The 248421-nt window shown below is 38.7% G+C and overlaps 2 protein-coding genes across 5 annotated transcripts; both read left to right on the top strand.

Annotated features, from left to right (window-relative positions):
- Positions 1–12463: 12463 nt before the first annotated feature.
- LOC101169232 (sodium/hydrogen exchanger 1) lies at positions 12464–43756 on the top strand. Of its 4 annotated transcripts, XM_023964016.1 has the most exons (15): positions 12466–13567; positions 17481–17572; positions 26801–27010; positions 27091–27264; positions 27369–27619; positions 30468–30685; positions 31144–31346; positions 34140–34229; positions 36307–36377; positions 36639–36815; positions 37007–37136; positions 37562–37660; positions 38075–38156; positions 39250–39306; positions 39645–43756. In XM_023964016.1, the coding sequence occupies exons 3-15, from the start codon at positions 26966–26968 to the stop codon at positions 39932–39934; spliced, it is 1887 nt and encodes a 628-aa protein (XP_023819784.1). In that variant the 5' UTR covers positions 12466–13567; positions 17481–17572; positions 26801–26965; the 3' UTR covers positions 39935–43756. The 4 variants fall into 4 exon arrangements, with proteins under 4 accessions (XP_020565979.1, XP_020565977.1, XP_023819784.1 ...); XM_020710320.2 differs by lacking the exon at positions 17481–17572 and having other exon boundaries at positions 12464–13111; positions 13256–13567; positions 26801–27264; XM_020710318.2 differs by lacking the exon at positions 17481–17572 and having other exon boundaries at positions 12464–13144; positions 13256–13567; positions 26801–27264.
- A 9194-nt stretch (positions 43757–52950) lies between these two features.
- man1c1 (mannosidase alpha class 1C member 1) lies at positions 52951–240728 on the top strand. Its single transcript, XM_004078309.4, has 12 exons — positions 52951–54497; positions 136295–136391; positions 166429–166544; positions 183506–183586; positions 222198–222292; positions 225660–225783; positions 225954–226047; positions 226970–227085; positions 228353–228572; positions 231739–231911; positions 235553–235668; positions 239342–240728. The coding sequence occupies exons 1-12, from the start codon at positions 53964–53966 to the stop codon at positions 239481–239483; spliced, it is 1908 nt and encodes a 635-aa protein (XP_004078357.1). The 5' UTR covers positions 52951–53963; the 3' UTR covers positions 239484–240728.
- The last annotated feature ends 7693 nt before the right edge of the window (positions 240729–248421 follow it).

The following is a 248421-nucleotide window of genomic DNA, read 5'->3' as shown; positions in this document are numbered from 1 at the left end:
TCTTGTCTTCCAAAATCAGTGCAGCTGTTGCTTGTTCCTTACTTGCTTTTGTTGTGACGGTCCACAGGCAGGAGACAATGGTTTATTCAGGAAAGTGCATCTTCTTTGGTCACCAAAAAAAAAGCTCCTGTTCCTGCTGCAGGAACTGAAGCCATGTGGTTACAATTGATGACTTTTACACAGATTGGAAGTTAACTGTAATTTTAAAAGCATCTATTCATTGCTGCTTATATGGCAGAGGTTAATCTTGTTCTATTTAAGATAATTTAACTGGCTGCACTTCTGTCAAAAGCTTGTTTGCTCTGCTTTTGGGCAACGTTTTCTTCAGTTAGTTCTTTTTTTTTCTCCAGAGTGGCTCTTGAGCAGCGGATGACATCTTCATTTGGAATCCTTCAGTGGGCAGCACCCATGACAGAGTCCTGTTTGTCTATTGTGTTGCTTCGATGGTAGCCAACACGTCTGGTTTCCAGTGGGCATTGTTCAAAGCTATGACTCAACTTAAAAAAAACAGCATGTTTTAAAAACGTTATCTACAGCCATCAATGTCACACTATTGCAGTAATGCATGTAAAAAATACAATTTATTCCAAAAATAATTCACATGTGGTCTCAAAAATGTATTGCTTTTCTTTTCCATTTTAAGCAGCGTAAAGTACAGCTGTTAGAACTCTCTCTCTGCTGCTCTTTACACACTGGGCTTTGTGGTGCAGTGTTGACCTTGTGGTCAGCCGCCACTTAGACAAACTGAGAAAAAAAAAGATCTAATTTCCTCTCCTCTCTCAGGGGCACCATCTAACATTTCATCACATTTATACAGGAAAAAAAATCAGCAAACAGTAGCTGACATTTCTCAAATGGGGAGCTGGACTGGCCCGGAGCTCCACGGAGAAACGACTTCTCTACCCCTCCAAATATCTAAATTCCAGCTCAAGTCTGATGCCGCAGCTTGCCCAGCTGCTGCAAAGCTGTCTTTTCTCATCATCGTCCAGGCTGAGTCATGCTCCCCACACACGCTGCCTCTTCACATTCTCTGCTCTTCTCCAGGGAAGCAGGGGTGAACGCACTTTCTGGATCATGAACAAATACTCATGGATGCACTCATGGGCTTCAAGATTAGCATAAGTGAGTGCACTCTCTGCTCCCATGCACTTGTGAACGCGTCCATCACATTATTGGAACCCAGTTTTGAGCATTTAGCTAAAGCAGCATCCTGATTTAATGTAAAGCAGTACGTATTTTACCAGTTAAATCATGAACATTTTAGGGCATCCCTTTCATATCTCTCAGCTTTTCAACTCTCTCTTGTGGTATTGTTCCATCAGAACATCAAATACTTTACTGAGTTGTTTAATATCAGTGTTTGAGCCAATTAAACACCTTCATTTGTCAAAAAATAGTTTTTCTTTCATTTAAGTGGCTCATTAGTTACTCTAATCATTTACAATATTTATAGCTTCCCTTATTTTAAAGCACCTCCTCTTGAAAATAGGAACAAATGAACATTATTGTTCAGCAGAAATACCCCATAAGGCTGTGCAGGAAGCTCGGCCTGCTGGATGGAGATATAGAGGGAAGAAGGAAGGAAGTGGTCTGTGCTACCTCGCTCTTCCTGCCTCTGTTCATGTCTCGTATATGTTCACGGGCAGGGTACGCTGTTTCACATTCCCTGTCCCTCATAAAACAAGTCAACATGTTGCACAACTGAGTCTATAAATCACTTTGAAAATATTCAAATAGATCCCAGAGCTTGCTCTTCTGGAAGAATGACTCCCCATAAAATTAGAAGTGCTTTTTTTTGTGCTCCATCAATGGGAGTGGAGTCTAGTGTTGTGATTTTTCTGTATGTAGGTGGGTTGGGGTGTGTGCCTTTTATAAGCTCAACATTGTGCTGTTTCTGTGTGGTTCCACTGAGGTGTAACAGCAATGAACACCAGGAGTCACCTCCTGGCACAGAGGCTAAAACCTGACAACTGCTGGGCGTATTTGAAACGACTAGTGTGTGAAGTTAACAAAACAAAAGTAAATAACAGCTTAATTATGTTGAGGTTTTGGAAAATATGTAGTGTGGTGATTTTTGTTCCAAGTGTTGGTCAGAGAAATTCTGATCACTGTAGAAATTATAGGCTTATTTTCCGTCTCACAAGAGCCATACAAAACCAATGAAGTTCTCAGAACAAACTGAATGAGGACGTTAGATTGTTGTTCAACTGTGCCATTGTAATTACTGTAATAGAATATACTCACTGGCCTCCTTGTCTAGTTTTAGTTACATGCACCTGTGCAGGGGTTGACCCATATGGATGCTGCAGACCTTTGGGTTGTCCGGGCCCATGGAGGGTTGTGGAAAGGAAGGGCTGCATCTCAAGAAAAGCGCAGGTGTGTCTTGCAGGCAGGTGACTCTTGTGTCCACCCAATGAAAATGGACCATTTGTTGTCCATGCGGTAAGTGTATTGTGAAATATTTGCAAAGATAATGGACGTTACACGCACTATGACGTACGGGGGATGCTGTTGCACTGTCAATAGTAAAGTCCACGTACTGCCCCTTACTGACCGTACGGAATGCAGGTCAATTGTACCTGCAAGCACAGTTGTGACTAAGGTTTCAGTTACACCTGCACTGAATATTCAGGCGTGTCTGATCAAAAACATTTGGGCATGTAGACAAGTTCAAGATGAGCTCCTGCAGCTCAAACCAAGCAGCAGAATAAGGAATGAGAGTTCATTTGATGGTATCAGACAAGCTGGATTCAGAAAGCTGGATTTTTCAGCAGAGAGAGAGAGAAAACATCCGGAGAATTCTTTGATGATACCAGAGGTCAGAGGAGAATGGCCAGATTGGCAAGAGATGACAGAGAAGCAGCAGTTTCTGAAATGCTGATGTCTTGGAACCAAAATGGAGAAGCCAATAACAAAGATCTTATCCAGCAACATATAAACCATCTATCAGTTAAGATAAAAAGAACAGAGGAAACAAAAACACACAAATTTACCAAAATCAAACAATTTAAATTGGGATAAATGTTAAACTTTGTAGTTTTTCTCATTTTTTGCAACATTTGAATGATATAAAAACAACTTTGAAATCGCTCAAGATGATTTTTTCTCAGTTTCAGCTTTATTTGGCAGTCCTGAGCAATTCTACATAAAACCAAACACACTGCAAAAAAACTGCTTTCAAACCAAATAATACATTTTTCAGTGTAGACTGTGAACTAACTACATGTCAAATTTGGGTAAAGACAGCCATGAAAATAGCATCATATTTTTGAAATGTTCAGGATTTGTGCACTTTTTATTTCTAACAAGAGAAAAATTATTTTTTGAAGTGATATTTTTACAAGAATTTATCGTATCTGACTAAAAATATCTGTTTTCAATTTGTCTGTTCTCTAACTTGTGAGCACTCGGCACTGTGTAAAAAAAATGTTACTGCGAAAGAGATCCGAGTCCGCATGACTGGGGATTTGATTTAATAATAGATGAAAGTAGAATTTTCACAGTTTAAATTATACATGCACACCGCAGTGGTGAATTACTGAGCCACCATGTCAAGGTACAAGCTGAAACAACTCCTTCTGGCCGACTGCACTCTGCCGAGAGCAGGATTTGTGCTCACGCTCACTGACTGTGTGAGCTGAGGGTGAGTCAGGACATTTTTGGTGAGGTAATGGTTATTTTTGATGTGTCGGTTCACCGTTGACCTTATGTTTATTCATCTGAACACCATATAGAACCAAACTTATTTTTATTTTTCACATATTTTGTCTTTTTTGTTATATAGTAATTCTCAAATCCCATCTGGACTTGTCTAGATGGGATTAGAGAACCCTTTATCGGGTGTCCTTCAGCATCAGCTGGTTAAAAAACCATCGAATGTTCTGTTTCATTCTAAAATGATTAAAGTTCATTAAAAATGCAGTTATGGAGCAAAACAAAAGAATTTTATGTCAAAATTTATCAGAAATCTTGCGAGTTGTCCATCTAAATGTCAGTCAAGGTTGAGTTGACTGCATTCAAAAATGTTTAGGCACTCATATCTTAATAGGCATTTATGGACACAAGATGAAACTTTTCTAGATGATTTGGGCTTGATCTCACTTGGAGAGTGAAGGAAACCCAACATCCATATCAGTACTTAGGATGACCTACTGATTTTAGCTTGCTTCTTTAATTAAAAGCCTTCGCTAACTGGGGTAAAAGCGTAAATGAAAATAAATTTAAAAAACTTACTATTTCTTTTCTGGCATCCCTGTGCTGTTTTTCAGGTGAGCAGATCATGGTCTTTCATTCTTATGTAAATGGCGCCACCTATAGGCAGAAGCTTTCATGTAAAAATGATTCCCCTCCCACACTGTGAGAAAGTGCTGCTTTAGAAACAGTGCAATTACTTTATCATAAGTCATTACCTTACCTTTCAATAACAAAATATTGGTCAAAGTTATGATTATAATTTAGAATGAAGCACAGTGGAAAACAATGGTTTATAAAAGATGAAAATTTAGTTAAAAAATACTGCAGGACAGGAGCTGTGGGCGATAACGCTTGAAAAATTAAACCAAAACACAAATACATTTACATCAGGCACACCCATTTGTTTGGTTCATAACTTCTTTAGTAATTGGCCTAATGTCCCAATTCCTCATAAATTGTTTCCTTTATTGAATTTCCTGGCAAATTTCCACATCTGCATGGTCTGGTCTTTAGGTAATCAATGGAAGATGCAGCAGAGCAACAAAGGAAAAATGGGAGCAACATCCTATATGTCATCTGACAAAAGGAAAAAAAACAGCAGAATATCCAAAATGTGATGACATTTTAAGAATAGTCAAGCACCAAACCAACAATTTCACCAAAAGTAGATGAAAAATTGTCAACAAAACAAAAATATAATAAAAAACAGAGACATCAAATGAGCCTCTCATTTATTTGTCTCCCTCAAATGACCTCTGATTATTATTAATGTCCAAAACACATGATATTACTCTTTGTTACTGCTTGTAGTCATATGACAGCACAAAACAAAAAAGAAAAACAGGGTTACTTGTTGTTTGATGTGTCTCCCATTGGTACATTATGTCATTTATGGTAAGAGAACAAAATAATTGGTTTTAAAAGCACCTGTCAGCAGGACTGAGCTCCTGAAATCATCTGGGTTGTGCGGATTCTGAGTAGCCACCAAATCATATTAGAGACATTACGGGCTGCATCACCGTCTGACCCCCACAGTGTCATGACCACAAAAATAGCAATATGTCTGGTTTGTTAGAAGATGATGGAAATGGTTCCCAAAGGAAGCTCCTGCTCTGTGAGAGATGTTGTATTAAGCCTGATGTGATCTGGCATGAGTTAGTGCAATGATATTTGAGATAGCTGCAGGAAATGCAGCAAACAGTGGACATTAGCCAGATGCCTCATGTCAACTTCAGAGGTGACTGTTGGTCCAGAGAACCCTCAAACAACAGCCTCTGTCCAGAGAGTGCAATTAAAGTTGTCAAAATATTTTTGCCTGGGTTCCTGCTGTCAGACATGCTGTCACAGCGAGTCATCCTTTGCACAGATTATACTGGGTGGCGTCATGTCATTGTTGGTTTTTCTCCAGTCTCACCCCTAAACCCTTCTGGCTCTCCATAACAAATCCAGGAGGTGACAGCAGTGGATCCTGCAGCCTCAAATGAAAAGTCATTCAGTGGCGAGCCAGGACTCAGTAAGTGATGTGGACAGTTTCTCAGCAGAGGCCTGAAAAAAACTTTTGGCTGCCAAGCTGTTTTATACACTGTGTATGAGACTGATTCGTTTTCTTTGTTATTTTGCTTATCTTTGTTTTATAATTAAAATAAATTTTTTTTTTTTTTTTTTTTTTGGAAATGGTTTATTTCAAGCAATTAAGTAGAAATAATACACAACAGCAATATAAACATCAGTTATACATTCATACAGTAACTAATCATACTTAGGATAATTAGACATTAATAAAAATTACTTGAAAGGGAGTGGAAGGAAGCGAACTTATATAATGATCAAAATTGCGGGGAAAACCTGCTCAGTTGAGGAGCAATCTCAGAGAAAAGCAAAAGATTGCTGCCAGCATTTATGCGCCTTGTTCTGCTACACATAGAGAAACCTGTGGGAGTAAACAAAGCACAAAGCCGGATAAATACAGAAAACTAAAGTTCAAAACACAACTAAAGATATAAATATAACAAACAGCTTTGAGTCAGTCTGAGCTGGCAAAGTTTTTCGAGTTTCAAAACTTACAAATTGAAACAAGAAGAAAAATGGTTCTCTGGTTCAGAATATGTGTCATTGAGCTCAGAGAACATAGAAAAAAGAAAAAAGTGTTTTGGACACCAGTCACTAAGGATTTTTCTGGTGTTAACTTTTAAAAAAGTTATCTTTTTCAACCAAGAATTCTTAAGTTATAGCTTTTTTATAATGTAGAATTCATAGTTAATGTTTTCTTTCAAAGTTTTTCTCAGTAGCCTCAAATTTAATGCCTTAACACAGATGATACAATATGCATTGAACCACTTCTGCTCCCAAATTACCTTAAGTTAGAATCTACTAGATAGCAAAAAGATAGGTGATTTTTTTTTAGCTGGAATGAAATTCAAGTGTCAAGCTCTGTTTTAACAGCTTTGAGAAACTTAAAGAAGAGTTTTGATCATGTATTTGGTTTGATCTTCCAGGAAAATGTGCTTTAAATCCAAAAAACCACTGGATCCTGTCAGCTATTGTTTCTCCAAAGGATTTGATACCTTTTAGAATTGTTTTTGGTGATAACTGCATATTAGAAGACGAGTGACCTGTTTGCCACAACCATGTAAAGCGAACAGGACAACCTTTAAGTGTTCCATCATGCAATTAGCAACATTGGAAATCATCCATTTTTGTTGTTGTTGTTGTAATACCTAACTTTGAACAGTTTTTCAAGCAATTTTGATTGCTTCTCTATCTTTGCATCTGACTTTTAGATATTATTCCTGACTATGTTATTTGGAAAATCACAAACTTCTAGGGTGATGCGCCCTGCCACATTTTCAGCTGCTGCAGCAGTGACTTACCTCACAGCATTCTTCCCTCCTCATTTCAATGAAATCCGTTTTTGACAGGCATCAGTGTCCCAGCATGCAATCGGTGCCAATGACATGCACCATAAAAATGATTAAAAACTAAAAAAAAGCACAAACTATGGTGGATTCTGCAGTTACGTCATTACCAAGAAAGTAACTTTTATCAATTTAGCACCTTGCACTTCTAAAAATCACAGTGTTTTACAGTGTATTATCCCAAATTAATTGTTGTTTTGTACAAAAGAGGTGTTAAAATTAAACTATCATTTTTTTCTGCTGTCATCTGTGCCAAACTTTTGTAAAAAAAAATGTAATGAACAAAACAGCAAGTTAACAGTTCAGCAGATAACTCGTGAAGTGAGTCCAAAAATAGAATGAACCCTCACTGCAAGACTATCTGCTTGTACCACATGAACAGAGGGTTGTAAAACATCAAACACAAAGAAGTCATAAAGACAGGACGAGGGCATTGGGACACAAATAACTGACAGTGCAGACTCTCCGTCTGCCACATGCTGGTTACAGAAGTAATAAAAGGTCTGTTGTACTGAACACTGTTATCAACCTTATTACTGGTTCACCCAGAATCATTTTCACAGATCAGACGTTTTCTCATCCATTTTTGAAAACAGATTTGCCTAACGTCTTCATATCTAATGGTCCAAAACAGTAATTAAGTAACACAAATACAAAATGAAACAGCGGCTTTGGGTCTTTTCTGGCCTCAGTAACCTCATGAGGGACAATTATAGTTAAATTACATCTGTAAACATTTCAGAACTGCGATGTGTTCACACTGCAAAAACAGCCTCCCTGGAGATAAGTAAAACATTCTTAAAATTAAAAGATATATATTTAAATAGAGAAATGGGGTAACAAAATGGTCTTACTGAAAATTCCTATTTTCAGAAAACAATTCTAGTTGTCACTAAGAGATAATATGTTAAACTAAAATTATTGTTTTTCTATTGAAAAAGTATCTTAACAAGATTATTTTACTTGCAAAACAGAAAATAAGAAAACTTTTTCAAAACAACAGCTGCGTTTACATGGTCAAAAGGGATCAGAATGAACGCTTGATCAGAATAAAAATGCGTCATGTAAACATGCAGTTCGGAAATACTCTGCCCCGATCAAAGTCATTCGGATGAAAATTTCTTTCCAATCAAGATAGGTGGGTTATTCCGATTGTTGATCCGATCTTGGTGCATAGAAACAGTTTATTCCGATCGCTGGTTTAGGTCATGTGTTGGAGCGCAAACAGGTCCGGCCTGCTGCTCCACGCAAGCAAACCATGTCTCTGAGCAGAGCAGCCGGACTCGTGGCTTCGTGTTTGTGAGCACGGGAGGGTGCTTTGTTATGGTGTGAGCTTGGAGGAGGCTTCAGACCGCAGTCTGTCCGGCTGCTCTGCGCGAGTGAGCTGCAAGACTCAGGAGAACCTTGTCTCTGAGCAGAGGAGCGGCTTTAAGACGGTGTGTGAGCTAACGGAGGCGGCTTTTCAAAGCAGAAATGCCACAAACAATCATGTAAACAATCATGTGAATTTATGTTTCCAATCAGGTACAGACAAAATAAAGGCTGATGATATTGCAACATATTTACATTCGGCCAAGTTGCACATTGCGGCATTGCCCGCACGGATTTTTTAACTACATCCACGCTAAATTTTGTTGTTGGCACGTATTAGTCTAACCCTAACCCTTCTTCCGGCTCCATTTCGCCAAGAAGAAAGTACTTGCCGCACAGATTAAAAAAGTTATGAGAGAAAAAGCACCTAATAATAACCACAACAATAATAAAAGCACATAGAAGATCTTCTCGCTCTATGCTGTAGCTTTGTTTGTTTCCACAGAACTCGCTTTTTCTTCTTCTACATTCCAGTATTTTATATAGTTCTGCTCATGTCAAAAGGATTTATTCCGACCAAAAGTGTGGCGTATGTAAACGTTTGTTTTAATCGGATAAAGTTTTTCTGGGCCCATGCACACAGTTCAATTGTAATCTGATTTTTGATCCAATCAAAGATATTTTGCGCATGTAACCGCAGCTAATGGTCGTTTTACTTTCTTAAGATTCAGTCTTTGCAGTGCAGTGAGTGAAGGATTAAGTGTCAAAATAATTTAAATCTATTTTTTACGTTATCAGCCATTAAAAAGGGTCCCCATTTCACCGACAAACTCTTCAAAAGATATATATTTTTTTTTACCTTAAATATGCGTTGTTTCTAATGAGCCATGCATACACATAATCGTTAAAGTGGTCTGCAGCAATAGCTCCAAAGGTCCTTCTCAGCACTTATATTCCGTTTGACCTGTCATGGCAGAAGAATTTAATTTTTTGTGTTTTGGTTGTTCATCTGTTTTGTCTTGACTCCTGAAAAAAAAAAAAATTGAGGATAGGTGGAACTAAATAATTAAGCAAAAACACAGATGTAACATCAATCCTTGGAGGGTGATCAGGTACAAAGATTCAAATGAAGTTTTGTGAAAATAGTGCCAGTAAAAACTGTTTTTACATTTCCTCAGAAAGCCTAAGGATGTGTTTCTAAACATTTCAGTTGAATATACTGGTTCTTTGGATGGAAGACTTGAGGGGGACATTGCACAAAGCTGGATCTACAGGTTGACCCAAACACAGCCTTCCCTTTATTCATTATTCTGGTAACTGGGAGAGTTTCAGGTTACCAAAACTATGTAACCATGGATATTTTACTAGCAATAACAAATATTATGAAGTACCTTTTAAGAAGATTTCTATTTTTTTTTTGTCTGGCAGACAGACTGTCTTTCTCTAAATTATAGCATTCTGAGAGTTTTAATTAATGGTTGACACTTTGATATTGGACTCTAAATCATTGTGTAACCTACATTAACCAAAGTGAATGCCATTTTTTATTATGAGTGATTACATCATGATAAGTATTTGTATAAAAATGTGAACTGGTGTCCTCAGCTGGATGAATACATGGCCATCCCATTAGTGATCATATCCAGAGAATCAACACCAGCTCAGGCCTGAGTCATCATTGAAATGAATTTAAAGTATCTTTCATTAGAAAGGTTTTTCATAGTGAGACACATCTTTTGATAATAAATAAATAAAACTGTCATCTTACCCCCATTAACAGCATTAGTGTAACATAGAAACAACAGGTGCTCCCATAACTAGTAAAGGCGATAAAGTCCCTCTCCAACTATGTTTTTATCTATTGTAAAAATGTTCCCAGTGGTCTTTTGGATATAATTATGCAGTTTTTAGCCAACATCAAAAAACCTGTCGTTTTTTAAGACAAAGCTTCTGCAGAATAGCAGTTCATCAGTAATTCGCATCTGTGTTTTTGGCAGGGCATTTGGCGCAGAAGTACACCCCCTCTGATATCCCATCATCCCTTTGTTTACACTCTCTTTCTCCCACTAGCTTACAGTCCTCACAACCCCGACCTAACATTAACAGTGCAACAAAAATGGGGAGCTATCCATCTGTGCAGTTTTGAGCCACCAGATGAGAAAACTTAAGACTTTAACTGCTAGTGGATGTATCAGAATGGAGCGTTGCAGGGAGACTTTGACCCACCCATTTCAGTTGTTGCATCACAAATAAGCTCTTTTTCAAAGGACATATTTTTGTCTGCTCCTGATTTACATCAATATGAATAAAGAAAAACACATAAAAGTTTTTACTGTGCTGTTTATGAGGGCCACCATGGTGCAGTGGTAGAAGGGTCGACCTCTGATCATTGCAGGTTTGATTCCTGCCTTGCCCGACCATATGTCGAAGAGTCCTTGGGCGAGACACTGAACCCCACCTTGCCTCTTATGGAAGGTGGGCACCAGTGTTAAGCAGCGGTGCCGCCATCCGTTTGTGAATGTGTGTGGATGGATGAATGGGACTGTGACTGAAAAGCATTTTGGGTCTTCAAAGAAGGTGGAAAAGCACTATAACAGTAAGCCCCATGTACCATGAGATGTTTTATTCTGCTGAGCGTCTCCTTAAAAATACATCTTATTTTCCAACCAACTGGAATATCTATTGGTTGTTTTATTATGAACTTTATAGATCGTCATGTTACCACTAATGCTAATTTCTAACCATGTCAGTAGAAATGCTTTATTAATCAGTTTACCATTTGTATGTTCAGGTGATGGATCAAAATCCCTAGCTTTGTAGCTGGTAGCCTACTAAAGGTGATTTATAAAAAGAAATAAAAAACACGATAGCAGCCTCTTAAGTACAGGACTCGCACCTTGGAAATCAGGGTTCGATTCCCAGAGGGTGGGATGAGCTCATCCAGTGTGGGTCCATGGAATAGACCCCTCGTACTACTTCCTAGCCACAAGACGGCCCCAAGTCTGGGTCTCCCTGCAGCGGTCCCTAGGCCAGATAAAATATAGGGTTGGGTCAGGACAGCGTAAAAATCTCTGCCAAACCACCTGTGTGAATCAGTGAAAGCTGATTCACTGTGGTGACCCCTGAAGGGATATGCTGAAAGATGAACAACAAGCCTCTTTCTAAGGTCAACAAAACTTCAGTTATGGTTGTAGACTTTATGTATGTTTGTGAAATTTTGGGAAGATTGCTTAAAACGTTTTTCTCCCCCCATGTAGTGTGAATATATGAAAGTTTCCACTAAATGACTGCATAGCCATAATTTCAAAACGTTATTTGGATATCAGCAACATGTGTCATGGTTTTATTTGTGTTTTTTGACACATTTTTAGAGCCATATGAGAGATTTTGGTCCCATTCATTATCATTTTTGTCTCCCGTTGTAATGTCATTATTTTTGAGGGGGTTTTCTACTGAGCTCTACGGAGCCCCTAAAGGGCCATTAAAGAAAAAAAATTGAAGTAAAAAATGAAAATTGAAGTAAATAAATGTGCACCCCATACAAATGGGTGCAGACCTGTTACTAGGTTATTTGTGCACAGGGAAATATTCCCAAGTTACCTGGAAAGTCATTTGGTTTGTTTCAAAAAAAGGGTCCGAATTTTCTTCAATGGCCCTTTGGGGGCTCCATAGTTTTCACTGTCAAAAAGTCCCTGTTAAAATTTTTTTTTTACCAGGTACTTCGTTTTGTGCAAATTTTGTGGCGGAGGTGACATTTTTACTCAGTAAAAAAAAAGAATCGCGAGAACAATATGGCCCTTGCAGTACAGGGCCGTAATAATTATAATATATTACATATAATCATATTGATCTGAAAAAACAAACCCATGAGCAAACATAACCCAGAGAGGAATTGATATATGTTTTTATGTAAAACATTGACCATGAATGTTGGAGTGCAGAGGAACTGCTCCTCTGTTACCTCCTCACACCTCCCTCCTCTAGGTGTCACTATAGTCGAAGATCCCCCCTCCCCTTTCCCTCCCATCTACCTCCCTTTCTGAAAGCTCCGCGAAAGGGTGAGCGTTTTGAAGGTTGTACAGTCAGAAGCTTTAACATCATTGCAGACAGCATAGGTCGCAACTTTGTTTTTGGCAAAAAAAAAATCAGCTGAGAAGTCTGCAGAGCCCGACCGCAGCACCTCCCAAGTTTAACCCGTCCTCCTTCCCCTGCTGAGCTCAGCTAATAAAGGTCTCCGGGCAGGCAGTGAGGAGATGCCCTCCTCTCCTATTTAAAAATGAAAAAGTTTGATTATATTTCGCCCACGGCACGGTGGAATGTGGCAGCCGTGTGGCTTCTCCTCAAGGTCAGTATCTGAGCACCGCCGCCTCTCGGAGGACTTTATTTTTTTCGGGAAGGAGGAAAAAGAACGAGGAAGGGAATTAGGGATGCTGTTGTTTGTCCTCGGAACCAACATCTTTCTGCGACTGGGACGTTGTCAGAAGAGCCTCTGACACACGGTGAAGGGACAAACTTGTGAACCAGCCGTGTTTTTCGGCGGTGTCCTCTCCGTCTGGAGAAAAGGAAACTGAACTCCTCTCAGCATCTCGGCGTTTCCTGCTTCCCTCCAACAACGGCCTGCGTCGTCGGTGTCACGGTTTACCTGGCCGCGAGGAAGACGCTGAAGTCAAGCTAGCTAACGCCAACCGTCAGTGAGTCAGAATGTTCTTTAGGTTCGGTTTCAGGTGAGCGCTGAATCGCTCCCTTGGCTAATTATCTCACTCAGCAAAGCTGTGTGTTGTTCGCCTCAACTTCATTGAAGTCCTGAGGTGAACTTTCATAAAGTACTTTAACAGGGCAAAGATCTACGATTATTTTCCACATTATGCCCTCGAGGATGGGTGCACGCGCTCCGGCGGGCTTCGCTAGAAGTTTCTGGGAGCTGGGACTCCTGCTGCTGCTGGTTTTTGTGCTGCTTCAGGGCTCCGTGTTCCCCTACGGAGCTGACGCTTCCAGCCAGCACGCAAAGGACGGCTGCTCCAGCACACACGAGGGGAAACCCAACAGGACCAAGAAGGTTTTCCCCGTCCTCAGCTTCGAGTACGACCACATCAAAACCCCCTTCGAAGTCTCGCTATGGGTACTCTTCGCGTCACTGATGAAACTGGGTGAGTGTGCATACATTTTTTCAGGAAATGCCCGCTTTCTTCAGGCGGTTTGTTCATCATTATGTGAGAGCTGGAGACACCTCTCTCCTGCATGCTTTCTTAAACTTTCCTAAAAAATCAGCTACAAGCAAACATTAAAAACATGAACTGAAATTTTAGCTGACAGAAACGGACGCTACGTGTCCACCGACTAAACAAGTTCAACCAGAAAGGCTGAATTCAGCTCAGAAGTCATTCAAACTATTCTGATGTTGGCAATGAACTATTATGATTTGCATCAAAGGATTGTTCTGCAACAGAACAAAGACTTTACTAAAATGTCTGAACTTCTAATAGCTTTTTAACTTTTTGCTAGAAGTCCTGTCTTCAATTATTACTACTAAGTAGGGGTGTAAGGATTTATCAGCTTAATCAATGAATCGACTTATACTTCTGCGATCCAACCAGATCGATTTGCCTGAGGCAAATTGTTGATCGAATCAACCTATACCATTATAAAATCATGTTAAAATGAAATAAATTGATTTGAATCTGTGTTGGAAAATACCAGGACCAAGTAGATCAAAGCAGACAACACACATGTGATGGCAGCAAAGAAATGATCAAGTCATCATCACAGTCTAATGTGTGGAAACAGAATTTTGCAAAGACATGTTACCCTACAGTGAAATATAATGTTCCCTTTTTGGTTAAATATGTCCAGAATTGATTTTAGGTCAGTGAATTGGATCATTCAAAATTAACAATTATTGACTGAATCATGTCAGCAATTACAAATTATTACTTGAATCGAATCATTGTTCAAATGAATTGTCACACCGTTACTACTTAGTTTGAACTCAGTTGTAGTCTTCATCCTCAGTCATTCCTTCCCTGTGTGGAGTGTTCCCCAGTAGAGCTTTCATATTTCAAAAAAACCAATCAGGCTGTCACTTGGTTTTACCAACAGGGGCCTGGATAATTAAGAGCCTGTAGCCAAGGATGCTGCCTCATTCTCTGGGCGGGCAGCCCAAAGTCTCAGAGGACACTGCAGAGACACACCGACCACCTGGCTCTGATGCTGTATTGACTTTTGGTTAAAACAGAAGCATAAGGAAAATGGTCTAATTTGAAGTTGTGATTATAATTGATTCTAAGTAGGAGAAAACTAGAAAAAAAGAACAACATTAGCTACTGCTGTGAATGTGATGTAGATTATTCAGTGTGGCTGGAGAACAGCTAATGCATGACAGTTTTTTAATAGTTTTGTGATAGCAGGGATTTGAACATCCATTTCTAATTTATCTCAGAAATCATGCTGTGCACTTCGAAATTTATATCTTAATCAGTAAATAGTATAATTTTTTTAATTGAACCCCCAAACTGCTGCTTTACTTTAAATAGTAAAAATAAATACTCCTGTTTATGTGTTCTGATTTATGAAGCACACATGATTTGCATTATTCATCTAGAAAAATGAACACAAAGCATTTAAATTACAGCTGTAAGAGAATGCAAAAGATTATTTATATGTATATCACTTTTAAAGGATCTTCCACAAGGCAATTTATTTTTACAGGAGTAGAACCTTTCCAGTTTATATGCAGTAGCAGTTGTCTTAAGGGTGTTCACACCGGGACGAATTTCGCCTGCGATTTTTGCCGACGTTTAACGCCTCGTGACTAAACAAAGGACACCAATGTGAGTGTGCACACCGACGCGAAAAAACGCCACGCGTCAAAGCGTCACTTTTTAAAAAACGCCTCGGGTTCGTTTTTTTGGTTTGACGCGTCACGTCGAAATCTATTCGACCACTGAGAATGGCGCTTTTGCACACGTGTCTGGAGCCTCTGAAGTTACAGTAAAACACAACTTGGGGGTGCTCAAACACAAAACTGCCTTTCTGAGCACATATACCAGCGAAGAAGATAGACGCCATGTAGCGTCTACACTGCCGTGAAGAAATAATGACGGACATTCTAAAATATCCCCAAACCAAGCACCAGTTGCAGCTACTGGTGCTTGAAATATTCATGTTTTCTTTGTATGATTCTGACAAGTGAGTAAATACTTTCTCTCTTCATCTGAGTGAAAAGCGACTTTAAGAAGCGTAAAGTTGTGTACCTTGTGTACAGGAGTATTTCTGTTTTACATTAAGCGCCATCTAATGTCAGGGAATGAAATTACATGTTCACTCGGCTCATCGTCAGCGAAAATCGCCTGGGTGTGAACACAAAAAACGTGGCGAAAAACGCTGGCGAATAACAGCTGGCGAATAACAGCTGGCGAATATTCGTCCCGGTGTGTACGGGCCTTTAGAGGGGCAGTTTCTAAATTACAATACAATTCCAAGTGGCTTTTAATCATTTTAGACTGTACCATGAAAATCAATTTGAGCTTATAAGTATATTATAATGTTTTATTCCTCAGGAAAAGAGACCTCTTTTGATCCGTTCAGGCATTTCTGAGTACCGGTATTCCTCTAAAACCCTTCTCTCTGTGCACCAGCCCCTTCCTAACCCACAAAAATGAGTGGGTTCTCTACTGTGACGTAGGCTAGTGAGGACAGCCCCTTCCAGGAAGAGTCTGCAATGCCAGCACCGCCCCAGGCTAACCCCTGACTTAGCCTGACTCTAGGTCAGGGGTGGGAAATTCCAGGGCCGGTGTGTCTGCATGATTTCTAGATGTTCTTGCCCTTCTCATGGCTGATTACCTGGTTCAGGTGTGTCCGGCCAATCAGAACATGCCAGAGCAGGGTATGTTGGAAAACATGCAGAAATGCGGCCCTCAGTGCTCACCTCTGCTCTAAGTTGACGTCATGAAATGACGGCTCCTGAACTTCCATCCATTTTTCTTAACCCGCTGTATCCCTTTTGGGGCAGTGGTGTTTCCTGAGCCCATCCCAGCTACTATTGGGCGAAGGGGGATACACTCTCAACAGTGTGTCGCAGGACCCATGTGGTCGGAGCAATTGCCATTACAATGCCGGCTCCTGAGACACGGGCTGGGGGCCAGACAAAGATCTGCTGCGGGACGGGGAGCCAGCCTCCTCGAGCATCCTGAACTTTATGACATTTTTCTTATTTTCATCGAGGCAATAATAAAAAAAAGGTAGAGGCAGAGAACACATTTCACCTACAACAAAATTCAGCCTTGGGGGGACTTCAAATACGTGTGGGGAATGCAGCAATGTGCCATCTTCTCTTCTGCACACCTGAGCTTGTGCATGCTGGGCGGGGAAGATCAGGGAGCTTGCGCATGTGCTCTTGGGCCGTTGTGATGTCACAACAGCTCATTGAGTCAAACAGTAAAAGGCACTGACCATCAGGGTGAGTTGTAACTGTAAGCTGATAACATTCACAACTGATGCATGAACAGACTTTGGGACTTACCTTATCAGAAAGAGTTATTTATTTGCAGATTTCCATTCTCCTTACTAAGTCAACAGTGCTTCATTATTTTTAGAATAACTATATGTTGTACCTAAATGTATTTATTATAACAGATGCCACACATAAACAAAAGTGAAGAACACTTAAATTGAGTATTTCCAATAGGATCATACATATTTCAAACTATTAAGCCGGTAGGATTGGAAATGGAATGGATTTTTTTGTTTTTTCACCTATATATTTTGTATCACAATTGTACAATGACAAAAGTGCTATTTCAATGTCAACTCTGCAGCTCTAATGAGCACAAATGATGACTTTAGTCAAAATGCACTATTTATATTGATGTCTAATGACAGAGTAACTTTATTATTATATATTTTTTAAATGTTTGTATGTTATTTATTTATATGTTTAAAACATTTATCATTTTAATAATTGAAGTTCAGGTCTCCAAGCCTGAAAATGATTTTATAGTAAACACTGAGTTTTTTTTTTTTTTTTTAATGAATGTCTATATCTTTATTTTTGTGCTATTTTAGGAATGCAGAGGTTGTTATCCTGACTTGTTTGCTGAATCGAGGCTTTCCTGACTGGCATGCCTAAACCCACAGAGATTGCTTTATCATTATAGGTGGGATAACATCTAGTGTCACTGATAATGTGTGATATTTTAAGCATCTCTTGATTTCCTCATAACTATTCTGTCTGTGAGCCTCAATTGTCCACAGATCTTCCTTATGGACTTCAAGTTTTGAGTAGATTGCTCTAATTTGCACAAAAGTGACATCTAATACATTGTAGTGTTTTTGCCTAGCCTTTTACTAGATGTATAACTGTTGATGAGTAAATTAAGACTTAATTTTTTTTCCACAATAATTACTTTCCAAAAATGTATCAATTTTTAGCATGTATAATTAATTTAAACAACTGATCTTTAAAGTCAATATCTTAGGCAAATTTGAGTGTGGAACAAGCTAGAATAAAAGAATGTAGTTGTTCACAGTATTCTTGCCTGATTTTCTTTTGCTGAGCTTGTCTTCTGTTGGTGGGAAACTTTCTTATGCCAGCAGGTAAGGCTTTCAGATGTAGAAGCAGATCCTTCAGGTACGGCTGCTGTTTGGAGAGCCTGACTCATGTTCCCTTGTTTGTTCCGATAATGCAGTTGTGCAATTCTTCCTTGTAGATGTGGGCTTAGGTTTCAGTGAAGCGCAGCTCATGCCTGAAATACCTACATTGAACTTTTCTGTAACTTATGCAGCTGCAAGATAAGGAATATATTTGATTTGATCAACTTAGAAAATGATCTCTCTTTCAAAAACTCCACTCCCACAAAAAAAATCTCACGTTTTTCCATGATATGTATCATCAACCTCTTAAGATCTGGCGTCGATCTGCATTGACTTCACATTTTGAGTTATCACCACAGTAGTTAATTCTTCTTAAAGACCCAAGGCTGTATTCTTTTTCTTATAATAGAGGACATGTATAAAAGAATTTAAGATTAAAACTGCATTTCTGAGTATTTCTTTATTCAAATCGTGATGGATCAGGAGCTGTTTGAAAACGCTCTTAGTAATACAGCAACTGAAATGGGCGGGTCTTCCTTACTCCGCTCCACTCTATGCATCCACTTGGAGACAAATAGATAATTTTCCTCGTCCGAGCTGGCCTCTGGCGCTAAACTGTACAGCTGGGTAGCAACTATATTGCTTGCCGGTTTTGTCGCACTGCTAAATATCACAGCTTGGGGTTGTGAGGAACTGTAAGCTAGCAGGAGAGAGTGTAAACAAAGATATATTGGGAAATCAGCAGGGGGGTACTTCCATGCCAACAGTCTCGCCCACAACCCAAAGACGAATTTCTAATCAACTTTTGCCGCTCTGCAGATGTCCTAAAAAAACAACACAGGCAACATTGCAAGAGTTCATCAGAAAATTGACCTTTGAGTTGTGAGTGGGACTGTTGGCATAAAGTAAGCCTGCTCTCATTTCATATCATTCATCTGTTTACACTCCATCCCTATAGTAGCCCCTCACACCTCTAACCTAACATTACTGGTAAAAAACTAAAATGGTGAGCAACATTGGAGCTTTCCAGGCGTACAGTTCATATTAAAAAAACCAATAACACGATTTTCAGTGGAGTGAGTCTTTAATTTCTCTTCAAGCTTTATATAAGGATCTAACCTCTCCGGAGGTTGTGGGCTGCAGAGGGCCACTGTTCTCTATTGTCTGGTGGTCCAGTTATTTAGCATTAGCTGACTGTTATGATTCTGGAAGCTGAACCCATGTATTGTATTTTCTTCAACTTTCCATAAAATAAAATCATCCATAAAGGTTATTTTTACGGAAAAAAACTCCCAGAAAAAACGATAGTTTGCTTATATAGTATCATTACAACTCGCACTGGCGTGGAAGTTGTGAAAAGTCTTATAACTGCAATGATTACATAGTTTTAAATGTTAAGAATTCAATCATAACTAGACATGTAAAATACTAGTTTAGATAGTTATTGTCAGTAATTCTCTAAACCTATTACTAAGATTGATTTCTCGGCAGCACTGAGTTTGTTTTTTCAAAGATTGGATTTTCTTCTAAAATCTGTTGTTCTTTGTTTTTCATTCATAAAACAGCGTACAATGTTATGGAGATTATAATCCGTGGTAGATAAAATCCACAAAGTAGGATTATGGATGTTTTATTCCTGCAAAACTCCTTATTGCACACTTGGTATACTTTTTTTCAGACAGACAAGAACAATTTCATACTTTTCTTCTCTTGTTTAAACTCTCAAAGTAAAAAAAAAAACGAGTCCAGTATTAAAGAATAAAAGCACATTCTGTATGGGAGAGACACCATGGAGGAGATTGACAAGGTCAGCAGCCAATTAGGACACACAACACAGTGTGCTGTTAAAAAAAAGCATGCAAAGTTGCACTGAAAAAATCTGTGAAACAGCAAGACCACAAAAGATGATCTACGATATAGCGACGGGAACACGGTATTCTTTAAATAGACATATTATTGTCATCCTTACATTAGCTAACAAAAGTCCCAGCTAAAAATAATTACTATTAGCAGAAGACAGCCATGTTGAAGTACAGGTCCATGCCAGAGGTCATGCTGAAATATACTAGCAGCAGGCAATAATAAATAATTGATGTCAATACTGGTCTTGCATGAACTGGAGCTGCATGACGCTTTTCATCTGTCAAACAATGACTCACAACAGCTGATCTTTTTTTAACAGCATTGTAGTCACGAAATGGACGCACACATGTTTCTCAAATCGTTTTTATAGTGCTGCGTCATGTCTTTTCAATCTTGACATGACATTTTACTTAACTATTAAAAAAATAATGTATCTATACATTAATTCAGCCCAAATGGCCTATTTTGTAGTCACCTGGCAACAGAATAGAGTATCAGGCTTTGAAAGCAGTAATGCGCTGCCCGTGTGCCGGGCCCTGTCAACACTGAGAAAGCACCAAACTGAAAGAGCTGTCTTCCTTCAGTGATTTACAGTACACTGGTAGGAAAAAAAAGGCTCATCAGAGCGAACATGGAATGGACACAGCTGCTTCAGCCGATGACTTGCAGACATGTTGGGATCTGATCTTATTTAAGAATAACACATTTAGAATAACAGCCAAATCTGCATGCTGCTGTGCATAAAAACTGTTTTTCATTCAGAGCTCCCTTGTGTGCTAATCATATATCTCCTTCAGACAACCTTGTTGACTACCCTACAGTTGTGTGCAGAGGGGTTATGCTTTGTAGTTGATCACCTTCCTTTTCATTATTTAATCTTTTGTGATATGGCTTTTTACACTGATGATCAATGCAGATCATATATGAAGTCACACAGAAGTTAGTGCTAACTGTCATCACTTAGTCTGTTTGTGTTTGAGGCAATGGTCCTCTTCGTACCAAATCCAAGATCCTTGAGAACCCTTTATAGTTGGAAAGGTTAGCATTCATGATGATTGACCTGTTTAGTTGACCTGCTCATGTAGCTGTTAGTATCAGATCAAAAAAATCACATTATCTAGAAGGATTATCTGTCATTTTTTAGGGGCTTAATTAAAAGAATTGGCGACTTGGCTAAAAATATATGAGTTTACTTCAGTAAAAGAGTAGAACCTATGTCATCGTATTGATTAAAACGTTTAGGTCTTTAGACAAATGATCATGTGGACACAAAGCAAATTACCCAAAAGAATCCTCTGTCAAACATGTTAAAGGAGAATGGGGGATTTAGCTTTAATTGGAAATGGCAGGGTGTGGGTTTACCAAGAAATTCCTGTCAGCTCAATGACTCCAAGGTACCTGAGTATTATTGAGGGAAAGGTTTAGGCCATCTGCCCTGAAGCTGGTCTTAAACAGAGTTATGCAACACAACACTCACCACAAGACCGGCAAATGTTCAGAACGGCTGAAAGAGTAAAGAAAGGAAGAAAGATGTAGAAATTACTTTGCAGTCCATTTCTCAACCTGACTGAAACTCTGTGGTGGAACTTTAAGAGGGGCTCATAAAAAATGAGTCTGGATCACTAATGAAACAAAACACCATTAGTAGATTGGAACTTCTTAACGACTAACCTGCCATGCAGAAAAGGATTTCAAAAAAACATGATAGAGCAAGCTTTTACTGTGAATTTATTGCAACATAGCACATGTATCAGATATGTGCTTAACTTTACGTGCTGCTCTGTAACATACTGGTAATCTACTCTCAGGCGTGTGATTTGCATTCATGGTGTGTTCTAAAGTTTAGAAGCAAGTTTTAAAACAGTTCCAATACTGTTGTTGATAAATTGGTTGCAAGTTCATTGTGGTCTATTAATGGATTAGGATTCGAGGAAAGATGATGTAATGCTAAAGGTCAGGAAGACTGTATGTCCAATAACACTGCTGCTTGTTTTTAGATCACGAGGATTCAGTTATATTTCCTCTTTTTTTTGGCATTTAGAAAGCTTGAACATGAAAACCTTTGTCTGAGCTCAGATTACTCAGCAGACAATCAAAATAATCTGTTGCTGGTGTCAAACAGAAATGCACGTTTTCCCAGAAGGCACTCCCTTAAGTAACCTGTATTTGATCACATCTGGTTTTCAAATGAAGGGAATAACTTTTTTTTTTAATTAGCTTGAGAATCAGTGATCGAATGCCTCTTAAAAATTGCAAGTGACTTTGTCTTTTGGCCTTCAGTCATGGGTCTTGCTAACAATAGTAGCTGTTAGGCTGTCAGGCCTGTGCAGATAGGGTCTGTATTAGATGGTGTGCATGTTTTTAGTTTGAGTCCGGGCCAAAAACTTCGAAACAATTTCAGTTGTAGAACAGCTGGGCCTGGAGTCTTATCATTTTAAATGCTCACCAACAGTTTTAAAACACTTTGTACACAACACACAAGTAGCAGTATTTACATGAATAGATGAACAAAGTTCTTTGTAAAATATGTTTGTAAATTCCCATCACGTGGTCAAGACATGTATTTTTCAGATCTCTGAAAATATATCAATACTTAATGTAAACATATTTTCACATCAAACTGATGAGAAATGCAAAAAAAAAGCCACAATTTTAACATGTGATCTGATGACTGGGATAAAGAAACCATTCTGAAAATAAATGTTGCTACTGTAGACTCATTAACCATTTAAAGGATGCAGTCAAGACTTATTTTTGAAAAAAGTTTTTGAAAAAGTCAAATATTTGACCTTAACTAATCGACCAATGAGTGCACAGATTTTAGTCTTTGGATATGAACAAAAAAATACAACATTCTTTGCTTTTAAGTTTGCAAAATTCTTAGCATCCTGCCTCAAGTTAGCTCACTTTAAAATAAATTTTGGAGAATATGCTGACACTTGTTTGCCATTTTAACCGGTGAATTCACCAGTTTTATATATTGGAGATATAGTAGTTACAGATTAAAAATTATTCTGTCATTTTTTTTTTTTTTTTTTACAAATTCATTTAAAATCTAAATGTCTTCATGTCAAACAAAATAGTCGGTACTCTCTAAACTGTAGTCAACATAGTAAGCAAATCTTTATTTATATAGCCCCTTTCTCAGAGAGCGACTCACAAAGTGCTTCATAATGTTAAAACAATATAAAATCAGTAGCGAGATCCAAATAAACACACACAGGCATATAAGTAAACAAACATGCAGAAGTGAACATAATAAAAGTCAGCCAAAAGCTCTCCTAAATAAAAACGTCTCAACTTGAGCTTTAAAAACTTGACTGAGTCGATCCGACGGTGAGACAGGGGGAGGTTGTACCAAAGTCGGGGAGCGACTGCCTGAAAGGCAACGTCTCCCCTAGTTTTAAAACGAGTTTTTGGAACAGATAAAAGATATTTATCAGTGGACCTCAAGGAACGTGCAGGAGTGTAGGGAGTTAAAAGGTCAGAAATATAGTTTGTGGTTTGTCTGTGCAGGGCTCTAAAAACTAAAATCAAAATCTTAAAATCTATTCTAAATTTAACAGGAAGCCAATATAGAGATCATAGCAGAGGGGTGGCATGAGTGCGCTCATTGGTTCAAGTTAAAAGCCTTGCAGCAGAATTCTGGACCAATTGGAGACCTTTAAGAGAGTTTTTGTTAAAACAAGTAAAAGGGGGATTGCAGTAGTCTAAACGAGAGGAGATAAAAGCATGGATGATCAGCTCAAGGTCAGATCTGGTTAACATTGTCTTTAGTTTAGCCACATTCCTCAGGTGATAAAAACCGTTTTTGACCAAGAGCTTCGAGTGAGAATCAAGAGACATAGCTTTGTCAAACCAGACTCCAAGATTCCTGAGACTGGGCTGGACAGAAGAGCTCAGTGAACCAAGGTGTCTTTTGATGGAGGGAATTTTGTCATCAGAAGAAAAAAATATTGTCTCTGTCTTATTTGGGTTCAGGAGTAAATGGTTGTCATTTAACCAAACTCTAATGCTGGCCAAGCAGTCTAGTAGTTACGAAAGATTTGTGTAAATATTTTTACCAAAGTTGAATGTCATCAGCGTAAAGATAAGAAATATTCGAAAATTTGCTGATGAGTCTCCCAAGGGGAATCATGTAGAGAGTGAATAGAATGGGTCCCAATACAGAACCTTGGGGAATGCCACTAGACAAGATTTTTGCTTCTGAAGATAGTCAACACAGACCTTATAAGATCTACCACTGAAATAGGAGACAAAAACCAGCTTAGGACAGAACCAGATAAACCATAGTCGTTATGAAGACGTTTGATCATGATTTCATGGTTTACAGTACCAAATGCAGATTTAGGTCTAAAAGAATGAGAACATTGTATTGACCAGTATCTGCCGCCATGAGCACATCGTTGGAAACTTTTAAAGAGCTGTTTCAGTTGAGTGGTTCTTTTTAAAGCCGGATTGGAAAACGTCACAAATATTGTTGTTCTAAGAATGACCTTAGTTAACTGTGTTCACGTTTGTGCACTTATACAATTTTCATACCTTAAGGGGCTTATTCGTCTTTTTTTTTTATTTCAAAGCTTTCAGTGACTATTTGTATCTTTCCACTTAATGAGATGTTATGCTCTGAACATTCTCCAAACATAATAAATTCCCATCCAGTTTAGCACAAAGCTTTTCTCAGAAGTAAAGAAGGTTTCTGTTTCCTGGGTGGAGCAGTCATCCTTGCTCCACCTGCCCCACCGGGCTGCTTTAGCCTCTCTGCTTCTTAATTTTTTTGGGACCAACAATAAAAAAGTCTAATGTGGAAAAAAAGCTGTCAAATTTACAGCATTTTTACACAAAAAAAGAAATGTAGTTCCGTTGGATGATCTGGTTTGACTTGATTTTGTAAACTTATATTGTGGGGTAAAACAGGGCGTTAAGACTCTGCCCTCCTGCTTCATTTTAATCTTTGCAAATCAGCTGCAAGTAAAACACACCTGATCCAGGTAAACAGCTTAATGGGACAAAGAAACCAAGTGGGGTGGGAGACCTGAAAGGTCAAGTTGGGTAATTGCACAACAGCTGCTAATGTGGCAATAGATTGAAGCTGGTTTGAGTGGTTTCTCTGCCTTTATTTCATCATCTATACGTTTCTCAACGGTTCTTCAACTGTGCTGCTGTGTCTTCATTAAAGAGAGGTCATCTGGGTATCATCTTATGTTAAAAACATGAATTACAAGTTTTAATTTGTTTCTAAAGTTCATGAACTAAAAATTTTTTTTTCTGAAGTTAGAAGGTCAGAATCAAAATATTTTGATTTGTTTAAAGCACATTAGATTTTTTTCATTTACAATCACATTTCTTTAGCTTGTGTCTTAAAACAAGTCTTTGCATATGTCGTATGTTTATTTTGTGCAGTATGTGAGTCACCAAGAAGGCATTTTCATTCTCCTCCATCAGCTCAGAGTGAAGCCATTCAGATGACATTGCACTTCATGTTTTTTAGTTGTATAGATCCTACGTTTCTGCTTTGTGGTGCCAATTTTCGAAAGAATAATGAGATTGTGTCATGTAATGTTTTGTAAGATTCCATGGAGAAACTAAAGATGGCCATTTGTGAAAAAATTAACCACTCCTATCAGCACAGATTCCTCCACAAAGCAGTTTCTTCTGTTGACCTCATCTCTTTTACATGTCTTAACATTGCTCATTCATTATTTTGATTGGGGATTGTAACTTTATGAGTAACCACATTTGACTAATTCAAGTCATTTTAAATTCATGAAAAAAAAAAGAATTTGAGTAAAAACTAACAAGGGTTTTGCAGTGAGGTAGCCATTCACACACACGTATCAATGCTAAGTGATTAACTGTAAATGTCGGTCTGAAAATGTGTCTAATCCCAGCTGTTCAAGCATTTTAATACTAGAAAGTCACCTCAGAGGCGGTCTCTTTCTGTCATTATGCCTTTTGTTTTGTTTTGCCTGGATTGGAGCTTGTTGCCTTGTTAGTTGAGTGCTTATGTTTCATGCATCATTATCAGATTTGTCACAGTTTTAGCTAAACCTGACCTAGGCCTCACCTGCAGTTGTGTGCAGTAAACAGAAAATGCTACTTTATCTCTTATTTTTTCTTTCAAATTACAGGTCTTGATCAAGTTCACTGACTATAGGTAACTAGTAGAATAAATGACATGAAGTATTTGGCATTTAACAGCCTTTATTTATTTTTTATTATACAAATTAAATTTAAGTTCTAACAAAGTTTAAAAAAAATCTTTTTTATTGGCTTCATGGTTCTTTTAGCATTATTTCCTATATTTTTATTTATTTCTCCCATCAACTTCTGTCTTCAGTATTTAGCTGTGTCACCTTTATCAACAAGGCATGATCCTATATTTATAAGTGCAGCAGATACTTCACCTAACTTCTACATCAGAAACCAGAAGGTCTTTTCAGACGAACAGCTGGAATGAGTAAATAAGGAACAAGCTCTGGCGTGTCCGTCCTTCCTCCACTTGCATCAGGGCTGTCGTCTGTTGCATTTTCTTTTGAAACATGTTTAGTGCTGATCAACAGCTTTTACATTTGACATGCAGTGAGTGACAGATATTTTAAGCTGAACTTGTGAGCGCAGCCCCTTAAAATGCCATCAAAATGTAAATTATATGGTTACATTTGATGTTGACGGGATGAAAAACCACAGCTGTGTTTGTTTTTTTAAGTCTCTTTCACTTATGTAAAGTCGGAAACTCGTCAGTCTTTTTAGTTCCTCTTCAATTCAGCCTTTTCTGATCAGATTTTTAGTTCTAGTATTTGTAGTCTTGTACTACATTTTCTGTCAGGGACTTTACATTTGTGCTAATTCAGATACTTCCTTCTATGATAAACATAAAGTTATTCTAAGTATGTCATATATTCCTATTTCTGCCTGTTTTTGTCCAGGATTTCATTTGGTTCCTCGCCTGTCCAGTATTGTCCCAGAAAGCTGCCTGTTGATTGTGGTTGGCCTGCTGGTTGGAGGACTCAGCAAACTGATTGGAGAGTCAGAATTACCTAAACTGGACTCAGGAAATTTTTTTCTAGTCCTGCTGCCCCCCATCATCTTGGATGCTGGTTATTTCTTACCCATCCGTCCCTTCATGGAGAACCTTGGTACAATCCTCATGTTTGCTGTAGTGGGGACCCTGTGGAATGCCTTCTTCATTGGGAGCGTGCTGTTTGCTGTGTGTCAGATACCTGCAGCTGGCCTGACACACTTAGGGCTTCTGTCCTGCCTGCTGTTTGGCTCTATCATCTCTGCTGTGGATCCTGTAGCTGTACTCGCTGTGTTTGAAGAGATCCACATCAATGAGCTGCTACACATCCTTGTGTTTGGTGAATCTCTGCTCAACGATGCAGTGACTGTGGTGAGTGATCCAAAGTAAAAACACAATATAAGGTGACAAAAAGCAGCTTTGTTGCTATGTTTATTTTCCATTTAATCTATACCTGTCTGTTTTGTCTTCACTAGGTACTCTACCACCTATTTGAAGAGTTCTCTGCCTTTGGCACAGTGACAGTGTTGGATGGCTTTCTGGGAGTCATCTCCTTCCTTATTGTGGCGTTCGGTGGAGTTTTAGTGGGAGCCATCTATGGGATTCTGGCTGCCTTCACCTCTCGCTTCACCTCCCACATGCGCGTCATCGAGCCACTTTTTGTTTTTGTGTACAGCTACATCGCCTACCTGTCAGCAGAGCTGTTCCACCTGTCCGGCATCATGGCGTGAGTTTACTAGCAGTGACAATAAATCCGCACACACAAAAAACAAAGAATTCTTGACTTTATTGCCTCAAAAAACACAAAGGGAGGTGATTATTTAGTTATTTTTAGTTGTCAGCATAGCATTTGTAATTGTGAGTGGGTTAGCATGCTTTACTTGACAATTGGTGAATTTTTAGTGGAACATTTAGATGGTCTATTGTCAGAGCTTTAATATACACAGAGAGAAAACTAAATTGGAATGTTTGAAATTCTGCTGTTTTATTGCAGTCAAATAAGCCTGCTGCACATTTGAGGAATGCTGTTGGTTTTCTATCTCCTTGTGACTGCATGCATTAATGGGTGGTTGTAGCCTGCAGTTTGCAACCAACCACATACTGTTTGGACATGTAACTACTAGGGCTGCAGGTTATGAAGATAATTTGCTGTGTTGGTGATCAGTAGTGCAATGATGATATAACTTGCGGCACATGGACACATAGCAAATCAACCAAAAACATAATTTCCTGCAACAGTTTAATTTAAATAAGAGTAAACATTGTTTAAATTTTATTCCAAATGATCCTAGTTCACAAAGGAGGGGAGCATCTCACATAAAAGGGCTCCATCCGATTGGTCAACAATGTGAAGTCTCCATCTGATTGGTCAAGAGATTTATTTGATTCGTTACGTACTTCAAGCTGCCATAAGATTGTTTTAACTTATTTAAGGTGACCATTTATGCCTTCGCCCACAAGTGGCCGGGATAGGCTCCGGCAGCCCCGTGACCCCGAAAGGGATAAAACGGTTAAGAAAATGAAAGGTGACCATTTATTTCCCACCTTTACGATACACGTATTGCACTGCTTGATATCGCGATAACGATATATTTGCGATTTCTTGTACAGTAACTACCCCGTATTTGTAAACCTTAAGCTAAATAGGGGCTTCTAGAAATGCTAAACTTTATTCACAGCAGGCTGACAATCACAATAGGACGCAAGGGAGATAATGCAGTGGGAACTTAATATTACATGAAAGTTTTTGTTAGACAAGTGGGCCAAAAAAAATTACTTAAATGTTCATTAGCTTTTTTTTAAATACATTGAATTTTACTGTTTTTTTTTTCATGATATGCACTTTCTCAGTCCAGAGTTCTAAGTGGAACCAACTTCAGGTAAAATAAAATAGGTTTTGAGTATATTTATTTATTTTTTGATTAAAAATACAGGTTTTGATGCATAGAGGAGAGAATACTACAATATCAAAAGTTTTTCTGGTTCTATTTTTAAACTTTGGAAGTAAACTTTGGTAAATTAAAAATCATAAACCCTGTTGAACAAACTGCAACCAACTTTAATCAAGTCAGAATTTATTGTTGTCTGATCATTTTTTGAGGTTAACTTGAATCTTTTCCACCAGTACATGGCAGTAAGTTTCCTGTTTGAGGTTGTTGACAGTTTTAACAGGAGGTTTGTCTTCAGCAAGTCAGGGACAGCTACTATGGCCTTGAGGAATAACCCTTTTTGGTCTGATTTCCTGCTTTCCTGCCTCTCCCAGGAACATCAAAACTGTCTTTTAACTTTATTTTTTGTTGAACAAGGAATTTACCCCCTGTAGATTTCTTTTACACATTCTTTAAAATCTCAGACATATCTCTAAGAACAGGGGAAATTGGTTAAATTCCACAGAGCTGCAACAGTTTGAGGGATGTTTTAAACCCAGATTCTGTTTTTGTTTTTACCCTGTTCACATGAAAACTCGAGTCAACAGAGAAGTGGTCATCAGGCATCAGGCTGGTAGAAATCCCTTTTGACTAGTTGAAATGCAGACTGAGTAGTTCAGGAACTTCCTTAATGAATCAAATCAAATCAAACTTTATTTATTAAGCACTTTTCATATAAAAGTATAACACAAAGTGCTTTACATTAAAACAAAAAAAATAATATAAAAACAAGCATGAAAATTAAATAAACAAGCACAAAAATAAGAAAAATGTAAACCTACACACAACCCCCCCCCCCCACTTCTTTCACACTGATGTTTCCATCGCAAATTATATTTCATTGATTTAAAGCAAGTGTTAATATAAAAATAATAAAAAATGTATTGGAACAGTAAATAGCATCAAATAAACAAAGTATTCACAGCAATTTTCTGGCATTTGAGCCATTTTTAACAACAAACCCACGCTGCAAAAAACTGCAAGGACACAATTCATTAAATTGAACAAACTTAACTTGAAATAGCAGCAAATAAAGACCCAGAAACTTTGATCAGGAAAGTTTTCAAACAGCTGAAAATCTGAAGATTTTTCGACAGAAAAACGATCATATTTACTTTGTTTGGCTTTAAGCCGGCATGTTGCGGTGCTGAAAACGCGCTCGGATGAACAGTTTGCAGCGAACACACAAGTGCTTTGGGCAAGTCGTGACATTTGGGGAAGACTGCTTTACAGCATTGCTCCACCAGAGAGGAAGGAGCCCAAAGTAATCCCAAACTGTGGAAGTTGTGTTCTTTCTTGACACAAAGTCTCCTGGTGCACAACTTGCCATCTTTCTATCCTTCCAAGCTGTAACGTGTTGATTTCACACGATGACAACATTCTCCAGTAGATTATTTTAGATTAAAATATTTATTTAAAGTGAACATTAAACCAACCTAAGTTCCACTGAACATAGAATCAGCGTTAGAAATTAAATTCATTTTAATATTTTTTCATTTTAAATCATCTCTTTAATGAGTCATATTTTTCATGACTATGATACTTTGTCTATTTTCAGACTTCGATGTACAGTATTCCCATAATACAAGCCTACCTCCAAAATGTTCTCATCTTTGCTCTGAACTGAATGTCCCTTTCTCTGCTCAGGTTAATCGCGTGCGGAGCTGTGATGCGACCTTATGTGGAGGCTAACATATCTCACAAGTCCCACACCACCATCAAGTACTTCCTGAAAATGTGGAGCAGCGTCAGTGAGACGTTGATCTTTATCCTTCTTGGTGTCGCAACAGTCGGAGGGCCTCACAACTGGAACTGGATCTTTGTCACATCCACTGTTTTTCTGTGTCTGGTCGCACGTGTCATAGGTCAGCACAACAACTTTGCTTTTGATTGAATGTAGCATACAGATGTCGGGAAGTTTATTTGAAAAACTTGTGTCCAATCTCTTTTTCACTTGGGTAGAGGATTAAAGAAATCAGAATTGTAAAGCTGTTAACCTTTAAGTGGCTTTAATACTACAGATGCTAAAATTCTTACCTATTGTGCTAAATTCAAGGGATTTATTATTTATAGATTTATTACATTACATCAGGCTTAGGATAAGCCAACTGAAAGGTTTTTCTTCATCATTACTTGTTTATTAACAAATAAAAAAAAACGATTTTTTTCTGAATAGTTTTTTTTGTTTTGTAATGCACAAATAACATCAAACTGAAACAAAACAACAAAGAAATGTGTAGTTTATAAAACACTGGTTTATCTTGATAATGTATCAATCAAACTCTTTTATAAAGCTAACTGCATTGTGACTTTCTCTCATCAGGTGTGATTGGTCTCACCTTCATAATCAACAAGTTCCGCATCGTCAAACTGACCACCAAGGATCAGTTCATCGTGGCCTACGGTGGCCTTCGAGGTGCAATCGCCTTTTCCCTCGGCTTCCTGTTGGAAGTCGAAGATGAAGAGATGAGGCACATTTTCCTCACGGCCATCATCACCGTCATCTTCTTCACCGTCTTTGTTCAGGTACGGATGCAGGCAGTCGTAGTTTCAAAGTGGGAACACTTTTAACGAGAATCTTTTTTGAAGGAGAATTAATTCATTCTCTTAATCGTTTATTGTTTTATTTAGGCTTTTAATGTTTACTGTTTGTATACATATAAATATTTCAGTCTGATTTTAGGAAACATGTTGATTTGGTTGCATTTAGTGATGAATATTTGCATGTCATCCATTTAGTTTGAATGTTTCCATGTGTTGGTTTGAACGCTCATAGATCATCTTTAGTTTACCTCAGTTTAGTTCAGGGCTTGACCGTCTACACAAAACTCCTATTTGATTAGTTTCTAAACCTCATTTTAGTTAATATGTTTTGCCTGGTTCCTGCTCATTCATTAAAAAATGTCATCTAGCACATGGGACTGCAACCTCAGACTGCAGAGCCACATGCAGCTCATTGTGGCTCTTTGGCTGTGATGAAAAATGCTAATGATTTCAATAAATAATAGATGAATGCTTTTGGTTAGTTTGTTAAATAAATTATTGTTTCAATTTTTAACACATCAGATAACAGACAAATATAATTACAAAAAGATTCAGAATGATCTATTATTAGAATAAAATGAAAGCACATATTCTTCTCTTTTACTGCACAACAGTGTCTAGTAGCTGTTCAAAGGCAAAGTTCTTAGTTTAGAATTACATTTACATGTATGAATAAAAAAATAGGTTCTTTGCCAATATTTTCATTTTAAATAATTGAGAGTAAAAGAAGATAAAGAATAAAGTGGCACCAAAGTCAAATAATTCAACTAGATTTGCAGCAGCAGGATCTTAATTGAAAGGGTGTACTTTATTTTGAAAATTACTTGTGCTACTGTCAAAAGTAAAAAAAAAAAGTTTAAATTGATATATATATATATGACTGTTGTAATTCAAATATATATATTAATCTTCAAAAGGTACATTTTATAAATGAGTGGCTTAATGGCCACAAAAACATAAAGTGGGGTAAAGTGGGACTTTGCTGCTCTTTCTGGGTTTTTGTCAGTAGAAACTGGCCCTTTTGGCATTAAAGGTCACGAACCCCTGGAATGGCAGATTTTTTTCCTCTCAACTTAGTTTAAATAAGCTGATGATGTTTTGGCTCTTAGAAGCTTTCTCAATTCTAAATTAATTCAAAATCAAAGTACCATCCTGGATAAATGTGATTCTTCACATAGATGTTATTGTGTAGAGACTATTTTAGATTGGCTGTTCAGATTTTGGATTTAATTAAGCAGTCTTACAAAATGAATAAGATCAAAACCAGATTAACCATTTACATTAACCTTGATTTGTTTCCTCAGCAAAATCGCTGTGACTGAGTGTCTAAAACAAACATAAAGGAAGATTTCTTGAATTTTGACTGAGACCTGGAGCTACATTGATAAAAACTCGAGACATCTGCTGTTGCTCTCTGCAGAGACCTGATTTGATACAAACTTTAGTGATGCTTCTGGGCTCAGGTTTAACAGAAACCCTCCACCATCTGCTGTGAAAGTCAAACTCAGTGTGGAATTAGACATGTCAAGGAAATGATCGATTTAGAACTGTGTAAATGTTATTTGATGCAGATATTTGCCCACACTTTGAGTTATAAATGTCTATGTATGTATATCTAAACAATGCACAGGTACAGAAGTTATGGATCCTAACTTTTAGGAACTAAAACTGACTGAAATAATATCACAACCTTTAAAACAGCATTTCTTTAAGTATTTTAGATTTTAATGGAAATCTTTGAATCTCTTTGTGTTAAACAAGTGAAATGCATCTAAGACTACATAACATGCAATTTATGTAGTAAACAAAGATATTAAGTAACAGAAGTCTCCAGCTGCAGTTACCATGGCAGCAGCACTCAATCTCATTAGGACGAGGAACACTTCAACTTTAAGCTCAGACTGCGCAGACAAAGAAAGTCCTTCATCATGCTGCAGTAAAACTTTGGCCGGGCACACCAAGTCATCATCTGAATTGACCATAAATCAGACTGAAAGATAAATTTGTGATCTTGAAGCATTTTTCCCCCTGTTTTTTTATTTATTTATTTGGAAGAATTTTACCAGAATCCTCTCTTGTTTCCCATCCACATGTATATAAAGTGATGTTTAATCTTAAATTGAGGAAAAAAGAGATGTGATTTTATTAGGTTTGTATTTTTATTTTTTATTAATTTTTGCATACAAGCTTCGTTCCAGAAATCACATCATGTTAAAAATGTCAAACTAAGCAAACTAAGTGAAAGGATCTTCACTGCACTGACTTGGATGTTTGTCTGTGCAGACAGCCATGTTGGCAGTCTGCTGTGACTGTGAGGGTTATCACCTATTTGTGTGTGTGTGTCTGTGTGTGTGGGTATGTGTGTGTGTGTGTGTCTGTGTTGGAGATGCAGTTTTAGTGAGAAACAGTCCTTCATTTGCTGATTTTTCTTAATGAAATCTGACGGCCTCTTAGATTGTTGATCATGCTTTGGCAACATTTTTTATTGTCACACAAAAGAAAAGGCTTTATGTTGACAACAGACAGGCAAATAAACAAGTAAAATTTCCATAGATTATAACATCCTTGGGTTATAAACAGTTGGTTTACTACTACATTTTATTTATGGAAGTGGTGAGCTCTTATCAAGCTGTATAAGACAGAGTTTTCTGTTTGTTAAATATTATTCTGATGTGGAGAAAAGTCTGATAAGAGTTTCTGATGATGACCTATTTTCTATGCTCGGGCAGGGTTTACATTGTTCATTCATGTTTGTTTTCCTCATTTTCTCTGAAGGGTATGACTATTAAACCCCTTGTGGAGCTGCTGGCTGTGAAAAAGAAGCAAGAGGCAAAGCGCTCCATAAACGAAGAGATCCACATCCAGGTACTGCCTCATGTACTTCTGGGTTTTCCAGCTGGTTGTTTTTTTTTTTGTTTTGTAGCTGCTGCTTAACATGCCAGAAGATCTTCCACTTTTTCTTTGATCAAATACAGAAAAACAAAGCTGGGCATTAAGGCACCTCCTGAATAAACAGGAATTATGTAGTTTTTGTAGATGTTGAAAATGTGACATTTCTTCTCACCAACAGGCTCCTGGAGCCTCCTCCATTCATTATTGAATATTGATCATTGGTTCCACCCGCTGGCTGTGTGGTGGTACTTCATATTTTGACTGCAGAGCCCTGAGGTTGCAAAAAAAATCATCTTTATGCATAATTCATATTTTTGTTATTTAGCCTTAATTTAAAAGACAGCACATCCATCCATTGTGATGCTTCTAACAGATATGATAGCAGCTCATATAAGCTGCACACACAACTCTCCTAGGGTTTCAGTAATGAGTCACCATCACCCCTAATGGCTTCTTCTCTGCAAAACACCAGAGAAATCTAAAGCAGAGACTCCAGCCTGCAATTTGGCAAAATTTACAAGTCAAAGTCAGGCTTCTGACATGAAGTTGTTTTATTTATTTCTTTTGTAATAGAATCTGAGATTCCTTTTTTGCCCATCACATGCAGTTATTAGACTCCTGGCGTCCACTTTACTCATAAAGATCCTAAAAAATTTGATTTAATGTTAGTGTTGTCTTAGTATCATTTATTCTGATTTGTATCAATAATAATTTATTTTTGTAAACTTTCTGTGTTTCAAAATGATTTATTTTTCTAAAAATAGTTGAAGGCTTCTAATTTTAAAGTAAAAAAAAACATATTAAACATAATTTGAACATTTATAACACACAACAGCTTTTACACCCCAGGCTTGCATTAAGAACTTAGATTTATGAACCAAAACCTCCAGGGTTTATGTTTGTGTAATGAAAGACGTCATCATGATGTGAGCTGATTTTGAGTGTTTAAAGCCCTCATCAGAAACCTACGGCAGTTTTCTTTGGAGGTAGAGTCTTCATAAAAATCAATCAAATAGCTTATGTAGCTCTACATAATGACCTGTTACTATAGCAACAGTAGGGCTGTCATTCACCAACTATGTGAGGGCATGAGGTGGCAACATCCAAAATGTGCAACATATTCATGGTTGTCAGAGCGGGCACTCTGCTGCTTTCATCAAGTCAGTACGGTCAGTCTCTTTTCTTTTATGCAAGTCGTATAAAAATAGCCGTTGTTAACAATCATGCTGGCTCTCGTAGCTGAAAGTCTGTTTTTTAGTGTTTTCAACACTGTATGGTCTAATCTTTGGTCCAACATTTTATTCAAAAAAGAAAACGATAAACTATACTAAAATGTGCTGGATGTTCAGATTCTCTATACAAAAACTTTTATGGCAGGGCTGAAGGGGGATTGGAATTACACAACAATCGCTTGCACAAAAACAAAAAAACACAACCATGAACAGTTTCTACAGATCGGCCTCGGGACAATCGAAGTCCTGTGTAAATTCAAGCGGGATTAAAACGCAAAACTGTGCACACTTGTATTAACTGATGGCCTCTGTGTGCGATCAATGTTTGATGTAGTTGTAAGATGTGTTGGGGAAGTGGAAAACACTTTTTTGAATTCAAAATCCTTTTTGATGAGAGCAAAAGAATTCTATTTTTACTGTTAATTTTTTATAATCCACAATTTTCTTATATTTTATGACAAACTTCTCATTTACGGTTGATGTAAAGTTATATTAAAATATATTATAAAAAACAAATGAATCCTTAAATCTAATAAAATAATACTTGTCTAAAATAGTAGGCTTTTCCATATTGACACTTACAGTTATGGATCAAATGCTGCAGTAACATCTGCAATGACAAAGCCTCCAGTGGTTTGTAATGGTACTGCAACTGCAGTGGCACATGTGGTCAGCCACATTGATCTTAAACACATCACTTTACGGGAATTAAAATATTATCATTGTTATTTTGGTGGTGTTTAGTCCAAAGATTCAACCTAGGGGAATTATTTTGTTTTTACTGATTTTCTTACTTCTTTTCTACTTTGAATCTGCAGTTTCTTGATCACCTGCTGACAGGAATTGAAGATATCTGTGGACACTATGGACACCACCACTGGAAAGACAAGTATGGATTTCAAAGACACATATGAGCAGCATTTTCACTGATTTGTTTAAGATGATGGTAAACTAAGCAAGGCAAAAACAAGTGTTCCTAAATGTACTAAATATGACAGGATTTTCATTCCTTTGTGGCTCCAAAGATAACAGAAAAACCTTTAATACTGAATTATTAGCAGCAGTAGCGTACTTCACCCTTTTTTTTTTACTGTTTTTGTTGTGTTATGATTTACTCTGTGCTACATCTGTCGTTCTGTTTTCATTGCAGAATGAACCGCTTCAATAGGAAGTATGTGAAGAAATGGCTGATAGCAGGGGAGCGCTCGAAGGAGCCACAGCTCATTGCCTTCTACCACAAACTGGAGTTCAAACAGGCCATTCAGCTGGTGGAGAGTGGAGCGGGAGGCAAGCTTTCTTCTGCTCTGCCTTCCACAGTTTCCATTCAGTGAGTACTCATAAGCCCCATGTTCTATGTTTCAGTATTTGTTCTTGCTATTAAAGAGATGGTGCACATTATATCTGCCTTCAAATGCCTGATTTCTTAAAATACATGTTTTAAGAAAAAATGCCGACTTCTTTCAATGTGTATTTTTTTCAAGCATTTATAGTTTTTAATTTGGTTTTGTTTATTTTTAGGAACATTCAACCCAAGAAGCCTCCTCCAGCTCCTGAGCCTAGAGAGAGAGTTCTCCCACAGCTGCCCAAATCCCGGGAGGAGGAGATCAGGAAGATCCTCAGGAGCAACCTTCAGAGGACCCGGCAGAGGGTAACGTTACTTTCACACGAATTCATGCGCTTTCATTCTTTTAATAATATATAAGGGGGCTGAAGAGGGCAGCAAGAAGGTCCTGGTTCAAATCCAGGCTGGGTACTTTCCGTGTGGAGTTTGCCGGCTCTCTGGTTTTCCACTCACAGTCCAAAAACAGGCTTGTCCTTCAGGTGTGAATGAGTGTGTGCGGTTGCTGGTCTAATTAGTCTGGATGGACTGGCGACCTGTCCAGTGTGAACTTCGCCCTCACCTAGGACTAAGTGGCTATAGAAAATGGATGGAAAGAGGGGCTCAATAACACAAATGTCTACCTACAATACTTTGGTTTTCTACAAGTGGGGAGATAAACGGAAGTATAAAAACTCAGCATGGTTTTCCTTTACTAATCTAAGTACTTTATTTGTTTGTCGTTTATATTTCAGCTGCGCTCCTACAACAGACACACTCTGGTGGCGGATCCTTATGAGGAGGGTTTGAATGACCTCCTCAAGAAGCAGAAGATGTTTGAGCTGGAGAAGAAGGTGGGAAATGCCTCTTAAATCAAGATAGCCTTCGGTGACGGTTCCACCGACCGCAGAGAATCCGTGCATTTCATACTGAGCCACTAACCGTTAAAAAGAACCATCATTTGAGCTCTAATTAGTCTAAATTGAATTTCCCGACACAACTCTGAGCTGATTTATTCCCACGGCTGAGTGGGACAGTCTCACATTTCATCAGCCTGTAATTGCTAAATGAAATTCATTCGTGTTCAGACTAAATGGGATACACCTAATGCATTTGCAGAGTTCAGGGAATTTCTCGGAAAGTATCAACTAATTTCGATTAGAGTTCTAAAAGATACAGAGTCATTTTTAATTGTATTGGATTGCATTGTTGAATGTAAACGGTTTTCTTTTTCCAACATAAAAATCTGTCACTTTTCTCTCTGCCAGATAAAAGAGATGAATAACTACCTGTCAGTGCCTGTAGCTACTTCTGACTCTCCAACGCTGCGCAGAGCCAGGCTGGCCTCAGGTAATACTGACCAACAGTAGCCTTTGGAGTTCAGCTGCTATTTCACCATCTCACTAATGGGCTCTAAAAACATCAATTAACATGTTTTATTTGGTTGACAAACTCCTTCCATTATCTTCCACTTGTCTGGGCTTCAGGTTGTCGAGAAAGCAGTCTTGGTAAGGCAGCCCAGATTTACCTGTTCCAGTTTTTCTGCAGTAAAGTCCGCATCACTGCAGTCGTTCCATCCTCTCTGTGCTTGAAAGCAGATCATTCTGATGCCTCCAAAGAGGAAGGGGGCTCAGTTCTAACCCAGAGGGGCAATTCCACCTTCTTTCTACTGTCATCCTCAGATGTGGATGTTCTGATTTTTTATTTTTTTTTTATTTTTTATAACGGTTGCTTTACAGTCAGCTGCAAACCAATGAAGCAGAAAGGCCCTTGTTATTTTCAAACAGCAGAGATGGAATCTCAAGGCTCCCAAAGCCAAACCATCATTTACCAAATTATTCTCTTCATAAAAGAATAACTGAACTGATGACAAAAGGTTAACCCTGGCTAACAATGAGCCTCACTTTGGGTCACCAGAAGCATGAACAAGTCCCCAAATGTGTCAGCCTTCATGAGTCCTTCTGGATCCTCGGAATCACACGTGTCAAAGTCGAGGCCTGCTGTGGAATTATATACAACCTGCAAGATCATTTTATATTATTGTTATTAATGGCCCAGTGACATGTAGCACTGATAACATATGCACTACAGATCCCATAATGCAGCTCTTCAGTTCTCTGCTGAAATAGAATGGTGGCATCATTTTGTGTTTGACAGCCCTGCTTTGAAGAGCTGGTCCTGTGTTCCACAGCCAGACCAGAATCACGTTCTTCCTCACAGACCCTTTTGTTTTGTTTTAATTGAAGGAACCCTGACCCCAGTTTGCCGATCAGGAGGTTCTGTCCTCAATGTGCTCACAATACTTTTGCTTTACAAGCTGAGCCAGTCAAAGCTGAAAGCTCTGCTACTACTCACAACTGCTGCAGTCCATATTCCTGAGCTTTTAGAAACGTGTTTGCATGAGCCAACCAGCACGTAAACCAAAGTGTGGTTTTTATTTTAGGCAGACAAACAGATTTTAAACCTGATGAGCAACAGAATGGAAAGAAACAAACTTCAGGTATGTAGTGAGTGTACAGGCAAGTCAGAAGCCAACAGCAGTTCTAACACGCATGTTTGATTTTTAGTTACTAATGAAGAGACCACCTTGACACGCCGATGTGCATGTCAGCTGAATGGAATTTTCTTTTTTAACACTTTAAACCACACAGATGGGTTCTGGCATGTTCTGCACCCAAAACAGCCCACTAACTTTACAGTTTGATTTATTTCTGTGTTTGTGTTGAAGCTCGTTTCCATCTAGTAAAGCCAGTATTTGTGTGTAGCATGTTGGTCAGATGTATAGATTCATATCTTATAGTTACAGTTAATTGATTTAGTTTTTTTCTTTTTCTGTAGATCCACAAGCCTATAATGTGAAGCCAGACCCGGTTGACGTTCCAACCATCCAGGTGGAGCTGGCCTCCCCGCAGTCTCCAGACTCTGTCAACATCATGGATGAGTTCAGAAAGGACAAGGAGAAAGACGAGGACACGGGTCTCACCATGAAGCTTCCTTCAGGGCCTAGTGCTCCCCCGAGGAAGCAGAGTGAGGAGGAGGACGCAAAAGATCCGCAGAAGCTCACGAGGTGCCTGAGCGACCCCGGACCCAGCGCAGACGAAGGTGAGGATGACCCGTTCTTGCCCTAAAAAAGCAGGGCCAAAGAGCTCAGGCTGCACGGCTCCAAAAAGAATGCTAGTAGTTCAGCAAGAAACGAGCCAAAACTGCTGTAGGAGCTTGAAGCAAAAAGACGACATCAAAGAAGCATGAGTGGAAAAAGAGCCATGACTTTGTGGAAAGGCAGAGGTGCGACAGCCGCTGTTGGACCTGCTGTCTGAGAAAATGAGGGATGTAGTGGTTGAAAGCCGGAGAAGTTCAGGAAAGACCTATGCATTACCAAAGGTTTGGACTGTTCAAGTCCCAGATGTTATTTTCTGACTGCTTTTACGGTTATATTTAATGTTTGCTGGGACACGCAGCTGTCCTAACGAGAACCAACAAAACCAACTGCTGGTTTTTCACTTTTTGTCTGCCACTTTACAAATGCTGGATGTCTAGACATTTAGATGTAGCTCCTTCAAAATATTTGGCCTTATTTGATGTCAGATCTTAGTACTTGGTGCATTTTTCTCAGTCTTCTTTGAAACTGTTTTTTCATTTCATGTTTTTTTTTTAAATTAGAATTTACTTTCTCCTTTATGAGTGGGATGAAGATCAAAGAGCTGATTTTATTATTATTATTATTTTTAACAGAGGACAACAGATGTTTAATGCTAGGCTGGAAAACTCGTTTGGATGGCTTGAGAAATCCTGCAGTTTTGTAGGAAAGTTGGTCAGTTAATTCAAACCAGGGATGGCTTGTTGTGTTTACTGATTTCCATGTTTATCTGTTCAAACCCACACTTATGTTTATCTTGTCCATAGATTACCCTTTAAACTTCTCATTTTAAGGTAGATTTGCCCTTTATTAACTCAATATAGCTTTTTAACCAGTTATAATCAGTCTAAGCCACTCATGTTTGACTTCCAAGCCCTCATCCACTATCATGCACACAAAATTTCCACAAATGTCTTTTCTTTGGACAGCGGTTCACTGATACCCCGTCAACCTTCAGAGTCTAAGACTGTGGGCCTGTCATGGCAAAAAAAAAACAACCTTTCTATGCAGTACAGATGTGTCAGTCCTTTTTTTTTTTAAAGCACGACCTGTAAAAACCTTTTATTCAGACTTGGATATCCCTGTTTGTTGCTAATTTATTATTCAAGATGGGCATTAAGAGAACTTAAATTTCAGGAAGGACAAAGGTTTCATTTGAAGCTTTGTGGGCCTGAAGACCAGAGAAATGTTCACCGGAATAATGTATTATAGTGTAAATACACTGTCTGACCTTTTGGACTTCACTCCTCTCTGAGTAAAACACTGTAAACATTCTGACATTCATGTAAAGGAAATATAGGAAACAAACATGACCATGTTTTCTTACAGAACCGTAGGACTCAGATTATGAACATGAAAACAAAAGTGTGCATATAAGCAACTCTCATAATTTTTCTACATACAAGGATGTATAATGCATAATTTCCTCTATTATTAGAAATTCCTACAAAAGGAAGCTTTATTGTATGAGTTTTGTTTTAGCATAAAAACTGATTAAATAAAAATAAATAAACTCAGTGACTTAATTCAGAGGACTAGGAAGAATTCTGTAGTGGTCAAAAAAAAAAAAAGGAATGTTGATGGGATGGTGGTTAAATCTGCTTTAGAAAACACAGAAAACACCTGACTTTTCCTCATGAGAAAAAACTAAAAGAGATCAATGTATTTCTGGGTATAAAGCCAAAAAAAAAAGATTTTCTTGAGATCATATCAAAGAATTCTGTGTGAGATAATGTAATGTTGTCACCACAATCTTCCCTCGTAATTCTGCAGTGTGTTCAGTCTGCTCTCTGTTTCTGTTTTTTCTCCATCCATCTGGGCTCAGGTGCTGCTGGTAAAATTGAATTTCACGCCCACAGGTAATACCTCACCGAAACCTAATATCACTCCATTCAGAGGCCTTACTCTGACCCCGATAGACCTGAGTGAGTCATTGTTCCTGCTTTCTGGGTGTTGAAGACGACTCAGTCTTTCCTGATCCTCTTATTTCCAGATAGTTCGGGTTACAGCCGAGTTACCCAGCAGCCCTCATTTCATTCCATTTTTCTCTTTAAACATCCATGAAGGTCTCACTTTTTTTTTTTTTTTTTTTTGCTATGACATTTACCGTAACCATCCTCCTGGGTTTTAGGAAGTGAACTGGTAGATGTGGGATTTAAACCTTCTAACATTTAACTTCCTGTTTTTTGACCACAGAACTGTATGTCTGAAAAGTCCAACGAGAGAGGAGAGGAAACATAAAAGGTTTTCTTTAAAACTCGCCCAAAAACGTCTTGTTAATGGCAGCGTTGAATTTGGCGTGTAAGCTGCAGCTAAAGACGACACGTCTTCTGCACGTGTGCTTTAAAACTTTTTCCCCCTATTTTTCCAGATGTGCCATACGGCTTCTCTACTGCTGTCATTCCTATTTTTTAGGGATATTTTTAAACCTGTGTGACTGCAAAGTGTATCACGCTGAGAATGAGCCCACAAGAGGATTTTATTATTATTATAATGTATACTTAAAGGACATTTTACATTTAGCAGAAAATAAAATAGATAAAAAGTTCCATTGCTTTATTCCAAAGACTTTAATTTATTAAAAATAAAGAAAGACAACAATATTTTCATACTTTGAGTTTTCATTCCAAATGCATGTTTTGGGCAAACATTCTCAGAATTCTCTGTAGTAATGCTTGATCCACAAAACTATAAAGCCATATAGCTTATACGTAAATATATATTTAAAATGCTTATGTAAATTATTATGCACGTGGACAAATCAAATCTAAATAAAACAAAAATAGTTTTCTGTTTACTAGTCAAACAAATGATCAGTTAAGTCTCTTTACACTGGATTTATGTAGAATTTTTATTTATTTTTGTCAAGTTGTAAAAGAAAAGCGATGTCCCCAGCATTCACACCTTCATTTCCTCTATTCATCTGTGCTTTAAACCCACCGAGTGCTTTATCTGTACAGATTTATTTGAGGAGTTTGAGTGTTTCTTCTTGCTCTGATCAAACATTTGAATGTGTTGTTTAAAATATTTTTTTTTCTTTCTGCTAGTGGGAAAAACTCTGTATTGGATTAATTATTTTAGTTATTTCTGTCTGATTATTGAAGCTGTAGCTTTAATTTAAGAGCCACTAAATAACAAAGATATTTTATTTACATTAACTTAAGTTTTATTTTAATATTTGATTTGATTTTGCAAGTTTTTATTTTTGAGTTAAACTTTTGTTTTTCTTTGATTTTGGTTGTTTTTTTCCTGTGGATATTTGGGTGAGAAACTAATCAAAAGTCATCCAGTAAATGCATCACTAAAAGAATTCATATTGACATTTTTTCTCCACCATTTTCCACAAAAAGCACTTTAATGAAGCGGTACCTTTATCTCAAATAGCTGATGCTGGAGAAAGCAATAAAAGGCTTTGATTTGTGCAACATGTGGTGAAACGGGCGACGCATGAAAGGAACGGTGGTGGTGTGTCTTCTGGGTTTAGTAGAAACGTTGCTGAATGTGATGGAATGAATGGATCCGATTCTCCCTTTAAGTCCTTTTTTTTTCCTGTTTGAGAGTGTCGGTCAATTGTTTTGATATCATGAACTTCAACATTGCAATAATGACATATATTCTTTATTTTAATAGTAAATGAACTCACTGTATGTAAAAGGACAAAGAAAATGTATCAGACGATGAAAAAATGTACAAATATTTCCTTTCAAGTAAATCATTCTCAGTTCTCAGCATTCCACTGTAAAGACCAATAACAAAAAATCAATGTAAAGTATGAATGTAACTAGAAAATGATTAAAGTTTTACTTTATAACACTAATGTATCTGTGTTTTTTTTTATTTTTTAGCCAGAGATTGAGAAGTAACATGTATGTATACTTGTTATATACATACATCATGTGAAACTGTACTTTTACGGCAGATAAGTAAAATACTTATTTTGAAAAACAAACTTAAAGACCCACTCTGATCATCTATTGATGGACTTTCAAAGCATTCCAAGTGGTGTTTTAAAAATGATTTTGCTGAAATTAAAACATTCTGTTGTATTCTAGGAAATTGTTTCTGCAGAACAGCAGGAGTTCATTAAAAATGTACCTCTGAGTCGTGGGTGGGACCGTTGGCACAGAGCAACCCGCCCCCCTTCCCGTTGCTAAGCGCTCTCTCACACAGTTTAGAGCCAGATTCCAGCTCAGACGAGGAAAACAAAGACGTACGTGGATCTAGTCGTCTACTAGTGGATGCATCAGAATGGCCGCCCAGCGTCTTCTCATCACCAATCCGCTCTTTTCCAAGCAACATTTTTTCCATCTGCTCCTGTTTCACAGTGATTTGAATAAAGAAGTACTCAGAAATGTAATTTTAAGCTTGATTTTCTTTATATTTGTCCTACATTGTCATAAAAATGCCACCAAAATGTATTAAAAACACCGTTTTCACCAGAGTGGGTCTATAATTCAGCTTTGATTATTTGATCATTCTTTAAACTGTCAGTTTAACAATGATCAAAGTCAGTTAGGGTGAATAAATCTGGACCGAAAGCATCCATCTGCATGTGCTTCTCAATCTGCCTCTGCTCCACAGAGTCAGGCTGCCTTCAAAAATAATGTACAGAATCCCAGATTAGTTTGATACTGAGATTTTTTTTTTTTAAACTTCTGTTTTTTAAGCGTCACATTCAGGAGCCTTCATTCTGGATGCCTCAGCATGAGAGTGCTTCCAGAGATTTGATGTCTGGTAAAAAATGATCTCATTTCTTCTTACTTCCCAATGATGGAGGCTCCAGTGCTGCTGAAGCTTAAATCAATACTGCTGTCATGTAAGTCATCCTTCCCCAGAGATCTGTACCATGATGCAAGTCTGTGTCACAGCTGGAAAGCAAAAAGGAGAAGAGCACAGTTTGATCCTGTGTTTTCTACCACAAACCACCTACTATTGAAATTCTTCATATTACGGTATATATCTATTACTGTGGTATTTTATTAGTTGTCATATATTAATTTTGAGTTGTTTTCATTTTAGTTGACAAATGGTTCAAATCCATAAAGCAGCTCTAAGAGTTTCAAATGATCCTTAAGTTTAGATGACAGATGCAGATGTCAATCAAGAGTCCAGATTTTATGACTTTTATGGCATTTACTATTTGTTTGAATTGATCATTGAAGCACCTATCGACCTGGAAATAATAGAAAAACATGGAACATTCTGGGGGGGAATCTTTCCTACTGCTACATATTTATGATAGTGAGATTATTTTGTGGGAGAAACAAAAAAAACTACATCCCAAAGCAAGTTTTATTTTGACATTTTAAAATTAACAATTAGAAAGAAATACTAGCTATTTGTTTGCGTTAAAATAGTGGGAACAAGAATATATATTTCCTTTTTTTAAATTATTTAATTAGCATTAAATTGTTCTTCCTTAGGATATTTTAAAAACTGCAGGTGTCATTCTGCTTATTAAATATTAAATACAAACCTAAAATCTTTGTCTTTTATATTTTTATATTTTAAAGTATTAGAATAAAAAAATTGGATCAAATTTGGAAAATAATCTCTTTTCTTGAGGCATCATAGTAATCTCACGTTATACTTTCCATTCAAAAGAAACATGTCAGTCATGGAAAGTGTATTTAGAAAGCAGATTCCACACACAGAGGCTGTTCAAAGGGTTTTACACAGATTCCTAAACATTTGAAGTTTTACAGATAAAAGCATACTGCGGGTTTTGTTTAAGGAGCTCTTGTTTTTAGAAGGAAAGAAATCCAATTCTGTTTAACTGAAATGATTCCAGCCAAGAACAAATCTGTTTACGGCTGGGATAGCTCCTCCACACAACCCAAAAGAACTGTTTGAACTTGTGAAGGAAAATTTGGCACAAGGAGGAGCGAGTGCTGAAAACTATAATCAAAAACTAAAACAGCCGTCAGTCATCAGCGTTTTGAAAAGGCTCAAACAAAGCCGGGGTATTGTTAAAGGGCAATTACTCTCCTCAGCTTGGTGGCACAAGAGACAAACAGAGAGGGTTGGAGATATTCAGGGAGAAAGAAGTGGCCGCTCCGGCGGCTGTGGTTTGTTTATTCCCACTTTGGTTCCTTTAAAATACAACCGCAGGACGACTCGCAGGCTTCTCTGCACAAACACTTTTCACTGTTGTTATTTTTGGAATGGACATGCTCTGGTTGTTTACCAGCTTCAGATGCTGCTTTTGTTGGGATCTGTCGTTTTCCAGTGGAGCAGCTGAGTGATTGAGTTTCTCTCTGCATGGAAATATCATCTGAGAATCCAATTACTCAAATTGATGACATCTAATTTAGTTTTAGATTAATCCGTTTAAATTAGCAGCCGTTTCACCGAAGCCAATTATGATTATTAGGGATTTTAAAGGCAAGGAAGGATTAGGATGAGTTTATATTTGGAACAAACCAAAAAAACGAAAACAAATTGCTGATAAAAACTGATATTAAAAATATGCAAAGTTCTTGTTGTAAAGAATAATAACACAATTTATTTTAACATTTTATATTTGACATAAGACAAAGCCTTAAAGAAAATGTTGACAGATCCAAGATTTCAATCCTAAACCAGTTTTTGAGGATAATACTGGAAAACTAAGGTCCGGTTTGGGAAGGTTGCATCAGGAAGGGCATCCGGCGTAAAACATTGCCAAATTTACCATGCGACTTGTTCGCTGTGGCGACCCCTGATGGGAGAAGCCGAAAGTGGAAGAAGACTGGAAAACTAAGGTCAAATGCAAAGTAAATATTTTACTTTTTTCCATTTTTTTTTAAATATATTTATCATAGTTGACATTAATGTAAAGATTCAAAGTTTGAATCAAGACTAAAAGTCCAGTTAAAGTGACTTTGGCCTTATGCTTTTCTTTTTTAATAAATAAATCAAATAATAGTCATTTCCTGTTTTAAATATCTTCTAAACTTTGAAACTCTGATACTTGGACATGTTGCTGACCAGCTGTTTAGTCATCTTAATAAGAGTTTCACCGGTCTGATCCAGTCCATACATCTGATACTTCTTAGTTACAGATATTCTTCTCACTTTTACATTTCTGTTGTTGAAATGTGATAAAAAAAAACAAAAGTGACAAAAGTCACAGGTTTAAGAGAACCTCGTGGTCTAAGTTTCAGTCTCTTTTCTGTCACTTTAAGGTCAGGTAAGGTAAACGTTATTGTCCTCAAAGAGGAGATATGTTCTGGGCCACAGAGCTGCAAACTGTTACAACATCCTTCATCGTTCACACATCACGTACATGATAAAAGAGCATAAAGCGATTACGTAAAAAAATAAATAAAAACAGAGAATACAGATTTTCCCCCCAGGCCTGACCCTCGCAGGCGAGAACGCGAATAGTAAAAAGTAAAATGTTTAATTCGCTCCCTTAAAATCACATCGCTAGTAGTTATTTTTTTTGGTAAAATCCATTAACAATTCGCAAAACAAAACTCTCCATAAAAACACAACTATTAAAACTAGGGGCTGGAACCCATCATAATAAATACATAAGCTCCGTACAACAAGTGAGAAGAACAATTTAGTTATTTCTAGGACAACTGATCTACAAAGAATTCCCTCTGCAAATACAGCTAATCAGTTCTTGTTCAGCAGGGTAACTGCTGCTGGAATAAATGAAGATCTGAATCGAACTCTTTTGTATTTGACTGCTCTAAATCGTCTGCCTGAAGGTAAAAGCTCAAATTCCAGGACCAGAAAGTGACCAGAGTCCTTTATTATTTTCTTTGCTAGCCTAGATGTTTCCTCATATATGTGACTTGCAATGTTTGATGATCCTTGCAGCCACAGATCTTGAGGGCTACGTTGAGTAGCTTGTAAAGTTTATTTTTATCTTTGACACTAAGTGCCCCAAATGTGTATCTCACTAGGCTTTCCAGTACTGCTTGTAAAAACTTTAGTTGATTTGTCCACAGTAGAACTTTCGTTTCTGTTGATTCTTCTTCAATGTTGAGATGAACTTTAATGAAACATATCAGTGTTGACCATTGTGTTGTTCTCACCCACAATCACCTCTAAATACACACAGAAACATATTTTCATTTACATTTTCGCCTTTTGTCAGAGGTCTGCATGAAATCCACAAACCCACCAGCAGATGGCACTATCTGCCCGTGCAGTTCCCAAGACCTCACCTGGAAGAGGGCGGCTCTCTCTGAACCATCAACTTTTTAACTGCTATTTTCCCAGTTTACTCTAAAACATTCTTGTACATTTATTTTATGTGTTTAGAGAGGGATTCAGGCTTTCTGTGCCTGTCTGCGCCTCCATCAGCTTAATGGTGTGTTTGTTATTGCATTCTGCCTCATTTACATGGTCCATATACCTCATCTACTGTATGGCTAATTATTGCGGTGTTTAGACCATTAAACCTGTGAACCATCACAAAGACTAATCTCAAATAAACACCCTGAAATCCCATCTTTGCTCCGAAAATATCTGATTCGACAACAAGATGTGTTTTTATGATGAAAGTGAGGAAAAGGTACAGCAGGGCTGAGAAGGCTGTGCAGCTTGGTGTCTGTCTGTTGGAGGACCGGTGCATCATGATAAGTGAGGTCAAGCTGCTCTCTGAGGGGGGAAAAACACACTCACTTTTATTCTGGTGAGGTGTTCTTAATCCCTGTTCTGTTTCAGAGATTATGATAAATGTATCAAAAATAATCTAAACATGGATGCACATTCAAATTCTACATGTTGTTTGTAATAAAAATGTGATAATTAGAAAGATGCTTAAAAAATCACTAAAAATCTCCAGCAGAAATTATGACTAAAAGTAAAAAATGTAAATATTTTTTTTTCCCAATCTAAATACTCAAATACTTATTATTTTTATTTTGCACCTTTGTATTACCTAATTCTTTGAGAGGTACTGAGAAAACAAAAACCCACCTAACGTGACTGTCTGTAGATCAGTTTGCTTTAATTGGATGCGTTGGAGCCAACAATCTCAGAAAAAACTGAGCGAAGCAAAGAGAGCAGTTAAAGAAAACTGATTTGGAAAGTAGAGTTTTGGCTCATTTACCGAGGAAAATAAAGAGAACTGTGTCACACCATAAGTTTGGAAAGCGATTTGTTATTTTGTGTGAACACAGCAGCAAAATATCAGTATTATAACAACTTTAATTCCTGAAATGAAGAGATTATTAAAATGGATGTGAGATTCAAGTTTGGTTTTCCAAACCTGAAGTGGTTGAAGTGTTTTATCAACTTTATTATTGATTATTATTTGGAGTTCATCCCTTTTTTCACATCTTGGACTTCTGGTGTGGGGGTTTATCTTAAAGTACTTCTGAAGCTGAGATAGTTGTTTTTTAATCATATTTTCTGATTTATTTTTAGCCCTAAAAGGATACTTCTCAGAAAATTGTATTATACTTAGAACATTGAAATAAAATCATCCCCATAGAGGCACATCTTTAACATCTCCAAAGCTTTGTGAGTTTGCTCATTGAAGTTTTCAGGACTAATGTCTAGGTGCCACCTGGTGACACAGAGACCATTAAATTAACTCACCAGTGTTGTTATCATGAACTGGATGAGTCAGCCCCAACCTCCAAATCAATCCCTGATCCTAATGGCTTAGCTGTGAGCATCCTGCCCATGTCAGGTGATTCTTCGCAGCAAAATAGGACTCAGTGTTATTGTTAATGAAAGGGCTGAAACGTGGCCGTGTGACGTATTAGAACAAGCGGAAAGCAGACATGGACGTTCTCCTTGACATGGATTTATTTATTTATTTTTTTGAATAAAACATGACTTAGAAAAAAGATGAAGTTTTAAAAGCAAGAACAGAAAAGCTTTTGGCAAGTGTTAGAGAAAAAAAAAAAGCCTATCTGTTTTTCCATGTCCTGCTGTCAGAAAAACGTACTAGCCGTTACGTGCTGGTTTCTGTAATCCTCAAAGTCAGCGACTGGAAAAGAATTGAGGCTTTTCACTCAGTGCGAGAACACACTCTCTGTTTGTTTGTGAGAAAGCCTCTCTGCTGATAAAGTATGATTCGGTCTGATAACAAAGCCCAGCTGAGGGATGCATCCTTATTAACCACATGCAGCGGCAGATTTCCCCCACCGGCCTCACTTTCCAAATGATATGTGTGCATGAAGGATCGGGCTGGCACTGAGCTGAGCGGCGAGGAGGCGAGAGGCTGTTTGTGTCACCTACAAATGACATTTCAGTACACCATCTAGCACGTTTGGAGTCATATGGAAACAGGAAAACACAGCAGGTGCCCATTCCTTTATGAAAAGTTCAACACAAAGTCCATCCAGAGTGAAGCTTCATGCGAATAAGGAGACTCATGGAGAAGTTGATCTTTGAGAAACTCTGTCTTGATGTTCCTTTCTTCAAATAGCAGAAACTATTTTGATGAGGGCCTAAAATCCCATTATTGAGTGTATCAGAAGGTTTATTTATTGTCTGCTAAACTATATTTTTATGCATGCATAATAGTGAGCAGAATATCAGAAACACTTCATGGTAAACTGTAAAAACTGATCTAAAACACATTGTATGTTTCAGAATATTAAGTATACTAAGTCTGTATAATAAAAGTGAGACAGTATAATTGAAGTTTACTTTTCATCTACAGACTGTTTATTGTTAACTTCAAATGTTCCAATTTAATCTAAAGAATGTAGTTAGTATACTTTCTACACTACATGTACAGTCTATAGTATACTTGCTAGACTTACACTCATAGCATACTTAGTACAATATACTTCAAGTTTACTACTTTAGCTAAGGGTTATCAAGGAGAAAAACTATCTAAATGCTACTTATTACCAGAGAAAATGTTAAATCTTAAACCAAAAAAAGTTCTTTAAAGTTAGTCCTGAACTTAAATCACTTCTTCACCCAAAGTTTATAAGATCTTTTCAAATTATCATTTAATTTGATCAATTTGATAAAAAAATAAATAACTAAAACTCACAAAGATACGGTGGAACATTGTACTTTCCTGTTTGATAAGTCACATTTTCTCTATTAATTTATTCCTATGTACATGACCTTTGGTGTGACTATTCTGTGTAGAAAATGTCATTGCTTTGCTTTGGATGCTCTTGTTTGTGTATGTTCTCCAAATGTGTTTACAGTCAATAAGATAAGAACAAAACTTGTGGTTAAATTTCCAGTTTACAAAAGTCTCTAATCTATCTAATGCAGGAAATTACAAAATATATCAAGTTTTAGTGTAAGGGTTAGAGGCACTTGTGCAGTTTACCTAACATAAACCTGATGCTAAATTGGACTCTAATGCACATAGAAAGGCCCAACCTTCAAAATTCGGTCAGAACATTCATCTTTACATTGTTTCCATTTGCAAACATGACTTTTTGTAAGAAAAAGAAAAGAGAATTGCATCAAAATGTTCACATGTTAAGGGGGAAAAGGCTATTTTTGCGGCAATATGAAGATTTTTCCAGCAACCAGACTCTTCTCTCTGACTAGAGGCCCCTTCAGGAGTCTGGGCAAAACTTCAAGTGAATGTTGTCAAAACACCTTTCAGCGGTTTTCGGGTTTGGCCTCTTTATGGCTTCAGTCCTCCGAGATCCAGTTTGTACAGTAAATATGAGTCATGCCATTCACAAAAGAGCAGCTTTTATCTCTAGATTTTTTTCTACAACCCATACTCAGAATAAACACCAGTTCTGCCTATGCTAATATTGACTTCAGCTTTTAGGGCGTAATTTTAATCCCCGACTGTGTTCCGTTATGGATCAGTAAAAAAAAACCCAAAGAAACTGTCCTCAGAACACAACAAACATATTCTAAAACATGTATAAATTCTGATTTATCTATGTTGAATGCATTCAAATTATGTGAAAAGTCTTCCATTCTCATGCTGAGGTGTGCAGATGAGTGTTTCCTTCACATTTACTTAAACAAGATGGAAGTTCAGCTGTAAACACAGTGTTTTATCCTGATTAAATAAGATAAATGGGCAGGTTAACTGGCCATTACTGAAAAGCCTGCAAAGCACTATTTAAGTAATGCTCATGTAAAGCTGCTTACTTACTTAAATGCATTAAGGGTTGAATTTGTCTCTAATTGGGAATCAATTGAACGCCCACACCCCCAAAACCGCAGCATGCCCACAAACGTCCAGGTGGAATCTGTTCAAATGTCGCCATGTTAAATGTTGGTGTGTTGCTGTGTTTCATGTGAACCTTGTTTTCCCTCTTCTCCCATTTTAATCCTCTGTTGGTGTTGCTTCAGATCTTCCACAGAAGAGGAAAAAGTACACTAGGCAGCACTTAAAAGGTAAAAAGCCATCCATCCATCTTCTAAACCCGCTTAATCCCTCTCTGGGTCATGGGGTTGCTGGAGCCTATCCAGCAACTGTTGGGCAAAGGCGGGGTACCTCCTGGACTGGGCACAGTACAAAGTTTTGATTCATTTTTTAGTTTTGATCCATTTGTCGTGTTAACTGTATTTTATATGCTTTTATTATCCATCCGCCCATCCCTTTCTGGGTCATGGGGTTGCTGGAGCCTATCCCAGTTGTTAGGCAAAGGTGGGGTAAAGCTTGGCACCGGTCTTTTGCAGGGAACAGTAAAAAGCTTTGATCATTTGTTTCAGTTTTGATTTCATGTTAACAGTATTTTCGATGTTTTTATGATCAAAACTAAAACAACGCCATTAAATGTTTGAATTTTATGAGGCTTTTCCTTTTTAATTTACTCTTATTAATTATTCCAACTGGCTCCGGAGCTCAAAAGAGAATCCACAGGTGAAATCTGCCATACAGGTAAATTGTCCTTTAACGCGCTGACGTCAGACGCACGAGCAGGTGTGCTAATCATGAGGTCTCACGCAAACAATCAAAGGATGAATTTGACTCCTCAGGGGTTTTCTGTGGCTGTGCGCATAAGGTAAATCCATACAAAGACGTAAAGCCTGGTTCTGATTGGTTGAGCTGTGTGCGGGTGGTTATCTAGGTTAGTATTTCAGGCGTTTTGGCGCGTGGAGGGCTGCAGTTTCCCTCGGATGTGCAGATGGCATCTCAACCACTCAGACCTTGTCCTTTGAAGGCGAACTGCTTCTCTGCGCTTTGATAAGCTGCTGTGAATATCCATCAAGCAACCCGACCAGCTCACTGGATTGTCGGAAGCGGTCCCTTTCGCGCCCCCCCCTCCCCTCCTCCTCTTCATCTTCCTCACCCTGCCTGCATTGTATGTAGCGTTTCCAGCCCTCTCCTCTCGCTTTCCACGCAGGCGGACATCCGCGCCACAGAGACGGTGCGCACCGCGGCAGCGGCGGGAACCGTGCAGCGGCGGCGTGTCTTCCGTTCTGTTGGGTGGGAGCTGCCGGGATCGGATGTTGGTTCCGTTTCTTTCACGACTTCGCATCGGGGCTTAGGAGAAGTTGGCGTGGGACAAAAACGCCGCCGTCTTTCGTGTCTGCCAGCGATTTGTTTCGCCCGGCGTGTTGACGGTAGTCAGGAGGAGGCGGAGGGGGCGCACGGACTGAGGCAGTTGACAGAGACATGGACATGCACGCGCTTCCGTCCAGCAGCCGCACACGACCGCGGCGGAGACAACCGCACGGCTGTGTTTGAAGCAGGGATGCGGTGTGGCGCTCCGGGGAAGGGATGCTCTGCTGTCCGCTCCACCAGGCTGCGCGCTGTACGGCGACGCGTTCTTGAGGATCCGCATGGATGGAAACGCTCAACTTTATCACTGAAATAAATAAAAAAAACACAATTCCGTGATGATGTTTTTTTTACCTGCCTCTGCTTAGATTTAAAGCCCCAGGCTGCTGACTGATGATGAAGATGATGATGATCGCCAGAAGAGGGACTTCGTTTTTAAATGTAGGGAGGCCTAACCTTTGTTTATCCGCTCAATAGCGCGATAAAGACCGATCTGACTGGCTGTGTTTGTTTCCCCGCGACTGTCACGGGGGTGGGTTTGTTTTCCACACAAGGCAGCAGCTCAGTGGAGCAGAGCGAGTCCGAGCAGCGCGGAGGCAGCGTCTCCAGAAAACTTTCAATGGTTTTCCGAAAGTTGCCCGGTGTCTCGGCATCGGGCATGGGTCTGCGCCTGTCCCAGAAATTCGTTTTTCTCATTTTCCTCTCCGGCTTGGTCACTCTGTGCTTTGGAGCCCTCTTCTTTCTGCCCGACTCTGTCAGACTAAAGCGCCTCTTTCTGTCCAAGACAGAGATCCAGCCCGTCACGGCTGGCTCAAGGTCAGAGAACGATGTCACCGTAAAGAGACCCAAGGAGCAGGAGCAGCGGGGCTTGACTCCTGCCAAAGGAGACGCGGGCACCAAACCCAAAGTCATCCGCAAACCCCCCGCGCCCCATGAGGAGACCGACGGAGGCAGAGCGCAGGAGGAGCTGACCCTGTCCAGGTCCAAAGCGGAGTCTGGATCGGAGAGAGTGACCTCCACTGACCCCCACTCCGTCTCGGATACTTTTAATTTCAAGAAGTTTCACAGGTGTCTGCTGAAACCCCCGCTGGGGAGGGACAACGGCAAGCCGGCTGACCCCAAAACCAACGAGCGCAGGGAGAAAGTCAAAGAGGTGAGACTGTTTGGGACTTAGCAGTGTGGGAGGAAATGATCACTTAAAAACAATGCTTTTATTCTGAAACAAAAATCTTTAAAGCCACATTACTTATTATTTTGAAAAATCGTAATTGCTGAGTTGCTGTCAGAATGACTTTTCTGCTGGTTGGGTCATCCTTGAATTTCTTTAGAGGGGAGACTAATATCCTGGATGATTGGTTCTGACCTTGAACACCCAAAAAGTTTTTATTTTTTTTTGTGGGCCACATTTGTTGAATAGGATAAGGGGTAATTTCCACAGAGCGGTCGTTGCTGTATCACCTCAGTCTTCCTCACTCTGCTGCCTGCAGATAGGACTGCATTCTCAGGCTCTCTGGCTGCATCAGCTCTCCAAGCTGCAGCGTGCAAGCTTTTATTGAGCCCCGTGGCACCAATAAGAGCTCTGGAGTGGGAGAGTTTGTGGATCACACATCTGTACCCACTCAAGGCAAATCAGGCAGCGAGAAGTGGATGTGGGGGGTGGGTTGGAAGTGCGATAAGGCCAGTAGCTGGCAGGTCTGTTGCAGATGGGTTTCAGCCACGGCGTGTGACACGGATAAGTCCTGTTGTCAGTCTCACTTCCAGCCTGGTGTCATCCTGTCGCGCTGCTCCACACGCCTCGTACCCAAAGGTGATGCGCTGCACAGTGACTGAGGTGTCAAAGGACGTGGGGTCATTTGCCCCCTTGTGCCCTGAGCTGCACTGACTCATGGTTCGTCTGCTTGATGCTCTTTCCATGAATCTCAGCGGGACTTTGCTCGCTTAGTTTTTTCAGTTGAGCTATGCAAAATCTGGTTGAAATTTTTTTCCCACTCTACTTTCTTAGCCTATTTCTGATGCATCATAAGTAATGCAAATGCTCACCCAGTCCTTTCTGTGTGTCCTGCTTCTTTGCTGCTGTTTTCCCATCATCCTTTATGTTGGCGCTTCTGCTGAAACTATTTACCAATGTTTCCACCATTGACTTTCAGTGGGGCTGATATACTGTATTTTTTTAGACTATAGGTCGCTCCGTATAAGTCGCAGCAAAAAAAAAAAAAAAAGCATAATAAGAAAACAATCTTGTACTTAAGTCGCAATGGAGTATAAGTCACACTTTTGGGAGGAAAGCGCAAGGCTACTGAACAAATTCATGAAGCCTGGCGTGTGTGTTTAGTCTCATTGCTACATGGAAGCATTGACGGTATTAGTTACAATGCACGAAAGACACAGATGATGTTGAAAGATCCAATTTCTTTACTTTGAAGGGCTATACAAAACCATCAGTAAACACATCTGTATGTCTGGGTTCATGAGATCATTCTTTTTTTATTTTTTTATTTTTTTCTTCTAAGTGAGGTTTATCTTCTACTGCAGCAGCTGTGTTGGAATGATGACACTTTCAGCGGCACTTCTGTCTCTCTGTAACCCAGTTTAATGACTTGCTGTCCCGCATTAGTTCAAGGAAGAAAATAAGAACAATAAAGTTTCGATGCAAACAAGAAAAATATCAAAGTTCAGGGGAACGGTGAGATTCTCCTCCATGTTTGTTTCTGCGTTGATGTCTGTAAATACTGATGCACACATCTACAGTTCTCCCTAGCGGGCAATCCTTTGTTAGTGGGGAAAACGACGAATATATTTATTAATATATTATATTTATTTTTTAAAAGTGACATACAAGTCGCACCCCCATAGCTACGCAAAAAAAAAGCAACTTATACCCAGAAAAATATACGGTGTGGAGTATTTCTGTCCGTTTTTCCCTCCTTTGTACTGCAGCCGGTGTTTTCAGACGCTAAAGCAGCTCTGTAAAAACAGGCGGTTTTCTTTCACTGGAATGCAGACCGAAGGACCCCCCCCCCCCCCCAAAGCCAACAAATAGGGTCTGGTCCATTGAGGGCCTCAATGCCGAAGCTGTGAATGGGCATAGTTTTTCCTCAAATGCCAAAAACAGGAAAGTAGACTACCCACCGTCTCCCTCTGTGTGTGCATCCACTGCCAAGACAGGGTGAACCAGAGGACAATGACTGCCCGATCACAAATAACAAATGTTAAAAAGCAGCCCTTGAGATACCAGCAAATGGTGCCAGAGTTGCCTAGGCGCTGGATACCTTTTCCAGAAACTCCTCCTGCTTAAATCCTTCTCTGCCAAAGTCCACAGTGGGATAAAAATTAAAGTAATTTTCCTTTCAGCCTCCCATTTGTAATCCTGTGATGTTGCTGCCGTCTGTGTCGCCTGCTTGCCTCTGCTGCTGCCTCAATGGCTTTGGCATATGAGGTTGGATGGAGGGAACTGCACCACAATAATGCATGCTTGGAGCCAAGAAGTGTGTGTTTTCTCTTGAACTTTTTTCCCCCTTCTTTTGGTGATGTTTTTAAGGCTACAAGTTGGAGTGGTGTAGAAGGGGACAGCATCAATTGCAGAGCAAAGAGGACATCAGTGAACGATGGGAGCTGTGCTGCTTGGAGGGCTGACTCTCCAGATCTCTCTTCTTGGCTGCACATCGCATGCATCAAATGAGGAGTGTTCTTTAAAGAGCTGGAGCTGCAAACGCCCCAGATTGGCATCCTCCTTTGTCTGATAAATGTTTAACAGATATGCTGGTGCAATCAAACGCTTGTCGCCGCTCAGGGACATTGAAGGGCTCTGATGTGGCCTCGAACACCCGATGCATTTGAAGGGAGCAAAGGTAATGCAGGGAGGAGATGGAGCCGACAGCTGAGCACTGCATTTTCTTCATGCACAGCCTCCTCCAGTGGAGCTGTGAAAGGCTCATTTTGTTCTGTGTGTGCTCTGCTGGTCAAAAGCTTGAAGATGAATGCGACAGGTGACGGCTACAGTTTGGAATGTTGACAGTTTTCTGAGCCCACCAGGGGCCCGTACCAAGAAGTCAGGCAATTTCAGGCGCCAGCTCTGGATTTTTACAGTCGTGTAGCTGGCCCTCTGCTTATAGAGCTGTGTCACCATAGCAACCTAAGTTTAAAGCCTTATGTGCAATTAGGAAGCTTAAAAAAAAAAATCTCACCATCTGATCAATGAGTTATTTTAGTTGCTGCACACCTCCAGCACAGTCACTTTAATAAGGCGCTCGGTGGCAAATGATCAGACGGGTTTGTGCCGTCTTGATGTGGCAGTTCTGTTGAGCTCATCAGTTCACGAGTCCAAAGAGTCACCGCTAACCAGAAGCTAGAGGTGCTGTTTCATCTACAAACAGAAACCATTACAGCGAGCGCTTCTCTGAGAACATTCATGTGATTTGACTGTTGCAACGAGAAGGAACACGTCAGTCGTCCGACGGCCGTAAAAGTTCAGATGTTGTTCAAAGACCCATTCCCATCATCTTTTGAGCCATTTTAATTATGATTGTTGTTTTGCTGAGATTTGAACCATAAATGTTTTTAGGCTGTTTTCTCTCCATATATTTATTGCTTGCATCAATAGCTTTGTCAATTAAAAAAAAAAAAAAACATCAGAAAAACTTGTGCATCTTTTCATATTAATTTAAACTGATTTTAGCTGGAATTTTTTACATGATGGTTTTAGGCAGAAATGGCTGGGGAAAGAAAAATGGATGAGAGCTTTTATTTTACTATAACTGTAACCAAACCAAAACCCAGCTTCTAACCATCACTTCTAAACATAAAAAAAACAGTTGTGTCAAAGCCAATGGGGAAGAAGAATAAAACTCTTCCCAGACTGCATGAGCAAACATGCTGCCAACGTCTTTAAGTTACACAGAGCTTCACTGTGCAAACAAAGTGTTAAAAGTTAACAAGCAACCGGCAGCTGAGTTAGTCTGCAGAATTACAGCGAGCAAAGGACCAATGTTAACAGAAGTTACAACTTCAGGCTGATGAAAGGCTAATGGGGGCAAGCTGCTCACACTGCAGTCATGGGGTGACCCTGCAAAGCAGGTGAGTGATGTGCAGGCCGGTTCAAGCGTCTCTGACACTCGTCCAGTCAGTCGATGCAGAAGAAAGAAATGCGTGTCCCGCCAATTACAATCCATTCAAATGAGAATCCTGTTGGAATGTTTGAGGCAGGCATGGAGACTAAGACTGCAGTATTTAATTGTGTAATTGTGTTTGGATGTTAAGCGACTGAACTGTTGTCGTCCCGCACGCACAAAAGTAACGCACACCCTCAGAAAAGGGTGTTCTTGTAGTTTTGTCAGAAACCCCTCAATAGCTGTAATGACCAGCGAGCTTGTGACTTTCTGAGTAAAATGCAGCCATTAAACTGGCCCCTGCCGGCTGGCGGAGGGTGCCGTGACCTCCCTCCGACCTCGTCCTCCTGCTGCTGCCTCTGCTCTGAATCAGGTGAGCCAAACAACCTTCAGAAACTCTGGGAAATGGCCTCCTGTTGAGAGGGGAGAAAGAAAGGGAAGATGAGCAAAAATGTGAAGAAAAGGCGAACTCTTCCCTGGTGTTCCCCAAGAGCTGGAACGTTTGTGTTTTTCCCGTGCGCCGCCGTGGCTGTGCAAATGTCAGCTGCTTGTGTTTGGAGTGTGAGCCCATCGCTGTCTTTGGTGTGTTTATGTGAAGGAGTGAGCTGCCAGGCCAGCTAGAAATTGATTTACTGTGTAAGTCGATGGCAGCAGAGGCGGATATCATCGGCTGCTCAGTGCTGCTTGGCATTGATGCAGAGCTTCTCTGCCACACAACAAGCAGTGGACGTCTCATGTGCTCAATTTTCACCAACTTGTACAATCGTTTTAATGTTTGTAAAGTTTTGCGTCGTTTTTTTTCATTAGAACACTTGATATTTTTCCTTAGAAAATGGAAAGTGATAACTGCAATATGGATCTCTCTTAAATTTGAGTTCTATAAAGCCCTACTTTGATTTCAGGTTTCTTACGTCAGCATTCTTTTATATTTGGGTTTTTATGGTTTTGTTTGGACATTTTTGGTGTTTCTGTTTTTTTATCTGCCTTTTTTTAAAAATATTTTCATGGTTGTCATTTTAGCAAAGTATTTGTCTTCCTGGCCATTTATATTTCTAGAAGGTTAGCTTTAATTAGGAAGTAGTTCTTCTTACAAGTTTTTGGTGTGTGCTTTTATTACTTTTCGACTTTACACTCATTTAGAACCTATGTCTCCGCTGGCCCTGAGGAGTAGATCATATGACCACTAAATGCAAAAGCATCTTAAAGATCTTGGCAATTAAAAAAAGCACAAAAAATATTAGGAATCCAAACAAATTTCCTGAAACCATAAGTCATAATTCCAAGAAAAAATACAATTCCTTATTACTGACCTTTTCCAATATCCAGTTTGTTTCGTTTTTAACATTTGGAAGCACTGGAAATAATTTAGTTTTTTCTGCATTTAAGGTTCTGGGGAAACTACATTTTGTTTTTCAAAATGTAATGCAATTACTTCTTTTTTACTTTTCTAATTGTCAAGATCTTTGTTTTTGTTGCGAGTTTGTTTTAGATAAACTGACTTTTGCTTTACTCTACAGAGGTCATTTATCTTCTTCCGTTTTATCCCTTTTGGGGTCACGGAGCCTATCCCTACCACTTGCAGGTGAAGGCAGGGGACACCCTTGACAGATCGCCAGTCTGTCGCAGGGCCACAATCACAAATCCATTCATTCACACACTCACACCTATGGACAATTTAGAGTTTCCAATTGACCTATGGAGCATGTTTTTTGGACAGTGGGAGGGAGCCGGAGACCCCGGAGAGAACCCACGCATGCCCAGGGAGAACATGCAAACTCCACACAGAAAGGTGTTGATGTTCTGTTTCAGGACTTGAACCGGGGGCCTTCTTGCTGTGAGGCAAGAGTGCTAACCACTGCGCCAGCGTGCAGCCTCTACAGGGGTCATTATTACAAATTAAACAAAAGCCCAGCAGATGAGTTAGTTTTTCCTCCTCAAACCATTTTAATTGTTTTTAATTAAGCACGTTTTAGATTACACCATGTTCAAACACGGTCATGATGATGGATTTTAGGTGACTAACACTTTAAGATTGTGCTCTTGTACATCAATAGTCGATCTATTTCCGTCATGTATTAGAAGCTGCTTTGTTCTGAGGCTAATGATTGTGTTCCTCAAAGTGTTTTATGACAGCAGGAAGCTGGTATTCAAGGCTGCTGGTCAGGCGAGGGCATGCTTTTAAGCCGACTTTGAAATGATGCTGTCTGCCCTGATCTCATGCTTGATTACGTGCAATTATAATCTTATTTAGTCCCTGCTGTCATCTCGCCTAAAAGATTGCATGCTGATGGGATGTTTTATTGTTAAATCTTTGCAGCAATGTCTCTTGCTGTGTTCTGACTTTTTAATGATGTGACTTTGCACAGAAACGGTGAGAGCGGTGTTGGATGGAGGAGGCCTTTGGACTCTAGAGTCTAAAGCTATTGCGCCTGAAGTGCCAAATTTTCTTAGCTTTAAATGGAAAAGAAGCTAAATGTTACAAATCCAAAGGCTTTCTAATGTACTGTGACTGCAGTTTCCTGTTCTGACATAGGCATAGGGAGATTTATAAAGCTAACATCCGTGCAGACTGACCAGCTCTCAAAACCATCAGTGAAATATGGATCAATATCTGCACAGGATCAACATGGATTGTTTTGACTTGTTCAATAAACATTATTGTGACGCATTGTTCAGCTACTTTAAAACCTTTAAAAAAAAAAACTTTAAATACTGTGTTCTTCTACAGTCTTAGGCTTTGAAATGAAGAAACTCTTTTTCACAACTGTTTATTTTTTCCCCCCACACCATTTTCAGAAATCAGGTTATTCCATTTTTAATGAGCAGAACTCTCCAGGTTTTTTTTTTTTTTAATGTATATATTGAGGTCAATACTTTCACACAGTCATTTCAAACTTTCATCCTATTATCATTGCCTGCTCCTAAAGTACAGATTTAGATGTGTTTAAGGTATATGTAGTTGGTAAGGATTTTTATCCATGTTTTTAAGCCGTCCACCTTTAATGGAAGCCAATGGAAATGCCTGTTTGGTGTTTTCCTGTCTCTGTGGCCTTTTCAACACTTTGCAGACGTTTCTTATTCTATGTATTTAATAAAGGGGCAATGCATACACAAAACAGTGTGAAGTGCTCTTAAAAAAGAGAAACTTCTGTAAATACACAGGATTATATAACCTTAGCTAATTTTCATCCTCTGTCCCATGCTGACCATAGCCAACCACCAAGCGACCGCGGATGCAATAAAATGAATAAAAAATAAATTATGAAAATCAAATTACATGAAATAAGCTTGCATAACATTAACATAACAGAGTTTAAAAAGGTTTAAAAATCCTAACTTCCCCTCGGTATACATCCTAAACCTCTCCTAAATCAGAACAATACTATGACAACTCTGACCCCCCCCCCCCCCCGGTATTGTTTTATTAATTTTTCTTTCCTAAACAAAAGTCAAGTTATGGCATTTTTTTCCATTCAGTTTTGCCTTAAAGACCCACTAAGAAAAGTGTTTATTAACATGTTCTTGTGGCGTTTTTTTTAATGTAAAAAGAAAATGATTGGATTCCTGAGTAGTTATTCAAATTTATGTGAATCAGGAGCAGAATGGAAAAAAAAATTGCGGTTTGAAAAAGATGGCATTTGATACGTAGAAAATCCCCTGGGCGGGCCACAAACTCCCTGCTCCACTCCATTCCGATGCATCCACTTGTAGCTAAAAAAAATTCAATGATATCTGTTTTCCTAAGCTGGATAGCTCCAGTAATGCTCCCCATTTATGTTGCACCGCTAAGGTTAGTTTTGGCTTTTGAGTGGATGTAAGTTGGTGGGAGAGCGTGTAAATAAAGCTCTAAGCAACGGGGGAAGAAAAGGGTGGGGCGAGTTCATTTTTTTTTTTTAATATTTAGCTAAAAGCAGTATAATCCTAATGAAGACCACAGGGAACACTTTTAAAAAGGCTTAAAAGATGATTTGAGTGGGTCTTTATATACGAAAGTGTGTTTGTCTGCAGTTCAGGAGCCCATGTTTACTATAGCCTGCAGGTATTGCATCAGCTGCCAGTAAAAACAGAGGCCAATGTCCCAAATCCCTTTTTTTTTTTTTGACCCCTGCTCAAACAAAGCAGCAAGTGTGGTGATTTCTGTTTTACTCCCGTTTCATTCTCCTGGCTCCTAAACCCTTCATCCACTGTCACTCTCTTCATCCAGTAAACATCCTTTATTGTTGGGATGCTGCAGTGAGGCCAGTCTATCCTGAGATCTCCAGCAGAGCTGAATAAAGTGTCATTGTGTGCATGTGTCTTAATAACCGTCATCTGACAGCCTGTGATTACAGTGAATTTTTAGTGCAACTTCCTCCTCTTGTTGCTCCGGCATGCTCACTTTCACAAGCCTGTCAAATTTTTTCTTCTGATTTATAAATTGTGCGACAGCCACTTGAAAAAGTCCTTGAAGTAAAATCTTGCTTTCTTGAATATTTTTTTAGTGGTCATATGCGTGACTTTCTCCTTCCAGTGACATGAGATTCCCTGCAAAGACACATTTTAGACAAATTTAAAAAAAAAATGTTCAGACTTTCTGGAGACAAAGATGTCATCCAATAATATCTGAACAAATAAAACTGCTTGTCACTGATCTTTTTTTTTTGCGTGTGGAGAACTCTCATGTTTTTCTCTCTAACAGTCTGTCAGTAAACCCACAAAAATGCAAATCTGCTGTGGATCTATTTTTTTACCATCCCCCAGACATTTTTTTTTTCTTTTTTAGGACAGACATTAAAGTGTCTACAGATGGCCTTCTTTTTCCTGAACACTCTTCAACTCTTGTCTGCTGCATGGAATTTTCCAGACCACTGTTACCCCCTCCACCTTTTCTGTTTGGCTTTGCCGCTCATGTGGATTCAAAAAACAGAAAACAGAAAAAGGAAAGAGTGGCCTAGATCCAACCAGCAGACGTTTTCAGCCCCTTGCTGAGCTCTACATGCCTGCCTTTATGCTTGCCTAATTGGTCAGAAACAACATGCGTGGCTGTGCTTACAGGAGAATAAAACTTATATTAGAAAAGGCTGGGGGACCTGCCCTGACCCGACCCTGTTCAGCTCCTCCCCTCAACTTTTGTTAATACTTTTTCTTTTTCTTTTGTTCTTATTCATATCGGCTCGTCTCGGATGATATTTGTTTCTCTATTTTCCTCCCTGATGCTTGGCATTGTGTGGCCCCAATCATCTTTCCAGCCAACCATCTCCAGAGAGGCAGAGCTGCCGGCTTGTGTCGCAGCTGATTGGCCCGTCTTCATTTTTTATTGTTTTGTGACACGGTTTCGGCTCGCTTTCAAAATGGCTGAAAAGCGCTGATGAGCCTTTTGACCTACAATCTAGGCGGATCCCCATAGACAGCTTTTCATGTCGAGGCTTTTACCAAGGCAGATCAGGTTTTCATTAGGAGCTGCGGTTTTGTATGGAAAGCGTATCAGACGGTTTTTCGGTCGACTCGGTGGCGGCTGGTTTTCTTTGGGCTTAGAGGAAATGGCGTTTCCCCCTCGGGATTTTTCTCCTTGATTTGGCATCAGCAGGCAAATTGCCATTAATTAGCAGCATGCTTACATGACCATTTTAGCCGGAGCGGGGTGTATTTGTTCATTATTATCGCAATTAAGTCCCCAATCAAATGGCAGCAATGGTGCTTTGTGCTCATTAGGGAGCCATATAGATTTTTCTTTTTTCCATCAGGGTTGGATGATGGGCTAGATGGATAATTGCAGTTTTCATCCACATGTTTGCAGAAAAAAAGGGGAAAAAACAAAACAAAGAAACCTGATTTGAAAGATTTCAGTGAGCTAATAATCACATTTATTGAGTGAGAAATGGTTAAGATGTTTAATAAAAATATTTAGCGAAACTGACTTTTATTCATACAAAACAGAAAATTAAGCCTAAAGAAACATTGTAAGAATATTTTTTATTCATACAAAATGTAGAAATGTAAACAAAGTAATTTGGCAAGAAATATTTGTCCAACTATAAGTTTTTAAGATTAACACAAAGACATTAAAAATGTATGGAAAACAATTTACAGGAATAATACAAAACAACTGAAAAAACTTTATAACAGCTGGAAACTTTGGACCCTTAAAGTGTTTAGCATAATTGAAATTCTAAAACAGTCCAAAAATAGTTCAAAACTCTTGTAAAGAGGATATTCAAATGTTTGACTGCAGTCCTTTTGCAAATTATTTTACACTTTTATTTCACATTTCGGTTAAAGCGTCGACTAAAATTTCCACCAAACTGAGCTGAGTTGACCTTTGAGGAAGATGAGAAAGAACAATCCTTGTTGGTTTTTTATGTCAGCACCTCGGTTATTCCTCCGAGGAGGGCAGATGGGGATGTGCTGCGGTTCAAAAACAGGAAATGGGTGTAACCCCACTTTCAGAATAGACTGTCAACGGTTATCAGAGAACTGCAGATGTTTCTTTTAGTGTCATTGGACATTTCAGTATTCTTTCTTGAACTGCAGGAGTTTGTAAATTTAAAGTCTTTGTGGTTTATGTAAACTCAAACAACAGTTTCTACAGATTCAAAATGTGAGAAAACTGCTACAAACTTTCTATTTATTTATTTATTTATTTATTTTTTGCTTACCTTGGTTTTATTGCTTTTGCAAATGTAAAAACTTGCACCAGGTGAAAAAAGCTGAAGTAAAAATCAACACACATAAAATATTCAAACGTGCTGTAAACCTTTTTGGTACTTTGACAAGTTCTTAGTTTCTTAGTGATAAGGGGGGGTGTGTTATGAATGATTAAAAAAATATATCTGTGATCTCATTTTATCAGTTAGACTTAAAAAAAAACATTACCTTAAAAGGAGAAGTTGGATGACTGACCATGGTGATTGGTTCCATGGTTTTCTTTCTTGCCGCTTTATTTGCTTCACTGCCAATTCAGGTGAAAGACTGAACCTTTTGGCTATATGTGCTCCTGAATTAAAGCCGCTTTGTCTTTTTGTTATAGTTGGCTGAGTCTTTTTTTTCTTTTTTTATAAGCTAGGCATGCTCAGCAAGGCATGCTGTTTTAAGTGTTTGGGGTTTGTTGTCTTACATTCATGTTGTGGTTGTTGTTTCTCTCGCGTTGAGAATATTTGGCTTCTCTCCACTGGATAAATGTTTGCTGGAGACAAACCACATCATTGTCTTAGTTTTATGATGAATTACAGTCTAAACAGAAAAAAATATCCTTTTTTTGCTGCACTTCTGACATTTCTTCTGACCTGAAAACATTCAAAATCCTCAATGAATCAGCAACAGTTCACTGCTCTGAACCGGTCAATCCGAAAATCAACCAATACAGGTCACTAGCTAATCTGTGAGGTTTGGACTTTGAATTTTTCGAGTGATAACAAACATGGAAAGTAAATTTTTAACAGATTAAAATATTCAGATATGTTACATTCTCAGTAATTGTCACACTTGTAATGCCACTTACTCTACTGGCAAAAAGAAAGTACTCATTAAAAAAAAAGAAAGAAATGTACTACTGTTTATTGTAAACGTGTCAAAGTGTCAGCTAAAGAGCAGCTTGTGGCTTTGCAGTAGTTGAGCAACAGTTTGACTGCAGGGCTTCCTCCAGTTTTTTTCCTAAATGCAGATATAAACTGGTATAGATGAGAATTATAAAAGAGATGAGTTGATTGTTTACTGCTTTGTGATACAGAGAAACATCTGTGTTTCAGTCAGACTCTGTACATCCTGATCTAACATAAGGGAAGTACAACAGGTCAAACTTCAAACTCGCTGAGTTTTTTTTTTCTTGGCTATGCTGCAGCGTGACTTTTATGCTGTCATGTGCGTTGAGTGTTCATTAAGGACTAACAGATGTTTGACCGTTTTCTCTGAAAGTTATTGCCACAGTTGTCAGTACAATAAATGAATCCTTGTGCCAACATGAAATGTAAAGCATCTGTGTGAAGGCTTTTATTCTGGAATATCTGGTCTTTTTTTTTTAAGTTCTGAAATGAAAAACAGACTGTCTGTATGTGTTCTTGAGACATTTGTAGTTCAAGTGAAAAAGGGGCCTTCTATTAATTTTCCAGTGACCCGTATCTAAAGAGCCAAATCTCCCAACATCAGCAGTGTGGGATCGGAATAAAGCGGTGCGGTTGTGTCTGTTTGTGCTTTAAATATTTGTGTCTGTGATGCTCTAAACACAAATTGCTTGGGGAGCTTTAAGACCCACTGAGGCTTTACAAGAGGTGACTTCATGCTGACTGAGGGAATGAAACTCGACAGGACCATTCAACGTCAGTTACTGATTCTGCTTGTTGTGTTTATTTTTGGTTACATGAAAGCATAAAGTATGCCTTCGCTTTCTGTTGTTTTGACACAAAAACAATCCTGAGATGCATCTCGACTTTTGAGGCAAGTTAATGCTATTATGTGTAGTTGGAAATGGATGCCACCCTCTGAAGACGCACACAATGCCCTCTGAGCAGTTTTTTCCCCAAGCAAAAACATTTGCCTACAATAGAAAACTCATCTGCAGTATTTCTTTCAGCCGTGTGTCATCAATCCTTTTCCCAGCTGGGGTTCAAGGAGTGGAGAGAAAAAAAGGAAAATGTACATAAAGCTTGTGCTGCCCATTTCTTCAAATATATTTCTTGACGATCACCTCTTATTCTCTAAATCCTTCAAAGTTGCAAATTCTTTCTTGAAAGACCCACTCAGACCAGTTTTTGATCCCAGTAGTCTTTTAATTATGATTTTTGCCTTCCCCCCCCCCCCTTTCTTTTAGCCACCAACCTGTGTCGTTTTCTAGGACAGAATGGCTCGCTATATTTCTGAGCCAGATGTCAGCTCAGCCGGGGAAAACAAAGACATACATGGATCTATTTGTCTACAAGCGGATCCATTAGATTGGGAGCTTGTGGCCCGCCCAGCAAATTTTCTACATCACAAATACTCTTTTTAAAAAAAAAAAAAAAAATTGTATTTGCTCCTGATTTACAATGATTAGAATAAGTAAATACTCATAAATGCAATTTTAAGCTACATTTTCTTAAAGCATGTCCACCATCCTGCAGAAAAATGCCACAAGAACATGTTCTTAACACCGTTTTCATCAGAGTGGGTCTTTAAGGCTGTTTTTCTCAATGTTTTCAGAGCTCCAACAGGACTGCAACGCCATATACTCAGGAGTCACATAATTGAAAGGAGGCCAATTTGTTTTTAGGGTGGTAAATGCAGAACTGAACCTAAAATGTTAACAAGTCTATAGCAGCTTACGGAGCGGAAAAAAGGGGAACTGAAACACACATCAGGCACGAATGGAGCAAGCTGACAGTTGGGTTGGAACACTGACAAAAACCACTGTTCATTCCACAGAAGTGTTTCCCCTGAAAACACTTGCAGAGAGCAGAGTGATTTCATTTTCCTGTGCTGAGGAAGTCACAGCACACAAAAGGAAATTATGGATTTTTGGCATCATCGTTAAGAGTAGCAGAAAAGGTGTACAGATAACAGAGTATTATCATAATAATGTAATTATCAAGTCCATGTGGAGTTTAAACCCATATTTGTTTTTAGTCGTGTTCATTGTTTGCTTCACTCTTTAATAACATCCCAAATGGTAGACGGCTAAGTGATTCATTTTAAACTGATATCGATTATAAGACGACGCTATTGTAGAAAACAGAAGGCGAATGCTTTTAACTGTGGTGCACAGCTGCCCAGCTCTGGTCCATGGGATTTACCCACCCTGCTTTTCTTCTGCTTTAATTTTAACTGTTAACCAGAAAGTCTATAGTTCTATTCCTGGCCTCTGCTCTTTTACATATTAGGCAATGCAAAAAAAATCTGAAAGAAGAGGTTTTTCGGAGCAAAGGACGATCATCAGATCAAACAAGTGGTTGGTACATCAGAACGGTCAGACCGGGAGTATTTAACTTCACACTATACCCCAATACTAGAGCCATTCAGGACTTTATCAGTGAACTGTTGGATGAGAATAGAATAAAACTTTATTGATAAAACAACCGGAGCGTGAGATTGACAGGCGGATCGGAGCGGCGTCCGTAGTTATGCGGTCGCTGCGGTCGGAGGCCCCAGGGAAGACCCAGGACACGCTGGTGAGACTACGTCTCTCGGCTGGCCTGGGAACGCCTCGGGGTTCCCCAAGAGGAGCTGGAGGAAGTGGCTGGGGCGAGGGAAGTCTGGGCATCTCTGCTTAGACTGCTGCTCCCGCGACCCGGTCCCGGATAAGCGGAGGAAGATGGATGGATGGATGGATGATAAAGCAATGGGAACATTATGTTGTTACCATAGCTGTAATAAAAACAGTAGATCATAACAAAAAGTTTCAAGTGTCTGAGACGTTGTAGTCGAATAGCTGACAGGAAGGAAGATCTGCCGAAGGGCTCCATGCTGCAGGGAGGTGTTAAAATCTCTGCCTGAATGAGCTGCTCATGCAGAGGACGTTGATGAAGATTTTCCATCCTGGATTCCAGTTTCTGTACCATCGTCCTCTCACCCGCCACAATCACAAACTCTAGGTGACATCCCCGATTGAAGCTGGATCTCTGCACCAGTTTGTTGATCCTCTTCCTGTTCCTGTCGGTGCATCCAGCAGTTCACTCTGTGGCAGAGGGCAGATGCAACAACGGCATCATACAAAATTCTTTTATAGAACTGAAAACTCTTCAAAAAGACCCCAGTCACCCCTGTGATCTCCAGTAACTTCTCTGGTAGCATTTTGTTGCTTATCGACAACAGCTGATCGTGTAAACAATGCACCCACAAACCACCTTAGACCCAGAAAGTGGTGGAAAATGGGGTCCAACAAGGGGAAGCAAGCACGCCACTGCACTCATTAGATGTAAAAAAACAAACAAACCCCCCACCCCCACAAAAACAAATAAGCTAGTATGGAGCTAACTGCTTACCGGTTGGAAAGAAAATGAAGTTGTCTATTTGATTTAGTAAATCTGAGGAATTAAATGCTTGGGTCAGAACAGATTACAACAAACTGAACTTGGCAGACTTGATCACAAACTTGGAAGTAGATGCCAGATTTCTGTCATGTGACTGTAGCTTTAAACTTTTTCCTTCGTCCTTAGAAACTCCTGATTTCTACCTGATCTTTTATGCCTCATTCACACTGTGCTTGTGATGCGTGTCCAAGATTACATGTTGAGCATATAGTGTGCGCATATAGTGTTGACACTGGACTGTTGCTACCTGATATGAAAGACTTGGTGGCGAATGATTCCAGTGGGGCTATTATTAATTTCTCCTCCATGATCAATCTTCAAATGGTTGGCACTTAAACATAAATTACAAGGGACACCCTCCATACACCACTATCAAATCAGAGTCCCTGACTGGTCAAAGTTCAACTTGGTTTAACTTTCAACGTGTTCAGTAAATTCCAAAAACAGTCATAGAAAAGTCGCAGTGACTCGTGAACTTGGGCTTTGAATGTGGAAGCCCGAAACACATTTCTATAGACTTGTCATTGAAAGTGGTTGGTTGAACGCGGGTTCAAGAGGCCAGTGTGAACGTAGCTCTAGATGCTCAGCTTTATTCCTATATCAAATACCATTCCCCATATTCTAACTAACAGTGAGGATGCATGCAAGCAAAGTTGCACCAACCGTTTCATTGCAGCTTCATTTACTGAACTCTTTTGGTACCACATGTGGTTTGATACCTAGATGGAATCAGGCTGACAGTTGTAGCTTCACAGAGTAAACTGAGTTTGAATTTCATGTTTACCATGACTGTGCCTTTGCAGGAAGAGCAGAGCCAGTGAAAACATTTGGGTGTCTAATGTGCTCCCCACGTTTTACAGCTTTTGATAAAACCACATCCTACAGCTGATCTCTAACACTTGAGCGTTGCACACTGTGTTACGTCTGTTTGGGACCATTCCATTTTTGGAGGTTATCTTGGGGGACACACTGGGAGATTCATCTACCCCTCCCTGTGCAATGAACTCATTTGTGCAGTGGGCACATTAATCATTTATGGCAACGGTGAACTAATGGGAGTTTCGGCTTTCTAGTCGTATGCCTCTTCTTCAGTGTCTTCCTCCAGCTTTATTTCTTTTGCAGCCTCCTTGCACGTTTTTTTGGATCCCTTTGTCATCACCCTCTCTGCGTCTCTGTCACTTCTGTTCCCTCCTCATTTGTCTTTTCCAATCTGACTCCGTGACTTTCTTCTTTCATGTGCTGGCTTGTGTAGAAAGGGCTGTGTTTTTGTTTTACGTTGACAGTTTCATCCACGTCTGCCTGCCTGTCATCAACCTGCACAGTGAAACAGATGAATCCACTGGCAAGTGTTGCTTCTGTTAGAATATTCTGGCAATTCCTACTGATTACGCCAAGCAGATTGCATTTCCAGTTATGGCTGTGATTAAAAAGAGTAATTATATTGTCTTTGTAAAATATGTAATATAACTCAGTGGGTAAATAACAGGATGGAGCTGTGCATTGTTGTGAAGGGTCAGACTGCCTCCTAAACTGCGAGATGCAGCAGGCTGCAGCAAGAGGAAGCTAATTACATAAAACTGTTTAATTAGTTGCTTTCATGGATTTAGTCAGTCTCTGGAATTACAATGATTCTGACACAGTATGGTGTAGCTGGGTCCTGCCTATCTAATGGCAAGCGAAAGTTTCTCTAATCATAACGTGAATGTTCATGCAAATAAATGACTCCAAAATACAGAGCGTCACAATTGCTCTTATGGGTGGATATGGGCTGAAAAATGCACAAATCTGTAGGGGGCACGCATGTGACCTACACAAAATATCAAGGTCGTAGATCGCTCGGTGAGCGCGTAGAATGAAAATAATCATGCACGTTATTATCTATGGCCATCCTGCAGGTGATGGGTTGTAGTGAATACTTGTGTCGTAAACATCCCTTGCATTCAGTATTCCCATGGGGGTCAGTGAGAAGCAATTGTGTGCACTCTACTAATGACTAGAGTGTGGTGTCAGGGCACCATACAACAACATTGCTAAAACATCATTACTCAATCCAACGTGTTGAAACTCACAAAAACTTCACGAAACACTTACCACACGCATGACAATGGTACATTCCATTCCGTGATACCATTTGCGGTGGCCCATAGAGCCTCAAGGTAAACTGCAAGACACATCTCGAGATACAACTGCTCCTGTCAACGACCCTCCACCGCCTGGGCAACCCAAAAACCTGCAGCATTCGTATGGGCTCTACCCACGACACATATGGTAATCAAGGGTAATGTAGGAGCCAAGGTCAAGGAGAGTGTGTTTAGGCGTTTATTAACACAAAAGAAAAAGATGAAGTAGACTGAAGTGAGTCAGTGCCTCCTTCAAACTGTGATCACTAACCTGTCATTGCAACGTTGAATGTGTATCTGTGTTCTCGCCTAATTCAAATGGTGGCCCTAAAGTGCAAATCACATCAACAAATCACTTGACACAAAAATATTTTTACATTTTTGGTTTCTGGAATTTTGTTTTTCTTAAAGTTATTGTTGTGATCTTTAAAATGTTTTTGCAGCAAGTGAATTGTTTTTCATGTGATTTGCACTTCAGGGCCACCGTAGAATCACCACTGGTAGGATGGTTAGTGTTTAGAAACCACAGCAAGATGCGTGTAATATGATGAAGGCAATTTACAGGCCTAATGAGCAGGAGGCTGCTGGGATTATTAACATTTTCCCCGAGATATTTCTGGAGTCACAAACTCTGATGGAAAAAAAATGTGTATTGATTCAACATGCATGGGAAACCATCACAAAATAATCAAAAGTTGCGCCAGTCATTTACTGCATTGGACAACTATAATAGTATGCTTCTTGCTGTGAAACCTCTCACATACTATGAAAGAGAGAACCCAAGCGAAAGAAAAGTACCATCATCATCACTTTGTGCTGGTTGCTCATGGCAACGTCTTTCTCTCTGTACTCTGGGTCCAGCGACGCAGCCAAAGGGGTTTCTGTACAGTAGCATTCTCACAGCCCGTTTCATAAATGTAACCTCCTGCTGTCTACCTGTTTCAACACGCAGAAAGCTGCTGCATGGGGTGCCGGCTGCTGATTAATAGGCAAAATGACTCCCACACAGTTGGATGGTGAAATGCAGACAAAGCCACTCTGGATTAAGAACCGATCCAAGCAAATGCTCTCACTAAGGAGCTAACTTTACATGCAGACATTTTTCCCCCCCGACTATATTCCATTTCCTGTACACTCCAGGCATCAGTGTAACACGAGCCATGCATTGCAGTCTTCTTGAGCAGAAGCTCACTTAATCTAGTGTGACATGTTCTCCATGTAATTAGAGTGCATGGGGAAAAGGTCAAGTGTTCATGCAGCATTCCCATATCCTGCAGGGGGTACAAATGAATTCAGACACATTCCCAGAGACCTGCTTAATGCAAGGCTACAGATTATCTGCCAAGGTCAGATTCATGCTGAAAGTGAAAAAAAAGGGCTATTTATAATTTATTTTTATTGATTTGTTTAAAAAATAGTGGACGTAGAATGTAAATGTCAAAAGGGCTGGAATAACCTAGAAGTGCACTGACCAAAAGAGAGTGGCTGTCATCTGGATAGGGGGTGGGTGATTAATCGATGTGATCAATTATTTGAATTTGTTATTTTAGGTTTATTTTTGGAAAAATTGGGATTTTATTTTCCCAGTACTTTGATTTCCTGGGCCTCTGTTGTTCGGAGTAAGGCTTACCCGCCTCTTTCTCGCAAGGCGTGATCCACCAAAGGCGAGCTTGTTCTGCGAGGACGAGGACAAAAAAATAAAGCTTGTTCCATGAGGTACGCAAGCGCATGCGACGTATTTTTTTTAAATGATACCTTTGGTTTTTCTTAGTAAAATAATGCAATATTTTGACAGGCAAAAAATATGGTACATTTTTTTAAAATATTTTTTATTTATTTTAAATATTCTTCTTGCTTAAGCTCGTGGTAGCTCACAAAAGACCTGCTGCATTCTTAACAAACATTTTTACAGCTTCTATTTAGTTGCACATTGTGTTTGAGCTAATTTCCTAAGAGATGTAAAAAAAATAGTTTTTGTTCAATATATTCTATCACTTGTAATTTTTGTTAAAGAAAGTTAAAGTAGGCAGGAAAAAAACATTTAAACCGGAAATCGAATTTGGTCTGAAAAAAGCTGAGGTTTTATCTTTTGGCCAAATCGCCCAGCCTTACGTTTGGACAAACTTGTCCTTTTGCAGTTGCCTTGAGCGTGGCTGAGTTCATTCGTTTCCATGTTGGCCATCAATCTCTTCACTTTCTCTCCTGGTAACTCCGGTGCTTAGTCAGAGGGTTTGCCATCAACACTAAATTTCAGCACGACTGTTATTTACTAGCACCCTGAGCTGCATGCACTCCCCTCCCACATTTACATCAGGGCTTTGCTTTGGAAAGACTCTCGGTGCCACACCAAGGTGTCTTTGATCACACTTTTTATACTGGACGTATCAGTTCGAGTTCATCGCTGTGATTTGCAAAATTCTTGCTCTTAGCTGTGCTCCTGGAGATCACCCTTCTTTTCTGTGAATCCAAAATTTAGATCTACAAGAAAAGCAGCCTTATATGGGCTGTTATTTCGAAGAATGAAAGTTCTAAGAAAGCTTTACCTAAACCTTTTTTCTGCGTCAAATGTCAGTTTTTTTTTTCATAAAGTCCATTTTAAGACATTTTAGCACCTAATGGTGAAGTACTAGAAGTCCCACTCCGATCATCTTTTGATCTATTTTAAAAGCGTTCCCAGTGGCGTTTTATTCAATTAATAATTCAGATTTTTGCAGGTCACTAATGAAGCAGATTTTCTTTTCTTCAGTAAGGATTTTGAAAGAACAATTTTGATATTTTATGTTGGGACGCAATGTTTGAAATGTTTGAAAAAAACAATTTATGAAATCACATCACATTTCTGAATGCGAAGTGCCATTACTTGCTTGACAAAGAAACGATCAGTTCCAGGCAAGCAGCACAACTATTAAGAGCAGAGTAGAGCATCATTCTAGCTAATCTAATCCAGCACAGACTTTCAAACAACTCCAAAGAGACACATGAATCCTGTCAGAGGCTGCCTGAGCAGCTGGAAACAATAGTTTTCCCATGTCTGCTGCAGGAAACGGGAAGTGGACTCAGCAGAGATCAACAATATCGGTGTCAGCTGCCTGCCTGTGTGGCGTCTCACTGTCATCTTAACGTTCTGCTGTATCAGAGGTCGCCTAACACTCTTCCATACGAAAACAAGCGATGCAGGAATCGGGGAGAAGAATTTCCTGCTGCATTTTTACCCCCATTTCAACAGTCCAACCGAGTCACCCGAAGTGCCTTCTCACCTCCAAACACCTCTTGCAGGAAGTACTGCTGCACTTTATTAGGCAACTTAAAGACAACAGTTTGGATTAATGAATGATCCAAATGGATGTGTGTGCTAAAGCAGCTTGGAAAACCAGAAGTCTTGCTTTGTGTCTTGCTTTCTTTCTGCAATACTGTGCATTCTGGGGGCAACATATAACTGAGGAGATTAAGTTAAAGAATACATTATAAACTGTTAACACTGCGTTTGCATTTACTTTTTGAATTTTATTTGTAGATTGGGGTTGGGAGAAGAATCCTCAGTAATGTGGATTTTTTTCCCTCTTATCTAATATTTTCTGGTGTAATGTGTTAAACATGTGACATGACTAGAAAGGTGAGATGTTTTGACTGCTTCTCACCAATGTGAGAGACTTCAGAAGCTGTGCTTCTATATGTTTCAGGCAGGAAATATGCAACTTAAATGGAAATGGAGGGTTGACTCATTTGCAACAATTTACATACATTTGGTTTCCTGCTTGGTTCTTTACTGGTTTGAAATTTTGATTGGAAGGCAACATAAAAACCTATTTGTTTTTGTTTCTGCATACCTCAATGATATTGCATGTGAGGTCAATAAGCAGTAAAAATAAAATAAAGAAGCATTTGCACGATGTCATGAATCTCTGAAACATGGCCACTTTTAAATCAAAACATCCATTGGGGTTTCCTAAAATTTCCCAGAATCATCTTTTTTTTAAGAAGGCAGACTCTGCTTCATGAATTTTCTTACCACGAAATGAGCTGCTTAGGTATATGATAACCTGTTTTCCTGAAAGCTGCTAATGATCCATTGATCCTTTGGAAGGTCGTGTTGATCCCTGTCACCATCAGCAGCTACACATTTCAGGCAGTAAAAGTTGATCATGTCTGAAGATCAGAACAGCATCATGTTGACTGATCTGTAAGAAGGACATTCTTGCACATTTTCTTTCTTTTTCAAATCTGTGAATGTTGAACTAATTTGTGCGTCATAGAAAACAACGGACCTTTACAAAAGCAGCAGAATTTAAGGATTTATTCAAGCAGACAAGAAACAATCAGGACCTTCAAACTATGTATGTTCAAAGCTTAAAGCTAAGTCTAACATCTTGACAGTTTTAGGTTTAAGGAAAGTATAAATAAAAGGAAACTTCCTATTAACCACCATCACGTTGATGCACACACCCGCTGCATTGATGCTCTGTTCCTACGTGCTTAGAGACCCACTCCAATAAAAATGGAATTTCTGGTGTTTTAACCTGTTCTTGTAGCACGTAGGACATATCGAAAGGAGTTTAATATTAAAACAACCCTTCTGTTTATTTCTTTATTCTAATTGTGATGGATCAGGAGCAGATAAAAAGCTCAGGTTTGTGACTCAGCACCTGCATGCCTGAAGAAATTTGGATGCATCCACACAGACAAATGGATACATTCATTTTCCTCATCTGAGCTGCTATCTGGCTCAAAGCTGTATGGCTGAGTAGCGACGGTATTGCTCGCTGTTTTTTGGTTGTGTTTCAGCCATTAAGCCTATAAACCATATAAGAACTGGACCAAGTCAGGGTCCAACAAAATGAAGTTGGTTCAGTCACCATTTTTTCACGATGTTGTTGGCGCCATGTTGAGCCAGACAACGTCAGACTGCGGTGATTGGACCGAGTCAGTCAGAGTCAACAGTTCTATGGGAACCATAGACGTACATGGATCCAGTCGTGTACCTTTGGATGGGCCACAACTACAAGCGTTTTCAAACTGCCTTTTTTGTGTGTGATCCTGATTCACAAAGATTATTTTTAATAAAGAAATACTCAGAAGTGCAATGTTGAGCTGAATTTTCTTAATATATATCCTCCTTGAGAAAATGCTGTTAAAAGCTGTTAAAACCATCAAAAACACAATTTTCCTCGGAAAAGATCTTGGAGAACTTTGAGTTTATGTGGGTTAAGTGTTTTTTTTTTAATCTTTGCAGTGTGTTTGCATAACTGTATAAACCAGTACCGGTACTCCAAATCTTTTTGCCAAAGTCTTTCAAAAAGGAATCTTGACTCATAAGTGAGTCAAGATTCATAATCTTACTTTCCAGATTTAAAACCGTTTAAAAAATGTGCATACCAAAAAGAAGGGGATGTAAAGCCAAATTTATTTCTGACTGTAAAACACTGTTATTTTGCTCATTTATAAAATACAAATGTGGATGGAAGACTTTTCTTTTAAAAATTATTAGACGTATGCATTTGTAATATTTCGTGTTCTCAGCTGCACAAGCTTGGTTCTCATTTTGATTTCAATTAGGACATTTTGTAAGTGTTTGTGATTGCACAGGATCGTTTAACTATCAAACCACCATTGAGGCTGCACAAAAGACAGGTGTGGATGGTTTCCCACTCACTCAAAAATGCGAGGGCTTACTCCAGAACAGTTCACCTCTGACAAAACTCCAGTTTGGCTGCTGCAAAGAAAAGGCCATGCTTGAAAATCGCTGTGGGGATCAATAAGGCAATTTTCTGTCAGGTCAACGGCTGACACTTGGGTTATTTACTCTGAGAGCGGGAGGGTGGGGGGTAGGTTGTGGCAATATGTTGGTAGACATATTGCCTTGCTTACCAAATCTGTCTGGGAACACCTTAATCATATTAAACAGCTTCTGCAGTGCTGGCAGGAGATGAGTGGGTCAAAGCGTGGATGAAATTGAAAAAAAGAGGTCTGCCTCTCGAGGATATTTATGAAGTTCCATAGGTGGACATCTGTACCCCATCCTCTAATCCAGCCTCTGTTCCATCGCCACCCCCTTCAAGAAAAAAATAGAATCACCAGTGGTGCTCTTAAATGAACATTGGTGACTCCTAAGTGCATGGAAGCAATTATAAAACCTCCACAGTTGAGAAAAAAACAGCAGAGTGTGTTGTTAGTAAAGGCCATATTTTTTCACTTCTCTTTTTTGTTTTCTTTTATTCCCTTGGTTATTTTAATTTATTTTCACATCTACGTTGGTGTTTTGTTTTTTCTTCTGAACCATTGAGCTGAAAATCCACAACTGATGAAAGTTGGTAAAGACCCACTTCAATGAAAGTGGAGTTTTTGGAATTTTGACATGTTCTAGTAGCAATTTTGTCATCATGGAGGACATAACATTGCATTTTAAAGTATTTCTTTAGTCCAATCCTTGTGAATCAGGAGCAGATGGATTAAAAATGCAGTTTGAAAAAGGCATGCAGTTGTGACGTTGAAGCTACAATCGACACGTCTTAAGCTCACTGCTCCGTTCCATTCTGATGCATCCACTTGCAGACAACTGGATCCATTAACGTCTTTGTTTTCTTTGTTCTGTACAGCTGGATAACTTCAATATTGCTCGCCATTTTTGTGAGGGGCTGTAAGCTAGCAGGAGAGAGTGTAAACAAAGGGATGATGGGAAATAAGGGGAGACTTGCTCTGCTCCAATTTTTAATGAACTATTCTTGAAAGTTAAAGTTTTCTTTTTTTTTTTTTGGATAAAATGGCATCATCAAATTTTAAAGACCACTGAGAACAATGCAATAGAACAAAAGATGATCGGAGTGGGATTTAAATATCAAAAATAAAAAACTTTTGGAGTCTTATTTTAACATGAAACAAGAAAAACCCTCTCCCTAAAAAATAAAACAATACAACAATAATTAACATTGGCCATTAAGCCTTGGAAAACACTCTAAAATCCTTTGTCCTTTCACTTTGGCCTCAGATTTCATGTTCATGTCCATTATCTTTCCATGTTCGTGAGCATAGCATTCCCTTGGATTCTATTAAAGCTGTGAGCAGCTGTGGTTTCAGAGGGTCAATGAGGAGAATGTGAACAATGCAAACATGCTACACTGAAACGGAACATTCCGGGGGGTTGATGGTTTTTCTTCTCTATGGATTAGAGAATTCAGGGATTTGTGCGACTTAACAGATCAGTGTGGGGTCTGACGCTGCAGATGTTTTCAGCCAACGGTTTCTCCTAATGAATTGTTGAAGATTATCCACACACGTCCGTCTTCTTGTTGCTTTTACAGTAATGGATCCCAGAGGAGATTCAAAAGGTTCTTGGACACAGTCAACAGCTGTGGAAGATTACAGCTGATCTCCGTCAGACTTCAGACTGAAACGTGAAGATCAGATTTGACGCATACGGGTCTCATGTGCAAATGAGATTATTTAACGGCTGTTTTACGCTTTCAGTGAGTCTATTTATGCTGCATCACAGAATGCAAATTCTAAAATCAATCTCAAAAACTTGAGATGATGCAAAGAAGCACACAATTGTATTTATTATGCATGATAATTAATGTGGGAATGCTGAAATCCAAACAGTAGAGGAGTGGTTCAACCCAATTTTAGGAATCATTTCAAATGAGGATTTGTAAATCTGTGTTCCAGTTTAATCAAAGCTGCTTTTGCATGAATACTTTTTAACGTTTCGTAAAAGTACGGTGCAGCACTGATCACTGCATGCACCCCCTCCCCCCCAACTGGAGCAGGAAGGAGTCAAATAAGGCATCCCTTAGATTGCCTGCCACATGTGTATTGGCTATATCACCAAGCCATTTGACTTTCCGTGCCCAGAAGAAATGTTCTCTGCTGAAGCCCATCTTATTGGCTATTACAGCAGCCAGCAGTGGAGGTGAAGTGGTCCGGTTGCTTCCGGAGGCTCCGCTCAGGAAGATGTGCTTCACGAGGATGGGGTTTGGAGAAAGAGGAGTTCATGTGTTTGCAGATTCCTTAACTGATCACATGGAGACCATGCGTTTCTTTGTCTGTTTGCATCACTCGTTACTACAGTTGTGAAGGTCTAAAAAGAATTGAAGAATAAATATTTACTGTTTTCATTTATAATGTTAAGTTAAACTATTTATCATTTCATCTTCCAATAGAGAATGACAGTAATCAAGTATTTGTTGCAATAGTGATTAAAGTTTTTGCTATTAATATGCAAACTTTCTCCTGTGTATTTACTGCTTTAACTCTTCTAAACAAACAAAGCTGCCCACTGTATCTCAATGCACCCAACTTTATGACTCTGTCAGATGAAGTCACGGGGTATTTTAGTTTCTCTTATGCATTTTCTTCCCATAACTGTTGGATAGAAACGCTGCCTGCTGGTAACTTTGAGTCATGTACTAAGAAAGGCTGCAACTTTTAATTTGGGACTCCCTCTGCAGATTTTTATTTATTTATGCGAAAGTTAAAGCTTTTAATAAACAAGTTTATGGGATGCTCATGAAATGGGCATATATAAATGGCTGTGCTCTAGATGCAAAATAATACACGTCATGTGTGAGTCAACACACAACTTCAAGAGTTCAGCTTTCTTCCAATTTCTCAAGACGGTGTTGACGTCTTTGCTAGCACAGAAATAAATCTGCAGAGGCTGCTTTTGTTTTTGTCCAGTTCTGAATCCCCTGGTCACATCCTGGTACCCAACCTCTTGTTGATGAAATGAACAAAGGTGGACATTGTTTTACTGTCTGCTATGGGGAGGGAGCTAACATGTACCTTCAAAACAAAGAATGGGATAGAGGCCTCCACACAGCCTTGACACCTAAGCAAGTGACTGACAAGCCGGTTATTATTGTGAGGGTTTCTGGGAGGCTTTGCAATAAGAGAAGGGCTATTCATGAGAAGCCTTGAGCAAAGGAGCCTCCTTTGGAAGGAACAGTAGATCTCTTTGTCATAATTGCGCTCAGGGGCGCCTTGGGTTCTTCAGTTGCCACTTCTTCATTGTGATAGGCGTGGACTTATGGGGGTGGGCGAATGAAAGTGGTACGGGGAAGAGGGGGGGGGGGGGGGACATTCAGACGAGCCAGAGGAGGCATCCCCCTACAGAATCCCCTCAGAGTGATGTCACTGACGCCTTTGTTTCTTCCTGCAGAGCACCAATTAGCCTTCGCTGTCTGCAGCTGCCGAGCAGGTTTTTGGGCTGCAGATGAGTCGCTACCATGTTTTTCTCATTGACATGTGGTGCATGCCCGCGAGTCGGGAAACTGGATGCTGCGCTGATAAACAGCATGCTGTGTGCTGAACTTTCAGCTGGTACATCATATGTCCTAGAATAGTTTTGTCACTGCCTTGAAACATTATATATCCAGATTTGGGGTTTCTTAAGTTTACACTAGACTAGAAACACCTGCGGTGGGATTATTAATGGAAGAAGGTTTTTAACTTATTGCCTGCAATTTACTTTTTTGTTGTGGTTTTACTTTGTGAAATAGAACTACTTGTAATTTATAAATCTGCATTGAGAGAAATTGCGGAAATTATCAAATTCTAAATACCTAAGGATCTAAACATTTTGAATATTTTAATCCACCCATGGTGATGACAATAGCGTAACAGAAACGTATCACATATGGATTATGTGGTCTTAGTTTGTGGTAAAATGCACATTTATTTATAAGAAAAAATGGGTCTTGGTTCTGATTGATTAAAGTCCTCCTCTGCTTGTCTTTTCAGCCATGGGTCATAGTTTCTGCAGAGTGATAGTTGTTCCTTTCAAATTTGTTATGGGCAGTTCTGTTGGCACAGAGTAAGCCCGCCCCCATTGCCCATCACCCTTCTATTTACATGGTCTCCCTTTTAGGTTACAGCCCCTTACACCCCCAACCTAACATTACCGGTGAAGCTATATTGGAGCTATCCAGCCGTACAGTTTTGATCCAGATGCCGGCTCAGACGAGGAAAACAAAGGCGTACGTGGCTCGAGTCTGCAAGTGGATCCATCAGAATGAAGCAGAGTGGAGCATGCATATTTTTTATGTAACAAAAACATTCTTTGTCAAACTGTATTTTCTTTCTTCTGCTCCAAAATCACAATGATTTGAATGAAGAAATACTCAGACATGCAATTATATACTTTATTTTGATAATATATGTCCTCCATCATGAGCAAAATACCACAAGAACAGAGCTGGTCCCTGAAAGACCTGTGAAAATCTTCATGTACTGTGTAGTTAAATCAAAAAAAAAAAAAAACGATCGTGCTGCAAGTTTTTGAATTCCTAACCTAAAAGGTTTTATTGCTCATAAAGATTTCCCATCACACCAGACTTCAGCTAATGTTGTAATTGACGGTTTCTCTTTGCATGGCAGCTCTCTGCAGGATTATAAAGCTGTGAGCATGTGCAGCTAAACAGGGAGATTCTGCGCCTTTCTTTCAGCCTTGCAGTGCCCCCAGAACGCATTCCATCATGCTGCAGTTCAGAGCTATACAGTACTGAATGCGCCATTTATTTAGTGACACAAGTTATCCTCTCCACTCTTGGTGGCCTTGACAGATTCACTAAAAGTTAGGTTCAGTGCCTTTGTGGTGCTCATGTCCTTGTAAAACGTGAATCATTGACAGCTTTTAGAGTCCCCTTTGAGCATCACTGAGGGTTTGATGATCAGAGCTGCCATCAGTGACTTGTGAATAAAACCCTAAATAAATCTGGTATTTAAATTTCTCAGTATTCATCCAATGGTGCAGTCACACAAATACAACTGCCATCGCGCAATGGAGAGGTATGGGGAGAAACTTCATGCCACTGCCGGATTTTTTTTTCTTTTATCCACTGGTGTGAACGTTAATGTAGACGGCGGCCGTCAGTCAGAAAAGGAAGAGGCCATCATGAAATAGGATGAAAGATGGGCGGCCACAGGGCGGTTGCAGCCGGTTTGCCGGCTGTCAGCAGGTCTGATTGGACGATAGAGGTTTTTTACAGTTTTTTTTCATACACCCCCTGTAGCCCGGGGGTGTATAAAAAGTGTGCCATTCTGCACCACTGGTGAATCACAACTCAGATTATGAGCACACTCTTGTCACCTTACGAATGTTTAGACTACATGCCCCCCAAGAGACCCAGCAAGGGCAAAGCCTGTCTCAACAGTCCTCGTCGAGTGCCTTTACTGCTACTGTACGATTATTAATTTTTATTCACGATAACTTAATTATCGCGCTGCTGCCTTCCTGCCGCCTGCCTGCCACCATGCAACCTCAAAAAAAAAAAAAATAGTCACTAACATTTTTCATTATTTATTTAACCCCCCCCTATAAAAATTGTCAAAACATATTGTTTTTATCTTTTCTTCTTTGCCCTGCATTTAATTTTTACATCAAATCTGTCTGATATACATTTTTATACCCAGTCATGAGCACATGAGCTGAAATAGCCATCTGGCTCATGGGTACATGCAGTAGCAGGTAATGGCTAAAATTATGGGATAACTAAAGAAAAATGACAGATTTGGTGCATATTTCTAGATAAATGTATTCTGAGACTTCTATATTAAACAAAAGGTAGCTTAAGACCAGCAACTCTCGGACACGCCACTGTTAAATCATAGCTTGGGCCTTGTGGATAAAACTTGCATGGTCCTTGGCGTCTACAGAGGTAACTTCTACATAATTAATCAGCTGAGGGATTGAAGGAAATGCAGACTCCATACCAGACGGAGCTCAAGCAATTATCTTACGCAACCGGCATAAATAGAAACCATCTACATTCAGCTCGCACAGACTCTGATGAGAATAATTCACAGAAAAGCTTCCCTGACAATGCTTTGTCAAAGCTCTTTTTGTGTTCTGCTTTCTTCTGTTTACAAAACCCGACTTTACGTGAGCAACATCACAAGTTCTTCCCTAATGGTGTCTTCACTTCATTGATATAAAGCTAAATGCATTAGGTAGACTTGATCAGATAGAACTTTATCGTATTTTATCACGATCAGTAGAGAAGAGTCAAATAGGTCAAAGAAAACTCCAAGCCTTTATTGTAATTCTTTGTGTGGGAAATACATTTTGTTTTTTACATGAGCATGAAGAAGAATGAAGCCATGTGTTAACAGTTTCTCCTTAAACATTGTCCATGTGGATGTTCTCACCATATGGACCACTGTGTAGAAACAGAATGGAAGTTTGGAGGTTTTTGCTGCTGCAGAGGTTTGATACTCCTTCAGTTTTGAACTTTATTTAAAGTTATCCCAACAAAAAGGAGACGATGTCTGCAAATTTCTGGATTTTTATATAGTTGAAAAACATAAATGCTGAGACAAAGGGCTGTTTCTCACCAGTTTTTAACAGTTCAAACAATAAATGGTAAAAAATAAAAATGATAGAAACACATTTAAAAAAAAAAAAAAGCAACTAAGAAATGACCATTTCTACTAAATTAAATGTCCAACTATGCAAAAAATGGAATGAATTATACTCCAAAAACTACGATAGTCATCAGCCTCTGTTTGTCCAAATAGCTGTTTAGTATTGTGATGATCTGCAGCTGACACTTTTTTTCGGGTGGCAGGACGGAGAAAAATGAGGGGAAGGAGGGTCTTTAATTAATCCTAAGGATCCTGTTGAGTCTGTGTTTGTCCTGAACCCAACTTCTGCCAAACCAGGTTCTGAGATGTTGTTGTGGCTGGAAGCTTTGGTGTCTCTGTCGAATGTGATGAGGTGAGATGTGGCGAGTCCTAACCCCTCTGAGGGATTGAAGGGGCTTTCAAGCTTTATTGATGACTGCTGTGGAGTTGGTGGCGAAGGACGGGTCATCCGCGTGGTGTACAGCCAGGAACTTATCACTGATGACCCTGTCCACCGCACCGCCACTTATGTCCAATGATCTTAGATGCTCTTTCTCATTTGGTTTTGTCAATGTTGAGGTTGTGGCATCCCCACCACACCGCCTTTCTATAAACCTCTATATCTTTGTCTGTAATGAGAACCACTCTTGCCGTCCACACACTTCTCAATGTGGTTGTTGCTGGATCTAGCAGTAAAGTCATGAGTAAGCAGACTGAACAGCAGTGGCCTCAGAGCACATCCCTGGGGTGAACCTGTAATGGGCGGTGATGTGTCTGCCCACCTCAACTACCTGTTGCTGCTCTGTCGAGAAGTAGACTATTGAGTTTCAGGTTGCAGTGTCCACACCACAAGCTTTGGTTTTTCTGGTGAAAATAACTCTTGTTCTGCATCTCCAGGTGTGACTCCACAAAGTGAAGTCTTGAATACATTTGCTATGTATTGATTTTACTCTGGGATTCTGACTGTTGAGGTTTCAGGAAGAGCCTCCTGAGACATTTGGCCAAAGAATTACATGAGGAGCACATAATACAAAGAAATACAAAGTGAAATTTTCTTATTTTTCTGTTTTGCAAAAAAAGGTTCATCAATAGAAAAATAATCTTAGTTTCAGAAAACATGTTTTAATGACTGATTGTTTTTCTAAAATAAGAAATCTTGGTAAGAGCATTACCCATTACCTTACCCCATTGGCAGAATTTCTTTGTTTAAAGAAAACCTATTAATGGGTAAAGAATTTTTGACTTATTTCTTAGGGGCCTGTTTGTACAAAATGTGTAAAATCCTTCAGGCAGGCTGGGTTTGACTGTTTTGGTTCTGAAAATGGTGTTCTTTAGCCATTCTGGCCCCATAACCTTCCTCAGTGATGCATCAAATATGTCTGTGAGGATATCTGTTAGTTTCCCTGCATAATCCTCCTAAACGGGCCCAGTGGTGTTGCCTTGTCCTGCAGCTTTTCCTGTGTTGACCATGACAAGAGCCTCTCTAACGTCAGCTGTTTAACAGTGCTGCCACACAAAAAAATGTGCTCTGAACTGAAGCTTCCCTTTAGCGATATATATTTTCTATTCCTTCCTTTGGGTATCTTATAAAAATGATAAAGTAATACTTTTACATTTGTTTTCCTACCATATATGTTACCCAGCTGAAAGTCTGGCTTTCTTTTCTATCGCTGTCCAGCCACATGTCTTTACTATCCACATTAAACACGTGTTTAATGGAGCAAAAAACAAACAATAAATCCTGAACTGTTCAGACTCGACCTGCTTTTGTGGCAACTTTCTTCAAGTTTATGTAGTGGCTAATAAAATAAAAACCCACTTCAATAAAAATTGTGTTTTTGGTGCTTTTTTATCATGGGCTTGTGGCATTTTTCTGATAATGGAAGACAAAAAGAAAAAGAAAATTAAGCCTAAGATTGCATCCCTGAGTATTTCTTCATTCAAATCATTGTGAATTAGAAGCAGATGAAAAAATGCCTTATGAAAAGTTGGATCAAAAGATAGATTTTAAGTCCAAACATATAGACCTAAAAAAGACTATGCATCATGTTTGCATCTTGAGATAACAATAGGTATAGCAGAGAGGAACAACATTATACTCTTGAATACAAGATAAAAAGCCTGAGCTTTTGTGGAACCCATAAGGGTAACGGATGTGCAAACAGGTGTCTGCTTTTCCTTTGACAGTTTCTTGACGTTTCTGTCGATGCATACATCACCCACATATTCAACGGATTTGATTATATCTTTCTCCAGTTGTCATTCCAGCTTATGTTTTTAACTTTCTTCTTCACTTCATCTGCCATTTCTTTTAGTAGTGTTAGGTTGAGGGTGGGATGAGCTGATGTCCTGCTGAGTGACACACTGCAGGATCTTGTCTGGTCTCCTGGGCAGATGCCGTTTCCTCCGTCAGAGAGCCTCGCTGATTGACGTCTTATTACAGGAGCTTGCTACTTTTTGACAGACTTATAAGTGAAGGTGTGATGATATGATACAGGTCCTTGCTTTGTGGCAGCATTGATTTTTTTCTTTTTTCTTTTTCCCCTCTGTCTAAAGGATTACTTGACATTCTTCGTCAGCTTGAGAATGAAAATGAAGACATCTGAAGCTGAGAAAAGAAGTACATGTTTTCCATGATTAAAGACGATACTTTGCAGAAATTGAAATGATTTTCATCTCCTGGTGTTTTGAAAAAAATCTCCATAGATTAATTTGAGTTTTTATTAAGAATAAAAAAATTTCCTTGTACCCAAAACACAGTTTAGTCTTCTGTTTTTAATACAAATTTTCCCTGTCATTTAAATTTTTCTTGCAACAAAAAATTCCAAAGGAGTAACCATCCTTCCTTCATGTCTCTTTTAGTTTTCTTAATTTTTATTTTTAAGCTTGTTGCCTTGAGGCTTAAAATCTGTATCGGTTGTGTTTAATTGAATGTCTAATGAAATATTCAGAGGAAATCACTTTGAGAAATTCATAAAGTGAAGCAACTTTTGAAGTGGAGATTCATGTTCGCTGGTGCTGCTCTGAGGTCAGACTGCTATCTCCCTTAAGTCTGATGACAGTTGTTTTCTGTGTTAACTGCCTTTGCAGTTCAGTCACTTACAGCTGCGGAACTCCGATTCTTTTCACTTGCCAAGCATGTCTCGTATACTCCAGCACTAGACACTAATTAAGAAGTAAACCTTTCCTCAGGGGTGTACAGTATTTTTTTTTTCCTGTGTTTGTGTCTGCTTGTGAAAATACACAGTGGCATAACAAACCTTTGGAAGTCCTTATTTTCTTTTTTTTTACTGAACCAGATAAAACTATGCAAGTGACATTTATTGGGAGAGTATGTTTTAGTTTACATTTTTTTAGCCAGAGCTTTGGCATAAAACAGTGCAGTATTTATTCATCAGCTGATAACCTTATTAATAAAGCTGCCTAGATTTTCATTTTATTTTACAGCCAAAATAGAAATTTTAATTGGGGTGTAAAATCTGATATCGATACCTTTTTTGTTTTGTTTTATGCAAACAGACCATGGAGTCTGTGGTTTGGATTTTCTTCCTTAGGTGCATTTAGCTGTTGTTAGATCAATACTGTAGGAGATCATTCTGTTTTGCATGGCTCCCTGATATTGTGGATGCAGCTGAAGGTTTCTTTTTAAATGTCAAAATGACAAATTGTAGTGTTTTATCTCAGCTAGGTGTCAGCCTCTTCGTTTTTTTTTTTTTTGATTACCTTAAAAAGAAAAGTTGTCCAGTCAATGATACCATCACATCCCTGAAAATGTGCAAATGTGCTCAGTCGATACCAAAATGATGTAACTCTGTATGATGTAACTTTTAACTGAGGGGATGTTGAGCATTGAATCGGGTCAGTTTCATTGGGTTGAATTTGGTTCATGCTCACCAACTAGCTTACAGGCGTTTTGAAATGTAAACAGTTAAATGGCTTTTTGCTCAGTGCATTAGTGTCTGTGCAAATGAAACGTCTGATTTTTATGTTTGCAATTGTGATAACGACATCACAAGTGAACACACAGCATCCATCACCTTTGTGTTTCTGCCATAAGAATCAACCCTCAATGTTGCAAGTTGATCACATTTAAAGTCTTAAAAGTCTTTGTGATGCTCTAAGACTTGGTGTCAACACATGTGGACATAATGCACTAAAAATTGACATATGTTTTCTTTTAATTGTGAGTAATGTACAATTATTGTGCAATATAAAATTTGTTTTTAGAAAATATGTGAAAATAAATGATATGAATAATATGATCTAAATATTTTGACCACAAAGCTTACAAAAACTGATGTCACCATTTATTTCACCCTATTTTTTACCCTACACTAATATTACAAATGACCTTTAGCTGCTTTGTATGTCTTTCTTTGTTATTTGGGATCTAACTCTAAAAAAGGTTTAGGAAAGCGTGTTAAAATAGAAAATACAACAAATTCAAACTAGGTTTTTACAGAGTAAGCACCTGGACAGTTGTGGGCACTAAAGCCAATCTAATCTGCTGTTTACTGGCTATAAAAATGCGTCCTTATGTTATGCTAGACCTCAAGTATTTGGTTGCGCCAGTCACGTCGACATTGTCATGCATATTCTAGGCATGTTTTATCTTTCCATTACCCCAATTAAGTGTGGCCTGCGGCTTCAGGGGTATTGCATCATTGAGATGGCTCTATCAGTCTTTCCTGGCTGCAGATCCACACACAAAGCAAGACAAATGAGGGGGACCTCTACCTCATTGCCTAAACTCTAATCACTGCGACGCCTGATAAGATTACTGTCATGCTGCATGCTAAGTTATTGACAACCTTATTGGTCCAAGTCCAGCAGTCTGTGTGCGTTAAAATTTGCCCTAAATCAAATGTAATTGATGCTTTTTAACTTTTTTGTACTATGAAGCATTTGCAGAGACTGGTTTTCTATAGAAAATATCAACTCATTGTAAACGGAAAATCAGATTGAACTTAGACCTTTGGGCAAGTATACTCAAGTGCTTCACTTTGACTTTTCTTCTGCTGCACCAGTGTTGCATTCCAAAGGCAGAGTAAAAGAGACACCATCCTTCCCAACCTTTAGTCCAGGAGTAGCCCCAGGGCAGAATGAGATCCACACACCAGGAAGGAAGCTGCTGGGGTTGGGGTACTTTGGTTTGCTGGCTTCTCCTCTCTACACCCGCTGCCTTTCTGTTTGAGCACATTCAGCTGGTTGAACAAAGCTTAACAAGATTTGGCAGAAAAAGGACGCTGGCACTCTGAATGAAAGCATGTGTGAATCTGAAACTCACTCAGTTTCTCACAATTCAAAACGGCATAGATAATGATTTAGTGATTTACCATTTTGTGTTGTTTTTGTTTTTTTTTCCTCTAGAAATCTCTGACCCGTGGTGACACGCTGCTTTATTTTGCAACTGTGTGCAAAGCATGTATTTATAAGTGTGTGCGCCTACACTGTAAGCGCCTCTTTGTTCCAAACCTGTGCTTAAATCAAACAATGTTGGTTGGAGGCTTGTCCTGTCACAGTGATTAGTCAGACAGCGGTCTGCAGGCCACATTGTGTAATTTGGCCCAGATGTTGGTGGGATCTTGCAGCCAAATGCTTTGCTGGAAACTCTCCCTTCTAACTCTCCCTTCTTATCCTCATAACTATTGTTTACCTTCGACTGCAGCTCGCGGGGGTCCCAATAAAAACACATTTTATACTAAGCTGAATAGTTTTGGAGAGCCAGTCTAAATCTTGGAACCTTGTCTGGAGGTATGCAGAGTACAGGCTGCATACTGTTTGGCAATCACATTTCCATTGAGTCCCAGACTGTTCTAGGAGTTGCAAAACTCTGCCTGGACCTGTTGTGTTATTATTCTGTTCTGTCACTGAAGATATTGAGCAATCAAAAGAGGGCAAAAAGGTAGTGAGAGATGATGGCAGGTTTTATCTTGGACTTGAAGATGTGCAGAAACAGTTTATCTATGAGCTTAGGGACAGAAGTGCTTTACTTTGACATTTAGTTATCTTCTTCCTCTTTTAACCCATCACTGCTTTAAAGACTGCTTATCTGTTTTTTCTCCTTTCTTGTCACAATAAATGTTGCATGAAAGGAGCAAAAGCTGGCGGAGCATAAATGTCAACACTTTAAACACATAATGGTCCAGAAACTAGTTGCTACATCAGCTGGCTGCATTGTTAGCAAAAGGACACAGTTTAGGGGACTTTGTCTCTGTCACACTTCAACTTCAAAAGGACTGGTTCTAATATTTTAAAAACTCTTTGCTTTTTCATACAGTCATTGTTAGAGTTTCTGTTTTTAAATAGTTGGTATTTGGCAGTTCTGGCAGCATAAAAGAAAATGCTAAGCCTTGTTGGTGGATAACAAAAAAAAACTCTTGTGCAGAAGATGTTTGTAACAATTAACCAAATTACAAAAACATGCTCAGTGACCGTACATTATTACAGGGGATATGACTGTTTGCATGCATACATGCACTGTAAATTTTCCATGCAACAGATAAAATGTTGTGAACGTTTATTTAATTTCGAATAGCTATTATTTCTTATAGTTTCACAAAAAAGGAGCATGTTCTCCTCTATTAGAGGGAGAAATCACCTATCATGTATCGTTTTTTTTTTTAAAAGATGTCAGATCTTGTTGAAACATGCTTGGGGTTTTGTGGGCTTGGGTCATTTTGCTCATGGCTTCATTCTTTTAGCCCACTCTACACGATCTCATTAAAGCTGCACAAGTTTACACTTGCTTGAGCATGTCTCATTGTTTTGAACCTTTTGAACTGTTCAGGCCGATATAGTTGGGGAGGGAATTCAGATGCATGATGGTATTTCATTTGTGTATGTTTGGCTTTACGAATCTGACAATTTTATAAAGTTCATTGCTGCCTTATTTATTTATTTTTTTAAGTTCTCCACTGACATGACTTTTGACTGTATGTAAATTATGTTTGAACAATACGGTCAATTTTTTACACGGCCACCTTTTTATTCTTTCCCCGGATATGTGACTGTTTTGATTTGAACAGCTGTTGGTCAGAGGCAGGACAGTCTTCCAGCCAAAGGGTTGGTGGTTTTATTCCTGGATATCCCAGTCACATGTTGAAGTACTTGAGAAAGAAGCTGAACCCTTTGGTGTCTCTGGTGCTTTAGGCAAAGTGGCTTTTTCTGCCCCTCACTAGAAAAAAAAAAAAATCCCTTTAATCATTTTAGTTTCTCTAACTACTTTGATGGCAGTAATGTAGGATGCTTTGCATATATTGCTATAAAATAGTTTGTCCGGGTGGGATTTGCTCCTAGGTACTTCATGATATATAAACGTTGGCTAATTACATCAAGGTCAAGAGTAATATTTACCTAACATTCTCAAAGTTTTCGGAACCGTTTAGAGGCAAAACATTCATGATGCAGTCTAAAATGCAAAATCCACATTTTTTTTTTCCATCCAGCATGAGACAAATCTGTTCATGCATGGCAGGGGAGCATTTAGAAGCCATGTAACTATAAACGACACAACTGATCGAACATATTTTGCTAGAAAAATACCAAGAAACTCACTGAGGAGAATTCGCACAACACAAAACAATTATTTCTGACCAAGTTAACGGGAAACTTTACGGCAGTGGTCCCCGATCTTTGGGCCGCAGTCCATGCAACAGTTTGTTTCTGCTTGATATAGAATTTGATTCTGAAAGAAAGTCTTATTTTGTAAAACTCCTGAAAAACACCGCCGCTACTTTCTTAAAGTGGCTGCACTAACAGCTAAATTCCCCCCCCCCCCCCCCCCCCCCCCCGGCTATCAATGTTTGGTAGTTTATTTATTTCAAACATGTAAAACCAAGAGAAAAAATATAGGAAAGCTGCATTTAACAGACAAAAAACAGGAGTCTTTAATCCAAATACAGACTTATTGACAGTTGTTCTCACACACCATAATAATACTAAATATTCAGCAACTAGCTGTCTAATGTTACAAAGATGCTGCTTATAAAGTTGCTCAAAAACATGAGTCACATTTATTATACTGGGATCATATTTGGAAAATACTAGTTTTAGTGACTTTTTTTTTTTTTTTCTTCCAGTCTCGCCTTAAAAGTCGGACAAGACTGCTGGTGCCGTCCGCTTATTTTTAGTCTTCGCTTGACAATTATGGGTTGAGATAAATTCTATGTCCCATTTTATTGTGTCCTTGGTAAAGTGCAATGCACAAATATTTTCTAAACCAGCTGCAGATGTTTGAAGATGAACTTCATTCGCAATAGTTAAGGGAAACAGGAGGCAAAAAAACAGAAACTGGACACCCACCTCAACCTCATACAGACCGATCCGTGAAAACATTGTCTGAAATTAAACCAGTCCATAGTCTGATAAAGGTTGGAGACCACTGCTTTATATAGTAGCATCAAGTGTTCAAGGTCTATCAGTACAGTAATATGAAGTTGTTCTGAAAGATGGATGCAGCAACCGTGTTGTTTCAGACTTGGACTAAGAGGCTGATTTATAGAGCAGGAAAACAACAAAGGAGCCATAAAGGCCAGTCTGGAAGATGAAGTACCCACCAAGCGCTGCATAAACAAACTCAAAATGAAGATTCACTCCAGCAACCGCAGCACCTTTGTTTTAATCATCTTTTTATATCAGCCATATGTCAGTGATAACAGAAACGAGGTGATCATCAATTAACGGCAGCTCCCCACCTGTTATCTTCACCCAACTTCTCATGGCCTCAGGTCTGGATAGATTAACTAAATAACACACGGACCATTTCACTTCTATGGGAGGTGGCAACCCCTCCCATTTACTGCACTGGCACTTCAGTGAAGAGTCCAGCCCTGATGGATGAAAGATAAACAAATGCTTTCTCTTATTTGCAGGTCTCCGATTGGATAAAGTGGGAGAATAAATGGCCTGTGTCCTCCTGCCTGGTTCTAATGACTGCTTAAAGCTACAAAATTGTTTCCAGTGGGGACATTAGAGGCCACACAGAGCTACCTAACCTGAAGTAATCATCATTTCTGTCAGGTGCTTGGTCACCCCAACCTGACAAAAAGCTGTCTGTGTTCTTGATGCATCCTCGGAGCTGCCTGTCACTTTTCCAACATGTTTAAAAACAACCGAGAAGCAACTATGAGGAAGTTACAGCCAAAATAAGCTGCAGGAACATGCAAAAAAAAAAAAGTCAGAAGCTTGAGTGGTGGAATGTCAGTCCGGCATTTCTATAAAAAATGTTGCACACTGCTGCATAACCTAAATAGAATGATGCCAAAGAACCCAACAGTATTTTTGCAGTGAGGTTTCCCCAGAAAGAGTCTGTTTGCATGTTATAAGTGATGTACTGGCAGCCTGACTTGATGTACAACACGGTTTAAGTGCAAACGTTTAAAGCCCCCACCACTATAGAAACGTACAGCCCGAGGAATTCAAACTTTGAAACCAGAGAGTGACCCCTGACCCCACACCTCCTGACCTAAGCAGTAAAGCACACTTTTATCAAATCGATCTAAAGTCTGAAGGTCTGTTTGTCCTCTGACATATGCAAAAAAAAAAAAAAAAAAAATTTTTGCAAATGTGTTTTCTTTTTTAATGTGTCTTAGAAAGAATTGGATATTTGTATACACTGGGCAGTCTGTATAGATTTGTGTAGGCGTCCCTGTGAATTTGTCCAACCTTCTTCTCATCTCTTCATCAGTATTTCAGTCCAGCTGTTACACTGTGAGTCAGCTTTCCACCACTCTTCCCTTTCCTCCATTCCCCTGTGGGCATGCACCAGAATTTGGCTTTTCAGCAGAGAGAGAGAAAAAAAATACTGTCAAATTGTTTCCTTCCAAGGAGAACTTGGACAAAAATGTCAAATTCACAGGTACTGTCTTCAGGAGGAGTTTGACACTTAAAGAAATGCACTTCTTCAGTTATGAAGGTAAAAGGGGAACATCAATACAGCTCTTGGCCTGCGTAAACAAAGCTGAATCAAACAGAAAGGATGCAGGTGAGTCAGTCAACAGTGATGAGGCTGTTTGCATTCGATAAATACAGCTGCGCGCTGTAGATTCTAGTAAGCAATGCAAAGAGAGGAACTGCTCAGACCTTATTTGTTTTAAGGATTTTTTTCTTTTGAAAAAAATCTGAATGAGATAAAAAAGGAAAAACAGCGAAAAGGTGAAATAAAATGCATTTTTATGGTGAGGCTCATGCTGCAAGAATCAGACACAGCCTGTTGTAGTGTGTGTGTTTGTGACAGATAGTCACCCGTGCTCTGGTGTAGGTGAGACGCTGGTCAGATGACTTCTGATGATGAGTCAGACATGACTGTTTGAGTCCTGCTGACTCTGTGACCTCAGGGCAATTTCCTAACCCCTTGTCAAAGTCTTTGCTATGGGACAGCAGACACAGTTTCTGCACGTAGGATCTGTTTGTGCGTCCTTTTGTGTGTCAGGAGAATCATTTTTCTGAAATGGCCTCACCTTTTTATTTATAATCCTTTGTCTGATCACAGCAGCAGGTGGATGAAGATGTGAGGATTCAGACAGAATTCTAAAGGAAGCTCCACTCCCACTGCAAAAACCGCTTTCCACCACTACTTCTGTGTCTCTGTGGCCTGCATTAGTCCAGGAGGGGAAAAATAAAAACAAGAATCAAACTAGAGGATCTTTTTTTTGTAATTGCTCTGGCTGGCACTCTGTCTGCTCCCAGCCACTCAGGTCCGGCATAGCATGTAAACATGCCCCACAGCGGGCAAAGCAAGCTGCCATGCCGGGATCCGGTGGAGCGACTGCAGGCTGGCGACCTGTCCAGGCTGTATCCCTTCTTAGCTGGGACGGGATCCGGCAACTCTGCGGCCCCAGTGGGTTAAGAAAATTGATACAAACTGTGTAACTGTGCAGTTGTTGGTCACATGACTCATTTAATTTAAAAAAAGTGTTTCCTTTGCAGTTTTGCGAAATATGTCTATCGATATAACTCAAAAACCACTTCCTCCAAGCGCAAAAAAACGTTTTTTTTTGGAGATTTTTCATCTTTTTTCTAAGTTTGACGTTTTTCCATTGGGAGAATTTACTATCACTTATCCAATTTGCACAATTTCATACTCAATGGGAATGCAGCGTTCAAGAGTAAGAGGCGTGGAAAGAGGTGGGGACTCACAATAAGGTCACTAATATGATCTGGTCTTAATCTGGTGTAAAAAGGTTAACTGGACTTGGTTGGTCTTTTTAACATAGAACATCTGCCCCCATTTTTAAAAATGAGAACATTTTTTATGAGTGGCCGCTAACTTGATTAATGTGTAGGACAAGCGGTTTCGATCTCAACACCAGGTTTATCCCCTGGATGCCCACTTGTCCACGCGTCTTAGCGCCTCCAGTGGCTGCAGGTGAAACAACATGTACAAGTCTAGATGGTGAAAATAAGATTTTTTTTTTTTTTGCTTTTACAAAATAGTCGTTTGAACCAATACAGTTATTTCTCTAGAGTTAGAAAATGTGGCTGCTTTCAAAAACAATCCTGGCAGAGGCTGGATTACCGTAACCGTCTGCCACTCACTGTGACACATAGCTGCCATTTCCTCCTCAGGGTCTTTTCTCTGGAGAACCGGCCTGTCACCCGGAGACGATGTGGGTTAGAGGTGTGCCATTTCACTGGGATATGAACTAGAAAGGAGCAAAGAAATAGGACTCAAGGACACCTGGATATAATGTAAAAGACATAAAGAAGAAGTTTTCATATTTACAGCATTTGAAATGGGCTTTTTATTTTGGAGCGCCATCAAACTGCTTTGGTTAATGGATGTAAGTTTGCCTTCATAATCAGCTGAGATTAGTCAGGAGGGGTTTACCTCTTTAACCTTTGCATGCTCTCAGCTGGAGTGACAAACTGTGGAGCTGCAATAAGATGCCTCTCAAAAGCACTATTGTTTTTGTCATCACATTGTCTATTGACTCTAAGATTGAACCGATTTTGCACAACTCAACTGTTCTTCACCTAAAGCATGTAGACCTAACGCACACACTCTCACCACTATAAACAACCATGACTCTGGCAGCCTATTTAGCTGATGGATATGGCATTGACTTTATGGGCTCTGGCTCCATCTGCAAGAGACGGACATGGTTGGCTTCCTGCGTTTGCAGAGAGCCAGCCGAAGAGGATGGATTGACTTGTGTATCGATAATTCCCTCCTCCTGTCCGTAGGTAGATTTTTTGCTTCTTTTTTTTCTTTAAATGGACACAGGACAGAACGCTGAGGTTGGAGAGTAAACAACCTGGCGTGGAAGTCTGGCCTGTGTCAGCTGGATGGGTTTTATCTGTCAGTGGGGGGTGAGGAGCAGACTTGTGCAGTAAAAAGCTTGGAAAATTATCTGGAAAGAAGCCACTGGTTTCTTTGGCTGGGCTCTTCCATAAGTTTGTTTCCCACTGAGATGAAATTGATGAACAATAGTCTAATGTGGACAATTTCAGCCAAGTTACTGATAGACTGTCCTTTTTGAACTGATTGAGTTAGACATTTTGCTTTAATGGTAACAATTCAGAATTGGCTCCTTCATCTACATTTGGCTTCCTCAAAGGTCTACATGTAATGCACAGAAATGTAATTCTCTCAGTGGCATAGTGGTGGTGTCCATCTACAGACTTGAAGAATGTGAGTTTTAATCCATAGTTGGGTTACACCAAAGGAAAAATGGGGCAACATTTGGAGGGGTTATTCCCAGTCTCCAGCCAAGTAGTGAACACATTTCTCATGTTCAGGATTTTAAAATTTAACAATGGTAAAGAAAAACGCAGTACTACTTCAGCTTTGAAGCATTCTTTAAAAAAAATCCTTGTACCTGTGTAATTATTTTACACATTAAATTAAAATTTTAAGTAAATCAAAAAAAGAAAAATAATTTCCTGAAAGTTTATCATCTTGGGTTAAAGTGTGGATGCCATGCTTTGAACAACTTTGTCAAATAAAAAAGCCCTTTAAACGCTGATTCTATTGATACCAATAGTTCGCGTCGAAAAAAATCCGAAGCATATGAATAATAGACATCTTTCGAAGGAATCAGAGATTTGGATCTGCCGCTAGAGCGCAGGCTGGAAGTGAACCCGATATGACCTGTGACGTCATGAAAGGCGTTGATTTTCGCAGTTCCGCTTCGGACAGCATGTAAACAAAACCGGTAGTCTTCGTTTCTCTCGTGTTTAAATCTGTTAATCATCAACATGCCAAGTCGTTGTGTGGCAGCTGGATGTAGCAATACATCTACTGAAAGTGTATCTGTGTATAAAATACCCAAACAAGAAACGCTGCTGAAAAGGGGAAAGTTCAAGAAGGTGGACGGCGAAGGATTTTTCCCTCCAGATCTGCAGGAGAGAAGTCTGCGTTTTCGAAGGGACAAAAACCAGGACACAAACGAAGAATTTTGAACGGAGAGTTGGGAGGAGGATCTTGGCTTCTGAGTCGAGGAAAGGCGGGTGAGCTGGAAGCGAGCGAGCCGTTTTCTGGGTCGGAGAGGACGGCGCTGGAGTCGGGAGCGGAGGCTGCTAAGCTAGTGTGCATCACGATGGATCACATTGAGGCGAAGTAGTCGTGTTTTCTGTTGTCCTTGGATCCAACTGGAGTATTTCAACGCACTCAATGTTTTGCAAGAGAAGCAACAGGCCTGCAACGTTTTTTTTCTTTTGCTTTTGAGGTGCCGGTACCGTGAGTAAACTGAACTGTGTGTGTGTGAGCGCGCGCGCGCGCACGAGAAAAGGTTTCAAACGGGTTCAAACGGGTAAAACTGTTAATGTTCCACAGTTGTTAATGGTATACAGTGACTTTGTTAACTAAAGAGTAGTACCATCTGGGAAACTTTTATTTTGTGACATTTATTTTGTAAATTGGGTTGAAAACCAGTGTTTACCTTTGTTTAGATTAGGCCAAAAGGGGACATTTTGAGTATATTTTAGGGTAAGTGGAGTAATTTAATTTTATACATTTTTTAGACTTACTGGAGTCTAGCCGAATCTTCATGCTGGCTATCGTCATGATCGGCATGATCACTAGACCTACTACTTTCTGCTATATCCTCCTCACTTTCGCAAAAGGGTTCGAATCGATACGGTTGCAAAAGTGACTCATCATCATGATAATCTCCGCAACTTTCCTCTTCATCTTTCTGTTCATCTGATGATAAATCGCTAATAGAGACGGTAGCATCACTCTGTGCTTCGCTATCGGTGCTAGCCATGTTGTCTGCCTTGTCTTCCTTTCGTTACGTCACAAACAGGGCGGCGCGAATTCGGCGGAATGCGTGAAGCCGGCGGCCGTCCTCGTTGTTTATATTGCGTTTTTCGCTATTTATTCTTTTTCGAAAAATATTAAAAACAATCGCAACATGAAATAGAAACTATTTACTATATTTTGGCTTATTAAAATAGGCCATGTCACCCACACTTTAAATGCTCTAACAAACTCAGTGTTGGCCAGTGCCTGCGCTTTAAAGCCAGATACTGACTTTGCATTTATTTAAACTCCATTGGGTATCGTTTGTAAAGCTCATTGACCAAAGACGGAGAGAGCTGCTTTTGTTTTCTCATCTTGTTTCGACTTTTACTGGCCTAATTGGATCCATTGAAGCTCCCTGCAAAAAGGTGCTCCGTAACTCATGAGTTACATAGCCTCCATTAGTTCATGTATGCAGGCCCAGTGTATAGGCTGCTGTTCTTTAAGGGGTTAACATTTTTGCTTTGATCTGTGTTCATAGTTCATGCCAGAAATTTGCGTCTCAGTAGTGCTTTTGCTGTATGAGCTGTGCAGATTCAGGCTCTTTCTGTTCTGGGAGGGTAAAACATTTGGGCCATTACAAATCAAAATTGCTAAAAATTCCTCAGGTGATGAGGGTAAAATAAAAATATGTATTTTTTTTTTCTGTGTGTTGAGCAAAATCTTGATGCTTTTCTTTTTTTGTGGGCTTTAGAATTCAATTTTATTTTAGACACCCTTTACTAATTTTACTTTTATTTACTTTTGTTTGTAACTTTGGGTGTTAAAGATGGGTTAAAGTAAAAGTTTAATTGCAAAGCACCTTTTGCGAAATCAAATGACCTGTTTGATTGGAATGCACAATCAGTGAAAGTCAATATAATGTCAGTATGTTGCTGCACACTAAATATTACTTACTATCATGCAAATGTTATTACCACAGTTTTAGGGAGTTGAAAAAGTATTTTTCTCAACAATTACTTATATAAGGGCCATTTAAAAACCCAGATTTTAAATAAGGAAGTTTTTATAAGGAATAACGAAGAAACAGGTATTTTTTTTACCTGTGTAGGACTGTATCAGTGCTGAGGAGCAATGAATAAGCTTGAATTGGAATAGAAATACATTCTACTGCTGCTTTTTGATCAGTGATTTTTTTTTTCTGTCACTGAAATGCCTTTTTTTTACTAACCCTACAAAACAATGCTTTAAGAAAATTGTCAGTAGCTGAAATATATTAGTCAATCAGTTTTTCTTTTTTGATAATTTATTTCAGTCATAATTAAATCCTTGTTGTAGCTTTGCACTGTGTTGTCCTGTATGGATAACAGCTGTTTTAAGCTTATGACTAGTAAAGTAGCTCAGTTGGCTCAAGTTGGTAACTCGGAGATCCCAGACTTGGTGCCTTATGATCTAAAGTGACGTCGTATCTTTTGAAAAACAGGTGTTTATATAAACAGGAATTGAGACACAATTGACACACCACTCATCATCTTTTGATCTATTTTAAAGTGTTCCCAGTGATAATTTAATTATGAATATGCTGGTATTTTTTAATTTTTTTAGCAACATTCAAAAATACAGTGTTGTTTTCTTGGACATTTCTGCAGAGCAGCAGTGGTTCAGTAGAAATTTACCTCAGAATTACGGGCGGGACCTTTGACAAGGACTAAGCCCGACCCCACCTCCCGTCATCCATCTGTTTACACTCTCTCCTGCAAGCTTACAGCCCCTCACAGATACCAGCTTAGACGAGAAAAACAAAGATGAACATGGATCTGTGTGTCTACAAATAATTTGGGATGGAGCGTTTTTCTACGTAACAAATACGACCCTTTTATATGACCTTTTATATGCTGCTGATTGACAAATATTTGAATAAATAAATACTCTGAAATGCAATTTTAAGCTTAATTTTCTTAATGCGTGTCCTCCATCACGAGAAAAATGCTACAAGAACATGTTCAAACACCAAAAACAAGATTTTCATATAAGAGGGTCTTTATGGGGAGTGTCATGAGAATGACACTATTTTTTTGTTGCCTTCAAAGTAGAATAGGGTTTTTTTCTTCTTTTTTTTACATAAACTTTTTTTTTATCTACCAGCCGTATTAACAAACATCACAATCGTGATTTTTTTTTTCCCCCTGTATATTTTTAGAATCGAATCTAGAGAGCTGCCTTTCTTTTTCAATTTTCAAGCTAATATGAATTCCAGCAGGTCATTACCTTCTGCTTATTATTTTTCGTTGTATATTTTTATGATGCTCTCATTTCCAATTTTCCTTGAAAGAAATTCTCTTTTGAATGAGCAAACATTTGTACCTTATGGTAAAGGCTCAGCTTCTGCATCTTCAGTCTGTTTTAAGGACTGACGTGAAGGTGGGCAAGCTGCGCATTAGTAGGACAAATGAGATTAAGTCGATTGAAAATGAGCTTGTTCATTGTGTGTAAACTCCCACTCCCACAGCGAGAGAAGCTTTTCATATTCATATTTGTGGGGAAAGAAAAGAGCTCTGGGTTTAGAGTTAACACTCTTGAGATGATACAAAAAAAAGACGATATGCTAGGTTCTTTTTCTGGGGTTTTCTATCTGAATTGGTCCTAAAATATCTGTTCTGAAAGGTGTTGAGGCAAAAACAAAAATGTTTGTATGTTTTTTGTCACCACCTCCTGTTAGAAAAAGCATTCAAAAATGGATTGGATCTGTGATGTCAGAATATTCTGTCTAGTGAGAAGCAGCTGGAGTTTCACGCCCACCCCAGCTGGATTAGACACTGAAGTCGGTGCCTTTGATTGTTTCTGTGAATTCCCATTCATTCCCAGCACAGTGTGAATATTCACCTCCAACTTTCTACTTTCCTTTAATTCATAACACTACAAATCCTGCCAGTTTGTCCTGCAATTCAGGAACATCCCACTCTCTGAGGACTGTGAGCCAAACCTTTCTCTGAGGGATGAATCAAAGGCAGATTGTTGTAGGCTGTTTGTAGCTTTTTAGCTTGATAAAGCGCCAGTTGTCCAGAAAAAAGGGGAGCTACCACAACTGCTGTGATTTACCTAAAAACACAAGCTGATGAGGGAACTCATGCGGGTTCTTTTGTCCTGCAGTCAAGCATAGAAAGACATCAAGAGCTAGAAATGGCCCTCAGAAAGGTCGAAAAGCGTTTATTTTTTATTTTTTCCATTTGTACACATTTATGTTTGCTTGTTTATACAGTAAAGGACGGTTTAAACTGTGCATCTAGAAGACAGGGGGAGGGGGGTCCTTTCTATCCACAACTATGAGAATGTGAGACACGGAGTTGCTACAATTTCAAATTTTCTCTCTAAGGTTCTCAAAATTGAATTCCATAATGTGTAAGAGCAGTGGAATTCTTTTATTGGTTTTAATTTTCTTTAGGTTGGATTCCACAATGAAGTTCCGTGCTGTATTTGACTTAGTGAAACAAAAACCATTCAAATGGAATTTGACATCTTTCTAGTCATTTACATGTGATCTGAGCCTATACTTATTATTGTTATTTAGATGATAAAATGTTAAGAAAAATATTAATTTTAGTGTAAAACTTTATAAACTTAAAGGTTTTCCACAATAAAAAATTATACAATTGACGGTAAATAATATCTTCCATGATATATATATATATATATAAAAAAGTTCCAAAAGCTTCAGTTGGTGCCACACTACTGAAGAAAAAAAAAGAAGAAACTTGCGACATAATAAATGCTAAATGCATATTTTTATTCTATGGTAACTGTGTCAGTTGGTTTCTGGAGCAATTTCAGACTGAAGTGTTTCAAGAAGTTGTGGGAAAACTTGCAACACACTGGCAAACCCGCGGGCTGTGCAGGAGTTTTTAAAATGTCAACTGAGACACTGAAGGAAAACATTTTTCAGATTTCAGCAGAACGTCCATGTATTGCAAGATGCAAATATTACTTTTTTTTTCTCTTCTGATGTCTTTATTACCTTTTTTCTGACCAAAACTGCTGAAGAATGTGTTCTTTTTTGCATTAACATGCACAGTTTTTATAAGTGATGGTGGGGTGAGGGAAAAGAACACACCTGTTTGTATGCATGCCTTACAACAGGCTGGAATCAAGAGTCGTCTGCCTGAAAGCATCCAGACTCTTCTTTGATTCAGGAAATGTTCTAGAGTCTAAACATTTTCAGATTTGGGGGTATCCCATGTAATGTGCTAAAATAACTGCACAGTTTTGAAAAGGAGGCTTCGGGTCACTGCATGTAGATTCCTATCTGAACAGGTAGGCTACAGATCCAATTTAGCTCCACTTGAAGACTGTCAGTTTACAGATGCTTTAGTAAACCAGTTCTTGATGGGGAATCAAGTTTCTTTTGATTTCTTTCTCTGGTTACAAATGTCAGACAACATTTTCATGAACCGGCCTGTATGAGGCTGGCGTGGGTGTCCGATTTTTCTTTTTTTTTTTTTGTTTGCCTCCAGTTTCTTAAATATTTTTGTTCCTCCATGTTGTGCAGGAACTATAAAGATGTGAAGAAAAAAATCCTTAACCCATAAGTGTCAAACTAGAAACTAAAAATCTTCTGACTTTTACGGCCTGTAGGATAGATGCAATAAATACAAAAAAGGTCACCAAAACATATATTTTCTAAGTATAATAAACATAAATCCCCCACTTGAATAACTTTATTAGCAGCATCCTTGTAGCTGACTGCTGATTATCCTTCATTATTATTATGGTGTTTAGGAACAACTATCATAATAAATCATCATTTTAAGTGAAGACTCTTGGTTTTGTCTGTTAAATGCAGCTTTCTTTTATTTTGAAGTTTGAAGGCTTTTCTTCTGTTTTCCCCCCTGGATATTTTCTACAAAAACTAACTTTCCAAATATGTTTTTTGTTAACTTTGCTTGCCTGGGAGAAGGAGATGGTGCAGTTCCATTAAAAAAGTAGTGGATTTATTTTTGACACATGACCGAGCGACATGACATGCGTCAAAAACAAGTCTGATGTAGTGGAGAGAATTCACTAGTTTTCCAAAATAAAACTTCCTCCAGAATTGCATTAGTAATCAAATGAAAAAAAATAAATAAATAAAAAGGATTGTGTTAATGATCCAACACCAACTGTTGGGTTGGGGACCGGTGATTTAAAGGTTTTTATGAGTGCATCTGTATTTCAGATACAGCAGGTGGAGGTGCCAAACAACTAGACTTCCACATAATCAGTAATAAACGCAAACCCTTCTGAGGCTTTTCAATAGGTTGTGACGCCATGTTTCCAGCTGTCGCTCCCAACACCTTATTTAGGAGTAGCTTGTGTTTTCATGTACTGATTGCTTGGTACTGTCTCTGTTATAAATGTCCCCTTTTGATTGGGATCTAAAAATGTTCTCACTGTTGCTTTTTCTGTTTTTTTTTTTTTTTTTTTGCTGCTGCCATGATTGCGGTCTGCCTTCCAACAGGTAATATATTTTTTCTTTTTCCTTATCTGTTTCCTTTTGCATGTTTCTGTTTTGCAAGTAATAGGCTTTCAGAAACAGAAAAGTTTTTTTTTTTTTTTTTTTTTTTTTTAGAGGTGACCTTAGCAAGGCTAAAAAAAAACATAGATCATAAATTATTCCATACAATCTCCTCCTGGAGTGTTGCACTTGGGTTGTCCCCTGCTTCAACAAAAGCAAACAGCACAAACACCGCTGGAAATATACGTTTCATTTTAATAACGTTTGGGGCAAGGTGAGGTTAAAGAACAAAACAGTGGCCGTGGGTCATTTTGGGATGCGGTCTGTGATGCAGGCGTTTCCAGAGCTTTAATCTGCCTCCATATTCTGCCCTACCTTTGAGTGGAGACAGCAGTTTGTTTTTTTGAATCTGCGCCCGTCTGTGTCGGCCTCAATGACAACGTCACTTTAATCCCCCCGTGTGCCATCTGTTGTTTGTGTGTACGCGCACACATCCATGCCTCTGTGCCCTCTTTACTACTGTCTGTATTGCACAGCCTCTGGCAGCTCTGTGCTCTCTATTGTGCGGTTTCTCCTCTTCCTCACACATTTCACTGTCTTAAGCTGCTCTACCTTTTATTTTCTGTAGTGTTGGGTGTTGGTGAAAGGATTTAGCTTTTACATTTATATCGGTTTTTAACCACACAACATCATTTTGTTATGTTGTGGTATCAAATGTTTTTTGTTTGTGGAATTTTTGATGTCGTCACATCGTGACGCCTTCAGGACGGAGGCCCCCTGAAGTGCAAATCGCACCAACAAATCACTCAGTAAAAATCAAAACAACGATCAAAACAAAACAGATGACAAAAAAATGACATTTAAGAAACCAAAACATGATTCCAAAAAAAAAAAAACATTTCAGAAAAGAAAAATTATTTCATGAAATCGAAACGAAAACACATTAAGAAATCAGACAGTATAGATACTATGGGACATCGCTGATTGCATGATGATGTTTGATTTTTGAGTAATTTCAAACGTGTCTTCAATGTCTACATACTAATAAGTTTTATTAGTATGGATCATATCCGGTGTTGCTTCATGTTATTGTTTTTGGCCCACAGAAACAAAGAGAAATTGTCAGCAGCTACCTTCATTCTCTGTCTCTTAAACCCTCAAATCAAGTCAGAAATCTAGGGGTAATCATGGACTCTGACCTGAACTTTAACAGCCATATCAAGTCAGTAACATCAGCGGCATTTTATCATCTGAAAAACATTGCCAAAATCAAAAACATAATCTCAAAGCCAGACCTGGAGATACTTATTCATGCATTTGTCTCCAGTAGGTTAGACTACTGTAACGGCCTGCTCACCGGCCTGTCCAAACGAGCTGTAAAACAGCTTCAGTACATCCAGAATGCTGCTGCTCGAGTCCTGACCAAAACCAGGAAGTGTGATCACATCAGTCCTGTGCTCAGGTCTTTGCACTGGCTCCCTGTACCTGAAAGAATGGACTTCAAAGCAGCTCTGCTTGTGTACAAGTCTCTCCATGGCCACGCACCAAAGTACATCTCTGACATGTTAGTGCCATATGAACCATCTCGTACTCTGAGGACCTCAGGGGCCGGCCTCCTGTTGATTCCCAGAGTCAGAACTAAACAAGGGGAATCAGCGTTTCAATATTCTACAGCTAAAATCTGGAACAGCCTCCCTGAAGGCGTAAGACAGGCCTCTTCTGTGTTCATGTTCAAATCTAGACTTAAAACATTTCTGTTTAGCCGTGTATATGACTGAAAGGTCCTATCTGCACTTTTCTTTCCTTCCTTTCTTTTTAAATCTTTTTTTTTTTTTCTTTTCTTTTAAAGTAAATTTCATGTTGATTATTTCTATGATGTATTGTGATTTTAATGCATTTTTCTGTTTTGTGAAGCACCTTGAATTACTTTGTGTACGAATTGTGCTATACAAATAAACTTGCCTTGCCTTACCTTGCCTTCATGCCAAATAACATTCGGTTTAAATGATGGACAAACATCGTCCTCCAATCAGTAATGTCCCTTGGTACCTACCTTTTCTGTTTGTTTTTTTAATTCCTTTGTTTCATTTTAGACATTTCATTTTTGGAAATAAATTTTGTTTTCCTAAATGTTTTTTTTATGCTGTGATTTGCACTTTAGGGAAGTGTTAATTTAGTCTGAACATTTTATTGTTACGGAGCAGGTCTGCAGACGAAAAGGGCTTGAAACGATGATCTGCCCTCCCACTGAACAGGGAATTTGCCCCTTTGTTCATTGAAGTGTTGAGATTGAACTGCTTAATTTACTGGGGAGTTGTTTTTTTTTTTTTTTTTTAAGGAGAAGGGGCAGAAAGAAGTGAGCTAAACATTGGAGATTATCCTGATTTATTGGAGGGAATAATGCCCCCCACGGAAGAAAATCCGCTTTCCTTTAAACAGATTTCACCCGCACTGTGATGTTTGCCTCAGGAAAACAGCACTATAGGTGATGCATTTCAGCCTTTTCGGCTTCAGTTACAGCTGCTGAAACTTTATGACACAAATGAAGGCTGATGTCTGCAGGAGACGATCATGACGAAGGAAAGAGGTCAGATCCGATGATCAGAGGGGGACATTTGAAAACAACCAAAGGCAAACCCATCATGGTGACAGGAATTGAGGGCAGATGAAAGATAAAGTTTTGCAATTTGTCTCACAGCATTAGCAATTTTAATTTTAGATGGACCTGTTGCCCCAAAAGGCATCATGTTCACGTTTGAGGGCACATAAAAAAGAGTGTTTGTTTAAAATGAAGACAAAAAGTAAAAACTTCTATGTTTCAGCTTTACTTTTTAAAGATTGTTTTAATTAAGGATCATGTTAAGTTAAAAGCAATTAATAAAAGCAGAAAATGTCTAAAGAGTATCTTATTCTGTATTGGAGTTGTTAATTTGGTAAGATTTAAATGCAAAAAGGATGTTACGTTTTTGTCTAACCTGACTGGATGCAGTCATTATCAGAAAATCCTCTCTGTGAGGATAATTGGTCAGAAACGTAGTTTATTTGAGAGGCTCGTTTGTCAACTGATCTGTCATCCATTAAACCTTTAATTCGTGGTGTTTTCTCATTAAAACAAAATCCTAAAACACATAAACAATCAATCTCCGTGGACAGAAGGGTTGGTCTCAAGAGTGAACCACCAGAGTAAATGCAGAGTACCTTGAAGAGGCTTATTAAATTCATCAACCCCTGCCATTCTCTATTATTTAAGATTTTTTTTTTTTTTTTTTGCAATCCGATTATAACATTTTATACATTAAAACACATAAAAACTGTCCCAAACTAACTGAATTGAACATTTCCGAGAGGAGGTATATGGTCTTTAATAATCTCTTTGGTTGATTGATGCATGTAGATTTCTTTAATTTGTAAGTTAATTTATTTTCTCAGATAGCTTGCTTAAAATTTTTTTGTTTTGTTTTGTTTTATAGTGCTTTTTCATTTAACCCTTGTGCTATCCTAGGCACTTTAACATTGGGAGTGGGGTCATCTAGACCCACTAGACAGTGCGCTAAACCTGTTTTCTTCAGTGATTTGTGATCTTCACTGGTGTCCATAGATTACATGAAATCCTCTTCACCTTTGTCATGGTAGGGAGAACACGTCAAAGTAAGGGTGGGGTCATTTAAGATAGCACAAGGGTTAAATGCTAATTTTAAGTTTTAACATCAAACATCAGTGATCAAAATTGGGCACAGATATTTAATATTGTACATTCTCAGTAACTGTTACTTAGTTTTTTTAAGTAGGTTTGATGCCTTCCACTACATTTAAATAATTACAAGTCATTGCATTACTTGTTTTCTTGCATGGTTTGTTTTTAATACATTTATATAAAGTCTGCTGCGCAGGCGTCTGTCTTTGAAAAAAACTGAAAATGTCTGACACCAGTCATGTTTATTTGAAAACTTACTCTGATGCGAAGTTTGTTGGTACTTTGAACATGTTCTTATGGCGTTTCTCTGATATTGGAAGACATTTATAAAGAGTATTAAGCTTAAAATTGGATTTCTGAGAACTTCTGTTTTCAAATCATTGTAAGTCAGGAGCAGATGAAATAAATGTGGTTGGAAAAAGATAGATCGTATATGTATCAAAGATAATATAATGTTTGGAGCCACAAGCTCCCTGCTCTGCTCCATTCTGATGCATCCACTTGCAGGCAAATAGATGTAAAAATGTCTTTGATTTCCTCATCTGAGCTGGAATCTGGTTTAGAACTGTGCAGCTGGAAAGCTCCAATATTTTTGTTTCTCTTGAAAGTTAGGTTGGGGGTGTGAGGAGCTGTAAACTAGTGTGTAAACAGAGAGCTCTCAGCAACCGAAAGAGGAAGGAGGTGGGGTCAGAAGTGAATTTCTAATGAACTCCTGCTGCTCTGCTGAAACTTTGTCCTAGAAAACAATGCAGGTTTTTTTTTTTGCCTAAAAACGACATAATCATAATTAGAAGACCACTGGGAATGCTTTATTATAGCTCAAAAGACTTTCAACCATAAAATTCCTGCATGTGCGTGTTTAGAATAACTATAGTTGGAGTTGTTTTGTGTGTTGGCTCCATTTTAGCTGCAGCCCTCTAATGTAGTTTACAAACAGCAGGTGGGCTCCTTGACCGACACTTCTCGATGGATGACTGTTAATAAGCAGAAGCACACTGCTGACCTCCTCTGCAGCTATTAAATGGATCAGATGGATGTCTGATGATTCAGTAGGTCATCAGTGTGTGTTGGTGGTGCAGCTTTGAGTCTAAAAAGTAAAGGAACCTCAAGTGGAAGTGGTAATGTGGAGCTGTCTGCAGTTGGCCAGTACATGCGTACCCTTGGGCCACAACATTCAAAGCAATCCATCGTTTTTCTTTCTTCTTTTTTTTGCCCCATGCTCTTGAAATGTGTAGCTCCTGGGGGTGCACCACTGAGAGATTTATGATATTTAATATACTTTATTCATCCTAAAGATTCTAATGAACATCCCTAAGGCACCAAAGGGCTGTTCACTTTCTTGCTTGACAAAGCAACAAGCCCTCTTTATGTGACCTTGATTGTCTCAGGCGAGGAAAGTTCCAGCTGTAAAACCCAATTAAGGCTCGTCCGCTGCACCTTAACGCCACTCGGAGTGGTCGCAGAAGGCATCATATGGATTTTGTGCATTATAGAGAGATAAACTAGCGGAAGCGGTGCACGGTTATTGAGCTCAACCTTTTTTTTCTTCTTCTCAAGAATCTGCAAGCACCTAACAGCTGTTTGGGGAGGAAGGTGGGTAAATTTCCCAGGTGTTCTTGCAAACACGGTGACCTGATCCGTCAGCGCCGCCTTTCTCCTTTCCTGCCCGCCTGCAATTATTTCACTCTGTAATTATGTTTGCTTTCTTTTCTTTTTCCTCCTGTTGATATTTCTGTATTGTCTTGTTATTGCAGGCCCCTCTACATCTTCCTTTGGGTTGTTTCTGCATTGCTTTTGATTGTGTTTTTAAGCAGCTGTTGGGAGAACACTTCATGCAAAACAGTCTAATCCCTCTAAACGGTCTCTCTTGTATAATTACTCAGCGTATCTTCCCCTCGACGTGACGACTTTCAAAGAATTCCTCCTCCAAAATGATTCTCTTGTGCTTTTCTAAGGAACAATGGAGGCGTCGAGGGGATCCCTCCCCCTCCTCCTTGCCTCCTCCAATCCCTCATCTTTATCCGATAGGGTCTTATCTCATAGCTGCCCTCTCTTAAAGAACAGTGCACCTTTGAAATTGCAGCTTTCCTTCACCCCGGATCTTCAGTAAATAAATTATTGTCATCTCTTGTGATTGGGTATGTGGTGAAGTTGTGGCGGTCGGTTTCATATTCAGTTAAGTTTTGACTAAGATGTCAGATCTGCCGTTAGTGACTGCAGCCTTTTTTTTCTTTCTTAGTCCTCTGACTTCTTTGTGGCAGAAGTATCTTAATCATTCCATTCTAATGGAGGCGCATGTCTCTTCTTGCTTAATTGCTTTAATGCCCTCAGCAGATCACTGCCTGATTGTAACAGTGTTTGTTTGGTCACACTGACTACTAAGTGCTGCCTGCTTATTTATGGTTTCCACTGATTTTGATCTAAAGTAGTAGTTTCTAACCCTGCTTACCAGGACCCACTATATCCGTTGTGTTTTCTGTACTACTTTACTAACAACAACAAAAAAAAACCCTGATTCAGTTCATCATCTACCTTTACTGAGAACTTACAATGGCCGTCATTAAATCTGGGTTTGATTAAGCAGAGAATGACAGAAACATTCAGGACTTTGAGCGCGGAGGACCAGAAACAGTGGTCTGAAGCTGTAATTGTAAGCCTTTAATCTGGGTGCTTTCTGATCTGCTTGGTAAGATTTCTGTGGACTTAATCCACTTTAAGATTCACTTTTTGCCACATTACGTTAGACACAATATTGTGTGTCAATAAAGTGCTGATACACTATAATTTCAAACTGTTTGAACGCAGCCGACATTAATAGAAGCATTTTTTTTTGTAAATGAGATGACATTTAGAATTTAAAGTCCCACACTGATCATCTTTTGATCATTTTAAAAGGGTTCCCAATGTTCTTTTAATTTTGGTTATGCTGTTATTAGCCAAAATAAAAAAAATCTGCATCACTTTTATAGGACATAGTGCAGAGGTGGGCACTGAGGGCCGCATTCCTGCATGTTTTCCAGCATACCCTGCTCTGGCATGTTCTAATTGGATGGACACACCTGAACCAGGTAATCAGCCATGAGTAGGGCAAGACTATCTGGAAATCATGCAGACACACCGGCCCCCGAGGCCTGGAATTGCCCACCCCTGACATAGTGTCTACAGAGCGGCAGGAATTCATTAGAAATTCACCTCTGACTTGTCAGCGGAACCCGTGGCGTGGAGCAGCTTCCCCTCCCCATTCCTGAGAGCTCTTTGTTTACATGCTCTCCCGCTAGCTTACAGTCCCTCATACCCCCAACCTAACATTAACAGTGCAACAAAATTGGCTAGCAGTATTGGAGCTGTCCAGTCGTGCAAATTTGAGCCAGATGTCAGCGCAGACAAAGAAAACCAAGACAGATCTAGTAGTTCAGAAGTGTCAACATCAGAATGGAGCAAAGCGGATACCTTGTGGCCCCGCTAGACCCGCCCAGTGTATTTTCTATGTCACAAATACACTCGTATTCCAACCACATTTTTTCATCTACTCCTGATTCACAACAATTTGATTAAATAAATACTCAGAAATACAAATTTTAGTTAAATTTTCTTTATAAATGTCCTCCATCATAAAAAAAAGCCACAAGAACATGTTCAAAACATCAAAAGCATAATTTTCATCCAAGCAGGTCTTTAAAGGAACTAACATACCGCTGTGAGATTTTCAATCTGTCTGCATTTCATTTTGAGCTGGAGAACACAGTTGTGGGTCACAGGAACTCAAAATGATTATTTGTTCACTGAAAATATTCAAGGCTGAAAGGAAAACAGAGTTAAAATTAGCAGTTTTCTTCACAAGAGAGGAGGAGCTGCATGTCTTTGTCATGTGGAGAAAGACCAGACGTCCTTGCTGTGTGATCTGGCTGTCACTCTGTCATAAGTGATGGAGGAGGACATGTTTCTGCAGTGAAGGGTGTGTGTGTGTGGGGGGTGGGGGGGGGGGGGGGGGGGGGGGGGCTAAAACCCAGTACGCTCCAGTCAGTAATGGGATTGGCCCAGTGACTCCAGAGTGCACATTTGCTGTATGATAAAAGGGGATTGAAAAGGACATGGAGTCTGTTTTTGGTGTGTGTGTCAGGATGACAGATGACATGCATGCCAGGGTTTGCTGTGAAGGAATCAATGCAGTGATCGAATAGGGGGCTGCCATTCCTCCTTTGTCCCTCCTGAGGTGTAATTACTGAAGTGAAATAGCCATGTTTTTCAGTTCATGAATCCCAGTCTCTCTGCTCTGTGACAGTAGTGTGACCCAGACCAGCGGAGCATATCCACCATGATGGAGCGCTGCTTTTCACATGTTTAAATTAAAGCCTGATCTATTTTTAGGCTCATGTTTATGACTCGTGCTTAATTAAAATTGCTTGGTCTGTAATTGGTGTGACGTTATCACGGAAAAATCCTCCTATAACTATTACTTGAGCTGTTAAACTGCTCTGCGATGGATTGTTGCAGTGGTCAGCAGACTTCCTGGTGTGAATATATGTCTGACTTTGTTATATTTATTGACCAAATCAACAAATTTGATTATTTATTATCTTTTCCGAAAACTGAATGCTTTGACGATAGCTGTGCAGCTATGGACCATACATTGGAGGGAAAGTCCTCATGACCTTTTTTGTACCTCACTAATGAAAAACAATGAAGTCATAAACCTGAACTCCTTTTTTATGCAGCTATAGAGCTTTATGCTGTTGTTGCTTTTTACTGATGTATGTTTTATCCCCTTGTAACTATTAGAATAATAGTTAAAACTCCTTCCAGCGTAGAAATGTAAGAACTGCCTGTTTTATTTATTTTAAATATGTCTTTATTCTTCATCCTGATAATATTTTTAGGAGAAACATCTGCAATATTGATTTTAATTTTCTTCTCCTGCAATCACCTAGTTTTTCCTCAATAGAAAATGTTTTTATTATTTTATTTATCTACATTCACAAAGTTTAGGTGTCAGACTCCAAATAGCCTCCATTTAGGTGTACATTAGTCAGCACAGCCAGGAGATTATGATCTCATCCTCTGTTAAAAGATTTCAGGTTTTTTCTACCCTGAATGATGATCAATAAACGTCTGGAGGAGAGTGCAGCTTCTTAACACAAGTACCTTTAATTGAGACTTCGACCTGACACCTTTTTAACCTTTTTAAAGACATTTTTTCTCATCAGAAAAGGTTTTGTTACATTTTTCTTTTTTGACACTGGAAAATGATCAAACCATCAGTTATTATGGCCAACACAAACCTGTCTGCTGCATTGCTCTGTAACTAGAATTAAGCTTTTTGTAAAATCAGTATTGAAATGGTTTTAAAGAAAATTTTAGATAAAAATTCTAGTTTATAATTCAGAAATCAGTTGTACTCTTATGGAACCACAAAGTTTAGAGTTTCTTTCCACAAAAGGCAGTAATGTCTTTACATTCTTTGTCACGCTTCAAATAAACTCTGAATTGTTCTTTTTGCATCTTTGTGTAATTGCACATGCACTGATCAGCTCTTAAAAAGCAGGGCTATGGCTCCTTGCAGAGATTAAACGCACAGATTCAACTGCAGATATAAAACGTAAAAACAATCAGGATGCACGGTGAAAGCCTCGGGGCTCACTTAAAGTGCACGTGCTCAACACGTGTTACACTTTAAAAAGAAATGCAGATCAGATGAAGGGCAAAGCAGACGAAGCAAGATCATTTGGGTGTAGTATCAAAACAATAATAAAGCAATTAAATAAAGGATTTTGTTTGTCTGTTTTATTTCCATTTCCTTGTGTCTTTAACTGCTTTTGTTCTACATCCGTTTGAATTCTTAATTTTATCTTTTTTGTGAGTGCTGCAGCATTTGCAGGATTTCTTAAATGTTTATAAAAGTTCCAAAAAAATTGTGAAGTACCAAATTTTAAGTGTTTTCTGTCTGTTAATTTAGCGAATATTATATATTTCTAACATCTTTCTCAACTTTGGAATTGCAATAAAATAAAACAATATTATAGAAATAAAGGCCGCTATGTTCATTAATTTGATCTTTTATTTGTAAAACATAGAAGTTATGGTCTTGTTAAAAAAATCACTAAATATTAAAATCTTTGCACTGGTATTTTCTTGTTTTGCCTGGTGAAGTAGATCAGGCAAATAATGACATTTTACAGATTTAGTTATTTGCAAAAACATGCTCTTACATTAGAGGTTTATAATTTAATGCTTTGTTTCCCTTCTCTTACCAGAAGGACCGAGTTTTTCGGTGTTGAGAAACCTTGTCTTTGTGCAAATGTAAGCATGGATGTGTTGTCTCCTCCACTTATTGACCCCTGAGCTTGCACATGTGTTGCACAAAAAGACCAGCATATTTTAGAAACTTCCAGCTTTTCTGACCTCACATTCTTAAGTTTTGGAAGTTTGTTTGTGTGGAAGGAACTTTCTGTAGCAGCCAGCCTTCGGGGTGTTAGGTTGCTTTTTAAAGTGTTTGGTGATGGAGCCGTATGAGCTGCACAGCTGCAACAGTCCTGAGTGACAGAGATACTGTACTGAATCCAAACTCTCATACATAAAGCATGATGGCAGAAATCAGACAAGCGTGGAGCAGCTGCATTCTGCTGTGTTTTGAAGTCGCTTTGGATTTTCGGCTGAACTCTTATGTTTGTTTCACTTTGATGACTGCACAATGTCAAAGGGTCTTGGCTGTTGTCTTCCTGCTGTTAATATATAAACAAATATATTTATATATTTTAGGTTTGCATATTTCTTTCTGCATATGTCTATGCTTCTTTTGTGTCTAGCTGAATATTTATGAGCGAGTTCTTAATAAGTGGAAATTCTCTTCCTGCATGGAGTGTCATTCATAACTCCCCCCTCTTCATGACCATCTTGCATTCTTTTCCATCTTTCAGCATGACGTGTATTTGGAATGGAAGGTGTCTTAGAGTTCAGTGGGGTCAAAATAAAGTGGCCAATATTCTGTATGTTGACATGTTTGGGAACCTCCTGCATAGGGAATGCATAAATATTTGTCTTTTCCCCACTTCTGCACATTCATTATGTAATTTTATCACTTCACTGGCATTTTCCTCTCAGCTTCTTTCTCTCTGTTTATATTGTTGTGAAAGCATTGTGCTGATGTCGTTATTTGTAGCGATACATTGCTGTGAAATTTGAAGTACTTTTGCATTTCTCTTAACTTTATGATTGTAAAACCTTTGCTACTTGACATTTATTTATAAATATTTATAAATATCTGTTCAGGATTAGAAGTCTTTAAATGGAAAAGACATTTGGGTTATTTGATTCAAATTGCTTATAGCTGGGTTGAAACATTGAAGTCAGGTCCTGCTTTCTGTTTTCCAACAAAGTGATATTTGTGAATTACTCTTAAAAAGTTAAATGGATAGCACAAGAGAATTTTCACTGTAGATGTCTGTTTAATAGCTGAACATTAAAACACCATTTTTAGATGATTTCGAACAAAATGGATTCTAAAACCTTAATGATTGCACTTTTGCTGTCGTTTAATTTCATTTTGCATTATGATCATTTTGGTTGTGAATTAACATCTAAAAAATAAACTTGATGAACAAAATTAAGGCCAAAATAAATAAATACTAAATTGGCTGACAAACAAACAAAAAACCAAAAAACCTGTGGAGTCAAACTCATAATAACTAATGAGGCTAATAGTGTTAAAGACCATTCCAATCACTCCAATCCTCTTTTGATCAATTTTAAAAGTGTTCCCAGCAGTCCCTCAATTATCATTATGCCAGGCAAAATAAAAAAGCCTGTGTCGTTTTCTTGGATATAGTTTCTGCCATGCGGCTGGACTACATTAGAAGCGTAGAGCTCCTCACACCCCTAACCTAATTTTTAAACTATCGAGCTGCACAGTTTTGAGCCAGTTGCCGGCTTAGACGAGGAAAACAAAGACATATATGGATCTATTTGTCTGCAAGTGGATTCGTCAGAATGAAAACTTATGATGAAAATTACAGGTGTCTGTCATCTTTTTGAAGTTGGAGAACTTGCACAATTGGTGGCTGTCTAAATACTTTTCGTCCCACTGTGTATATCCTGTCTCATGACAAAAATGCATTAAAAAGCATGTGAAAAACACCTTAAATACAATTTCCTTTAGAGTGGGTCTTTAAAGGACTAAAACTGGATTAGAATGCGGCTTACTGGACAGGAGCATTTATACAAGTTCAGTCTGAACAATGAAAAAATGCATTCATGTGCCTCATGTCAGACATCTATTAGCCTCAATTTCTCTGGATTCTCTTGGTTGTCCAATAAGATCTCAGTATAAAAGACATGAGGCAAAACTGAATTTTCTCTTTGCTTCTTAAAGGGAGTGCTTTGATTATCTCTTATTAATGTGAAAAAAAGTTCACATTGAAAAGTCGCAGACAAAGCCTTCTTGATTTTTACATCATCAGAGACATCTGTTTAACCTCTCACCTCTTCCTCTCCATGATGAGTCCACTGATTTCATCAGGACTCCTTTAAAGGAGGCCGGTCCTCATCAAAGGAGAGAAACCCTCTTGTTCCTTTGGCTCACAATTAGGTTCAAGACTTTGGGATAATCAGAGCATAGCCTTGTTCTCTCTCTGGGCTGACATTAAACCTACAGCCATCAGATTTACATTTACATTACATTACAGCATATTTATTCATGGCTTACTGTCACAGTGCAGTCTGGCTGGAATGACAGATGCAGCTAATGCATCTCACTGAGGGATGGACTGAGAGCCCAAATCAATATCTCTAGACTTTTCACTTTGTTCTGACAAAGATAGAATCAAGAGGTATTACTTGGTAGTTACCAAGAAAACCCAAAATCAAACCACAGTGTGGAATATATCTATCTATCTATCTATATATATATTTAAAATCTAGCCACCCATGTCCTACATTACTGAAGAGTATTTGACTAATAGGATCCAGTTATTTGGTTGATGTCTCTGTTTTTGAAGATGAAAAAACAGCAGGAGCAGGAGGCAGGCATGATGGTATTGGCTCCTGTCACTCTGGTTAACAAAGGCTGTAATGGACTGAAAAACAGCAATTTCAAATTATTTTAGGCTTTAAGGACAAGTTAACATGATTTTCTGGGATTTGATGAAATATTAATGTGAGGGAATATTAATTAGAAATTCCAGCAGGAGTGGAAACATTTGTCATCTCAGTCTGACCTGCTAATTACAACAGCTGGGACTTGACGCTATCTTCTACTTTGAGATTGGTAAATTTGTGCACCGTACAGACCTGGAGAGAGATTATACCGACCAATATTTGAAGTTAAATACTACAGTCTGCTTGGAAATAGGGAATCTATCTTAATAGCTCACATCTACACTCACTTATTTCCCCACAGCAAAAAAAACACCAGTTTAAGATATTAAGGCCTTCATGTCTTACTTTATTTCTAATTATACAAGAAAATATATCCTTCAATGTTCTTTCCAATCAAGGTGATTCTGAAATAAGTGGAGTCCAGGATTTACTAGTATGTTACAAATTAACGACATAAAGGAGTTAACTATTAGTAATTGAGTATGTCTGAGTTGTTTATTTAATATTATATATTATTTGTGCTTATTAAAATAAAACGAAGTAAAAAAAAAAATCAACCTTTTCAAACGTTTTTGTTACATTTCCTACCTTTGACTTGAGTATTTTTTCTTTAGGGTGACACTTTTTTTCTACTTTCTGAATTTAATGAAACTTAAAATTAAACAAGAAATCGCATTTTGCTATCCAAAATAGACATTTGAAACTTCTTATTAATTAGTTTTGTGAACCAACAGTGTGTAACTGAGAATATTTCATTAAACTCTTAGCTTTTCTCTGTTTTCCAAGTCCTTTAAGCTTCGGTCTGTTTGTTTTAAAGACTCACCGAAGCCATTCAAGCCTTTTTACTTAATGGCAGTTTATGCCCCCCTCCTGGATGTATAAAGTGGCCTCTGTCACCGCCCCAAAGACTAAAGTCTGTTGATGTTCAAGAAAATCTGCCGCCTGTGTTCACCCACTGTACCATTCTTGAGAAAAAATAAAATGTATGCACTCACAGATGCGCAGGCTTATGTGTGCATTTCCTCCCTGCAAGTCATGATGGAGGGGCTGCAACTTGGTGCACAAATGTGGGAGGCAAAGCTGTGATCTTGAGGAATTATGTTGTGGGGCTGCATGTGTTTGTTTTGCTCTTCTGGGACTGTCCAGGATTGCTGGGCTCTGCCTGGGTGTTTGATAATCAAGCTCTGGATTAAAGAGGTGGTGTGGGACGTAGCCACTGAATCTCCTATTGTTCATTAAGTAGCCTTTACTTAAGTGTGTGTATGTGTTTTTCTTAATCAGATGGATTTATGTGCTTCTTTTTGGGTGGCAATTCCGATACTATAGTGGATCTGCAATAAACTGTACTTATAACCACAAAGGGATATTTTTATTTTTGCAGTTTTTAAGCAGTTATTTTCAGTGATTAGCTGCAAAACTAGCATAAATCATTGAGGAAGTGCAATTTTGTTTCCTTGCTGTAAAACATCCTTCCCGGTGGCAGCAGTGACTGCACAGGACCACTTTTTAAGCACGCCTCCTGACTATTAACAATGCCTTTTACTGACTCTTCATTCTGTACAACAAACTGAAGTCTCCAAGGTAGGCATCATTTAAATGTACCTCTTCAGAATTTCCTTCATCCATCCCTGTAATTACCTAAAGTGTCCAGAAAGCAGACAGCTGAGATGCCCTCCATGTTGGTGTGACGCATCCGCCCTGCGTAACCCTCCGTCATTTCTTTATCATCACTCTATTAAATTGCTGCTAAATCAACAGCTGCCTTCGTTATTCAGCTTTTTAGGGGAATTTACAACATTGGTTCTCTGCTTCAGTTGCAGCAGTTTGTTTTAATACGGGGTCAATTGATTTTATTTTTTTATGTTTTCGCCCTCACCTGGCCTGGCTTGCGGAACATTTTAAACCCAGCTTTAGCTCCTACTGGTGTGGGTTCTTAGACTCACACCAGTATATTTTCATGTGACATTCCAATGTTGAAATAATTTGTGCATTAATTTATTGACATGTAAACTGTTCTTTAGCCATCATATTACAACGTAAAACCAAAGGGAATTTTGTTGGCAAAATAGTTAAACTTCTTTTAAAATAAGAGAAAAAAATAATTTAAGTACATGGTCTAATCAGGCTTTTGCTTATTACGTTTTTTATTATTAAATGAACTCATGTTCTGTATGTGTTTGTGGTCTTCTGAGTAGCTATGGGTCCAGGACGAAAAAAACCCCCAAAAAACAAGATCCTATCAGATTTAAATTCAGAGCAGAAACAACCTGAGAAAAAAAGTGCATTACATTTGGTACAATCGTATAAATAATCATTTAAAAAATGCAACAAGTCTATGGGGGAAAAAATAGTTCTGTGTAGACATGGGTCTTGAAAAATCTAAGATCATCTTTGTGTGTTAATATTTATTGACCTGTTTAAACCTCAGTGTCAGAAAGTTCAATGCTCAGAAAAAAACGTGTACAGAATGAATAAATTAGTAAAAATGTTACAAGTTAAACAGGTTTCAAAGCCCTAAACATAAATAAGCTCCAACTTGGGAAGCATATAAAAAAAATGGATATACTTGAGGTTTTTTGGTTTCTGTTTGTTCTGTCCTTTGGACTTTCTTCAAGTTTTCATTTATATAACTGCCCTCATAATAATTATCAACATACACGTCTTGTTCTTTATTCCTTCCCGTAAGGTAACTTCATATTGAATTCTAAAGCCTGTTTCTTTTTACGTGGTGAAGATCGATGCTAACTTTATTTGGCCTCCCTGCCAAAAAGCCTGATGGGAATCTCGATTCCCATCACATTTAAAACTAGGGGGGAGGCGAGACACGGTATAGCTGCTGCCAGAGGTTTAACTGGACTTCATAGGTTGTTTTGCTATTAGAGGAAGGACATGTATGTTGATAAAAAAAAAAACATGATTTGTGCCCTTGCCAGATTTGGCTCAAGGGCACAGTTCCAAAAGACCTATTGCAGATTTTTAGTACCCAACATTTATACATTTTTAATAATCGGATAATTCTCATTGAACCATAAACAAGATTGTGAGTTAGGTTTTATTGATTAGTTTTACCCAACTATTATAATAGTTTGTGTACTCAAACTCTGACCATTTCCTAAACCTAACAGTGGTTTTATGTCAAACGGGTGAAAATGGGCAAAAAAAGACATTACAATGCAACTTAACTGCAAGTTTACAATCAAAAACTGCTGCTGTACATCCATCACATTTGACTTGCTTATGAAGGACTACATAATAGTCCCTTTTCTTTCTGTCGACAACATTACCTGCTCTAACTTATCAAGATGTGTGTGCAATAGCTGTTTGTGATTATTAAGACGCACTGCAATAGAAAATGGGACTTTACATTTCCTATTGAGCAGAAATCGTGTAAACTTTATGTAACTGTATTGAAAAGTTGTAAAGAATCTAGATATGCTCTAGCCAAACCCCCAAATCTGGAATGAATCAGTCATTCTGTTTCCTGGAAACTCTGTCTCATTTAATTAGACCAGTTATAGATCTGTTATAACACCAGACACATTCTAAAGTCTTACAGTCGATGGATTACTTGCAGACACATGATGGACAGACTGTCCCGAGCAGAGAGCAGGAAACATTGAACAGAAATTTGAACATAGGTCATGTGAGGTGTAACAGTCAGTCTTGTCCTTAGGCTCTCTGGTAACTTATAGCTGCCTGTGCTGGTGTGCAGAGCTGTAGAAACATTCTATAAGCGGTGAAAAATTCAAGTTGAAAGGTAAGTTATAGGAAAAGAAGGAAAGGAGGACTTGAAAGTTTTATTTGTGACTTCAGAAGAAATTGAGTTTTCCAGCCATATTATTGTGGCCCTAAGGCTAAAACCTCCATATTGATTCTGAAAGAGTCAGGTTGGTGTTTGGACCTTTGATCCAATGCCCAGTGGTGCCTCTACACAAGCTTAAACCAACAAGAGAATAATGTGTGTGTGTGTGTAAGTATGTAAACATATTTACAGTTGAAAATGTATTTTTGGACGAGACTGATGTTCCTAATGTTTTATATTCAGCTTCCCATAGTAAGCATCTATTGCAGATTTCAATATATCAGCTCTGTCACATACATTCCCAGCATGGCACAAGAGACATGACGGAGTGCATATTTATCAGGCTCTTATTTACAATCCCTGATAAAATGTGTTGCTCTGGTGTCTGCTACCTGCAGTTTTCACTGCCTCACTCAGGCTGCGGCAGAGTAAATAATGCGAGCAGAGATGTGAACACCTGCCTCGAATCACCGCTGAGCAGATTAATAACAAACACGCTCTACCCTCTGTCTTCTCCTGTGCTTTTCCTACCATTTCCAATCAAAATTGTGCCATCTTTTCTTCTGTTTGTTTCCTCTCTGTCCTTTTCTCCGCGCACACAGGCCTTTTCACACGCGGTAGTAATATCTGAAAGCCTCTGGGTATGATCAGAAATGTGGCAGGGAGAGCCACAATACGAGCCTTCCTTTTGATTTATCTGAATTTTGCAGAAACGTGGACACTGGAGTAAACAGCAGGACTTGAATTTCAGAACAAGCTACGCATTTGCCAAGAATCATTATCGGCTGCTGGTAATGACTAAAGAAACCACAGCAGTTGGAGCAGGAAAAAGCCAGATGAGCCTTCTGACTTTCTGGATAAAGCTGCTGACCGAAATCAAACTGGGCTTAATTCTTATTTTTTTGGAACTCTTTTGCAGGAAGTAAATTATTTATTCAGTGGATGAATTGCTAGTTAAAGGGCTGTTTCAAATATTTCTTACTACGGTAAATGAAAACGATTCACATTTTTTATCACAAACACGCAACAAAGTTTTCCTTCTTAGATTTGGCACAAAAAAGTGTAGCTTTCAGAATTTTTGTTAAGGGTAATAAAATATTTTAAATAAATAAAATAAACAAATTTACTGTATCTTGCGCACTAGAAGGAGCTCTAAAACGCCTTTATTTTTCAACTATAAGAGCATTTTATAATCCAAAGCGGCTTTAATATGGATTAATTCTGGTTGTGCTTACTGGTGTCAAAGTTATTTTAAGAGGTACACTGTGCTCTGTCAAAGTCTTTGGTAGGATGTTATTGTGAATTGCGATGTGTAGCGTTGTCAGACTGATTTTTATTTATTCATTCATTTATTTACACTAACTGACTGTATGAGATAACTGGGCTGAGTCAGTGTGACACCACCCATAGAAAAGGATTTACTTCTGGCTACAGCAAAACTAAGCCAATTCAGTCACAGATTTTTCTGAATACGGGTGCCGCCAACTGGAGCCAATTGACGGTGACTGGTCTGGTTCTGTCGAAGTTGATGTTTCTTTGCCAACTACTGTCGCCAATCATAAGTCCACACCCCTTCCATTAAAAGCGGGTTTGGGAGAATCTGTCAAATGTTTGAAGTGGGAGGCCAGCATGCTTTCCTGAGGCATCTGATTGATCAGTTTAATATTAAAATAACTTATGATAGATAAATAATATATTGGGGAAAAAAACAGGATTAGAACGTGTTAGGAAAAAGGTATAAGAGAAAGAATGGTTATTCTTGCAAAGAGAATGACTGTTTATTTCTCTACAGAAGTCACTGGGATTTTGGCTTCTTGGAGCCTATTTGGAACGCGACTGAGGAGGGATCGCTCATTCCAGTTCTCTTTACTGACAAGGCTGGGAGTTAGCTAGTCGCATTAACGTTTGTTAAAGCAGTATCAGTATATTTTTTTGCATGTTGCAAACAAGGTTGGGAATTACAGGTATTGTGAATACGCTAACCTATAACAGTGTCAGACTCTGTTACTTTTTATTTTTTCCGTGACACTAATGAAGTTGAGAGTTAGGGTAGACATAGTCACATTTGTTTTAGCGGTAGTTGCAGGTATTGTGAACATGCTATTTTGTTTTGTGTAACAAACAAGTTATAGATTTACTGGGAACGCAGTTAATAAAAGTCTTACTGGCAGATTCATCTCTGACTCTTTTGCATCACTTAATGCACTTTGTAGTTCTGTGTACCTTATAAAAAATATCTAAAATAGACCATAAAGTGATGGTAAGCCTTACAATCTAGTGTGCTCAATTGTGTGGAAAATACTGTAAGAATATAAGCATGTGCAAAGATGCAGCAAAAAAAGTAAAACGCTGTATGCCGCAAGGCAATAATTCTGCAGGAAGCAACCAAAGCAGCTCCTTGGGTTTGGCCTGTGTCTCTGTAGATCCTCCATTGTGGCCATGTTTAGAAAAGTGAGGCCTTTAACACGTTTTCCTCTGTTCCCATGACACATTTTAGGTTGTAAAATTGATTTAAAGTGAGGCACAGAGAGCAGTGCTGCAATGCAAACCTGCTTTAGTACTTTATTGGTCCAACATGGCTGACAAATCCACATTTTAACTCTTACTCAGGCTGAACATAAGGTCCCCATTGCCATTACTGCATTTTAGTACATTTATTCTGCTTTTTTTTAACTAAGCTGATTTTTTTCAGATTTCTTTTAATGTTTCTATTTTTTGGACAGCTGAATTTTAATCTGCATTGAGCTGAATTTCTGTGGTGTCGCATCATGACTTCATTGCTTCTTTTTGAGTGATTTTATCTTTACACACAAATGTTAGTCTGTAACATTTAGTCAGATTTGATGGAGTTCATAATCTGAAAGCACAGAGAGGCAAAACCTGCTCATCTTTGCTTTTGAAACAAAGCTAATGAAGGTTGTGCAGACATGGGTAAAGGCCAGACATGGTTTCCAGACAACACTTTTAAGATGAGACTATCTTACTCAGACTCGCATTTGTAAGAGAACAAAAGAGAGGTTGCAGATGATTGCTGTTTAGTCAGACACCCCACTCTGCCAGAAGAGAGGCAAATCCTGACAGAAAAGATAAAATGGCCTTCTCTGTCGTAATCTTTTGTTTCACGGCTTTTAACTGTCTTCTGAAGCTTCCTCTCTCCCTTTTATCCTCTCACGAGCCATGATTCCAACATTAATCACATGTTGACATCTTATTTTTTTTATTATTTGTAGCAGGTATTTTTAGATTATTTTCTTTGTATTGCAGGCATTTGTTTTCTTTTCAAAGTTGTCTGACATGTTGATCGGTAATTTTAACAATATATAAAAGGCTAAGAATTACTGAGCCCGTGTCCTGACATGGAAAAAATAAAACAGATCTCGTTCCCACAAATTAATATCGTTCCCACAAATTAATATCTTGTTCCTACAAAACAATATTCTGTTCCCACGAAATACTATTTAGTTCCCTCGAAATAATTAATTTGTGCAAACGAAATAATTATTCACGTCATAAGTCATTCATAAACACGGATATGCTCTCTGTCCTGCCGCAAAAGCCGCTTTCAGCAGGAACTTACGTGTCTCTGTGACCCACATTCGTTCAAGAAAGGAAAAAGAACAATAAGAATAATCAATTTATTATTGTCCCAATGACCAGCTGCGGTACTGGATGTTGTAGTTTAGGGTCAAATAGGAATAATAATATTCAGGACTTTTCTTGTATTAACATACTCCTTAGCAGTCACTTTACATCCAAAGGCTAGTAGGCTACATGCGACCTAACCCATCACAAACCTGTTATTCACGTCATAAGGCTGATTGGTTGAGATGCATTATGGGATATGTGTGATGCATGATGGGATACGTAGCATGTAGCTGGATGTTAAGTGACTGCTAACGAGTATGTTCATAAAAGACAAGTCCTGAATATTATTATTCCTATTCGACCCTAAAATGGAATATCCGCTCGCTGGCTGTCTACCGGCCAGCCAGCTGCCCGAATGCCGGCACGACAAGCAAGCACTCCGCGGCAGAGCTATGAGCTATGTCCGGTGAATCGTATGGCAAAGCAGCAAGCCTACATATCATAAATCTTATATTTTTCTTGTATTCATTGGGATAATAATAAATTGATCATTCTTGTTTTTCTTTTTCCTTTCTTGAACGAATGTGGGTCACAGAGACACGGACGTGGCCGCTGAAACGGCTTTTGCGACCGGACGGAGAGCATATCCGTGTTTATGAATGACTTATGACGTGAACAATTATTTTGTTTGCACAAATTAATTATTTTGTCCGCACAAATGAATTATTTCGAGGGAACGAAACAGTATTTTGAGGGAACGGAATATTATTTTGTAGCAACAAGATATTAATTTGTGGGAGCAAGATATTAATTTGTGGGAACAAGATATATTTTATTTTTTCCCTGTCAGGACACGGGCTCCATAAAGAATATTGCAGGTTTAAAAAAAAAAGCAAATTTGAGTCTAAGTTAGTACAACTTTATTTGACTTTAGGGCTGATGAAAAAGGTCCGTCTCCGCCAAGAGGTTGAACACCCTGTGGTTACATTACATTCTAATGCACTTAACTTTAAATTTTAGATTAGATAAACTTTAGATTTTTTGCAATTGTCTGTATTGTCAGGTTTTGTCATGTGAGATTTAGGTGTTTGTTTAAAAGATTTTGTACTTATAAAAAAACTGTCCGTAAAAATGCTTTATCCATGTTCATATTGGAGCACACATGTTGATCTAAAATGACAAAACCCAAGTTACAAGTACAATGGTTTTGTTTCTCAGTAAATCAATTAATCAGCAGCCTTTCACTGTCACCCAATCGGTGTGCTGCTTGGACCTGCTGATCAGTTGTATGACATCCAAGCCAGGAGAACAGACATGAAGGAGTCTAGATGAAAACATGTAAAATCAATAACCTTAATTTCTTTTTTTTTTTTTCACGGATGTCATGCATCTGATTGCTTAGTGAACGGCTGCTGATGGGTTGATTTATTGGGAAGCAAAAGAATGGCACTTGTAACCTGGGTTTTTTCATTGTAGATCAATCCACATACTCTTATGTCTGCATGATGTTTCACACACAAAGTATTTTTACTGGACGGACGGGTTTTTTTCTACATTTTTACTGACGCACAAATTTGTTACTACAGTTACAGAATCTTTTTACAGAAGGAGCATTTCTTTTCTACAGATATGAAACATTTTTCAGACACACAAATGACGAAGCCCTTTAATGGATGGGCAAAGTCTTTAATATACAGTTTGGCCCTTGCTCTCTGTTCTTCAGCATGTGTCTCTAAACCACCATGGCTGCCCTCTTTGTATTGCAATTGGTTCCACTCTTCATGCTGGCTTTCAGGTGTGAGCTTTTACCCGTTGGGTTCCTTAAATGCTGGCGGATGAGGACACTGCACTTGGTTACAGTCCATTTTAAAACTGCACTTTATCCACAGACATGTCAGAATACTAGAATATGTCAGCATTTGGGAAAACATGTTCCACCTCAACCTTTGTCACTAGATGTCTCGATGGTATCCCAAAATCCTTTGCAGCTGTTATCTAACGTGTATTGAGCCAACTCCTGCGCTGCTTCTGGGGATGCAGCTTCTATTCAGAGTCTGAGGCCGTTTTATTTTTTTTTATTTAGGTCGATGGTTGTTTTCCACCTGAACCACCTTTAGGCATTATAAGCTCAAACGTCCTGAGGAGCTTCGGGCGTGGTTTTGTTTAGCACTGACAGAACAGCTGCTTCATTTTCTTGAATTGGGTCAATAGCACAACAGCCAGACCTTAAACGTGTTTTTAATATCTGCGCTGCTTTCCCATGTCTGAAAAGCTACATTCATCTTTGATGTGCTAAATCTTAGTTTTTAACTTCTCATATAGCCTTCTTCTAAAAACATTCAGATTACCATTTCAAGTGGCCAGTGATCCCATAGGAGCTTTATGAAAGCTTCTAATGCTCTTTCATCACACTATACTTTCCCAGCTTAGCGTGGGCTTTCTTAATTTCAATAGAGGTTGCTGTTGTAAATACAAAGATCAGAATCCGTCAGTTTTGTTGACAGAGTTTAATCTTCAATGTTTTTGTTTTTTAGTTTGGTAAAAGTGTGATACTTAGTCAAAAAAAAAAAATGTATGTATGTATGTATGTAATTACATTCACTATGTTCACCTCCTGTTTGCCATCTGCTCAAAAAGTTTAGATTTGTGACTTCCCATTGATTTACTAATGCATATTTTACAAAATGAAAGACCCAAATTAAAAAAAACAAACTTATGTCAGTTCTGGATGTCTTATGGATGGTTTTACTTGACTTTGAGTAAATATTGAGGTTTGTATGACCTCAATGTCAATGTCAGTTAGGGGTTGGGAGGTGTGAAAGGAGTGGGGGGCCAGGTGCGGGGAAGGGGGCCCTATTTTTTAATTTTTGTGCTTGTTTATTTTTAATCATCATGCTTGTTTTTATATTTTGTTGTGTTTTAATGTAAAGCACTTTGTGTTATATTTTTATATGAAAAGTGCTTTATAAATAAAGTTTGATTGATTGATTGATTTTATGTGCTAGACAATCGTTGCATTAAACGCTAGCATTATAAGCTAGTCACAGACTGCATACAGTCCAAACAAAAGCTTTCCAGTGATGAGTGGTGTGAGAAAAATGTCGTGTGGCGTTTGCATGTTCCTGTGCATGCGTGGGATTTCTCCTGGGATTCCCCCCCCCCCCCCCCCCCGCCCCCCCATCCAAAAACATGCTTCAGGTTTATTTGTCACTCTAGTCTAAATTGCCTCTAGGTATGAATATGACTGTGCATGGGTGTGTGATATGTGACCCTGCAACTGACTTGTGACCTCTCCAGGATGTCCTCTGCCTTGGCCCAGGAGTGGCCGGGATGGGCTCCGGCAGCTCCGTGACCCCAAAAGGGATAAAATAGATTTAGAAGATGAATGAATGATTTTGGGGGGATTTTCTGGAGTGTGGGTACATTTTCTCCGGCATGTGTGTGATTGAGGCAGAAGGAGAGGAAGCTGAGGCTTTATTGCTTGAGCATTGAAAATGGGCTCATCTCCGAGTTGGGATTTTTTATTAAAGTGAGAGAATAGGGCTGTCAGACGATACTGCCGGGGTGACTGATGGCTCTCTGCTACCTCAAAGGCAGAGCCACAGAATATATGGCTTTCTTCAACCTGTGCTCATGGTGCAAATACTTCCTGCGTTTGAAATTGCTGGTGCCTGTAGTGATAATACATTAACAGACTCTCAAAGTGAAAGTTTCTCTCCTTATTTGTACATTTTATCTGCAGGGTGAGTTTCAGAATTGGTTTTCACGAGGTGTCTTGAGCCCTGCATATGGAAAACTCTGCATTCTTTCACTTAATTGCTTCTTTTATTTCCTAATTTGTGTTAGAATTAAGGACTCTGCTGTGGTTTCTGGCCAGCATTTTCATTGATTTTATTCATCCTTTATATTTCTATCTTCATGAGCAAATTGAGAAACATTTTTTACCATACACAGGTTTTAATAAGAGAAAGTAAATCCTGGGAAAACATATAAGATCATTTTCCACTGAAAATATGAATATTTCCTTAAAGCTCCTGAAGTCACACGTTTAAAATAAAAGCGGTTGTGTTGCTGACACACTCATGGCATCGTGAACTTCAAAGGCTTGCCTCTGTTTGAAGATTTATTTGAGGAAAGACTGTGTTTTAAAGCTTCCAGCATAGTCAGGGATCAGTGGAATTTGAAACCTGGTGTGAGGCTCTGCCAGTTTGATAAGCCATTAGTTAATAGCTTTGAGAGCATTTCTTTTACTTTGTTACAGCTCGAACCTTTCACACTTGTTATGTTTAACTAACCGCTAACTCCAAGATTAACATGGCTGACGTTCCTGGCAGCTTGTATTTTTCTTGTAAAAGTATCTTTGAGTGCAATGAAAAATAATTGCAGTAAAGTAGTCACTGCTTAAGAGAAAACTCAAAATAAATGTGTATATGTCTAACTCTAATGTAATATTGACTTTGCAGAGATCCCTCTTGTAAGTTTGATGCCTGTCGGCAAATTTTTTTGTGTTCTAGATAAAAAAAAAAAAAGTATTATTATTGTTTTTTTTTTTTTACCTGGTATTTTATTCCACAATTTCTCCAAAATGACTAAAACTGTATTTAGAACAATTGCTTTGGTCCCTTTTTTATATATTATGTTTCTCAATTAGAGATATATTATAAATCGTTTGTGTTTAGTGAAAGCAATTGAAAAAATAGCTTTTACTAAACGTCTCCTTCCCAGGAACCGCCATGCACCATACCTCCACTGTACCAAAGTAACAATTAAAAAGTGTTGTTCTCGATGTTCAGAACTGGTACTTGACTCCGTGTTGTGTAAAGTTTTAATAAGTTAACTGTCCAGATCAGAATAGTAAAGCACAGCACGTCTTTCTCTTTTTGTTTTGATCCGCCCTCGTACTTCCTGGCCAATGACTCAAGCTTTGATCCTTAGCAGAATAGTCCGCTTGATGCCAGTCGGAATCCAGACCCTACGCAAGATCCGGAACAATGGATTTTTCCAGTCTGAATACACCTTTACCTTAAGCAGGTTGATTTGCGTGTTTTCATTGCACAATATTATATTTATTATCTGACAACATAACATTTCTTTGTAAATATAAAAATTGAAAGTAATGAAGCATATAGTTTTGTTCAATTGTTTGTATACAGATTGAAATAAAATGTACACCAACAGGTGGAAACTGTGTGGAATAGCTCCGATTTCCTGATGCTTTTGAGCAGTTCCAAGTGCCACCCCGTCATTTACTTCATGCTAAAAGTATTCTCTTTTGTGTGTAGAGCATCATGAATTCACTTCTGAAATGCATAGTCAGCTTTTTATCAGGATCACCACAGGACTGTGACTACTAGAGAAGAAACGTTTCCACAGGCGGCCCACTCAAATTGGCAATGTCTTCAAGACAAATGACTACCCACTTCTCTGCGTCCCTATTTCACAGCTTTTTTTTCCTGGCTTCTCCATTATCCCTCCACTTTCTTACCCTAATCTCACTGTGAAGGCTCTCTTATAGTTTTTATTGTTCTCTCCAACTAATTCCCTTCATCTGCCCTAATGAAAATCACTGTTGGCTTAATTTGTGAGGAGAGACTGTTGTCTGTGAGAAGGTTGGGAGTGGAGGATGTCTACTTGGAAGTCTGTGATGCATCATGGGAAAGTTCCTGCTACTCCAGTCTTCGTGGAAACCACTCAGGTCTCCTCTCCTTCAATTTCTATCAACTTTTCAGGAGGAGGTGTATTGATCGGGTGAATCTAGTGATCCGTGGACGGTGAGAGGCAGGAAAATAGTTTGACTGGAGCCTTAAGTGCTTTAGCGCACAAACAGTACCCTCAACGTGTCGAGTCATCAGTCTAGACAGTTTTCTGTACAGGGTTTGAGTTTGCAGATGTTAATTTTTGGGTTTATACACATGAAGAGAGATTAAATATGAGCAGTTTTTTGGGCTTTTTGGAAAATCCTTATGACCTGATTTTCTCACCTGGGAGTCAAATACTTAATAAACCAGCATTTTTTTGTGAAATGAAGAATTGATTGTAAGATCAAGCTGAAATTCCTTTAATAGGGACCGCACCTTTAGAAAATTCTTGAACTTAAAAAAAAAAAGCTGAAATTCCATAGTCTTCTATTGAAAAAAATAAAAGCTATTAGCAGCCATTCTTGCTCTAAAACCTTTTTAACATGTTTTTGATCATCCTAATTTTTTTTGTAATATTTTTTATGGCGTGCATGTTATTCAAGTTATCAACTGACCAATCAGATGTCTCGGTAAAAGCATGTTGTCTCATGTTGAACGTTCCAAACATTTGATTGAAACATTCTCCCGAGCCTCCTTTCAGTGGTAGGGGTGTGGGATTCCAACAGGCTCACTACTGATTGGCAAGAGTGGTTACAATGAAAACGATGATTCAGACCTTTGTGGACCAATCACAGCTAACCAACGTAGTCTGGATCCAACATATTGCAAAAAATAAAATAAAAAATAAAATTTGCGCCTGAATTGACTTTGGTTGGTTGGAGCCGGAAGAGAGCCATTTATGATTGGTGACGTCACCCTGACTCGGTCCAGTTCTCATATACAGTCAACGGTCTTTCCCAGCTAACTGCAGTATATCTCTGTTTCTGCAGTTATGATCAGAAGTCAGTGGTTTGAGCATCAGCAGATATTCACATCCAGTTTATGTCAAATTTCCCAAAAGTTTTTCAAAAAAGGAAAAAAAAAATCTTATTTTTTACCCTTTAAAAACACATCCAAGACAATAAATCAATATTCTTTTTTCTGATTTGATTGCATTAAAATCAATCTTTTCAAAAATGTTTGCAAAATGCGCTCAACTATTTGGCTGATCAGGCAGTTAAACTGGTCAATTTATTTGGTTAATCAATGCTCCTTGCTTTTTAATACACAAAGTCTATTTTAATTCAGTTTATATAAATACTAATCCTGAACAGTGCTTCATTATAGGGATCACAAAAAAGTTGAGATCTCACTATGTAATAATTATCGAATTATAAGTCAGTTTGTCATGAATAATTAGTTTAAATTTGAAATAATTATATGTATTTTCCTAAAAGGTCGCCTTGACGAGGAGACTTGATGAGGATTCAGTCCTGCTCAGCGGAAGGGACCACACAAATAATTTAGAAAATGCACAAACAAAACTGACTTGGAGTAAATAAAAACACAAAAGGCTCTGGGAGATGCATACCTGGAAATATAAATAAATACATTTACATTCAATGATAGAACAGCTCTTATTAACTGAAAAAAATAAACCCATTTTGTAATCTGTAAAGCTCAGTGCAGGTCCTGTACTTTACTGGAACAGTGATTTCCATAAATTATGTGCCTTGACAGCTGAGCCTACCAAAGCATGCTGACTCAGTTACTGTAAATCACACTCTGTGGACCAATTCTAATGGGGAGATATTTTGCTGTGCTTTTGCTTATGGTAACTTTCTATATTTTGTGGCTTCATTGGTTTGTTTTGGTGAGACTGAAATATATTTATTTTGAGATGTCATAACTTTGATGCATACCCTCCTCTCTGCTTACAGCATTACTCAGCAACAGAAAAAACAAACGCATGACTGGATCTTTTTGGCTAATGGAGATCCCTGATGTTCATTAATTCCATGCATGGATGATTCACAGCTGAGTGCAGCCTGGTCGACTTGTTTGGAGGCATGTTTGTAATCGACCTGCGTTGCGCTGACTCAGGATGGCCTTAGCTGCTGCCTGGAGGAATCCGTCAGCACTCACCATAAATGTTGTTTTAATAGGCAGGAAATGGCTGGGCAGGTCTGGTCCTGAAGCCTGACGATGAAAGACACTCCAGTTTATGTGGGAAGTTCTGGGAGAAACAAAGGAGAGAAAAGCTGATCCCAGGATTTCTCTGCCAAAGGTCCTGATGAGTTTTAGGTGATGACACAGCAGTTTGTGTTCTGGGGTGATTTATTAAATATAAACCAAAAATCCTCCCCAGAATAGAGTTGCTTTGTATGACTATTACACCAAAATTTAGATGGCCAAAGCATCATGGTTGATGCCAATTTTATTAGAAAAACAAGATATCTTATGAATCACTTCTAAATTTTTACATAGAATTTAAGCATTTTTTGTTCATGTATTTTTAATTTTTGAAAATGTACAACAAACGTTTCTATTTAATCCAGGTACATCTTTATTGCTGCATCTGTTACACCTGTATTATATTAAAAAAGTAGTTTGTGTGGCTACAATGCTTTATCAATCAAAATGTAAGAGATCTTTTAGATTAGAACTAAAACATATCCAAAAATGATCCAGTTACTTTGAATTTTTGCTCCCAGCTTTAAGACCCTGCAACAGATCAATCGACACCACCACATGCGGGGTTTGACATTTTTAAGCTTTTCTGGGACATCAAGACAAGTGTTGATCTCTGTTGGGGAGCTCTTGTCAATCATTGCCTATGAAACTGATGTGTGCTTTCATTTTCTGTGCGTTTTCTACCACCGACATCGACTCTGCGTAGTGTTTGATGTATTCTCTGTCTTCCACCTTTTTAAAACTGTCTAAGAGAAACCTTTGGTGTGGACTTGTCAACAGTTGTCACACAAAGATGTGAAACTTTGTTGCCCAACAAGTTTTGTGCATCTTAATTATCCAGAGGGTGAAATAAATACAAAACTGGCAGGTGGACACCACCAACCCTGAAAACTGTGCCTTTATGTACCTTCATATATTAGCTTGTTTGTTGCTTTTGACTTAGGTTATTTACGAATGATCTCAATCCTGCAGTAAGACGTATCGCTTGATCTAAGCTCCAGATTTAGAGCTGGCCCTTAAGCACAGTCTCATTATAAAGTGGCTCCTATGTGACCGCTTTTTGCTTTACAAGTTGCTTATTATCTCCTTTTTATTCCCCAACATTGTTGCCTCAGAGGAAACTCCGATAAGATGCTCTTTAACATGTGACAGATGGTTCTTTTCCACTGCACCTTCCTTTTAAGTTTTTAAGTATGAACCTTTTTTTTTCTCTCTCAAACTCAAACTCAAACTTTATTTATTTATATATCTGTGACTCATGCATCCGGCTTTAAAAGCATTTCAAGTGGCCACAAAGTACAGAAAGTCCAAATTTAACAAAGTGGTTAGATGTCACCAAAAAAAAATCGAACTGCCACCTTTGCTGTTGAAAACAGTATGAGCGCTGCATTGAAAGCCACTTATTCTGAAGTGATTGCCTTCCATGACTCACATGTTTTCAGCTCCCTCTGTGCATCAGCTGATGTGGACCAACACGTCCCTGAGCTCTGGGAATGGTAAACTCTAGGAACGGAAGAGCTTTGGAGTACTTGTGAAAACCTAGTTGTGTAAGCATGAGTTACAACACATTTAACGTTCACCTTACATTAAGAGGGATCTAGAGCTTACTAAATCTGCAATTAATCAGAGGAGGCTCTGCAGAACACCAAAAACACTATTTTCATCCAAGTGGGTCTTTAAGCTGCTGCACTACATGACTATGATTGTGGTAAATGTGCTTTCATAACTATAGGTACAGCAGTTCCTTGACATTGGTTGACTGACTCATTTGCATGTGTGTGTTTGTGTGTGTGTTTTAAGTAAAGATATCAAGTATTTTGCTCTGCCCTATTTGGGATTCTCAGTGCATGACTTCTGGCATCCAATTTTGTTATTGACATGTGGTATCCCTGATTCATTGTAATCACTGGCTCTGTGCTCAGTTATTGATCTCCTCGGCCTCTCTGCTGGCCAGTTAGTTAACCCAAAGTACAGTCAGAATCCTGTCAGTCTGTGGCTCGAAATCCTTGAAAAGGACTCGTTGTTCCGTTTGTTCTTTTGGGTGGCCTCCTATTGATCAGTGGAATGTTGTAATGATGGATTGTTGCAGCAGTGATCCAGCAGGTGTGTGACCTCTGTCCTCCCACACACACAAACACAGTCTGTGGCCCTGCTGTCATGCACAAAGGCAAACATCTAACCCCTCCCACCCCCCCAGTGGATTGAAGCCTCATGCTTGTCTCACAGCAGGAGATAGAGGGGCCTATTTGTAAGAAGTGTCAGTTTGATTGTGCTGACATTTTGGCATAAAAGCAAAGCTGCACGTGTTCTGACTCAAAAGAATCACATGGAATTGTGAGACGGGTTCACATCATTTTGAAGCCGGGACATCAAAATGTGATATTTGTTCTGTTCCAAGATGCTGGAGATGGTTTTGAAACATGAAACAAAAAGTGTGCATTACATTTACCTGGCTACAGAACATCTTCAACTTACAGTGTAAAGGACGAAGCATGATAATTCTTCGCTACAGCTTCCAATTATGGATGCAAAAATGTAAAAAGGTGTTCTTATTAGATTATAATTTAGATTAATAGCGTAATCATTCTTTTTTTTAATTTAAGTTCACGCATAATCATTTTGTACCAGGAAAGAATTTAAATATCATATTTTAGTTTTAATTTAATATAGATTTACCAGTTTTAAATCATTGGTAAAAGGAGACTAAAGTTCAATTAAATCATTTTGTCAAAATGTTTAAATATATAGTGTATAAATAAAATGGTGTGATTGCATCTTGATGGTTAAATACTTGTCATTTATTTTTCTATGCAACTCGTTGCTGTCAAGTTTATTCATGTTTGTGAGATGAACACAGTTCTTTAAACATAGTTGGGTTCTTCAGATATGATCTGTTTTATGAATAGAAAACAATGTTGGCAGAGTTGCGTTCAAAAATATAACCAGTAATAGATGAAATCTGCGAAGTAGTTGGCTTTTTTAAATGTTTTAATGCCGTAAAGCCCCTCACTTCGACACTTTGACCAGTCAGTAATTTAGCATTTTCACGCTTTTCTCTCTTGTTTAAACTCTAAAAGTTTAAATATTGATAGGTAAATTCGAAATCATTGAATTAAACCAATAGGCCGGTAGTGATTTATGCAAATACGACAAACCGGATGCATTCTGTACAGGTGACACAACACGGAGAAGATTGATTGACACTGGTCTACAACCAGTCAGGATGCAGATTATAATGAAATGGTTAAAAAAATCTTGCAAAAGTGCTCTAAAAAAATCCACGAAACAGCAACACCCCAATCCGCATTATAGCGAGGGGCCACTACAAAATAAAATTGTCTTCACCTTAATTTGTCCGCCAGGGCAGCTATGTCATTCATCAGTGATCCTTAACATCCATGGCATGAATGGAATGAAAAAAGAAAAGCTGAAGTTTTTTAATGGGGTTTTTGGGGGGGTTATTTTTGTTCTTGACTATGTTGCAGTAAAGCATCTGTCTGTTTGCTGTTTCATCTGTTTCATTGATAGCGATGACATCTTGCTTCTATGAAAGAAATCTCAAAGAAAAAAAATGCAGAAAGCAATCTTTATATTCAGCAGATGAGGCTGTATCTGCAGAAACGGCAAAGTTTCAGATTTTACAACAGTTACGGGTTGCCTTCATGAAAGATTGTCAGTTCTGTGTAAAACTTGGTAGATATGCTGGTTTTCATTGTGTGAGGCGGACTTTGTTGTTTTTTTGTCTTGTTTTGTTTTGATCAGTGAGTGAATTGCTACACATGGTGCCGTAATGTGGGCAGGAGTACAAATGCCAAATCCGAAATTGCATTGGCACTGTTGGTTGAACATGATGAAATGGTTTCTGACTAATCTGAAATGAAATCTTAGCTACCTGAACACCAACGATTCCTTCATGATGAAAGAATTCAAAGGTTATTTGAACAATCCAGTTGATAGAGGTGTGAAAACTTCTAAATTAAATTGGATTGCTTTTTTTTTTTTGCCTTTGCTCAGAAAAAAAAAATCCCTCTTTTTGTTAAAATACTACAGATAGCATGCATTTAAAAAAAAAAAAGTGAGACACGTGAAGTCTCCAATGTCTCCATAGCAGAGAAAAGTTTTAGGAAGAAGTGAAAAGTCTTTAAAAATCAACCATGCTCCTTTTTTAAAACTTTTTTAGTGAGCATTTTTATGCTGCAGACTGTATTTCACTTGCTGACTAATTTGTTGAGCATGTTTGAAGATATGAGGGATGCAATCCTTGAAAAATGCATCAAAATAAAAGTTAATCTTGTGGATTTAAGTGGATTGGCTATGTTTTCTTTGTTGATAACCAGCTTCGTGTAGTAACAATATACTTGCAAAAACCACAAAAGCTTCTAAATGAGTATATTTTGTGTGTAAATGTCTGTAGTGATTGCAGATTTTTTTTAAATAAATATTTTGAAAATAGATGTTTTTTAAAATCTTTATAAAGTGTTTTTTTTTTCATCCTCTGCTGATGTTGTTTTTCATCGGTGGCAGTGTTCAATCTTTAATTAGGAAGAGAGGCTTCAGGGTAAATTTCAGCTGTTTGTTTAGCAGTGTGATTAATGTGCTGTAAGTCTGTGCTTGTTCCTTTATCCAGTCCTCATAAATCTATCAGAAATCTATCATAGCCTTTACCCTGAACTAAACCAATTTATATGTGATTTTGTTTGGAGAAATGACTTATTTTTTCCGCCCTGTGACGAATGTTGCTGCCCTTTGCTTGTTCTGCAGATGATGAAGTTTGCCTGGGACAACTATAAGACCTACGCCTGGGGCAAGAATGAGTTGCGGCCTTTGACCAAAAATGGGCATATTGGCAACATGTTTGGTGAGTGTTTATACTTCAACGGCGCGAATGATTGAAAAGCACTTCCGGCAAGTTTGAAAATTGATAAATTGATTATCTGAAGGTTTGATTTATTAAGCAGAGCAAACTAGGACTGACCACTAAAAAGCTAAATATATTTAGATTCCAGTCTTAAAACAAGTAGCTCAATCTGTTAGGAATACAAATTGGGTCTTACTCTGTTTTTCCTGATTTGCAAAGCCTCAACTTGAGGTAAAATTTTGGAGCAATTTATATCGGAATAAAATTAAGCAGCATTTTTCCCTTCAAGCAAACTTTTAGAGCAAAAATTCCAAACCAGTTCACCTTGCAAAAAACAAATAAAAAAAGGTAGAGATATTTGTTTTATTTCCAGTATTAGATGTTTTTTAACTTCCATGAATAATACAGTTGCATCACAAGTGTTCTAATGCAACATTTACCGTAGATGAATAGACTTTTGTGTTTGGAAGTTTTTTTTAAAGAGCTGAATTACATCAAGTGCAGGACGTCTTACCTGTTTGTGAGATGTTGGCATCTTTCTTAGCCTTCAGTCGGCACAGCAGGCCTCCCAGGCTGCCAGGGGAGTGACAGACCCCACAAGACTAATTGGTGCTAGATCGAGAGAGGTTTTAGGGTCCTCCTTAGTGGAGCATATCAGTCACTTCACACTGCTGTGCTCGAGGGAAATACCATATTCCAGTCCCTTAATAAAAGCTGGATCTGCTGTTAATAAGAATTGGATGGGTGGTTTCTCTCACTTCTCAAGTCTCGCTGCATCTCATGTCTAGAAATTCAAGATTAATAAAGCGATGATGCCATGTCTTTTGAAAATATGTTCACTTTGGTGCACTCACTCCTCTAAAGCTGTCACAGTGAGTCAGTTTGAAGTGGGTCTTTAAATCATGGGATGGCTTACATTTCAAAGCAAAGCAATCCAGGATTACTTTCTGAAGAGAAAAGGACTATGAAATAACTCAAAGACTGATTTAGAATGAAGTTTGAAGCACATGCTTGAAGTCTGCCAATTTGAGAAGTGTAGATTGCATCATCTGTGTAATAATAATTCTTGGTAAAAATAATTGATTTTCAAAAGCATAAAATACAAAAGGAATCACCTGATCCACTGCGAGTGTACGCCTAAAAACTTAATTATTAATTATGCATAGACTTAAAATATTGAGTCATAAATTGTTTGCAATAAAAAAAATGAAAGCAACTAAATAAATTTAGAATTACTCCTAATAATTAATAGACATATTTGCAAAGCTACACACAGTGTTTGGGGCAAGACCCTTCAAGCCACAGCCCAACTATGTAGCAACAAGGGGGCCACGTCTGGGTCTCTGTGTGCCGCTCCCCAGCCCGGATAAAATTCAGGGTTGTGACAGATCATCCGTCGTAAAAATCTCTGCCAAACCACCTGTGAAAGCTGAATCGCTGTGGTGACCCCTGAAGGGATAGCAGGAAGATGAACAACAAGATACAGAACACACACATGGCACACTGGATCCATTAAAAATGATTGTCAAATAGTTTCATTGCTTTGAAGGAAGTGGGAAGAAGCTAAATTATTTAATTGAATTCAGTTATATTTTTATAGCCCAATATTACAACACAGTAATACTTGAGTAAAACTAAAACCTCACTAAAGAAGTAGCCTAAATAGAATGACATTTTTGCTTTTAGCATTTTTAATATAATTTTTTAAAGGTATTACATGGATGTAGACATTTTTTCAATTTATGAATTTGCATAACTCATCATTTAAGCATCTTATCACTATTATATACACATCTGGAAATGATAGACGAAAATATAATCGAACAACTAGGAAATATTCTTCTTGCTCTATTGTAGACATTGAAGTAAGCGGGTAGCTAAATGTAAAGTCTTTCAATAGATATTTTCACTTGAAAAACTATTTGGTAATTTCTTTCTCATTTTTTTCTTCCATAATATGTTTTGCTTCTTCATCTGCCACTTATAGAGGAAATGTGTATATGTGAGCACAAATAAAAACCTTGAATTTGTCATTCCCGACTCCTTTGCTTAACATACTGATGAAAATTTTTTATTTTGTTACATCTGATAACGACAGCTGTAAGTTTCCCTTTTCACTTGAAACATGTAGAGATTTTTCAGGCTTTTATTTAATTACACTGGCCAGTGCTATGCTTCATTAGGAATGAATGACAGAAGGCCACTGATGGCTAATGAGCTGTGTTGTTGTCATTATTAAATGTTGAGGGAATGATGGAAATGATGGTGGGCGCTTACAGTTGAAAACAAACTGCTGGGTTTTCTAGAAACAGACTGAAAGATGACTCAAAGCTGTACATTTCTATTAACTTATTAAAATGCAAGCATGCATTATCAGGAACAGTCATAGTCTCCTTGGTATTTTAAAAAAATCACAAAAAACTTGGGCTTAAAGTTGGATTTATTCCTGACATAGGAGTTTAACAGCTGTTTTATTGTAGCGGAGCTTTTGATTCATAAGTTGGTGTCAGATTTTTACTGCTGATCACAGCTACAGTACTAAGTAGAGGCATTGTACATTGTAAGGCTGATATATGCTTTCAAAGTAATTGTGTTTATGTCCACTCATTTACTTTGGAAAGCTCAGACTTATCTACTGTCTTTGTGGGGCTCTGGGAGCTCCTGCGAGGTTCTAAGTTGGTTTCACTGTAAAATGGCTGCTGGGTAGAACTAAAAAAAATCTAATCATCAAAAAGTCTAATTATTTTTGACCAATTAGCATGTCAACAGACGCCTGTCAGATAGCAACATTTTCTCTCTCTGTCTCTCTCTCTCTATATATATATATATCTCAAGAAGCAGAACACAGTTTAAAAAAATAAATTAATAAATAAATAAAAACTACAAAATTCGTGTGAAATTAATCTGGGAAACAGTCGATCGTGAATGGTGAACCACAATATAGAAGGATCACTATATATACAGTATACATACATGTTTTCTAATGTCCATCTTGGTTGTGATTTGTCACTGCTTGAACTTCCTAAATTATTTTTTTGGTCTTAATTGGTTCATAATTGCACATAGTTTTGCCTTTTTTTGTTGAATAAAAGTATTCAGATGCAATGTCATCTGGTTTCATGGAAGAATAAAAGGGAAATTGTTCCCTGACATTGGTTGCTGAGGAAAAATTACCTTTATAACATACAGAAATATCTATAAATCAATAAGATAGATGTTTCCAAAGGCCAGCAGACTATGCAGTGCATTCTTTTATGAACTTCATTCTGCTCTTTCAAACCTAAACTTGTTCAAATCAGCAAACTAGTTTTTAATGATGACTATAAAAAGATTTTCTATGGCCACATGATCCTGGGGCTTCTGTAAAACCAAATTAAAAGCTATTGTAATATCTCTTGTTGGCGCCCGAGTCAGGATATGCCATTCCCAAACCACAATTTAACTACAAATGTGACAGAAAAATTGCCATTTTGTAGTTTTTTATTTTTATTTTTTATTTTTTTTATTTGGCCAACCATGCAGGTTTGGTCAAATGGTAAAATACTACCACAGAATCAGAAATAAGACTTTAAGACCTCACTGTAAAAACTATAACTTTTTACCTAAAAGTAGCAGTCAGTTATTGTGACTTATTAGGTGACCATTTTGCATGTCGAACAGGGACCTATAGTGGTTACTTGCTGAACTTTCCAGTTATTGTTTCTAAATGAGCAAACACATGTCTGAATGGTCCAAAGATTTTCAAGATTTTGTTTGATTCGATTACATTTATAGAGTATCTGCTGCGTTCAAAGGACATTATAGACAGATTGCATAACAGAAAAAGGTATGTTGATTAGTCATTACAGTGTAATTAAAAAAAATTTTAAAATCTGTTTTCAATGAAATTAAAGAAAATGACTGGATCATTCTCATCTAAATGTCATTCTTTCATTACTGTGCTATTACACACAGGTTGATTGGTTCCATAAACAGTTTTAAACTTTTCTTTGAATTTCTGCTTCTTAGTAACTCTGGTGCATTGAAAGGTTTCTAGTTATTAACAAAGAAATGCTAAATTCGTAGCAGCTAATTGCTGTATTTATGGGTGTAGCAGTTACCCACAAAGCAATGCTCTAAAAAGAAAGAAATTATCAAGTTGAAACACAAAAAGAGCTTAGAAAACATAAGCTATTTATCTCTGTCAGAACAGAGCTGAGAAATGGCTTATTCTTTAAGCATTGGAGGGAGATAAGTACCTATTTCAACTGAATTAGCCTAATCCCACACGAAAATTTACATTCTAGCCCATTAAGAAATGGTAACATTTTCCTTCCTGGTTAGCTACATGCTGTATTATCTACAAATACCAGGAGGGGTATAGAAAGGGCATCTTTCTAGTGAGTAAATGTCACATTTTGAGAGGCAGCGCGTGAAGCCAGGTATGAAATTGGATACTGTGTTCTTTAATTTAATCCCTAGAGCAGACGGAGATGCTGCGGGATTGGATCTACTGTACAGACGGCATCTTCGTCTGAAGCTTGTCACTATGCTGAAAGCCACCAGAACATCCTGACAGCGCAGCATTAAAACATAAAATAAAAAACCCAAGCCAGAGGAATTTCACAAGTCAGAACACAGCTTCTGTTTTACTGTAACCTGCCTGCAAGAGGGTCTTTTAGCTCTGCATTTCCTTCTGTCTTAATGGAAGCCCTCATTTCTCTACTAGGAAAAGCTCTCAGGAGGGAAGAGTTTCTTGTAATTCTAACTGCTACTCAAAGATCTTATCTTGTAATGTTTTAAATGTAGTGTTTTATCATAACAAGAAAATAAAAAAACAGTTTTCTCTTTTTTTCCCAAGTTTTCTCCCAAAATGCATCAAATTTAAAATATTTAGTGACACTTTTCCTCAAAATGAAAATAGTTTCTTGTAGTTTGACATAAAATCACTGTTTAGTTGACAGTGTCAATAAAAAATGAGGGCATTACATTGTTTAAAATCTGGTTTTACTGATTGATAAAATATCAAACACTGCCTCTGTGCGTCTGCTGTTCCCTTTTGATTTCACTAGATTAGTTCATGTCAGGTTAATATCAGATCTCCTAAGGCATTATGAAAGAAGGGAGATCAAGGCCTCATTTAGTGTGACTGGTGACATTTGCTTTGTCTCCAGATTCAGAAATAATTTTAGTCAAATATGACATTCACTCTGTGTCCCAGAGGAGCAGCTGTCACTGTTTCTCTCTCTCTCTATGCCTCACTTCCATGTGAGGCATAAGACCTCTGAACGCTTCAGAGCTAAGCAATCGAAGCTGAGCGTACTTTAAGATTGTATTTATTTATAAATACTTAAAGTGAAGCGTTTTCATTTTTTTTGGTCCAGAATGAAGAAACAAACTGATAGATTCATTTATATTAATGTTTCCACATAGAGAGAAAAACTACTGTGAGAATCATGCAGCTCGTCTCTCCCATCGTTGTAATTGTATCATTTAGATGAGCCACATTGAATGATTGTCCTTGAGGTCTCACTCTGTTATAAATCTTTAGAAATTACAATAAATCACTGAAGTTCAGCTGGATTCTCACTTCTTTTTTGACTTTCAAAGAGGCTCGCTGAAATCAGAGAAATATTTTGGCAAATCAGTGTTGAGATTTAATGTTAATGCAGTAAAATATCTGTTATTTAGTCTTCTTTAGATCACCCATATGTGTTTGAATACACTGAAATATAATATAATATAGATCCATCTACGCCATGTTTTCCTCGTCCGATTTGGCATCTGGCATCAAAACTCTACGGCTGGATAGCTCCAACAATGCTCGCCATTTTTGCTGCACTGCCAATGATGGGGTTGGAGTTGTGAGGGGCTGTAAGCTAGCGAGTAAAGAAATAAATAGAGCTCTCAGCAATGGGAAGGAAGAAAAGAGCATTACTCACCACTCAAAGGCAAAGTTCTAATGAACTATCGCTGCTCTGCAGAAACTATATCCTAGTAAACGACACAGGTTTTCTGATTTCGCATAAAAGCGGTATATTTATAACTAAAAGGCCACTGGGAACATTTATACAATAAATCAAAAGGTGATCAGAGGGGGACTTCAAACTCTTAAATGTTCTAATTTGAGGAAAAAATAAAGTTCAGTATTATAGAATAAAACCAAAGCTCTGCTCGTGATTGAAGATTTATGAAATTTGCCAATTCTCTAAAGGAGACATGACCCAGAGGAGATTGATTGACAAGGTCAAAAGTAATCAGGATACAGAAAAAAAGTGTGCTGCAAAAAAAAAAGCAGGCAGAATTGCGCTAAAGAAATCTGCAGTGAGACTGCAAAAGGTGATCCCCAATAGTGTGAGGGAGCACTGCACCAAACAATTCATTGAAACTGAATTCAAGTGATTTTGTGAGATCACTAGTGTCTCCCGCCTTGTCCAGTGCATTGTTGCATTTGATCGGAAACACCAAAAAAATCCAGAAAAAAAACAATGAATTAGTCGTACACCCACGAACATGCATTATGTGAAAGGTATGAACAGCACCACCTCTTCACAGTAGGTCTCAGAAACTTGTGCATTTGTCATATCTTGCACTCACTGTCTCCCAGTACTTAATACACTCCTCAAGCTGATGGAATTTCAAGGATACTCTGGAGCAGCTTTTGCCAAAAAACAGAATCTCCCTTTTCTCCAATTTTATACATCATAAAGATTCCAAGTTTTGATTTATGGAACTGAGAACTCCTAAAAAAAACCTCTACACATGACTAACAACATCCACATGGTGCTAAAGCAAGGCAGGGGTCGTTTTGGGACACTGGTTACCAAAGCTCTTAGTGCAGTGAATTATTTTCAATATTTGGCCCCCAGCATTTTCCCGCCCCACTTTCATGGTGGAGGGCATTAACTAAAGCAGCTCCGGCTCCACATCCCAAACCATCTCAGCGACGGTTGATGTGCAGTCATTATGCTTGAATAGAATGATAGTGTGAAACTCAGAAAAAGAGCTAAGATCTGTTATGTAACATGTGGAAGTAGTGAATGCTTACAGTCTGCCAATGAGGACATACTGATTTGGATCATATAAAAACCAGTTCTGGCTTATAAAAAATATATATAATTATCACCAAGTATAAGTTATTGATATAATTTTGTGAAGTGTTGCCAAGAGTGAGTTTATATAAGGAAGTGTGTGACCCATTATGCTGCAGGCATGTGTCAGTGTTAATTTCTTCTTGTCCTACTTTAACTGCAGCCTCACGCTTTTCAGTTTGAAGAGGGACGGTAGCGTTTCTAACTTATGTGATTCCATAACACAGGCTTCATGCAGACCTCTGCATTTCTGAAATAAGAAAACACTTGTGTCGATGCAGCCTGAGCAGATTTAGATTTTTAGTGCCAGACAACGGAAAACAAATCAGCTTGTTTTTGCCATTAATCTTTTATCACTATATGCCTTATGAGTGAGGCTGCATTCTGTGATGTGAAAAACAAAGCTGATTGTGAGGAGGCAGCTCTAATCTGCAGTAGGCATTTGTATTCATCTGTTATCAGTCTGGAGAAAGCTTTAGATTCTCAACTGAACTTGATCCCTCCACCGAATTTCTTTGAAGCCTTGGACTTATTCTGTTTTTCCATTTGGTTGCTATAAAAAAGTAAGAGGAAAAATAAATTTCTGGACTTGTTCATAGGTATTTGAGTAGCATAAAAACGTTCCAAACTCCTGCCAAACCATATAACTGACTATATTTTCTGAACTTCTTAAAAACAATACGGACATTTGATATTCAGAAAATGTATTTTTGATAAGAAAGCTGTAAGAGGCCATGCCTTCTATGAATAAGTAATGAATATCTCATTCACCAAAAAAATAATTATGACAAAGTTTCACCCACATCGCAACAGCTCATTAAATTCAAGATTTTGTCATAAATGCACAAAAAAAAAATAGAAATACTTGACGTAGTTTCAGCAACTTTTCCTGTTATGAATGTTTCTTTTATTTATTTGCCCATTATTAAACAGGGAAATTCCCACTGTGATGCACATTTCTTTTTCAAGGGATTCTTGGCCCTGGAGACAGATTACAACACAACCTAAAGGCTGTGTCACACAGCTAATACGTTCATTTTGCTCATTTTCCATGGATGAAATTTTGGCACCTGCTTGATATATGTAATTGATCTGTACTTATTGCGTTCATCACTCATTCACATGCGCAGATGTCCGTTAAGGGTTTCGTCCGATGGGTTTTTATGTGAATTCTGTTTTGTGCTGTTTAAAATTTGTGGTCGGTTTCGAATTATGCAGTTTGTATATTTTATGTAGTTTATATGCAATTACTGCATAAATCTTAACCGATTTGTGCTATTTTTGCGGGATGCATACACAAATTTGTGGCTTTCCACGACTGTTCCACGTATTTCCTTGTATCTTTAACGGACCTTTCACGCATGTACCATCGATGTATAACTTTTATATCATGTATTCGGCGCACGTAGGGCATCCGGTGTAAAACATTGCCAAATTCACCATGCGACTCGTTCGCTGTGGCGACCCCTGATGGGAGAAGCCGAAAGTGGAAGAAGATTCGGCGCACGTATGACATTAAAATTACGTAAATGACGGACAAATCACTACTGCATATAAACAACACAATAATCATAACACGGTTAATGTTCTCAGTTATTTTGCATGTTCTTTGCGTGGTTTATTCATACTTTAATTTGTGATGCATCTGAAATCTTCACGTTAAGACCACAGCTTTTTTGCTTTTTCCAGGTATATTCACGTCTGACCAATTTTCATCCATACAATATGCGCAAAATGTATGTAGTAGCTGTGTGACACGGCCTTAAGCCATTTCATAGAATAAAGATTCAAAATATGTTATTATATTTCCTGGTCCTTCAGAATAGTAGAAAAGTTCATTTCAAGAGTTTCTATTAAAACCTGATGAGAACAAACAGTATTGTTTCAGTTAAACATTAAGAAGTAATTGCTACATTTAGGATCATCGTATCACTTTTTAAATAACTTCTAAAAGCTCTCGTGTAGTACTCTACTGACACTCCTTTTGCGTAGAAACAAGAAGCAAACCAATCCCACAGCCAAAGTGTGGGATTAAAGACATATTAATCCCTCAGTGAACGACGTCATTATCTCATGTCTTCCTATGTGGGTCAGAAAGCAAAAACATGCTTCACGTTAAGTACCAAGCCAAGAATCATGGCTTGACAAAATCTGGAGATAAGTTGTTATGCTAAAAAAAAGAACATTATGGCTGCCCCTCCCTCACTATGCATGTTTCTCATCAACAAAACTTGTCCTATGGTTGTTAAAGAGATTGGCCACATGCTGTTCCTCACAATTGCAAGCTAGTTCCCTTTCTGTCAGTAATGAATGAAAGAGTGAAGACCTCTTTTTATGCGGGGAAGCTTTTTTTCTGCTTTTATCTTATGATTATTTCATCATTTCTATTTTATTTTGCCCCATAACCTTTTTTCGTCCTCATTTTTACTTTCTTTTTTTATCCCGTTTCATCCCGAGAGGTGCAATTAAAGAACACAAGGTCACTGGGTTTTGTTAAGTGTGGCCCTGGCATGCAAAATGAGAAGCTCCCAGTGACACAGGCTGAACTCTTCACCTTTTCTTTCATAGCATGGCTAGGGACCATTTAAAACCAGTGGCGTTTATTAGAAAATCCTAAGGGTTCTTGAGATGATGTAAAGTGCTACTAAGGATTGTTACATAGTGAAAAACAAAGCGAGGAGAAGTGGAAGGTGAAAAAAGCTTGATTTATTGTGGATTGGTGGCCCAAACAAAGATGCCCTGGGTATTTATTATATAGTTCGGCTTGATGTGCAACTGCAGGATGAAATAAATAATTCACAGAACACAAAGTCATCCTGAAAGTCCTTGGATCTCCTTAAAACATGAGATTTTCACAAATATTCACTGTCATTACATCATTGCCAACATAATTTGCAGGAAGTGCGGCAGGAAAAGAGATTCCTAGGTTATTTCAGGCAACACATTTGCAAATATGATGCTGCTTGAAGTCTGGTACTTGCAGTCACACATGCATGGAAAGACTTCACTGCTGTTAAACCTACAAGAGACTCGACCTCTTGCATCCTTTCCATGTGCAGTCCCCTCTTGCTTTTCCTACCTCGATTATTTTTCCAGAAAGCTCTCAGCTGGTACCCACTCCCACTAACAATGCCCTTTTCTTACTTCCTCCCACATTTTAAGCAGAAGAGACAGGTTTTTCCTCCTTTACAATTGCCTCCCAGCAAGTCCCATGTCCAGTCATGAAGGGGGCATTGTGAAGGTTGGTGAAAGGTGGATAAAAAAGTGGGAGGTGGTGATAGTTGGGGGGGGGGGGGGGGGGGGGGGGGTAGCAATTCCCTCTGTTATTAAGGTTAAAAAAGGCTTTGCAAATGGTGTCTGTCACCACCTGTCAAAAACAGACTGAAGGTTGTAACTACCCACTCACCATCTACCATGGGCCCCATTTCTATCCAATCATCTGTCACCATAGTGACCAAGGACAGGCGACAAATAGGGTCCTAGACATTTTCTCTTAAAAACAAGCCTTTATACATTTCACCATGTTTTAAACAAAAAGTACCAAAAAATGTCATGACAATTCATTGAAACTTTGAGGTCATCTTAAATATAGAATTTTGGCACCTTCATGATGGTTTGATCGACATCAAAGCTTTGGATAGCAAGATTGTAGGAGAAAATGACACAAGTGCTGTGTATTATGGACAACACACCTATTTCTAATGCAAAATAGAAGACAAAGGTCTCCTAAAAAAGTGGGAAAATGTTAAACAGAAGTCTAACAAAAGAAATATGATGTAGAGAGGAGCTATAAATGCTTATTACTACATTAAATTCAGAGGATTGGCTGCTTTCCCTCGTGCTTCTTTCTCCATCTTGGTTGGACATTATTGCCCTAAAGTGTGCACAGTTTTGAATTGTGAGAAAATGTATTAGTCTGCATCCATTCAGACAAATTTAATAGGAGTCACCTAGTTTGGAAGTACCTTTAATTTCAATTTATCAGTCAGTAAAAAGCTGCTTTCATTATCTGAGTTTTTGCAATTGGGTTACACCTGCTGAGTGACATCACGCTCCTTCAGTCATTTGTGGTTGTTGATTTTCTGGCATTTCTGAAAATTAAGAGCCAAGTAGTTACAGGATGGGAAAATGTAAATGTTGATCTAAAAGAGGGTTGAATGTTTATTGATCTGTTTTCTATTTTTGACATTTTGACAATGAGATAGGTAAATCCCGGATTATACTTTACAGTGATCGGCCATCAAATCAATCGTATATCTACAATCACGTGATCTAGTTCATATTAGCGTTGGCTGATTTTGCTTGCTGCTGTCTACGATAACTGAAAGTTATGAAAGTCTGAGTGGCATTGATACTTTTACAGAAACGTGTTGTCTCTAGCATTTATGAAGGACATCTTGCCCATACACCTGCTGTGTCTGCAACGCTCAGGTACACGATGATAGAGAGGACGAAGTGGTACGTTCGTTCACTGAAGAGAAGCAGGGAATACAGAGATGGGGGGGGGGGGGGGGGGGACAGAGGTGAATTAGCAAGGTATGAGATGTATAAGATATAGCTTTCCAGTAATTGGCTCTGTTTTCTATCTAGTTGTCCACTCTCTCTGTATCTCTTTGTGTGACGTTGTATATCCTAACTTGTTCAATTAAGTTTTCATCATCTGCAATAAAAAAAGGGATTTTTCTGGACTGAGTTTGCTCCGTCATCTTGAACTCGAGTTGCTCAAAAATTATTTAAATTTAAATTGTGCAAATGCACTACGGGCGTAAAATTGTAGTTGGGGATGATGTCATCAACACATTTCCCAGTGATTGGGGCGGTTCTGTTACAATGTTCTTGCACCAATGCTATGAACAAAACCTACAGCCGAGGAGATCTTAAATGTTGCAGACACCAAGTTTATGTAATGCTAACCTTTGTTTTGCAGGTTCATAGAATAAAAAGCCCCCGGTAAAACCCTGGAAAAAAATGAGGGGTACTTTTGACTGCTAATGAACAAATAATAAATATCTTTGGCCCAGAGTATATTTCAAAGCTATTTGTAATCGCTCAGGTCACTTGAGGTTGAACTTGCCTCTTGTCTTCATTCTTTAATCCCAGAAGGATCATGAAGCCCCGCCCACCTTTGATGATTTCAATACAGTTTGTTAGAAACCAGAGTTACATCCACCTGATTTACATATCAACATAACTACCTGCTTTATTATGAGCACTAAACCGTTTTTTGACACATTTTGGGGGGAATTATTCTCTTTGGCTTGGAGATTCATGCAAAATATTAAAGGATGGAAAACCTTTTTTGTGTTTCAACGGTGAAGCTAATATTTTATAGGACGTTTGGCAGCTTTGGCTTTGAATCAGCTTCTTTTGGTGCTTGGATAAAGTGCTTCATTCTTAAGGGAAACACAGATGGTTTTCAGCATGGCCATCCCCACCTAATGCAACGCCTGCCTTTCTGGATTACAACAAGCCCCCATCAGTGGACTTGATCACATAATCAAGCCTCTGCTAAGGGATTATTGTCAAGATGATGAAAAACTAGTTGTGAATGTATGAACCAGCCAGGAGGATTATATGGGATTGTCCTCCATGTTACTGTACTGATTCCATCACGCACAGATGAACTCTCAAACTCTTTGCTTCTACTTTTAGGACTTTGGTTTTAGATTCATAAACTCTCTTTTGCTGTGATATAAGATACGATTTTGACCAAGACTCTAAGCCCACCTCAATGGCGTCACTGCAATTTCAGACGTCCCGTTTGGCGTGCAGTAATCACTGTTGTGCCGTTTTAATCACAATCCTTCCCTGCCAGGTTCTTAAGCTTCTGCTCGTATTGGGGATCAGATCTTTTTTCATTCCTTATTTTAGGATCTATTAATAATGATTTCTTTTTTTAGCTTTGCTTGGTTGCATCATTCCTCCCTTTGCTATTTGAGTTTTTCACTGCACTTGGAAACTCTTTTTCAGTCCAAACATGTCCACTTTATTATTTTTTCAACCAGTGCAAATCACATTTACATTTTATATGCTTTGTTGATCATTTCATTCTTGTTATCATGTTTCAGAAAAGAAGAAAAAAAAAACCAACAACCCAAAAACCTTTAGCTGTTTTCCTTTTTTTTTTCCTTTTTGGCCACTCCTTTCAGGGGATGCCATCATTCCATGTTTCACACATGTGATTTGGCTTCAGGTTAACAGCAGACGCCCTTCCTGACACAAACATTTGCATTTTCCCAGAAATGGGTCAGCACATGAAAGCACTGGAGAGTACGCCAATGTGGTGGCAGTAACTTACAGCACTTAGTAATCCCAGGTGGTTTCCCATCAAATAATAATCAGGCCCATCTGTAATTATTTTTTAAATTTTGTGGGTCTTTGGTGATGCCCAAGAACTTGGGCTCAAGCTTAAAATCACTGGAGTTAGGGGTGTAGGAAATAACAACAGTGCTATGCATGTCCTAATTTGTGGCTGCTGATGCGATTTAGTCAATATAGCTTAATTTTAAACTATCCAATTGGATCCGACTCACTGACCTAAAATCGAACCAGGACATCTTTAGTCAACCAGTGTGACTCAGAGATAAAAAAAAAAAGGGTACTGAACAGTGCAGGTGAAGTTTTCCAGATTCCTTGGATTTCTTGCAAGACAATAAAGTGTGAATTAAATATGTACAAACAAGTCTTATGAAGTTCAGCCTACTTTTGTTTTTCCACACGTAAACAATCCAAACGGAACATTATTAGAACATTCTACCACACTCTATGGTCACATGTCTTTGCCAAATTCAAAGTGTTTCCTCTCATTGGACTGGAATGATCATTTTCTGCTGCAGTCACATGTGTTGTCTGCTGTTATGGGACTCGATTATTTCTACTTTATACTAAATAAACTTGCTTCAATCCAAATGATATTTTCTATCATTGAAATAGTTGATTTATTTAATTTTGAAATGATTCTATAATGTTATAGGTCAATTCGATTCACAAGTTTCCTCCAGACAGATCAACCTAGTTGGGTTGTAGGAATATAAATTAAGTCGCTTACTTGTTACACCCTAACTGAAGTGAATTGATGAAAAGAAGCATTATAGAGTGTTTCCTTTACTTAGTAGAGCTTGCTTGTGAGGTTGGAAGAACCTCCAGACCTAACCTGGGACTCTAGACTAAGAGGAGCAAATCTGAAGTGAGATGGTAGAATAGTTCTGGCTTCCTGGAAATGGAAAAGAGAAATGGAAATACCCCTAATGGAGGGTAAAGGAGTGAAAGAGAAACAGATGTCAAGTATTGAGGAAAGTGTTAGAACTGGTATTCCGTCTGGAAATATTGTAAGAAAGATTCCCTTTCCTTTGTAATTGAGTGTAAAGTTGCAGGTGAGTGAGCAGGAGTTCTTGTCAGAGTAAGCAGTTCCTAAATGGATTTACTACAGATCGATCAAAAATGTGGACAAGTTGTTTTTTTCCCAGATTGAACTTCTTTTTTTAATTGTGTAAATTCCATTGAGCTGCCGACGCTTTTTCTGTTCAGTCGAGTTAAGTATACAGTCCTGGACATAGTGTTGATCGACCTTGTTACCTGTAGCACAAGCACGACTGAAGTTCTTTTTTTATTTATTTATTTTTTAAAGAATGCCTAAATGAAGCCACTCAGTGAAGGACTGCACAATTTTCAGTGCTGAAGTGAACCAGTTGGCTCCGTTTAGGTGTGAGCAGAGCATGTGTGTTGGATGAAAAGCTTTTTTTTTTTTGATCAGCAATGTCTTAGAAGAGTTTAAATGCAAAGGTCTTTGTAAAAAGTGTTTGTTTTGTTCACCTGATGCTGTATTCAGCATAATGTTACCACTCCTGTGCCTGTTGATCAATCGAAAATGGGCTTTTTAGAGAAGTAAGAGGAAAGGGTTTGATGGCATGGATGCAGTGTGTAATCCCATCTGAGTGCCTGATAAATCAGACACACTATGCTCTCATTACTGACAAATGAAATTGCAGCAATTAGACCATTAGTCTGGACACACCGCATTTTGTTTGTTTAGGCTCAGATTAATTTATGGGCTGATTGACTATTTTAGGTCTTTCTCAGTTTGATTGATTTCAGTCCTGTAAATGCCATTTATGCACATTTGAACACAAATAAAAACAACATCTAAATTGAGCTTGTGAGAGGATGTGTGTAATTTTCAGAACTGTCATGTCAGTAGAAAAAGGCTTTAATTTCCCTTAGTTAAATACAAGTATGTTTATTCCTTCGTTTTTTTTGGGGGACTTTTTTGGCCTTTTAATAAATGACTTTAAGGGGAATCTCAATGAATTTGAATGACTTCCTGAAATTTGGCTATTAAAACTTAGAAAACTTTCAAAAATGATTAGATCAGGTTGTTTTACCAACAAAGAACTTCAGTGAAGCAAGAATAGAAGTAATTTTTTTATTTTTTATTTTGCATCACATGACAAGCTACAAATTGCTTCAAAAAGAAATACTAGCACCGCCTGGTCCCTCGCTGAATTTAATCCTCTTTATATAAATAAATCTATACTTTTTTCTAATATTGACTGGCACATACCTGATTACACCTTGCCGTGATGGACTTTTGTTGGTTACAAAAAGCGACCGTTAGATGCATACTGGAGAGTAGGAAAGTAGGAGTTTTCATAAACATTAACATTTATCAAGTTGCTGAGAAAAACTGGATCTTACAAATGGCAAACTCTTAATTTTTTCTAATTTAAAAAAAAGGCTATTTAACTTTATTCATAATTTGCCTGCTTTTCCAGCAATATTGAGTGATTTAAAAAATCTATTATAAGTAGGCGTAAGACTTAAGAACCTTTTTGAATGTGCTGTGATGAACTGATTGGAGATGATCTATGTTTATGAGAAGTCTTATTTTACCTCAACTGAAATGAAGCAGAAATAAATGGAGTTTTTCTTTTTTCAGATTGTGAACCTTTTTTTTTTCTAGCTCCCCTACACCCTTTTGACACTCAACCAGGCAAAGAAATGGCTCCTGTTGGGCTGAATGATTCACTGAATCATGGAGAACGTGCCCAGTTATACCACAGCTGCTTTAACACTTGCAGATTTTCAGGGGGAAAATGGATTGATGCACTTGTATAAGGCTTGGCCCTAAAACATGTTTCACATCACTGGTCCAACAGCATGTGCCTGCCTTTCTACCACTTTAGAAAGTGCTGAACAGTTTTTATGGAGCATCACACCTCTTTTTCATGTTTGGCTGCACCAGCATGGACATTGGTACCTCGATGGCTCAGCACCACACTGCACACTCAATGGTGCTACTTGGCAGATGGATCCAGACTCCAGTTTCTTTATGACACCCATCTGCTCATTTAAAAAAAAAAAATACAAACTTTGTTATTATTGGCTAAGATTTTTCTCTGAAACTGGGAAAATTACTTGCGTTAAGCAAAATCCTGAAGAAGTGATCCTGCATATTATCAGTTTCCAAAAAAAGTAGTCAAATGATTAAGATGAGCCTCATGTACTGTGTTGACGTGTGAATATGTGCTTCTGTGTTTTCATTTATCTACACATTGTATCAGATAGTGTTGAGATACGACTTTTTTTTGTCACTAAAGCCCCCACCCTCCCTATTCGTAACCCATCTACACCCATCCTAAGTAAGGCAGCGCATTTATTGCTGCAGCCTCAGTCAACTCTGAACTGTATGTGTATTTGTTGTATGCCTGATCTGGTTTGGTTTGTACTGGAAATAATTTCGTATGTCAGTGTAAAAGCTGTGCAAACGACAATTAATGAATTCTGATTCTGAATATATATTTCAATGCTTTAAACCTGGAATGGTTAACCCCTGGCCACATTCTTGCATGTTTTTCAACATACCCAGCTCTGCTCTGGCATGTTCTAATTGGATAGACGGGCCTGAACCAGGTAATCAATTATGAGGAAGGTTTGGAAATCTGGAAATCCTGCAGACACACCGGCCCTCGAGGCTGGGAGTTTCCCATCCCTACTTCAACCCTTTTTACACGGGAGCTTTAACTCCAGTGTTGAAGTTTTTTCCTTTTCGTAACTCTTCAACTGCTTACGCCATCAATGTAATTCCAGAGCAATATGAAGTGGAGCAAAGTGGTGCAAAGCTTGAATAATGTTGATCGCGTAAATGCTTGGAAAGTTATATTGGGTATGTCAAAGAGTGTGCGTTATTTAAGTGTTGCAGGCAACATTTCTAGTGTTAAAGGGTTAATGTGTTCATTTTACAGATAATTTACTTGAATGCAGGATGACATTTATCAATAAGATGTTTTTTTTTCTTCTAAAAAGTCAATTAGTAATTTTAGTGCTTCTTTTTAACCCACATTAATAAATGACCTTGAAGCTCACGGTATGAACATCATTTTCCAATTTTTGTGCTCTAGATTTAGTTTTTTTCTATCATTTCGATTTTTCCAACATTTTCTTCTTGCAAGAAATTGTTTTGTTTTTTAAATCGGAAGTTTGTTCTGAATAAAGTAAAGATAACCAATAAACTCAATAAACTCCATATAAATAACATTACTCGTGAAATTACCATGACCTGCAGAACTTTAGTAATTTAATTTAACAAATACCAAAGAAATGCTAAGCATACGGCATTAACAAAAGGTCAGTAGTCTTTTTTTTTATGCAGGTCATAGATTTTCTACTCAAACCAATCTCTGTTCTTGTCATCTAATAATGAAATAAAATCGAACTTTAAAGATCCTACTTGGTGTGACCAGCTTAATTGATGTGTCTTTTTAAACCTTATCTTTGCTTTGTTGGCTGTGTGACAACAACAGACAAACCACTGAGCAACGTAGATCGATTAGTGGATGTCCAATAATCTCCCTATGCTCCAGCTGCAAGCTGATGTAAATTCCTGTTGTGCAGTTGTTTTACAACTGAGTATTAGAGCCACCATAAAAAAAAAATATATAAATATATATAATGTAGATAAAGTCATAGAATTTGGAAAAAAAAGTTGTAAGTTTACCAGAATAAAGTCATGAATTTATGTGAAAAATTTGTAATTTTAAGAAAATATAGTAGTAGGTTTATAGATAAATTTTCAGAAAATAGACTTGAAAAATTGTCGGAATCAAGCAAGTCTTAATTTAACAAGAAGGTATAAGCCTCCATCCACTTTACATGCTGACTAAATCCATCAATGCAGCTATTTGTTTTATTCATCTTAGTGCCGTAATGCATTTGGACCTCGGCAACTATACTGACGACTGCGTAAAACGGCACGCCTTCTTGGTCAAGAATATTCTTCTGATGAGGCTTAATTTCTTTTTAATTCTTTTCAATGTCTTTATATGTATAATAATGCAATCTTGACTTGGTATTTATTTGTGAATCCAATGCTGAATGAAGGACAATGTGCTCCACTTTTCTCATACTGAAACACAATATTGTTATTTATTTTATTTTTTTGTTGATATTTTCTTAGTTAACAGACTAATATCCATAATAAATGTAAGGCTTTTAGAAATGAATTAAAATATACTTTTACTTCTAATTCTACGTGTTTACTTTCTTAAAATTACCACTTTTTTTCTCCAAATTTTTATGACCTCATTATCGTAATATTTCTTTTTTTCTTACAACTACAACTTTTTTCAAGTATAATTGACTTTTTTATTTTATTTTAGACTCTACTCTCATCTATTTTCTGTATTTTTATGGTGGCCCGAATGCTTTGTTGTATTTTTTTTCAATTTAAATATCATTTTATTTGAATAAAGTGCAGTTTTTTTGCTTGTTTTTTTTTTGTTTTAAGTCTGCATGCTTTAACAGAAAAATACCCCCTATTATTCTTGGACTTATAAGAGTGCTGTTAAATGCTTAGTAGACCAATGCTGCTAAAATGTCATATTTCATCTTTTATCCTGAAAGAAAAATCCATAATGTCTTAGCTGCCTCCTCCTTAAAGATCTTTTTTTTTTTTACTTTTCCCTGAAGACTAAAATACCCGGCTGGTTTAGGTCTCACACAAATGGTCCTTGGTGAATGACTGAAATCATAATTTTTATTCTGTTTAGCTCTAATTTTCCCTATCTACATTCTTTCCAGCTGCTCTCCTTAAATGTTTGTAGGTAAATATCTCTAAGACCACAGGCACACCTGCTTAGTAACCCTGTTCGTTAGTGCTAACAGCATACTCATTGGCCTTGTGATTGATAATTGGATGCTAAAAATCACTGGTAACAGGCCAGCCTAATTAGTGTGAATCAGAGCATCTGAATTGATTAGATTCAATTTGATAATGCTGCTTGTGTCGCTTACATTTCCTCTCAATCCCTAATGTTTTCTTCCATCAGCTTGGTGCTTTAAATTGGCAGCTGAAATGTGAAACCTATAATCTTGATTTGACTTTCCCCACGAGGACAGAAAACATCCCAACTTTGAAATCGGATTCTTTTCATCTCACTAACAATACTATACGGGATCAATGGAATTGGTAATGAACATGCAAGTTCACTGCTTGAATGCTAAAACATGTTTTATATGGACATGGTTCAGAGATGAGATTAGAGCAAATATGTTGACTCTAAATTATTTCCAGGAGTTTAGAGAGAGACACTGATAAAACATTTGTATTTTCAGTTCTTTTAAAATAAAATGTTTAGGATGTGGGCAACAAAATTATGCTTAACTGACTAATAGCTACCAAACATGTCAAGTAAGCAAAAACAACTCATGGTGTCTCTTTGTTTAAAGTTTTTATATTAGAAATCCTTATTAAATCAGATGATTCTCTTAAAAAATCAGTTCATTCTGCATTTTTGGCCTGGTTTGGCTTTAGATGGAACACGTAAATAAGCACAGTAGTAACACATGCTAAAGTTGCCATGATTGTCAGTGTGCCTGTTTCTAATCCAAATACAGGGGCACATCTCATATGCCTGTTTTCAGAGAATCTGTGAGGCTTTTTCACGTGTAGCACACAGACATCCAGACAGAACGAGTAGGAACTAAAATAGAGCATGATAAATAAATATGCTCCATGTACCCCCAGAATCAATCCGTCATCCCGGCTTTGATGCTGTTTTCAATGGAAAAATTTCATACTCTGCTGTTTTTTTGCCCAGAGCCACTCCTGAATTTGAATAAGAGGACACATGTGACAATATTCCTTTCCTAAGTTATCACTTGTATTACTTGTTATACAGTGTATAGATAAGGTTTTCCAAACACTCTACTGCTTATATTTATTTTATTCTGTGAAAAAACATTTGCTTATATAGTAAAGTATAGTACAGTTTATAATGTATTTATTTTAGGTTTTTTGTATAATCAGGAACATTCATGGTTTTCTGCTGACAGAGGGTACTTTAAAAAACGGAGGGGAAAAAAAACACTAAACTGATTTTATTTTGGTCCTGATATAAAGAAAACATTTGGAACTGAAAGAGATTATACTGTCAATGTAAGCATTTATGTCTTGAAATCTTCTCTGAGGTTTAAGTGATGCACCTAACCCTTGCAAGGTCAGATCACCTCAGCAGATGGTCTTTTAGGTTGATGTTTAGCTTGAGGGCCTTATCACCCAGTTCTTACTGAACTTGTAACTGGCAAACAGATGGCTACTAAGAGTGAGAAAAAAGTGCTTTTCCAACACTTCACTAGTTTACAGAAAAACTTTAGTGGTACCACAATATCTACATAAAGCTTAAAAACTGGAATTGTAACCCAGCTTTGGCCGTCTAAAGAGCTTCTGACCGTCGTGTCGCATCCACATATTCCAGGACGTTGCAGCTATTTCAAGGCATCAGACGGACATCACCTCTTGTTTGGAAAGTTTCTCACAGTGGTCCTGGAGCATAGGCTGGTACATTGACAGCTGTTGCCGTTAGGCTCACCTCTTTTCACACCAATAACAGTCAGTACAGATGCTATATGCTGTCAGTCTGCGTCTGTTTTGCCTTCACCACACAAACAACAGCTCGCTGTACTTAAAACTATCCACCTTAGGCAGCAACTCGCATCCAGGCTTTCAGAGGAAGGCGATAACCTTAGACTTTGGAGGGCATGCTTGTGCTTCTCTTTCTAAAAATACTCATTTATTTATGGCCAGAGTTCACGACTACCTCCCTTCAGTCAAGTCTAATCAATTGATCCCTGTTTTAGCTGTCCTTTGGCACCTGAACTGACCTCAGCACTCACTGTGAAGAGGGTTTGTGCCCTCTCTCATGTAGCTTTAAGCACAGTTTGGACAGCTTGACCTGCAATTTAAAGTCTAATATGAAAACCTAAAAGAAGATGAAAAACGCTTGAGCTAATCCAGCAGGACATAGCAGGTCAACTTTGCTTTTTTTTATTATTTCGGGCGGCAGTTTAGCACAGGTCGTCCAACAACTGAAGGGGTGACGGATCAATCCCAGCCAACTATCGCCCCCCGAGCGCGGCCAGTCTTCAGCTCATCGCTCCCCCCAGGGGATGGGTCAAAATGCGGAGAAGAATTTCCCCATTGTGGGATAAATAAAGTATCAATTATTATTATTATTAATTCCACACATTGGATTGTAATGATGGACTGATCATTATTCATGTGTGTTGTCCACTGCGATTCACTTGGTCATTTTTAAGTTGTATTAAAATAAACCTACCTTGTCTCAACCTAAATGGTATTTTCCGGTATCAATTTTAATCAATTCATTTCATTTTGCAACTATTTAATAATGGTCTAGTTCGCTTTAAAAACCAACTTGCCGCAGGCAGATTGATCTCGTTGGATTTCAGGAATATAAATCAAGTTGATGAGTTGTTACATCCTTAGTTTGTACCCAAATTTAACATGTGGTTTTAGAATATTTAGGAGAAAAAATGCTGTTTTATTTTGTGTATTTTAAATTATGACATTTTTCTTTCAGTTACATTTAAGCAGAGATGAGTCCTCATTTATAATATGGTTGCAATTGCTTGCACTATGAAACCGGTATTAAGCTAAAAGGTTGTCTGAAGGTAAAGTGTTTGAATTGTGATTTTTCTCATTGTCATCTTGGTTGGGAGTCATGGCTAAAAACAAAAAATGTTTTTTCTGAAAGACTCAGGATCCTGGCGATATTGCAGGGGATTTAATTTTTCTGGAATTGTTTAGTTGTTGCCCTGAGGTATGGTATAGGCAATCTGCATATTCAGTGACTTAAAAAATAATTTTAAAGAGCCTTTGATGTTTCAGGTTGCTGAATGGTTGCATCAGATCAAACCAGCCATCTCCTGTGGACTAAGTTATTCTCAGACATGAGCACAATGTCATCACCTCTCATTTAACCAGGTCATTTTCCACCCTGTTGCATTTTCAAATCTAGAGGTTGAGCCTTCAAGCAGTTCGTTCGGCCTATTTAGTCAGTTTTTTGTTATAAAGCCACCAAACCATAATTTTCCACTCAACTCCTGTACAGTAATTCATTAAAGATAATGATTTTTTTTTTTCTGATGCCGAGCTTTGTCTGCCAGTTTTAGCTGGATTTGCATAATATTTAGTCATGCTCAAAAGAAAATAGACCAGCCACTTTCTCCACTAGGAAAGAGACCACTAGGAAAGAATAAACACCTCCTGGCATTTCTCATTTAGTTAGTGGAAACAAATGAATAGCTTTAAATTAGATTCTTGCAGACAAACACTCACAAGAACAGGAACCTTCAATGCGCTCAGACAGATTTTACACACAGTTTAAGGAGAAAACGCATCGACTGCGTGTCGTTCAGGACCAGCTGCTAAGTGCTGGCAACAATTGTCACATCAATATTTTCTGTTGGTTGATTCCTAAATGACTTTGCTTTTATCTAAGAGTGACGGCTGCTCTCCAGCAGATGCTTTTCAGTCTTTGAAATGGGGATGCTCTTCATGTTCTGCAACACAAAGCTGTTTTTCTGTTATCATTTAGCATCAGTACAGTAATTATAGCAACTTGGTGTCTAAGAGATTTTGTTTTTACTCAATGTAGGGCATATTCTGCTGATTTACTGTAACTAATCAGAAAATTAAAGGTCAGAAAACAACAGCTTACTTTGCCAAGCTCACGTTACCAAGATTATTTACCGGTATTTATTTTTTATTGTGGTCATTTTATTTCCCCTAAATATTGTTACAAAATGTCCATAATAAAACAATAACGTGCTGTAAAAAACTAGGGATTTCCAGTTCCAATCACTTTATCAGGAACTGGGCCACATCCTATAGTTTCACGAATGTCATGATGCGGACGTGAGTTCAGAATGACCCAGATGCTGGAACCCGGAAGGAGGCTAGGACTCAATGGTAAGTTTCAAGTGGTTTAATCTGAAATAGGTCTTGACAGGTTTATCTCTAGTCAAAGAGCTAAGGCTAGCTGGAGAAATCTTGAGGAGGAATTTCCTTGAGGGAGTTCTGCGGCGTGGGCGAGGCTTGAACCATGGCGAGGAGAGGCGGCTGGCTGGAGGTTTCTTGAGGCGGATAGACAGCAGCGTAGGAGGACAGCGACCAGGTGAGGATCCAATAGGTTTAAGTCCTGAGGCAGAGCGAGAAAAAAACACTATGAGCGTGAGGCAATGAGACGTGAGACATAAACATGAGCTGACCAGACTATGCACCATAGGAGGAACAACGAACTGGCACCGGCTGATGATCCAGGAGGAGCTTATGAAGGAAGGTGTAGATGAGGTGAGTGAATCCAGCTGGTCGCGTCCAACACAGGAAGGAGGGGGGAGGAGGGAGTAGCTGCCAGGCCATGACAGTACCCCCCCCTCAACGACCGCCACCAGGCGGTCCAGGGCGACGATCAGGATGGGCAGCATAGAAGTCGTCGATGAGGGTACGGTCCAGGACGAGCGAACGCGAGATCCACGAACGTTCCTCTGGACCATACCCCTCCCAATCCACCAAGAACTGGACCCCGCGACCCCGACGCCGAACGTCCAAGATCTTGGAGACAGAGAAGGCGGGGGCCCCATCGATGGTACGGGCGGGCGGCGGGGAAGCGGCCGGCGGGCACAAAGGGCTCTCGGAAACAGGCTTGATCTGTGACACATGGAATGTGGGGTGTATCTGCAGAGCCGCCGGCAGACGAAGTCGAACACAGGTCGGATTAATGACCCGGTCGATCGTATAAGGCCCAATGAACTTGGGCGACAGCTTGCGAGAGGACCCCTGGAGAGGGACATTACGGGAGGACAGCCACACCCTTTGACCTGGTTGGTATTCGGGACTCACCCCCCTGTGACGGTTGGCAATCTGGCGGTTATTCTCAGCGGTGCGGACGAGAGCGGCCTTGGTCTGCAGCCAGATCTCCTGACAGCGCTGCAGATGGAGCTGGATAGAGGGAACCGCCAGATCCAATTCCTGGGAAGGAAACAAGGGGGGTGAGTAGCCCAGCGAGGCTTCAAAAGGTGACCGTCCCGTGGCTGTAGAGGTGTGGGAATTATGGGCATATTCTGCCCAAATCAGATACTTGGACCAGTCAGCATGGTTCTGAGCTGCCAAGCATCTGAGGGTGGCCTCTAGCTCTTGGTTCGCCCGCTCCGCTTGACCGTTAGCCTGAGGATGGTACCCTGAAGTCAAACTGACCGTGGCCCCCAGGGCGGAGCAGAATGCTTTCCAAACTTGGGATGTAAACTGGGGGCCACGATCTGACACGATGTCACAAGGGATCCCATGATGTCGGAAGACGTGGTTGACGAGGGCGTCGGCGGTCTCAGTGGCCGTGGGAAGTTGAGGGAGTGGAACAAACTGGGCGGCTTTGGAGAATCGGTCTATGACGGTTAGTATGACCGTATGGCCCTGTGAAGGTGGGAGTCCTGTGACAAAGTCCACAGCAATGTGGGACCAGGGACGGCTAGGGATGGGCAGCGGCAGCAGGAGACCAGAAGGAGGTCGGTTAGACGTCTTGGAGCGAGCGCAAGTACTACAAGCAGCTATGTACTCCTTGACGTCACGTTCCAAGGTGGGCCAGAAAAAGCGACGCTTAAGGAGTCGAATAGTCCGAAAAACCCCTCCGTGGCAGGCGAGACGTGAGGTGTGACCCCAGGTGAGGACCTCGGACCTGAGGGAGTCTGGAACATAGAGGGTGCCAGGAGGGTTTGTGATACCGGCGGGGATCTCGCTCTGGGCCTGCTGGACCCTGTTCTCAATCTCCCACGTGAGATTGCCTATAAAACAGGACGTTGGTAGAATGGTGGAGACAGAGTTGTCGTCAGACCTGGAGTATTTGCGTGAGAGGGCGTCTGGCTTGACATTACGGCTGCCTGGACGATATGTGATGGCGAAGTTGAATCGATCAAAAAATAAGCACCACCTGGCTTGACGGGAGTTGAGCCGTTTTGCACTGCGTAAATATGCCAAGTTCTTGTGGTCTGTCCAAACTATAAATTGTTGTTCCGCCCCCTCCAGCCAGTGACGCCATTCTTCCAACGCGAGCTTGATGGCTAGCAACTCACGATTGCCCACATCGTAGTTCCGCTCAGCCGGACTTAGTTTGCGGGAAAAGAACGCACAGGGCTTAAGTTTCCCCGTGCCGTCCTCGCGCTGGGACAAAACAGCGCCCACCCCCGAGTCAGAGGCGTCGACTTCCACAATGAATTGCTTAGCCACGTCGGGTTGGATGAGGATAGGTGCGGAAACAAACAGGGACTTTAAACGTTTGAAAGCGGCATCAGCGGCAGAGTTCCAGACAAAAGGGCGATTGATGGAGGTGAGTTGCGTGAGAGGGGCTGCAATACTGCTGTAATCACGAATGAAACGGCGATAGAAGTTGGAAAACCCCAGGAATTGTTGGAGCTTCTTGCGGGTTTGTGGAGTCTCCCACTGAGCGACAGCCTCGATCTTAGCGGGGTCAGGATGGATGTTGCCAGCTTCGATAATATAACCCAAGAACGGGACGGAGGACACATGAAACGCACACTTCTCAGCCTTGACATACAACTGATTGGCGAGAAGCCGTTCTAGGACAAGACGGACATGATGTTCGTGTTGTGTTTCATTGGAGGAAAAAACAAGAATATCGTCAAGATACACGAAGACAAAACGATCAAGAAAGTCCCTGAGGACATCATTTACCAAACGCTGGAACACTGCGGGGGCGTTGGTAAGCCCAAACGGCATCACAAGGTACTCGAAATGGCCCAACGGGGTGTTGAAAGCCGTCTTCCACTCGTCACCTTCGCGCATGCGTACAAGGTGGTAAGCGTTCCTGAGATCAAGTTTCGAGAAGATTTTAGCATGTTGGACAGAGTCGAAAACAGATTCTAATAATGGTAGGGTGTATTTATCCTTGACCGTGATCTGATTCAACTCTCGAAAATCGATGCATGGTCGCAACGTCTTATCCTTCTTCTCCACAAAAAAAAACCCGGCAGCGACTGGGGAAGAGGAAGGACGTATGTGACCCAGGGAAAGAGCCTCCTGAATATAGGCCTCCATGGAGCTCTTTTCAGGACCGGAAAGATTGTACAATTTACTCTTTGGAAGAGGAGCTCCATTTAGCAATTCGATAGCGCAGTCGTATGGTCGATGTGGCGGTAAAGCACTAGCCCTAGATTTACTGAATACGGAACGTAGGTCATGATAACAGGAGGGTATGTTAGACAGATCTATTTCTTTATCGGGTCCAGAGTCAGGTAACTTGGTGAGGGGAACAGCAGACTGCAGGCAGTTTGCCATACAGAAAGTGCTCCAGTTGGAAATGCGAGACGAACTCCAGTCAATACTGGGATTGTGCTTCTGAAGCCAAGAAAACCCGAGAATTAACGGCGTCTGCGGACATTGAGTGATAAAGAAATTATGGTATTCCCTGTGGTTACCGGAGGTAATAACGAGAACCGGACCGGTGCGTTTGGTAATGCGTGAAAGTTGTTTTCCCCCCAGACCCGCAGCATTAACAGCGTTATCGAGGACTTCAACCGGGAGAGAGAGTTCATGAACGAGACTTTGATCCATTAAACTATGTTCGGCCCCAGAGTCAACAAGAGCTTTAAATTCAAAAACTTAGTTCTTATTGCAAATCTTGACAGGAACGAGTAAAAACTTGGAAACGTGAGAAGGTTCAGGGTCACCCCCCCGTGGCCCGTCCCTAAACGAGGGGCTTCTGGAGTCCAAACGAGCGGTGCATTGAGAGACCTGATGGCCCGCCTGACCACAGTAAAAACATAACCCCCCATCACGACGCTTCTTTCTCTCCTCTAGAGAGAGCTTGGAGTGGCCTATTTGCATGGGTTCATCAGTTTTGACGGGGGGCGAAGCTAGGCTCGCTGGAGCCGCCAGGGGTAAGTCGCGAACGGGATAGTCAAGGGATGGAGGTGGCTTACATTTCTGCTCAGCGAGGCGTTCCCGGAGGCGGATGTCCGACCTCAGGGCGGCCGTGACAAGTTCTTCGAAAGTGCCTGCTTCGGGCTGGGTGCAAAGATGATCCTTAATGCGCTCATTCAGTGACTGGTAAAAAATCCCCTTGAGTGCGGGATCTGGCCATCCAGCCTCGACAGCAAAAATCCGGAAGTCAATGAGATGTTCACTCACCGGACGGTTACCCTGCCTGAGACCTAGCAACCGTCGGGTGGCTTCCTCCTGCTTTCGAGGCCGGTCGAAGACGAGGCGGAACTCTCCCAGGAAGCGTTCGAAAGGGAGATGCGAGATAGGATGGGAGGCCAGGAAAGCTTGAGCCCATTGCAGCGCCTTACTACGGAGAGAGTTCACGATTAGTGAGATACGAGTGTGATCGGCTTGATAATACCTGGGGGCTTGTTGGAAAATCAGTTCACATTGCAGAAGGAACCCTCCGCAGGCAGAAACATCCCCGAAAAAAGGTTCCGGCTGTAGTCGAACATTTTCCGGGATGAGGGTGGAAGCGGATGTAGCGTTGTTGCCGGAAATAGGAGGCGGAGCAGAGACTGTGGGCCTTGAAGTTTGACCAGAAAATTCATTAAGAGTCCGAGTGATACCGTTGATGCGAGAAACCAGATCCTCTTGTACAGACGTAATACGAGTGAGTAAGTTAGACTGAAGTCCCAGAAAAATACCTTGTTGGGTAACTGCATGGCGGAGCCCTTCCGGGTCAGCTGGGTCAGAGGTTTGGCCAGTTCGTTCTGTCATGATGCGGACGTGAGTTCAGAATGACCCAGATGCTGGAACCCGGAAGGAGGCTAGGACTCAATGGTAAGTTTCAAGTGGTTTAATCTGAAATAGGTCTTGACAGGTTTATCTCTAGTCAAAGAGCTAAGGCTAGCTGGAGAAATCTTGAGGAGGAATTTCCTTGAGGGAGTTCTGCGGCGTGGGCGAGGCTTGAACCATGGCGAGGAGAGGCGGCTGGCTGGAGGTTTCTTGAGGCGGATAGACAGCAGCGTAGGAGGACAGCGACCAGGTGAGGATCCAATAGGTTTAAGTCCTGAGGCAGAGCGAGAAAAAAACACTATGAGCGTGAGGCAATGAGACGTGAGACATAAACATGAGCTGACCAGACTATGCACCATAGGAGGAACAACGAACTGGCACCGGCTGATGATCCAGGAGGAGCTTATGAAGGAAGGTGTAGATGAGGTGAGTGAATCCAGCTGGTCGCGTCCAACACAGGAAGGAGGGGGGAGGAGGGAGTAGCTGCCAGGCCATGACAACGAATGGAATTGGATGTAGCTTCCAGATCAGGGATCGGATATTTATTTTTTTTCTATTGATCAGCTCTATATATTTCAAGATTATTATTAAAGATAGAAACTTTTTGTGAAGTCTGTGAACGGATCATGACATTTTATTGTCGTAAAGCAGAGCAGAAAACGACTGTAGTTTGAGCAAGAGGCGCACAAAACAGTTGGCTAAAGTTGGCAAAATATTCACAGATTTAGTCTTCCGGGATAAATAACTCTTTTAATAAATGTTTTAAACTGACAGCAAGTATTTTGTGTTTTGTCTCAACTCAAACAACGACCTAAAAAATGCATTTCAAAAGAAAAAAGGTTAATAAAGAATAGTTTTTCTTTGATTTTGTTTATTATGACAATTTCTCTCCCGGTGCTGTGACAGAGGCAGCAGTTAGACAACAAACAGGGGACCGTCTACAAAGTGCAAGCTCAAGGAAAATTAAAAAAAAAAATCCATAATCTCTCAAAACAACCAAAATTGATAAATGGTTACATTGATATGATCGAGTCACGAATACTTATCGTCATATTCATGCTACAACAATAATTTTGGAATCAAGTCTTTCTAAGGAATATTTAATGAAGATGTGAATCACATTTGATCAAAAATTCAAAGTTCAGTAGTTCTGAAGATACGAAAGCTACAATCACTCAACTTTCTCTCGTGACTAATTATCACCTATTTTTTACTAGTTACTAGTTAAATATTTTTTCATTTTTTTTTTTTTTTACTCGATTGTTCAAACTATTTCACAGAATGTTTTTAGGTGTTAAATGATAAAAGGTTAATAAAACAAAAATCTGGGAAAACCTGGATCTGCTTTTAAATTCCTGCCCTTTAAATGTGTTACAGAAGTATTGGATCGGGACCCGGTATCGGCAAACTGAAATACGTCTTTTAAGAGATGTGAATGAAAGTGAACATTTTTGTGTGGTGAGCTTTGATTTTAAAAGTTATTTGTGCTTCATTTTCCTGTTAAATTTTCACATCTAGTTTCCACAATAACAAGGTTTCCAGCTGCATTAGTGCAACATCATCACTGTACTAATTAGACCAAGTGAAGTCTTCTGTCAGCCAAGAAAGAAGGTACTTCCTCTCATCAGTGTAAAGATGACGTTTGATCAGTGAATAATGGCTTCCACAGAAATGGTTAGAGTCACACAATACCTTAAAAAATATGTATTTCATAGAATTATTCATGTCTGACTACTTAGGCATGCTCTTCAGAACAACTGAAATGGTTTCAATTACATTTGGGGAAAAAAAGCTTTAGGTTCTCATTTCATTTTTTAAACCTTTGTGTAAATGTACAAAACAGTTTAAATTCCTTTTTTTCTTTGTTTTTTGTATTTTGCAGGCGGCCTAAGAGGAGCATCCATCATTGACTCACTGGACACTCTGTATATCATGGGACTGATGGACGAGTACTACGAGGCTCAGGAGTGGGTGCAGAACAATCTGGACCTAAATTCGGTAAGAAGTGCTCATGATTGAAACCAGCATAGAGGACCCTTTTGATCAGGGATTCCTAATCTTTTTCAAAAACTTTTTTTAGAATTTTAACTGATTTATTACAAGAAAACAAAGCAGCAGAAGACAAACAATATTTTTTCTCTCTTACTTCTTCATACATGATGATTTTGATTGTTCTCAGCAAATCCAACAACCTGAAGTTTCTGTGTAGCAGAACTGACGGTTGCTCATTCCAAGTAGCAAAAACCACATTTATCCTTTTTCATGTGTAAAGAAATATTGATAGGGTTTGTTTTGTGTGCTGCCTTTTGACAGTATTTTTTTTTATTTATCTGCGTTTTCATCTGACCCTTTTGGGTTTTGAACATCTTTAAGAAAATCTTAAGAAGCGCAGGCATTCAGATAAAAGACCTTGACAAACACACATCCAAGAAGATGCTTTCTAAAACTTTAAACAGACTTCGGAAATGGTCACTTCCTGGACTCCAATACGTCTTCAGAGGCTTTAAAATGACAACATTTAGTCTATCCCGTTGATGTATTTTTATGGTGCAAAGAAAAAGCAATAACCTTGAGAAATTGAGGGCTTATCTCAGAAAACAATAAAGTATGAAGTTCAGGTGCTTCTCTTGCCTCGGTTTTTTTCCTTTAGCTGGACTTCCAAGGCCCTGCACAACATGTGCAAACATGCTAATAACTGTCAGCTTTAAAAGTGTTTGTGATTGATGCCGGCTCCAGCGTCCTCTTGACTCAGACTGGTTGTTTTCACTCAGGCTCAGTGGATTCTTGAAAATGACATTAGAGGAGGAGGAGCCGCTTCTCTCCCTCTCATGTGTTACTGTCAGAGCAGGGCGAAAGCTGCATAAATTAGGACAGAAATGTCTTTGGTTTTTAACTCGCAATGCCCTGCTTCAAACAAATCTTTACTTTCTGAATAACAAACTATTTAAAGTCCCACTTCCATCATCTTTTGACCGATTATGTAAGCGTCTTTTAGTGAGGATTATGACATTTTTAGCTAAAATCTAAAAGCCTGAGTTGTTTTGTTGACATTGTTTTTGCAGAGCGGCATGCCTTCATTGGAAATGTGCCTCTGAGTTGTGGGCAGGACTGTTGGCATGAAGCAACCCTGCCTCCCCTTCCCGTCCTCCATTACTGAGAACTTTCTGTTTATGTGCTATCTCTCTCTAGCTTACAGCAAAACACACCACCAACGTAGCATTACCAGGTGAGCAATATCGCATCAAAATCCAGCCGTATCCAGCTTGGTTGAGGAAAATGCGGACCTTTATGGATCTAACCGTCTACAAACAGAATGGAGTGGAGGAGGGAGCTTGTGGCCCCTATTTTCTGTCACATGAGCTCTTTTTCAAATGACATTTTTTCATCTGCTCCTGATTCACAAAGATTTAGATAAAGAAATACTCAGCAATACAATTTAAAGCTTGCATTTCTTTATAAATGTCCTCCATCCTCAGAAAAATGTCACAAGAACGTTAGAAACACAAAAACACAATTTTTATTGGGGTTGGTCTTTTATGTTCTTTATTTTTTTTAAACATGTTCATGAAAACTATCTTTTAAAAAAAGAAACTTTTGTTGCTGGCGGATAAAAAGTGAATAACAAATTATGAAAATTGTCAAGCAGGTTAGGAAAGGGTATGTGGCTGCTTAATGTTAAAGTTAAAGTACCTTTAGCTGTCACACACGTAGGTGTGTGAAATTTGTTCTCCGCATTTGACCCATCCCCTGGGGGAGGGGTGAGCTGCGGACACAGCTGGACTCGGGATTAAACCCCCGATCCAACCCTGAGTGTCATTGGGTCCCATTTTTAGAGTCTTTGGTATGACTCGGCCTCGATTTGTACTCATAACCTTCCAGTCACAGGCCGGACACTCTACCACAAGGGCACTGAGCTGGTTAATGCTGGTTATAATCAGTGGCGTACCAAGCTGGATTCACAGGTTAAAACACATTTAAGTCAAAGTGACTTTTTTTTTCCATTACGAGTGTAGTCCATGTAGCTCTGAACGTCTTCTGACTTAATTTGCAGCAGGATTTTTGAGTTTAGTCAATGTGAGGTCACTTCTGAACCACCTCCACCAAATGCAATAAAATGTGGTTTCTGTATCGGTTTTACAAAAATAGGAAAACAGCTTGGACTGCATGTGGAAGTGTCTACGCTGAGCTGTAATTACTGCAGTTCACCGCATGCAATGACAGCTTGTCAAATTTCTCAACTCTGAGTTGTTTTGTTTGCTAACAAATATTGGTGGTGAGCGCTAAAATCACTTGTTTATATCTGTCGGTGTCTTGGTATGAAGGTGTCTTCATACCAAAACAAGTCAGAGCTTTAGTTTGTCTGGCGTGGTGCACAGGATGCCCTTATCATTGAATTCTTTGGAAATATTCCACATCTGACAGCTGTGCGCTCTTTTTATTACACTGGGGAGCAGCCCCAGTTTATAATCAGTGCCAAAACAGACTTGCAATGTGTTTATGATGTGCTTTTATCCCGCACAGCTCGGCACACTCTTTATCACCCCCAATGCTGTGCCAAAAAGAGAAATTTTCTCCTGAGATGGCATGCAGTCACGTGCACAGATCCAGAATGAAAGACAGATGTGGAGCAAGTTGTTACATTTGGAGTTCATGGTTCATCCCAGTGCTTACGGATGACGATTAGCTTTGAGTGGCGCTGGAGCTCCCGGCGGTGGCAGCACTCGCGGCCTGAGTGGAGACGGCCATTAACAGCCACGGTGTCGCTAATCACAAAGACAGCAAACACAGATTTACACTTCACAGTGAACCTCTCCATGGGTGTCATCTGCCATTTTTCATTAGCTTCAACCCCTGGCGCTGTCATCAATGGACACTGGAGGGAGGGCTCCCACTTCCATTCCTCTGGGACAGCCAGCCTGTTTAGAACTTTTTCGATTAAGTCTCCAAATATTATGAATTCTCAGGGGGAAATGGTTAGCAGGTCTTGGTTTGGAGGCCTTCTGGCCCACAAGTGGCCGGGATAAGCTCCGGCAGCCCTGTGACCCCAAAAGGGATAAAACAGATTAGAAGATGAATGAATTAATTAACTTTTTATAGCATATAAACAATCAAACTATTTAGCCATAAGTCCTGGGTCATTCTAGTAAAAGCAGTTTTGTGGGGGGGGGGAAACAAGCAATTAGTAATATTTTTTAGGTTTTGAGTCTGCCTATAGTTTTCAAAGTCATACAGCAGCAGAATGAAAGAGAAAAAGAGTGGAGGCAGACGACACGCAAGGATTTATTTGCAGACATTTTTCTTAATTACATTACAATGTCAGCAGATGCAGTAGGCCAGACTGCAGAGCTACATTTATCTTTTCAGGCTTGTCTGTCATCCACAGCTCGACACACAGTGACAGCCGGTCTATAACTTGTTAGCGGTGAAACAAGGACACGACTGACAGAGTCGGTGTTACAGTAGTGCAGATTTGACAGTAATTGCAGGAAGTTTTAGCCAGTTTCTCTCCACCAAGAGCCTTGGCCATCAGCTAGTTCTTGCTATAAATAGTTTTTACAAGAATCTTTTGTTTTTATTTTTTGACGGTTAAAATAAAACTAATCAAATCAAACTTTATTTATAAAAACAAAATGACACTCTTGAAATTTAGCACAGTTTAAAGTAGAAATAGTTTAAAAAAGTTGTACAGTAAAAATCACAATTTTAACTATGCAACATGATTAGTCAATTTCATGAAAAAAAATGACGGTTAAAAAATATATCGATATTACAAATCTATTTCAAATATTGTTTCAATTTATTTATTGATAGGAAAAAACAAACTTATTTCCACCCCCATTATGTTTTACTTAACCTTATTATTATCATTAATTTATTTAACAAAGTTGCCATAATCCAGTTTTTAACATCTATTTAAAGTTTTTAAACTCTCACACCGATCATCTTTTGATCTATAGTAGAACAGTTCCCAGTGGTCTTTGAATCATGACCAGGGCTCTAAATTAACTCCGACCACCAACCAAATGCAAACCTCATTTTGGCAGGTAGAAAAACAGTTTCATAGCTACTTTGGGAGGTGAGGCATTGTTCACCATCTCAAACTCACAACCATGACTTCTTAGGTGTCTGCCTCCCTTGGCTGCCACGAACTTGGCTACCACAAATATCCATCCCAGAGTTGGTTCAAACATTTAACTCTGTCTTTATTGTGCAGATTTAAAAGTCGCCGCAGCACAAGATGCATTCAGGGACTGCATGGAATTTCCACACTTGAAAAATAATTGTGCCAAAACCTCCTGTTAGTCTTCCATTCGAGCTACTGCTGCATGAAGAATAAGTTCTTGGCAGCATCATCGATGGGCATTATGGGGCTGATGACTGATTGAAATGGAAATTGTAGATGATGGCATGATTATTTTTATTTCATCTACTGGTACGAGGAGATTTTCAGCTTTAACGGACAGCAGCAGAGCTGCCCTTGTGGCATTTCAGATCAAATTATGTTAATTTTTTCCCTGTTATCTTACAAACACAATTTTTTCCCGTACTTTTTTTTAACCTCTAACTCTGGTCAAATATTTTTTTTAAAGGTTAAGAGAAAAGTGTACTAAAGGTGCATATTAATATTTTACTATTTAGGCTCACTTTTTGATATTTTTATCTACTAACTTTCATTTTTGAGAATTCAATTCTTGTAGTTTCAAGAATCAATATAATTTTTGGAAGCTAAAATAAGATACTGCCTTTTACGTTTTTATCAGTTACAAATAGGATAGGAAAAGATTTAAGAAAAGCAGCTGCAGAGGCTGATATGAGCCTCATATTTTTTATTTTTATGGTCGTGAACCCTTAAGAAGAGACTCTGGGGTTAATCCAAACTGAGCTTTGTGTAAGCCGATCAGAGGGGGAAGGAGAAACGGTAACACAGGGGTGAAGATGTTTTTTTGTCAGAAGATTATTTCTCTTTTGCCTCTGCTAAAGCAGTGAGCATGAGGCTTGTAGCCGTTAGCTGAACACTTGTAATGACAGTCTATTACTGTAACATCTGTATTAGTGTCAGACAGTTCATCGAAATGGAGGTCACAGCAAGACTTTGTGTCTTCTGTAGTAAAAATAGGCTGGATGTGTTGTCCAATCAAATTTAATTTAAAAACATTCTTAAAATGCAAAAACCCTTTAGTTTTATTCCTAATAGAATCACGGCGATTTATAAAGGATTTAATTCCATGTTGAAACGTTCAATAATGAGCAAAGTTGCATGATTTTCTGAGAGTTCTGCAGTTTTTGAGAACGTTTTACGTAAAAAACCTGGACTATCAAACAACAAGTCGGGGATCGTCTGCACAGTTTCAGATGTCATTATTGTTGGAAACAAGATCTTTTACAGCAAACTCTACAATATTTGACTTCAACTCCTCTCAGTGTCTAGCCACAGGGGTTGCAAGCCAGTTGCCTCTGTGCCGGTCCCAAGCCCGGATAAATAGAGAGGGTTGCGTCAGGAAGGGCATCCGGCGTAAAAATTGCCAAAATAACCATGCGAATCATCCACAACACTTTAGACATACCGGATCGGTCGAGGCCCGGGTTAACAACGACCGCCACCGATGCTGTTAACCTACAGGGTGTCGGTGGAAATTTGACTACTGTTGGTCGAAGAAAGAGAGGAGGCAGAAGGGTCCGTGGCCAGAGAGAGAAGGGAAAAGGCAGGAACATAGGTTTGAGAATAGGGACTCTTAACGTTGGCACAATGACAGGGAAAGGCAGAGAGCTGGCAGACATGATGGAGAGAAGGAAGGTAGATGTACTGTGTGTGCAGGAGACAAGGTGGAAGGGCAGCAAGGCACGTAGTATTGGAGGAGGATACAAACTGTTCTATCATGGTGTTGATAGGAAGAGAAACGGGGTAGGAGTGATTCTGAAGGGGGAGTTTGTAAACAGTGTTCTAGAGGTGAAAAGAGTCTCAGACAGGATGATGAGCCTAAAGTTAGAAATTGAAGGGGTGATGGTGAATGTAGTCAGTGGGTATGCACCACAGGTTGGCTGTGAGTTAGAAGTGAAGGAGAGATTCTGGAGTGAGTTGGATGAGGTCATACAGAGTTTCCCCAGAGGAGAGAGAGTTGTTATTGGAGCAGACTTTAATGGCCATGTTGGTGAGGGCAACAGAGGTGATGAGGAGGTGATGGGCAGGTTTTGTGTGAAGGAAAGGAATCTGGAGGGACAGATGGTGGTGGACTTTGCGAAGAGGATGGAAATGGCTGTAGTCAACACTTACTTCCAGAAGAGAGAGGAACATAGAGTGACATACAGAAGTGGAGGTAGGAGTACTCAGGTGGACTACATCCTATGTAGACGAGGTCATTTGAGAGAGGTTAATGACTGCAAAGTGGTGGTAGGAGAGAGTGTAGCCAGACAGCACCGCATGGTGGTGTGTAAGATGACTCTGGAGGTCAGGAAGAAGAAGAGAGGGAAAACAGAAAAGAAGACCAAGTGGTGGAAGCTACAGAATGAAGAAACTTGTGAGGAATTTAGGCAGAAGTTGAGGCAGGTCCTGGGTGGTCAGGATGAGCTTCCAGAGGACTGGGAAACTACAGCAGAGATTATCAGGGAAACAGGTAGGAAGGTGCTAAGTGTGTCATCTGGAAAGAGGAAAGACGGTAAAGAGACTTGGTGGTGGAATGAGGAAGTACAGGAATGCGTCCAGAGGAAGAGGTTGGCTAAAAGGAAGTGGGATGTAGAAAGGACTGAGGAAGGTAGACAGGAGTACAAGGAAGCGCAGCGTAGAGTGAAGAGAGAGGTGGCAAAGGCCAAACAGAAAGCTTACGATGAGCTATATGACAGGTTAGACACAAAGGAAGGAGAGAAGGACTTGTACAGACTAGCCAGACAGAGAGACAGAGATGGGAAGGACGTGCAACAGATAAGGGTGATTAAGGACAGAGACGGAAAGCTGCTAACAACCCAGGAGAGTGTACAGAAAAGATGGAAGGAGTATTTTGAGGAGCTGATGAACGAGGAAAATGACAGGAAAAGAAGGGAGGAAGATGTGGTTGTTGTGGAGCAGGAAGTAGCAGAGATTGGAAAGGATGAGGTTAGGAAGGCTCTGAAAAGGATGAAGAGCGGAAAGGCCGTTGGTCCTGATGACGTACCTGTGGAGGTATGGAAGTGCTTAGGAGAGACAGCAGTGGAATTTCTAACGAGGTTGTTCAATAGGATTTTAGAGAGTGAGAAGATGCCTGAGGAATGGAGGAGAAGCGTTCTGGTTCCGATCTTTAAGAACAAGGGTGACACGCAGAACTGCAGTAACTATAGAGGAATAAAGTTGATGAGCCACACAATGAAGCTGTGGGAAAGAGTAGTGGAAGCCAGGCTTAGGAAGAAGGTGGAGATTTGTGAGCAGCAGTATGGTTTCATGCCCCGTAAGAGCACCACTGATGCCATTTTTGCTTTGAGAATGTTGATGGAAAAGTACAGAGAAGGTCAGAAGGAGCTGCATTGTGTGTTCGTAGATTTAGAGAAGGCGTATGACAGGGTGCCGAGGGAGGAGCTGTGGTACTGTATGAGGTCGTCTGGAGTGGCAGAGAAGTATGTCAGAGTAGTTCAGGACATGTATGAGAGAAGTATGACGGTGGTGAGATGTGCTGTAGGTCAGACAGAGGAGTTCAAGGTGGAGGTGGGACTACACCAAGGATCAGCTTTGAGTCCTTTTTTGTTTGCTATGCTGATGGACAGGCTGACAGACGAGGTAAGACAGGAATCTCCCTGGACAATGATGTTTGCGGATGACATTGTAATTTGCAGTGAGAGTAGAGAGCAGGTGGAGGAACAGCTAGAGAGGTGGAGGTTTGCTCTGGAAAGAAGAGGTATGAAGGTCAGTCGTAGTAAGACAGAATACATGTGTCTGAACGAGAGGGATCAAGGTAGAAGCGTTAGGTTACAGGGGGCTGAGGTGAAGAAGGTGCAGGAGTTTAAGTACTTGGGGTCAACAGTTCAGTGTGATGGGGAGTGTGGAAAAGAGGTGAAGAGGCGAGTGCAGGCAGGTTGGAGCGGGTGGAGGAAAGTGTCAGGAGTGTTGTGTGACAGAAGAGTGCCAGCAAGACTCAAAGGAAAGGTGTACAAGACAGTGGTGAGACCAGCTCTGCTCTATGGGTTAGAGACGGTAGCAGTGAGACAGAGACAAGAGGGTGAGATGGAGGTAGCGGAGATGAAGATGTTGAGGTTCTCCTTAGGAGTGACCAGGTTAGACAGGATAAGGAACGAATACATCAGAGGGACGGCTCATGTTGCCTGTGTTAGCGACAAAGTCAGAGAAGCCAGACTGAGATGGTTTGGACATGTTCAGAGGAGGGATAGTGGATATATTGGTAGAAGGATGTTGGAGATGGAGCTGCCTGGCAGGAGGGCAAGAGGACGGCCAAAGAGGAGATATATGGATGTCTTAACAGAGGACATGAAGTTGGCTAACGTTAGGGTAGAAGATGTTTATGATAGAGTGAGGTGGAAAAGGATGATTCGCTGTGGCGACCCCTGATGGGAAAAGCCGAAAGAGAAAGAAGAACTCCTCTCAGTGTCGTAGTAAATGCATCAAACCTCAGTACATCCAAAGAAATGATGCATCAAGAAAATGTATTCTGCACATTTTGAGGGTTAAAAGCCAAACCAAGATCTGATACTACATGTTCATTTAAATTAGTTTGACAAAGAAAGCTTTGTTCAGATTAAAAACAAAACCCAAAAATGTGCTTAGTACCACATTTGGAGAATAAATGTTCATTTGCAGGTGGAGAAAAGACCAAAACACTTGAGCAGATCATGTGGGTCCTTTTGATAATGTGTTCCACTTGAGTTTAGATTTTCCAGTAAACTTCATAATCTATTAGAAACAAGAAGGTGCTTCTGTCTTTAAAAAATATCCCATCTTGGCCGTAACATAAGTCTGTCGATGGTGCTAATGGGATCTATTTTCGTTTTGACTTTTACCTTCTGGGGTCGCCACAGCGAATCAGCTTCCTCAATGTCACCTTTTCTTCTATATGTCTACAGGAACTGATATCATTTTTTTTTTGTAATTGTAATGTCATACATTTTTGTTAAGCAGTGGCTCTAACAAAAACCTGAAAAAAATTAAGAATGATTCTGACCCTAAAACGATTAAAAAGGTTTCCTTTTCTCTGTAATTAGTACAAATGACATAATATTTAAAAATGGTTCTGAATTTCACCCTAAAGTGTTTGTTCCATTTAAAACTGTTTTTGCTGTTTACCTTAAGTAGACAAATGCTTAGTGTCATATTATTAAACACTTTTTTTTCCCTTGAGAAGAGAGAAAAACATTTAAAGAAAAGAAAAATGGGTGATGTGATGCCAGTCAAGTCAATTTATGCTCATCAGCAGAAACCACACTATTTCCCTGAATACCTTCAGTGAAATCTGCAAACCCTCCGGCGTGCAGATTTAATCAGTTTAAAGCCTGATCTGTTGTGACTTTAGAGTTGCTGTTTATAGATTACAGGATCCCCTGTGTATTTCCTGATGATTCTCACAAAGCGTATTCATGACAACTAGAGACATCCCCTGGCGATAAGCTGATACCGTGTTAGAATTCCCAAGATGGATGTGTGATGAGGAAATGTGAACATTTAGGAAGATCCTTTCACATCCAGGATGAGCAACTCTGAAATCTCATTTGCCTTTGTTGCAAAAAACCAAAGAAACTTTTTCAAATTTTTTCTTTACAGCATTTTAAGCAGGCCCCATTATTGCCAAGTAGAACTGAAAATTTGATTTTTTTTTTTTAAAAATGCATAATCCCTTTAATTCATATACATTTTAGTTAAACTGGATGGCAAATCATTTTTCTTCAGATCAGTTGGCATAATGTCATAAATGACATGTTAGGATCATTCAGCACATCTTGTCTAAATCAAAATATTTCACCTCATGCAAATTGGAAGTAATTCTTTGGTCTCTCTCTTGACCCTGACTTATTTAGAGACATTCTCTGCCTAATTTCACAAGCAAATAATAGAAACTATGAAAAGAAAAAAAAATATTGTTTTTAACTTATTTATTTTTCACTTCATGAAATGCATTGGTGGCTTCATTAGTACTTTATTTTGCTGAAATGCAGACGGTCCTCAGTGGCAACTGAGCAATAATTATCCCCTTTAATTACAGTGGAAGTTTTGTGTAATCATAAACATTATTCTCTGAAAAATCAGAGTACAAAAACAACCTAGAATCTTCACAATCATCTCCAGTATTTGCATTTGCTTGAGAACTCTGTTTCTTGGCAATCAAATCAGCACTGCTCCAACAAGAAGTGAAAGGAAATAGCTCAAATTAAAACTCAAGTGTCTTTGACGGTTTGGTACAATGAGCCTAAATGCACTGTTTACTCAAAGTGAAAGGCAAGCTTGGCCTGGAGGCAAGAGATTGTGCTGCCACTCAAGATGCCTGAATTACTTTTAGTCTCGACTCATTGTTTTAACCAAGTTTGGTAGCGAAACGGCGTTAAAACTTTTTGAGCCCCCCGTTATACCAAACACCAGTCTGTCCCTCCGAATCTTTTAGATACAAATGAGTTGCTGTGGATCATCTTCATATCTGAGGGGTTCTGTAAATCATTGGGTTTAGTTTCTACTTTTTGGCAAAGACTGTAATGAGAAAACCTGGGTCAAGGTCACAGCATGCCAACTGTTTCACAAAGTTTAAAATAACCTATTTTTTCCCTGCATCACTAAAACACAATAATTTATGTTATGCATTATCTCTGTAGATTTTCTGTTGTTTTTAAACTTTATGTAATTTATTGTTTTTTTCTTCAAAACATGCAATCACATTCTGGACAAATCTTAATCCTAATATTGAAAGTGAATGAAAGCAATTTTATTCAGTTTGTGACGGCTTGTTGACTGCGTATATCAGAGTGAGGTGACACTGATTTGTAACTAGGAAACCCGGGGCAAAGTGGTTGTCTACCTCAAGAGACCCGTTATCTTTTGACCCCTCTGACCTCCTGGCTGCTTTAAACGAGGGTGAAAATGCTCGCAGTCATGAAGGCATCACCGTCCTTTCTAGCGTCGTAAAAATGTTTGCAGAATACGGTCTTGGCCTGAGCCTGAGGTTAAGCTGAGCGGATGTTTCTCACAGGACAAGGCGGTTAAAACACTTTTTTTTTTAAGAAGCAGTGAATTTGTTCTCTGCAAACAAACCTGTCTTTTTTATTGTATTATTTATTTATTAGTAAAAGATTTTGAGCTTTTGGGCGTAAAAAAGGGTTAGACTCAAAAACGTCTAGTTAAGTTCAGTAAAATCGATATAATTGGACATCTATCAACTCAAAAGCTTAAGTTGGGTCTCAAGTGACTCCTCCTTTTAGTGGATCGTTTGATGGTAAATAACCTTGTTTTTTCTCAGAAACGAGAGAGTTGAACACTGTTGGTCAAGTGTGATTGACCAGGATGCATTTGAGGAAAAAACTGAGTCGGACAGTTGCTCACAGAGCTGAGAAGAAACAAAACGCAGCGGTGGATAATAAGGACAGAGTGCGAGCGTAACAGAATCCAAAGATGCTTGTACATCAGCTTTAAGGAAGTGGTAGGACCCAGCTGCATCTCTTAGTAGAGATCAGGAACTTGATCGCTGGATGCCGCTCATGCAGTTTCCCTGTTTGAGTCCACAGATTTAGTGGTGGGTGGGGGCATCCAATATTGGACCGGGATGAGGGATGGTGGGTTGGGCTGTAACTCAGCTGTAATTTATCATCCTGGCAGCTTTTTTAATTATTCACCAGGCTGTTACTATACAATTTATTGCATTTAATAGATGCTTATGCTGTTAATACATTAACTCTCTTTTCGTGCAGACTAAATGATGTTTGGGGAGTTGTTCTATAATACTGGGTTCAATGAATGATTATCAAAGGAACAAAATGCAAATGTTATGATCGGTTTGTGCTTGGCAGCTTTTTATTTACATTTCTAAGCTTCGGTCAGTCCTTATTTTGAGTTTTTTTCTTTGGTCATGTGGTTTAAAATATTGCAGATGCACTTGGAGGAGATGGTGTTTACAGCACTTTTTGTGCTTTCAAAAAACAAAAAAGAAAAGGTCTCAGAAAGTAGAAACATCTCACTTAAGTGGTAACTCTGCTGCAATATTATATTAAAAAAGGCTGTAACATGAGGCATTGTGAGGTCTTCTGAATATTTTATTGCTATAAATTCAAACAGTAACACTGCAGTGAGCAATGCAATTTATAGAAGCTCTTTTTTGTGGGTATAAATGCCTGTGAGGCTTTTTTTGTTGCGACTATCTCTTGTTTTCACAGAGGTCAATAAAATGTGTTACATGCATTTGACTTACTGACCCGAGAGCGTTCTAGTCACAGAACCATCACTTGGAACCATCAGCAGTCCAACCCTCAATATGGAATAGTGAGCACCACATGCCTTAAAAACCTCCTGACAGATACTTTTATCTAACTTACATTTTTGTTCGTTGAATGAGCAGACTGACCCGTCATGTAACACACTTTCAATTTGCCTAAATGGTGATGTGCCTAAAAAGCACACAGCCTGCAGAGTTTGATCCTTTGGTTCTGGCTCTCGTCAGATTAAAAAAGAATTTAGTTTTCCCATCATTGTTTTTCATTTACTGCTCAACTAAACTATTCCGATTTATGCACGGGGTGTTGACCTGTACAGGTGCTGCAGGTTTTTGGTTTGTCCAGGCCCGTGGAGGGTCGTAGTCGGAAGCGGCTGCACGTTGAGGGGAGAAAATGAAACGTACCATTGTCATGAGTGTAATAAGTGTATTGTGAAGTTTTTGTGAGAATAATGTAAGTTACACACACGTTTTATGTACAGGTAATGCTGTCAAATGGTGCCTTTACGTCGCACTCTAGACGTTAGTAAGGTACCTGTACTTGTCTTTACTGACTGCGTGTAAATGCTGCACAATGGGGTGATGCATAAATGCATTGGCAGTAATCAATTGCAATCAATTACAAAATAATATTCTAGAAGGTCTGATGGGATCTGAACAGTCAAAGATGCAACTGTTATATATACAAATTCTATTTTTAATCTATTTTCAATGTGTATTTATTTTTAGCAAAAATAACGTGTAATTCATTTGAATATGCTCTTCATTTCCTGATCATGAGCAGGTTGGATTATTTTAGAGATGATCTGATGCACATGAACACAGAAAAGTGGGGGGAAAAAAGGTGGTTTGACACATGAAGAGACGGAGTAAAGTAGAGCTGTTCATTGTCAAACAGCAGAGCCAGCAGCTGGGCCTGCAGCCAGCTCTGCTTCTCTGACGTCTGTCAAACACGATCAAATTGGTTGCTTTCATGAATTCTATGTGTTAATTTTCAGTGTTAAGTAAATCACAATGAATAAGTGAAACTGGGGAAGCAACCAACCACTTCATTTTTGTTTTTGGCCCATTTTCTTTGTCACGTTTGCTAATTTGAGTTTCAACTGGTAAAAATCTGGATGGCGGCGATGCTGTAAGGTAATTAGACAATAATGCCCCTCCATTAGCAGTAAATCACTGCAGAAACGCCAGAGCAAGACACCCCACTGGGCAACTGTTTAGTCTGCCTGTTGCCACACAGCAACGCAGCCTCCAACTCCGACAGCCAGGCTCACATCCCAGGAAAATTGTGGCTGAGTTTGGCGACGTTCTTTGCCATGGCGAGAGGCGGTGAACAAACGCTGTCAGCTGCAGTGGTGGTGAAGCAGAACACCTACGAGCTTCGACAGCCATGATCCATTACCTTCATTAATCAATGATGTTGTCTGGCTCCTCCCGAACAAAAATTTATGTTTAACATTTAAAATGCTAATTTCTCATTCAATAATCTGCATATTTAGAAGATCTCAGGTGTAATTGATATCAATTTGCAGTTAAAGCTCGTAAACAATTAATTAGCGTTTTTGTCTTACTGTTCTAATGAATGAAAAGGTCTTTAAACTGGTATTTTTTTAAATATACAGATTATACAGATGCAGATACATATGTTTGATTAACACTATTTTAAATGATTGAGTCAAACAACTCTGCAGTAAGTTATCACATCAACCACACGTTGTAGATGTGTTTGTCAGACTTCAAGGAGAGCAGTAATACTTGTCCCATTATGTCATTGCAAGAACTGAAGGTCTGTTAAAGCGAGCTAACTTTTTCAGCCACAAATGACATACTGTGCTTTTTGGTTTATATGTTTTTAATTTGTATTTATTAAAAATAACTAAAATATTGGTCAAACTTGAGGCCAAAACCCCCCAAAACAATATAGAATACAAAAATGTATATCAAATATTCTTGCAGAAGAGTGAGACAAAGTTATTTATTCACCTCCTAAATATTTTACTTTTATCTATTTTTGTCATTTATTTCTTTTATTTTATTTTTTTTTAAAACCCTAATTACGCTAAAGTGATTAGTCAGAGCTTTTTTTTTCTCTTTTTGAAAAAGAAGACTGGGTCTTCTTTGGTTGATTTTTTATTATTTACTTTAGTGGGTATTATTGAAATATTTTTTTGTAATTTAAAGGTCAATGAATTAGGAAGAAATATCTTTGAGTTTTATTCTCCTCAAAAAAGTTTGAAAACATTTTTTTGACTTGATAATTCTTGAAGGTGTTCGATTTCGAGGACAGTTTAGAAAAGTTAGAATTATTCCTACATTAAAATCAAACAGCATTACCTTGTTTGTGCCTTTTCTGAATGATCGCAGTACACAACCTTTTTTTTTAATTTAGAATTATATATAAAAGATATCGGCAAACAAATAAATTGATAAAAAATCTTAAGCAATACTTTCCTGTAAAAAATACGAGTTTGCAGTTTTGACATTTGCTATTCTATCACTATAGTCAAGTACATCATATTTTCAAACAACTTAAAAAGATGTGAGCAACTCTCTGTCTTGATGTATGTGTTTGAAAGTGGAGAAAATTGGCCTTTTTGGCAGCCAATTACAGTTTCCTTCTGATCCACACTTAAGATAGTAATTTCCTTCTCGACGGGTCTTCAGCCTAACTGAGTACCATTCTGCTTCAACTTTCAGCACAAGAGCCAGTAATTATGGTAACATACTGTGATGCTTGTGGTGTCACCTGTTATTTTATTTCAGTTTGAATGAAATGGACCGTACTGCATATGTTAGATTTATATAGCATCACTGCACACTTTGACCAAATGTTAAATAGCTGCCTTGTAAAGATGAAGTGATTTTTGCAAAATTTCACTATTTACCTAACTATTTACCACTCTACTGGAAACTGATTATACGAATGAATTCTTGAAAAATTATTAAATGTAAAACTCGAGTAGAAACTGAGTAGAAATATTCAGTAGAAACTGAATATTGTGTGTGGCACTACACTTTGGAACGGGTTAAGTAATGAGCTCAAAAAATGTTCAAATATCGAAATATTCAAGAAAAAGGTATAAAGAAACTGATTTCACAATATGAAGATAAGAGGAGTTAAGGATCAATAGGTGTTTAAATAATTCCAAATACATGTGTGAACTTGATTGTTGTAAAATGATCAAAGCTCTTTTAAATACAATCAATGAGTATTACATTGTAATGTGCAATAATGATTACTGAAATGTTTAAATTACAGTCAATAAGCTATTAATTTTCTTTACTTGATCTGAATGTGTATATATAATTACTGGATTATTGTGATAATGTCTTCTAATAATCAATGATCATTACATAATGGTTACCGTTACTGTTTACTGAAATCATGAAGGAAGGTTTTCTGAAGATGATCAATCATTACTAGGCACTGGATTTTGTTACTTGAAAAGAATCTATCGGATCAGAACCGGATTAAAAAAACTGTAAAACTGTCAAATGAATGAACTCAGTAGTGGTGGGATTGTATAAACTCGCTTCTTCCCACTTTTCAAGCAATAAATCAAGCTCTACTTAACTTTAGTTAATAATCTCTATATTTAATTAAGCAAATGTGATTTAAGTGACTTTTTTGTTTTGTTTTATTTTCTGTCTTTTTAAACTATGCATTCCAACATTTCCGTAATCACTGATAAATATGTGGAAACTCTTTATTGCTTCGACTACAATGCTTGAAATAAATCAAATCAAATCATTATTAATATATTTTTTCCTCTTTAAAATGGCCGCAGCAGGAAGCCGTTTACTCTAAATGGTTCAAAAGTAGTTCCTCTTAAGAGCTACTGACACTGAAGTATTTTAATTCTTGCAGCTTAAATGTTGCACCTGTTCTACACCACTTTGGGCTGCTATTATCACTTCAGCAGTTATCATTTTTCAGTTTAACTGAGTTTTCTTTAAATAAGCTCTAAATTAAATCAAAATAAAAAAGCCAACATTAAAAAATGCTTTTCTTTTAAAAAATCTGTTTTTGCTTCCTGTTCCACAACTTAGACTGTAACCTCATGTCAGATTTACATTAGATTTTTCTTAAAGATTGAGGAAAACAATTTTTTTCTAAAAAAATAAAATGTTTTTTAAATAGTATTCCTTAATAGTGTCATTCTAAATATAAAACCCTAAGTTGGAGGGAAAACAAAAGTAAGTTTAGAGAAAATACTGCGTTGATAGGACGGTGGAATTTAAAAATTACTATCACTCCTTTGAGAGATATATCACCTGATAAATCTTTAAAAAGTATTTTTCTAATCACTGAATACAAATCAGCACACCTGGAAGTGAGAGATATAATGTACATATTTATGCGCATCACAGGCTTTAAAGTCTGTGCTTTGTAAAATTTGTATCTTTACATCTGTGCTGTGCTATTTCCAAGACATCTCCCACTAAAAACAAAATAATAAAGTAAGTTGTGAAATTTGCAGTGTTCTCTTTCTGCTCCATATCTTTGCTCTTGTATGAAGCTTCATCTGAAAATGACTCTGTGACGTGATCTCGTGTTTCTTTTTTTTGGTTCAACAGAATGGCGAGGCATCCCTCTTTGAGGTGAACATTCGTTACGTCGGTGGGCTTCTTGCAGCGTACTACCTGACAGGAGAGGAGGTGAGTTTAATGGGCGGCTATAAAACCTGCTCCTTTCTTTGTCTCCATCCTGTCCCTTCAAATGTATGAGTGTCAAGAAGTGTGACAGAGTGTAAAGGAGTGTTCAAGGATTAGTAACCAGTATGTCATTTTGATATTGAAAATGTCATGCTCTAATAATTTAAAAAATTCTAAAAGAAGAGGGCCAAAGAATCTAGTATATGACTGCCCTATAAACTTGTGCTTTTAAAAATGATTTAGAGAAAAATGTTGTCTTTATTTATACTTGTGTTTAAACCTTAAAACCTCTTGGAGTGTAGCTAATTAAAAGTTTGTATCAATTTTTTTAAAAGGGTTGTTTTATATAACCACAATCGTTTTCTAAAGGCAAATTGTGTTTTTCTAAATTTATTTCTGTTCTTTAAGATATTTAAATATAAAGAAAAAGTCCTTCACAGATCATCAAGTCATTAATATAAGTGAAAAAGAAGATGAATGTAGAATGAAATGGAGTTTAGTACAAGAGAACAAGACATTTCTGGGAATCATTTGTTGGTACCAAAAGTAAAAATAAAAATAATTGACCTTTAGAAAGGACATTTTTTTCTTAGATTTGTTTGAACATATTTGGATCATTTACCCTGTCCTATTCTCAAAAGGACTTTACCAAGGTTAGGAAAGCTTAGTCAACAGATTTAATGCTAATATACACGGATCGGTCTGAGCTGTGTCTCACAACAGGTTCATTAATCAATCAGAATGTTTACTTCTCCTCCGTCATGTCTGTGTCTGACGTCCATCCCTTTGCAACGCAAGCTTTATGCATGAGTTCTATTTCCAGTCCGTCGACGGGTCGATTTTGCTGTAAAAAGCCGGAGAAACAGGATAAAGGTCCGGGTTTTGTACTTTCAAACTAAAACTTTATAAACATGTATTTTCTATTTAGGTGACGTTACCACAGGATAACGCACATTAACACCTCGGATAACACCGTTGTTCATTTTTGCCATGGATGACAAAAGTTTAATTTTGTAAAAGTACAAAAACATGACATCGTGTACGACACAGAGCATCCATGTTATGATGACTTGGTGAAGAAGGAGAGGTCATGGGGCCTGATTGCCAAAGTTTTGGATGAAGTACTTGACATGTGGGTGGCAGGATAAACCACTCCTCCGGAAGCCAGCGGGGAGGGAGGGGCGGACCGGAGACCCAACAGAGAGATGTAAACCAGGAGTGTCCAATCCCAGGACCCGTGTCCTACATGTTTTCTAACCTGCCATTCAAGTGTTTTATTGGCTAAACACAGCAGGTAATCAACAGCAGATAAAGCAGGGTTTTCTAGAAAACTAGCTAGAGGCTGGCCCTCAAGGCCTTGGGTTTGACACCCCTAATGTAAACTGTTGGTCGTGAGATGGACTCCCCACACAATGCAAGGGAGATGCACAGGACCAGTGTAAATCAGGCATTAGACTTGCTTTGCTGTGGTTGTTCAGTGGGATCAGTCAATAATCAAGAAATATGCTGTTGATGTGTTCTGGAAGAAGTTGCTTTGAATAAAAGTTTGTTTTTAGCAGGAACTGTCCAGGTTAAAGGATCAGAAGCTTTGAAAAGTTTAGCTTTGGCAGAAAATGAGTATGGACACTCTGTCAACTCTGGAGGATACATAACGATTAAAATTGCCTTCAACGAGCACACACTACAAGCGGTCCAGTTCATTATCGGCATGTTGTGAAATAACCGGAGGTCAATGTGTCACCGTAATGAGCATCTGGCTGCAGCAGCTTCCCGGAGCGTGCAGATATCATACTCTGCAGCTGTTCTGTTGGTGGATGAGACTGTGCAGCAGCAGAGTTAATGGAAAGAAGATGTGGTGGCACTGAACACTGTCGCTTTAATGGACATTGATTTGCAGGCCACACAGGTTGAGGCGAGAGCGGCGTAAAATTGTCAACCATCACTGGATGAGTGAAATATGAACACATAATTGGAGCTGAATATTTTTATGAAGCCATTACTCCACATTTGCCTGCCATTAAAGTCATGCAGAAAATATTCTTCTATTCTGTTCACTGGCCCATGTAAATTTCTATATATGGCATCTGTAATGATAGTTCCTAAAATGTGAGCGCAAAGGAGGACCATGAAGTTTGTCAAACAAGGACAGCTCCTTTGCTCTTGGGAAGGATAGTCTGCCCACTGTCCTGCTGTCTTTTTTGCAGCTCACCTTATAACTTTGCTCACTTTTCTTATTTTCCTAATATATCATTGTAGTGCAGGTATTCATCACATGGCTTTCTCATGCATTTTGTGAGAAAAGGTTACGCACAGCCAGATTTATATCTACCTGAACCTCTACCTCTAGATTCCCCCATTAGAGACTTCTCCTTGCAGTCTGCTGTTCCATTTGGATGATAAAACCAACAGATTGAAGGTCTGTCGCTGCTGCGGAGACTTAAATCAGCCGAGACAGTGTTGCAGGAGGCTATTACAAAACTGTGGATGTGGATTGACCAGAGGATATTGGGCAGCTGCTGCTGTAAATGATTGGTAGGGAGTGGGGAATGATTACGGCTCCTTGTGGGACACAGTTTGTTGGAGAAGTGCTTTGAGCAGAACTGCACGAACACCTGACCATTAATAACCTCCTGTTGTTTTTAACCGTGTGGGATGTACTTTTAATGTGTGTGTTTCCTTGGTGTCCCTGAAGGCTCATGGTTGGCCTTTATGGAGACATCCTTATATTAGATGTTGTGTTCAAAGCGCTCTGACTGCTCCTATCTTCCTCTTCTGTCATTAACACAGGCAGTAGATGTGTCGCTGTTTTACCTGTGTGTTTATTACTGCTGTTATTCATAATTTGGTGATAAAGTATGTCTGTATTTTAAGTGCTTGTTCATATTTACTGCTCATTCAGACCGAGTTCAATGTTTTGCCTCAATTCTCATGTCCAGCACATCCTACAGGCAGATTTTTGTGCAATTTATCAACATGCAGGTAAAGGTGTGTGGCATCGAGAGGTTCAGCAAAAGCAATGAACAAAGTAGCGGGGGAAAAAAGAATGAATTCAATCAGCCTGGTCTGAAAATTGCTTGTTGGCTGTGTTTAGAACAGCAGGGGAGGGAGGGAAGTGGCGGTCGTAGCAGAAAAGTAAGATTTCATGGTAATTTGTTCATCAGTGATGGGAAATGGGTATAAAAGGAAAAAAATGATGAAGGAAGGGTGCGTGCATATCAGCAGCTCTGCGAGCATGAGCAGATAAAGCAGACAAGCAAAGGGAAGAAAGCTCAAAGAAACTGAAGCTGTGAGGGTCACGTCCTGAAAATGTTTAGCTCCTCTTAGAGATCAAAGAAAACAAAATGCTGCACTTTTTTTTTAAACAACATAAAGGCTGTTTGTGGCAAAAGGCATAAGCAGCTCTTGCTGGTACCACACTCCTAACATTTAACATTAAAGAGCATTTTTTGTGTTAGTTCTTTGTTTTCAGTCCTATTAATGGATAAAGTGAGAAAGAATTCCATGAAAACACTCATCTGAGTTTAACATGTTAGAACAGTGTATTATAAAACTTAAAATGAGCTTCTATTCACAACTGAACTTCAGACTGCTATGGAGTACCTCCTGAAACTAAAGGTTTTAGCCGTTGCTGTGCTTTTTTCATATGGTAAAATTACTCTATACTGCTGTATTGTTTTTGCTGCATTATTTATATCAGAATATTTTGCACTTACAGCTTTTCAGGAAACATCAGAACAGCAGACAGGACACTTTTATACATACACTCTGTTATTTAGCTAAAGTTACACTGATTATACTGTAAATGTCTTGAAGAAATCCACATTAAATATGGGGGTTTGGCATGTCATCCAGATTCATGTATTCACATGATTCGATACATGGTCCACAAATCGATATAAAACAGATTCTACTAACTTTGTGGCAATACGATAAGATAGAATTCTTTTACCTATAGATACGATCTAAATAGGCCTATAAATAACAGCTTCAAGCATAAAAAGCTGTCATTTGGGGTCTTTTAGACTGTTTTGTTCTCTGTGGTTAAATAAAAGTGTGTCGTTGGTAGAAGTGAGCTTATGATTGGACGTCTTTGTGTTTGCATCACATGTAAATAAAAAGGCAAAGACAGTAAAGAGAACAACTGGAAGAGAAACTGCTAAAGTTTGCCAGTAACTGATTATTTACTTTCTGGTTGATTTTATACCTTTTTTAACACCAAAACCTTGTTCATGTCTGTGGTTTTCAACCGACACTGCTGTTACTCCCAGCAATGGATCAATTATTTGATATGCATCTGTATCCTTTACACCCCTGGAAGCTGTTGAAATGGAAGAATTTGTAAAATATCATTTAAGTATATGTTGAATTAAATGCACTTCAATGAAAGTATTTATCAATTTATATACCATAAATACCTCTCAATTTGACTGAAGGTCCATCGCAAAAAAAAAAAAACACTCCGCCCTTCAGACAGGTTATCCCAGCTATTCTTGTTTTGTTGTGAAAGTTTAGGAGGCACCAGGCAATTTATGTCTGTTTTCGAGCTTCACACCCACCAGTTTCCAAAGACAATTTATGCTGTTCTTTATGTACTAGAAGTCCTTCATATTGCATCACTTATTTTTAATGTCCATTGTGATGAGAAAACAATTCAAACAGCTTTAAACTCTTCTGTCATTCCACAAAGTCAAAGTCATAACACTGGTAAAAAAGATGCATTCAGACTCCCCGTCCTCTATAAAGAACTCCCAAAACATGTAAATATGCTTGGTAGTTCAAACGAATTCTCTTTCTTTTTCTCCCCCAGGCAGTACATAATCTTCTACATGGATTGTATAAACAATACACGCTAGCAAAGAGTTTCACAATTCTTCTAATAGTATAAGTATTTTCTGATATCATTGTAATAGTGTATTTTCAACCTGATTGAAGTTTTTTTTGTTGACATGTTTATGATCTACAGAAAAATCCAATGTCTTTAAATGAAGAAGACTTTGATGAGCTTGTTCTTGGAAAATCCCCCACATTCCCAGATGAAACTGGTCTTCTCCCATGTGTGACAGGATATTTCTGTCTGTGCGAGATGAGAGAAGAAAGACGCACAGATGCAAGGAGGGGAGAAGAACAAAAATGAGCGATGCAAATAACTGAAGAGACAAGAGAACCAAGACAGTTGGCAGGAATCGGCCAATACTAAAGGGTGAAAGTTCAAAACTCACTCCAATCCTCTTTTGATGTGCAGTGCCTTACAAAAACATTCATCCCCTTGGATGTTTGTCCCTTTTGTTGCTTTCATAAATCACTCATGGTCAATGAAATTTGTCTTTCCTTACACAAGAATTTACTAGAAAAAACTCTTCAATGTCAATGTTAAAACAGAATTCTACAAATTAATGTCAATGAAACAAAATATTATATGAAATATAAATGTTTGCATAATTATTCACGCATTTCTAAATGTAATGGTCTAATTCAATTGAAGTTGAATTGATCCAATTAGTGCAAATAGTCTCACAATTAGTGAAATGAAGATTACCTGAGTGGTGTAGGTGTGTCCAAAGTGACTGAGTTATAAAACTCCAGTCTATGAAGGGTCCAGATCCTGGTGGAGTGATATTCCTGGCTACCATTTTACCATGAGACAGAGGAACACTCCAAGCAATTTAGAGAAAGGGTTATTGGAATCGACAAGTCAGGGGATGGATTTCTTTTTTTTAGAAAGTAAGGGTTAAGAGTTGTACATTGAGAACTCTTTATGAATCCAAATGTATTTGACGCACGCTTTGTTATTCCAATGGTTCAGCAATAAAATCTGTTTAGGCCGTAGTCAAATGAACAGTACTGTCAATCTATACAGCCTTTCATGGATATATCAATACTTGTTCATACTGTATTGTTAAGCAATTCTATTGTAAAGTGCTACCAAAAAAAGATAACATTTAATGTAAAAACTTTTCTTCCAACTCTGAATTGCTCACAGAATTATCAAATGATACAAAGAAAAGAAAAAAAGAAACTTAAATAAACCCATGAAGCTGCCTTTTTAAAAGCTTTTTTTTTTACTCTCTGAAAAAGTCACTTTATCTGCAACCCTCCTGGATTTAAATCTTCAGTACCCACAGCTTTTGAAATTTAGGAGACAGTTAATGAATTAAGGCAACAAATCTTGCTGTGACCCGGCAGACTTTGCCTTTTTCGCATTGAAAGACATTTTTTTTGGCATCTTTATGGCTAACAATTATCTTTTAAGACAAAATAGCTTGGATTGTTTCTGCGTTTTTATTTTATATTTATTATTTTGAATGGGTTATGGTGTAATTTCCACTTTGTGTTGTTTACCTATATTATTCATTTTTGCAGTGGGATAAGATTTTATTCCAGACTATGTTTGGCAGCAAACTTAAGCACAGTTTCATTTCTTCCTTCATTTATGCTGAGTCACAAACACACATACATGTGTGTATGTCTGTGTATATATAAAAAAAACCCGCCCCTCTCACCCTCTGCGGGTGGTTTCTCCTCCAAGCTCGGGTCCTCTACCAGAGGCCTGGGAGCTTGAGGGTCCTGCAGTATCTTAGCTGTTCCTAGCACTGCGCTTTTCTGGATTGAGATGTCTGAGATCTTTCCAGGTATCTGTTGCAGCCACTCCTCCAGCTTGGGGGTTACTGCCCCGAGTGCTCCAATTACCACAGGCACCACTGTCACCTTCACTTTCCAGGCTTTCTCCAGTTCTTCTCTGAGTCCCTGGTATTTCTCCAGTTTCTCATGTTCCTTCTTCCTGATGTTCCCATCGCTTGACACTGCCACATCCACCACAACGGCTTCCTCTGTTCTTTATATATATATATATATATATATATATATATATATATACACACACAGTTGTAAAAAAATATTTCATAAAAAGGTTAAACCACATTTTCCTTTTATCTTGATGTCTTGATGGAGGGAGAAATTCCTGCTAAAGTTGTAACGTCATATTATTAATATCATTATTAATTGATGTGCTTCTATTTTTAGCTCTTATTTTCTGCAACACCTTAGGGCATCAGTGTACTGCTATTCTAAACACTTTGCTAATAAAAGCACAGAACTCAGGTAACCTGCTTAGTCATGTGGAATGCTAGACCACACAGCACCTTCTGGTAATGTTTCATCCTGTTTGACCTCCCTCACTGTCCTGCAGTTGCACATTTGCATTTAGCCAGACATGCCAGCATCTATATACACCTGCCGCATGTTTAATTGATTTCTCTGGACTGTGTGCTCCAGATTCTTCAACCCAACACGTCCTGAATTACCTTTTTTCTTTGAAAAATGCAATGGTATTTATTGCAGAAAAATATTTTTCCATCTTTTTTGTCAAACATTGTTTACAACAGTCAGAAGTGCGTGCCTTTTTGGTGTGAGGTTTAAGAGGATGTCAGAGCATATCACTTCTGGCATCCTCTTAAATTTCTTGGATTGCTTTTTCAAAACATTGGTCAAAACTTCTGAAACAATTCTTTGAATATTATCGGTAAAAATTTAAATTTCACAATACATGTTTCTTTTTTTAAATTCTCCTGGATGTGCAAAGCAAACCTTTGAGTTCGATTGTAAGCAGCTTCATTTACCACCCATGGCAACAGCACAACCAGTAATCCTCCTAGTTGTCACGATCTATCCCCATGGAATGCTTTTCTGTGCACATATTTCTGGAGCAAATGTTTTGTTCACGTTGCTGCATGTTTACGTATATAGTTGGAATAAATAAGTGCTCAGGTCTCGCTTTCATAAGCTATTTTAGGAGAAGAGACAAAAGGAAATCCATTTTATGGTCAGAATAAGGGTTAGAAGGGGCGGAGGAAACGAAGTTGATGGATAGAAGAGACACGTATGATGAACAGATAAGTGGTATTTATAATTTGAAAGAAAATTATCAAATGGACAATATTGGTTGTCTTCAGATGTTTTGTTAAATTGTCTTTTTGAGCAGCAGGAAATCAGGTAATCAATAATATTCAACAAAAAGTAGCTTTCTTTTCAAAATGAGTTTCTAATGCTGCATACTTTATGTGCATACTTGCAAAATAAAGCATCCTACACATAATAAGCTTTTCGTTTAATTTTTTTTTTTTGAAAGAATGATAACATTCTGAATTGTTTTGAAATGAATTGAATCTGGCCACATAAAGTTGCCACATATTAAGATGCCTTTAATCCTGTGCATAAAAAAATATACCACTTATGAGAAGGAATATCCTAAATTCATCTGCTCAAGTAAGAACACAAAAATATCCAAAACACAAATGCAGTTTAAACTTACAGCTTGAACTCTCATACATTTCCCAACTTTCTTGAGATGGATCATAATTAACATGACTGAAACGTGTGATAACATGAATAATTGGGTTTTCATAGAAGTTGGTCCGGTGCATCATTAGGTTTGGAAGATTAAAAAAAGGAAATACTGAGAGACTTTCCCATAGCATTTAAAAAACTCAACTAGGTCTGATCATGGCAGATGTTGCTGGTCTTTTTCTGCATGAGTGACCCGAGTTACCTGATGAGATCATAGAATTCTGTTCTTCAAGGCAAATTGACTTTTAAGGTTGATCTAGAAGAATGGAGAACTCAGTTTATGCACTGATTACTTCAGAGGTGTGATGAATAATTAAATAACTAGATGTCACATTAGGAGGTGCAAGTATCAACAATCCAAACAACAAAATCGCAGTTGGAAAAGGAGAGCAGTGTGGTCTGTGTCATCAGGAGTACTTTGGTCGGTGTGTTGGGGAGAGTAAACAACCCCTCCACAATCGGCTGGCACAAAAGAGCCACATCCGTTCACCTGCACCGGACAAGCAGGGGACACTTTTGAAGACAAAGTGTACCTCTTGAACAGAGAGGACAGATGGTTTGAAAGAGGAGTTCGAGGAAGAATCTTTGTCAAATCTCCTTTCAACTGAGGTGGGAGTCTGAGACATATCTTGTCCCCCATGTTTACAGTCCTGTTTTGACATCTTTGCCCAGGAGACTGAGGTCCCCTTCACACCATGCCATTGCCTGTGAGCCACACTGAGATCTCCACCGGACCAAATAACAGGACACAAGTCAGATGTTGCATCTGCTCTCACAACATCTGCTTATTTAATTTCTAAAGCATGGATACCTTGAATTCCCACTCAGCAGTTAGAGCTACCAACCAATTAGAGCAGCCAAACGTCTTCTAGATGAGGAGCGGACAAACTACGCCCACATGGGGCCGTTAAACTATTCAATCAGGCCTGCCAACTGGACTGAATTATGTTGATTTACGTATTATTCCTTTTAGGGTTGGGCGATGTCCCTTAAATTGGCCGTTGACGATGTTTGCTGTCAACCATCGGGATGGACGATGACATCGTCGGGGGGGAGGGGGGGTTGGGGGGTATTTTTACATTTTTCGTTCTTATATAACTGCTATTCGTTTTTGTGCTTTTTTCATTTTATTTCCCAACTAATGACTAATCCGCGATGATCCAGTATAAACTGAGGGAAGTGACTTTAACAAAAAAAGTAACAAACAAAATAGAAAAGAAGTAGTCCGCTCCCGCACTTCACTAGTGAAGTGGACCGGCGGAGCGCGGACTTACAGCTTTGTGTTTGAGGGGAAGGGGGGGGGGCTCTTGTTACATGAGCGCTATGTGTGGGAGATTTAAGACTGCGATCCGTCCCGCAGCTCTAGGGGTACAACAACCGAACTCAGAACCGGGTCTAAAAGTGTGTGTCTGAGCACAGCTCGGATCGTCAGCACACACAGCGGTTTGAGCTTCAAAGCAGAAATGTCGCTCAGTCCTTAGAAAACGTTCAAACAATCACGCGGATTTGTGTTTCCAGTCGTGTCCCGACTAAATAAAGGCTGATGTTATTCTTACATGTTTACGTGCAGCCAGCAAGCAGCACCACCCAAAGCTAATGTTGTTAGCCCGTGTTAGCATACTGCTAATCCTGGCTTTGTTCAGAAAAAGCACTGACCACACGGATTAAAATTCAAATGATGAGCGAACAGGTGTTTCATAATAACCGTAACATTATTAAAAGCATGTTTAGAAGATCATCTCGTATTTTACCGAGCTGACATGTCAATGTATATAGCCGCTCGGCGCTGTTCAACATTGTTTTGTATTGAATTGTTACATTCAATAAAGTTTGAAAAAAAAGCCGCTCGGCGGAATTTATATCCTTCCGGTTTTCAAACTGCGCATGTGCGAATGATTTATTCCGACGGAAAGTGTGACCTTAGTGAACGTTTTTATATTCTGAAAACATTTTTCTGTGCCATGTACACGGTTGGATTCTAATCCGACCATTGATCCCATCAAGATATTTTGTACATGTAACCGCGGCTTATGGTGTCGACGCGCAACGTGGCGGGGGCGTGGCATCACGATGGTGGTCTCTCCATCGGGATGTCAGTCACCCATCACGATGGACGATGATATCGTCCATCGGCACAACCCTAATTCCTTTGCTTTCCCTGTATTTATGGTGTCTCCCCATATGATGAACTACAAATACATTGACCTTTTGTTTTGTTTCACGTGGTGTTGAAAGATTTTTTTTTTTTATAGTTTCATGTTTGTTTTTTGAGTCAGTTATTTTCTTGATCATTCCAACAACACATGAATTCAGCATTTCTACTAAAATGAGAGCAAAAGCCACCGGTTTGGAATAAAACCTCAAAATGTTCTGTTTTAAAATCTATATATATTGATTTTCAGTCAAAGTGAAAACACGTTTTTGTCCAGATTTCATTTTTCTTCCTCTTATGAGGTGGATTACCAAATCACTCCACCTGTCAAACTTTAGAACCCTTAGTGGCCTACCACTCAAAAGGTTTTCCCTCCCTTGTTCTAAATGAACTTTTAAAGTCCAGCCATGCAGGCTGAAGAACACAAACCTGTGATAACATGACCAGGAGCTCTGAGAATCTTCCTGTGTGAGAGTTCAGAGCTGTTTGCATTGCTGATCTATTTGTACATCGTTAGTTTTTGTCCGAATATGTGTCCTGATCAGTAACTCAGCTGTGTAAAACATTCTATACAGTGTTTTTTTGTTCTTTATTCTAATCGAATAAACATAAAAAAAAAAAAAAAACATCCCCACTGTTGTATATTTGGAGGCTTAAGGCAAGATAAAGGAATGATCCAGTGGGACTTGGTCCAGGAAACTGGAATCTGACTCAAGCATGAGACCATTGTTTTGATTTAGTTGCCTCCTGCAGTTAAGTTCAAGCTTTGGCACGAAAGCTATAAAGATAATGGTCAGAAAACAATCCGGTCTGAAACTACAGTGGTTTCAACCCCGAAGCAGCAGATGTACACTGAGTTCATGTATCACGTGTAGCTTTCTGTGGGGCTACCTATGCATTTTTATGAGTTTGTGGCTGTTTTCTAAAGAGCTAAAAAGGCTGAAAAGTGGTCTGGGAGGAAATTCCATTTCCCAGATCAAAGTGGATCATCGTAATCTCACAGTAACCTGGCTCACTCCGGGCTGGAAGGCTTAACGTCCAGGGAAAGCACCCCATCCCAAACCCCCATTCTGCCTTGTGTACAAACACCTAATCCTATTTGTGCCGAGGTAAAATAACTGCACTCGGCTTCATTCGCACTTCTCTCAGTTTCACTGTGGAATTAAAAAGCACTGGATAAGAACTACATCTTATTACCAGCAGCTAATGCGTGAATCCATTATAGCTTGTTGAAACATTACATACATCGAAGCATGCAGTTATTTAGCACTTATTTGTGTTGGTGCACAATCACCTAATAAGTAACTCACTGAATGAATCTGTCACTGCAAGCAAAGATGACTTGTTTTCCAGGCCTGCAGCCAAACAGAGTTCCTGAAGATACATTTCTGGGATCTTGAAGCATCAACTACCAAAAAATGGAAGCTTTTCTAACAAAAACAAAACAGAAGATAATAACTTCTTCTTTTTACAGTCTTTCTTGATGCATTTCCTTCTTTTTTCTCAGTCATAATGCAAGTCTTGTTTAAGCTCTGTAGTTTGTGTTTTTAAAGCCGAACAGAACAATTCCGCTGCAGTAATTGCACCCAACTTGAGAGAACTTTGGCCCAGGCCCAAATGAGCCCAGACTTCAAGAAGAAGCCCTGTTCAGAGAGGGATGACATTTGTGCATGTGTGGTGTTTGTGTTAAGCAGCCTCATTTTTGCCAAAAAAAAAATCAAATCCTGGGGATCATTATGCCGCTCCTAATGATGTCTGCCTTGTGCTATCCAGGCCTTTTCACTAAGACACTTCATGGCTCACAGCCTGGATGTCTGTTTTTTTTGTGTCTGCTACCCCAGTTCCTCTTTTTTTCTTAAATTAAATGCTCACACAAAACACTTTTTTGGGTGTTTGTTTTCTGTGTGTTATGGCCAGGTGACTAACTTTCCATATACCAATTTCATGCATATGTGTATATTAATTTATCCTTCCAAATATTTTTACAAAATGCAATTTTAAAGATTCAAAAACAATTAAAATTAATTTAAAAGAACTTTATGAAACCCCAAAGGGTAGTTGGAATATTTTAATTTTAATTTATACTTTTTTAATTCACATTTTGTGATGGTGGGTGTGGAACCTTGAATGATGGCGCAACACAAAACAATGGGTTGACTAAATTGTTCATGGATTAGCTTTTAACCACAAAAAAAAATGCTATTGATCTCAATTAGCTGTGCTAGCAATCCTTAACTCTTAGGAAACTGAAATGTGTGATAACAAGTGGCTCCTTTATTCAATCAGGTCTCAGGAGCCCAAGCAGGTTTGAGGACTTCGATAAAATCTTGTTATTTATACAGTTCATCTAAAAGGAGCAGAATAATAGCAAATAACTTTAATTAGAAACGTTTCTGTTATAATTTGTGAAGAATAGTTAGAAACTGCCTTTAACTTTAATTACACTAATGGTTTAAACTTAATTCACTGAGCATGTATTGTCATCTCAAAATTATATTACATTTGAAGACAGCACAGCCAAACTATTGTTCTAACAGTTTATTCTCATACTCCCTTTTTCTATGCATGTGTTTTCTGCTGAGCAGGCCTCAGACTTATCTTCACTTTAGCCTTGGAGCTCCTCTCCAGCAGTAACCTGTGGGCGTGATTTTCACACGAGGTCCATTGGACGATCTTCTGAATATGTAAATGCAGGGTTTTTATACCAACCCCATCCCTGAGCTCGTTGGTTCGGACTTTGAATGCACCATGTTCATCTGTCTGTCCCCTTCGTGTTTGTGCGAAGTAAAACCTCCACAAAAGATAAGTAACTGTCTCTGAGTCATTATTCATTATTTCTGTGTGTAAGAAACTGACGGGGTTACGAACTAATAAAATACAGTCCTTTCTAGAAAATCCAGTTTCTTCACATAATTCCTTTTATTTATTTATGTTTTTTATCTTAAAATACTAAAAATCGAAGTCATTCATCAAAAATAACAAGAAAATGTCCTTTATTTTTTAAGCTGGGTTCTTAAGAAGCTAAACTGGGTGTTGTTGTTTTTTTCTCTCATTTTTGTGCATCTATGTTGAATTTGCATTTGTGAATTTTGTGCATTTACCTTGCTTTTAACACCACTCTTCCTTCTAAGATGTCATTATGTATTCAGTCAGCATTGACCATAAATGCATTTTATTCAAAACAAGTCCCTGAAGAGCTGCATTGTGCAGCAGCTTCTCTAAACATGAGCTGGAAACTTGTGAGCTTGTACCTCTTGTGTATGCATTTGTGTGCTTATGTGTTGTTTCTATACAAAACAATAACTATACCAAATAGGGACATAAAATATGACATTTCACTCTGCAGACTATCTGTGTCAGGAGGCCCAAGTCGGAACATGGCTGCAGAACAAACAAGCTGAAGCAAAAAAAAAAAGTATGGGGAAGGGGGGCATCTAAGCTGATTCAAATGGATTCTGAGTGAAAAGAAGAAAACGACATCTGCACTGGTGCCACACAGGCAGAATGACAACAACATGAAAAATAGTCCAATTCACACCAGGGGACCAAGTCCATCTTACTGAATTCCATTTAGCTGATTAATGTCTCCTTGGCATTCCCAGCAGTGCAACACTGTACAAGCTGCTGTGGCTTTTCAATTCCAGATGTAATGGAGTGGTTTTATGACGCTACATCGGCCATTAATTAAGAACATAAAAAGCACCACATTACTGGGTAGACAGGTTAGAAAGTCTACATGCAGGAGTCAATTAAAGATGAGGAATATATAATTTTGTGGCATGCAGGAATTGAATTAGTCATGCATTTCTTCTCTTCGGTACAGAAAATGCTCCGTATGTTTAAAAGCTCCTTATCGGAGGATGAACAACATCACCACAGCTGGTTTGCAGGTTTGCTTTTAACCAAAGCCGTCCAGGTTGTAATAGTAATGACAGGCGGCGGAGGCATTGATCCCTTTCTTATGATACTAAAATAACCTTACCACAACAGAAACATAAGCTTTGGTTTTTGACTGTTTCATTCTGATCTCCTGTAGTATAAACACTCATGATAAGCTGGTTAATGATTCAAAATTTGTTGCGTGGGTGGAAGTGAAAGACTTTTGATTTATTGGTTAAGATGGATGGAAATTGTCTCCTTTTGCCCATCACAGCTGGGATGTGCTCTGGCTAAGCCCCTTTAAAGTAAAGGGATAGAAGTATGAACACATTTACATCCATTTCAGCGTCAGTTCTGTTGTTGATACATCTGTGTCTCTAGTAATCATCTCCACATCTGTTGTTTTTGAGTTAGTATTTCAGCTCGTGCTAATTCTTTCCAACTCTACTCTTAAAATCCTTTTATTTACAATTGTCACAAAATGGCAGCTGCTTCTTTACAACCTGCTTGGACAGTTTTGGTTTTTAGTCATCCCAGTCTTTCCTGCCTTCCCTGCAGGCTAATGAGGTAATTTTAACCTCAAAATGCTGCTTGCACATGTTTCTGCAGTTCATCGGCGCACGTTCTCTCACATGGTAAATGCTGTTGCGGTTTGCTTCTTAAGTTTGTGGTCTTTAATTTGCATAATTCTACTAAATTAATGCATCGTCCCTTCTTTTCCTACTGTTTACATCGTTTTAGAATGGTGCACAAAAATAACTTTCAGGTTACAAGAGTCTGCTCACAAACACAATTTGAGGTAGTTGCATCCCAACTGTGCATCTGAGAGAAAAGAAGTTGTAAATAGAATAGCCTTCAGGCTGTTTTTTTTTTTTTTTTTTTTTACATGGTGCCCTTTTTTAAAAGTCCTCACATCTCAGTATTTGGGTGGCAGCACTCTTTCTTTGGAATCTTTTATTCTTTTTTCCATCATCAGCAGATACACATTAGAGTTTGGCTCCATCAGAATGCATAGTCTAATAAACTGTGACATATTGATGCATGCTTTGATTTTGGCTCTCCTTAAAGGAACTTTTTTACATGTCTTTATTGGATTTATGTCTTTTTGGCACGGAGTGCAGCCATTACAAACAATAACTGCTAGATAACTGTCAAAGTATGTACCGTAAATTCCGGACTACAAAGCGCACCCGATTACAAGCCGCACCCACCCACTTTCACGTGTTTAATTAGTTTTATACATACACAAGCCGCGCATGTGTTAGGCGATATTGTCATCCTGACAGATCACGGCCAGCATCACAGAGTGAGTGCAATTCATTAGCACATTGTTGATGGTGCCAGCTTTGCCTCAGCCTCATGTATTTGAGTGTATCGACATCTGTCAAACAGCATGGACCTCTATTCTGTTCACAAGTTCCTCAGTTATGGTGTTTTTATTTCATTTTTTTTTTACTTATTGACAATCTAGGTATCATACATAAAATTACAAACAGTAACCATATAATCAACATTACATCCCTCAGTTATAATGAGGAAATTTACATCTGCGATTCCACATTTCCCATGAGTCTTAGGGGCTAAAGGCGGGGCCAATGCCCGGCTCGCCATTCTGTTGTACGTGTTTAAGAATGAGCAAGTATCAGCAGTGCATGGAGGGATGAACGGGTACAGCTCTCCTTCCGCTTGTGTCGCGGCAGCGTTATGGGAGTAACAGGGCTGGTTAAAAAACACACCGGTAAAATACAGCAGCGGTGACTGAAAAGCGCGCGCCTCAGCGTGATACGCGCGCCTCAGTGCGGCGCGTGCGTCAGAATTCAGAAGCCTCTGCACTCCGCGGACGCCTCTGCGCTCCGCTCCCGCCCCGCGCGCTCCTTGTCTCCCCTTCCTATCTACTCCGACACCTCTGGCCAGGGCGGCTTCAAGGAGGAGCACTTCGTCCCCGTTGCGCCGGTGGATGGAGCAAATCGTTTCTGTGCAAAGCAATCGGACTTAATACTGTACGTTTTGTGTATGAGGGGCGGGTGCGTTGTTACGTGTGGGAGCCTTCAGACTGCCATCGGCCCCGCAGCTCAATCAGCAGGAGATGTCTCCAGCTCACACGGAGGCTGTGAATTTTTCCAAGCAAAATTCCGCTTTTACGGTTTCCTTAGAAACCGTAAATGGAGTGTAAATTCACTCCATGCGCTGTTCTCTCCGTCACGCAGCAAACCGGCTTTTCCAAACCCGTTGGTGACGGTGGACTTTTTTACGCTGCTTTTAACGATTGCTTTTAACTTGAAAGCTTCATCATATTGTAGCGGCGATCTGGTGCACGTTGGGTCTAATGGCACCAAAGGGTTCTGGGATGCGGCCGGGCATGCGTGTTTCATTTTGTTGAACCATAACTGAAGTGTCTAAGACCTGAAGTCAAGTCCATGCTGTTTGGCTGCTTAGAGGTGTGTTGAATATAAATGCCTTGTGCTTGGTGTTAGATAAAGAATTCAAACTATTCACTGAGTTCGAAAGTACGTACATGGCGGCCGCTAATTAAATCCATAAATTAGCCGCGTCACTGAATAAGCCGCAGGGCTGTAAACGCAGGAAAAAAGTAGCGGCTTGTAGTCCGGAAGTTACGGTATTTATTATGATGCAGGTGTTAAATAATGGTCTATTTTGTGTCTATACCTGATGTTTTATTTCTCTACTCTTGCTAATCTGCACCTTACTAATAATTTTATTCAGTTATTTGTCAGAGTTCTTCTGTCTGTAAAGACTGATTGATTTTTGTGAAATTTCACAGTTTGAATTAAATTCTAACTGTGAGTGTCTTCACTTGATTTGATGCTCTGCATGAAATGATTCTAATACCCACAATCTTGAGGTGCGGTTTGTGTCTCTGAAAGCAGGGAGGCAAAGATGACTGAAAGCTCTCTGCTGTTTCTGCAACGCAGCTGGTGAGCCTGTGTGCCACACTAAATATCATCTTTGTCCCAGGTCTGATTGACGGCAACGCCATTTTAGTTTGAATGTGCTCAGAAAATGCCTTGGCCACAGAATAGGCACACATGTAAAGACAAATTGATTCCTGTTTAAATGTTTTAGAAAAAAAAAATCTCCTTTTGTGTAAAATTTCAATGAAGGTTCACATTTATCTATGCGATGTCTTAAAGTTGAGTCATAGCATCTAAACAAAAGAAATCTTCTTCTTTGAAGTCCAGTAGCTGATCTTTTATACTGCATTCTGCTATTCACCTTAATCTGCAGGTACGAATGAATGCTGAATTTACAAAAATAGGTGCTGTGATCACTCTTTGGTGAAGGCGCAGTGAACCCATTACTCACCGTAGGTTACAAATAGGATTAGAGCGCAGTCTGACAGTTGTGTCTGAAAATAAGTTTGATGTATTTTTTAATATGGATGTGAGCTTAGGCTCACAAATTTCCCAAAGGAGCAGGTGTGCACGTTAGGTATTAACTCGACAAAGGTGTCTACACTAGTCTTTTCTAAAAAGTAGGGCAATGCTACCTTAGCAGTCTGGTAGTTAATCACTTGGTGACAGTAGCAAGGTGGTAGTTGTCACATTTTAATTGTTGAAATGACTGAACACTTTGTGTGTATGTGTGTGGAAGAAAAGCAAAGTGAATTATTAACATGGTGTGACTTTTGTTAAAAACACTCTGGAAAATGTGAGCTGGAGGAAAAGGCTTTAATTTTTATTAGGCAGTAAAATAGAGAAACTTGATGAGATACATTAGCTGTAACACTGAGTGTACTAATTAATTCCTGAGCAAGAAATCCCATGAAACTGGTGTCATTGGCTTTATGTATAGTTGATTGATTTACAGAAAAGTAATAAATTAAAATTTAATCATAACACAGATCTACTGAAAAATATAATCCCACATAATCCATAATCATATTAAAAACATGTAAGTAAACCAAAAAAAACACTTAATTTTTAGAATCAACTTGTTTGTTGGGGTACAAAAGGAAAGATTGAAAACTAAACAAAACAATCCCAAAAATCAAATTTCACCCAAACGTAAAATTATCCTCAGTTTCTCAACAGTAAATGCTGAGGATTTGGTCCCTCCAAGGCGAATTAAGTGTTCTTGTTTAATGGATCAAAACTGAATATACATGCAGAAAGTGGAATTAGAGGAAATTGCATTTTCTGTGTGAAAAAGACTAAATTGATTGTTTTTGTGCCAAATTAATCCAATAAAAAACTTAATTTTGTCTGGTAGGAAAGTTTGTCTCTCCTGTGTTTGTCTCTCCAGTTGTTGACGGTTACTTTTTTGGAAGGAAAGGAGTTTGCTGTCTAAATGTCACCCGTGGACACAGCACACAATGGGAGGAGCCACATGCAGTTGCTTCAGCCTCTAAAGGAGAAAGATTTATTGGTGCCATTTTTTCCTGAAGATGTTTTGTGTGTTATTGTGAAAGGTCAGCTTAATGTCAATGGTGTTCCTGCAGTACTTGTAGCTATTAACCCTCTCTGCAGCCTCTACATTAAGTGTCAGCTGTGAAACTGGATCAGCCTTTTCCTGGAAGTCTTTGAGGAGTTCCTTTGTCCCCCTCATCTTTATCCAGGGAGGATTCCGCTCACATTATTGCTACAACTTAATCCCTTCAAAGTGGGCAAAGCTGTTGAGGTATCAACCACTGAAGTGCCATCAGCGACTTCCCAGGCAGACTCGCACTATTCAAGCAATGAATCCTATTAGAAGACAAGTAAAATAAGACTGGAGAAAACAGTTTCCTTGAAGGCACCATTTCTGAGAGCATAGCTTTGACATGATGCCCCCTTTCAAAATAAGACTAGTATCCAGGGGATCATGCAAGTGCCAATCTAGGTGCTTTAAGTGTGGAGTATGTAGCTGAGAGCATGAAAGAAAAATCTCAAAAACAATCCGGAACAGCAATCCCTGCATCCTCAGTAGAGTGGATTCACTTTTTTGCAGACTGCTGTGGATCAAGAGTGTGTGACATGAGGTGGAATCTACCAGAAGTCAAACATTGCTCTGCTTTCTGGTGCAGACGGTGTCAGAACATAGTTTTACAAAATTTTCCTCACTTCATGTGAAATGCCGGTATGCATTAGTTCTGAGAGATTGGATCAAAAGCTCAGAGAGAAAAAACCTGTTATTGAAACCCCTCAGTGAGGCTCATGCTACTGATCACAGACTGTAGAGCAGGTTGGTCAGTGCGATTCAAAGCTGGCCAGTTGTGACCTTAGAAGACACAGAATGATGATAAAACATTTTCAAATAACTTTTGAAAAATGTTATCAAATAAAATGTGTACATTGCAAGGTAATTCTCTGCATTAATAAGAACAATGATTGACAACCTTGAGTAGAATTTTAATTAGAAGGTAGTTCAGTAGGCCTATTTTTTTGTAGCTCCAGTAGACAAAAGTTCTCACAGAGCTTTTTTATGGATACATTAAACTTGTACAATAACCATCTAATCCAATTCAGATTAATCCAATTAAAATCAGTAATCAGATTGGACAATTTTGAACATGATTGAACCTAATGAATAAAAATTAGCCAAAAATAATGAAATAAATGTCTAACAGTGAATATTAACTCTGATTAGAGGAGGGAGGAGTTGGCATTTTGCCAGCTTTAGTTTCTGCAAACATTTGGAACTTTTTTTTTTCATCTACAAAGCTCTAAACAACTGATCTATAAAAGCAGACACATTAAACCGTGGATCATTTAGCTCCAAGCTATAACGCACAATTGCTACGGTTGTCTCAGATATGAACGTTTCATGAAGCTGTAAGTACGTCCCAGGAGACAAATGGAAGCAATCCCGCGTGTTGTGTTCAGCTCCACCTGCTCACCCACATCACTGCTGAAAAGTGATTCCACAACATGTCAATTCTCTATGGTCAATTCCTCCGCAGTTTCTTCTTCCCTGGAGCTCATTTCCTACCAATTCCATCATCCAAACCGTTTTGGGGACCTAGATCGAGCCAATTCTGGCAAGCACAACATTTCATTACATCCACGAATTGAACACATGGTGACCTCTGCTAAGTTACCTGTCTCCCCATCAAGTCATGACTTTCTTTAATGCTTGGGGGCCAAGTGTCTTAAGAACTGTGGCTTCACAATCAGTGTTTGCATAATGACATCAATCAAAGACAATCAAAGGACTCCCCGTTGAATTTGCATGCTAATTTGGACCTTAGTGCATCTCATCTTTGTATGATTTTATTGCCAACTCTCTGATTGCATTGATCAACTTAACGTACATTGTCTCTCAGTGGGGGTGAGGGCCGACTGGTATTGATTTGTCTGTCGTACAGAGAGAAAATGTCTTTCCAGTTTCCAAGTAGACATGTTGCTTCAAACTGGCCAAGGTTGGCGGTCTCTGGGCAGAGATCCAGTGTGGGGGTGGGAAATGCTTTCTTTTTTTGTGCCAAAACAGTTTTGGCACTGTGCAAATCCTCACATTCTCTCCATGAGGAACGAAGTCTGGCTAAAGTTTTTTTCTTTTTTTTGTGCATTTGTGTGTATTCCTTTAATGTTTGGAAGGGAGATGAAGGGAGAGGCTAAACCAGCAGGGTGACCACAGAGCACAAAAAATCAAAGAAAATATCGAGAAAGATGCAACACGATAGGAAACAGAAGCTGACTGAGGTTTATTATTATCGCTAACATGTGTAAACATTTTCAAATAGTTGGATTTTTGTAAAGCACAAACATCAATAGACACTCAGACACCTATTCAAGCTAGTTGACCACATATATAACCATTGACTGCACAAACCTTCCTAGATTTTAAAGACTTGATTCAGAGATCTGATGAAACGATGTTGATTTTTAAAGTTTCACTGATTGGATATCAAGCAATGTTTCAAACCCAGCCCTTTAAAAAAAAGTGTAAAACTTGTCTGTAATGTAAACATAAATTGAGACTGGTCATTTTATTTCCTACTGTGAGACTAAAATGAAAAATATATATATATAAATCTCTGTCAAATATACAGTATTAAAACTATTGGAACTCTCAAAGATGAATTGCCTTCGGATGGATGGAGGGATGGATGGAATGAAACTAATTTAAATCCTCAGATTTTCTTTTTTAAATAGTTTTGTCACGATTGTAAATACTGTATTTTTCATAGTCACAGCAGCCGTAAAATGCAAAAATCATATACGAGTCGCATTATTGGGGAGAAATGTTTTCAACAAAATACGGAACAAGAGCAGAGATTTTGTTTTGAAAGACAAATCCTAATAATGCAGTAGATAACAATAATAGACTGAATATCTGCACGCTTCACTACTGTAACACAATGATGCTTATTTAACTTCATGAATCATAGGAGGAATCTAGTATATTTGTGGAAAATATGAACAATTATTCCAGTAACTATAAAGAACACTATACTGTTACCATCACTTGAAATCACTAATCAATTGAATTCTTCATTCTCTGTGTCGCTTTGGAACAATTCCACCGACCCGACTGAGCGGCACTTCCTCTGTGTTTCTGTCTGTAGCAAATACTGATACACACACCTACAGTGCTCTCTAGCGGTTGTTACTATTGATTTTTCTTTTATGTATTTAAACAATTCATATAAACCAAACCTAAGCAAATGTACCCCTAGCTGAACTATCCAAAAACAAAAAAAAAAGTGAGTTATACTTAAAGAATACGGTAGTTGCACTTAGTAGCACCAGCTGCTTTCAGATACTCGGGCCACATTATCCACCATCTACAGTTAATCACCGTTTCCCTGCTCTTGTCTGAATTCAAACATCTAATAGCTTCTTCTTAACCATAATATATCCTCCTGTTTAAACTCTTAAAGGGCACTTAAGTTGCATCTGCGTGTGACTGCTAATAAGGATGATTTAGGGGATGGTAGATCACTGGTCCAAGAAGCCTCACTAAAAGACAAAAACTAAGGTGGGAAGCACTGTGACACACACAGCAGCTGTGAGACGGTTCATGGTTGCCAAGCAGGTAGCTGTCCTCACAATGTGACACATGTGCTAACTCAAACTGAGTCCTGCTGGGTCCTACACACACTTAGTCTCACAAACACACAGGTCGCTGCTGTCTGAGAAGCAGAGCCTAATGTCAGCGACAAGGAAGGAAAAGAAAAATGGAAAGTTACGATTTCTCTGTGGATCCTTCTGTGGTTGGAGTGACAACAGGTCTTCCTGAGAGACGCTGTAGCTTTGCTTGTGCTCCAACTATGGACCCAGAACATCTCAGAAATTAATCCAGGCAGACCAGCAGGCTGCTCCTTCAGCCTGGTTGGGGACAGCAGATCTATTCAGGGTGACAGAACCTGTGACTGTCCCAGCAAAGTCTGCACACTCGCTGGTCTGGGACTTTAAAAAATGCCACTCTGCATTAAAGCTCTTCTTGATTACAGTTGACTTTGGCTTGAGGACGTAAAGTCTCTGCATGAGCCAGGGTGACTTTAACAAGCACCAACTTGTGCACACAAGTTCTTCACAGCAATTGGAACTCTTAGGGCAACAAATGTTTGATTTGTTAAGGAGCAAGCCCACCGACACACAGCAAAACTTTGCTCGGTACAGGATTTTCTTTGTTGTTGCAGAGCAGCAAATAATTCACAGTGTAGGACCAAGTTAAGCTGATTGTTTTCCACGCACCAATAACTTACATTTAAACATCTGCGTTCCAACCCACGGCCTTCCACTGATTTAAACAGCAGCCTGGCCTCTCAGCTGTGACAAATCCAGCCAATACACACATAAGCAAACACTTGCACAGCTCATTCTTTTCCAAAGAACCTTTTTTTTTTTGGAGCACAGTGTGGCTTTGCTGCATCACCAACTGAGGACCTCCCGATGCGATCAACAGCTGTGTCTCAGCTGAGCAGCGAGGAGAGGGGTGCCTGGTGGTGCTCTGCCTCACTGTTGCCTGTGGAGGTTGGCCCGCCCCCTTACACGGTTTGGCTTTTTGTGCTCATTTTCTGCACAAAAGGCCTGTCAGTAATGGCATGTGTAAATGGCATTATCTGTCATAGATCTTTGAGGGATTTGTGTGCCTGTGTTTGCACTGCAACACTAAAAGAAGGTAAAATGACATAAAAATTATTCAGCATCTAGGGACTGTTGGTGTGTTTACGCTCCCCTAAGTTATCTGGCTTCTGAGGAAAATATGGTTAAAGGAGAAATCAACGTACAGGTTTACATATACAGCCCAGTTTTCTATGCTTTTGCTGCGTCACTAGTGAATTATCTTTCCTTCATCCATCCGCCTCTGCTTTTTGAAAGTTTAGTGTCGGCATCCTTTGTCATGCAAACTTTGTCATGGAGAAATCTGACAATTTTATTCAAGAATTGATCTCTGACCACAAACTAGGTTGTGTTTTACATGAAGAAGAAGCAAAGTTACTCGAGAACGAAGATTGTAACCTGTTAAGTCACATGTACCCTTTTGGGGGAATTGATTTGTACGTGTACTGTGGGTTGTTGGGTTGTCCGGACCCGCGGAGGGTGATAGAGAAGAGCAGCTACGTCTCAAGGGAGAACAGGTGTGTTTTGCAGTTCCCTTAAGGCTTGTACAGCCACTTTAAAAAACTCCCTTAAAATGGAACGTAACACTGTCGTGAGTATATCGTGAAGTATTTGCAAGAATAATGTAAGTAACACACACTTGTGACGCACAGGTGATGTTGTTGTATAGTACGTAGGATGTCCGCACAAACTACACTCTGATTTTCCAATTTCTTCATTTCTAACTGTCGGGCTGTGCGCAAAGAGCACCCACTTATCACTTGGATGGGAACTAATGGGTTCCTTGTGCAGTGTGCAGGATTTGGGGGTTTAAAGTGAAAAATCCATGCAAGAATGTGCCTGAATGTCACCCCCCCCCCCCTCACGTATCCTTGTGTGTTGTTTAGGTGTTTACTATGATGCTTGCAGATTGGCTGTAGGAAAAAGATGTTCATGAACGTTTTTGCTATACCAGATCACCGTGTGGTCTACAACTTTGATGTTATGTCCCGGTCGCCTGTGTACAAGTTGGGCTATTTTTTGCCTGCAGACAGCCAGTATTCACCTGTAAGGGCAGTTGTGATGAATGCTTTACTTATGTGATTGCTCCCCATGGACTTTTCTTTTTTGTAATATTCTACTTTTGGGGGTTATTCTTTCTAAAACTCTCCCTTAGTCCTCCTCCGTCTTGTGCAAATATTTTTGTAGACTTGAAATTACAGTCACAGAGCAAATCCCAGCTCATTTCTTCATCTGTTTCACATTAAAATGTAGACGCACCTTTAATGAGCTGTTTCCACTTTCACAGTTCCAGTGCTCATTAGCCCTGTCAGTTAAAAAATGAAGAACCGTAATTTTACTGTGTTCCATAATTGTTCTGTGCAAAAAATTACCTAAAATTGACCAAGATCTATAGCAATAAAGAATCAAATCATAACTATTTTTACATCTTTTCCTTTCCACCCTTGCACTTCCTTTTTTGTCTTAGCTGTAGCTGAGCAATAACATTTAATTAGCTTCAAAAGTCCCCGTCCCATGCAGTCTCTGTGAGCTGTGACATTTGTGGCAAGGCAGGAATCCCTCAGATGACCCCGGGAGTCTCACACATTGACGTTTCGTGGTAATATCACACACCATTACTCACCGTCTTGTAAGAATATTCAGCCTTCCATCCTCAGCCCAGAGACATTTCAGTTGCTGTGATAAGTCAAAACTCCAAGGGCTTATCTTATGATAAAGTGTCAGAGAGATTTTTTTGTTGTTTATGTCGTCAGTCAGTCATGCCCGTAGCTGTGTTTTACCAGCTGGTGCAATGCACATTCCTAATCTGATCGCAGCTTGTTTTTTTTTCTGTATGTCCAAATCTGAATTCCTGAGCTGTGTTTGCATAAAATAAAGTTGCGTGAGGAAACAAACGGGACCCATGCTGGCATGTTCTTGGGGAAGTGGCAGAGGGCCAACTAGCAGTATTACTCTGGCGATAATCTCAAGCGGGAAAGTGGAAAAGGTATCAAGTCAAGCGTGGCTTTGTTCTGCTGCTACTTCAGGGAGCACAAAAGTAATTTCAGCAGCATTGTTACAAGGTCCGAGCTTGTCCTTCCTTCTTTTCTATGTTGGTTATGTTTAAATTATTAAAGCTTTATAAACGAACAGTGACTAGTTGGTTTAAAAAATAAAAGCCTTCCTGTGGTGGTTGGGATTTGGAAAGGAGTAGTTTTTGCGCATAATTTCAAAAAGGAATTTACACAGCTGTAACATTTTGCTATTTGACCTTCTTTCTCTTTCAACTAAATGACTCACTCTACTGTAATTTTTTTTTCTCCACTCTCGCCCGGTTTGAATTCTGCACCTGGGTCTTTTGGCAAAAGCCAAGCAAATCTGTTCAGCCTCCCTGACATTGCTTCGCCTTCAGACTGATGAAGCATGTCCAACACTAAGCAACAATCCTCTTTTCTGACGAGCAATGTGTCTTAACTGCTGTCAGGAGCCGTTGATGTGTGCCAGCAAAGAGAAAGAGGAGTTTCAGCAGGGTGGATGCTACCCCCCACGGAGAAAATGAGTGGAAACGCAGCGTTTTCCACCCAGCTGAAACCTGAAACAGATGGAGCTAGTGAACAGTGCAGCACAGCCTCCACGGAAACCATAGAAACAGAGAAGCCACAACAAGTGTGGTGGGCCAATCGCATTTAGGAATGCAGCATTTTCCTATAGGTCCCTAAGGTAGACTCTGCAAGGATGATGGTCTAATGGATGGAGGTTGGTGCTGAAACTATTGTGGCTATCACTCATAGGGAGATTGAAAAAGAATTTGCCACAAATGTCATGTGCCCTAAAGGCGTCTGTTTAGTTGGCTGCAACAACCGGCGTTGTGAATAAGTGGCAAAATGGCTCGCCATCAGAAAGGCTTATAAAGCACAAGCAGAGCAATGCTTCAAGGCATGCCTTCAGTTAATGTTTTTATGAATTTCACAATGTGGTACATGAAAGAGCTGCCTCTGCAGAATATAGGAGTTCACCCCCCCCCCCCCCCCCATATTCTGTGACTTAATTTGTCATTTCATTTTGCTCCTTAGAGCAGAAGATCAGCAGCATAACAGCAGCCGCACAGCTGATAGAGATTAAGTGCCTCACTCAAGGATGCGTTGGCATGCCTGACATCAGGTTGAATGAGGGCCTTGAATTTCACAGACATCACAAAGCAGCTTTTTCAAAAAGCTGCTCAATTTAAAAGAGTTTTGCAGAAAAGGTTGTTGGAATTTTCCAGTGTTTTCTGTAAACTGATGGTTTAAAAAAAATCCCTGCATGCGTTCTCTCTAGAAAAAAAAATCCAGTCCGTTAAAGTGCAGATGTACTCCTGCATGACCCCTGTATTCCTGCCTTCTGCAGAGACAGTTGAACTGCCATCTCGGTACTGTCAGATGAGCTCTGCAGCACCACAGATACAGCTTTTGGATGTAGGATTTAAGGGGACGACACAGCCAATGAAACGTACAGTATGACTGCATACATTTCCATTTCATTTAGGCTTCATTGAACTACTCACCCATTCTATTTTTAACTGTGAATAATGTGCTTTAACCTTTTAAGTATGTATCAACATGTCCTTTTTTATTATTTTTTTATGCCTTTTAAAGCATGCTGATGAAACACGGTGCGTTATTACAGTGAAGCACTGCCTTTGCTCTCCCCCCTTTGAAGAACTTAGCGTTTCAGGAGGGTCTTACATATTACACTTTTCCAAGAAAAAGAATTCAATTTGAAGTGGTCTAAATGGTGGTTATCTATTCCGCACGGCTTGTTGAATTAAAACTCCCCCCGACTCCACAGAGGCTATACATGTGATGAAGTGAGCTTTTATTTATAAATTTAAAGAACAATTGGTCTCATGAAATTTTAGTTTGACCTAAAGATGTATGCAAGTGACTGCACAACAGCTTCCAGCTTATAAATTATGTAAACACAATCATTTCCTGCAGTGGCCCCAATAAAGAATTTATGCTGTAAACATATTGTCTTAATGTATTTTAGAGGCCGTCCTCATTCCCGGCAAAGAGAACCGCGTTTTCAGGCAAACTTCTGTCTCTTGCTGGCCTCACAGGCACACACTTTTCTCACAAGCATAGCATCACAGTAGCCATGTCCTTCTCTGAGCCGAGTCTTTGATGCAGCAGCCGGTGCTTTGAAGCCTGGCACAGCCATCAGGAGCTCTGCTGCCCCCCCCCATTCCCTGTTTTTCCACAACTAGTTAACATCATCAACTGAACCGCTGATATGCACTAGGCAACATAGATAACCCAAATCTAATCTTTCTTATCTCACCTCCTCTCACCTAAAGATTCACAGGAGACACTGACCTCAGCCACTTTTTCCTCCTCCTTCTGTGCTGAGCCTTTGATTGCTTTATCTCAAAATATTACCCTCACTCTGTGAAACTAACAGCTGACCCCTCGGAGCATTTCCATCTCTTTTTGATGAAAAGCAACAGGTTTTTACATTACGTTTGTTACCCTGCCATTAAAATTAAACCTTTCAGACTATTTTTAAATGTCTTGCTACTCACATGATTCATCATTAAAATGTTTTCTTTCTATTGTGCTGCTGCATAATTATTTCCTTCATAAATGTACAACCCCATTCCAGCTGCTAATTGGCTACATAGCAAAAACTTCACTCATCGACCGATGTCTGAAGAGGGAATTTCTGAAATGAGTCCATGAGCTTAAATAAAATTTCGAGTCGGCAGATAAGCATGTTTAGATTGTCCAAGTGTGATGGTAAACTCATGCTTTACCATCTTCAGTCAAAAACGGCTGTACAGAAAGGACTTCATGGACGTTTAGGAGCAAACACTCTAGGAGGACGTCAGAAAATGTATCAAAAAATGAAAAGTTTATTTCTTACTTAGAAAAAAAGGGTTAAAAATGTCAAAACTGGAGTCTTAACTGAGTAAAGCCCACTACATCAAAGAAGTGATAGAACTTTTCTTTTATTCAAATTTTTTTAAACTAAATGATGAAATCAACCAAAAAATTTTAAACTTTTTTTTATGTAGATAGTGTTAATTATGTTAAAATATTGACGTGAGTGCTCAGCAAAAAAGCACTTTCAGTACAGCAAGTAGCCGTTTAAAAATTCTTTAAAAAAAAAACAATCGAAGAGTTAATCTCACCACAAAGATTAGGAAATTAGCTAACTTTTGCCCGCCATAAGTGTTTGGAGATTTCATAGAAGAAATTTTGAAATGAGCAGAAAAAGTCCTTCTACTGCCTCTAGTGGAAAGATTATGAACTACAGGATCAAGATATAGTCAGTCGGTTTTTGATGAAATTTTGGATCATGCTTATGAGAAAGGGGTCTTAGAAATTCTTGTATCAAATGTGATACGAATGCTTATATAGTGTTAAAAGCGTTTAACAGAAACAGAATTAACTCAGGCGGCAAACTTAACTTTAACTTAACCAATGAAACAAACCAAGTAACAGAGATAAATATGCCTAATCAGAAGGCTGATCTGACCACTTGACAAACATATAACAAAGACTACAAACAGGCTCAACACAAAACCTGGTCTTTTAGTGGCAATAACCACAAAAAAGTACATAAAAAAAACAAAAAAAATTAAACAAGCATTGCAAATAAACATTAAAGAAGTCCTTTGTTTCTCCCCTCGGAGACTTGTGTAGATGGCGCCTGCCAAATTGTCTGACAGGATTATTTAAAGGCATTGCTGGCTTGACTGCCTCTCTTGGCCAGACCTCACAGCTCCAGGAGCATAACCTCAGCCACACTCGTAGCAACCAGCATCATCCCTAGCAACTCAAACAAACCAAATTGACTGAACACAAACATTATTGGGCTACAAAAAAAACCCCACTGAAAACATAAAATATATGTGTATTTTAATGCAAAGAAATTTGTGCATTTATTTAAGACGAAAGAGTCTGAAAATGTCAATTTAAAAAACTAAAAAAGAATGTGTGCGGTGCATGGGAGTTGTGGGTGTGATGGTGTATGCTCAAAGCATTTCCAAACATTTCAAATGCTTGGCCTAAAACAGATTAGATAAGAGTGGCACAGGTAAATTGATTAATAGAAAATATACCATGGTCCAGTTGAATACTCGATTCTGATTGGCTGCTGGATGTGCATTAAAACCTGATAACCGCACGGTGAAAAAAGTTCGGTCAGCTAGCTTAAATGTTTTGTATCACTGCGCCGGCTTCTTTAAAACGACCTTTTGCTTCATCATCTGGACAAAAACAAGCGGTAAGAGGTGAACTTTCTCTCTGAACTGATGCTTTATTCAAGCCATCGGGACGATCAGCATATATATGTCGCCGAAACTTGACTTCAGCGGTGGTGCTGCGCGACCGATGCGCTGCATCACGTAACATGTAGTCCGCTTTTTGTGAGAAAAGCGATCCAACTCGGAAAAAAAAAAAAAACAAGAATTAAGGACTAAAACCTGGTTAATATGTATTGCTTTTGTAAGTGACCATGGTATAAGCGGGTTAATGGCCGACGAAGTGTGCGTTTATTACTTTTTAACGCACTTCGCGGAAGCAACCATCCTCCGCTTCGCGTCAGACGGTTCAGGCTTCCATGCCGTGCGTTAAAAAGTAATAACCGCACACTTCGTCAGCCATTAACCCTTACATACTGAATGAAATTTTACCAAATAGGTTGTACATGCAGAGAATTGGTTTTATGGCTTTTTGGGATTTAAAAAGTTCGTTGTATACCAAAACGATGAGGTGAACAGAAAGAAAATCTTAACCTTCGATCTTTTTCAGTCTGTCTTGTGCAAATTTGCAGCCTGAAGTTGTTTTGTAGAAGAGGGATCATTTTTTGTGGATACATTTTCCTAATCAACCCCTTGGGAAAATAAAAGTAAACTTTCTTAATGGCTCTGAGCTCTGCCATCCATCATTTCAAAGTAGAAACATAGTTCCCTGGTTATGTTGCTTGATGTTTGTGGAGTATTTTCAGGTTTTGTTTAAAAAAAAAAGTACAAGTTGAAACTTTAATCCATCACTTATACAGTTTGCAATGTCTTAACAGCTTGCATGTAAGCCCCAAAATGTCTCAGTTTTTCTTTCCAACACTTCAACAAGATGACTTGGATTTCTTGCAGTTCTGCTGGGTGTTCTGTCAGTGGATGGCAGCACAGGAAGGCTCCTCTGTCTGGCTGATTGGGCCAGTGAGATGCCTGCTGCCCTCCTACAGCCTGTCTGTGACTCTCAGGGCACTAATGAGAAATGCATCTGACATGCTCTCCAAAGTCCACTCTTCTCTGCTTCCCATCAGTACCCACCTCTTCCTGTGCTTTTCCAAAATAATGACGGCAGAAAGGTTGAGGTACCAGAAAGCTGAATAATTCAAGTCACAGAGGACACCTGGTCAGTCTCGACGCTCATGCATGACATCTGTCTATGTGTAAACACGAGCGTTGCACTGAGACAAGGAAAGAGCTTTATGTTGTGCATTAGGAGTAGACAAGGATCTCTAGAGTGTCATCATAACAATCCTCTGTGTGTGTACGGATGGAGTTGCAGTGATTTTCCTGTGATGGATACCTAACATGTTGAGATTCCTTGTTCTGAGTTTTTGTTCTTGACAGCGTAACATGTGTGGGGCCAGCTCCTGCCTCCAGATGACTTTTTCATTCATGCAGAGATGGAGCTGCTGCTGCAGACAAGTCATCACAGGAAACTCCATCAGAGTCACGCACTGCCACTCGGTGGCTGTCCTGTAATACAGAAAGATGACACTGAAGCCGAAACAATCTAATGATGAACATTTGGGTTGGAAACAGTCAGCCACATTGTCTGCCAGTATAAGAAAGGGATTTGGTGCTGGGTTTTTGGGTAGGTTTTTGCACTATGACCAGATCAAAAAGCCTGGAAAATTCTTTCTTTTTTGTTGTTTTGTAATATAGAAACAAGCCAGTGAACTTCAAAACATCAGGATGAGTTGAGGAAGGGATCCAGAGTTTGTTGGTGGCTCATGTACATAAGACAAAGTACATATCTTTTATTACAGTTGTAGCTTGATTTTAATTTGATGCTGTCCGCCAGCAGCAGGAGTTTGTTTGAGGACGAGCCATCTGTTTGTTTTCCAGTTCGGGCCGTGGCGGGCACTTCCCTCTTTTGCCGCTCGTTTCCCGGGAAGTCCTCATGTCAAATTTATTGGATCTGTTTTAGCACGTTTGCCTGCTAACTCCGGTGATGGTATTCTGCATAAATTATGTAGAGTTCTTTTCATTTCTGACATCGGGGGTGAGCAGATGCTGAGAGACTGCTTGTTGTGGATTATAAGGCATCAAAGTAATGCTGGTTGATTGAGATGTAGAAACATGTTTTAGGTAAAGAGTTTTCAGAGAAATCCTTGACTCATGTTTTGTACTTTGGATTTTTGTTTTTTGTTTCAATAGTCTGGGCTTTTTGGTATTCTGCCCATTTTATCTCGGATGTATTAGATGTTACACAGCACCAATGCTTCTCAGTATAGCTACCAGCTTGACAACAGTGTTGATGAATGGAGATCCCGATGTGTTGAGGGATGGTTCTGTGACCTGTGAACTCCTCTGCTTCTCCGTCAGCATGCACCAGCAGCCTGTGAAATGAAGAACCAAATTGATGTTCAAGAAAGGGCGTCCTCTTGTCAGTATTTGCAACTTCAGCTCCAACAGTAGAAATATTGGCAAAAATAATTCAAGCTGACCTGTTTTATTCCTTTCAATTGGTCATTACTGCAGCTTGAGGCAGCTGGAAAGTATTTTACATTTGGATATTCCTTCATTTGCCCATGAGGCTTGTAATGATGCAGACAATGGATCCCATTAATGATCGGTGTTGGGAGATAAGCTAAACAAACCACGAGCAGCTGCTGCTTGGAGAGGATCGACTTTTTTTTTCTACTCTCCTTGCAAAGAGGAAATACGTGTCTGACTGTAGCCTCAGTAGAATTCAACTTTAGATAGATATCCAGATGTCAGCAGCCCCCTTCAATCATTTTTTAATGCATCCTCAGCTGTGAGCACAAGTTTTTACAGCCACATTAATCATAAAATATGTTTTCTAGAACTAAAGTAATTACACACCCAGGACACGCACCAAGTTATGATGTACAGTAAGTGTGTTTCATAACTTGTACTTGCAGATGGAACCTGTTTTAGAATGCATTTGTGGACCATACCCACGAAACTTGAATGATTCACTTGATGCACACTTTAAATCCATTTGCAAGATGAACAAATGTCTAGAGTGTCTACTGTTTAACATGAGCCTTACTTTGAAATAGGTGTCCCCAACAAGTGTTTGAAATACCTTCTCCATTCTAACTTTTTCACTGCTGTATGCTTAATTTGCATGTGGCTGGACTGTCCAGACCATTATCCCAAAAAAATGGCAGTTGAGAGAGTCTGCTATAACCTGAATTTACATTTGTAACCTGACAAGACAATCCTCAACACAGGGATTACTTTTCCAGCAAATGCTCCAACTGCCCCTGCTGCAAATCCCAAAAATGAACATTTACAGCATGTCAAGGTGCAAAAAAAGGTTTGGAAGAGTAGCCATCGAACTTGAAGCGTGGGAGCTCAGAATAGTTGTGGAACTACTGCAGGGAAGTCGCTCAAGGTTCTCATTCCAGGTGATGTTGAGTCAAAGAAACTGGACTTAAAATCTTCTTCCTTGAAACAGTTTGCCGTCCAAGTGGCTTCATCAGTCTGAGTGGTGCTAGGATTCAGTCTACATTTGTATCCTCCAGGTTGTATCCACCTGGAGGATACAACCTGGAGGATGCAAATTTAGACTGAATCGTGCACCACTCAGACTGATGAACCCACGTGGACGAGGGGGGAAATGTTTTAAGGAAGAAGATAATAGTCCATGACTCTACTTCAAGACAACTACACAGAAGGGATGTGAATATCTAGAAAAGAAAACATGACGTTTCCAAAGAGATTGAATATCATAACAGAGAAAATGAAGATGATATTTAAAAAACATTTTCCTTTGACTAACAGGAAGGACACTATCTGCTCCAAGTCAACATCTGAATAAATGCTGCACAGTATCTGAAAAGAAAAAAGTACACATCAGAAACTGCTGGATTTTTCCAGGAGACTGATAGTTTGGGAGTCATGTGTTTTCTTTTGTGTGTGCGTTTCTATCAATATACAACACGTTTGAATGTATCTGCAATATGGAGAAAAAAGTGGAAATTATACAAATGTTCTTTTGAAAATGTCATGTCATTTGTGAAGCTATATGTTTATGATTTAAAGAGCTGCTGTTAACATAAGTTTACTAAGAAATTCCTCAAGGGGTTTATTTTTTTATGACTGACACATAATAGTTGCTAAAATGCATAGCTAAAAATTTGTGATTCCAGATTTAATTTTGTAACTGAATAATAACAGTTGTGATTGTGAGATTTTACTGTTTGCTTAAAAATACGATGCAATACTTTGACATCTTGTGACAGCTTCAGGTGAAAGGGTCACTATAACCAGCTAAAGTCTTCTAAACCTTTAAAGAGAAACATTGACTAATATAAAGAAACACTTGCTATAGTCGAAGTAAGCTTCGCCAAAGGGAAGATTTTGTTTCTTGGTATATTTGTGAGGAAATGTGTGGTTTTTGCTCTCTGCTTGGATCAGCCAGTGTTAGAATAATTTTATTTTTGTTGAAAACAAGAATTTGACACGACTCGAGATTTGCACCTACCAAGTAAATTAGCTACATTTAAATGAATGTTCTTCTTGAACTTAAATCAAGTCTTAGTACATGATCTTTCATGCTCTTTGGTGTCAGAAGTAGAGGGCAGAATAAAGAAAACCAAGAGCAGTTCTGTGAAGCTGAGATGAAATATGCAGATACCTTTACCTTGACATTGTTGCTTACCATGAACATTTTTTTTTAATCTTCAGATCATGTCTTCAGTCTGGTTTGCCTCCTACACTTCAGTAACATGAGTAAAGTAGAGGTGACGGCAGATATAAAATAAGGAAAACTTTTTTTCTTTTATCCAAAAACCTCATTTTTGGCACAGAAAGTGTGAAGCTTCAGAGATGGGTTGTAAAGAGCTTAAAAACTTCTGAACCAGATTTTCCAGAACAACAAAGTTCAGTTTATATTTTGGCTGCCACATCATATTTTCATGATGTGCCGTCAACTGTCTGTTCAGACTTGAGGATGTGTCCTAAATTTGATCAGAAATAGAAACACAGGCGAAGCAACCTGCCGGCTCAAGTTAATCACGAAGCCACAAAGTAGGAGTCAGTCATTTTTGAAATGCCTGTCTGTGAAATCTATCAAGTATGAGATGGTTCAGGCTCCACAGTGCCTCCAGATGTGTGGTAAAATATAACTTGATGACTTTGGATATTTTGCAAAGACCAATCAATTTGTATTATTGTGTATGTTTGCAAGCAAACGGCTCAATTTGTACCTGTGATTCAGAATTTTGATTTTTATGTCTCATAACCATAAACCAAATCATTGCAAAATTAAAATGGGTATCATTTGTTCCTAAAGTATTTTCTCCAAAGCACTGCCGGAGAAGGTAAACACAATAGTAACTGTTTACCAAGTACAATCAATGTAGGACTTTATGTGTAGTGTCTGTTAGTAAGAATGTGGTTAGAGCTTTTTATACCGTGATCCAGGTGAATACTTAATTCTGATTGGTTGCAGGGAGTGGATTAAAAAGTGATAATCCACAGTGATAATGCATACCTAAAAAATAAGTCACACTGCCACAAATTTCTATATTACTGTACTGGCTTCTTTGAAAGAAACTTTTGCTTCATCATCTGGACAAAAACAAGCGGTAAGAGGTGAGCTTTCTCTCTGAACTGATGCTTTATTTAGTCTATTGTGACGACCAGCATATTTACAGTATATCGCTTTCCTTTGCTGCTTCAGTTGAGATCTGTGCGGCACATTGTCATGTTACAGTGACAACGCACCGCACCACATAACAAATAGTCTGCTTATTGTGAAAAAGCTATCTAAACCGGAAAAAATAACAAGCTTAAAGTACCAAAGGTTGGTTTTATTTTTATTTCTTTTGTAAGTGATCCCGGTATAAGCGGGATAATGATGCCTTTTGAAGTGAGCATTATCAGAAAGCAACCCACTTCACGGTAGCATTCAGGCTTTTACGGCGTGCGTTAATTTCTGATAATGCTCATCTGGTCGGGCATTATTCCTTACTCATTTCACCAATTTTTTCCCCAGGGAAACAGAAAATTACATGATTAATGACTTATAAACTGACCATTTATTAAGATGTTTTTAGTTAATGAAACGGAGGATGATACTTATATTTGTTAAAATTTTAGAGTATTTTCACTTTAAGGATAGATAGAAATTTAGCTGCTGTATTTTTTTTTTCAGACAGAGACAATGGGATTGTCTCTGCCTGAAAATAATGAGGTATTTTACCAAAAGATAAAATAAAATAATGGTGTTGCACTAACAGACAAATGATTAAAATTATGTCATGTGTGCCTATTTTGTCATGTCCCTCTGCCCCAAAGGTGAGACTGAGAGGTTTTAATGGTAAACAGAAATGTCAGACCTGGAAAGGTTCCTATCTTCTCTGCTGTGATGATGTTTGCTGTGGGAGAGGTGTCATGATGAATGTCTTTGCAGGTAGGGAACTAATAGAAAAGCCATTTGTATTGAGCCTTCTGTCCAGCAGAGAATTTCAGCAAAAACAAAAAGAAACCGACCCAACGTTTAATCAATCGGCAGAAATTTGCTACTTTTCTATCAGGCGAGTAAAGAATGTTGAAAAATGTGTTTGGATTTGCTGCCTTTGCTGAATATGTTTGCACATCTTACTCATCCAGTGCATTCTCAGCAGATAAGTAATTCTGTTAAGGTAAAAAGGCCCAGCAGTGAGTCGGGAAAGACAGATTCACGAGCACAGCCTGTGTCCTCCATACACTTAATTGCAGAGCAAACTCCAGCTAAAGGGGTTTTACAGTAATTAATCAAAGAATTCATAAACAAGCTAACAAGAATTAATGAATGCAATAGAAGTGACAAGCCTTGCTTCATGTCTGCCCTAATGCAGCAGACGCAATTTATTTGGATGTAAATGATTGCATGAATCAAACTTTATTTTAAAATTATGCACATATGCCACACGTGTCTCTGTGCTTTCTGAAGAGAGATGGGATCAGAAGGCGGGTCATTAGTGCTCACTTTGATAGAATGCAGAACCGAGAGATTTAAATGGGAGACAGACAAATGACAAGCATCAAGGCCGTTGCTGCTCTGGGCTTCTCCATTAAAGCTGGAGACACAAAACCACTACCACTGTGGTCCATAATGTGCACAGAACCTGGAATTTTGGAGTAAAGCTGCTTCCACGATTCACAGATTATTACACATGTATTTATTGTTTAATGTTTTGTTAGGTTTTGTTGTTTTAGAATTTGGTTTTAAAGCACCTGACTTGAAGATCCACTCTGATGAATATTGTGTTTTTCCTGTCATTTTTCTAATGATGAAAGACAAATATTAGGAAAATTGAGCATAAAATTGCATTTCTGAGTATTTCTTAATTCAAATTTGTGTGAATTAAGAGCAGACATATAAAAGCCATTTGAAAAAGTGATAACTTATGATGTGGAAAATACGCTGGGCGAGCTACAAGCCTCCTGCTTCACTCCATTATGATGCATCCACATGCAAACAATTAGATCCATGTACGTCTTAGTTTTGCTCATCTGAGCTGGCATCTGGATAAACTGTACAGCTGGAAAGCTTCAATATTGCTTGCTAATTTTGTTGCACAGCTAATCTTAGGTCGGGGTTGTTGAGGGGGTGTAAGCTAGCGGATGTTGGTAAGGGGGGGGGCGACAGTTTATTTTTTTATTTTTTTATTTCTAAAAACGGTATAATCACAAATTAAATACCAGAATACTTTTAAAATAGATGGCATGATGATTGGAGTGGCTCTTTAAATGAATCCAAATTATAGTTGAGCTTCTGACTATTAGTAAAAAATATGTTTTTTCCCATTTCAAAGCAAGATTACTAAAGAACTGACCAGCAGTCAACTTTACCAGCCACAAGTACCAATAAAGATGAAAACTGAACATTTCAGGTGAAAACGAATCTGCGAGGCACTTAAAAAAGAGCTCGCTGACAGGCGACAGTTTGTCCCCTATCCAGTCGCTGGATAGAAGGTTATAGTCTGGTAGCATAAAGTGCTATTGGGAACTTTAAGGTGATTGAAATGCAAGAGAAGTTTAGTCATTAAAGGGTTTATTTGTAATGAGAGGGAGCTTATGCTCTTTTCATAAGGTCTCTTTTGCCAATTCTCTTCAGAAGTCTAGCTTCAACATCTTGGATCAGCTTCAGGCAACTGAGAGAGTTTTTAGGACACCAGGATAGAGAATTACAGGATTCAAGGCTTCCAGCAACAAATAAATGGACTGGTTTTTCTGCATCACCCTGACACAGGGTGTTCATAGTTTTTGCAATAATAAATGGAGAAAAGGGGCTTTTTGTAATTATTCGTATGCAAAAATAAGTATTCTAAAAATGACTCCAAGGTTATTCAGACAATGTGAAACAACTCTCATGTGGAGGAGGATTGTCCGACGATCACATTCCCATTGTATTTGATTTTTGTGGACTTGGGAACGGCCTCACTAGTACGTCTCTTTTTGATTGTGGTTTGCCCTAAAAGATGTCTTATCCGCCACACCTTTCTTCTTCTTCTTAAACAGCTCTCCCCTCTTCCTCTCACCTCTGGCTTCCTGCCTTCTCAGATGTCTCACTCATCAGGATTTCAATGTGCCTCCCTCCTCCTCCTCCTCCTCCTCCTCTTTCAAACTCTGTTCCAACTGGCTTATAGAGATTCTGTGACTGATACTCCAGCTCCTAAGATGATGCATTAACTTTGCCTTTGCGTTGGCTTCAAAGAGTCAGTGGAGATGTGGAAGATGAGCGCTTTTAGATGGACTGCTGAAGATGACACTGATTAGATTGCTATTGCTCCAGTTGGAGTTCATCTATAGTAGGGCATTTATTTAATAGAATTAACTTTAAATATAAAATAAAAGAGGGATTTTTTTAGGGCTACATTTTCAAGTTGATAGTGGAGTATTTTACAGCTCTGTTGAAATAAGAAGTATGTTTTGCAACAACAAAAAACACATGTATTTGCATAAAATCCAGTGTGTTTATTCTCTGTACTTACCACTTATTTGTGTGTTTGTGTTCAGCTTTACAAGAATAAAGCATTGGAGTTGGGAGAAAAGCTACTGCCTGCCTTCAACACACCAACAGGAATCCCCAGAGGAGTCATCAACCTGGGGAGGCAAGTGTCAGGGCAGCAGTTGACTTCCAGCTGTCCTCCATCCATACTGAGCAGTCATAAAATGTTTCTCAATCTCAGCAACAGTTTGAAATGTGTTGAGGGAACATGACCATAAATTATTGGCATGCAATATTTTCTTAGGCTTTAACACTTAATTATTTAACATGAAACATCTTAAAAACAAAATTAAACCAACTTTAAATGAAATATATGTACATTATTGTAATTAAGTTAAATTTTTCGTAGGGTGACACTAACCGGTTCACATCACTGACGTTTTAAAGAAAATGGTAGCGAGTGCTCAATGTCACGTACACGGCGTATTTTGGGAGAATACATTTAGCTGTAATATTGATGAGTTTCCGGATGTGTTTGCTGTTTTTGAGCATGTTCTTTTGAAACAAAACAAAAGTGTAAAACAGAAACCGTTTTCCCTGAAAAGTGTTTTTAACCATTTGACATTTTTAGACTGATGAAGCCACATGGCTGAGTGGTGCAACATTTGTAAGAAAGAGGACTTTATTTCCAGATACCATTTTTCAACTTATAAATTACGTCACCTGGAGGAATAAGAACCTTTCTTGATATTATTAGCTCAAGAAAGAATAAGAATGTTCACACTGTTATTGCTTAAACCGTCAGTTGCCACCATAATTAGGATTTTATCAGGCTTTCTAATATACATTTCTATGGTTCCACCTCTTTTCGCTTTTTAAATTATTACTAGAGAAAACATGCACATTTTGTTGTTGAGCTTTGCACCATCACCAGTGACGAATTTCAAACAAAAGAGGGGATGCAGTCAATAACCTAAACTTTAATACTCTTTGTAATAAGAACAAAAAAACGAAAAAATTAAACTAAAAAGTTACGCCCACAAATGTCAACGTGATGACACAACATGCATCAAAGCCCTCCAAACCTGCAAAAAAACCTCTGTTGACATCGACGCACAAATCATATTGAGTCCATAAAATGAAATCTCTTAACAATTGTATTCAAATTTGTGTCGCTTATAAAAAAAGAAAAGCAAATGGAACAGCAGCTGCACAAAGGAAAGTGGCACAAGCTGTTTCTAGAAACAACTCAAGCACCTTGGAGCCATTTGAGATCCTGGAAGTCAGAGCATGAGGAGTCTGGGCTGCTTTTTAATTGCTCTATTATCTTTTCATAATATGTTCTCTATGCAATATGAATCGCTGAGTTTATTTAATCTCCAGTCTGGAGTCCTGACTGTTTACCAGTGTCACATAATAACCCTGGCAGATGTGATCAGCTCATCAGTTCAAAAGAGAAAGAAAATGCACTTTTAGAATCAGCCCATCGGTTCTGTTCCACTGTGTCAGAGTGTATCATGCTTTTTCTTTGGTGCTTCTCACCAATTTCAGCTTAAAATGCCCGAACATCATCATAATTTTTCATCAAAGACTTCAGCATCTGGATCTTCTTTTGCTGTGTGAAGCTGTAGTTACAGGTCATGCATATTCAGGTAGAGTCTCCAAAGTCCTTGAAAATATATTTGCACACTTCTAAAAATCTTTAAAAGTAGAACTTCTAAAAAAAAATAAGTTACATATGGAGAATTAGATCCCAGTTTCAGAGCTCTCTGACAGTTTTTAATCTTTCTTTAGCCAACAGTAAAAAGTTTTAATAAGACAAAGACAAATCCTACACAGCACCCGCTGACATGCATGCAAAGATCCCCAGACTCCTTTTCACATGTGAAACCAAATACGACGACCTCCCCAGTTATTAACAATCAAGCAAAATTAATTATCCCCTATCTGATATCCTCAAACAACTCTTTGAGGTTATGTAAATCTAATTTCTGGAGTCCATTCTGGTTTCATTAATTACATGTGAGAGCCAGAGGGAAATGTGCAGCTGTAGATAATCAGCAATGTTGAGTTATAAGTCTTTAGTGAAACTTCTTCACAAACATTAACAGTAGTCAATCATAAACTAATAGATAGCTGGGGTTGTTTTTCATAGATGTGACCGTTTTATTTTTCACAAGCATTAATTGAATTTGCCTGACAGGCTTTCATAAATGGCTCTGGTGCTCCAGCCAAAATCAACTGCCAAGTTAATTTTAAAGATATTGTAAGTACCAGTGCTATCAAAGCATTTACACTCCAAAGTTCCTCTGCCAACTTTCACTTCATCATCTAAACTGCACCATTTCAGCCAAAGATAAAAAAGTGTCACTGCTCACAAATCTTAGTAGTTCTGTGCTCCAGATCTCTAGCTCTTCTCAATCCTCTTCTTCCATTTTACTGGAGTTTATTCTTTTCTAAAACATATAATATCTGAACTCAGTGCCCACCTTGCATGGTCAGGTGTGCTGTAGGAAATTGCCCTCATTAACTGATCTAAAAACATTCACCATCTCCAGGATATCAGCTCTTTGTTCATCCAAACAGGCCCTGATAAAACACTGAGTAGATAGGAATATGAAAGATCATAAAATACTTTTTTCTTTGTGTTTATTTGATTCTATTAAAGACATTTTGATAAGATTGACGGTACGGCGATTTAGCCGTAGTTTCAGTGGTTTTCGGAAAAGTCCAGCCCCTTTAACTGTCTCCACCAATCATTCTTGGAGGCTTAATTACACGTCATCAGTCTGACCAATCAGATGTGGTTAAAGTCTTCACTTCCTTGTTCTGATTCTGCTCATAAAGTCTCTCAGTTCCAACAAAAATACCAGCTAATGCTCGTCTTTAGCGGTGTAGCTTTCCACAGAATCCGATGTCAGACCGTGGAACAAGTGGACAAAACAATGAAGCTCAGAGACGCAAGTCTGTCTGCGTTCGGCTGCTGTTTGCACTACATCTCCCATGATGCATTGGGTTAAAGTGACAACGTCTCAGTGCACAATGAGCCTTTCTTTGTTAAATGTCTTGAAACCACGAAGAACACGCTTTGAACAGTTTTTGTTTACATCTTTTAGATAAAACAGCTGCAACTTCCAGCTTTTTCTGCCACAATTATCACAAAAATGCATGTCAGATTGCGGAGGGGCTGTAGATCAACACAGACTATGAGTTTCTCCTTTTTTTAAATTTTTGCATGCTGGTGTGCCGTGGGTTTATTGTCAAGGTTAAAGTTTGCCGTGGCTCAAAAAAGGTTGAAAAACACTGATTTAGTGAATATTTTAAAAAAAATCCTGGCTTGAGTTTCATGAAAAGAGACAGATTTCAACCTAATGAACAGCAGAACAGCCCTTCTCATTTGATGGCAAAAAAATAAATAAATCAGAGATGTTAGAATTGCTAAAGCTCTATGGTTTGTAGAACATCATGAAAATGTGGTGGAGCAGAAAAATGTCCAGAATAAATACTTCCTCTGTCTTTTGTCTTTGCAGTGGCACCAGTTGGAGCTGGGGCTGGGCCTCCGCTGGGAGCAGCATCCTGGCTGAATTTGGCACACTTCACCTGGAATTTGTGCATCTGACAGAGCTGTCTAACAATCCCATCTACACGGAGAAGGTTCAGCAAATTGATCAGATTATCAATATGGCTCATTATCAAAACAGAACCTTTAATAATTAAAAGAATCACTATTTCTGTGTTTCATGCTGGTCAGACTTTTCTGCATGTGCTCTGACAAAACTTTTCTGTGTGAATCTGCATTTTAACCAGTTGTCACATCGTTGCAGGTGATGAACATTAGAAAGCTGCTGAACAAAATAGAGAAACCTCATGGTCTGTATCCCAACTTCCTCAGTCCAGTCAGTGGCAACTGGGTTCAGCGTAAGTAGCATTCTGGACATAGGAAAATTATACGAAAAGATATTAAAATAAATAAAAGTCATCTGTGAATGATGAAGATTTCCATTTCTGAGAAAGACACACGTATTCTAGCAGTTTAAAAGATACAAGTTACCATTGTGCTTTGTTTTTTTTATTGGTTAGTGAACAATGAGCACTGAAACACACTTTTGCATTATAAAACTAAACTTGGAGCTTAAAAATAATTTTGTTTTCAATATCAGGCTCAAACATGAGCAATAGCTTCAACACTTGCTGAAATGACAGTGAATTTAATTACTTCAGGAAACTTAATCATTCCAATTTACCTGAAAAGAGGTAAGAAGAAAATTAAGTGATGAGAGGATGCTGGCAGTAACAAAAACCCCACTAATCTTGAGTACAAAGGCAGCAGTTCTTAACAAAAAAACTGTGTCCATATTAGTAAGTATAAATGCAGGCTTAACCTTTAACAACACAATCCAGACAAAATCATTAAAAAAAAGTTTCTCTGCTACTTTTTGCCTTTGAGAGTATTACACATAATCTTTTTGACAATATGTTTTCTAAATGTGCTCTACCTATCTGTTATATGCAGTTAAAGGCTTAAACCCACCCATTTGAAAAAATCTTTGCTTTATGTTAAAAAAATGTATAAAATGATTGTTAACATAACTTAAAATTTCTAATCATGCCTTAGAAAAAATACAGTATACATATTTTTTTAAATTGAAAATACTTCAAAAAGGACTGTTAATCTGGCATGTAATAATGCCCATAATTACCAATGTGATCACCTGTTCATAAAGACTGAATATTGCATTTTTAAGAGCTGAATCCTTAAAGAAGGTGTGTGTCTGTGTCTGTGTGTGCGTCTGTAAGATCATGCTCAAATACTTGGTTTGCCTTTGATTTCCCTCTTTAGATCATGTTTCCATCGGGGGCCTTGGGGATAGTTTCTATGAATATCTGATTAAATCATATCTAATGTCAGACAAAACGGATGAAGAAGCAAAGGACATGTACTACAGCGCACTGCAGGTATGGAAATCCTTATCTTTATTGGAAACACTTAATGTTCCCTTAAAGGCATAGTTCACTTAGATAAACTGTAATCCACTGGAATTCACTAGAGATTACAGTCTGTCGCATTAATATTTGATGAACTAAATGAGCAAACCACTTTGTATTCAATGTAAATGTAAACAATAATCTGTAAATCGTGAATAATCTGACATGGGACAATTTAATTGTTTTTTAGACAAAAACTGTCCTGAAATAGATATTGTTTGCACATAGTCAGTTGTATGATAATGTTTATAAAGCATAATTCATTAAAGCTGCTACTGCTGAAATGTTATCTGGTGACATCAGAGGGTGAAACCAAAGGTAAAAAAAACACTAATTAATAATTCTCCATCCCTCCTGTGTCCTGTTTTTTTTAACAGCCAAGGACACTCTTGTCATCAGATAAACCACTAATTAAAACACAATATTGAAATAGAAAAAAACACATTTTACACCTATGAATTAGGATGATTAGCACTAACAACGGCTAATTACTGAATAATTACTCTTTAAACCTTTAGGAAAATCACTTTTTTGGTGACAATATTTACTTTTTTGCACATTAATCATTAAACTTTGCAATATTTCTGTATTCATTCCAAAGTAAAAAAAAAAACAAATAAGCAGAGAGTAGAGGTTACCAGCTCTAACCACTAACTTAACATAAAAGGGCACCAAAAAAGAAAAGTTTTAATTTATCAGGACAAAATTGAGAAAAATGATAAATAAATATAACAAATCTGATCTGTTCATACAGTTTTAAAGAGTATATCTTTTAGGATGAAAGGTTGTATATAGTGAGCAAAAATTACCAATTTATAAATACATTTGTTAAATTTAAATGTAGATTTAAGGTGGATTTTTTTTCATCTGTACTAAAGTGTGAAAACTGCTGTGTTGGTTTTCAATGATAGGAGTTGTACTTTTTTAACTTCTTTTTTCATTATGTCTTTCTTTTGGACAGCGGATATAAATTAGTACTCTAAAGTAAAAATAAAGAAACAGTAAAAACTTAAATACGTTTTATAAATGCCACATAAGTAAATTCAACTTTGTTCAGAAAATGTTCCCACCATTCCTAAACATTTTGTATTTTGCTTATATCTGGCCTTGTGGATATTATACTTGTAGTGATCATCATTTCAAGCTAGAATCATGGTTTGACTCAGCTAGTTTTGCTTTAAAGTACCAGACTCTACAGACAAAAGGTTCAAATTTCCATGGCTTGCTTCCCCTTTAGGCAATCGAGGCTAACCTGGTGCAAAAATCCCCCGGTGGTCTCACCTATGTGGCTGAGTGGAGGGGAGGGATTTTGGACCACAAAATGGGCCACCTGGCCTGCTTCTCTGGTGGCATGATTGGCATTGGAGCTGATGATGGTGAACCAGAAAAGAGGCAACACTACCTCGACCTTGCTGCTGAGATAACCCACACGTGTCATGAGAGCTACACTCGATCAGGTGAGCGCCAGATTCCCACAGAGTATTGTAGAATAAACAATCACTTCAAATTCAAAGAGAATACTTTGTGTTTTTGTCTAGATGATGAAGCAAAAGTTTGTTTTAAAGAAGCCAGCGATATAGTGATATAGAATATTTAAGCTGTGAACGCATCTTCTTTTTTAGGCTTGTATTATCACAGTGGATAATCACTTTTTAATCCACACCCAGCAGCCAATCAGAATCAAGTATTCACCAGGACCATGGTGCAACAATGAAGAAAATCCTGTCAGTTGGTTTATACTAAGCCTGGTGTAAAGAAAAGTATTTAAAAAAAACACAATAAATCCATCCTAAACAAAAACAGAATCTCAGGAAAGTGAAATTATCCTTGTTTCAAGAAGAAATGTCTTATTTTCTTTCTTGCAAGAAAAATGATCTTTTTAATTTTCTTTAGAAAAACATTCTTAGTTTAAAGAATGTTTTAAAGATTAAAATTATTTTTAAAATAATCATTTGTGGTAGGACAATTTCTATTACCTCATTGGCAGAGGTAGCCTATTTATAGAAATGTAAAGAAAATTGAAGAATTTCTGACTAGTTTCCAGGGCACCTGTTTTTCTAGTGTGGATCTTTGACATTTTCAACATAAACATATTGTAGACATGCAACAAATCTCTTTCCCTGTGATCTTATCATATAGTTAGGTTTCAAACCAAGAATTGTGTCTTCCCTAGTTAACACTATAGAAAATGTTTGAGACGGAGTCTTGATAATCAAGTCGGCTCTCATCCTTTAACAATTTGTTCACTTTTTTTGGCATGGGGGTTCTGGCTCTCAGTGAACTCTTCTCATGTCAAGTTACTTTGCCCACACTATTTGCTGCGTGCAAGGACTCGTCGTCTCGTAGAAGCTTCTGTCTTAACACTTTGAATACTTTGATCTGCAACCACAAAAAGCTTCTCCAGTTTTCTCTTTCATCATCTTCCATCAGGTTCCTCTTGCAGGGCCTGCCTGAAGCTTAGCAGCTCTTGAATTAGCTGATTGCAAGACAGAAGTGAGATTTGTGTGCATTAGGCTATGGAGAGTTCAGATCAAACAGTACTTTCATTTCTTTATTTTATGTATAACCTTTTGCATTGGAGTTTGCACACCAAATATTTATCATTAAGACTTTTCTAAAAAAAAATCTGAACTTTAATATCTTAACTAAGCTTTAAAAAATGCTTAAAAGAATTCAAAAGGAAGAATTGATTATCTTGTAAGCTTGATGTGTAAAAGCTTGGTTTCTGAAAATGTGTATTTCAAACCAAAACTCAGGATTTACAAAGATGTATTATCTGCATTTAAAAGGTAATTTCCTCTACACCTCTTTGATTTTGATGAGATTTAGACATGCACAATTAGCCTGCATGAGCCTCGAGTGGATAACATGATAATGTAGCCCGTTTTATGATGACTTATGGCTCATTAAGCCCCTGTTCTTATTTTCCCACAAAACAAAGTATGTAAATAAAATCCTTAGGCGGCACTTTGAAAAGCAATGCACGTATTTTATCAGCTATGGCAAGGACACCGAAATATTAAATAACAAGGAAGGAATTGGTTCAAAACAAGCATAAGGTAGTGCAGTGAGAACAACTGGAGAAGGAAAGTCAAAGATTCAGTCTGGCATGTTTTTATGTATTCAGAGTAGGTAGACCTCCCTTAAGGGAGTATTTTTCATTCAGCAACTCTGTGATAGATGAGTATGTCGGGTATATAGTATCAATTTTACCAGGCTTATTAAGATGACAGTGATGGAATATATTTAGTGTTTTCCCAAACCATGTGTTTGCAGGTTTTATATATATGTATAAATAAACAGTCAGGACCATAAATATTTGGAAGGGATTTCCTTGCTTATTTCAATGAGGAAGCAAGGGGGCAAGCGGGGGGCAGCTTGCCCCCTTGTTCCCCAGTAGCTCCGCCCAATTTTAGAATCGATATTCATATCATTTGTAAGCTTTAGTAATAGCATCTCAGCTAAATGAATTGCTGTTTTAATATTATTAACAATAACAACAATGAAATGTTTTGATCTGTAATGACCTTCAATATTTTAAAACTAACATTGTTGTGATCAAAAACTAACCAAATCACCCAACGTATCATATTTGATACATGTCATTCAAAAAAATGATACTGCAATATTTTTTTGTGTGGATTTGATCAAAGGCTTTAAAAAAATATCTTAATGCTATTAAAAAATGTCCTGTCCGTAATGTAGTTTGCTTTGCAGGGTTAAGACACTTAAAGTTAAACCTGATTAAGTACAGATTGAAGGACCAGAATAAGAGGTTTTTCTTGTACCATCCTGTTAAAATGTACAGGATCTATTTCAGGATCTGAGGTTGTCGGTTCCACATTCCAGTCCCCCAATCATCCTTCCAATCAGTGTATCCATGGAGTAGTTCTTTATTTGTGTACTGATAAGGTAAAATAAAATAAAAAATGTTGATTTCTTTGGAATCGATGCAAAGCCATGACATTACAGAAGCACTTCACATTTGAAACAAAAAAATCTGTTTTTTTATGGCTTTTTCTGCAAGTACTAGTTGTTTTCGGAGCACGCATCCCATCAGAAACTCACTTTCCTCCTCTTTCCCATTTGTGAGCATCTGTAGTTTAAGGCAGAATAATGTGTTTTCAAGCTGGCTTTATTTGCAGCTATCATGGTTTGAAAAAAAAAGTCCATTGGGAAACATTGGATAAATAATGAAATGTATGGATTTGTGGGAAATGATGAAGCCTTTATTGCTTTGATCTTTCCTACAGTGCTGAATTCACCCTGAAATGAGTGAGCTCACACAGAAGCCCTGCTGTCTGGGACATCAGCTACCTGCTTTAAACTGGATTTCTTACCAATAACCCCAAAAGGAGGGTGAAAAATTATAGACAAGAGCAATAAAAACTTTTTACAATTTGTTTTTTTTTTTTGTTCATGAACCTTGATGTTTATGAGTATTAAAAATAAATCAGGACAGAAAGTACATCTGACAGGATCTGAGTGAAGTTTATTAACACCCAAACCCACTTAAAAGCTGAAATTATATCAGTGATTTAAGAGCAAGGTTGACGATTCTGGGGGTTCTATATTTCTAAAATACAACACAATTTTATACTTGTTTCTTTGACTGCTTTTCAGACACCAAACTGGGGCCTGAAGCATTCAGGTTTGACAGCGGAGCTGAAGCCACAGCCAACAGACTGAGTGACAGATATTACATTCTACGACCAGAAGTCATCGAGAGCTACATGTACATGTGGAGACTGACCCATGACCCCAAGTACAGAGAGTGGGGCTGGGAGGCTGTGGAGGTGAGTTTATTAACACCAGGATCATTACTGGAATTACTGACCTGAATGTAAGATGAGAAGCCTGAAGGTAAAACAGGCCTCCACATGGAATTACCAATGAATTTACCGTATATAGAGCATTCTAGTCCCATATTTCTTTTTGCTTTTGGCAGGAGAACTCGCAATATGCTAGAGTACATTGGTGCTGTTTACAACTGGATAACTAAAGGGAAAGCGCTAGATTAATCTGTTCACATCTGTTTTTGTGGCGTAGAAAATATGATGGGTGGACCACTAGCTCCCTGCTCTGCACCATTGTGATGCATCCAGTTGTAGATGACTAGATCCATGCATAGTATGTCAGGGGTGTCAAACTCCTGACGGCCTCGAGGGCCAGCCAGCCTCCTGCTGGTTTTCCAGAATTCCAGCCTAATCGCCTGCTGATCACCTGGTTCAGGTGTTTAGCCAATAAGACACTTTAGTGACCAGTTGGTTGGAAAACATCTAAGACATCTGCCCTCGAGGCCTGGAGTTTGAAACCCCTATGTTTTTCTTGCCGCATCTGGCTCAAAACTGCACGGATGGATAGCTCCAATATTGCTTGCCATTTTTGTTGCACCAGTATTGTTAGTTTGGGGGTGTAAGGGGCTTGAACAGAGAGCTCTCAGTTGTTGGTAATGGGAAGATGGGGTGGGGTTGCTCCGCGTCAACGATCCCGTCCACAAGTCATAGGTGAATTTTTAATGAACTACTGCCGCTCTGCAGAAACTATGTCCTTAAAAATCAAAGTTTTTTAGTTTTGGCTAAAACAGCGTAATGCTAATTAAAGACTGTTAATGCTTTTACAATATAGCAAAGGATTTGTCAGAGTGGGACTATAAGACCTGAAGATTTTGTTTGTTTACGTAACTTTATCTTTTTGAGTCACTTCAGCAACTTTCTACAAAGTCTGGACATAAATGTTGTTTATGACTTACCAAAGAAAAACTGTTATTTTTTTCTGATCAAATCATAAAGAATCTGTAGGCGGATACAAAGGCTGTTTTCAAGTACAGTTGTCCCTATAGTAATATATGCATCATAGGTCAATTGAAAAAGTAAAAGCAGGCTTTGCACTTTAGAAAATTACACATGACAGTTCAGAAACCTAATTTCCCATACATAACATGCCCTAATGAATCAATAAAAACAATAGGTATTTATCATATAAACACAAAACCATATTTTTACTGAAAAAATTCCAGTGTTGCTTTAATAGAAGTTTAAGACAGCATGACATTCGGTAGAAATGGCATCAAGAAACTGCTTTGCTGTCTGTTTCACACATTTATATTCGGAAGAAAGTATAATGAATGTTTTTATCCAATTATTTGTAAAGTTTTTAGTTTGCAAACAAACCTGCTAGTTTGTCAAAGCACTTGGTGGTGATGCTTTTTAAAATACTGTTGATATCCCAGATGCAAAAATCATTGCATCACTTTAAAAAGTTTTAGATATCCTTTTTTTCGCCCACTAGTGCCATCTAAAATTTAAAAGTTCCTTTACAAAATTTATTTCTCTATCCTTTTACCTATTTCCATTATTTAATTCTGAAATGTTTAATATTAAAGCAGATTCGAATTAGATTCATTTTCTCTAGTGTGAGGCCGTCTGTTCAAGGACTTCGTTTGCTAAATGGCTCATGAAGCATGAAAATTATCCAGCAACAAAAGCAACAAAATGACTGCAAAGAAAGAAGGATATAAGTTTTATGAAAAATCCACCTTATTAAAATTAGGTGAAATTGTGAGCAAAAGTCATTTCAATTATCAGAGTTTTTACAAGAAAATGTTATTTTTTTAAGTTCAGTTCCAGTCAAAGCTATTGAATCATGGGTTCGATGTGTTTTGATTTTTTTTAACAAATGACAGTGAATAAGCCTTTTTTCTTCAGAGGTAGATCTTTCAGAATAAGTTACTACATTGCTGCCCCTCATTATGATCTTCATTTTAAATTCATCTAAAAGATATCTCATCCTTCCAAAGCAGCTGCATGTGTTTTATGCTTCTCCTTTCCCTGAACCACAGATCGCTGTAAAATATACCTTTGGTTGCTGCAGCGGATGAATAATTTTGCGTGCCGTTTATGCTGGAGTTACTGTACGATGTAATTTTGTGCCCCGACTGCTGTGTCTTATTGGTGACCTGAATCCCATTTTCTGGGTTGTACTCACCTATTATGTCAAGCTCCTTTTACACCCTCTATTACCCTCAGTCACCTTCCCTAACATTGTGTGCCCCTATACATTAGCTGGCAGATCGAGGAGCCCCAGTAGCAGGAGGTGACGATGGCTATGCAGGGATCACCATTATTAATGTGGCGATAGATAGGACTTTAACTCTGGGAAACTATAGAGCTGACATGAAAGAATTAACATTCATTTAGCAGAAGAGAGATCAGCTGATGAGTTTGACAGCCTTGTAATTATCAGGCACAAATGTTGGAGGCAGTGCACAACAGTTTTGCACAGGAATGTCAAGCATTAACATGTCGAGATCTTTGTTAATTTGCGTGTATAACCCCGGCTCTTTGTTACCGGGGTAATAATGAGCTAATCTGCTCGGGTAGTTCAGCCAATCCTCATTCACTTCAACTGAGCTGCTGCTTGATACGTTATTTCATTTAATTGTGGACAGTTGCTTTGCAAAAGGGTTCTTTCTATTCCAAAAGGCCTTGTGCCTTAGTCACGCGCACTCGGAAGGGGATTTGACCTGAACTGGTGCTGGGGTTTTTTGAGTTGTCCGGGGAGCTTCGTAGACTACATCTTAAAGGAAGCGAAGGCGTCTCTTGCTGTTTCCTTGTGCGACCACCTTAAGGAACATTATGAAATGTGAACATTGTTGGGTCTACATATTTATGAAATACCGGGTGATGTTGTCGTAAGGTGTCCCTATATGCCACTTTCGAGTTGTTGGTAAAATAGGTGCACTGGCCCCTCACTGACCGCACACAAATGCAGCACGCACGTAATACTCAAGTGCCTGTAAGATGCCCAGACAAACTACCCTCTCATTGTCTAAGTTCTTCATTTCTAACAGTCAGGCTTCAAGGACGGGCTCACACTTATCACTTGAGAAGTACTAATATGCCTCTTCTGCGAAATCTTCTGGTGGGTTGAAAAAAGGAAAAGAAACTGTACCAGACTCCTGCGTCTCAGCTGCGTCACCCTTACACACCCTTTTGTGCTGTTTAAGTATTCGCTATGACCTGTTGCAGACAACATGTCCGTAGGAAAAAATGTGCATGAACATCTTTGCTCTAAGCCAGGAATAGCGACTCCAAGCCTTGAGGACCGCATTTCTAAATGTTTTCCAACATACCCTGATCTGGCATGTTCTAATTGGCTGGACTCACCTGAACCAGGTAATCTGTTGGAAGTAAGGATATCTTGAAATTGTGCAGACACCCCAGTCCTCGAGGCCTGGAGTTGCCCAACCTTGCACCAAGTTGTCTACAATCTTGAGATTTTGTGCGGGCCACCTGCATGCCCCACACACAGCCCGTCCCATCTGTAAGAACAGTTGTGATTAAGTCATTAGTTAAAAATGTATTTGCAGAGTTAATGCAGAAGTGGTTTTGATTTTTATCCTCCTTTCAAATGTGTTTTCTCTCTTTCCTGTCAGGCACTGGAGCGATATTGCAGAGTAGAGTCTGGTTTCTCTGGGATCCGTGATGTTTACAGCATGACGGTCAGCCACGATAACATGCAGCAGAGCTTTTTCCTCTCAGAGACACTCAAGTAAGTTCCATTTCCTTTACTTCTTCGCTGCCGAGAGAAACTGCATTTGCATACACAAATCATCATCGCAATACTGAACTCTGAGGATTCATCTCTACCTATTGCCTACAGAGCACACTTGTGCTGATAATGAAACAGACTCCATTTGAAATAGAACACCATTTGCCTGTAAAAGGTACTATGATAGGAGCCAAGCGCTTCAGTTTTATTGGAAATTTGGGCATACAATGCAGGGGGTTAACCAATTGCAAATACTTTATAAAACATTTTATTCACTACATATTCTGCTTCACTAAAACTAAGGTGCCTCTTGAAATATGAAGAGATTCCTCTCAACTAAAACCAGACTCCAACGTCTGATAAGTCAGATATAGCAAAGATGTGAAAAACATCACAGCATGACAGATGACTTTCTGAGTCTTCGCTGGGGTCAGGATCAAGAAAATATTTAGAATGAATGGCTCTTAAAATGATGCAAGTTGGCAGCTCCATCAAAAAATAGAACAGCTATCCTCTCATTTATTAAAGAGACTGTAGAGCGCTGAAGACGGTGTGACAGACAGAGCAGAACGAGGTGGCATGTTTGCAGACACACAAAGAGCCAAACATGTACGTGTTGATTTGTTCTGCTGTAGCAATTTAACATAATTCCAAATGAAACTGTTGAACTGCAGGATTTTAATTCAAAGTATGAGGCTCTTGTTGTCAGAGCAAATCTGCATCAAAACATAAATCTCATGGTGAGATTCTTTGCCCTCAACAGTAAATGCAGGATTTATAACGGCTGGCTTAACTCAACAGATCTGGCAACGCTATGTCTCCTTACGTTTTTTTAAGAAATGTACACAGAAATTATGACAACTGTGATCATTGACTTCACATCCTTTTAATGTCTTAATGTAAACTAAGGTACAACACTTTTTGGTTCTTGGCTGCTTCCTTGTGGTCTCATTGATTTAGATCGCTGTGCATTTTAACTTCGGGATCTCACTTAAAGGCTGGAAAAAAACAAATAATGCATTTTTTTTTTTTTACCAAGAAGCTAAATTTAAAGCTTCTTCACTAATTAAACAAAAAAACATGATAATGCCTATTTCTTTTTAACTTGGGGCTTAGTTTAAAATATCTTCTGCTGTCAGGAAAGCAAAAAGACTTGTTTTGTTTTTAATTGGTTGTAGAAATGACCTTTGAGGCTGTCTGACTTTGTGTTAACTATTTAATTGTGTCTTTCATCTATACAAAAAGACAATCTAGTGGCCTACAAGCAGTTGTTTTCCAGGTCTCCCATTTAATAAAAAATCATAAATAATATTTATACAACTCTTTTTAGTTATTTCTTTTGAATGGAGCACAGATGCAAAAGGAAAGCCCTTTTTTACTGTCAGCTAATTAAAATTAAATAAACGTCAAGAAATACTGGGATTATTTTGTATTCTGCTAAACTCTTTTCATGTTTATTTCTAAATGGAATGCAAACTCACCCTGATGCAACTATGCTTGCATTTTTTTTAAGGCTGGAAATAAAATCAGGCATCAGTTGAGTTACTTGTGTCAAAAGCTCAGAAGTTAGTTGTAATAATTTTAGCATCTGTAACAACCACAATGCATTTGCATGCATGCACTAACAGACTAAATACTCTATCCTACACCTTCGTCATAGTTTTAGTATAATCCTTAATGAATAAGGTTATTAGGAAAGTGTGGAGCCTTTGTCTGCTTTGTTGTTGTTCCCTGCCGGTTCCTGTGTGGCGTTGGGGGGATTCCGGCTGCCGCTGCTGGTGCGGTGGGGGTCTTGGGGTGGGGATGGCTGGGCACTCTCCCTCCTTCTTTTCACGTTCCACCATCCATTTTAGAAGAACATAAACACTCACCTGAGCACAGGTGTTAGCTCAACAGACTGAATGACTGAAATATTTCACACTAGTTGGTTTTAAGGCATAAGTATGCGTGTGAACACTATCTGTTTTGTGTACATGTCGACAGGTGGACATTTTTGCAACTAACAGGTGTGTTTATAACTTTTGAGTGTGTGTGTGGACAGGCCCCGCCCTTTTTTTGTTTTGTTTTTTTTTACATTTGAACCTTACCATAATGATTAACAACCAGTAAACTTGCTGCTTTATGCTGCTTCATGGTCTTATCCCCCTTCCCCTCCTATTATCACCCCCTACCCCCCCTCTCTCTAACGTCCCTCTCTCTTCTTCCCCTCTTTCCTTTTCCGTCCGGTCCAACACCAAAGATTTTCAGACATGTTTGAAATTAATAAAGTTTGGCCTCAATTACAAAAGGGGTTTATTCAGACATACCTTTGGTTTGTCTGAAGATTAATAACCCCTCTTGTTAAAGTAAAATATGTCCAACCCAAGAGGCCCTCAGCTCTCATCTGTCTGCCTAGCTGTTGGACAGGACAAGTTAAAAAAAAAAAAAAAAAAAAAAAAAAAAAAAAAAAAAAGGAAAGTGTGGAGCCTGCATTTTTACTTTTTTTTCAAAAAGTATCTTTAGATGTTTCCACCGTCTTTGTGTATAAAATTTAATTTACACATTAAGGGTCCATTATCTTTGAAATCAACAGACTTGCCTATACATGAAGCCTATCTTTAAATATTCTCATAACTACCATTAAAGTACACTACACACACCAGCACAGTCATGCTCACCCTGCAGGAAAGGTGATATATAGATAGTCTTCACTTCAATCCCCCAAACACAAAGGAAACAAAAGGAAAGCGTTTTACAATGAGTTTTCATTAGAAAATCGGATTAACATAATCCTGTCATCTAGATCAGTCATAAGGGTATAGAACAAATTAAAAACACTAAATATTTTTTTTCACATCTTATAGCTACTGTCAAAGAAAAAGCATACATTGTAATTTAAGAAGAGTAACATAAAAAAATGTGTTGTTTTGCTTAGCTGCTGCACTTATTTAAAACAGTGAAGATTTGGGCAGTAATGGGGCGGCAGTGGTTTGGGCAGCTGAGCAGATCGGCCAATGATCAAAGGGTCGGTGGTTCGATCCCCGCTCCCCCCAGTCAACTGTCGTTGTGTCCTTGGACAAGACATTTCACCCTCCCTGCCTCCAGTGTGGCTCCACTGGTGTGTGTATGCGTATGAATGTCTCAGTGATGATCAGAGGGGTCATAGGTGCACACTGGCAGCCACGCCTCTGTCAGTCTGCCCCAGGGCAGCAGTGGCTACAGTAGCTTACCATCACATGTGAAGTATGAATCAGGAGTGAATGAATAATGGACACATTGTAAGCACTTTGAGCGTCTGGAAAAGCGCAGAAAAATCCAATCCATTATTATTATTATTATTATGTTTATTATTATTATTCATCTTATTTGATTGAGCACAAATATAAATTTAAGTAATTTACAGTTTACAAATATGAGTAAATTTGTTCAAAAGAGTATGATAAATTGTAATTTATTTACAATAAAAAAAAAAATTCTATTTGCATTGGATGAACAAAGATGCATTTCTGAAAAGGGGTTAGGTCAAATGTAATGTCAATTTTATTTTTTTACTTTTTGTAACAAGGATGACTACACATCTATCTTCCTTTTAGGTCTGACCAATATTTATCCCAACATACATCTTGCTGTATATTTGCAATATAAACTTGAGTGGTGAGATAAACACACACTTTTTTATCCCCCCCTTCCCAAGGTATTTGTACCTGCTCTTCTCTGATGATGACCTGCTCTCCCTGGAGGACTGGGTCTTCAACACAGAAGCTCATCCGCTGCCCATCATCCGCAAGAGCTGCCTGCTGGACGACACAACACAGGAGAAGATGGTGTCTGAGTAAAACTGATTATAAACCAACAACTTAGACAAATACTTGAGCACAGCTCCTGTGTACACACAGAAACTGCTATCGCCAATTCAGAGCAGGTTCCATCTTTTAAGGAGATTTACTGACTTGTAATTCCTTTCCAGTAAAGGATGTTGTGATTTTGCGCTGTGATTGTATAACCTTTTTTTTTTTTTTTGCTGGGGGGTACTTCCTGCTGGCCCTTCTCTTTTGTGGACAATCAAGACAAACATGATTTTCATGAAGATATATCTTTTTTCCTTTCCTTCTTTCCTCTGTGAGGAAACTGCATAACTTACAGATCCAAAGTGTGCGAGGGGGCTTTGAAATATTAGCTACAACGTTAGAAAGAGAAAGTATTCTTTTTTCCTCCTTGGTTTTTCTCTTTTGCCAGACGGCGGCGGCAATTTATTCCCTAAAATCTCAACATTGCAGTTTGGATTTTTTTTCCCCTTTGTGAACACACTTTAACCAAAGGTTTCTTTGCATATTCAGTACCTGTTTTTGGAATCTCAATAGGGAATTAATATTGATTAATGTACAGACAAACATGAAGTGTGACCCTCAAATCCACCTCTAAACTAATTTTGATGTCATGTTTCTTACTGAAACACGTTTGAATGAATTTTTTAAAGGTCAGAGATGTCAGAAAAGCAGCTGTGTCTTATGCATCCAGGGACCATTATTAAAAAATATGCTTGTTTGTGTTTGCACTCTGTGCTCGAGTAATTTATTTTCGGCAGAACTGTCATCTCAACTTTTCACATCTAAATGGAGTCATCTCAGTCCTGTCACTGTATAGCAAGCATAAAAAAAAAACCCGTCTGCTATCCATCTCCAAATGAGTTTATGTTGTAGCTTTTCAGCTTCAACTTGCCTTCACATGCGCAGTCATAAGCCTGCTGACGTGAGCATTTCTATCCACTGATGCTCTTCTGCACAGTTGAGGGGTGAATGTGTTGTACTGTACATACAGACGATGTGAGTGACACCTTTATGAGCTCGTCTTCTTTTGTCTTTTATCCTTTAGTTTGTTTTCTACAAGTTCAGTGATTGTTGTTTTGGGTTCTCTTCATTTTCTTCCCTCAGGTGTTTCAGTACAAAAAAATTCGTTTTATTTTGAGTGTAGTTATTGTTGACCTTAATTATGATTACTGATTCTTACTGTTTGCTTTAATTTTAATTGTTAAATATTTTCAACTACTGATAAAGGAGATCTGTACAACTTTGTGCATTTAAGATTGCAGTTGTGTCATTTTTGGACCTTAACTTAATTATAAGGACTGAAAAACATCCGCGCACACACGTCTTACTTTCTGTGAAACCTGTTTCTCAGTGACTTGGTTTTGCTAGAAACTCAAGAAATTTCTCAACAAAAGAACAAATGGAAGTAAATCTGACTCATCTTTTGATTACATTTTGTTTCCAGGAAGTACATTACAGATCTAATTTGAAAGGGAGCACCCTTTAATATTCCATAGGGGTGTGTATCGGCAAGAGTCTGGTGATACAATATCCCAATACGTCTCCCACGATACGATGCATTTCATGATATTGTATCCGAACACATTTTCTTTTTTTATTCTTTTTAAGAGTATGAGTTAGAAAAAACTCCAACCGGAGTTTTAATTAATTTAATATGCCTTTTATTGTAATAACATTGTAAAATTCTGTTTATTTAATAATTACTGTGTTGAGCACTGCAACTGTATCTCAAATACAAGTTGCTTTTACCCAAGCAAATTCATAGTGCTTTTATTTTATGGTAACCTAAAATATATTTGTTCTTAAAGGGAACAGTTAAAGTTGTCTGACTTCCACAACACAATATTTTTCAGTAAGTTAAGGGAAAAAAAATGAATGAATGTGCCTTAACCAGTGAGGTTCTAAAAGTATAATTAAGTATGTTTCTTTCAAACATTTCTAAATGTAGCTTCTCCAGTACAGTTTAGGAGCCTGAACGGTGCTTCAAAAATAAAGGAAAAAATATAAAACACCAATTCTTTCCAGAAACATTAAAGTGTGATGAGGCTGCATGACAGGGTGAAGAACAACGCTTTAATGTGGCTAAGATGCTTTACTTACATGACAGTCTGCGCTGCAGTTGCAGCTCCGCTTTCTCACACGCAGAAGTTAACCACTCATCGCCATGACGTTGGCCTTTTTTCAGAGCATTGTACACACCCCTCTTGTTCATCAGGTCGCTTCATTAGAATCTGTTGCTGTGAGGTTCCGCTGAACTTTGGCCTGCTTTGTCGATGCCATTTTGACTGAGGATCCGTGGCTAAGTGGAAAACAAGCATCAGATGCTGAAGGACGCTCATAAATAGTTAAATATCGTCGTGACAGCATTTTAAATAGATACAAATACCACCCAATAAAATATCGCAATATATCGCCGAATCATTTTTTTTCCTACACCCCTAGTATTCTAGCAGTTATTGCCAGAAATCGACTAATGTTGTTGCCCTTCTCTTTCTGTCAGCCGAGCAAACCGACATTTTCATCTTTTCTAAATGATTCACTTGAATCCTATTTTAGGAGTTAGTGCTCAGGGTGTTTTCACAGTGACTTCAAATGCCATAAGCATCCATTACCATTTATTTATGCCTTTTTAATTACATTGATGATTTTCTAAGACCCACCCATGTACAGTACAGACCAACCCCGCCCCCTCTTTCCCCTCCCCTTTTGCAGAATAGGGCAGGAAGTTTGTTGCCCGCCCAGCATTTTTTCTACGTTCTTTTCTAAACAACATTTTTTTCGTCTCTCCTGATTTACAATTCGAACAAAAGAATTTGAACAAAAGAAATGATCAGAAATGCTTAATTTCCCTAAAATGTCCTCTATCATGAGAAAAATGCTACAAAGACATGTTAAAAACACCATTTTCATCGGAGTGGGTCTTTAAACTGCATGTTTATCCTTATAGAGCAATAATCCAAAGCTATGACATGATGAAAATGATACAAACCAGGACAGCACAAAGCTTCACACATGCACCGCTATAATCGCAAGGGACACAAATACAAATGGGAGGATTCTCTACCCTTCCACCCGAGACTATCAGAGAGGGGCAAATGCAATAATTCCCTCCCCTCTCTTTCCTGCATCGATGCTGCTCGTAAATTCTCCAGCAAGCCAAAACAGACTCCTGTCTGCCTTGGCAAGACCCGCAGTCAATGTGTAATGAGGTGGGAAAAGCCAACGCTATCTTGCTGTCACAGTTGTCCTCCGACTCCAACAGCTGTACAGCAAAAACGGGCTCGTAAAGGATATCTGTTTTCAAATATTAGCAGCACTGAAAAAAAAGAGGTCCTGTGGGAGTTCACTTTCTCCTGAGTAAGACTTGCTTTATTCAGCCATTCGAGTCATCAAACACACCCACTTCATGGACCCTTCAGGTGTTACACGCCTCAAAAATGTTTCTAGGAATGGCCTGGGAAACAAACTGCTGGCTAAAAACTGTCTGCTAGATTTAGTCTTTTTCATCAGATTTACAAATCCACTAACAACTGTGTCCTGTGGCTCACTCAACCATTTTTACTTTGTTCTCTTGGACATAACTACTTCCAATCAAGAACAGAAAAAAACAAGCGTGATTGAGAATGCTCGGATCTGCACAAAATCAGTTAATGCAGAGGGAGGAGCATAAAGGGAATGTTTGCTCTTAAGGCAAAGCCTCATTATTGCCAAATATTTTCTGTGATATGTTACCATTTTCTGTAAGAATTGTGTCTTTGTGCTCTGAGAACTTCATGGATCTGTATCATTACTGGTCTTTTCCCTATCAACGGATATGCAGCTTCAAGAAAGAGCTTCTTTTAGCGATCAGTGTCCTCATTTAATGTGCAGATATTGGGCCATTCACCTATGATGACTACAGCTATCTCTTTCAAAGTAAAAATGAACACATTCAGAAAGAAATCACATTGTTTCTCTCAGCCACTTTGAACCTAGTTTAAACAATTTCTGCACACAAATCAGCACACCACATAGCCCTTTAAAAATCATGGTTAAGATAGAAAAAGGTTTTTGCCATGACATTCTCCCAATCCTCCTCTGGATCATCCAGATGGTCTCTGGAGAATTTCCGACGGGTCTGGACATGTTGCAGGAGGACCTTCAGAGCTTTGTAGGATTTAAATCTATAAAGACATAGTGTGTTCCCAGCTCTTGCAGGTCTTTGACCTGATTCTCCGTGTAGTTCTGGGCTGTTTCCTCATCGTTCTCAAGATCATTTGTTTCCCACCAGGTGAGATCTTGTATGTGGCCTTAAAATTCTAATAATTGCTCCAACAGGGGATCTTTTGTCACCAAGCTATATACTTGATTATTGCAGATTGGTTCCAGTTTTGTTCAGGTCTACGATCATGTCCCTGGTATCCTTCGACAGCTCTTTAGTCTTGGTCATGGTGGAGAGGTTGCAGTCTAGTTGTTTAAGGGTGTGGACAGGTGTCTTTTATACAGGTAACCAGTCCAAACAGGTGACATTAATACAGGTAGAGAAGATGGAAGAGCTTTAAAAATTAAAGGTTTCTGAGAGACAACATTCTTGTTTGTTTGTAGGAGCTAAAAAAGTATTTTTATGGTCTTTAGAAAACATACAATGTGATTTCCTGGAGAGATTTAAAATGTTCCTATGATGAACATTGCAGACCTAGTTCATCTTTTTAGATGGAAAATCCTGTGAGTGACTAGCTAATACTTGTATAAACTGCACGTGGCACAGGCCTGCCACCTTCCTGACAGAGTCCATGTGCCCAATATGGTGCCTTCCTGGTATTATTGCTCACTTTACAAAGAGAAGAAAAGCACATTTTCCCATGAATTGTAGCTCATCTGCTTTTGTCATGAGGTCATTAGTTGCTTTTATAATAATGGCCTGCAAAAAGTAATTAATACATTCCTGCCAATTCAAGCCTAATCTGACAGTTGCTGTGTGTAAAACCATCTGCAAAATGGTATAGAAATGAGAACCTCATTTACACCTGCAGCTACAACATCTGCTGCATCTAAAGAAACTACTTTATGTATCTGGACATCTTGACAAGACATCTTGTCAAGCATCTCTCTAAAGGAGAGCTCAGGACATGAAAACCCAGCAGAGATGTTTGTTTTAACTGATAATCTCTGTGTAACCTCATTGCAGCTGGAGAAACCGACCACAGAGAAGATTTCCAGATTGTAAAAATTTCAAGAACTCCTGTCAAGGTGCTGAAAATCAGCTATCAAATAGTCCATTCATATTATAGTAAAGTAAAGTATTAATGAGTGCATTTTCCATAAATTGAAGGACAAAAGTAATTCCTGGTGCTAATCTATGTATGTAAAATGATGAATGTGAAAATGAGGACATATTTAAAGAAAGAAAATTTGAATCATTTTATCTTTAACCCCCACTTATTCAACTATTTGACGATTCCAAAAATATACTGTCTTGCCACAAACTACAAATTTGCTTCTGTTGCCAAACTTATAAATTTTGTGATTTAAAAAAGAAAAATAGATTGATATTTAACAGTTTCCGAAGATAAATCTGTGACTCTATGCATGTAGTCGAAGTAGAGAGGGTAAAAAAAATGTATAAAAATGTCCTCCATCTATGAAGAATAGATGAATAACCTCCAGAAAAACCTCAGTGCAGCTCTTGTCTGTTCTTTTCAGAACACACTGTGCTTCTCTGCATCACCAAAGCATAAATGTCTGCCAGGCTGCCCTCATCTGCTGCCTCAACACCTTGTTAGTGGCCAGAAGGGAACACAACTGCATAATCAGCTGCTAATAGTGCAAAAAATAACACATTCAGCTCAGAGGTCAGAAAAAGAAGGAATAAATGGACAGACTGCAAGCAAATATCCAAATAGCTGTTTTCTGGTTGCTTTTATAAATGAAGGTCTAACTATATGTTTTTTAAAAATTTGAAAAAATACAGTTTTTAACAACTGTAAAAAAAAAACATTATCCTCAAGTTATGCCTTGTTCCCTTGTTCATCTTTATCTCTACAGGAGACGCAGGATCCCACAAGAAATGCAAAACTGCCTGGCAGTGCCTCAAAAATAGTTAGTCGGCCAAGTGAGATTCACAGGTAACAGGCAAAAAGCCAACACAGAGTCTGCATGCTTCCTGCACCGCACTGTTGCTTTGCTACAATGAGGATTTGTCCTTCATGAAAAGGTTTTTCTTCCAAAAAAGGGGGGATTTTAAGATAGTTTTTAATGTCATTTAAATGATGTCAGCAATATAAGCAATGAAAGCTCATAATACTAAAGCATACTTTTCCTTTTCAAGTTCAATTTCACAAAGCATAAATTATTGTTTACAATAGTAACCTAAATTTGCATGAACACCACCGTTTAGCTGTTCAACCACACAAATCTTTATTATTTTTAAAGGGTGTGTATCAATAATCCAGACAGCCTTTCCTCAATTCACTCAAAAACCAAGTGTTCATCCGTAAAAAGTACAACAAGAAAAGCACTGTTGCCTGTTTGACTGGCTTTTATTTATGATCTGAAGGGCAAACTGATCATTCTATATCACAGAAGAAATCAAACCCTATTCTTATTTCTATATGCTGACTATGCCGAAGCTTTATCATAGATTGTGTTCTCCAGGGATGAACAGCTTGAGTACAGAGTTCTTGTATTTTAGGATGTTCTTCATCTGAAACAGTCCAAACGACTGATCATTTTTCTGCAGTAATTTGTCTAAAGTTTACAGACTTTATGAGAGAATAACTAATCGGACTGCTCAGATCTATTGTATCCAAAGGACAGAAGCAAATAGTCCAAGCCAAGAGAAAAGTCAGAACAGTATGAAGCAGTGGACAGTTCTGTCAAAAAGTTCTTGATGATCCCATTTCCCCCTCGCAGATGGCAGTTTTAACCTTGACACATCATCTTTCAACAGTGATACTCTCAAGATAGCAGGGGCCAGAAAAGGTTTGGGAAAAAAAGAGTGAAGTCAAGGCAATCTTATCAAAAGAAAAAAAAAAGGATAAAATATTTACTCTGCACTCCAATCCAATCATCTCAAAGTGTGTTTAGTGTTGATATGAGGATCAGTGTTTCAGCCCCTCTGCTCCTGTTAAGATTTGGCTCCTTGCTCCTCCTAATCATCGGGAGTTACAGTATTTGAGAGTGGAAAAGCACAGCCAGGCGATATCACTGGAAAATCTTCAGTGGTGTTTTTATGTTGTTGCCTCCAGTACCGATCCGTATGACAAACCAAAACATGTCATTTAAGGCAAAGATGAAAAATTGTACTGCAAAACATGTAAACTTCAGTAAAAAAAAAGTTGTTCTATTTGTTGTATACACAACAAAAAAAGTTGGTACACAAGTCATCTCCATTAAAATACAGTAGAATCCTCTCTGCCATTCTGCAACTGACTTGTTTTGAACTTTTGGCAAAGTTTTGGCAAGTCAAAATCTGCAGCAACAAAAGCTGTTTTGAGCGTTTGTGGGTTTAGCATTTAGCACAGGCTTTTTCCAATGCTTTACCATTGGGAAAAGCCTGTGTGTGCTACAAACACTGCAAACAATGTAAAACATAAACTTCATTATTGCAGCTTTTAGTGTTGCTGGAGAAGTAGGGATGCTAAATAAACTGATAGGTTGCTCATTATTATTTAATTTTTTTTTTATTACAACACAGAGACAAGTCTCAAATGTTCTGTTAAAAAATTATTCCTTTAACCCTTGTGCTATCCTATGACCCCACCCTTACATTGACGTGTTATCCCTACCATGACAAAGGCGGATAAAGGTGAAGAGGATTTCATGTAATCCATGGACACTAGTGAACATAAAAAATCTTTGAAGAAAAAAGGTTCAGCGCACTGTCTAGTGGGGTCTAAATGACCCAACTCCCAATGTTAAAGTGCCTAGGATAGCACAAGGGTTACATATAATGGACTTACCGGTCAATCTTCGCTCCAATACTCACCTATGGTCATGAGCTCGGGGTCGTGACCGAAAGGGAGGTCCTGAATACAAGCTGCTGAAATGAGCTTCCTCCGTAGGGTGCCTGTGCGCGCCCTTAGAGAGAGGGTGAGAAGCTCAGAGTAGAACCGCTTCTCCTCCACATCAAGAGGAGCCAGTTGAGGTGGCTCAGGCATCTAGTCCGGATATCTCCTGGACGCTTCCCTGGGGAGGTGTTCCGGGCATGTCCCACTGGGAGGAGGCCCCAGGGAAGACCAAGCTGGAGAGACTACGTCGCTTGGCTGGTCTGGGAACGTCCTCGGGGTCCCCCCAGAGGAGCTGGAGGAAGTGGCCAGGGAAGCCTGGGCCTCTTTGCTTAGACTACTGCCCCCGCGACCCGGTCCAGGATAAGCGGAGAAAAAGGGATGGATAATGGACTTAAACATATTAAAAAATATGATTAAAACTAAATATTTGAAATTATTGATATTTGATATAATAAAAGAATTATAATTTAGTAATTTAAATAAGGGATCAAATTAAATGCTCAGAAACAAATAATATTAGAGGTGACTAGGAACAAAGGAGCTGTTAAATTCTGCACAATAGTAGAACCAAATCCTCTCTGTAAGCTAATTTTTTAGATATATTTTTATATTGTCCATATTTTTTTAATTAATTGTTTTTACCTTTTGTTTTGTGTAGATAGTTACACATATTACTCAAAAGAGAATTTAGAAAATACATTATTGAATAAGAAAAAGGATCACAGAATAAGTTTTTGTTCTTAAGACCATAAAAGCTAAACAAGTTTTAGATAAAATGTTCTAAAAAATATACATAAAAGCTATGCGTATTTTTATTTACTCTTATTTACTCTTAACCTTAAAAAAATGGGAAAATGGTTCATCCTCTTCCTACAAAAATGATGGAAACAGACATCATTTTTTTCTTTGATGGTATTCCTAAAAATGTTTTTTAACTATATGTGTATGAACATTTTTCT

Source organism: Oryzias latipes, chromosome 16, assembly GCF_002234675.1.
Source record: "Oryzias latipes chromosome 16, ASM223467v1".
Lineage (NCBI taxonomy): Eukaryota > Metazoa > Chordata > Actinopteri > Beloniformes > Adrianichthyidae > Oryzias > Oryzias latipes.
The sequence above is the reverse complement of the archived record's forward strand: the minus strand, read 5'-3'. Positions and strand labels throughout refer to the sequence as shown.

Excerpts from the sequence above, each read along its gene's own strand:
- LOC101169232 (XM_020710320.2), top strand. The coding sequence starts at position 13,285 with ATGCCCTCGAGGATGGGTGCACGCGCTCCGGCGGGCTTCGCTAGAAGT. Across the intron at positions 34,230-36,306 it reads ACGAAGAGATCCACATCCAG|TTTCTTGATCACCTGCTGAC; the intron begins GTACTGCCTCAT and ends TTGAATCTGCAG. Across the intron at positions 36,378-36,638 it reads CACCACCACTGGAAAGACAA|AATGAACCGCTTCAATAGGA; the intron begins GTATGGATTTCA and ends TTTTCATTGCAG.
- man1c1 (XM_004078309.4), top strand. The coding sequence starts at position 53,964 with ATGGTTTTCCGAAAGTTGCCCGGTGTCTCGGCATCGGGCATGGGTCTG. Across the intron at positions 225,784-225,953 it reads ATCCCATCTACACGGAGAAG|GTGATGAACATTAGAAAGCT; the intron begins GTTCAGCAAATT and ends ACATCGTTGCAG. Across the intron at positions 231,912-235,552 it reads GGGGCTGGGAGGCTGTGGAG|GCACTGGAGCGATATTGCAG; the intron begins GTGAGTTTATTA and ends CTTTCCTGTCAG.